The 288,358-nt window shown below is 45.4% G+C and overlaps 8 protein-coding genes and 1 non-coding gene across 15 annotated transcripts; 4 read left to right on the top strand and 5 right to left on the bottom strand.

Annotated features, from left to right (window-relative positions):
• Positions 1-2,799: 2,799 nt before the first annotated feature.
• LOC146180849 (uncharacterized) lies at positions 2,800-4,734 on the bottom strand. Its single transcript, XM_084575665.1, has 4 exons — positions 4,264-4,734; positions 3,821-3,943; positions 3,174-3,608; positions 2,800-3,042 (listed from the first exon to the last, which is right to left on the bottom strand). Exons 1-4 carry the CDS (start codon positions 4,732-4,734, stop codon positions 2,800-2,802), a joined length of 1,272 nt encoding a protein of 423 aa, XP_084431791.1.
• A 76,506-nt stretch (positions 4,735-81,240) lies between these two features.
• LOC146180848 (U1 spliceosomal RNA) lies at positions 81,241-81,404 on the top strand. The gene has a single exon (XR_014700453.1). It is a non-coding gene; the product is annotated as a U1 spliceosomal RNA (small nuclear RNA).
• A 17,953-nt stretch (positions 81,405-99,357) lies between these two features.
• On the bottom strand, positions 99,358-124,228 carry LOC146180847 (uncharacterized). 6 transcript variants are annotated; one of them, XM_084576179.1, is made up of 7 exons: positions 123,313-124,228; positions 123,147-123,248; positions 118,281-118,487; positions 113,034-113,165; positions 110,321-110,391; positions 109,966-110,035; positions 99,358-100,293 (listed from the first exon to the last, which is right to left on the bottom strand). In XM_084576179.1, exons 1-4 carry the CDS (start codon positions 123,518-123,520, stop codon positions 113,065-113,067), a joined length of 618 nt encoding a protein of 205 aa, XP_084432305.1. In that variant the 5' UTR covers positions 123,521-124,228; the 3' UTR covers positions 99,358-100,293; positions 109,966-110,035; positions 110,321-110,391; positions 113,034-113,064. The 6 variants fall into 6 exon arrangements, with proteins under 6 accessions (XP_084432305.1, XP_084432307.1, XP_084432304.1 ...); XM_084576181.1 differs by lacking the exon at positions 113,034-113,165 and adding an exon at positions 111,594-111,677 and having other exon boundaries at positions 123,313-124,224; XM_084576178.1 differs by having other exon boundaries at positions 113,002-113,165; positions 123,313-124,220.
• A 201-nt stretch (positions 124,229-124,429) lies between these two features.
• Positions 124,430-144,559, top strand: LOC146180846 (uncharacterized). Its single transcript, XM_084576184.1, has 4 exons — positions 124,430-124,657; positions 127,050-127,302; positions 138,868-138,944; positions 144,272-144,559. Exons 1-4 carry the CDS (start codon positions 124,531-124,533, stop codon positions 144,373-144,375), a joined length of 561 nt encoding a protein of 186 aa, XP_084432310.1. The 5' UTR covers positions 124,430-124,530; the 3' UTR covers positions 144,376-144,559.
• An 8,633-nt stretch (positions 144,560-153,192) lies between these two features.
• LOC146180845 (intracellular hyaluronan-binding protein 4.S-like) lies at positions 153,193-205,515 on the bottom strand. Its single transcript, XM_084576177.1, has 8 exons — positions 205,120-205,515; positions 199,982-200,147; positions 189,960-190,154; positions 189,097-189,168; positions 185,282-185,381; positions 179,635-179,645; positions 178,802-179,033; positions 153,193-155,624 (listed from the first exon to the last, which is right to left on the bottom strand). The coding sequence occupies exons 1-8, from the start codon at positions 205,382-205,384 to the stop codon at positions 155,325-155,327; spliced, it is 1,341 nt and encodes a 446-aa protein (XP_084432303.1). The 5' UTR covers positions 205,385-205,515; the 3' UTR covers positions 153,193-155,324.
• Positions 205,516-205,730: 215 nt separating this feature from the next.
• On the top strand, positions 205,731-220,181 carry LOC146180844 (zinc finger protein 367-like). The gene is made up of 4 exons (XM_084576176.1): positions 205,731-206,193; positions 209,626-209,745; positions 214,438-214,600; positions 217,963-220,181. Exons 1-4 carry the CDS (start codon positions 205,851-205,853, stop codon positions 218,273-218,275), a joined length of 939 nt encoding a protein of 312 aa, XP_084432302.1. The 5' UTR covers positions 205,731-205,850; the 3' UTR covers positions 218,276-220,181.
• Positions 220,182-236,861: 16,680 nt separating this feature from the next.
• On the bottom strand, positions 236,862-238,189 carry LOC146180843 (uncharacterized). Its single transcript, XM_084576174.1, has one exon. The coding sequence runs from the start codon at positions 237,984-237,986 to the stop codon at positions 236,865-236,867; it is 1,122 nt and encodes a 373-aa protein (XP_084432300.1). The 5' UTR covers positions 237,987-238,189; the 3' UTR covers positions 236,862-236,864.
• Positions 238,190-238,316: 127 nt separating this feature from the next.
• LOC146180842 (cyanocobalamin reductase / alkylcobalamin dealkylase-like) lies at positions 238,317-257,339 on the bottom strand. Its single transcript, XM_084576175.1, has 4 exons — positions 257,087-257,339; positions 256,579-256,773; positions 247,523-247,678; positions 238,317-240,979 (listed from the first exon to the last, which is right to left on the bottom strand). Exons 1-4 carry the CDS (start codon positions 257,159-257,161, stop codon positions 240,662-240,664), a joined length of 744 nt encoding a protein of 247 aa, XP_084432301.1. The 5' UTR covers positions 257,162-257,339; the 3' UTR covers positions 238,317-240,661.
• Positions 257,340-260,460: 3,121 nt separating this feature from the next.
• LOC146180841 (mitochondrial substrate carrier family protein S-like) lies at positions 260,461-279,670 on the top strand. Of its 2 annotated transcripts, none has more exons than XM_084576172.1 (8): positions 260,461-260,731; positions 261,207-261,360; positions 263,288-263,356; positions 268,214-268,276; positions 268,373-268,445; positions 268,541-268,588; positions 274,315-274,520; positions 278,132-279,670. In XM_084576172.1, exons 1-8 carry the CDS (start codon positions 260,674-260,676, stop codon positions 278,304-278,306), a joined length of 846 nt encoding a protein of 281 aa, XP_084432298.1. In that variant the 5' UTR covers positions 260,461-260,673; the 3' UTR covers positions 278,307-279,670. The 2 variants fall into 2 exon arrangements, with proteins under 2 accessions (XP_084432298.1, XP_084432299.1); XM_084576173.1 differs by lacking the exon at positions 260,461-260,731 and adding an exon at positions 260,789-260,917.
• Positions 279,671-288,358: the final 8,688 nt, after the last annotated feature.

The raw sequence follows: 288,358 nt of genomic DNA, 5'->3' as shown, positions 1-288,358 counted from the left end.
CTCGAACCTGGGTTCAGCTAGCCGAGCCTCTTAACCATACTGAGCCACTGTGACGGTGCGTACGCTCGCTATAACCAGGGGCCTCCATAATAGTCACGTGTTCCAAATTTTGTCCAGGAAAATGCAAGCTACCAAAATGGCTTTTCGCAGTGACGTGCAAATAGTGTGACCTTGAAAACGCATATTTAGCAGAGGCATTCTTGGCACCTGAATGGTAAGTACAACTGGTTGTAGAGTTAAAACGAAGGTATAGTTCGTATAGAGGGAAGCACTTTTGCTTGTATTACGAATGGGGTGGAATGAACTGCCTACTGTCCAGAGCCGCTTCCAGAAATCTGGCTGGCGATGTTACAGTATTGAGAAATACGTCCAACATAAACATCGTTGTTGGTAAAAGAGACAGCGGCTTCAGACTGCACAAGAGACAAGAAGTGGAGAGTCTTAAGTATGAAGTCAGCCTGACTTCTGAAGTCTGAAGTCGCGGTCTCTTCTCCCCAGAACATTATCGTAACAACTGCCCCAAAACCTCCGTTGTTGAACATAAACATCGTACGGTGATGTCAAAATGACGTTTCATTACGTAAAGGATGTCCGACATTACCGCAAATGTCCAAATTTGTCCCAATTCGGGCGCCAGATTTGGAATGCACTGAGGCGACCGCATGTAAAACATGGCAAATTTCACGTGGAGTGCAGGTAGCTGTTAGCTCACCGCAGTTTTATGCACGCTTACTCTCGGAGGTGATGTAAGCGGATACACTTCGCTTCAATTGCTGGAGGTATTGAAACGACGTACAGTGTCTTTGTCTCCCTTCCTTCGTGTTTCGTCCCGTTACTTGCGCTCTTTTATTTCATTATGCAGTACCAACTAGCCCGGCATCTTGCACTTCTGTACTAAGGCTACATTTCTGCTGCTCAACCCTTTTGAGGATTAATAGGTTGATTTACGGGGTTTAACGTCTCAAACAATTCAGGCTATAAGAGACACTTTGTACTGTGAAAAACTGCGCCGAAATAAACACACCACAAGACAGAAGACGGGACAAAGGCGCTACTAGCCCAAGAAACGGTATTAATAAGAGACACCGTAGTGAATGGTTTTTGGAAATTTCGGGCACCTGTGATTCTTCAACGTGCACTGACATATCGAACAGCACACGGGCGCCTTTCTTTTGACCTTTGTCGAAAAGTGGCCGCCGCGTCCGAGATTCGATCCCGAATCCTTGGACGCCGAAGTGGAACGCCCTGACCACCGTACCACCGCGATGGGGTGATCGAAGGCTTTCGGTAAATGCAGAAAGAGCATATCAGTCAGACATTTATTATAAAGAACTTGTGCAAGATCAATATATTTCTTCAACATTTTTCTGGAGATCAGATTACTGAAACTTCATCCTGAATACTGCTCTGCATGAGTTCGATACGTGCAATTGTTGATGAAGTGAATTCAAGCGATGTGGGTCAATCAGGGTTCGAACCGGTGTTCTGCTCAATATTATCCTCTAATGGTAACAATGCCGTCGGCGACAGACAGGCGTAGGGCAGAAATTGACTCCTTATTGTGCATGCTTGCACCTTCAAAATACCTAAGTAACTAGGTGGCGGCGATGGCAGCAAAAGGTGCTGGTTGGTCGTCGAACTCACTAGTGCTCATATTAAAAGTCGGCGAAGAAACACCTAGATCAACCCACCAAATTTGAAGTACCACCTGGAACAGTGTGGAAGCAGTAATGTAAAAAAAAAATGCTCGCGTCAGTGTCTACATCATTCTCTGCATAATAAGCAGTCAGACGAGTGCATACATGTGGCTATTGGCAGCAACAAATAAGAAATACTTCGCTACATTACTCCGCCCTTAAAAACTACGCCTCAATGTTCCCAAATAGAGAAGGCTAAACATAAGCATTCGAATTTTAAACATTACTGTGTCTTAAGCGTGCGGCATTGTGCAGGATGTAGAGGTGATCAGGAAGGTGCGATGCAGTGGAACTGCTCTAGATTGGAGAAGCGAATAGAACAGATTATTAAGGAGGAGTCCACCAAAGAATTAGTGGTGCGAGGGAAGGTAGCAGAATTCAGAATAGCGGTACGGAACAGATAGTTTTAGCCGAGGAATACGACGTTCAAGCAGAAGCAATGACCAATTATTTCAGAGATATATTACTGAGTGCTCGGCAGAAGTAGGAGGTAGAACAGTCAGAGCGGAAACTACTTAATTATCTAAGCGGACGTAAGGTAAAAGAAACGCTAAAGTATGAAAGCATCCAAGCAAACATAGTGTGAAAGAATGGTATACGAGACATCCTGACCTGCTGAATATACTCTATAGGGCCAAAATGAAGGTGCATCAACAAATACCTTGGGAAGCATGAGAAAAAGAAGCCTTCGTCTCAGTGGCAACTGTTTCCGCAGTAATGTCAGGAATCGGCACTGGTTCGGGCCAACGAGTGAAGAGGTCAACCATCGTCAGAATGTACCTGCAGCCATTAGAGGGAAGCAGCTCGGTCCAACCAAGTCAAGATGAACGTGGTCAAAGCGACAACCAGGTGGCAGGAAAGACTAGGGTGGAGTCTTTGTATGCCGCGTAATTTTGGCGAATTGGCAAGAAGGCACGAGCGGATCCACTGGTGAACGTCGGTGTTGATGTTCGGCCAGACGTACCACTGGGTAACGAGGCGCTGTGTGGCCTTTTTCTGGGATGACAGATGTCGTGAAGTGAATGGAAAATGACACGACGAAAGGCCACCGTCATGTATTGACGCGATAGAGCTGATGACATGTCGCACCAGAGCAGTCCGGTCACAAGCAGATGAGGCACGAGCGGTAGACGGAGGGCACGCGGTAGTCTTGCAGGGCTTGAAGCTCAGGTTCTTCTAGCTGCGCCCGGACCAGACATTCCCAGTCCACAGCAGATGTAGGTGCGCCGATGGAGGTAATGCGTGAAAGTGCGTCAGCTGATTCATTGTCGATGCCTTTGATGTGCCGGATATCTGTTATGAACTCCGATATGTAGGCCACTTGACGAAGTTCACGGACGACGTGCTTGAAAGAGTTCGTACGGAGCACATGCACTAGAGGCTTATGAGCCTGAGAACGTAAAATGGTTGGTCCTCCAAGAAGTGACGGTAATGTTGGATGGTGGACCAGATGGCGAGCAGCTCACAGCCAAGTACGCTGTATCGAGTCTTGGCAGGTTGGAGCTTCCGAGAGAAGAAACCCAGTGGCTGCCACTCGGAGGCGGTTTTCTGCGGGAGAACAGCACCCATGGTCATGCTGGAAGCATCCTCCACGATACAAGTGGGCGCGGAAGTCCTAGGTTGGATGAGAAGGATCGAATCGGTGAGGGCTTGTTTTTCAGCCGTGAAATCAGCCTGAGCCTCGGGAGAGGAGGAAGTTGCAGAGGAGGAGAATTTGATAGTGTGACGAAGGTCGGTCGGGGGTTGAAGAAGCTTGGCGCAGTGCGGGATAAAGCATCGTAAAACATTCACTAGGCCCAAAAACTCGCGGAGCTTGCGCAGGGTAGTGGGTGCTGGGAAGTCTTTAACTTGGACGTGGGAAGGCAATGGACAAATTTCCTGCGCCGAGATGTGGTGGCCCAGGAACTCAAGCTGAGAAGAGCCAAAAACACATTTCAGGGTGTTCACAACCAAGCAGAACTCTTGGAGGCGTTGTAGGATTCCCCAGAGGTGACACTCAAATCAGCCTGAGCCTCGGGAGAGGAGGAAGTTGCAGAGGAGGAGAATTTGATAGTGTGACGAAGGTCGGTCGGGGGTTGAAGAAGCTTGGCGCAGTGCGGGATAAAGCATCGTAAAACATTCACTAGGCCCAAAAACTCGCGGAGCTTGCGCAGGGTAGTGGGTGCTGGGAAGTCTTTAACAACTTGGACGTGGGAAGGCAATGGACAAATTTCCTGCGCCGAGATGTGGTGGCCCAGGAACTCAAGCTGAGAAGAGCCAAAAACACATTTCAGGGTGTTCACAACCAAGCAGAACTCTTGGAGGCGTTGTAGGATTCCCCGGAGGTGACACTCGTTACCTTTTGGAGTACGACTCGCGAAGAGGATTCCGTCGATGTAGACAAATACAGCCGGGAGTCTGTGCGTCATTTCATCAATGAATCTCTGGGAAGTTAGAGCTGCGTTGCGATAGCTCAAATGGCATGCACACGTACTCAAAAAGGCCGAATGGTGTAGTGAAGGCCGTCTTGGAAATATCGGCTGGTTCAACAGGGATTTCATGGTACTCTTTTAAAGGTCCACTTTACTGATAATCCTGCATCCATCCAGATGTCCGGTGAAGTCTTGGATGTGTGGATGGGATAGCTGTTGTGGACCGTGTAAGCGTTGAGAGCCGTGTAGTCGCCGCACGGACGCCAGTCACCCGGTTCTTTCTTGGGCACTAGATGGAGCGGTGAGGCCCAAGTGCTGAATGAATGACGAATAATACCCAGCTGGACCATGTGGTCAAATTCCCGTTTAGCAATCGCCAGATGCTCACCGAAGAGGCGGCGCGGACGAGCTGCGATGGGTGGACCACACGTGACAATGTGGTGAGTTATACCACGCTTGGGTAGCTGGTGGAGATTACAAGGCCTCGTCACCTCGGGAAAGTCTGCAAGGACTTGGGCATACGGGCATGACGAGATCAGCATGCGGATGCCAGTGGAAGCGACAGCCGATACAAAGGCAGTGATAGAAAGACGTGTCTTGCCGTTGATGAGACGATGGCGATGCATGCTGACGTCCAGATCAAAATGTGTCAGGAAGTCGGATCCGCGGATGGATTGATGGACATCGGCGACGATGAAGACCGATCAAAACGTGCGCCGCAGACCAAGGTCCAGAGTGAGGGACCGGAGATCATACATGGCGATGGAGGTTTAAATGGCCACAAGGGAACTAAGTTCAGGTGACTTGGAAGTATGGCCAGCCTTGATGGATGGTAGAACGCTGACTTCGACATCAGTGTCGACGAGGAAGCGCAGGCCGGAAGTGCAGTCCATGACTAAGTAAAGACGGCCAGGGTGAAGGGCAAGGTCATATGTCGCCGTCAGTAATATCGCAGCGCGTTTCCCAACCAGTTGCATGGTGAAGTGCATGGTGAAATTGCCGTCATACCACCAAATACGCTCACTACGATGACTGGAAGAGCGCGAACCTCTCAGTGAAGACGAACGGCGGCTAGGACTTGAGGAGAGCCCGTGCTGGGCATGAGAGGTCGTCCGAAGGGCATCGAGAGAAGCGGCCAGCTGATCGATCGTGAAATGGCGGTAGACTCTGGTGGGGAGCAGAGGACGGTGACGGAAGGAGAAGTCGCGTCATGGACTCGATCAGCTAGTTGGGCGAGGCGGTCAAGGGTCAAGTCTCCCGCAGCAGTCAAGGCGAGGCGGGTGTACTGCAACAAGCGCTGCAGGAAGAGTTCTCTCAACAGTGCACCGTTCGAGGCAGCGTTGCTTTCGCCTAGGAGCTGCCGTATCCTAGTGAGTAGCTGGGAAGAGCGGCGGTCTCCCAGCTCTTCGCAGGTGAGTAGCTGCTGGAGGCGCGCAGTCTCAGACGCCGTGTGGCGGTCCAGAATGCACTGCTTAAGTCGTTGGTACAAGGTATCACCCAAGGGTCTAAGGATGACATCCGCCAACTCTTGAGCCACCTCAGTAGGCCGGCTGGAAAGTAGGTGACGAAACCGTAATGCCTCTTGGTAGGTTGCAGATGAAAGATGTCTTCCACCTGGGCTAACCATATCTGCTGAATCTTGGGCCAGAATGTCGGCAGGCGGAGCTATATAGCTGCGACGTCATGTGGTCGCAAGGTAGCGTCAGGCGGAAGGTCGCCTAAGGGTGGTAGGTTGCTGGGGTCGGTCATGTCATAGGCCGGAGTCACCACTGTAGAGATCTTACGGAGTCGCAGCGGAGCACCACATCAAAACGACCAACGTGGCAGGCTATTGAAAACAAATAGCTCGTGCCATGTGTGTGCACCGAGCACGCACCGTTCAACTTTTTCTTCTTTCGCCGACTGGAAACGCCGAACTTTGCGCCTCCGCTTTACAGAGTCGCTGTGCGCTACAAAACAATAGAGATGATTATGCCGATTCAGTCAGCCATGTCAACATGTACAAGTGCGAGCCTCGATTAGAAAAGGCGAGGATTCTAGGCGGAATTAAGAACAAGGAAGCCAGGCTAATGTTGAAAGCCTTTAATATAACGAAAAATGGAGCCATGTGCGTCAGTGACACGTCAGTCAACCTGTACGTGGCAGAGTACGATTTTCTGTTTTTTATTCACGCTGGAGGTTATAAATGTAGGTTCCTCTCTTAGGCACTAAACACTTGGCAATTGGCTCCTATCCGTTTCTCCTTGTCTCTCTTTTGTATGTGTTATTTTTGTGCCGGGGGGGGGGGGGGGGGGGTTCAATTTACCAAGATGCTAAACCAACTAGCCCGGCAGCTTGCTTCACTTGGTTATGCCACGCTGACGCAATTGAGCACCTCCACCAATTTTACGTTGGAACAAATGAACAGACAGGAGTAGCCCTGAAATCAGCTATTTATTGGCCTGGCTTGCGTCCACAGCAGAACTGAGTAACTCGGCGGCTACGATGGCAGGAAGAGCGCTCGCTGATCGTCGAACTTGCAAATGCCCGTTGCGCACTCCTGTCAGTGATAAACTTAAAGCGGGCAAAGAAACAACTAGATAAGCCCTTCAAAGGTGAAGAACGACCTGAAACAATGTTTAAGCAGGCGCGATTGGCTGCAATCATTCTAGATACATTTCGGTACACCCTGCGCAACAGAGCACATGAAGCCGCGCTTAGCGGCACTAAGGACGCGAAGCAAAGAACAAAATATTCGCTTCATTGTCTACGTGATTCTGTACGTTACAAGCAAAGTGGTAAAGCTGCAAGACTGCGGCTGTTGGCAACAGCAAATAGACAATACTTTGCGGCAGTATTACCGGACAGCTCAAGCAGTAACAATGTGGGATAGGCTTTGAAGCAGTACGAAAACATCACTGGCAAAATGATCTGCGCCAGGGATCAGGAGTTTCAGGGGGGCGTGTCACCGCAAGAAATAATGGGTCGCTGGGACGGATCCCTGTTGATGTAAATAATTAACCTGGAGCAGAAAGACCGTTTCATTACCACAGTGATGGCGGTGATGTTCGTGCATTGTCAATGAAGCAGAGTTGGAGAGTGGCGCAACTCTGGCTCGTACACGGAGTAACAGAGCTTTCGCTGCAAAAGTGGCGCTCGCAAAGTATCGAGTAGACTGCTAGAATAGAAATCTGTGAAGGAGCCTTCAATGGGTCCTCCGTTGGAAGTATTCAATGGGTAAGGAGTGAGAATAACTTCTGCAGTAGATAAAATCTTCTTTAGTTAAGAACAATGATCCGCCCCCTCGATGACGGAAAACCATCGAACTCAGCCAAAAGTTTAATGAAGGGAATGTTTCGGCCCCGCTACAATGCCCCGTGGCGCGGCCGAAACGTCTTTGGACAAATGATTGATGTGTGCTGGTAGCTTTCTCGTCAGGAATATACCCTATCGTACGAATTCCTGTCCATGGCTGCCTTTCAACCCTATCAAGAGGAAGCCGCATACATGTCAATCGACCAATCGAAGCTCGCAACACATAAAGTGTAGCGAAAAAAATTATTTGGAAAAGTGATAATGAAAACGAAGCCTGAAAAAAAGACCGATGCGACTATTAAAGCTCAACGCAGTTCATGGCATTCAAGTATTTTGAAGCGGAAGCTTCACTGCGCAGGCCAGCTCGAGCCTTCAGCGTCAGTGATGGTGGGTGCCTGAAAGAGCGCCAACTCGGGCACCTCCTTTTAATGTGGGAGGGTGAAATTAGAATCAGCCTGCCATGACTTTTGAATTCAATGTACCCCTATGCTACGGGCAGGAGCTGCCAACTTGGGTCGAGTCGGGAGGGTGATATCGTAATAAGGCTCCCAGAACTCTTTGCATTCACCTTACCCCTACGACACGCAGGCACGTCCATACGACTTGGTTAAAGCGTTACTTTATATGTAGACTGATAGCTTACGCTCTCGCGTCATACACTTAAAGGCTGAGCTTAAATGTCCCTACACTGATAGGGCGTGATAGGGGAATAATGTAGTATGCAAAAGGAGTTTCCGCTTCCATACAGGTTTAACCAAAGCCAAACCACAGCTATTTTATTTGGATAGATAGATGGATTTATTGAAAGGAAAAGGCAGAGAGGTTGGCCCGAATAATTCAAATCTGGCCTGCTACTCTGCACTGGGGAGGGGAAGGAGAGAAGAAAGAAGGTCATGATGGGTGACGATGTGGGAGAAGGCATATGAAATATATATATACGGACACAGCAGCTTGCTTTCCAAACGTGAATCAAGTCCGCTGGCGCTCAAATAACCGCAAAGAGCGCGCACTGCCTGGACGCCCTTCCCCTTGTCCTGCCAAGCGCCCAGCAGCAGTTCCTCCGACAGAGGCCTCTTGTCTAAACGCTCCAAGGAAGCAGCTAGCACATTTCTTTCGTTCGCATACTCTGGGCACACCAATAAGACATGATCCACAGTCTCTGGGATTCCACAAGTTAAACATTCCTGTGAGTCCATCTGTCCAATTAAATGTAAGTACTTGCGCGTGAAAGCCACGTTTAAACGAAGTCGATGTATCAAGCATGTCTGATGACGCGGAATATCACGCGGAACATTAAATTTAAATGTTCGATCAAGCCTTCTTAGACGGATGTGTCGGGCGTCTGGTTGAGCCCAGTAAGCTGCTGTAGCAGTATTCATATAACTCTTTAGAAGACACGTCGTATCCGCTCTTGAAAAAGGCACAGCTGTTTGGAAGCCATTGATGAGTGCGCTTTTCGCTTCAACATCGGCCTGCTCATTCCCATGGAGGCCACAGTGGGCAGGAATCCATTGAAACATTATCATGTGACCTTGCAGCTGGGCAGATGTGATGAGCTCCATAATGTTTAGTGCCAGGGACTGATAGGCAGTGTGGCGTAAGAAGTTTTCCAAAATTTGTAATGCAGTCTTCGAGTCCGTGAATATACACCATTTTTGAGGTGGTTCCCCACATATATAGCGAATAGATTCCCGAATGGCTACAAGTTCGGCAGCGGTTGATGTAGAGGTATGTCCCAAAAGGAAATGCAGAATCGTTTTATGACCACAGCTGCAGCGGATGCCTGTGCTGACACAGATCCATCGGTGTATACGTGAATATAACTGGGATATTCTGACCAGATGTGTGCCAGAGTAAGTTGTTTGAGTCCACTAATTGGTACCATTGATTTCTTTAGTATTCCGGGAACACGAAGGTTAGAATTTATGCGCGGGTCCACACTAGCTGTCTATTTGCCTTGGGTTTATTGACACATATGCAGCTCAACTCATTATGCACAAAACAGTTGTTTAGTTTAGTACACCAATTATTCCACAGCTTGTTTAAAACATTTGCTTTCTTTGGAATGCTTAATAAACATGACCGATCAGCAAGTTCTCTTTCACCTCAAATCCTTGCTTGTTGAAAGCAATGTGTTGACTGTAAAATCGAGCAAAATAGCGAAAATTGTAGGCATTGCATTTGTCCAACCTTTTTAAAAATAGTTTGAATGTCATAATTCATCAACAGCAACAATGAGTAGTTCTGTAGTTGTATGGGCAGCCAATCATCTCGCTCTGGATGTTATTCTCTCAGGTGCAGTATAATACTTGTGGCAGTCGTGGACGATCAGTGTGGCATCCTATATGTAAACGCGGGAGCCCGTGGCAGTTGCCGCGATGCAGACATTCATGGCCGATACAAGCAGCGCGAAGCGATTTAAGGTGCATTCTTAGCGTCACCAGCGTCTCTGACTAAAAGCACTACTTTGCCTCCTGTCATAACCTATGACCAAGCCTTTCTGCTCACAACAGCTTTACTGAAGCCGTTCTCAAGTGCATCGCCTAAACATACTGAGGGTTATTTGAATTAGATTTTCAAAAGCAGGTCGCTTCGTGGAAAATGCCTTTGGAAGGCTACAGGCTCACACTCGGTACATGATGAAAAGAATGAAGGGCTGATGTATCCTACACAACGTCAGTGAGACGCTCAGAGGCAACTTCGAACTTGCAACACGCACAAAAAGACCTTACCATGTCTGCACAGCTGTTTTTTTTTTCTTACGCATGGCTTTTGGGCATACTAGGAAAATATTTTTATGTACAGCAGCTTACTCCAGCAGCTGGATGTGTTTTTCACGGCACTCTCGTTCCGCTTAAAAGCCCTATAACTTATGCTAAGGCATAGCTGCTGCTGCTTCTCAACAAGCTGTGCAAGCACTTTAGTGTTCCATTGGTGGACATTTCTCTTTTTCTGGGGCCATATTAGGGTCTGGCTTCACGAATTTTCTGGCATCGATTGCACCACAAATTCGAAGTAATGAGCCAGAAACGTCAATGCCTGATGACATATCTATGGTAACATGCCGCTTGTCGTTGTCCGTGGTGGTGGCTACTTGGGGCTGATACTAAAACTATTGTGGCCGCTCTTCATTTGATGGATGGTCTGAAATAACAGTATATTAATATACAAATAATGCTTAAACTTTCATCAAAGACTTCATCTACGTATGCGAACTCCATCGTAATTACATATTGTTAAATGGTGAGAATGCAGTCCTCCACAACATACATGCAATAGCACTGATCGTATACAATGTCCTAGTCAATGTTGCACAGTGCAAGAAGCTTGAACATATATTTACTCTACACCGCCACGGATTTCTTCCTTGTTAAAATTCCTCTGCTAACATCTCTAATTCCACACAGAAGACAATTGAGAAGTATCGCAGGTATGTGGCAACAACATTCACACATATCCAAGACATGCAAACTCACCTTTTCCATGGTAAAACAATCACTTTACACCATTTCTCCAAAATTCGGAAGTATCACAGATCTGTGACAATTTTTGCCGTTACACATAACCGACACGGACAAACTCGTCTTCTACATAGTTAAGCAGTAGCTTTGCAGCATTTCTAGCTGATTTTTCATCGGCAGAGAGTTCAAATATTTACGAATGTCCCAGTAGTAAGGCCATGTAATTCAGTCCTGTCCGGTACATTTTGTTGATGTCTGTGAAAAAATAAGAAAAAAATAATGAAAGTCAACTGATGATGTCTGCATTTTGTTCGTTGCTCGCTGTTATCTGCTTTTTTTTTTTTTTTTTGTAGGCACGTCCATCCATCAGCACGCCTTTCTAGAGCTATACATGAGCTGCAGAGAAAAGTGGCATTTTGCCTGAGCTGCACCACTATTGGTAAAGCGGATTTTCCCATGGCAAATGCTATGGATGTGTTCATTCGATCAGCCCCAGCGATCGCCTACACAAGTATTTGTTCTACGCATTCAATTTGTGGGACAGGGCGATGTTCAAGCAATTTAAGCAAGCACGCTGACTGTTAGAACCAGCATCACTCTGTAGTGGCATCGGGCCGCAAAGGTAATCACATAAAGAATTCGTGCATACGTCGCAAGCATAAAATTTGTCCGCTGCATGATATATCTCGCGGCTCGAATCTTAAAAGCACACTAAATGACGCATTGGTGGTCAATATACTGATCACCAGCTAATTGATCTTCGCCATTGCAGAATTTAGCCTATCGGTGAAACAATATCCAATGCCAGGCCTGCCTTGTACATGATTTTCAGTTTTTGCTTTCTTAGACCCGTGCAATAGAGCAGACCACGCCGCGGGGAAGAGCTTCCCACGGCGAAAGTTGGTGGCCTACGGCGGCGTTTACGACACAGGGAAGCGTGCAAGCAATTGAGATGTACTATCAGTTGTAGGAGATCTACGAACACAGCGCTAAATTCATATGCCATGTCTGTCTGCGCTACTACTACATCTCAATGGATCATCAACTAGTCTACAAAGGAATATTCTAAGTGCACGCAATAGTGACAAGTCTTTCTTTTTCACCCCGAATCACACTCAAATTGGTTTGTATACAAAGTACGCTCACCTTTGTTCATTATGCAGCTACCCTAGCGCCAACAACGAGGACCAAGTTGGGAGAAAGATTAAAAAAAGAAAGAAAGGCGTTTTTCATCCACCTTGGTCCTCATTTTTGGCGCTATTCACATCACGCATCAGATTCATCTCGCCCAACTTTCGACCTTACTAACACCTTTGTTCCTTTGAAGAATTTTCGACCTTTTCTTTCCTTAACTCGTAATGCCATGAAAGCTTATGCGCAAAAAAAATGCCGACGATTATGTTACTTCCTAATGCAAAATTTGAGCGCAGCTCATCAGCTGTTTCACCTTTTCGATAGATTGAGGCAACGATTTCGAACAAGACACGTATGTACAATTACAGACATTTTTTTTTCACACGTATTCCTTCAAGAAACACTTCACTAACAGTTATTGGCTGTCATGAAAGAAGTTTTGTGGTTGAAGAAATGAAGAGAACAATTATGTTATCGGGAGGTTGCGGGAGGCAGCGCGCGGGCCCAACGTTGCGCGACGAACAGATAGCAGCGACTGACTGATGCCGCTGACGCCGCTAGCGAGTGAAGAGAACGTGACTCTGCGTTTCGGCTTGAGATACACACCATGATGCGTTGATAGTGAGCCGGCATTTTGGCAACCGGAGATCATTCTTGCCGCCACGCCGGAAGGGGGGGGGGAGGGGGGGGGGGAGCGCCCAGCAATCGGATAATACACGCTGTCGCCGCCATGGAAAATGCGGGAGGGGGTTGGGGGAAGAAGCGCGCGCTTAAAACCCCTCAATAAACTAAAAGTAGCGCCAACATGTGAAGTTTGCCGCCCGCCTCCTCTCCTGCGCTCTCCTTCGTCGTTCGACCCTCTCATTGGCCGAGCGCCGTCACGTGCGCGCGCGCGCTTTTTTTTTTTTTGCTGGGCGTGCAGCTTCCTCCTTTCCAGCGGGGCGGGCGGCGCGCGCGCGGCACATATCGCCGTGTGTTTTGCTGCCACGCGGACTGCTACTAAATCGTTCCCGCTGGCTATTTAATTTTTTTTTTTTTCAAGCATGTTGCGCTCTTTGGCCGGCGGCTGATAGAAGCACGGTGGTGAAGGCGAGTTCAACCAACGCAGACATCGCGTACAAATGGTGTCACGCACTGACAGTTGAAAACGGAACCGTTTCAGCGCAAAATATAAAAAAAACTGCTACCACGCTTCTCAAGTTTCATGGTAGCTTACAATTCAGTCCAACCTGCAAAGAAACCACACAGACTGCAGCTTCCGCAGCCTAGTTAATTTTTTTCCAAGCATGTTGCGCACTTTTATCAACGGCTGACGGACTCAAGGAGGTGAAGGCGAGTTAAATCGACGCCAAAATCGTGTACGTATGGTGACACACCATGGCAGCTGAACACGGCACCGTCTCAACGCCAAATATAAAAAAAAATAACTGCTACCTCCCTCCCCAAGTTTACCGGTAGCTCACAACTGAATCAAAGCTGCAAAGACTCCACACAGACTGCAGCTTCCGCCGCCTATAGTTAATTTGATCTGCAGCTGAAGTTGAAAATACATGGAAGACAGATGCTGCCACACTTCTCAAGTTTACCGGCAGCTCGCAATCCAATCAACGCTGCGAAGAAACCATACACAGACTGTTCCAAAATTGTTCCTGTCCGCCGCCTAGTCACAAATTTTATAAAGCATGCCGCTGAGTGGCCAAATGTGACGAACTACGGACACACGGAGATGACGGCGAGTTGAACCAACGCCGAAATCGCTTATATGTGGTGTATGACACTCACAGCTGAAACTATTCTGGCGGGAAATCCCTGTCAACATTCGGTAATTATGTTTCAGCAGTGAGTAATATTTTAACCTGAACACATTGCGACAAAATGCAAGGCTCTGGTGAAACCCGGCGCACGGCCGCCTCGATCGGCGCGCGCGCGGCGCTGATCGAGACGGCTGTGAAGGGCGCCTGCTCCGGAGAGCGCGCGCTAGTCGCGCACCCCGTAGGTGGAGCCACGGTCGAAATGCGAGAGGAGCAGCGGCGCCGCCGGAGGAGGAGAGAGGAGATGGCGCTTCTTTTAGTTTATTGAGGGGCTTTACGCGCGCTGCACCAGCTGCGGAGCTGGTTACAGGGACGACGTCGACGCCGACACCGACGCCGACGGCGGCGACGACGCGAAACGCAGGAACGGGCGCCAAAGAGCTGCGCTCTAAAAGGACGACACGAAGATAGTAGACACAACAGAGCTAGCGCTAACTTACAACTAGCTTATTCAGAAGTTGACAGCTCTAATAATAGGACAGCTAAACGCATGCGCGGCGGATACACCCACAGCATGCCTGTGCAAAAGCTCCATACCATCATACCCTACACGATAGATTTTAACAAGGCTGATTGTTTTTTTTTTTTTTTTATAAGGCGAGAGACGTATGCTGAGCCAATTGTGTGCGCTCTTTATCTAAAAAGGTGCCATTATTTCGTGCGTAGCGGTGTAGCTGCCCCGGCCAAGAATATTGACGTCATTCAGTCATGCATGGGCGCATTTGCATTTTCGGCAGTGTTCGGTCAAACTCGTGCTAATTTCCCGATTTTCTAACGTGTGTTCATGCTCCCCTGCACAATAATTAACGCAGCATCGTGTTTGGCCAATGTAGGCCTTTCCACGTGGCAGTAGAATTTCATAAGCAACGCCTTTCGCGCATTTAACATAGGGCTTGTCATGCTTCTTGGCGCAGCCGCTCGGCCTAATTCTCTCTTCTCCCGTAAAACAGCAGAGAATTGGCCTCACTTCACAACTGCTTTTCATGAAAACACCATAAACAATCTATACCTGTTGGCTACTATCTTCAAGTTGTGTACCACAGGTGTTGCTGAAGTATTCAATTCAGTTATTACTACCAGCCTGGCGCAGCTTATCCACGATCAGGTTGCAGACTTTTGCGTTTCGTTTCGCCAGTCTCAAATCTTGCAAGCGACATCTTCCCACAGCTTAATAAGGGCAAAAGGCTCCCCGGGAGTCCAATGCTACCTTTCGGTTTACTTCGGGTCCGCAGCCGCTACAACGGTAACGACTGTAGCCACTGCGCGAGTCATCATCATCAACCGGATTACACCCACTGCAGAGCAAAGAGGTCCCCCATACCCCTCCAATTAAACCTGTCTTTTGCTAGCTGCAACCACTTGACCCCTGCAATCTTCCTAAGCTCATAGGCACAACTGATTATAGGAGTACAGTAGATATAGCATGAGGAACACCGACTGCCGACAATAAGCACACCAAATATGGACGGCGGCGTTGAAGAGATTCGCATCCGGTCACTGCCTAGCGAACAGCGCATCAATGCGAATAATTTCACACAAAAATTAATATTTTTTGCAGAACTTAAAAAAATAGAGTTTCAACTGCGCGCACATCTTTTTTTCGTTTGTTCACTTTTGCTGTGTACATGTGTTAAGAGTATATATTCGGTTCGAGATTGAATCCGAATGAGTTTCCTGAACTCATTCTATGGCTATTGTAATTGGAACCTAATGACATTAAATGTTTCCATCTAGCAGCAGATGAATAGCATTAGATGCTTACTCCATTCGATCCAAATGACATTACGTTTCCTATTGTGACAGGTGTATGGTAGAGGGAAACCGGGAGCCCGTGGCCAGCGCGCTTCGCGAATCGATGCCGCTAACATCCGGACAGAATCGGCAGAAAAAGAACACGCACTGGAAGCACGGCCGGATTCTCTTCCCGCGCCAACCATTGCGGCCGCCTCCTCGCACTGTCCCTCAACGGAAGCGGTTCTCTAGGAGCAGTGGCCATGCACTCCCGGTTTCACTCTACATGTGAAACAACCTGTACATTTTCCATTGATATTCCATAGCGAAACGACGAATTCGTACAAGATCGGAGACACCACAAAGCTCTGACTGCTGCTACTTTATTGCTCTGTGAAGCGTACGCATTTACAGAGCAGTAAATCGCCCATGCGGGTAACGAAAGGAAATGCAAAAAGTCACTTTATGTCTGCCAGCAGCATCGAATACACGAAGACGTATCCTTCATACATACAGGAAAAAAATCGTCGGTACACTTACCTTATTACCAAAATAACATAATAATAAGTTATACCTTATTCTAATAATAATAATAAGTAATACCTTTGTCATTTTTATTATTACAATAAAGGCGCGAAAATTAGCATCCCAATCGGTGTTAAATATATTTTGAGGTCTCTAAAACAAAAAAAGGTTCTCCGTCAAACTCGGTGCTGATTAGTTGGACTGCACAACTGCATGAGATTCTTTTTTCTCCTGAGGCTGTCTCGCGCCTTTTTGCCTTAGCCCTTTCCGGAGCCTCTTTGACATTATACCGTATAATACCGACAGCTGTTTTAAGATTTACTTTTATTTTCGCTTCCATGGTGAACAACGATGCACAAAAGTGAAGGTTCCACTCCGCGAAGTTGCAAACAACCTTCGAACAGAAGTGACTGAGCGATGAAGAGAAAGCGGGTGAACGATTGAAGGCAGAAAAGTAGCCTCACTCGTATCTCTCTTTAGCTTATAAAAGATCAAAAGACTCTAATAGCGGCTTTTTTTAGGCTCTGTGCTCATCGATAATGGCCCGGAATCTTTCGTGTTCGACCACCCACATCGTGCGGCTGTTTTGTTTTTGTTTTTAATAGAGCCAAACTAACTTCAATGAATCGATAGAAGGGGTCAGCGGCCGGAAAATAAGGAGGAAGCGGAAATGAGGGAAAAAATAAACAGAACTCGTGCACTCTGAAATAAAGATGAAGCAACTGAAGTAAAAAGAAAGCTTATTTCCTTTTCTACCATGGTAATTAACAAAGATTCAAAAAACAAAGAGCAGCAGCGTCTTTTAGCCAGAACTCCTGAAGCAATTGTGCTTTGATAACGGAAAGTCGAGGAAAGCAAAATAACTTACAGCAAAGTTTTAAAGATTTAAGGGAACGAAGAAGCAGCTCAAGAAGGGCTGAAGTAGAAATGTAGAGGAAAGACGGCCATCACGGATCCCTAATACGCTTCTGGAAAGTTTGATTTCGGCCCTGATGTGCCTTGGTGCTGCCCTAGGGGACGTTTGCTGTGGAAGGTCGAAAAAATATTTCTTGAAATTTTTCGCTTACTATACATTTGCTGTTCTGGGAAATAAAAGCACCGTGCATAGGGCCCCGCGGCAGGGGCTGGGTGGTTAGAGCGCTCGATTACTGAAAACACCCCCCCCCCCCCCTCGGTGTTGTCCTCCTCCTTTGTCCCTCGTCTCTGCTCTGTTATTCTCTGTACTGTTCCCAAGGGTCGAATTCCAGCTGCGGCAGCCGCCTTTCGATGCAGACGCAAAGCAAGGTGGCGGTGTAGTGTGCGATGTCAGTGGACGTTAAAGACTCCCAGGTAGGTGGTCGAAGTTCCCGGAGCTCATCCACTAAGGCGTCTCTGATAGCCTGTGTCGCTTTGTGGCGTTAAATCCTAGAAACCAATCATCCATTGTTAACAGATAACCCGCAGAGATGCTTTCAGAACGAGTGGTCTGGAATTGTGCTGTTGTTGTCAAACGAAAAAAGAACAATGCAATCTAAACGTCAACAACAATGGTACTTTAACGTGTTTCGGTGCGCAGAAATAATGCATCAAATATGTGCAGCTGAACGACGCTGACACGATGCACTTCTTTGAGAACAGAAACATCCTCGGAAAGGAAACACGCGCGAATTCACATGACATAAACCTGCAGAATTTAAGGTCGCCCCTTGGTCAAATACTGTAAATATATTTCCTGATTTGATTTATCTTGTGGTGTACCTGTTTAAATTGAAAGCAAAAAGTATTGCACTTTTAGTTATGACTGATGGAATTTTTCTGGTTAATCAACTTGGAATGGTTACGTCTAGCCGAGGTTAGTATGAATTCACAGTATTCTTCGGGGACGTCAAATCTCAGGTAAGAAAAGTGCCTAAATATTTTCCGTGAAATTTATTTGAATGTGGCCGAATTAAAAATTTTCTTTCGCCTGCTGTCACAGCTCGTATTTACAGGTTCACCCCTAAGAACAGGATGGGAGATCCCCACCCTTTATTTTATGTCTCCGCGTTCTTCATGAAGCGATAAATAAAAATTCGTAATGTATACGCATGTTATATTGGTATTAATCTACTGACTGGAGCTATATTGGTACTAACCAACTGACAGCTGAGCGGTCAGAGTAAAATATCTTTTCATTTCAAAGCGGGTGATATTTTCAAGTTCAAACATTTAAATTTCCGGTCGGTCGGTCGGTCGGTCGGTCGGTCGGTCGGTCGGTCGGTCATTTGGTTGGTTGTTTGGTTGTTTGGTTGGTTGATTGGTTATATTAACATACAGCAGACTCGACGAACCTGTTTCAGGAGTGGAGTACAGTACAAAACACAGAAAGTAGATATGCAAAATTATGAACAGGCCTCTAAGAATTCCTCTAATGGTAATGAGCGAATGCTGCCTGGTAAAGAATTCCGAGCTTCAATGGTATGAGGAAAAAACTATACTTAAAAACATTAGGGGATGCGAAGAAAGGGGAAATGTTCAGATCGTTGTGGTTCCTTGTAGGTGAAGTATTGGGAAATTTGATATCATTATAGCTGAGAAAAGCGAGGAGAACTGATTAAAGTGTGCATGAATTTGAAACATTCAAGGTGACGACGTTCAGCAAGTGTACGCAGGCCTAGCTGTGGAAAAAAAAGCAGACGTCGAAAAATTCATGCCGAATCTCCTACAAACAAAACGTATAACCTCCTTCTGTAAAAATTCTAGTTTATGTCACAATGTTTATACGAACTCCAAGCAACGAGGATGGGGCAAATAAGTGTTTTATATGTCAGGAGCTTAGTTTCTTGGGAAGCAGCACGCAAGGTGTGATATAAGTATCCTAGTTTATTAAGGGCCTTGTTACAAATGACACCAGCGTGTTTTGACCAAGACATGTCGTGTGTTAGCAGAAGTCATATTCATACACTCTGTGCAACTTTACCGTAATATAAGAATACGTGAAGGAAGCGCACAGACGTCGCCAAAAGGACACACAGACAGTCTTAGAAAAGTTATTTATTGGCAGTGCATTGAACGAGTTGCATAAATCAGCGAATGAATTGTTAAGGCTAACATGATGAACACGGGATTTAATGGTTCGATATCAAACGCAGGCGCTTTAAAAGACTGGCCAATAATATATGAGAAATAGAAGAGGACCCATGAAGGAGCCTTGGGGAACCCCTGATGGGACAGTAACTGAAGACGATTTGGTGCAGTTGAATTGGTACCTTAGATATGTAAGGAAGAAAGCCTGATATCCACTCTACCATGGACGGGTTTTCCAGTATAGACAGCTTGCGCCCTAGTTAAGGGTGCGAAATTCTGTCGGAGGCCTTCGCAAAGTCTATAATAATAACATCACCCTGCTCACCTATATCGAGAGAACTGCTGATGCATGTGCGTATTCTGTCAGTTGCGTCACGGCACTGAAGCTACGGTGAAAGCAATGCTGGAAAACTGCTAAATATGTTATTCGGCTCAACAAATTTCCTAATAATGTAACAGGGAAGCATATATCTACAAAATATGATTTCAGATATATACAGTTAGAGACAGCCAAGGAGACAGGCAATGAGGGCCCCGCTCGACGCACATCTTTTTCTTCACCGTCCATAGACGAGAGCGCCATTTCGTCCTCGTCGTTCTCCACCCGTGACTATATTTTCACAGATAAGCTTCTCCCGTAGTTTACATGAATGCGCTGCTAAAGAAAACGGAACTGTAGTTATATAGTAATGGTACATAACCAGATTTCGATACGGCCAGAATCTTAGCAAGTTTCCAGAAGGAAGAGATGGTACCGGTTATTACCTGTTTCCTAAAAGTAACTGTAAGGTACCAGTTAGACCAAGGAGAATAAGCGAGTGAGAGAGAGAGAGATTATAATAAAATAGAAAGGCAGGGAGGTTAATTAGAGAATGAGTGAGTAGTCTTTAATAATCAATGGAGTGGCACGAAGGCCTATTCAAGGGAGATGGCTAGTAGGGTCAGGGAGGTCACTTTTGGTGTCAATGCCTGCCTCACGTACAAACCCTATAGAGTTCTCTACAGTAGCCGAAGTAATCAGGACCGTAACGAGATTGGCGGTAGGGAAAAACAGTCAGACGTTCCACCAGTGACGAAGGACGAGGTCAAGAAAGCATTAGAAACTATGAAAAGGGAGAAATCAGCTGGATAGGATCAGATAGGATTGATAAGAAATCTAAGGACCTTAAAAATTACAGACCAATAAGCTTACTGTCTGTTACGTATAAGGTGTTTACTAATACCGGTTTCCATTGGGCGAACAGGAGCAAGAGCAACGAGCAGCCAGAGCAGCGTTCGAAAGCACTGGGGACGCGCGTTCTCGTCTCCCCAATGGAACATTCACGCTGCTCGGAGAGCAGCGTACCGAGGCGAAGCGCGTGACGTCAGGCGTCATGTGATCAAACTTTTCCCGCGCTTGCGTTGCCCGTATCTGCCGGCCGAACGCCACCGCTACCACCGCTACCATACCACCGCTGCCGTCTTCCGCCATTTTTCTCGACCGTCCTGCCCGGACTATAACCAGAAGAACGGCCGGATCCCGAGGGAGAGAGCGCGCGCGCTCTCCCTCGAGACCGACCGTGCCAGAAGTGACATCAAAAAGGTCACGTGACTTCCTCCGTTCTCCCTGTACTCAGCCGCTGGCGACGGAGCACCGAGGACTGCTCTCGGCTGCTCCCGCGACCCCAAAAGCGCGCCTCCTCTGCCAATGGAACACAACGCTACTGCTCCTGTTCGACCACTGGTAGGCGCTGAAACTCGCGAGAGCACTTTTAGTGCAGCTAAAAGTGCTCCTGTTCGCCCAATGGAAACCGGTATAAGGTAATCGCTAATAGAATCAGGACAGTAATCTGCAGTAATTGCAATCAAGCAAAGGATCAAGCAGGTTTTCGGAAACGGTACTCTACTATCGATTATATCCATAGGGCATCTAAACTATCGCAAATGACTAACGCTCGCCAACGATGTAAAGACAATGCGGCCGGCTTCCAACCGATAGATCGCAGTGTAATTTTGCTATATGCTTCCTTTTGTTTGTTTTTGAAACACCTGAACGTTTTCCTTCTTTAGGGGTTAGTTCGTAACGGTGGCTGCAACACCATTATGTAAGTCGTCATCACTGCGTTGAAAAACCAAGCAATTTCAATGCATCGCGATGCCATTAAAGGCACCACAATGTCCGACGTCGGCGTCGGCATCGTTGCCGGTGTTGGCGTTGTGAGCGAAAAACCACGAGCATGGCGCTGGCAGCTGATATGGGCGCGCTCTCATTGGACCCGGACGTTACATTTGGCAGGAGCTGCGAACTCAGGCATCTATTTTCATGTAGAAGAATTATATCATAATCAGCTTGTCATGAACCTTGCATTCTGAGTGAGAAACGTTACCGCTGGACGCAGCCAAATTCGCAAGGCTTCATTAAAGCCGGGTCTTAAATGTCGGCCTGTAGCCTATGCATCGCGTCATAACCCATAAAGGCGGAGCTTAAGGGTATGACGCGTTGAATAAAAAACACCTGATGCGGCCAACGTAGTCGAATTAATATTCCTCAGATGCCAAAACCTCCTTCTAATGCAAATATTTTGTTAGCTAGACTCCCCGACCCTTAGTAATGTGGACCAAAAATAATAGAACACTTTCAGTCGCTCTTTGAAAAACATTGATGAATAGTATTCAGCATATATTTTGTCAACAAGATCTATCCATTGAAACAATTGGGCAATTTAATGGGCGCAAAAAAACTGATTGTGGTTTAGCACTGGTTAACCCTAGTTTAATTGCAAATCAACGGCGGAAGCTTCTTTTCCCTGCTACATAATTCCCCTACCATGCCCTATCAGTGTAAGGTGCTACGTTATTGAGAACACTTAAGCTCATCCTTTACGGGTATGACGCGAGAGCGTAAGCTACCAGCCCACATATAAAGTCACGCTTCAGCCAAGCCGTGAGGACGTGCCTGCGTGTCGTAGGGGTAAAGTGAAAGCAAACGGTTCTGGCAGGCTGATTCTGATATCACCCTCCCATATGAAAGGAGCGACCCGAGTTGGCAGATCCTGCCCATGGCATAGGGGTAACGGGAATGAAAATGTCATGGCAGGCAGATTTTTTTTATGAGCAGACCGTAGCTACGCCTCTTTACGGAGTAGCTGCGGCCACCCGAGGTCTCGCTTTGGCGGTCGTAGTGTTGAAAAGTACCTGCGCTTGCTCATTAAATGGCTCCCTATCTATGTGCTTACAAGGCAATGCTTGCATTCTTTGTGTCCTGGCTATGGCCTTCTGGCCCGATATGTTCACCTTCGTAATCCGTGACTGCGAATGCCTACCATGGCAGTGCATTTTAAGAGGTGGTCTCATTTCTATGCGTTTTCATGCCCTAACTGCGTGCATCCTGCCCGGTACAACTCACCATCATGCATCGACAGCGTCGTCATTTTTTTTTTTTTCAAGCCCTACAGAGGCGAACCCAGGGACTCGCATTTCAGTGGACACGGAGAGAGTACAGCATCTCCTTTGTTAAGCAGGTGTGGCCAAGCCTTTATTTGCATTCTTCGCATGCCAAGAACATCAATAGTATTTCATTCGTACTGTTCGCTCGTCAAACAAAGTCGCGCGGCGTTTTCTGTGAATGTTTCTTATCATTATTTTCTATTTGCCTGCGAGTGATGTGAACAGCAACCAAGAATCCCTAACCACACAATCGCAATCGCTTCTAGTTTTTGCTTATTATTTTTTGATTAAGCGGATCAGATCAAATTTACTTTTAGTCCGCCAACAACGTCCACACCCTTTTGATGTAAACATTTGAATTAAACAGTAATAGCACCTAGTATAAAAGCCACGTATAAAAGCACCTGGCCAATAGCACAGAACGACCATTATGTTAAACGACGACTTGTAATCACCACGACTCGAAATTAGTAAACGTGCTTAGCTAAGAGTGGTAATGAGTAAAATGACTAAGCATGATTAAGCATGTCTACAGAACGACCAGTACATCAAAACGACGACTTGTAATGACCGCAACTTACTGGAAACGAGTTAATGGGCTTAGCTACGAGTGGTAATGAGTAAAATGACTAAGCATGATTAAGTATGTCTACAGAACGACCAGTATATATCAAACGACGACTTGTAATGACCGCAACTTACTGGAAAAGAGTTAATGGGCTTAGCTACGAGTGGTAACGACTAGGCATGGCTCAGCTTGACTACGAGACGACCATTATGTCAAACGGCGACTTGAAATGGCCGCAACTGAGGACAACATCATCATCATCATCCTGACTATACCCACTGCAGGGCGAAGGCCTTTCCCATATTTCTCCACTTAGCCCGGTTCTATGCTAGCTGCATCCACTTTACCCCTGCGAACTTCTTAACCTCATCCGCCCACCTAACTTTCTGCTGCCCCCTGCTACGCTTTCCTTCCCTTGGAATCCAGTTTGTTAGCCTAAGCGACCATCGGCTATCCTCTCTTCGCACTACATGTCCTGCTCATGCCCATTTCTTCTTCTTAATTTCCACTAGAATGTCGATAACCTGAGTTATTTCTCTGACCCACTCTGCACGCTTCCTATCTCTTAACGTTACCCCTACCATTTTTCGTTCCATAGCCCTCTGGGTTGTCCTCAACTTAAGTAGAACTCTCTTGGTTAGCCTCCACGTTTCAGCCCCATAAGTGAGTACAGGTAAGATGCAACTGTTATATACTTTCATCTTTAGCGATACCGGTAAGCTGCTAGTCATAATCTGTGAGTGCTTGCCAAATCAAATGGGCTCCATCCCAATCTTATTCTTCTTGTTATTTCCTTTTCATGGTCCGGATCTGCGGTTACTACCTGTCCTAAGTAGACATATTCGCCTGCTACTTCCAGTACTTCGCTACCTAATGTAAACTGGGGCCAGATCCCGCGACGGTTCCGATCGGGAACTGGTTCCTTTCGCCGCTCCTAATTGGTTGCTGCGTCACGTCCGGCGTGACCCCCAAAGCTTCCGGAGGCGGCTCCACGTTTTTCGCCTACGTCACGGAGCGGCACGGGGCGGGGCCACCGCTCCGAAAGGAACCGTTTTGCCGGCCGGCGCAGGAACCGCGACGAGTTGGTCTGCTTCGAGATGGAACCGCTCTGCGCTCGCTGTGGCGCCTCATGGCCGTAGTCGAGCGACGGCGCGCGCCGCGCAGCTGCTTGAGTACGGCCGTGGTATCCTTTTTTTTTTTTGCGTGTGTTTTTTTTGGGGGGCAGCGCTTTGCGGGTTTAGTAAACTGACGCAGTAAAAAAAAGAAGAACGAGACAACGCCTTCTACATGTTTCAGGAGGTTTTGCGGCAACACTGGCTAAGGCTGCGTGCCGATCGCGAAGCGAAGTGGGGACGAAGGGGTATGCCGGGCTGCCGTCAGAAGCAAAGGTGCTCTACGCGCTTCGATCGCTACTTTGCGATCGGGAGCTCTCGGCCAACAGCAGTGCGACCATTTGAATCCGGCAGTCGTAGAGACAAATAATTAGCGTCCGTAAGTGCGGGCTGAGTTTTCCCTCCTTCTACATCAGCGGAAGGGGAGCAGACGGTGGCTGACTGGGTCGAGTGCAGTCGGATTCCATGTGTCATCGGCTGCGTCCTACATTGACAGCTATTCACGGAAAGGTCGCGCATACTCACGACGCTTGAGCGGCCGATAAGGCTACGGACGCTGCCCCGCTACATAGGCAGGCGCGGACGCGCCGGCGCGGTGCCGGTATCAAGCAGCTCGTTCATACTCGCAACGGCGGCAGCAACTCCTCCGTCAAAGAGCTAGCGTGATTCGGACTGCATACTACGGGCGTTGTAGACATCGGTATTAGGATATTTGCCACTCTGTGCGAAAGGCAGAACTTACAAAAACTTCACAGCGAGCGAGAAAGCAGACGACGCCGCCGCGCGCGCAACACCATCTAGCGGCGAAGAAAGGTACTCATGAGCCAAGATAATTGCTTTGCAGTTGTTAACAGGATGCTTCTAAGAATATTTCAGTCTATTATTCACTAATTTGCATTACTATGTAATTATTAGATTTATTTCGTGCTTAACACCACTTTGGTACAAGTATTTGGTACCAGAAAAAGCCACATGCTCGTGATGGACACGCCTACGATCTGGGGCCATCGCTGATTGGCCGCTGTCTTTCCCGTCTTCGCCGTGAGGTGGCACCCGCTGTCTTGCTGACGTCAAATTGACGTCATCTTGAAAGAGAACGGTTCCCGAAAGGAACCTCCGCTGGATACGGCCCCTGCTGTTTCTTTCCGAGGCTGTTGAACATTACCTTAGTCTTCTGCATATTGATTTTCAAGGTCGACCTTTCTACTTTTCCTGTCTAGGTCACCAATCATTATTTGCAGTTCATGCCCCGAGTTGCTTAGCAAGGCAATGTCATCAGCAAAACGCAGATTACTGAGGTATTCTCCATCTACCCTTATCCCTAACTGCTCCCATTCCAAGTCAACTGAGGACAACGATGAGTGGCAAATGGTAGGAGAGGAAGGGTAGGCTTTCGCCGCTCTCCTCTTACGAGGCATCTAAGAGACCCTCTATACTTTCTGTTGGGGGTGCAAGTTGTAACAAGGCGCGATGCTCGAATGTCAAGCTCGACCTTTGGCCTGCTGGCGGAGAGAGCATCCTCCCTGGCCCACGCGGCAGAGCTGGAATCCCATTGCGCTTAGGGAGCCTACTTGTACCACCGCGGAGCCGGACGTCACGACGCAACATGTAGGCTCCGTAGATGCGCTTTGTCCAAATCCTCCGCCATCCTCGCGCGCAGCTCTGTCGCGCAGTCGGCGTATGCGCGATGCAACAACAATGGAACTGCAGAAGAATGCTGAATTGGGCGAGTTGGTGCGTTTGCATTTTAGGAAGCGTAGCGCAAAGAAGACAAGTGTATCCCTTATTTTGTCCTTGGCTTCTTTGCGCTAGGCTTCCTAAAATGCAACAACGATCGTATTGCTACCAACTTGTATAAAACGTTTTACCAATTGGACAGCTTCACCAAGCACATCACCAGATAGCGAAACGACACAACTTAAAGCAAGTTCGCTCGCATGTCCACCGATGCACACTTAGCTCGATATAACTCGTCTCAGTGTGACGTTACCACCTCGAAGAACCCGTGTGCATCCTTCTCGTGGGGAAAAATGGTTCCAAATAGTGCCATCGGAGTTTAAGCGGGAGGGATTCAATGATGGCCTGCACAGGCAGCAATACCAGCATACATTTTTGTGTGCCGCGCCCACACCGCTCGGCTCCCAGAGCCCGTCCAACACCTGTCAAGAATGGATCCTACCACTGTTTCTCCTAAAGTCCCCTTTGGCTGACGAGACTACCCACTCAACTGACACAACTCAAATGGTCACCACTTGCACCCAGGGGAGGCGGGTAGTCCATCCTTTCTATAAGAATGCCTGCTAGGAGCTATGGTGACCAACTGGCTGGTGGGTACGGCAGAGCGGATAGTAATGTTACTTCTCATAGTACCAACGATCGCGCGCGAAGTGCATACGCTACGTTGTTCGTCTTCCCGTACATCATGGTAAAGGCAAAATACTACCAGAGGATGCCCATCACACCAGCTTTGCAGAGCGATGGTGTCATTTTGTGCCCTGCTCTCGCAAAAAATTACCAGATCACAGTGGCCAATGTCAGCTCCTGAGCTCTCGCGGTAATAACAGTTATGGAGGCTTGACTTTGTTGCCATTGTGCTGTCATCACTAGCAGTATTGGGAAACAATGAAAGTTTGCCCTGCTCACTCCCATGGCTACTTGATTTGTCGCATCTCTGGCCCCACGTTGGGCGCCAATAATATCAGGGTTGTTCTTGTAATAACTCTCCAAAGAGTTAGATGCTCTAGTCGCCTGTGAGCACCAGCGTTCCATCCTTAATATTCAGAGTTGTGACCCACAACCAGCAGTGCGATAAGTGACCAACACGGCGGCTTCGTTTAACAAAGGACAGACACGAGTTGTGTATTTGAAGCAGGCTTTATTCTGCCCGAGCAATTGCACGGCAGAAACAACGCTCGAAAAGAACCACCGTAGTGAACGAATCGCTCGCGTAGGAGGACGAAAGAAACCCACTGAAAAGGGAAACGCGAGGGAAAAGAGGAGAGGGATGTTCTGCTCACCTGGCGTGGCTTCACGCTCACGGCCGGCAGTGGTAGGTGCGTACGATAGCCAGGCGATGGCGGCGGTGTCCTCGGCAGAAAGTCTGAACCGCGCGCATGCGCGTTCACCGGGAGCTTTGGTTCAACCGCCCGAAAACATGAGAAAATCGCGAGACGCGCTCCTCCAACACCCTCTCAATTTTGGCTCCTCCCGCTCTGTGGAGAGGAGGTCTTCCGACGTCACGTGGTGCGCCGCGGCCCGCTTTCGCCATCAAGCTTCTGAACAGTGACAGCGTGGACGCCGTCCATCGCAGTGAGCGTGCGGAGATTGCTGTATTTCGCATTTGGGTTTTGTTACTCAGTATTTTTTGTTTCTTGTAAGAAGTACTTAGTGGAAGAATTCCGGACTACAGCGCCTTCGTCTGCAGCAGCTGCATGAGTCCGGAAAGATGTTTAAGGCGTCTTTCTAGGCTAGCTCGTTTAGAGAAAATGTGTTCGCGTGATCTGTGTCGCTCGCAAATGGCGCACGTGTGAGGAGGGAGATTAAGAATGAAAGCGATTGGTGGTGATAGGTAATGAATAAAAGTTATAGACATCGATATAGTTAATGACTTATACTAATGACTAATAATGATGAATAATAATGTCTTGTAATGACCGCAACTGATTGGAAATTACTAAAAATGCTTAGCGATGAGTGGTAATGAGTAGGCACGACACATAATGACTACTAATGACTGCAAAACGACCAGTATGTCAAACAATGACTTGCAATGACCACAGCTGATTGGAAACGATTAAAACGCTTAGCTATGAGTGGTAATGAGTAGGCACGACACATAATGACTGCTAATGACTACAAAACGAACAGTATGTAAAACAATGACTTGCAATGACCACAGCTGATTGGAAACGATTAAAACGCTTAGCTATGAGTGGTAATGGCTACACTGATTGGGTATGACTTGTCATGACTACGAAACGACAAATACGTCAAACGACGACTTGAAAAGATAAATCTGATTGGAAATGAAATGACTAATATAGGCATGGCTCATCATGACTGCTAATGACTATGAAACGGTCAATAGAACAAACAATGAATTGTTATGGCCGCATTGACTGGAAACGAGTAAAACTTATTGACGAGTGATAATGATTACAGTGACTAGACATGACTCCTCATCCTCATGACTACAAAACGACCAATACTTCGAACGACGATTTTAATGACCGCAACTTACTGGAAACTAGTAACAATGCTTAGCGATGAGTGATAATGATTAACGATAATGATTTTGATTGCGTCAACAAACATGCTTAACAAGCCCGAGTGAGCTTCCATCAAAGTGTGCCCGCGCATGTACGGCGACCTACAGTTGGCATCTGCATCGCCATAAAGAATCACTCAATGTGATCATTTACGGTGGTAATTGATGGAGGCAAGAAAGTGCGAGTGATCACAATACCACGAAAATCACAACAGAAGCAAGGTGTCGGATTAATCGACAGAGCTCTTTGGCCCTACTGGAATGCTCCGCATGCAAATCGCCGCTCAGCCTTCCATACAAGCTTACCGTTCACAGTTCGAAAAATCCACTGTTTGTAAAGTAGCTGCGGTGCTCTTCAAGGCAATGCACAGGCAAATGTCCGTGCTGCTTTCAAAATATCCTCTACGTTTGACTTGAATATAGCCGTGCCTTGGGCATTTGGAAGCTCGTGGCCGCGCCGCTCATGGTTGCCAGCACGCGATGGGACCTGGCGGTACTCTGAAAATTATCGAGTGACTCTACTAGGGGGCAGTGTGGAGTGGCCGGTGTGCTGTCCTCTTAACGTCCTCCTTAATAGTGCGCGCGTAACCTCGTGTCATAATTACGCGCGGCCGTTACAATGAGGCAGGGGATTCATGTTTATCTTCGCAAGGCTTTGCTCAGAAATGCCAGCCGTTAAAAAAAAGTTGTCCACGCGTCTAAAGACGACACAAAAAGCTATTCTTGCAACCATGTTGTTATGGCTAAATTGCGACAAAGCATTTCTGCCGATTTGAGCTCTTAGATGAAGCTATAGCAATCAAAGTGCGTTCGCACACCCCATGTCGGGAGTCTATTTCTGCGCGCCAACACGGACGATTGCTTAGGTGACGCGCCGAACTCTGGCTCTCACGGAAAGTTACTTTTGTCCATTTGCTCTCTTGCTAACGCAAAACCGCAAAGGTGACCAGAACAAACTAGAACATTGCGGAAACAGACGCAAGTGGCTGGAACCATTCAAAATACATCTCGGCACATATTACGCAACAACGAAAATGATAAAGACGTGTCTCGCGATACAAAGCGAAAGAAAAGAAGAGCACAGCACAAGATCCCTTCATCTTTAATCACGGTTATAAGGCCGCTTACCGGCGGCTATTGAAAAAAAATAATAAAGCTTTTAGTTATTCGTGGCAATCGTTTTAGCTTTATTGTGACATCGCGCGCCGTTCTGTGGCGTCTTGCAGTGCAACCTCATTAGCATATATTCAATGTTTGGCTAACCAATCGCATGAAAACACCATGGTATGGAATCGTTATATTGTTTGAACCCTGGTTTTGAAATCAAATAGGTAGTTGCAGCTCCTTATTTTCAGCTGGCGACGAATTAAAATGGAGGCGCTTAGATACCGGCGTATGTAGCAGCCATGCACGAAAAAGCATAGGACAAACGCTTATAGCTCGCACAAGAGACAGATTGCCTCTGCTGCCGCTCCAACGGGGTAGAGCGGGAGTGCGTGTCTGGCTTCACGCGGAGCAGTTGACAGCGGTAGCAAATAGGGCCTGTCGCGTGGCGCTAATGCCCCCCGTGCCGCTTAACGCAAATGAGGGGCACGCCAACGCTGGGCGCCACTCAGGCAATCAGCATTGCAAACGCAGGCAGCTCTCGTCCCGTCCGACCGTCATCGCGTGGCGCTATTTGGTGACCCCCCCCCCCCCCACCCCTTTCCCCGTCTACAACTTTTTTCAGCCGCGGCTGAATTAACTGGGCGCCTTACCCTCGCCTCGTACGCAAAGTGATTTCAAACACTGCGCCCACAACGCTCATGCTAGGCGGCAGCAAAACGTTCCTCTAATGTGGACTCCAACGACGTCACTATGCTTCCCCAATTTCCCGGCTGCCGCGAGTAATGTAAGTTCCTGTCGTGATGACAGTTGATCAGGTGAAAACGCTCGGCGCGCTGAATAATTTATACATCAAAAAGAGTGATCACAGGCACCAGTAGTCACAGGGATATGGCGGTAGCATACGCTTCAGGGTTTCGCATGACTTCGCCATATTTTCGGACACCCGCAACGTTTTTGGCACATATTCATGTATAGAATTCACATGTAACCACTGCGCCGGTACTCTGTAGAGTATTTAGCGACGGTACCACCTGAGCGACTGTACAAGGAACTTATTTCACAATTGTTCCCAGCTCCATTGTACAGAACCTTATTCTGTGAAGGCCCAGGGAAAGATGTGCTCAAACGAGTTAAAAGCATGACTGTTGCACCGGGCGTAAAAACATTCTTTTTTAAATTGCATACAGGAACACTCCCAGTCAAAACATGGATGGAAGAAAAGGGCCTTTTTGTACCTTGGGGCTCAAACTGTCTACTATATAGGAAACCTGAAGCAGTTAGGCACGTGTTCCTGGATTGTTGGGATGCGGTGTTTTACTGGGATGTGTTACAAAGGACACTTAAAAAAGACCTGCCACTGACGCCACGTGGAATTCGGTACTTGACAACTGTTAATGATGATTTTCAGTATGACCTCATCATGCTATTGGGCCTTCACAGTATTTGGAGGAGTAGGATGGCTTATAGACACTGTGATGTCGATGCACGATCTGTATGTGATTATTTTGTTGAACAAGTGTATCAACTAAAAGAAATTTTGAAGCAGCAAGACGCTGCGGAGGAGGTCTTGAGTCTGATGGGCGAACTTGTGGTAATGAAAGTCCATTAGACACGGTTGTCAGCCAAGGGGCATGGCAACCACGATCTTTTACTGATGTATTTGTACCAATTCATGCAATAAAGAAAAAAAAAGCCGGGGTGGCGCAGTGGTTACGGCGCTTGACTACTGTTCCCCAGGATGCGGGATCGAATCCCGGCCGCTTTTCCATGCAGGCGAAAAGCAAGGCGTCCGTGTGCTGTGCGATGTCAGTGCACGTCAAATAACCCCAGGTGATCGACATTTCCGGAGTCCTCCACTACGGCGTCTCTCATAGCCTCAGTCGCTTTGGGACGTTAAACTCCACAAACCAAACCAAACCAATAATAGGTGGCCAAATTTCCTATTCGGGGACACCCAAAGCTCGAATAAATTATCATGCAGGGATTATACTGCGGAGTGCATCTTTACAGGTTTCAAGTTACATTAACACCCTGTTATCAGTTCAGTTCAGTTCAGTCGTTCAGTCGTGTCCGACTCTTCGTGACCCTATGGACCATTTCACGCCGCGCTTTCCGGTCTCTCACTATCTTCCTAACATCACATAACTTCATCTGCAGTGCCTCGAGGATGCCATCTAACCATCGCGTTCGTTGCCTACCCCTTCTCCGGCGACCGTCAACCTTTCCCAACATCAAATCTTTCTCCAGCGACTCCTCTCTTCTCATCAGATGACCAAAGTAGCTGAGTTTTAACTTTAGAATTTGACCCTCCAATGAGCAGTCAGGGTTTATGGTCGACAATATCGACTGATTTGATCTTCTGGCAGTCCAAGGAACTCTCAAGAGTCTTCGCCAGCACCACAATTCAAGCGCGTCAATTCTTCGGCGGTCAGCCTTTTTCACAGTCCAACTCTCGCATCCATACATCACAACTGGAAAGACCATAGCACGAGTTATACGGATCTTGGTTGGCAGACTAATGTCTCTGCTCTTTACTAGGCGGTCAAGGCTAACCATTGCTCTCTTTCCCAGAAGCAGGCGTCTCCTAATTTCATGGCTGCAGTCTCCTTCCGAGGTAATCTTGGAGCCCAAGAAGAGAAAATCTGTCACAGCTTCCACTTCTTGTCCATTGATGCTCCAGGACTTGATAGGGCAAGACGCCATGATCTTTGTCTTTTTGATGTTCAGTTTAAGCCCAAACTTTTCACTCTCTTCTTGTACGCGCATCAGAAGTCTCTTGAGTTCCACTTCACTTTCTGCCATTAAAGTGGTATCATCCGCATATCTAAGGTTGTTGATACGTTTTCCAGCAATCTTCACTCCATATGAAGACTCGTCCAGACCAGCCTTCCTCATGATGCACTCTGCATATAGGTTAAATAGGCAGGGCGACAGTATGCAGCCTTGCCTCACTCCTTTCTCAATCGAAAACCAATCGGTAAGACCATGCCCAGTTCTGACTGTGGCCTCTTGTCCTTCATACAGGTTCCTGAGGAGACAGATGAGGTGAATTGGAACTCCCATCTCTTGGAGAGCTTGCCACAATCTGCTGTGATCTACGCAGTCAAACGCTTTCGCGTAATCAATAAAGCAGAAGCAGATGGGTTTCTGGAACTCTCTTGCTTTTTCCATGATCCAGCTGAGGTTGGCAATTTGGTCTCTAGTTCCTCTGCCCTTGCGAAACCTAGCTTGCACGTCCGGAAGCTCCCGATCCACATACTGCTGCAGCCTACCTTGGAGGATTTTCAACATCACCTTGCTAGCATGCGAAATAAGCGCGATCGTGCGGTAGTTGGAACAATCTTTGGCACTGCCTTTCTTTGGAATGGGGATGTAAACTGACCTCCTCCAATCCTGTGGCCACTGCAGGGTTGTCCAAATCTTCTGACATAATGTATGCAGAATGCTAACAGCGTCATGGTTGAGGTTTTGAAGCAACTCAGCTGGAATGCCATCACTTCCGCTGGCTTTCTTCTTAGCAAGACTGGCTAAGGCCCATTCAACTTCACTCTTCAGGATGCCCGGCTCGAGATCAGTAATCACAACCGTCTTATGTTGGGTTTGCACATTCGGGTCCTTCTTGTACAGTTCTACTGTGTATTCCTGCCACCTCTTCTTTATCTCTGAGGCTTCAGTGAGGTCCTTGCCTCGTTTGTCCTTTATCACGCCCAGCTTAGCACAGAAGCTTCCTTTGATATCTTTGATTGTCTTGTACAGAGCTCTTGTGTTCCTTAATTGGCTGTTGTCCTCAACTGCTTGGCACTGTATGTTCAGGAAGGCATTCTTATCTCTCCTTGCTATTTTCTGAAAATCCGCATTGAGAACCTTGTATCTTTCTCTTTCCCCCATACCTTTTGCCATCCTCCTTTCCTCAGCTATTTGCAAAGCCTCTTCAGATAACCAGTTTGCTTTCTTGCATTTCTTTTGCTTTGGAACTACCTTAGTAGCAACTTCTTGTATTATATCACGAACATCACTCCACATCTCTTCGGGCTCTCTGTCTTCTAGATCTAATTCTTGAAATCGATTGCTCGCTTCCACAGCATATTCTAATGGAATTTGATCCAGATCATACCTGAAAGGCCTTCTAGTTTTCTGAGTTTTCCTCAATCGAAGCTTAATTTTGGCAACAAGAAGCTGATGATCGGTGCCACAATTGGCCCCAGGCCTTGTTTTTACTGCTTGTATAGCGCTTCTCCATCTCTGCGGCAAAGAATATAATCGATCTGATTCCTGTACAGACCGTCCGGTGAAGTTCATGTGTACAGGCACCTCTTGTGCTGTTGAAAATGAGTATTCGCTATGGTCAGGTTGTTTTCTTGACAAAACTCTACTAGCCTCTGCCCAGCTTCATTTGACTCGCCAAGACCGAACTTGCCTACAATTCCGGATATTTCTTCACTCCCGACCTTAGCATGCCAGTCTCCTACGAGAAAAACGACGTCTGATGATGGGGTGCGGTCTAAAAGGCATTGTAGGTCCGCATAAAATCTCTCAACGTCAGCTTCTTCAGCAGTAGTGGTCGGTGCATAGACTTGGATAACTGTTATGTTGAGAGGGTGACCTTGGATCCGAAGTGAAATCATTCGGTCGTTTTTGGGGTTGTACCCTAGCACTGCTTTATCCATTCTTCTGTTTACTATGAAAGCGACCCCATTCCTTCTAAATTCCTTCTAATTTAACTTCTAAAGGTAAATTATACGAGCTGGCTAATGCAAAACCTCAACTCATGCTGCATATATAGTAGGATGCAAAAATATCTCCGTAAAACACTAGTTATACGGTTCCAGGAAAGGCAAGATCTTACGCATTCTAGAGGTGACTGCGAAAACATAATGAACTAGGTGAATATAAGTGCAGCCGAAGATCATCTAGCTAGATATCCATGCTTTAAAACAGGTCTAATTGCACCAACGAAGTTACGAAGCGGAAACGCATGACCGAGACCCAGGCGACCTAAAAGAAAAAAAAAATGACAGAACATATTCACAACGTTCGCACACAGTGCGAAGCCATAGGTCTACTTCTTTACCGATATTTGTGTATGATCGCAACATATCTACCATTTTTGCATGTGATATTTCATTACGTCATTTTCTAGTTACTAGATACTACACTAGGTTGGCGAATCATCTTGATCAGTTTAGTTTGATGAAGTTATCAATTACAGTGAACAGGTCCTATTTCGACAGACTTAGGGGGAGGAACAGGTTTTCACGACGCATGGGATCCCATTTAAAGCACCACATTAAGGTTGCGAATATTCTTTGTATTGCCTGCCTCGTTGCGATCTGTTCGTTCTTAGGAAATAGGCTTCCCGGTCGCCTTCTCCCTCCCGTGTGATGAAGGCGCGGCTTTATTAAGGTGAAAGCCTGTAATGACTTATACCCGCGGCCATGACCCTGTCCGCCCGGCCACAAGAAGTGTCTCACTTCTTCGCGAGATTGCGCGGGATACCGTGGGATTTTGACGTCATCGCCTGGTGACGTCATCGGCCAGTCTACCGTGAGGAAGATAGTTAAAAGTAAATAAATAAGTCCTGTCTCCACCAGGAATCGAATCCCCATCCCTTCAATCCCCAGCCGAGCGCTTTCTCTGTGCCACGCCCGAGATTTTTTTTTTTCGGCATGGTATTTGATACATGCCCTTAAATGCAGGGAAAAGCTATATACATTATTTAGAAAGTAATCATCTTGTAAGCGAAAAGTCCAATTGAAACATACAACACAACATTACACTATTGCAATACGTCTTAGCACAACTTCACTAAAACGGTGGCAAGGAAAACCAATGGCAGCCAGTCCGATTGATAGTCGCTATCTTCGTGTGTCTAAGCTGCTGCACCATCTGGCCGAAATGATACTGGGAGAAACGAGAAGTTCAGTATACCGATTCAACATGCACATTTTCCACGGGCTGTGCAGTCCAGGGAGTAAAATAATGTCATAGGGTTCATGGTCATGTTTGGGGGGCCATTAAGTAACGCCCACTGAGGGAATTCAAAATAAAGTCTTTCTTCAGTGTTCTTTGTAGAACGTCCCAAAATGATATCGCATCTTTGCAGGCAACGAAACAGTGTTTGATGGTTTCAGGTGTATCACATAGCAGACAATTAACCAAAGAAACGAAAATATTTTTGTGAAGCCATACTTTAACAGGTAGAACTTCGGCATGAAGTTTAAAGAAAAACGGTTTAGTAGAATCTTGGAAAATTGCCAGCGTACACACGACAGGGACAAGGAAGACAACACCACAAGCGCTGGCAGAAAATATATACTCGAAGGCAAACAAAAATCTGGACGCGCCGGCGTGATTCATATCTGGACGCGCCTGCATGGTTGTATGGGTTTTTGTGCTTTTTTTTTGAATATATATTTTCTGCCAGCGCTTGTGGTGTTGTCTTCCTTGTCCCTCCCTAATTTTCCAAGATGCTTTACTAACTAGCTCGGATGTCATTTTTACTGCAGTTCGTTTTTAGTAGAAGGTGAGATCGGCATTTTGCGTACTCTTTTTAACCCATTATGCCCCATAAGAATTGAGTGAACGATATTGTGGAGGCGGGAACAATATAAATATTAATTCTTTGTATAAATTTTTCCGTGAAACTGAGAATAAGTACTCATAACAAAAGCGAACTGCCAGAAAACGCACTGAATCGTAAACTTCTTTCATAAAACCAAATAAGGGCCGATCGGTAAAATTGGAAGAGACCACTAAGTTGGGAAGAAGGTTCACAAAGTTAGTTTGCAGGGATGCTCTGATATTTGTATGGGAGCTATTACGGATAAAGAAGAAACGAGCAACTGTCTGAAATAGAGATGTGTCAAACTATAGTCCGCTAGCAGAAACAGGCCTGAATAGGTTATCGCGCCGCATTGGTTCAAAAGTAGAGGAGCATATGAACGTCGCAAACGTTTAAGCTTTTGATGTAATTCCTCGCGCAATGAAGTACCAGCAAAATATAATGCATTTTTGTAGCCAGAAACGTGTTACAGGCCTGTACTCGACCAAAAATTGATAGGCGGTGCGGAATAAAAGTCTGAGCATAGCTTTGGAGTGCCGGTATCCGCCCTTTCTAGTAGCGCCCACTGTATTTGAAAGCATGAAGGGGAACTCCAAGGTATTTAGGGGGAACACGAGACCGTTCAATTCCAGCATAATGAGTAGGCATTGCTCCCCATGAACCGAACTACAGACCCGAACAGACTTATTCATTTGAGCGCCAGATACAATGCCAAACTGCTCAATTTATAATTATAATTTTGTCAATGCTGGGTTTGTGAGCCCAGAAAAACGCCGACGCAAGCACTTTGACTTCATTACTACAGGCAAAATAACCACAACAAAGGGGCTCTAGGTAGAGGGCAGAGAGCGGTGACATAGGACAGCCTTGCTTCACGGATAATCGAGTTGGCACAGGCTTTGATAGCTGATCATTAACAATCAAGCGAGTGGAAGAGTTGTCGTAACGAAGTTGCACCCCTTTAAGTACAGTTGATCCAACATTTGCACGCTCGAGGAGAGAAAACAGAAACGAATGCCGGACACGATCAAATGCTTCGCAAGGTCAATCTGGAGTAGAGAAAGCTGCTTATAAGAGCCAGAGCAAGATTCGAGAATCGTACGTGCAATATGTGTGCTATTTTGTACTGAGCGGCCCCTCAAGCCACACATCTGATGAGGACCAATGAGAACCGCCATCGCATGTTGTATACGATTTGATAGAACTATCGCAAAAATCTTGTAGTCCATATTTGCCAACGTGATTGGTCTGTAGCCATCCGCTGAGAGCAATTTTTCTTTATCCGTACTCTTTGTTATTAAGACTGTGCGATTCCTAGTAAAGGACTGAGGAAGCACCGCTATATCTAAACTTAAAGCGAAAATATGCAGCAGGACATGTCGCAAAGTTAAAACTGGCATGATACGTCATCAGGGCCAGGTGTCTTGGAGAGAGTACGTAATTGGTCAGTTGCCTGATTTATTTCTTCCTACGTGACAGGGCCATTGATAACAGCACAGTCATCATCTGGTAAAGTCGTTATAATAGCTGCGAAGCTCTCTGGTAGGTCCGAATTAGAAGTAGCAGAAGCGTCACTGAACAGTGCCGTGTAATAGCTCACAAACACAGAGATGATATCACACGTTTTCGTTACAAGGGTACCATTGGACATCATTCCCGGTATCAACTTGGTAGTAGCGTGACGGTGCTCGTCAAGTAGAGCTTGTCGCTTAGTGCAAAAAATGATTTGTTCGAGATAAAACTCGGGCACCCCTGTATCTTTCAGCGTCCTTTTTTTTTTTTTTTGTAGGTCCCACTTATACCAGCAATTTCGTCTAAATATACTTCAGGTGCCTCACATTCTAATTCATAGCGGTTATACAAACTCTCATGCAATGTCCTTTCTTGAAATTTCCTGTTATAAGACCTAACAGACCCAATTTCAATAGCTATATCGCTCGCATCTCCTGTTTTAACAGCTCCCAAGCAGCAAAGATAGGTATTGCGCCTTTCAAAAACACTTGCAGTTGTGATCGTATCCGAAAGGCCAACTCCTGGTCATTTACAAGCAAACAAATTAGTTTCCAAAGCTCCCACTGCGGCCTAAATTTTGAACAGTAAGTTCTCCCGAGCCGAGCAACCACCATACAATTATCTGAAAAAGAAACCGGTATAGTTTCACACAACACATCATGGGAAGCCAGCGAGGAAGAAACATAAATCCTCTCTAGGCGCACGTGGGATCTTCCTTGGATATGCGTGAACAGTGTAGTTACATTGCATGGGGCCCCTGTATCAATGAGTCCTAGTCATCTATAACACGCGATAGCGCTTCAGCACTTCTCTCTCAGCGCACTAGACATGACACGATCATTCAGGTGACATACACAGTTAAAGTCTCCCATTAGCACAATTTTCCGATCCCAATCTAGAAGGGTAGCCATGCCTTCAAACATATCGACACGCTCAGCTGCACTATTGGACGCATAAATATTGATAAGTCTCCATGGCTTCCTGTGGAGCAAAAAATCATGGGTTTTAGCCGCCCCTCAGAGTCGGTATATTATAGATGGCGCAGAATAAGAGAGAGCCCTTCGCAAAAACAAGAAACAATTGCTCTCTGAAAAACCAACAGCATGCGTCACAATAACATTCTAATCGGACAAAAGAGGCCCTAGTGCTCTCACTGTATCTAACTGTATCCTGCTCGCTCTTAACCTTTGTTTCCTGGACGGCAACAAAATCAAGCCACCTGCTGCTGAAAAGTCGGCGAAGTTGCACCTGCTTCTGACGAAACCTAAGGCCTCCCAAATTCAGCGTTGCAAGCATCAGCTCATCAGGGGTCGCCATGGTGACCACACAAGTGCTAACTAGACTTGCATTTGTCTCTCCGGAGACGGCGCCGACGCCTCCGCACCTCCGCCACGACTACGAGAACGCGAACGTTGGCACTTCACCTTTCGACGTGCGTCGGCGGCGGCGATGCTTCACGCTTACCGGATCACGCTTACCGGAGCAACCTTTGGAGGTGAGGTTGCTTCACGGCGGAAACATGAAGATCCTCCATCGCTGACGACGAATCACGACGAAGCAGCCATTAAGTCGCCGATCCAAAAGACGACAACGTCGACGAGATCACGACCAGACTTCAAGTTGACATCGCGGCCTGGCGACGCGACAACGGTGTGCCCCGGCCGCGACCTCAGCACGAGACGAAGCAGAGATCGAACACCGAATCCAACGTGCAATACTAGGACGCGAGCAAGCGACCTTGAGGTTGCTGTCGACGGACGCACGGTTACCGCTCGAGTGGACACCGGAGCCGACTACTCTGTCATCAGTGGAGCTTTCGCCGCTCAGCTCAAGAAGGTGACGACCACTTAGTACCGCCCACTAATCCGCACCGCTAGTGGTAACCTTAGTGCGCCGTCGGGGCGATGCACCGCAAAGGTTACAGTAAATGAACGTACCTACCCTACCAGCTTCGTCGTCCTACAGCACTGTTCCCGCGAAATGATTCTGGGCATGGATTTTCTAAATGAACATCGAGCGATCATCGACCTCCGATTCAAACTCATCAAGCTCTCGACCGACCAAGCCATACCTGCTACGAGAACTTGGACACATCACGTCGCTCTCAACCTCCTCGGCAGAGAATTGACCGTACCGCCCCGATCAAGCGTCATCGTCCCTGTGGTTACACAAGACGTCGAAATCACGGAAGGGGTTTTCGAAGGAAACACTCAGTTGTTACTGGATAGAGGACTTGGCATCGCAAGAAGCATCGTCCGTTTTCGTCATGGACAAGCTCATGTGCTCGTCACTAACTTCACCGACGAATACCGTCACCTGAACAAGGGCGTGACGATTGCTTTCCTTGATGAGCTAGCGGACACCCGATAAATTTTCGCCCTCCCCAGCCAACTTGAAGACGATGCACCCAACCGAGCCAAATAGCCCAATTTCGACATTACCCCAGCGCTCGCGCGATACAGACAAGACCGGATTCCCACTCTTCTTGAAATCTACAGCGAGTTCTTTTCTTCAGCTTCGAAGGTGCGGAATACTCCGTTGGCAAAGCGTCGCATCATCACGGACGAAAACGCTCGACCGCTCCGTCAAAGCCCCTACCATGTATCGCCGCGAGAACGCCAGGGCATACGCAATCAAGTTGAGGAAACGCTGCGTGATGACGTGATATCCAGCCATCAAACAGCCCCTGGGCGGCACCAGTAGTTTTTGTAAAGAAGAAATACGGCATACTTCGCTTCTGCGTTGATTACCGCCGCTTGAATGGCATAACTAAGAAGGATGTCTACCCTCTTCCCCGAATCGGCGACACACTGGACCGGCTCTCTAACGCTAAGTATTTCTCGTCGATGGACCTGAAGAGCGGGTACTGGAAAATTGGCGAGAAGACGGCGTTCATAACAACGGACGGCCTCTTCGAATTCAAGGCAATGCCATTTGGCTTGTGCTCTGCAACAGCCACGTTTCAACGGGTACTGGACACTGCCCTGGCGGGCTTAAAGTGGCACATTTGTTTGGTATATTTGGACGACGTCGTTGTGTTCTCGTCAAATTTTGAAGACCATCTGAGAAGGCTTCGAACAGTATTTGACGCAATGAAGTCCTCAGGTTTAACGTTAAAACTAGAGAAGTGTCACTTCGCCTACTAAGAGGTGTTTCTTGGTCATATCGTAAGCAAGGAGGGAGTTCGCCCCGACCCACAGGAAACAGCTGCGATCGCACAGTTTCTACAGCCCGGTGACAAGAAAACTGTGCGCCGATTCATCGCACTGTGCACATATTACCGACGATTCGTCAAGAATGTTTGGCGCCTCGCCAAACCTTTGAAGCAGCTTACAAAGGCAGACGTGCCATTTCAATGGGAATCACCGCAAACGGAAGCCTTCGAGGAACTTAAGCGCCGTCTACAATCCCCTCCTGTGGTAGGCCTCTTCGATGAGAACGCCGAGACTGAGATACATACCGACGGCAGCAGTCTGGGCTGTTACGTTTCTCCACCAAGAAGTGGGACAGCTGACGCAGCCACCGCATAGCAACAGGCAGAATCGCGAGCGGATCGGCCATTTCGACGCCGTTCATCGGCCGCGCAACGCTTCCTCCCGCCGACAAGTCTCAGCGTGTTCCTGCCACGCGCCAAATGTGTGTGCGTGCGTGTGTGTGCACAAGCTGGCCAAGCCTGGAGATCGAGGGAAAGTGCGTCGCCCTCTCCTGTCTGCAGGAGGTGGAGGAGATGAGGTCGGAACACCTGCGATTGAGTCATTCGTCGTGAACCAACATGTTTGGCTCTCCCTTTCCTGCGAGGGTTTACCCTTTCCCTGTGAACTGGAAAAACTATAAAATGCAGCGGCCGACTCCGCTGAGACAGAGACTACTTTGACGCGCCGTTGTTACGACGCTAGACACCAGCTGTGTGAGTGTGTCTGTAATCTCTCCGGGTCAGCTTCACTGCCCGTTTCTTCATGATGTTGCAGTAAAGGTTGTTTCGTTAAAAGACGCCTCGTCTTTGCTGGCACCTTTGATGCCGTCCGCCGTCCACGGAGCCGCCAGGCCAACGCTACCGAGGGGCCGCGCGCCTCAGCGGTACGCTACTCAGGCGCTCGCGATCCCCAAACCTAACAACTGGTAGGCATCGGTGGGATGACGACGACCAAGCCGTAACCGTGGTTGGAGGGACGAGCTAGGCGATACCGTCGTCCAACAACTGGTGAACAGCGGAGAGACGAGGACGACCAAGCAGTGACCGTGGTCGGTGAAACGAGCCAGGCCTGACTGAGGTGCAACATCTGGTGGGAAGAGCGGAGATGTCCGAGGCGTGACCCGTGAATCAAAGCAGCTCAGCGGAAAGGCGGGAGCAGTACAACGAGCCCTGTGTGATGACTGGTTGCCTGCAGCGGAACGACTGCGTTGGATTCTTGGCTGCGAGGTTTGGTGAGTGCGGGACTTTCTTCTACTGAGTTTTGCCAGGCTTTTGTTAAGTAGAGAACAGAGCTGGTAATTGTGTTGTCGTTGTTGCTGGGTTAAGTGCAGCAAGGCAATAGTGGGCAGTAGAGAAGGCAGCACTCGGAACAGCCATGAATTTGGATTTGAAGTCGTTGCGCAAACCGAAATTGCTGGAGCTTGCGGAGGAGTTGGGTCTGAATTTGTCAGGCAAACTCAAAAAACCAGAAGTGTTAAAGGCTATTCTTGCGTTGGAAGCTGAAGATGGCGAGCTTTTGGAATGCCTTGAGATCATTGACGAACGTCAAGAGGAACGTGAACGTAGAGAACGTCACGAGAAAGAGATGCGTGAACGCAGGGAACGTCACGAGAAAGAGATGCGTGAACGTAAGAAACTGATGCAGCTGGAGATTTCAGCACATAGAAGGAGCGTGGAAAGGATTAAAGCTTGCAGTGCCATTCAGTGTAACGGTTCAGTACCGCGAGATGGTCCGCCACCGTTCCTCATTGCTGAGGATGTGGCCGAGTACTTGGCAGACTTTGAGAATGTCTGCAGAAGTAAACGCTTCGAGCGAGATAGTTGGGCGCAGAAGTTGGTAGCTCTTCTTTCCGCTGAAGCGTCGGAAGAAATCAAGCGATTGGTTGGCGACCGCTTGAAAAATTACGATGCACTAAAAGAGTCATTGCTGATACGATATCAGATAACGCCTCAGGATCTTCGGAAAAGATATGAGAGCGAGAAACATTGTAACACGGCTTACTTTGATTTGGCCTATCAGTTGAAAGCCGCTGTAAGCGAATGGCTAGACAGTGCGGAAGTTCCGGAGCAAATCGAACTTGCACCGGAGTGTGAGAAACAGCTTGGGGAAGCGGCCGAGCAATGTGACCGCAGTAGCGAGCCGACGGAGCCTGGAACAGAAGAGTATCCTGTTACCTTGGTCGAGCCACTAGCTGAGACGGTTAGCACAGGCTTAATAGGCGAGAAGTCCGAAGTGACGCCGTTAAGCGAGGTGAACTGCATGCCGACCCAAGTAGCTGCAGGAGATACAGTTCCATCAAATGAGAGTGGGGAACTGGCAATAACTGAACCGCCTCTCGAGTCGAAAGCAGAAGCTTGTGTAGAGCGCGACGGAGCTGGAAACGAGCTAGGAGAGGAGAAACTTTCAGTCTCCGAAATCGACTGTGTTGTAGAGCAGGGCGCGCAGAAAAGCGAATTGCCAATCAGGGAAGCTGCGCAACCCGCGAGTTGTGATCAGCCAGGGCAGACCGACGAGGAGTGCGCGTACGCTGTAGAGAGCGAGACTTGCGAAGGCGACAGCGAGCGACCAGAGCAGAGTCAGAGTCGTTCGTGCTCCGATAGCGGCGAGACTTGCGAAGGCGACAGCGAGCGACCAGAGCAGAGTCAGAGTCGTTCGTGCTCCGATAGCACGCTGGGTTGTATTCGCGAAAGCAACCCCAGCGCGAACACGGACGTAGCACCTATGGCCCTCACGCAATCCGAAGCGCCCCAGCTGTCGAATGAGCTTGATCGTGCGCCGGTTAGCGCTGAGCAATGCGGCTCATCGGAGGACCCGTGTAACGTGAGTGGCGAGTCAGAGGAAATGCCTAGCTTGAGGGCTGGCATAAGCGGTTGTTCGGATTTGACTGAAAGTGAGTCATGCGATGCAGCCGCGGCGCCGCCAGAGGAAATGCCTAGCTTGAGGGCTGGCGTGAGCAGTTGTCGTTCGGACTTGACGGAAAGTGAGTCATGCGCTGCTGGCCGCGATGCAGACGCGCCGCACTTTGACCACTCAGACGACACCGGTGTCCTACTAGCTCCGGTTACCGCTAGCTTGCCAGAGCTCGCGCCGAAAGAAAGTGGGACTAGAGTATTCAGGTGCTGCCACCGAAAAACGCGGAAAGGCAGGCGCGATAAAGAATGCTGCCATCGTAAGGAGAGGACACTCAAACGGTTGCAAAAAGAAAGCAGAAGGCTAGTATTCCAGCGCTGCCGACGAAAAACGCGAAAGGGCAGGCGCGAGAAAGAATGCTGCCATCGTAAGGAGAGCAAACTGAAACGGTTGCAAAAAGAAAGCAGAAAGCCTATGTTCCAGTGCTGCCGTAGGAAAAAACGGAAAGGCAGGCGCGAGAAAGAATGGAGCAAGTTGAGGCTATCGCGAAAGAGAAAGCGACTATCCCAAAGGCACAAATGCGCCCGTGAAAAGCAAATGCATGACTGGTGCGCAACCCGTAAGGAGAGGGATAGGTTATTTAGAAAAGCGAGTGACTCGTGCTCGTCTGTTTCTTGGTACAGAAACAGGAAGGTACGGTTGTTCCGGGAAACGGACAGCCGAAGCTTTAGTGAAAAGGGTGATCTCAACAGTAATGACGAGGGCTTAAGTCGGAGCCCCTAACGTGAGAAGCCTCAATTTTCACTTGTTGGTGTTTTTCTTCCTGACTCAGGATTTTGAACAGATTGCATTGTATTATTTTTGTTTGGGAATGCTGTTTTGAAAATGCGTTTTTCAAATTTGTGGACGCGTTCCAAGTGCTGCTGAGCTGCCCTTTTAGTGTAGATGGGGGCATGAGAGGGAAATAGTCTGGCATAACTTAGTGAAGTTTGTGCCGTGCTTGCTGGCTGACCAGTTGAGTTTTTAGCGTGGTTGTGACGTTGTGGGTTGTCAGCAAACTCTCCTGAAGACAATTTGCAGAGTGCCTTGGAAACCGGACTTGCCAAGGACTTCTTCAGGCTGTTTGAGCTCAAGAGAAGCTCAGTCGGACGACCCCGCTAGCAGCAACATCCCGATCCCTCCGGACAGCGGATGCAGTCCCCTGCCCTTCGGGATCTCCCTCCCCCGGCGGGGCAGTCTGTTACGTTTCTCCACCAAGAAGTGGGACAGCTGACGCAGCCACCGCATAGCAACAGGCAGAATCGCGAGCGGATCGGCCATTTCGACGCCGTTCATCGGCCGCGCAACGCTTCCTCCCGCCGACAAGTCTCAGCGTGTTCCTGCCACGCGCCAAATGTGTGTGCGTGCGTGTGTGTGCACAAGCTGGCCAAGCCTGGAGATCGAGGGAAAGTGCGTCGCCCTCTCCTGTCTGCAGGAGGTGGAGGAGATGAGGTCGGAACACCTGCGATTGAGTCATTCGTCGTGAACCAACATGTTTGGCTCTCCCTTTCCTGCGAGGGTTTACCCTTTCCCTGTGAACTGGAAAAACTATAAAATGCAGCGGCCGACTCCGCTGAGACAGAGACTACTTTGACGCGCCGTTGTTACGACGCTAGACACCAGCTGTGTGAGTGTGTCTGTAATCTCTCCGGGTCAGCTTCACTGCCCGTTTCTTCATGATGTTGCAGTAAAGGTTGTTTCGTTAAAAGACGCCTCGTCTTTGCTGGCACCTTTGATGCCGTCCGCCGTCCACGGAGCCGCCAGGCCAACGCTACCGAGGGGCCGCGCGCCGCAGCGGTACGCTACTCAGGCGCTCGCGATCCCCAAACCTAACAGGGCCTAGGCGCCGTTCTCATTCAGAAGAATGCCGGACAGGAGAAAGTAATCGCGCTAGCAGGTCTCTCTCGAAAGCCGAAGCCAATTACTCGACCATCGAGAAGGAGTGCCTTGCGATCATCTGGACCACTTCAAAGTTCCATTCAAGGTGGTTAGCGATCCCCACGCGCTCTGCTGGCTGGCAAATTTGAAAGACCCCTCCGGCCGCCTTGCTCGATGGAGCTTACGTCTTCAAGATTCGACATCACAGTCGCCTACAAGTCGCAAGCACTCCGATGCAGACTGCTTGTCACGAGCCGCCGTTTATGCGCCGGTGAAAGAAGACGACGAAGACTCCTTTTTGGGACCGGTAAGCGCCAACAGCCTCATACATATAGTGTGGGTACCAGGACACAGCAATGTGACAGCCAATGAGGTTGCAGACAGACTAGCCAAAGATTCTCTGAACGGCCCTGTATTGCCCATCCTCCCGGCAACAGCGTACATAACAGCAGCACGATTTCGGCGGCGTGCCTTATTAAGCACGCAGTCTGGATCTATTTTATCCTCGGATGACTACCTGCACCTCAAGTATTCCTGGATAGGAAATCATGTCAATCAAGGCAGACTGAGGTCTCTCTAACCAGGCTACGCTGTCGTATTCCGCCCCTAAATTTCTATATGCACAGGTCTGGTTTGGCGCTTTCTCCTGTCTGCGCATTCTGCGGGGAACCGGAAACAATAGACCATTTCTTGATATTTTGCCGCCGTTTTACCATGATGAGAAAACGGTACTTAGAGAAGCCGTTACAACAGCTGGGTCTTAATTTGAGCAGCCAAATTTTATTATCGTTCGGTGCCACCATGCTTGGGCACAGCCACAGGTATGTTTTTAACGCCATTCAAAACTTCTTAATAGAAACAAAACGTCTACCTGGCTAATATGCTTTGAAGTTTTAATCTGTACATATAAATCTTACTATTCTCCTACTGCGTGCGTTAGTATTTACTCTTATATATTTTGGTTTATCATATTTACATTTCCTTTTCTATTCCCTAGCTTTTATTTTCTATTTTTTTATTTTTCCGATGTAGTTATACACCTCAAAATCTAATATCTCTGCACCCCAATTCTTGGCCGATCCCCCTGTGTGGGTATGTGCCATCACATTAGAGGACAACAACAACAACAGTTTCGCAGCACAGCGATCAGACCCCGAGCTGAAAGCGCTAGCCGATTATTTAGAAGAACAGACCGCTTCCCTTCCTGGTGTGTTCAGGTGACATTTATCTTCGTTCGCGTTAAGAAACGGCCTCCTAGTGGAGAACTTCGCACCTAACAGGACCGCGCAGCTTCTTGTTGTGCCTAAAAGCCTCCGGCAGGCAATTCTGGAGGCGTTACACGATAAGCCCACAGCAGGCCATCTCGGGTTTGCGCGCAAATTGCGTCGAATGCAGGAGAGGTACTACTGGCCACGACTGCCTGCCGAAGTTGCCCACTACGTGAAGACATGTCGTGAGTGCCAACGACGCAAGACGCCGCCGATGAGACCAACAGGACTACTAAACCCGATTCCGCCCCCAGACCTGCCCTTTGAACAAATTGGGATTGATTGATTGATTTATAGGAAGGGAAAGGCGTGGGAACTGTCTCACTTGTTTTCTGTGGACACCTCAACCGCGCCGTAAGGGAAGAGAGGACGGTGGGAGTGAAAGTGGAAAGAGATAAAGAGGAGCCGTAGTGGAGGGCTACGGAATAGTTTCGACCACCTGGGCGGTGGTGGTGTTGGTAAAAACTAATTTCCAACAGATACAGGGTAGGCGTCAACCTACCCGCCTACACGACGGCCTGGAGCCCTTGAACCCGGGCGGCGTGTTCGGCCAGTCGGATTACACCTAGCTGAGTCTCAAGGTGAGCTCAACTGTAGTCTCCCAAAATTCTTCCGTTTTTGTCTGTTCATTTATATTTTTTTATTTCTGGACACGTCCATATCATATGTACCAGATCTGCCTTATCCTGACATAGTTTGCGCCTATTGAGAATTGCCCCGGGTACCACTGACTTAAAGTAGCTGGGTTCGGAAAAGTGCTCGTTTGTAAGCGCCTCTAAATGCTTTCTTGGATCTTATTTAGTGTTCAATCTGCCGGTGGGTATTCTAACCTGTTTAGTCGATAGTGCTCTGTAATCTCTTTGTAGCTGACTAGCCTGTCCCTGCTAAAAGTGTACTGAGGATCAGAGCCTACCCGGAAGGCGAGACCGCGGGCAATATATGAGCTCCCACATTTCGCTGAAGCTCGGAGTGGGCTGGTGCCCATATTAGCCGGATTATTCTATCATCCTGACATGTTCCCAGTATCCTTTTTGCCTGTGGAGAGACCCTTCCTTTGAGAAAGTTGCATATTGCGGTTTTGTAAACACTTATAATTGTAGTAGCCCTGGGGATCTTTAACGTGCGCTGACATCGCACAGCACACGGACGACACTTCGTTTCGCCTCCATCGCCGAGATCGGGTTCGAACCCGGGTACTCCGGCACAGTAGTCGGGCGTCTTACAACTGCATCACCCCGGCGGGGTGGGATGGATCTCCTCGGCCACTACGGCTCCTCTTTCTCTCTTTCTACTTTCACTCCCGCCTTCCTCCCTTCCGTTACGGCGCGGTTGAGCTGTCCACATAAAACCAAGTGAGACAGTTACCGCGCCTTTCCTTTCTATAAATCAATCAATCATCGTGGCCACTGACTACCTTACCCGTTACGCCTAAGCCAGAGCACTACCCAATGGTACCGCGGCACAAGTCACCAAATTTTTTGCCGAACAAATTCTCTTGAGACACGGTGCCCCAGAAGTGCTCATCACGGACAAGGGAACGGCGTTTACTGCAGAGTTCACGCATGCCATCCTGGAATAGTCATCGACGAACAACTGCATACCATCCCCAGACCATTGACCTTACGGAACGCCTGAACAAAACGATCGCGGACATGATCGCCATGTACGTCGACGCTGAACACAAGACCTGGGACGCCATCTTGTCGTACGTGATCTGCGCGTATAACACGGCAGTCCAGGAGACGACCAGAGCGGCCCCGTTCAAGCTTGTGTACGGCAGAGAGCCTACGACGACGCTCGACGCAATGCTGCCGCACGTAACCAACGAGGGCAACTTCGACGTCGCCGCCTACCTGCAGCGTGCTGAGGAAACCCAACTCGCATGGCTGCTTATTAAAGACCAACAGCGCACTGACACCCGACGATAAAACTTACGGCGACGCCACGCAGAGTACAAACCACGAGGCCAAGTGTGGGTTTGGACGCCAATTCGCCGCCGTGGACTAAGTGAAAAGCTATTGCGTCGATACTTTGGGCCATACAAAATCCTTCGCCGCGTCGGACAACTCGACTATGATGTCATTCCCGACGGTACGACAGCATCACAACGGCGACGCGCACGCCCAGAAATTGTACGTGTTGTACGACTGAAGCCATTTTACGCGCGTTAAAGTAATGCCGCGAAACCTACAAAACTGTATTTGTTATTTTTTGGCAGCCGCCGGCATGCGGCCTTATCACTCTGATTCTGGATCGCGTATCAGTTCTGTATTTGTTTGTTAACGCTCGATGTCGCAAGAAGCACCTTTATCAGTTTCGTTGTCGCACAAGATGCGCCGATATCTATCTCGAAGATTCCGATCACTCGCGTGTGTTTCTACAATGTTCCAGGTTGCGCTAGTTGCAGTTTGCGACGTTATCAATATTGTTCTGAGCAGCCTTTAAACTGAACGTTGACGAGTGCGACGGGCGTTCTTAGTTCGACGATCGACGAGCACGTTTGTTGCTATCGCCGCCGCCAAGTTTCTTATTCTTTTGCGGGCGCAAGTCAGCCCAATAAAGAGTTTGAGTGCAATCACTGACTCTTCATTTGTGTCATCGACCTTGTCACCACCACTTGACAATAGCGTCTTCGTCCTTCGTGAAACGCACATAATTCTCCTTGTCTACCGTGAGGAGGATAGTAGCGATGACAATAACGCTGCAATTAGTGATAACGAAAATCAGGACGTTAACAATAATAAGGTGCAAGTAGTTGATAATGATAATGACAGCAGACATGATGCAACGTGTGAACCAGCAACGCTTAGGCTTCTGCATTTCTGCAGCGTAGATTCCACAGTGCTCTCGGAATTTTTTTTCCGACGTCGCTGGGTTTTGAGCAGCGCCCTTGCTTGCCTTTGCGAACCCGCAAACTGCGATGTGCTGCCTTGTTTAAGTAAGAACATATTAGCTCGATGCCAGCTAACCCTGAACTTGAGCAGCCAGTTCCCACAACACTTTTGCAGCGGAGGACATCTGGGCTAGTTGGTATGGTGGCATGATGAGAGAAAGAGAGAGAAAACTTTTAATGAGCATAATAATCAGTAAGAATTCGCAGGAGCTGGGTGGTCGGTGCCCCTAGTCCAGGGCTCCGCTGGCAGCAGCTGACTTGCGGACTAGCTGGATAATCCAGGCTTGCTGGTCCAGGTTGTCGCTGGTCAGGGCCGCCTGCCACTGCTCGCGTGTGGGGCATGGCACTAGTAACGTTGGGTCAGGATAAACAGCGCTAAAGACCAGGACGAAGAGCAAGAACTAAACATGGAGAGCACCCGTACTGTTTGCTTCTTGCTCGTCGTCCTCGTCTTTAGCGCTGTTTATTCATTACGTCTTTTTTATATATTTTCACCCCAAATGAAAACAGCTACAACAAAGAAGAAAATGCACGGAGTCGTTGAATATGAATATCTCCCTGCTCATACTCGAGATACTGGAGAGCGGCGTATTCAGAGCCTAAACAATACGGCGCCTGCATAAGCCTGACGTCAGATTGTGCGGCTTAATGCAGTCAGCAGCAAACAGCAACGTTTCGGTGACTAGGATGAGTGATCGCAAAGCGAGTTCTTTCCAGATTTCTCTCGGTATAATATACGTGATGGTGGGATGTCACAAGCTACCCAGCCAACGGCTGCCAAGTGCTAACTGTGGAGGCACAGGGACCACATTACGCTTTCACGTGACATCAGAGTCAACATTGGACAACACATTTTAAGGCCCTGTCAGCCCCTGGGAGATTTTCATTCGTCGCTGCAATGACCAACAAGAAATCTAGAAGTGAGGATAAGAAGTAAAGCGTTTAATTGCTTCCAGGGAGAACACAAGGTACGAACTATCAGGAAGAACAGTAGGATCCACAGGTTACATAAATGCGTACTATATAAGCCAGGAACGCGACAAGGATTCGGAACATTGCAGTGAACACAACCAGTTAGCCAGATAAGCACTCAAAGCGTGCAATTCATTACATAAGGTAAGATGGAGTCCAAAGTCTGACTCCTCCCGCACCACTAATCTATCGCGGGTAGAGAAAGATGTGCCAAAGAGCGAGATAAATGAATAGCTCCTTTGAACAAATGGTTTTGATTAGAAATTATTAAATGAATGGGAGAATGTACTCAGCGACCAACAGCCGAGGAAGCGGGCACGGGGAGACCCCACGTATCTCCCCAGGGACGTAGCGGAAGGGAAAGGGAAAGTAGGAATGACGATATGGTTATGGGACTTAGGCGGAGAATGTGGGCAGCGTAGGATTTTGACTAACAGGCAATTTGAGCCGAGCTCCCTTTGAGACCTCCGCAGAGGGCGAGCACTCGCTCTTAGCCGAATGTGCGGCCCTCTGCCTCAAGATCATTCCACCACCACAAGGCGTATGCCGGGTTTCGGGCGTCTGAGACAGGTTCCCTTTACGAAACCACTTTTCAGGTTCCTCGTCCCCATGCCCGGTCCCCCCCCCCCCCCTCCCCTGACTCTACTTGAGGTACACTCCAAGGTACTAGGCAGGTGGCCAGATTTTGGTCTCTGGCGCACACTGATGGATACTCTTCCCCGATGTTCGCCAGACATTGCACGTACGATGGTAAAACATACAGGGTGTCACAAAATCGGCGCACATTTTTACTAAGCCAGCGCGGCGCGAGGCCCGCGCGTCGCCGCATGGAGACTTCCACGATGTTCAAGAAAAGCCTCCTTCCCTGCGCGAGAGAGCGCGTAGCTTTGTACGCGTCGCCGTCGCCCTCTTTCTCACCACACGGCGATGAAGGTGACTCCCCAGTCTGGAATACGCCAGAACCCTCCAGAAATTTCTACGGGTCCTAGCCAATGACGACGCGGCTCGACGAGAGGAAAAGGCAGCGCTCTAACCAGCGAAGCTAACAGTCAGTCAGTCAGCGATTGCGCCGTGTTCGCTAGTGCTTCGGCTGGACTCCCGGGGATCACCCACTGCTGGCAAGCCCAAGGAACTGCGAGGGAGCGGCGCTCGTCTTGCGCATGGCGGCCACATCGTGACTCTCGAGGTGTCGGACTGCAACAGTGCCCGGTGAACAATTTGGTGTTTGTTTATGTGACTATCTCGTGTTTGTTTTGTGTTGTAAAGCCTCTGTGTTATTGAATCCCTCTGTAGTTGCATGCTTAGCGTTTGTATTCTGTGAACCTCTCGTCTGTGCATTTCAAGTGTATTCCTTTGTATCGTCTCTTGCTGTGCATAAATTGTGTTTTGTTTGTTACTTCTGACTCCGAACCTTACTCTGGCTTGAACCGGCGACAGCTGGGCACCAAACGGCCAACCCCTTCTGTCACTACAAGGTAGTTGAATTCCGGCTGAGTTTGCCACGCAAGTCGAGGGCATCCCCTTGGCGACCGGAACAGCTACCCCCACTCACTCTACGGGTTTCTGGGAGTGCATGCGCACCGTTAAGGGCGCATCGTTAATAATCTCTCTAATTATTAACGGGTGACACAGGGTGCGCAGTCCTGAAGTACCATCCGTAGCTGCACGCTTAAGCGCTAACCGCATGAGGCGACAATTCGCGGCGACATGCCGCGCGACGCCGTCGCGCGACGGGCTGAGGGCCGCCAAAGCATTGCCGCGATCGTCGCTGTCGCTCGGTTTCTAGGTTTTTAGAAAATTTCGCGTGTCGCCCGGAAGCAGCTCGCGAGGCAGCCAATCGCAGAGGGCTTTGGGGTGCTCAATTTCCGTTCTGGCTTTTTTTGTTTTTTTATTGCGTGCGAAGTTTGTTTTCCAGTCCGGTTTGGGTGAAGAGCCACGCGCTCACTTCGTCTGATCCGTGTATATATGAGTGCATCGAGATAATTCAGTAAAAGCTTGGAAGGGTACTAAAAGAAAAAAAAAGGTTAGCGTGGCTAGATATTGTTAATTTCCGAAAGGAGCAGGAGAAAGTCGCTGCTTGGCATTGCTGGCATCGCAGTGTTTACGCACCGCTGCGCTGTGACCATTTAAAATACGATGCGTTACAAGAAATTTCATTAGTGCTTTATCGTACTTCATGGTGTTTAGTGTTAGAAATGGGATATAGCGTGATTGAACTCCCCTTGGCCGAATGACGAGGCGGCGGTAACAGAGCAAGGCTGAAAACGCGCCTCTCTGTCGCTGAGCCCCGTCGCTCCGTGCGGTATGCCCCAGCGACAACGACCGGTGGCGGCGTCGCGCGACGGATCGCTAGGGGTTGTCGCCTCATGCGGTTACCGCTTATGCCCTCTCTTGTGCTGTAGGACCTTGCATCCTACAGAGGATGCTTCGCACGTTAGCACTTGAAAATTGTTCGCAGGGCTACTAATCGTTTCCGAGGTCTGTTTCCCACCGTACCTGTACCCCCACTTGTACCAGTCGCTTTCAGGGCATTGCGAAGTTCATTAACACTGTTCTGCGCCCCTACTCCCTCCCCGCACTCTTTCGGAGTGTGTACTCAGCCTTTAGGCCTTTCGTACTAGGCGTTTCACCTTTGTTCAGCCAGTCTATTCCCAAGTGTCGGTTTTACTAGCTTTACTAGGGAATCGAAAAGCTGTTTTGACATGGTGCGTCATCTCTTGGGCAGCGAGGCAAGCGCCATCCCGGCCGATGACGCGTTTGCCTCGCTGCCCAACAGATGACGCACCATATCAAAGCAGCTTTTCGACTCCTCTGCAAAAATTGTGCATGCCGCAGAGAGCAGTTTTTCCTCAATTTCAGAAAATCTAGGCAAGTACCGATGTTGAATCACTTATCAGATAACGTAGGCCACATTTTGCTACTTTGTGAACGTTCTTTCAGCTCGAATGGGATAGAAGATTTTGCATGGGAATTTTTTAACGAAGTGGCTAAAGGTACGTCCGACGTATCCATTCGATTCTCGTAAAGATACGGCGGACGTCGATATACAGGCTCATGGCTATATGCACGTCGAACGCGGCCACATTCCGGGGCCCGATCCTCGATATTCGCCTTCCCCTGGCGGCGCCATATTGTCTTTCTGATTGGATCAGAAAAGAGTCACGTGCTTCAAACTTGTGGCGCGAAACCATCAGTTGAGGCAAGCACTTTTAGCGGTTACGTCAAAATGACGTAGCCGTGAAAATTGATTTCAACCGGAGCTATCCTTGTTGCCTGGATGACAAATACGAATGATTTTGGAGTGGAAGCAAAGTTACTGATGGTGGTTTGGAGAAAACTTACGCTCGATTAACCAATGTGATGAAAATAATGGCATACTGGGAAGGAGCGGATGCTCAAATTTGATTGGCTGGAGCTATGTCACGTGAAACACGTGATACGCAAGCATATTTAGATTACGTCAAATTGACGCGTCATGACGTAACTGACGTGCCGCCATTACCGAAAATGCTGACGTTTGGCCGCCATAATTTCGCCGAGTGGCGAGGTGCCCGAATTATGCTAATGAGGCTATGGCGACAGGCAAGCTGATTTATGCAGCCGTTAGCCTACCGTAGTTTCTTAGCTTGTTATTAAAAGTAAAAGGATAACTTTATATACACCTTGTATGGCTTTTTAAACGGAATAGGAAGGCAAATTATGAGCGCGTATGAAATAAAGGACGTTTAAGACAATCTCTAATGGGGGCAGAAGCGTGCGGCCGTGTGACGGCGCTAACTGCTTTCTTATTTCAAACCCTTTCTTCCCATGGTAAGAAATTATTGGTCTGCGCGGTTATAATAACCCAGCAATGGCGGCGGCCATGGAGGGAGGTACGCTTACGAGTGGTCTTTGTGCCGTTCGTCGTCTGCAAGTAGTGATCGAGGATTTGCTGCAGCACAGCAATGCTGTCAAATTGTCTTGAAAGATAGCTCGTCAGTACAGTCAGATCTGAGGAGTGTAGTGTGGCGACTTTGCAAGCTCCGAGGCGAGAATTGCCCTGCGCTCGGAGTGTTGAACTGTTGAGCTACTGGTGTTTCGGGTGGAATCGGCAGTGGTGAACGCCTCTGATGTAGGATGGCACGAAATGTATTCGTTCGGCCGAGCAACGAGCTCCTGGAATGTGTCGGGCTTCTCGATGGGTGTCGACCAGCAAGGCAACGCAGTCAATCTGCTGGAAATGCTGCAGCACGTCGAGCATCACAGAGGTAAGCGCAATAGGAAAACCTGCAAAGGTGACTGTTCATACAGCGTCATTCGCATTCAAGTTGTACACAGGCGGGAAATGACTGAAGATTAAAGGAATACTTACAGGACGCATGCGGCGAATCCGATATTTTTAATCAGCACTTTGCGTTGCTTTTAGCTGCCTATTTCTACGACGCATTATAATTTTCTTCAACTTCTCTACACTGCGCGAACTAAAAAAAAAAAACAAAAAAAAAAAACAAAAAAAAAACCTGAGTGTGCTCGTAGTTGTCAAGATTTCTTGGCTAATGGTTTCGACGACCGAGAAAGGAAAGACATGTGAAATCGCCTGATATAAGTCGTTCCTTTAGTTGCAAAATAGAAAAAGTTAGCCTTCGCACTAAGTGAACGGAAATGGTTCACTCAGGTATTGCACTGACCATTTCTTGCATTCATAGATTACACTTTACCGCAGCTTAGCTTGCAGCATTGATGATTTTGAATGTTCCTGTGCCATGCGTGTTTGATATTTTATTTGCATATAATTTAGGCACTAAACATTTGCAGGTGATCGTGTGGACCTTGTGCAGCCGTTGCAGCACTTCCGATCCGAGTCATCATGTGGGCGAGAAGTCCTGGGGCCATATTCAACATCGTTAACCTCTTTGCTAGGCTTGTATAATCTGGGAGGCCACGCCTTGTCCCTGGACGGCCACATCAGATGTGAAGTGCTATGCAGATGGACAGCTCTTTTTGAAGATCGTTACAGCTTGTAGGGTGTGCAGATCACATGACATTGACGCCACCTGCAAATGGTAATCGCAGCAGGAACATCAACAAGTACAAAGAAGAGGACATGCAACATTTATATTAACTCGGACAGGAACAACTTGATCACCTGCATTTGAGATTTTCACTCGCTGTCATGATTTTGACATATGCCACAAGTGATCAATGTGCACATTCTTACTGCTTCATGTTCGATAGCATACTGCTGAAAAGCCGTCCAAGTCTTAATTTTTGCTGTGGTTTTGGGAGATAACCATCTCTTTGGTGTACATTTTGTTGATAGGATGTGCAAGAACCAAGTTCAGCTTTGGGTTGGCGCAGTGGTTACCGCCTCGACTACTGTTCCCAAAAACGCGGGATCGAATCCCGGCCTCGGCGGCTGCTTTTTGATGGAGGCGAGAAGCAAAGCGCCCGTGTGCTGTGCGATGTTAATGCACGTTAAAGAACCCCAGGTGGTCGAAATTTCCGGAGCCCTCCACTACGGCGTCTCTCATAGCCTGAGTCGCTTTGGGACGTTAAACCCCACAAACCAAACCAAACCTTTCTTTGGTGCTATAATTTTTTGTCTACCATCTGTAGACATACTGAGTGTATTCTACAAGTGCTGTGGCCCTCGCTGAGAGCTGTCATTCTTTGTTGTATACTTTGCTTTTTTTGTGTTCTGCTTAAACTCAGTGTGCATTTTATTAAGTGCTTCATGTCAATGAAACGCAGGAAGGTACAAAAACGTTCTCCTTCTACCTCCAGAAGTGCCATTCTGAGTAGGACGTGCGTGCACATATAGTTCACAATTCACTTTGGTGTTTGTGGCAAGCAAGCAGTCTGCGACATACTACTTCAGTGAGAATATTTGACATACGTGTACCCTGGTGGATGTGTCTGCAGTCGTTTTCCATAGCAGAGTCCATTTCGTTACACCTATCTTGTGTGCTACTAGGGTGAAACGTGAGGTGCCCACTGTGTTTTTCCACAAACTGCAGAGTGAAGCGAGCTGTGCTTCTTTGTATTTGGTTGCCTTTATGCTTGTTTTCTATTGCTTCCTTCATATGCTGAATGTAGATGAACAGCAATCAACTAGTTTTCCCAAGGATAATTTGTGCATCTATTTGGTGGTCATTGTCTTTCATTGTTGTATGCACGAAAAATGAGGGCCCCGCCAACTTGTCAACCCATTTTGGCAATTTTAGATTCCACTTTTGCAAAATTTGCCATTTTCACTTTGCACTGCAATTACAGATGCTTTTTAGTCATGTTAATCAAGATCCCAGATAACCTGTTTAACCTCTGCATCATTTGTGTGGCTCGGCTATCAATGAACATTTTTGTATTCATTTTTTTTACAAAGGCAACTATTGACTTCTCTGTTGTGTAACTAGGTGATATTGATGTGCATGTGCACCCACTGGCAAAAGTTCTTGAAGGTGGCTTCGCAGGGGAAAGAATGCATTCATTTGTGTACGAGATAAATTGCTTGACATTTCATGTTACACTATATAACCCATGGTCACAATAATGATGCACAAGCGCAGGAATGAAATAAAAACTTTTTGATAAGATTGTCCTTCATAAATTTTTTACTGCAGCTCTACAAAATGCTTTGCTCCTTTTGTACATTGCTACATATCTTGTTCCATAAAATATCTCCCTCCATGATAGCGTTGTGTGTAGACCTTCCATACCCCTATTATGAGGCTGCTATCTGGGCCAGTTGCTTCTTGACACATTCTTGCTGCTGCCACATGCCCTCCGGCACTCACATATGTTAAAAGAGGGTTGGTAAAGCTCACATATTCATGCTCTAAGCCACTGGAGCATGGCTTCATCACTCGAGATGTTTATCGAATGATTGCAGCTGTGTATAACTGCTTCATTATTTTTTTTTCTGTTAGTTGCTTTTGTAGCCTTATCTTCATTGTTCTTTGTGAGCTTTAAATTGAGAATTTTAAGGAAGGGGCATACATTTTATGCCAATCACTTTCATCTCATTTGTGTGGAAGCACTTTCAAGGACACTTTTGTTTCATCATCACTTTTCAACATTTTGTACCATTGTGCTAGTACTGAGTTGTATAACTTTTTGCTCTCATAAGTGACAGCTGCACTAGTTTCACTTACACCTATCCTATTGTCACATTTGTTTTCTGCGTTATCTAGTATCCCTATGCTTTCCTATTATATCAGCTTCAGCAATCCTCTCTGCATTTAACCCTCAGAATGGTTTCCATATTTTGCACGTCTGCTATGTGTACAGCCTAAATTGAACACCACAATATATTCTTAAGATTGCATTCAAAAGATAACTTCCTGAAGGTACAATCCTATTGAACACAGTAGACGTCATACTATCCATAAGTGAGCCATTCTTTTTCATGATGTATTGAAGAATTTGTGAACAAAGCGATTTCATTTTATCTTGACCACATTCGTCTGTTGTTTCTGTGGTACAGCCTCTGCCACAGCTTCATCTATAACTTGGCTGTTGGCACCGTGGTCAAATGTCTTGCGAGCCAGCAGAGCCTAATGTAGCGTAGATGTTCAGCTATTGGCTTCTTGCTTTTTTTTTTGATGCAGCAACGTTAAAGCCTCTTTTCTGCACAAAATGTGACTTGTGAGGGGAAAATCTTGGGCACATTTCAGACAGGTGATATGGCCGAGTACTCAATGTGATGTCTCTGGCTTCACCTTTGAGATGAATGTGTGAGGTGATAAACCTTGCAGGATCTTTGGGTAATAAGACAGGCAACCCTTAGGCCATGGAAACGCATCCGTACAGCTTGGTTACAGTGGGCTTTATAGGTATCTAGACAAGTGGTCTTCCACATAATTGGATAACTTACAGGTATACGCTACTGATATGTATCATAGAATAAATACTAGGTGTTAGCAGTAGCAAAGTCGATTCACACGAATGAGAGTCTGCAGACAGGAGCCATAAAAGCAGTTGTGTCATAGCGGTAAATGCCGGGCTTGCGTGTCCCCACAATTGTTTTTAGAGCATGAAGTTTTCAAGTGCTGTGCTGGTTTGCCTGATAGCCGTCACATTGAGTGACTTGCTGAAATAATGCTTAAGGCTTGTCTTCCTGAGACAAACATTTCTGCTTTTTGGTAGAATGCATAAAGGGAGCATTCTAGGTGTGGCAGGTATTTATGCACAGGTAAAATCATTCTTACACACACTATAACTACCTTTGCCCTGTCCATATCAGAATCAGGGAATACTTTCTCTGTCGCAGCTGCCGACTACCATTTAAATGACAAGTTCCATAATCTTTGATACTGGTAATACTGCGGAACGCATAGCATCCCTTGACTGTAGTTGCAGCCTAGTGGTTTGAGCATTTGGGGATCAATCCTCAGTGGTGTTGGGTACTCTTTGGTAATACAGTGGGCGCTTGCTTTGCTGGTGCTGGGGTTATCTTGGGCCAAACACTTGGAGAATGGGTTTTTGACCCTATCTTGTGTTCCCTTGCTTTGTATAACTAATTTCTCTTCTTTGGTCTCCAAGGTCGTGCCACCTTTCAGATATGGCGATGAGCTGTACAAGTACAATATTGTAATTACTTGAATGTGTGACAGCCTTTCATTTTTTAGGCTGTGTATTGTAGAGTGTGGAGTGCTGTAAATAAATTTTGTATTGTTTTGTATATTGCAATTTTCAGTTTTCTTATAAGCAAGGCTTCATGTCAGGTGCATGTAAAAAAAATGCCAAAAAGTACCGAAAGCAAATGATACACCAATTGTTAGTCAACGACGAGCTGTTTAAAGCTACAGGGAATGTGTTGCGTGAGTAGCAGGTCTCTTAAAGTGTGCATGTTTTGCCAAAATAAAGGACAGAAGCTATACTGCAACCTGTTGGAAAAACCATGCATACAAGACACATTAGCTGCAAATCATACGCTCATTTAAAAAGCCATCACGTTTAATTTTCCAATGATATGCAATGAGAATATCGAAAAAGTAAATTCCATGCTTTATTCCCATATTTATGCCCGTATTCAGGTGAGGTTCATTTGAGCATGTTTTTGAGTCAGAGTGTAGAGAGTGGATGTTAGACAGTTGCACGTTGGACATTATGCATTGCTGGAAGAGCACACGGGGGATGGCAAAGCCAATACAAATAATACAGTATTATCTCCTGGCATTAATGACCCTTTGCCAAAAAATCCAGAACACCACCCGATTGCATTGCTGTCTCTCCTAAAAATAATGTACTGCAGGCCACATCAGCCTTGCAATTCATGCCCCTTTTTGTCTAATATTGTCCCTGTGCATACTTCTGTTTTCCTTTTTTGTTGCTGTTACTTTTTACTTACGGTGTCCTTAAAGTCACGCTTGTTTTCCCCTTTGGCTCCCTTGCTTCACTCAGAGACAGGTCGGGCTTTGTGTAGCATGTGTATTGGTTAATGTGTGCATGAATGCTACATTCAATGACAATTGCTTCAAGAAAATGGTTTCCATACTGCATCTAGCTCATTGTAATTAGGCATCATATATATCATATTCACTCTTCATGTCTGTTCCTTCACTTCCTGAGCGTCAAATAGTATATGTGAAGGCATTTCTCTAGCCGACCTCATTACCCTTCTCTCCTCTGAGGAATCTTGCTGCACTGAAAGAAAGTGCCGGATGATATTGGAAGTGCAAAACTGGTTAACAGTAGCAAAGGAACTAGGCTGTACCTGACAAATTTTGTTTCTCTTGTGACATTGTGGTGTGATGTGCACCTGCATCAGACGAGCAGTGTTGCTACTTTTTATAAAATGTTTTTATGCAACATGCTCAGAAACCAAGCAGAATAATACCGACAGTTTTTTTTTTTTTTTTTTTTTAATTTTAACGAGGTAAATACATCTGCCACAACACAGTGACACTCTGAAATGTGCATACAGCGTGCTATGTCTAATTCAGGGCACATTAAATGCCATTAGCGTTAAAGCTAACCTGCTGCTGCCAGTGGGCATCTGGATACACTTTTTATTGCATTTTAATTGCTGCCAGAAAATCTTATCTGCTTATTTTTGCGGCTGCGTGAAAACGTCCCCACCGCGATGGCTCAGTAATGATTATAGACGCTCGGCTCTCTGACCCTCAATATGTGCGGAGCCCAGCTACGATGATCGCATTTCGATGGAATTAACACGCTAAAGGTGGTCCGATGTCAGCGCATGCTAAGATCGCCAGATATATGGCCTAATCGAGCTGTCCACTATGCGTGTTTTCACTACGCCGCTCCACCGGGCCGATATCCGCACGCTACGCCACAGAAGCCGACACGTATACCCGGCCGTAGCAGACTTGCTAACATCATGGAAACGGTTGGCTGCCGCAGGCAGTTTCCAACGGCAGTGATACCCTGAGAAGGCCAGCGTTGTTGTCGGACAGGTGTGTCTCTTCTCTAGTGGCAACTGCAGCCCGAAAATCTGTTGGGCGCTTCCAATTCTCAGTAGATCGCGAACAAATTCTTTAATCCTGATACTCGCCGATTTCTCTGCGCGACTAAGTCCATAAATGAAACTTACGCACAGCTAACCACATGCACTACGCATCTCAAGTAAGGCATCGCTCACACTTGACGACCGGCTGTTTGTGGGGTTTGCGTCGAGTACCGCCGTTCGCTCAGCCTAGCTGCTGCTGGACGTCCGACAGCGTGTGTACTATGATTCACTGCGGTCGCAACGACCGTAACTAAGAGTACAGTACAGCCGCAATGTATACGTAAGTATCTCACTATCTCCTCAGCCTTACCCTGCAGCGTAAACACGGTTCGCACCGACCCTTCAGCTTCTCGGCATCGCAGCGTTGGCATTTTTGTAATCGGCGCCAAGTAGCAGACGACGGCGTTAATTTTTTGTAACTTTTTTCCCGGTTTTCTAAATTTCGTCATCAATTTCTGTGTACACGCGTTTTAGCACCGCCCCAATTTTCACGTCACGGGTACGTCACAACATGGCCGAAAAGGCGAATGTCGAGGATCGGGCCCCCGCTCACCAGACCATCTTTATTGGAATGCTCCGTCGCTTCTGCGCATGCGCCAGCTGAAAGAAGTGAGGAGGAATAACTTGCCGGACGTGACGTAAAACTTGTTTTATGTTTTGTTTGTAAAATGTCTGCCGCTTCTCGTCGCCGTTTCTAGCGATAGGCCGACAGATGGTCGCCATGTGTCGCCGGCTCCGAGTCCGTGATCGCTCGCAAGCCGGACTTGACTGTGGCGATGGTGGCGGTCGGGTTTCTTGGCATCGTAGTTTGAATATCGTAGCCGAGTGGCCGTGTGTGGCCGTGTTCCCAGGTGTTCCTTTCCACTTGTTATAATACTCCTTGAGCTTCGGCCTCGCGTACTGCTGTTCGTCAAGCGGCATGCTGTGATAGCACCGTCTCCGACCTGTGGACTCTGCGACGCTAGTTCTGCAATGCGTGTCAGCCCGCCCTTGTCGATGATACATGCCTGCAGTATGTTGCAAGTAACTGGTGTATTCAGCATTCCATATACTTACTTGCATTTCCCGAAATTTATACGAGTCACTGCCTTTGGATCATCCGAAAGTACGTATAACAATCGGACTGAGGTGTACAGCGCAAGTTACGCGACACATGGGATGCGAAAAAACATGGAATCTCGCTGTCATTTTTATCGTTGTCCTCGACTTCGACACCACTGTTTAGTTGCAGTGGTAAACTTTAGTCACCTGGAAATACCAGTATAAAAAGGCCGGTTGGAGACAAAATTGCCTCTCTATCCTGGATTTCAAGAGGTCGGTTAGTGTATCCGCAGGGCAATTGTTTTGCCATTTTCGTTGCCTTTATCGGATGTACAAACACGGAATTCGGTGTCCAATTGATGCAGGCAGCTTGGCACAGCTAATCTATTATGAAGCTCCGGTGCGGTAGCCAGCCCGGGACTAACCGGGAAATAGAACCTCAACCGGGAAGGCCAGCTATTCATCACATCTCAAGCGACTTGCTGCCGGCCTACTGGACTAGTCATGCAACCGTGGAATCCAGGTATATTTTCAAGTAAACTTCTGTACTTAGGAGTGCCAGGAGGTAGACCGCCCGCGTAAAGAAAAAATGCTCTCGACATCTCCCGACGCAGTCCTGCCTCTAGTTTTGCTCCTAAAGTTAAAGGCTCGAAGCGCAAGCTATGAAAGTCCTGGTATTTTTGCACAGTATTTATCTTCCAGCTGCTCTAGCTCTAGACAGTTCTTGTATCTAATTCCTGTATTTTTTTATTTTTTTTGTCTCAGAAAACATCCCACGACGTCCTATTCGATCGATGTTATTTCTACCTGCCATGTTGTGCTTATCATTGTAGACAAGCATGTAGACTAGTGTTAAAACAATAAATAAACAGTGCTGCGTTCGTGATTCCATCTTTGTCCAGACATTGCCCTTGTGACTAGTTGCAGCATGCACCAAAAACAAAGTTTGCCAAGTAATTATTTCCTCTGCCTTAGGGAAAAAAGGCCAGCTGTGAAAGCTGCAAAGATATGGACTGATATCCCTTCATATTTTTTCACACAACCATGCTAATGATGTGTTGCATCTTCAAAGATCTAAGCAGTCTGCTTGCCAGCGCAAGACGGAACATTTATTGCGGACTGCATATTAGTTGTGTAGTGTCAAAATGCACACATGCATCTCGATTTCAGGTCATACAATACCCTCGGGTGGTCACAAAATACTCCATATGTCATGATAGCCAACTGCAGCTATGCGATAAAAAAGGTATATGGACATAAATCATTTCAAGAGTAACAAAACTGCGTAAATTTGCACTGTTAAAAATATTAAACACTACACAGCGAAAGTAGTTTTGCTAGAACCATTGCTGTGACTGACATGGCAAACAGTGCTTGTTGCCTTTAGTGATGTGTTGAGCACAAGGCCTGCATAGAGATTTTAATCCTGTCCGTTAGGCGGAGTTATGTCCTGTTTTTGTTGTGTTGTCATGCATGCAGGCCAAGGTAATGCCATATGGTCCTTGGTTCCAACGCTGCAATTCTGAAAAAGTGACTGCCAACACAGGTCCGATGTACACCATCCTACTGCTGACCGTGTATATTCCTAAGTGATGTCCAAGTCTTGGGCAGACACTAATCGACGCAGCTCACAAAGCAACATTCCTGCCAAGGTGGTTGCTTACCATAAAAACCACATGCCATAGCTGCCATTCATGGCAGCCCAGAAGTAATGAAGTGCTGATGAAACATATTTCAGATGTTCAGTGAGTTTACACAAGAGGGAGTTGTTAATATGGTTAATTAGTCACCAGTGAAATTTACACTGTATTTATTTTGTTAAACAAAGCTCCTTTTGTGGAGTAAAACAAGCTAAAATTAGCCACAGGCACAAAGTAGGCAAATGGCAATACATATTGAAATACTTATTGTGAATTGTGTTTTATTGTCGGATTCCTTTGAAGGGACACTAAGGAGGATGGAAAGCAGTTTTCCTGTATCGCTAAGATACAGTGTTCTAATCCTAAAGAGACCACACGAGTCGCTTTGGGATGCTAAACCCCACAAACCATTAAAGAGACCACTTCAAATGAAAGCAGAGGTTTTAAAAGGATGGAAAGACCAAGAAACAGAACAAAGATGCTGCCATTACCGGCCAATTTTGCAAGTAAAATGCATGCTTCCACACAGAAGTTTTGGTGCAGATTACTGCAAGATATATTGTGTCGTGAGCCACTCTAATGTGGCAGTGACACGTCCTTTTCAGCAAGGTCATCATGAATCGATTCTGGGAAGGCTTCCAATTTAAATTTTCTCACCAATAAATACTATATGCCACAATTGCTGCCGGACAACACAGCCATAATGAGAGAAATAATCAAATATTTACTGAGACCAATGACTCAATGGAGTTGTCCTCAGTGTCACTTTAACAGGGTGAACTGAAGCATTCAAGCAAAGTATGCACTGATGCATGTGAGAAAATATTCTGAGGTAACACAATCTTTGCTCCAACAGAAGACTCGCAACTTCACCACAAAGAGGGAAAACAGCTGCCCAGGTACACTGGTACAGCACATACAGGAATCGCAATAATTAGCAGACATGCATTGCAATTCACAGAATGTCACGAAATGTGGTCGCTAGGTTAAATGTAATAGCATTAAATGTGCAAGCATATTTTGCAGATTGCCGAGATTTATTTGTTGCTTCAATTATTTATTTCGTATATACGGCAACACCTTTGGTCAACAAAAAAAAGGGCGTGTAGGTGCCAGGAAAGAGGTCAGATTAGATGTGCTAGGTTTTTCTCCTGGAGGAGCAAGGAGAGAATCATTCTCCTGTAACCAGTTGACGGTGGATTCATCCAAATGTGAAGGTCCGATGTTCGACGACCCAAAAGTTACCTAAACGGGCATCTCTGCCAGCCGTCGACCAGAGCATATGCAACAGAGGTGGTCATGTGTAGCCTAAGCACGGACATCTGCACGAAAGAAGGAAAAAAAAAAAAAGGAGCTCACATTTTGGGTATCACATCAAAAATATGTGTAAGCCCACTCAGCAACCAAAAATGACATACACTGTGCATGCATACAACGCATGAATATGTCAGCGCAACTTAACAGTGTTGGCCGTTTATGTCATATCGTAATTATGGTGCAGTGAGGCTTGCTGATGAATTAAACAGGCTCTGCTCATCACAAACCTCTCAGCAGCACCTTCCCACAATCAGTGTCCTGACCTTTCAATAAGATAGCTTTCTCCTCCTCGCATTGCTAGAATGCATCAGAACGTTCTTGCTCACAGCATATAAATACGATCAATATGATAAAGCTCACCATGAATGTCATTACGGTTTCTTCCCCTCCCCCCTTATCATCTGCCTGTACTGTATGCACAGCTCTCTTGACCTATCCACATCCAAATGAGAACAACTTAAGGGAATAGTGAGGGCAAAATGAACTTGGTCTATACCAATAAATTACTGTGTTCTAATAATGAAACACAGGCTTTTTCTATGGTAAAAGTTTTATAGATTACAAAAGTATGGAAACTAAAATACAGCTAAGCCACCAATGGCCACTTTTGTAAGTAAACTGCGGTGACGTTACTTAATGTTTACTCAGGCAGATCTCCAATGCACGACTACACAGCCGTTCACTACTGATTGATGATAAGTGTGTTTTGCAGCATGAGCTGCATCTCGTAAGGATTAAGGGGACTCTCCTGGAGAAATTTGTGATGGCTACATGACATTTTCTGAATTATGACCATGTGGTCTGTGCATGTACAACAGTATGGTGCATGCGCAGAAATAAAAATTGCCTGCAAGCAAATTTCTGGTCTGAAGCCCTGAGGCACTAAAGCCACTCTCTTGTCGTCGGAGTGTGGCGCCACGCACCATGTGATGGGTGCATAATAAAAAGCATATAAATGGCACACGCCTACGAATGTGATTTGAACCCATGGCAAGCTACACTGGTCAGATTCTCTGGGCGCTGCATTAAACAACTAAGCTATAGCTTCACCTTGACATTGCACGCATTATACAGCCACTTTCTCATGCTGCGCATCACTGTCTTCATCAACTTCCACTTGTGCACAGTTTAGTCACAAAGCAAGATCATGCAGACAGAAAACATTTCAACATGTGGTTACTGAAAAAAAAAAAATCGTCTAATGCTCATTTCATGTGCCTTAGGGAAACCCTCCAAGGTTAAGCAGACTTGCAATAAAAAGTGATTACTCACTGCCATCCAACCGATGGCAGCCCTATTGCTACAAGAAAAGATATGCAGCTTTTTCAACCAAAGAGGTTTTGATAAAGCTGCATAGCTTTCCTTTGCAGCCTTATCGCTGTGCTTTGGTGGATGCTTATGAGTAATCACTCCCTTATTCCACTAGTCTTGTAGGTCAGAGGGGAAGGAGGTAGTTTGGTAACGCCGGGGACTTCCATCGGCCGAGTCCGTAACTCTGTCTTCTTGGGCAGCCATGCTGTGCTACAGGCCACAACAATTTTTCAGACTGTTCTACGCCATTTCTGTGAGAGCAAAGCTTACTGCCTTCTTGTCGTTGTTTTATTCGTGCTGCGAATGGGTTTTACTCTACAAGTAGTTTTTTTGGTCATGGCACCACAGGTGCAAATCAAATGTTGCATTTTGATTGTTTTCGGAGTAATAAATGCACCTCTTGCTGCCAAAAAAATATCAACCAACCTGGAAGAACGCACATAACAATTTTTTTTAGATGAGTAGGATGAAGCTGTCTGCAGCGTCCCTTTAGGGAAGCAGCAGTGCAAAACTTAAATGAAGGATGTAAAAGCTGAGAAGCTATGCTATATCTAATCGATAACTTAGACAAAAAAATTGAGTTGCTGCACATTAGTCCCATAGGCATCTGTACTTCGGTGAACCTCCGAAGTTTACTACTTCCTTTCTTTCTTTTCTTTTTTTTACATACTGCCCATCGAAATTTCTCAGCTGTGTACAGCCCAGCCAAGGAACTGAGTGAAGGCATTCCTTTCATTACAATTTCTCAAGAAATGCAACTGTGGGTGTGTTTTCTCTAATTCTGTCTGCTTTCTTACTAAACATATGAAATTTCTAATAGTACTTAGCCATACAGCAAGGGGAAGTTTGCTGCTGGAGAAGAGTAAAAATACTGGCATATTTCTGTAGATCTTTCCCTGTGATGACAATAGTAACAGAATATCTGTTTTGCAGGAATTTATATTTTCTCTAAGCTGGGGACGGTGGCGGCATTGGTATGGGCAAAATATTTTTCTTAGCTGTGGTAGATATGACCAGCCTTATTTAACTAATAGCTATTTTTAAATTAGTAACTGAGTGCTTTAAACTATAGCTGTAATGAAACATTATTCGTCTTATTTAAATCACCTTCAGGGGCTCCCCCACGCACTAACATTAGAGGAGAGGAGAGGTGTCAAAACCTGGGAATTCACGAAGTGCTTGCAAGAGTATGGACGGAGGTCTGGTTCCACCTGGAGCGGGCATGTCGTCTCTTTAGCGAGCAGTTCTCGGAGCTGTGGTGTCGGCCGCCTGTCTTTTTTTTTTTTTTTTTTTTAATATCTAGGTTTGGGGGTGTGACATGGATGGTATAAGTAGGATAGAACTTAAAGAAAACAGCAGTTGCTAACAATGACCAATGAATGTTTCCCGGCATGTGTTTTACTCCACTGAACGGTAAACAATCAGTTTTTGATGTGTAAGTACACCAAACAAGCAAGAAGCATTGATGGTATTCTTCAGCTGGTAATTTTGTCTGATGGTTAGCTTCTTATTTAGGTAACCAGAAAGACCTTAAACAGACTATTTTCTGTGACGAAGAAATTGTGCATGGCAGTTACTGCAGACTTAAATTGTATCCGAGACTATAGAGGGGAAGCAGTTGTTATATTTATTTTTGTTGATGTGTCGCATAGGACAAGCAATATTTATGACTCCGACATTGATGAGAAATTGCAAATGAACACTTTACACAAGGGCAGAGGTCATACTTATGGAAAAAAAAAAAGAAACTAAAGAACAAGGACTACATAAAATGTGTTGAGAAACTATATGGCATTTCAGGTTACTAGCAAACCTAAGAATGCTGCAAAACATGTGCACCTTTGCACCATGATATAACAGATCAACATAAAGCTATACACGTGCAGCCTTTTATGCAATGCACACAGAAATTGCCAGTGCTCCTGCTGCTATTGGAATAAACGGTAGAATTTCACCCCTGGTGGGCACTTCACGCAGGTGCATTGAGCATCCAATGATGCAATATTGTATGCGTGACATTGCGAAATCCTTACAACTGCAAACATACTGCCTTATGCCGCCGTGAAACAGCAAGGCATAGGCTTCCACTGGGGATCACATAGCGTCGCTTCCATCTTGTGGCATGATTGTTATACTTGCACCGTGGCTCTGTCGCTTTGAAGTTAGGATTGTTATTGTATTTGCCATACTCTCTTTCATGAGGAAGTCATAGTTTCTTCCACCATAAGCCAGCTAAAGACAATGTGTCCCTTTGCATACATGCTCGTCTCCCAGCGCTATTAATAAAATTCTCAGTAGTGTGCAAAAAAAAAATAACAAAATATCTTAGAAAAACAAGGGGGCTGTACATACCCCTTAGGTTGTGTGTTGGGCATCACTGCATCACTGACCTTCATTTTAATGGTGGGCTCGTTACTGCCCGCTATCTAGGCAGCGGGCAGTTACATCATCTTTTACTGTCAAGTTTCAAGGATATTCAGAGCAACATTCCTATTTCGAAAATTTACATTTTAAAATGTCCTGCCGTGTTTCTTGCCCATAAAGCTAGGTATACTTTTTTTATCTGGACGCGGAGTGTTCGACTGCCACAAAGAAAATATAGTTGAAAAAAGTCAGCAGACTGTCCTTCAGATGTGAAGCATTTGCTACATTGTACAGAAAATGCTTTGGACTTCTGCACACTATGCCATTTCATACACAACATGCAATGCTGCCAAAGGCAGTATGCCTGAGTACCGACTGCATTCGTGCCTCAGAAACAGTTTGTCCTACATCCAAGTCCAAAGTGCAGACATGGATTGTCCAACTGAGCTATGGAGACATCTATCTTAACACTGAGCGTATTCATCAGTGCCACCCTTGACTACAGTAACGGATGCAGAATTACCAGCATTACCGTATCTGTCATGTGGAATGTGATGAAACAGCGAAGCAGTGTGAGAACCTCCTTATAGTGCCAATGGCATCAAGACTACCAGAACAGAAGCTGTCATTAAGTTACTGGCCAGACAACAGAAAGGAAATCAGCAGCTCTTTATGTAGCCAACAGCCACTGTGACTAAACAATGTTGAGGAGAATGTTTTCTCTTCTTAGTTCGTAGTTCTGGTAAGTGGGGAATGAGGTGTGCATTTTTTTTTTTTTTTTTTTTTTTTTTACCAGACAGACTATTTGAGAGAAAATAAAACAATCCTACTCACTGAAAATGAGGTTCAGTCATTTATTCGTCTTAATAAGCTTTGGCGGGTTGCGATGGTTCGGTACATACATCGCCACTAACTGCTCAGATGCTTTAAACTGAAGGAGGAGTCAAGAAAATGTGCAATAAGGAACTGTGACATCAAAGTTACACAGGCCTACGCGAATGGTATATAACAACACGAGCCCTTTCAAAGCAGTTATTTTCATAGCTGCAGATAAATCAGGTCATAAATGTACGGCGCTGCAGTGTTCTAAAAGGTGAGAGAATTGTTATTTTGAATCTATGGAGCAATGACCTGTAGTAGATGATTTTGGTGCACGAAATGCTGTTTTAAATACAATAAAGGTTATACACATATATTTCATGCAGAACTTTACAACGAACAAAAAATTTTAGAAATCTTGCAAACAAGGTCCAGCCATATGTATACATTGAGCATTATCGGCAGGTGGCCAGCTTCCACGATACACACGTCTTAGGATCCGGGATTTAGAACTGACACGAACAGTCGTTCCTTCAGGAAGAACGTTAGTCACTACTTGACTAACGTTCTTCCTGAAGGAACACCAACCGGAACGACGCCCCTTTTTATACTGGTATTTCGAGGTGATTAAAGTTTACCACTGCTACTAAATAGTGGTGTCGAAGTCGAGGTCAACGATAAAAATGACAGCGAGATCCCATTCGACTACGCACTCGATCGGAGACGAGTTTGTCGCATCCCATGTGTGGCGCTACTTGCGCTGTACACCTTACTTCCGGATGATCCAAAGGCAGTGACTTGTGCAAATTTCGGGAAATGCAAGTAAGTACTTGCGATATACTGCAGGCATGTTCCATCGACAAGAGCGGGCTGACACGCATTGCAGAACTAGCGTCGCAGAGTCCACAGGTCGGAGATGGTGCTATCTGTAACTAAGAGAACGCATGGGAATATCACAGCTTGCTGCTTGACGAACAGCAGTACGCGAGGCCGAAGCTCAAGGAGTATTATAACAAGTGGAAAGGAACACGTACGGCCACACGGCTACGATATTCAAACTACAATGCCAAGAAACCCGTCCGCCACCATCGCCACAGCCATGTCCGGCTTGCGAGCGATCACGGAGCCGGCAACACTGGCGACCAGGGCCGTATTACGCACCGCTCTCAAAATCGCTCTCAAGTTTGAGAGCGTGACGTCAAAATGACGAGGCTCAGACATGTGAAGTGTGACGACATCACGGCTTTAGCCAATTACAAGCAGGCTAGGGTGCTTAATAGCAAAGCCCCACCCCGGAAACTTTTATTTGCACGATAAAGGGGCCGTGTGCAAACATTTTTCGTGAAAACGTAGCGAATAAAAGTATAAATGTTCTATTTACCTAAGAAATATTGTTCGAAGCTATAATACGGCAATTAAAAATAGAAGCATTTTCGGTATTACAATTAAATGTGCGCCTAGGTAACGATTTTCGCCGCGAGGGTCAGCTGACGACAGCGAGGCGTGAACATGGCGGCCTGCAAAGAAACAGCTGATTTTCCCGTCTAGTTGCTGCTTTGTACGCGTAGTTTAAAATCGAGGTCCTCTGCGGATGTTGTTAGTTGCCGGAAAAATCTGACTGAAAGCAGTAAAGGCTACGAACCTGCAGTGAACAGCTTGGTGAAAGTGTTTGTCACGAAAATAGCTTGCTGAAGAGTGTTTTTCATCAGTGCTTACCAGCGATGACAAGAGCGACGAGCGGTAGCCATGTGATCTAGTATTGTTTCTTTGGAAAATACAAGAGGAAAATGAAGGCTACACTATTACTTCTGCCGATAGATGGAAGCTGACAGTGTCAGTAAAGTAGGTGTCAGCCGCTATGCAAGAGCTCGCGACTGCAGTGCGGGAAACGAGATCCGACGCACGACCCTTCACCACTGACTTGTCGCGCAAGCCACAGTGACTCGCTGCTGTGCTTCGCAACCAGTTGACTTCAGGCACATTGGGCTCGGTTCTTCATATTGCGATTGATGCTACTGCTGCTCCATTCCGTTCATGTTCAGTAGCTGATGCTCTGTGTGAGGTACAGAAACCGACGTTTACGCTCCGTTTTGGTTTGTTCAAGAGAAAGAAAGCACGTTTTTTTTTTTTTGTTTTTTTAATTGTAACCGAGGCGAGAACGAGTTTGTTCTACCAGACCTCAGTTTAGAGGCGATAAAGGTAGGCCTGAGCAGGGATGTCTAGTATGTTGCATTTCGCGCAGCGGTAAGAGTGATGGTGTTGGTCGCACATTGTTGCAAGGCCTCTCTGACGGTGTCATAGTTTCTGTTCGTGCTAGACGGTGTCCACTCTGTCGGCAGGAAAAGCAAGCGTATCATGCATGTGATGCCGCGAGCGAGCTCGAAATCGGCTCAATTTCTGCGATCGCACTATGACAACTAGCTTTCAAGTGCCTTTATATCCATCAAAGAGTCTTTAGTGTTTCAAAATATGTTCATTTTACTCACATTACGCATTCTCTTTCAATATTGTGTGAATTATGTACAGGCCTTTTCTATTAAAATATCAGTTTGAACATGAACAGAAGATGAATTTTTTTCGTTATTTGTTGAAAAGACTTAGAAAATAAATGCCAATGACAAAAGTAGCTGTGCAAAATGTGCATATCACACATTTATGACGTAGTCATTTATTGGATGCTTATAGTTTAGCTTCCTCTACTGTCTTCAAGCTGTTTAGCATTCTTCTTGACAGTGTTGCACGTTTTATTAGTGTAAAATAACCTTTATTCACACATAGCCCCTGCAATGCATTTGTTATGATTGCAGTTATTTTATTGTCACTAAGATTTTTGTCATTCAGCAGTCATTCTGGGCACTGAAGCCAAGTAAAATGCACTATTCTCCTAGCAGCTGCTACAGCAGAGCAGCAGCTACAGCTTTGTTATATCTGATATATAAGCATTTTGTATACTGCACCATGCATACAGTACCTATTTGTATAGGTAGCTTCAATATGCAATGGAATGGCTTCTTTGGGCCTAGTAATTTATTCTCGAATGTACATGTCAATGTTGTATGGTCAATGTATATCAAGGTACATGTGCTTCTCTATATGCTGCCTCTTTTGCAGTAAAAGCACTCAAGTGAAATGCTGCTGCCACGAAATAAGTGTTTCTACTGAATATAAGTGGCAGTAAAAAAAAAAAAAAAAAAAAAAAAAAAGATCTTTGTTGGTAGTATTTTCTGATTACAATCAGCATCATGAACATTTACTGCCTTGCTGTAATACTGCACTTTTCAGTTTAAGCATGTTTACACCACAGTGACCACAGCCAACTGTACCAGGCTGCAAGACGGTAACAGAGAAGAGACAGCGAGCTGGGACTGGGATGGCTTGGTGCTGGTGTAATCAGCCATGACTTCAGTGGGTAGTTGCCGTCTCATGGGTAACCAAAATATGACATCCACTTAGGCCCATTTTTTGCTAATCTCAACAGCTTTTGAGCATGCTTTAGCACTCAATTGAAGATCCATACTAAGTAGCCCACAGCCAGAATCGTAAACATTCGCAGGAATGCTTACAACGTGTGCCAATGCTGTTTAGGCAAGCATCATTGTAAGGACAGCCTTGTAACTTGGTAGTGATGATTACCTGCATAACAGAAGCACCCCGATTTCTTAGGCAGCAAATAAATTTAAACACAATAAATATTTGTCTCTTATTGCTTTTGCCATGAACAAAATTTCACTGCAACATGCACTCTTTGGCATATAGCCCGTCTCAGAATATTCAGGAAATTATCTCTTGCCAAAGCCGAAATCTAAGTCAGTCTCTCCCTGCAAAACTTGTTTTCAAAAAAAAAAAAAAAAAAAAAAAAGGTCTTTTCCTCAGAAAAGACTCCCGGTCTTTGCAGAAATGAAAAGAAGCAGGCGTTTTTACGGCGCATTCACTTTCAAGCCGCGAATGTGTCGCAGGCAGGGAGCGTGACAAATGGCCCGAAACCAGTCATTGAGGAGCAAGGCGCGCTGGACAATCAATAGTCCCTTCATCCTGTGCTTTACATATAAAGGGCAGGTATACAGAACCCTTTCGGCAGCTCTCGCTAGGTCATTTTGAAGACAACTGTTAAAAAGCAATGCACGAGTGGGAACGAGACCTTTTGGTTGGAAAAAAAGCCTTGCAGAGAAGCCGACTTACAACAAGTGGTATTGCACACATCAATGCATATAATCAAGATCGTTCGATGACCAACACGGGTTTTTAGAGCTTAATCAGGAAAAAGGCGCAGGTGTTCAGCAGACCTTCGATCACCTTTCGGTGCACAGGAGTACCGCTATCAAATATTATGGTGTCGCAGCGCTGGCAGACAATTGGGACAAGACTAGGGACACACACAACTGCACTGAACTTACAACTTTATTTTGGACGCTTTTGATTCGCGCATATATAATTGACAGAAGGATGAAATGAAAAGAAGCAGGCGTTTTTACGGCGCATTCACAAACGCTAGACGAACGCGCCGTGGAGGAGGCGTTGGTCCGGCGGGGCAGCCAGCGTCACGAAATGCGCGTGTTCGCTTCGCAGATCTGGGATAAAGCAGGCACAATACAAGTTCACTATGATCTTCAGAACTCTTCGGCAAACACACGCAGTCAATAACAAAATCTACTCACTATTGTGATGTTCACAACGTGCGTAGAACCCCTTGCCTAGCGATTTGTTTCCGTATCCTCGACGGCAATCATCGTTCCGCCCGATGGCTTCCGCTACCGACGCACTGCGTGATGCAAACAATCTTACATTCCCTACGTACGTTGGAAGCACGGTATAATCGTGGTTGGAAGCCTCCGGTAGCAAAAAAATGCGGTGCGCTTGCCGCCGCGGTGACGACGCACTCGCCCGCAAGCCGCCGTTCATCGATGTTCGTCGGCAATCGTCGCGCAGTCACTACACTTTCTGCTTGTTCCCGAGTTGAACAGAGCCGGAGCAACTTGTCCGGCAAGTCAAAAGCGTCCTCGTGCTTCATTCTTCGCTGTGGATCGCCGATACAATGCCTCAAAGCGGCGCATCGCAATTTACGCGGCCGCCATTTTCACTCTCAAACGTTTAAGACTGCTTCTGTCGCTCTCAAAAAAACGCTCTCAATTGGCGGCCATATTTAGGTGCTCAACGTCATCGTTTCTTTTGTGTTCATGACGTCTCATGACGTCCACTGGTGACGCAGAACTGACCGGTCAGAACTGACCGGTCAGAACTGACCAATAGGACATAGGCCTTTGAGAGCGATTTTGAGAGCGATCCGTTTGAGAGCGGTGCGTAATACGGCCCCAGAGCTATCGGCCTATCGCTTGAAACGGCGACGAGAAGCGGCAGACATTTTACAAACAAAACAAAACAAGGCTACGTCACATCCGGCAAGTATTTCTCCTCACTTCTTTCAACTGGCGCATGCGCAGAAGCGACGGAGCATTCCAATAAAGAAGGTCTGGTCATTCCGCTCTACGCGTGAATGAATCATATCCTCTATGGTATCAGCTAGCCGCGACTCTCGATGAGGTGCTACGAAGAGTGCATCCGTTCTAACATAAATCGCGGTCTTCACTTAGGGTTGTGTACGGCAAGCATCGTTGTCACGCACATGCTGCAGACGATGTATACGTACTGCACCAGCTCCACCAGCTGGCATCGAGATACGCACATTCACGAGCAGCTTTCGCTTCGCACTAAACTATCACCTCGATCTGCTCGTAATGCGAGCGAGCTATTCCTAGCATTTACGCTGTCTTAGGTCCTGCATCGACCTCCGAAGATCTAGCGCCGGCACAACACACACACACACACCTCGCCGTGCAGAACATTCGGCAGTCCAAAGTATGTATGTGAAATTGCATTATGCTCGTTCCTCACATGCAGACCGAGGAAACAGGATGTTTCTAGCTAAATTCTTTTAGATTCTACCTCAGAGCCGTGGCAGAAGACATGCCGAATCTACTAGAGGTCTGCGCTACTACTGCGGCGAGCTCGTCGAGGCGAAGACCTACTGCACCGCACCGCAAGAGTGCACAACCGGAAAGCCGGAAGCACGAATGATCCGAATTCCCTGTGAACGGCAATGTTCTTTGGTATTTAGGGGAAGGCTAGGCTGAAGTGCTTAGCCTGCATCTTTTTCTTGTCGTTGAATTTTGCGTACATGTAGTTTAAACCCCCGCATGCTCGAGGTTAGCATGACCCGACTGAACGGCCGCGCAGCTTTGAAACGATCGGGATCGATATGCATGCATCGCCGGACTTAGGTACGCGGTAGAAAATGTGCGCAGCACATTTCGTTGCAGAAGCTGACTCTTGGAATTTTTCAGAGTGTGCCATGCAAGTGATCGTTGCTACAACCACGCATCCATGTTCCAACTGCTGGCCTACCCCGAGGCGCATAAATGTTCAACCGTGGACGTATCAATGATCGAAGAGAGGACAGATTTTCACACTATTGGACGCGAAATCGATAGCTACCAGTGCTCAGTGTTAGAGAAATTCTGCCTTGATCATGCGCAATTCAGTGTTTCAGGTGTGGTCAGTAGCTATAAGTTTGAACAGTTCGCAGCTGTCAAATCAGCGGCGCCAGTGATGGACCGGCGGAGCGATTTTCTACGCTACACCGCTGTCTTGCTAGAAAGCCTACCTAGGCGGCGTTTGCATTCAGCTGCTTTTTGTGGGCCCCGTAATTGAGGCAACGCCTTCAGAAGCGCGTTAAATGTTCAAAAATGTATTCTCTTCAACAGTTTCACTCCAGGCTGTCAAAGCAGGCGGACGTTGATAAAACAGTTGAGTACTCCAGTCTTTAGAAATCTGTAGAATCGCCTTCAGTTTGTAAAATTATTGGAATAGGTCACTTTCCGATCGCTGGGACATAGACCCTCATGACAGCGCTGTCACGTGAATAAGGACCACACCAGACCGAAAGCTTGTCTCATATAACACGGCTAACCAAGGTATACCTTGCAGCATTGTGTTGATTTTTATGGTGCATAAGTGACTAATGCTGCCATGCACCAAGAACAAGGTTTAATGTATTATTTTGTGTGTAATGACTAAAATGTTCTTTAGGATGTAGCTTGTTTAGGAGCATTTTAGGAAACCAAAAATGCAGGAAATTTGCACGTCCCTCCTAGGATCATGCTGGGATGGAAAGGGATCTGTTGCAAAATTGTACAAAATGTTTCCTCTTATTTTCTCGACTCTGGCGCACGTGTAAGATATGGTTTATTGTTAGTTCATCTCCACACTACTTGCATATTGGTTTGTCCTCTTTCATAAGTAGGAAGCTGTGTGTGAGGTGTGGGTATGTTTTTTGTGAAGATGACCTAAAATGGCCTCCATGTTGTGTTTTTGATTACTGCATGATTTCCATTCCTTAATTACAGGTTTGACAAGTATAGTTTGTAGTTTATTTCAATGTTTCAAAAATCCTGCCATTTCACTCTCACTTTTCTTTGTACAAGCTTCTTGGTATCTTCATGCAGCATATTCACCCTCTGTAATTTAGCATTGCGTCAAGGTAACCTGGTTATTTCTTTTCATCACCTTTCAAGACAACTGTCCCGATTTCATAAAGTTTAGGGTTTCTGACAACAGGAACTCCTTGGAAGTCATAGAAATAAATGAGATCCACAATCATGAGCTATCTAGGGTATGCATATACATGTCCATCGCTCAGTGGAATGGTGTCAGGTACGCTGTTAGAACAGGTCTTGTGGTAACAACAACCATTGTCTGAGGTGGTCCTTTAATGGGCATTGAAATGCTATGCAACTGCAGGTACTGATAGAACTCTTGATCATGTTATGTGATGATGCGATCCTTGCATGCATATATTGGTATACATTTCAGAATCTGCAGTGCACCACTTGACCATTTGCCACCAGTTTGTGTGAAAATGTATTTTTCTTGCATGTTAACCAGTATTGAATAGATGACCCCTGTGCACAAGCCAAAAGTGTCACGAGCTAAATGTCACGAGGCCACACGACATGGCAGGAGCTGTTAAGTCAAGCTTACAAAGTTATATTTGAAATATGTTCTGGGACGTTTCAGCTCCAATTAAGAAAGGTTGAGGCTTACAGAGGTCTATGCCAGGTTTTCTATCACCTAACAGGGCAGCCTACGACCGTATGCTAATCTGAGATAACAGAGACATGAATTAAGGAATTAGTAATTATGTTTGTAGCAAAGGGCATGTAAATTAACGGGAATCCACAGTGGGATCTGCAGACAAGAACCATTAACCCTGGCACACCATACCCTTACAGGTGGAGATTAGGAGTCTCCCTAATTTTTTTCTGCTTAAAGCTTGTCATTTCCTTTGTTCTTCCAGATGAGCAAGATGTGAAAATGATAGCATCAAAAATTCCAGAGACCATCGTTAACAAGGATGCTCTTAAAGCTTGTCATTTCCTTTGTTCTTCCAGATGAGCAAGATGTGAAAATGATAGCATCAAAAATTCCAGAGACCATCGTTAACAAGGATGCTGATCCCAACAGCGTAAAAAGGAATTTCAGAAAAGATGGGTGGCTAGTAATGCTGGCAACAGTTGAAGCTAAGTGGAAAGGCATGAAATTGAAATACAACATATGCAGAGATATGTTGCGAGACGACCAGTCTGTGGTGTGCGACATCTGTCTCCGTTAGTTTCATCAAGTGATTGGCCAAAGCAGATGGGGCTTGTGGTTTTGTGATAAGTGCAGTGTAGTAGCATAGATGCAACCTTGCCCATTAATAATTGGAGTGGAGTAAGTGCATTGTTTTGTTTTTGTAAGATGTTCATGGTTTCCATGCAAACATTATGAGAAATTTTTTCCTAGAGAATGCTTGCTGAAATGTGAATATAATGTGCAATAAAACTAGTGTTTTCTTGCTATTTACTTTTCCTTGTATACATTAGTTCTGTGAAGAAAACCACAGGCTGGAAGGAAATGTAATGGCATGCATTTTGATACTTGGCCCCGTTGTGCTGGCTCAGTGCTTGGCTGCTGAACCGAAAGATGCAGATTTGGTTCCAGCCACAGCAGGGGCATTTCAATAGAGGCGAAACAATAGGCCGTCATGCACCGTGTGGTGTCAGTGCATGTAAAAGAACCCCAGGTGGTCGAAATCATACCGGAGCCCTCAACTATTGTGTTCCTCATAGCCGTAGTTATTTTGGGATGCTAAACCAGATATATATCGCATCATACTCTCAGTAAGATGCTATTCATGGTCAGTTAATCATACACTAAATGATCAATTTTTTTCTGCATGGTACAGCAGCTGTTGTACAATTTTACTTTAGCCTTCATGAAGAATATCACACTGGCTCCACATGGCCTTCTGTTGACCCTTGATATGCGTCACAATCACACACCCGAGTATGTATTTGTCTAAGGGCCCCTATGCATGCAAGGAGGGGACCGTTACTTTCCATTTGTCAGAGCTGAAATGCACGATCTACATCATTTCTGTAATTCAACTGCCTGCTATTTGAACTGTCCAGCATTGATACAAGTTTCAAAGAACTGCAATTAGCAAATTAATCCAAGCAGGACCATGCCAAGAACTGCTTTGGTTTCATCTTTAACAACTGTTTGAGAACTAAAATTAGCCAAATGTTGCAAAGCATAGATGAAAGGTTACAAAATCTAAAAAACAATGCAGCCTACCTGTGGCATGTAGGGTTTCACATCCTAAAGTGACATATGTAGCTATGAAAAATACCGTAGTGGAGAGCTCCAGACTAATTTGACTGCCCGGGCTTTGTACTTTGCGTTAGCATCTTGCAGGAAACAGAAGCATTTGCATTTCACCTGCACCAAAGTGCAACTGTTATCACTGGCATTAAACATCACGACCTTGGGGCAAGTAGCCGAACGTGCCACTAAGATGTCGCAGCGTCTACGTACATGCTATACACGTCAACCTTTCTAGCATTAAAGCTGTCACATGCATGGCAGATATTCATGTTCAGCTTTGGACTGACAAGTTTAAAAGTGTACTATTTGTGTTTGTCTAGCATGAAAAACAAAGGAAACTAAGGAAAAACGAAAAAAGCACTAGTCATTACACATAAAGCATATTCGTTCCTTTATTAATGATAAAGTGGCCTTCAACAATAGTACAAAGCCCGAACATTTAGGAAGGTGCTGTGCCAAGCAGCTATTTTACAGAAACCTGAACCATTTCACCTGTAGTAATGCGCATCCCGGCGGTGTGGGCTGGGCACTTATTTTTCGGTCCACTCCAACATGCGAAAACTGCATCATGTGCATTCCCGTTTTCCGAGTTTTGAGCTCTGTAGTGCAGGCTAAAAATTGTCGATGACTTATTTTCGTCTGATTGTTGCACAGCGCGTGTAAATAAATTACCACTGCACCTAATAAACACTGACATGCACGTGCACCATCGCCGATCATAAACGGACCCACTGATGTCCGTCCGGACATCGGCGCACTCATCACAGTACTCTTCGTAGTCTCACACAGCACTCTAGTAGGACGTAATCCGTACATCCCAGCTTCTCACGGTAAGCACAAACTACACCTCCAACAAACACGAATGACGCGATGCTTGGGCTAGAGATCTAGCCAATCTAGCCACCATACCACAGTCGACCCCCGTCCCTCGTCCATCTTCCTCTCGCCGCTGAAAAAGAGCGGAGCGCAGCACAGCAATCATTTAGAGCTCGGCATGGCTTCACCTTGATCCGAGTCAGCAGGTCTCATAACAGCTTGATCTTTTATTTTGTCATGTTATTGATGTCACATGTGTCTTTTTCTGTACGTCCTCGGTCAGGAAATAAAGAAAAAAAAAAGCGTCGGTGGTTCAGTGGTAGAATACTCGCCTGCCACGCGGGTGGCCCGGGTTTGATTCCCGGCCGACGCATGTTTTTTTTTTTTTTTCTTTCATTGCCTTATAATAGCGTTTTTATTGTTTTTATTAGACCCATCATAGCTTTGCCAATCATGTCGTCCTCAACCATGGCCGGTCTCCAGCAGCAGCGGCTGTGCTCGAGTCCAAGCCTCGACTAATTTCTGGGCGACGTCTGTGTCGGCAGCTCAGGTTATTCCGGCCATCAGATACTTGTTACAGACGTGTTTGCACCGCGTGTGCCTTCTCTGCTGCTTCTGCTAGGTTACTGTCTCTGCCTGACTTCGATAAATGCAAAATATGTTTCGCAAACGAACCAGCTGTATGCGTGGCTGTACGTACGTTTGCGATGTGGTGCGGCTCGTCCGGAAGCAGACTACGCCGGCATGAGCAGCGGTGGCGCCTCCAGTGGCGTGAAGAGGAAGCATCTCGGGACTGATTAGTACTCTCACTGACCAATTTTTAGACCTTGCCAATTAATTCTAGGGACTTGAAAATATTTTGAATAACAATCTGATTTATGGTGAGTACTTATAGAACATGTTTGCAAATTGTTATTGTAGATTTGCGGCTAGTCATTTTTGTTCTGAGGTGCAGCATCCCACAACTGGCGTCTCTAAGCTGGCCGCATGCGATGGCTAAGGGCGGCGAAACGATCTCTCAGCATACTTACCTGGTGCCGGGGTTACCGTGATCAGCGAGGCGGTGCCCCCAGGGAGAGGCGCGGGCATTGCACTGCGCTCGTGCTGACCCCTGCCACTACCCCAAACTGGGGCAGATGGGGCATGCAATTTTTGGTAGTGGGGGACTGCGTTCGCGCTATCCCCCTCATTATGAAATGAAAAGTCAGAACGATCAATCTCTTTCTCTATGGTTAGAATAAATACGTTGATCTGACCGTATCACAATGTGCCTGTAAGCTCGTGTGAAAAGTGATTTTCACTGCCGATTCGCGGTCGTACGAAATAAAGCCCCTCCAAGGAAAGTAGCGCCAACCATTCATCTCCTCCTCCGTTCCACTCTCCCACTCGGCGAGGCCGCGCGCTGCCTCGACGGTGGCGCCGACTATGACGGACCTGCCGTAGCAGACGACGGCTGGCGCGCTACGAAGGAAAAACGCGGAAAGCAATGATCGAGCCGCGCGGAATTTTTGAAGCGAGATTTTATTCGTCTAACCTGAACTGGCAATACTGGGCATAGATTCCGAAAAAAAAACTATTCCCCCATTAGCACAAGTGACGCTTTCTTTAAAGTGCTAAGCCAACTGTCAGAGGGAAAATTGGACATGTGGACAGCAGTGCACTGCATTTAAAATAATACTTTATTTATTTGTATAACTAAAATGTGTCACATAACATCATACAACACAAAAGGAATGCATGAAGGAATACAAGGCTAGAAACAACTTTAAGGCAAAGCAATAAGAGGGCTCTACAACCAAACAGTTCTCAAATAGCTTTAATAAATATTCTTATCAGTCTCACACACAAAGAAAGTTCACAGTACAGGTACACGTCATCCACGGAACTGTCAGGCTTCCACAAGCAATGAAACCCGAACCAAAAGGAAGTATTGTTAAGTGTATTGCAACAAATACATTAATGTTATATCTTGGCAATGTTATGCAAACGTGGTAAACACAAGCAAGTGCACGTGGTATTGGAGATCACTTTTTTCCATTATACATGTTCGAACCCGATCATGGCGGCTGCGTTTCGATGGAGGCGAAATGCAAATGTGTTCATGTGCTGTTCAGTTCAGTTTAATTTCCTTAAAAACCTCCTGCGGGGTGTATCACTGTATGATGCCAGAGCATCATACAGTGATGCTCTTTTTTTTTTTTCCTATAAAGAAATTTACATTTTTACATTTACAAAAACAAAGTACCATTTGCATGACAATGCACATCACGGCCGCATGTAGGCCAGCCTTGTTAAGAAAATCTACATCCGAGATAAGTAAAATGAGGTCTTCCATGTGCAAGTTATTTTACGTTTGTAGTAGCTACCTGTTTTCCGATGCTGCGACTACCACATTTGGGATTTGCACTTTGAGCCGCTCGCTCGTTTTCTTTACGGAGGAGAATATGAACCCTAGTTTTCAAAAACACTCGAAGCAGCTTTCTGTCTACTGTGTGGCACGCAGGAAAACAGTTGACTGTTGTGACACTGTTGCAAACAGATTCTTCAAGCTGAGACAAAAGTAGTTTGTTGTGACAAAAGTAGTTGTGACAAAAGTAGCCTGTGATGCATAAAAAAAATAACATACGGTGGGCTGGTGGCTTCCTTAATTTTGTTGGCTTCCTATGTACAAACAGGCTCGGTACTGCATCTGGCTTCAGCTTTTTAATGCCGCTGTTTTTCAGGATTAGAGGTTCAAATTGGTCTGCAGTGAAATGGTCCTAAGAAAGCAGAAAACAATACGATTGAATACTGCACCGAGAAAAGACTTTATAACTGCTGTGCGTGCGCTTCCATAGGCAATCCGCTAGCACACCATAATAAAACGCTACATTTACTGTGGCAATTAGGCTATCACAGTGAGGGAAGGACTTCACCCCAAATTCAAGGCAACATATTGCGCAATACGGCTCCCGTTTGCTTAATTGGTCCCATTCTAAAGTAATACTCTTTCTAAGAAAAACAACAAAATGAAAGGAATCATGTAGAAGCTTTAGATTAAAGCAACGCTATCAATTTCCAGCTGCCTATGGTACTTTACAGCCTTTGTCTGCTAACACACACAAAATTTGCAAGTAGCTGCTTGTCATCCCTTCAATTCAAGGTCGCGTCTGGCAGTAGCCAAGATGGAAGCAGAATGCAAGATACCAGTGTACTGTGGGATTGAAATGCCCGTGAAGCACCCCATTTGCCCTAAATTAAGTTACCCGCTGCTATACATTACGACCTTCCTCATAGCCAAGTTACTTCGGTAGGTTAAAAAATTAATACCGCAAACTAAATGAATACGTGCGAGCGTACGCGGAAGGAAGCTAGCCGGTTGTATTCAAGGCCCTGCAAAAGTGTCGAGATGTGCTAATTTCTAGCGGAGTTGAAATCATGGCCTGGATAAATTCGTTTTTATGCACAGCTCGTGTTAAAAAAAAGGCCAGCTTACACACGCTTAAACCGCGCACAACTGACACAAATGCACTTTCCTAAAAAGACAGAAGTCGGCAAGGTTAAAAAAAGGCAATGAACCGTAGCACTTACTTCACAAAGCCGTGCGTTTTTTGCAACTTCTTTGAAGTCAGCCCGCCCGATCCTGTTCATCCAAACTCTTCTTCTTTTCGCGTTGCGCGGGCCAGATGGCAAACAAAAAAGCCTTTTGCCTTCGCCTTGTCGGTTCCGGCAACCGAAGGCACAGCAACACGGCATCACGATGAAGCTTGCGCGTGCGGATAAAGCCCCACGTGCAGCTAAAGCGCCCACGTGCAGCTAAAGCCCCTCTATCGTGCAGCTGCTTCGCCGTGCTGGTCCGAAAATGGCAGCCGGCGCGCGCCGGGAAGAAAAAATACACAAAAGCGCAACACGCGATTCCACGTGACACGCATCGGCGAATGGGTGAGCGGAGGAGGCTGGGGAGACAGAGGTGGCGAGGAGGAAATTTTGAGGGGGAGCGCGGAGGCGGCAAGATCTAATAATGGCGGTACTTTGGAAGGATAGAGGGGTTTTAGTACGAAACGATGTCACGGAAAGGCGGACACGTATGAGGGAGTCGCTCGCTAACCGATTTTTGCGACACGACTCGTCGCAGAACTCCTCAGCCAACCCGCGCCGCTTGCGCTTTTGCCTTCTTCCTCGGGCGGGAAAATTCAAGAGTGCATGCGCGCGTCTGCACGACGGCTCGCGAGAGAGACCCCACCTACAGAGGAATTACAAATTTGTTTGCCACGCCATACTCGTTTTTGGTTCTGGTTGTGTCTATAATGGTTCTGAGCTCAAATTGCGAGCCAAATGCTATATATGATTTCAGTTTTCCAAGGACCTGTTCTTCGTTTGGATCGGCTTACGTTTGCGAGAAAAACTACCAGTTTAACTGTTTGTAACGAGGTACAGTTTGTGTAGCTCCGAAATGAAAGGGAGTGAAATTCCAAATCTACTACTTGATAACTGTTACTTCAGTACCCGAGACAAAAAAAAAATCCCGGTCTCTTATATTCCACATTTAATGTCGTGACCACTCGCAGCAGTTTGGAGTTGGAATGCCTTAATTCTTATCTCAGCCTCAGTACAAACACCGTTCGTACTACGGAATAACAAATGGGTACGAATATATATCAACGCACTATCCAAGCGCCGTATAACTGCGCACTTCTATAATATTATTCATGGCAGTCAGCGAAATCGAAGAAATCTATACGAACACATATATTAACCTCGGTCATCAATAAAGGAATAGGTCGCCGGAACTTGCAAGATTACTTTTGATTCAGCCATTCAAACATACAAATACCACATCAACTGAAACATCGTAAAGTTTTGCAAGAGGTCGTGCGACTGAAAGTAGTAGTCGCGCGACTGAAAATTCGAGCAGTGCCAGATCGGCCCGCGGCAGTCGCTTTTCGACCGATGCGACCATTTGCGACTGTCGCTTTTTGACCAAAACGGTCGCGCGACCGCTGCTAAGTGTGAACGGGCCTTGAAGTGTGGGCTGGGCACTCATTTTTCTGTCTACTCCAACATGCAAAAACTGTATCATGTGCATTCCCAACAACTTTGTGCAAGGCCAGGTTAAAGTATTGCTATTTAATTTTTTTTTCGAACCTTCAAAACGCACTAATGTAAAACAACAGGCGTGTACTTTGTAGAAACACCACATTTTCAGAGTTTTGAGCTCTAGTGCAGTCTGATAACAAATTGTTGGTGACTTATTGTCGTCGACTGTTGCACAGCGCGTGTGAATCTCATTACGCCACGTTTTTGGACTTACGACTGCACCTAATAAATACTAGCATGCACTCGGAACATCGGCGATCATAAATGGGCACGCTGATGTCCGTCCGGACATTGGCGCACGCATCACCTCATCACGGCACTCTCGTAGTCTCACACAGCACTTTCGTTACGACGTAGCACGGACATCATAACATCTAACGGAAAACACAAACCGGCGCCTAAACCTCCATTCGCGCAAGAAACAGGGATGATGCTTAGGCTAGAGACACATATCGGCGGTACCCAGATTTTTTAGCGCCGCTTTAATTGCATTGAGAAGGTGCTCGATCGAGCACTCCGGGACCTCGCTGATTGGTGAAATGGTTTGCGACTAGTAGTCGCGTGACTGAAAATTCGAGCAGTGCTCGATCGGCCCGCGGCAGTCGCTTTTCGACCGATGCGACCATTTGCGACTGTCGCTTTTCGACCAAAACGGTCGCGCGACCGCTGCTAAGTGTGAACGGGGAACTTGCAGCACAGCAAAGCACATATAAACTTCAATACGAGCAGAAAGCAACGCGTTAAGGCCCGTTCACACTTGCGACTAGCAAGTGTGAATAGACCTTTACGTGACGCATCTCATCGCAGATTGAAGTGAGGAAACTGAGGAATCAAAACTACATAACCAACGTCGTAGACGATCATCCACATGATAACGAGGACCAAATGAGCGGGCGTGCGGGCCGCGGGCTGGCCGTCAACACCGCGATTACATGCGCTTGCGCTCTGGTCGCGCTTGCCACCCTGTCGCTGTCCAACTCACGTAAATCCATCACCCATTCTAGGCACTATTCTTGCCACTGTACTGTTCTTTGCAATTTCACATTTCATGTATGCTTGGATCCACCGTGCTTGGACTACTTGGACCTCGCATACCTCGTATCAACTTCGATTGGCTACATTTGGCTATCGCTACCAAGTAACCATAGAGTTAATACAAAGGCTTTATATTAAGGCTTTGTATTAACTCTATGGTTACTTGGTAGCGATAGCCAAATGTAGCCAAATCGAAGTTGATACGAGGTATGCAAGTAACCACTCTATGCAAGTAACCACTAAAATCTACACATCCGGCTTTTCCGACGTATGTCCCAAATCCAAAAGGCCCATCCCCATCCATCTACCTAGCGTATCCCGGAAAAAAATGCATAGGATCTATCGGACGTTAAACTTGAACCCTACCGACTGGGACCGTCCGCCGCACCTTTAAAAAATATTTCCCAGATCCGTCCGACGTATCCCGAAGAAAAACGCACAGGGTCCGTCGGACGTACCTTTATGACCATTGATCGGGTCCGTCCAACGTACCTTTAGCCACAGCCATTTTTTAAATCCCGGCCCCCAAATACTCAAGACCCTATATAATCCGTTTGGCACGGGACGCTTTGCGAAAGACGTCCCCCTGTGGGGCTCCCTCTACCTTGGAGGCCCCTAGAATCTTCTTGAGGGAGCGAAGGGCCAGGTACATCGACGGCAATAAAGTTATCTTGAACTTGAATGCGCCTCTGTCTTGCGCGGAGCAGCCCGGGACTTGCAAAGGGGGCTTAGCAGGAGAAGCTTGATGTTCGCTCACCATTTCGCCGTGCCTGTCCGAAGAGCGAGGAAGTAGCATTCGGGGGGGGGGGGGGGGAGCTGGCAGCCGACATGGCCGAGCACTAACTGGACATAGGGCTTCCGGACATTGCGTTTGGCAGGAGCTCAGCTTGCCAAAACCCTTGCATTCAAGTTATCCCTAGGCCACGCAGGCACGTTCACGTCTCGGCTAAAGCCGGGCTTTATATCCCAGACAACACACCAACTCCCAGGGATGTTCCGTTTAAATCCCTACCTCCCACATCCTAACAGGGTAATCTGCCAGACGTCCCCGCTAGCTCCCTTCTGGGCTATGTTCGAACCTCCAAAGAAGGATCTCCGTGGGACGTCCCATGCATTTACTTGTCCTTTTATAAGACCATGCTAAACACATTTCACGGCAGTTGTAAGGGATCATGCACCCTGTCGCACGAAAGCTAGTGAACAAGAAGCACACAAATTTGCCTGAAATGTCAAAAACAAAAGGCATCATCACTATAACTAGAAATTAGCGCCGTCCCTGCTACGACACTCAACAGTTGCTAACTATATTTCAGTTGCGCTTTTCCAAGAGGCTATGTTGGGGGGTTGCAACTGATTGTTCATTGTGGTTTTTCAGAGCATATGAACAGCGAATGTAAGCTCATAACAGCATTAGCTGATGCATGGGAATTGGTTACTTTGAAAAATATATAAAAGGTGGTCACGAAATATGCTGCATTACATGCAGCCCACCATGATACGAGAGGTAAGGTTCAATCGGAATTGTGTTCTCAAAAAGGGCATATGCCAATTGCAAGTTAAACGTGGCGCCTAACTAGCACGAGGCGCCCAACTTCTCCGAAGAACATCAATCAGCTCCAATTAATAGCTTTATTTTTATTGTCGACAAAGCAATGAAAGGCTCAGTTAACGGAATCTGACATGTGACCTTGTATAACTACTGCTAACAAAATATATAACTAGTATCGAAGAGGTAATTTTATATAGCTTTGCATAAGACCATTTATCATGTGTGCTGCCGGATGGATGGAATGGATGGATGGATGGAATATAGGAGCGTCCCCTTTGAAACGGGGTGGTAGCAGTAGCTATCATGCTCATTTTTCTCCATATATCCTAATTATTGATTTAGAATGGTTAACTAAACCATCATTCTATTTATTAAATTTTGTTCCTACATTACTAACATTATGTCACTTCTCTGCTTTTAAGCCACCAATCTTCCAGCCGTTTTTGCTAGTTTCCACCGCCGGTTTATTCACCCGGCTACTGTTATCTCTAAACCCCAGAGCTTCAGGAACAGTGATTGCGCCTGCATCAACTTCCGGATGGATACCATTGCATTCGAGTATAATATGGTCAATTGTTTCACTGGAGTTTCCACATACAGCACATGCATCATCTCCATTGTTAAATTTATTTTTGAAGCTGCGTGTTCTAAGGCACCCTGATCTAGCTTCAAAAAGTAGGGCACTGCCTCTTGAGTTATCAAAGAAATTTTCCTTCCTGATCTGCATTTTCCACTTTCGGTATAATTCCACACTCGGTTTCTTTTCCATCGAATTTATCCAATTTTTACCTTCTGTGTTTTTCACCTGTTGCTTAATGCTCTTTATTTCTCCGTCCTTGTTACTAGCATACTTACTAGTTAGTTTCCTAGTTCTTTTCCTCCATTGTGAGTCAACGCTTTTTAGGTACAGGTATTTAAATACTTTAGCTGCCCATCTGTTACTGTCCAATTTCCTCAGGCGTTCCTCATATAATATTTTGCTCTGAGCTTCCCGTACTTCGAAAGATGTCCAGCCCATATCTCCCTGTACCGCCTCATTTGTAGTTTTGCCGTGGGCACCTAGTGCTAATCGTCCAACGGATCTCTGATTTATTTCTAATGTCGAACAGTGAGCAGGTCGCGCCCTTTGAGGCGGCGGAGAGCGTAACTCAAGGAGGAACGTTCCCATTGTTCCCGCGGCGATTGAGAAGGCCGTAAGAAAGAGCGCGCGCTCTCCCTCGAGACCGGCCGTGGTGTAGGGTGCCTCGATGCCAGCGCCGCCGTTCGGCGCTGGCATTGAGGCACCCTATTGAAGTGCGATGAAGCGAAAGCCTCTATCACGCGGTGCTCTGAAGCCCTCCACTACGGCACCTCTTTCTCTTGGTTTTCACTCCCACCTTCGCAATGACGCGATAGCGTAAGCTATTAGCCAACACCCCAGACACACGCATACGTCCCAGGGACATCCCAGGGATTGCAATTACGGGAGTTTCGGATGTCCTAGGGAAGTCCGTAAACGTCCCATAAAAATCCCCAAAACATAATCTTTACCATGTGCTGACATCGCACAGCATACGAACGCTTTTCGTTTCGCCTCCATGTAAACGCAGCTGCTGGCAGTATGAATCGAGCCCGGTTACTCTCGAACAATAATCGGGCATCTTAACCACTGCACCACGGCGGCAGAGCTGCGTGTCCTTTTAAGTTAGGTATTGGGGAAAGGAAGGCGCAGTATACTTTGGATGGATACCACGGAATCGCGCACTCTCATAGATGAAGGTACCCCAAATGAAACAAGAAGTGACTTCCTCAGGACGTCCCAAACAATACCGAGGTGGGACATGTTTGGAGTACTTTAGGAGCTTATTGGGACATTGTTTAGATTGTCCTCTAGTTATTCTAGGCCCTGTCTTGTCGAGGCCTCGTAAGAAGCACGCAATTATATGAATCTCAGCTCATGTTGGTGTTATCAGCAGACTCAAGTTGCCATCTTTAATTTGTATTGTGGCAATTAGGGCAGGGATGATTTGGGAAGAATTGGAGGCAGAGTTGAATTTCAATGGAAAAACCACTATGCTGGAAGTGAGCATTCTCAAAATTTCTTGTTATAATTATTTTGTGTTGAGCTAACGATTCAAAAGGTATATAATATTTACCTAAAAACATTTTACTTACTTGATAAACGCCCATGTGCAAAGCAATATGCGCGGGCGTTGAACACTGTATGTTGCAACGGAGGCGCATGTGCTTCGTTTGGGCTCCGCGTTTCGAGCACCTGCTACAAGGGACAACACCCGGATACGTCGACTCCGACACACGGACAAGAACCATGAGTGTACAAGGCACCTTTCAAGACCTTATTTACTCAAATCGGAGCTCGGGAGACCGAGCTCCGACTGTCTAAATCCAGCGTCGCTCCGGCGCCCTTGCTTACCCGAACGCCAGGCCTAGTGCGGCGCGAACGCCACGGCGGCAGTCATGGAATACGCTGTAGTTGGGACGAACGCTTCCCCAGCCGAATTCGAAACACCAGATTTGAAGACAATTGTTTCTTACCGTACCAAGAACCCCAAAGCTGAGTCATTAACACCTCAGAAGAAAAATGAGCAGTCCGAGAAACCGAAGGCGAAACCTCTCCCTCCGCTACATCCCAAGAAACCGCTACCCCGACTCCCGGAGAAGGACTATAAAATCACCTACAGACCAACGGGTGGCGTAGACATCACGCGCTACACTGAGAAATCTATCAGACAAGCGATCGCAACAGCGAGCGGCGTCACCGCGTCTGCGGCCGAAAACGACCAATCTAGAACCAACTCTGCAAAAAATGTGATCACCATATCGACGCCGGTGCAGGCAAACGCACTACGATACGTCGCAGTCAAGCAAATCAAAATAGAAGGCAAAGACAATCTTATGACGTCGTACATCGCCCCTCCGGACAGGGCCCTGCAGTGCATTATTTATAGGGCTTACGATGGCGAAACGCACCAAGAAATGATGACCGAATTCCGAAAACGAAACCCTGACATCTTTCAAGCACGCACCATGGGAAGAACATCAAAGTCCCTCCTGCTTCACTTCGACGCGGACGAACTCCCAGATAGCATCGTCTACTTCGGAGTCCTGTACCCAGTTTGCCCCTTCATTCCAAAAGTAGAGGCGTGCACAAACTGCAGAAGAGTCGGCCACAGAAGAGACGTATGTCCGGAGCCACCGCAACAACGGTGCCCGTACTGCGGCAACCAACACCTGAAAGAAGTCTGCGACCCGGTCTGCATTATCTGCGGAGGAGGGCACCGCACAGGCGATAACAGCTGCAAGAAGCGATTTCAACGACACCAAACGAAAATGTCGGAGCACCAATCAAGACCCAAATCACGGACATGTGACGACCCAACATCTACCGAAAGGAAGGACCACTCGAGCTCCTTCCCGTCCTTGGACAGCGGACGCAGCAGCAGCCGTAGCGGACGGAGCAGCAGCGGCGGACGAAACGGAAGCAGCAGCAATGGAGGAGGCGCCAGCACTTGCAGGCGGACCCAGAGCCCCGGGCCGAAACAGGTGAGCTGGGCAGGAGTGGCCTCTCATGGGAAGGGGATGGAGCTGCAGACATTACAGTCTAAACTAGATCAGGCACTCCACCATATTCAAATTCTCACGGATCGAATCAAACACTTGGAGGAGGAAAATAGTAAACTAAAAGCACCCGCCATATCTAAGGACCCACCTCCGAAACCACTCCCATTGCCGGAAGTCACAGAAATGGAAACTACTGTGACCGCCTCAGTCGAAACCCCAGTAAGCGTAGTTAGCAAGGAAGAAACACCTCGCAAAAAACGAGCAGTAGCAGCTGACGTAAGAAATACCTCAGTGGAGGATAGAGTCCCAAAACTCGAACAAAAAGTGGAGGAGCACAGCCAGAAACTCGATAGTCTAACCCAAAGAGTTGATAATTTAACACAAAGACTCGAACAACACATACAGGATATAAATCACAAGTTCGGAGTAATTGACACCGTTTTACAGGAAATCTTACACCGGCTTTCCCCTTCAGCTCAAGGGGCGCCAATCGATCTATCCCAGCAAAATGGCCAATCCTAAAACCGTAACAATTGGGCAGTGGAACTGCAGGTCTATGCGCAACAAAAAAAAAAAACAAATCTGCAGTTACACGTTCAATCGCAATCCGAAAAACCTGACGCTATAGCGATTCAAAAAACCAGGATGTCTCGACTAAAACTGCCAGGGTACCGGGCGGTTCTGCCATGTCACATCAAAGAACAGCCTTTAGCCACTACGTTGGTACATAGAAATCTTACCGTGGTTAACCACGAGATTGAAAACGTAGAGCTAGATTGTATATTAATTGAAATTCTGCCTAGCAGAAGAAACTCCTCTTGTCTGTTCCTACTAAACGCATACAGCCACCCCAGGGCACCGGCTGGACCAGCGAAAGCCGCTATACTCAAAACCCTCCAAATCGCAGGCCAAAACCCAACCTTAATTGTGGGCGACTTCAACGCTCAACACGTGCAATGGGGACACGCAACCATATCCAGGAAAGGAACGGCCCTAATGGATTTTATCCAGCAAAGAGGGCTCACCCAATACATGGACCCCATGCAACCTACCAGGATAGGCAACAGCGTTACCAGGGACACGTGCCCGGACCTAACAATAGGCAAAAATCTCCCAGACTTAAGCTGGAGCAACACCAGACAAAATCTGGGAAGTGACCATTATATCATAATGTCTAAAATCACCATTGCCAATCTCAAACCCCAACCCAGAAAAAACAAAATCACCGACTAGGACAAACTTAGGACTATCCGCGACCAAAATAACGAACCAATCATAGACTTAGAACACTGGACAAAGACCCTCCTATCGGATGTGGGAAATGCCACTAAGGAACTAGTACATGACTTAGGCGTAAATAAGGTTGACAGCCGACTTACGCACATGTGGGAGGCAAGGCAGAGCCTAGAAAAAAGATGGCTTAATCAAAAATATAACAAAAAGCTTAGAAACAGGATCGTCACACTCACGAAAGAAATACCACACCACACCGCAGAACTAGCGAGACAGCAGTGGAACCATATCTGTGAAAATGTGAATGGCAATCTAGGCACGAGACGTGGAATCTTCTGCGGCATCTCCTTGATCCGGAATCCAACAAAGCTACCACTCAAAAGGAAATCACCAAAATTTTAAACATAGACCCAGGCACGGATCAAGATATTATAGACACGCTACAGCAGAAATACTTCTGCGCAACCCGTGAGACGAAGTCCCTGCCCGATTATAAAGGAGAGCCTAACTCCATCCTGGATGCTGACATAACAATGGCGGAAATAAGAGCAGCCCTCCTTAAGGTACGTACAACATCCGCCCCAGGAGAGGACGGCATTAACAATAAGACACTCAGAAATCTAAACGACGCTTCTATCACAGCCCTCGCGGACTTTGCGAACGAGTGTTGGAGGGAAGGAAACCTCCCAGCGTCTTGGAAACATGCCATCGTTAAATTCATCCCAAAACCTGGCAAAAAGCTCGCGCTCGAAAACCTCAGACCTATTTCGCTTACTTCTTGCATAGGAAAACTGATACAGCACGTCATGCTAGACAGACTCCAGTCCCACATGCAAAAAGAGAATTTGTATCCAAACACTATGGTCGGCTTTAGACCACATTTATCAACACAGGATACGATGCTAAGACTAGCAAACGAAGTCCTATCTCGTGAGCAAGAAAGGAGTACCAGGGCAATCCTAGCCCTAGGTTTAACCAAAGCATTTGATAACGTTAAACACAAAGCAATCCTAGAATCTCTTTCACTGCTGAATGTAGGCGCAAGAACGTTTAACTACATCAAGGACTTTCTCTCCGATAGGACGGCTAAAATTCAAATTGGCACTATCAAATCCGACACCTTCACTTTAGGAGATAGAGGAACTCCGCAAGGATCGGTCCTCTCCCCCTTTTTATTCAATATAACCCTAATCAAAATGGCACACGAACTCGCAAGAATCCCAGACCTAGAACACTCTTTGTACGCGGACGATATCACCCTTTGGACCACCAAGGGGAGTATTGGCACGATACAAGATACGCTACAACAAGCGGTAGACGTAGTCGTAGAGGAGGCGCAAGCCGCGGGACTCGCGTGTTCCCCCCAGAAATCTAAATTACTCATTCTACACCCAAAGCGTCAAAGAAAGAATAAAGCGCCTGCGATCAAAATCTACGCGGAAGGTGCAGCCATCCAAGAAGTGGAAACACTAAGAATCTTGGGAATGCTCATACAGTCAAACCAAAAAAACGACACACTAATTAAGAAACTGAAAAACACCGTCAACCAAATTTCCCTCCTCCTCAGACGAATCGCGAATAGGCGTGGAGGAGTTAAAGAAGCTGAGACCAGGAAACTAGTAGAAGCCTTCGTTCTTAGCAGTTATCTACTCTACACCATACGTCACCCTCACAGTTAGAGAAAGGGACGACCTGGATTCACTAATTAGGCAGTCCTATAAAATTGCGCTTAACCTCCCTCGTCATACCCCAAATGAAACACTACTAAAGTTAGGAATTCATAACACCTTAGCGGAAATGATGGAAGCACACCTCACCGCACAATACGAACGACTATCAAGCACTGAAACGGGACGTTTCATCCTAAAAAAAGCAGGAATATAATATGAAGGGACCCGTGCCCACACATTGCCGATTCCAAGACACGTGCGCGAGCAATTAATAGTCCGTCCTCTGCCTAAAAACATGCATCCAGAATACGATACGGACAGAAGAAAGGCTAGGGCACAAAAATTACACGAAAGATTTTCAGTACAGAAAGACACGGCGCACGTGGACGTGGCAGAACATGCGGACAGAGATGCCTTTTCCCTGGCAGTTGTCGATCATCGAGGTTCTCCCCTCGCATCGGCGACAATCAATAAAACAAAATTTCCGGAGGAGGCCGAAGAGGCTGCCATAGCTTTAGCCATTACCTCCACCACTGCCAAATACATCCTTAGCAACTCTAAAACCGCAATTCGAAATTTTGCAAAAGGAAGGGCCCACTCCGCAGCCATCAAAATCTTACAAAAAATCTCCCATACCCGACTTATCACATCGATCTGGGTCCCTGCCCATTCGGACCATCCTGGGAACGAGGCAGCGCACCAATTTGCCCGAGGATTCGTAGTTAACCGGGAGGTGCGCTGCCCTGAGCTCAGGTCGGCCAGGGAGCGGATGACAACCTACAAAGAAATTACCACCCACTTCAAGAAAGAAAGACAAATCTTCCCAGAACCACATAGATCTCTAAGTAAAACACAACAAGTCACCTGGCGGCAGCTTCAAACAGACACTTTCTTTAATCCGTACATGTACTCCATATGCATGGTTCCCAGAGCAGTTCAGCCCTGTCTGTTCTCTCTGTATATCTCTGTGGACATCAGAAGGCATGCAGACACACCACACATCCTATACTCATGTAATCAAGACAAGCCATCACAGAGTCTGCAGCTCTCTACCCAATCTCAGTGGGAGGCCACGCTGCTCAGCTCCGACCCGAAGGTTCAACTCCGAGTCACGGAGCGGGCCGAAGAGGTCGCCGAACGACATCGTCGGTCGGCCACCTGGCGTCCGGCCTAGAAGAGGAGCCCACCGCGGGGACGGGAACGTCAACCCACCCCGCGCCTACGACCTCTTCTTTAAATAAAGTTTACCTCCTCCTCCTTCTCCATTCCATCCATCCATCCATCGCTCCGCGTTTGCTTCAGCGGCGGCGGGCGGGTTTTGCCTGGTTTCGCGCTGTCGCTCGCGGATTCCGTGGTGAGTGCAGCCCCGAAATGAAAGAACACCGAAAGTAGATGCTGCAGCGGCATGTCGTCAACGTACTACACACGTGAACGGATATAAAAAACACTGTCGCTCAGCAAACGTTCGACAAGCGTATGACATACGTTGCGGCATGGTAGCCACTTTAGTCCATTTTAATACGATTTCTTCCCGAGCCTGTACAAGAATAGGGAAAAAAAAAAAAAAAAAAAAAAAAAAAAAAAAAAAAAAAAACGAATGAGCAGTGATCATATCGAAGCTTCTTTAAGGCTAACATGGCAGCAACTCGTCTGCAACAGCAAAACCATCTTTCTGCGCTAGATGCGTAACCATCCATGTAGCATCAAATATGAAAATAATTTCATAAAAATGTAAATTTCAAAATGCTTGCATGATATAAAGTTTTAGTACAACAGTCAATGTAAACGTTGTAGGGCTGAGTTTTAAATGTTATTATAATTTATTAATTAGCAAATGTGTTGTATTATAAACATTACTTTAATTTTGCAAATAAACGTTGTTTTAATGAAATTTTTACATGATATTAAGCTTGTTATGAGACCAATAAAAAATGTTTTGATATGACACCACTTGTGCTGGGAGTGGTAAAAAGAGGCCAGTAAATGACGCAGGCGATACTCGATGTAGTGGCTTACAAATGGGTTCGCCTGCTATATCGAAAGTATGCAAGAAACAGCTTAAGTGTTAAAGAAGGACACTCTCACTAAAGACACATTTCAAGCCCTATAGCGACCCCATCCGAGGCTCTCTCCGGGAAAGTAATGTGCAGAATGCTAGATGCGAGGGCCGCAACAGCTAGCGGCACTTGACTACATTGTCAAGACGGACGTTTCATCTGAGAGCAAAATCAAGGCACCATGCGTCCATGAAAAAAAAAAAAAAAAAAAGAAAAAAAAAATCATTTTTGCTGTGCCGCAATCAGTAATCGGGGAACTGAAGGAAGTGATGGCATCTCCTGCCATCCCACTTCGCACTGTCACATATTCAGATTTACCTTTACGTCGCTTGTGCTGTCATTCTTGAAATCAGCGAAAGCAGCAGCCCCATGTACTTCGAGGACAAGATTCTAGTGGACTGCATTATCGAAAACCAGACTTTGTTGCCCTCTTGGACGTATCTTTTTTTGAAAAAGCCGTCGTGCACCTACTACACACAAAATTTCCTCGAAGTCCTTCAAGTCTTAATCCAGCCAGCACTTGAGAACTCACCTTTGCCGAGTTACCCGGAAGGCATTGACAATAGCCATGCTATAAGGTCCGCTTCTTTGGTGAAAAATTTCTCAGAATCATTCTTGTCAATTATGCCAAGAAAGTGACAGACAAGAACGAAAGGCCAGCTCCTTATGTGCACAAACCGTCCAGAAAGATTTTGAGACTAATTTTCTAGCCGCATGTGGCGTTTTGATGAATAAGTGCAATGTGTTAACTTTAAAGGATATTTTTTTATTGCTTGCCGCTCTTTTCAATTATGCACATCTGCTTATGCCCATTTCCTTGATTAGATGTTTTTTTATCACTGTATTAAACTGACTACGACTGTCTACGTGTGCGTCAGTCGCGAGACTAGGTATACATCTGCTGACTTTCAACCTACTGATTTGTTTCAAACGAAGCTAGAACAGCCCACTTCACTAGACAACTGAAATTTTAACTGTATGCGTAAATTTTTGTTCCTTACTCTGAATCTGAGACGTGCTATGAATTTTCGTCAGTGCCTCTTTTGCTCTAAACGAAAACGGCAGCGGTTGACAGAATATCCACCGAATAGTTTACCATGCACTAGCGTCAGGTTGCGCTATACCTGCTTACAGCTTTCAAAGGCACACTGCATAAAATGACATATTAGTTTTGTGGGGGCAAAAAGTGTTGATGTAAGTGTACCCGAAACTTCATTCGACCGTACGCGACAGCACTGAGAAAGGCGCGCGCACGCGGATTATTGACTATTTTAGTGCTCATACACATAAATAAAAGACGCTGATTACGGCTTATTTGTATAAGCCATAAGGGGTGAAATGTCAGGACCTGCCGGTTGCAACCGATGCGGGCGGAGCGAAGAGCGAGCGCGCGTTTCCCTTGCGCATGAACGGCGGTAGTAGAGGCGCAGCAGTGGGGCAGTGGCGATCCCACCGAGGCGCGGCGGGCGGTGGAAACAGACCCCGCTGGAGAGGCCGTAAGAGAAGAGAAGCGCGCTCTCCCTCGAGACCGGCCGTGCCTACACTTCAGTAGTCAAAAGTGGCTCCTGTAGAGTAAATAAAGCTGAAACCATGTGCAAAAGCCATATGTCTTTACTTTCAAGCCTAAACTAAGCGTAGCCATGCAGACAGTTCACGCGCAACTCAGGTTTAAGCACAAGCTAAACCACAGCTAATCTTTTTCGACCACCTGGGAATCTTGTGCGCTGACATCGCACTGCACACGGACGCCTAACTCTTCGTTTCGCCTTTATCGAAACGCAGCCATCCGCGGTTGGGATTGAACCCGGTTAATCTGGCACAGCTAGTAGTCGGGCTCTTGGCCACTGAACCACCGCGGCGGGGCAAGGTATCGAGGCAAGAATGCGAATTTGGACTAGCAGCTCGGTAACCCCTCTATACATATCCCGGCCACTCATATCAGGGTGTATATGAATGGAAAAAAAAATTCTAGGGAATGATTCACGCGGTAGTATATATGCCACATTCAAGATCGCTTGCTCGTTCTGCCTTCATGCAGTGTACTGCTTAGGTTTTCATCTTTTTCAACTGCAACTGAATGACAAGTCTTGGCTGTCACAGTCCAATGACATCGAGAGCAACTTATCGACACCAAATGGTACTTTCCACATGGTGCCGTACGTACGTGACGATTGACATTCGCCCGCCTCGATTGAACGTATGGCAGCGGGTGCTTGCGGCTTAGCTACACGGCCATATCACGTGATGTCACGCAACGCAGTGCTCCCCCCCCCCCCCCCCCCCCCCGCATAGCTTCATTGCTCAGCCACTACCACACCACAACTGGCCACAACATGCTTGTGCTGCAACTTGCGATACCTCCTTCAGACTCCCATATTTACTTGGATGAAAAAAACCTTCTTAGTGCGAAACCACTTGAGATTTATAGCCTATATCGTTTGTATGTCCCTTTTGTGTAGGTGTCCACCAAGGAGTGAGGTAGATACTATGCTCTTCCAGAGTGACTCAGGCTATAAGAAATATCATTGTAGAAAGCTCCAGAAAAATTTGGCCAACAGAAGGGGTCATTTAACATGCACTCACAACGCACAATAACGGGCACCTTGCAAACTTGCGTAAATTGCAAATCTGTGTATAGGAAAGGCACAGTACTTTTCACACTTCTTGCAGGACACCTGGTGCATGAGACGAGTGTCATATATGACCATGTATGAATTGCAAAGTGTTGCATGTCATAACTAGAAATTGATGATGTATTAAGCCATATGACTAAGTACGACTTGCAAAGTTGAAATTGATAACGTCACGAACGTCATGAGATCAAGATGACTTACAAAACTTGCGTACTACGTCATAACTAAAAGTGACGTCATGGAAGACATGCAAAAGCAGTGCAGCATTTTGTAACTAGACAAAAACATCAGTAAAGAGGCAAAACCAGTAAAACTACGACTTCGCACTATAGAAAAATGAACATTATTTTTTCACTGGCTTCCCTATTTATTCAGCATTTGTTAGAACTCAAACTTATACATAGTTTCACAGATGACAAACAGATGTCACAGTTCTTGCTGTGGTGCTTCACGGCAGTCAGTTTTTAATTTCCTCGATTTTGGCACGAAGAATACTCTTATGAGACTGAAGCACCATGTCAGTGATGCTGAAATTCAAATTATCAGTGAGCTTGAATAATGTCAATACACTGTAGCAATTTTGCTAGGGACGAAACAAACGGCGATCTCCAGTCAGCTGAAAAAAAAACGGCTTCAAAAATATCTATGGCCACACTGGTCTTTATTGAACGACAAACTAACTCATGCACATGTTATGGCCAGAAATGTCCTACATTGTCCAATAATTTCACTGAACCATGGTATTGCATTCCTAGCATAAAATGCACATTTGAAACAGAGAAAAGGCTCTAGAAACACGGAGCAGCTCCTCTCACACTAAAAGGGTTAAGGGAGGAGCTTGAGTGTCGCCAATTTTGTCCATTAGAAAAATGAGTGTGGGTCTACATACAGCAGGATGACATCTGCGTAGAACTTGAGTATGTCACTTGTCAGGTGAAGCCACGGGTTGTGGACCCCAGAAGGCTTGGCTTTCGGTAGTGAGAGAGAAAACTTTATTTCGCCAGAGGATGCTACTTTGGTAGAGAGTGGGATCTTGAGACCTCGACTCTGGTGGCTGCGGCAACAGCCCACCTGGAAGAGCCGTTTACTTGAGCATTGGGTCAGCTAGCCACCCCTACCACGAGCCAAGTGTAGGGTTCGGGGAACATCCAGTGTGGCATGCCAGGGGCCGACTTTCCATGTCTCCAACGCTCTCATTGCCACCGTGTGCGGATGAAATTTGGACCACAATACTCTTCACAACCCGGTGAAACCAGCATCGACTGGAAAGAATGTATGTTTTTGTTAGTTTTGTAAAAACATGTTCTAAATGTCAACTAAAGATGATTTCCTGATGTATACAGTAAACAGTCATCAAGTGGGGTGTGACATAACGTTAGTTCACAGGCATCGGCTATATTTGTGAGAACATCAACTGGAGTGGTAAAGTCAGAGAGGAAGGTGCATTAGCTGAAAGGAGGTTATGATGAAGTGCAGCAGCACAGTTGCACTTGACGTTGCGGGAGGTGAATGTTAAAAGACAGCATTTTTAAGTTGCATGCTTTCCTTTTTGTAAGGATCCTTAAAAGGGCCATGACACTAATTTTGGAACATAAACTGTTCATTGCATCTTATTCATGATATGCCAAGCAACTGAACCTCAAAGTTTCAGCTGCATCGTAACTGCAGATATTATTAAAACTAGTAATTTCATTCCTTCGTGAACAGCTTGCTGATTTGGCAATTGGCGCAGCCGGTAACGACACAGGCATGACGCCGCAGTTACGCGAAGCCACGGTAATGTCGGCCAAACAACAGAGTCCCCCGGCCCGGCTCTTTCAGGGGTGTGCATTTGGAAGAGGCTCTGCTAACCCTGCTGTGCTCCCTCGAGGGCTTAAAGTTTCAAACAACGAATGGCCTGCAAAGGCCGGGCTAACAGTAAAAAGCAGAAAAAAAATGAAACACAAAGAAAAAAAAAAGGGCCACAGAATGGGCTTCTGCCACGTGAGGCGGACTTATTGTTCGATGGCGAAACGGATCACTGCCACATCGGCGCAGCTATTTGGGCCGTGACCCCTTTTCCCAAGCATTTCACCCCAGAAGAGCCGAGCACCAGGCCGGGGGAAAGCTTGTATTCTTTAAAAACTGGTGGGTAACCGGCGGCACCAGGGATCGAACCCGGTACCTTGTGGTAGAGCATCCGCCTCTCATTCGGGAGGTACCAGGTTCAATCCCTGGTGCCGCCGGTTACCCACCGGTTTTTCAATGGCTACAAGCTTTCCCCCCGGCCTGGTGCTCGGCTCTTCTGGGGTGAAATGCTTGGGAAAAGGGCGTGCCTTGTGGTAGAGCATCCGCCTCTCATTCAGGAGGTACCGGGTACCCATTATGTGGCCCTTTTTTTTTTTTTTTAAGACTGCTGCAGCTGAGGCTCAAAGGGAGCACTTTAGGTGAGGCTCAAAGGAAGTACCTTTGCAAGACAAACTGAACCACCTTTGCAGGCTGCGAGGTTCGAAACTGGGCAAGTTACCGCAAACTGGGCTTTTCATCGACCTCTGTTAGCACTTTTAACCTAGAAAATAGCGGCATCTGTGGGCAAGATTCAGGTGTATGTCAGCGCCTGAATACAAAAGACGCACGAGCTAATACCCGCTCAAACAGTATACATTTTTACACTGAAACACGTCTAAAAAGCAACACATAAAATGCAAAATGCATATAGTGCTGTCCGACAGCGCTTTTGTACAACTTTCAGATATCGCCTGGGCACCCAATACCCCGGCCGTCCCATCCTATCTTAGCAGCATCATTAACGCTGCTCATTGTCAGGCCTAAGTCTGGCCCTAGCTGCATCATGAAAGTAGACGATAAGCTCATGAAGCTTACAGCACCAGATACCGCAAACTTACAGCAACGGCGCCCGTGAGCGCGAAGGACACGAAGGACGATGGCGCTCTGGCTGTCACTTTTCCCTAATCGTCGCTAGGCCTAAATTATTCGATTGAAGCCACAGCAGACAGCACTTTGTAATAGATCGGCGAGGTGTTTTAGTAAATAGGCCACTCGATTATAAAACTTCTTTACTCTCAACCCCACCGCTTCATAGTAAAGGAAATGATTATTTTCGGCGATGCCTTAGCAACGGAGCTAGCGTACAAGAACACGGGCACCGCACACCGGCTGTGAGCAAAACCTACCAACATATGGGTCAGCATTTCACCAAAAGCATTTATTTTTTAAATTCCTTTTTCAGGGGCCTATTATTATAATGAGAGAAAGAAATTCAGTAAACTTTTCTGACACTGGTGCAAGGAAACCACCATATCACTGGTGCAGATGACTTCCGGGGAAGGTAGGCCGGCGCGGCAGTGTTTACAGTGGTGGGGCAGTGCTGGCATCGGACGACGGCGTCAGTCACACCGAAGGTGAATATCCGGGCAAGGACTAAATCGTGGTTCACTACAGTCTGTGTTCTGTTTTCAGAAACATGCCGAGTACATTTATTGGGAGTCACGTTACCGAGCGCGAACCCAGTAGAGTGTATCGGCAGCTCATTGGCGCCGGCACAGTAGCAGACGATGCGGTGGCCGGTGTCATTCTGTGACGTCACCAAGCATTTCAACATGGCCATTGCCGTCAGTGGGAGGAGCTTTGCGGTGTCAACTTCAGCCATTTATTTCGAAATAAGGAATGCGACTAGAGCACTCAAATTTCGGAAATAGAATATTAAGGTCCAGAATTGTGTGACAGACTACAACACTAATATATTGGATGACTGTGGCATGACCCCTTTAAGACTGTGATGAACCATGGATCACCACATGATTTAGATACCACTGCTTTAAATAATTGTCATAACTAAATATATTCTGTCATGGGCTTTGTGAGCACAAAGAAAAATGTCTCGAGAGAGAACTGGCTGAAAAGAAAAAGTGTTTATTGCTGATCAGGGCATGCAATCCGTTAGACCTCACATGCTCTTTAAGTCTGATGGTGCTAGTGTGGCACAATGGAATGTTGGTACCACAGCGGCCCTGTCTTCCCTGCCACAATGCATACTGGCCAGCTGTAATCATATGGTGAGGTGCCGGCATGGATGGTGCATGCGCTTGAGTAGCTGAACCGGCGTGGCAGGTGGCTGGTGTGCTTGATGATTTTTTTTTTCAGCATCAGTGTATGTATGCTTAAAATGGTATCCCTGAGTCACAGGAGGCCAAATTGTTGCACGTTTGGGTGTAGCAATAAAAGAGAATCCAGCATGATTCTGACAGTGATCTTGAGAGAAAATTAGGCAGCCAATGAAGGGTTGTGTGGGTGCATATCACATTCAGAAAATTCCTTCAAAACATTCAAATAAAAATTTAATAAAAAAATTGACCAAATATTTTTTTTTATTACTGAAAAATGAAACACAGAGTAAGGAGCAAACTGGTGCAGTTATTTAAAAATGGCATCAATCAAAATCCATTTCGGTATTTATAAATTGCACATCCAATAGTATGTTTATACGCTGTTTTCCTACAGCTTTTTCCTTTGCATAAATAATTTAAATTTATTCAGTTCCTGACATGTTGGTGAATACAAACAGCAAAATATTTCTTTACGAGCATGTAGAGTATTTTTGAAGTTATTCATATCGTGCCCAACCTTCAGAAGAATGGTTACGAGGTGCTTACATCATTCTTCGCAATTGGACAACTTAGCCAAATAAGCTGCAAATTTTTTCTTTCCGGAATGCTATCCACAAGGCCATGTTCCTAGTCATTCTCACGGAGCCGTTGTGCGGCTGGAGTTCATTATCTGACATTTCGGCTGGCCATAGTCATGCTACTAGCCAGTGGTTTCTTGTCTCATTGTGGAGAGCTCCCTGCTGCCTTGCATCTTTCAGGACATCTAATGTTGGTCAGAGACATAATTGGTGGAGCCGTGTAGGGTTATCACAGCTACCATGTGGAAGCAAAAAGGTCTATGAGTTTTCAACTCTTTCACAAAATAAGCATTCCTATTCCAGGAACAAGATGAGCATTAAAGTTCCACTACAGATAGCGTATGAGAAATGAAATGAGCACTGTTACAATGCGACAGTCTAGAGACTGAAAAAGACTGATGTGGATGCATAAAGAGCACAAATCAGGCTAGGCTAGAAACAATGCCGTTGTGCGGCTTTAAGAATAAATTTTTATTTTATCAGCAATACTTCGATGCATGTACACTTGAGCATTAGACTGTCAGCCTGGTATAATCACATGAGTTTTGCACCAAGTATAACAGCACGATTAAGTCTCCCGGTGTCCAGAAGAAAATAAAAGTCCCATGTAATTGAATTTCCAAAGCTGACTGTAGTATTTTTATTATAGCTGAAAAATAAGCAGGTTACATTTGAGCCTCTGTCTTGGGTAGTGGAAAGTGTTAGACTCGTATGTCGTCTACTTGTATTGAACTCTGCCTGAAGCAATAAAGGAACAGCTTTCACATCTTAAGAAAAGCATATTAAAGGACTGGATCCACAATTTTTGTTACACTAGTATTTTTCCCAGGTGACTGCTTAGAAGTAGCAAAGCTATTTTCCATTCATCTTTACCAACAGTTATAATGTACTTGAAGACATGCTTACAACACCAGCTTCTGCTCAGGAGGCTGCCTCATTAAGGTGGCGGTTCTACGGTCGCCATCTTGGAAGTAGTTCACATTCTGCCACCAGGCTACGCCACTAATCCATGACTGAGGAATTGAGTACCCAGCCACTCAGCCTCTCGACTTGAGCTGCCTGAACGCTTTTCTTGTGTTGCTGCTTGGACTTTCAAAGATTTTTACTGCTCCACAGCAGTGTTCAGGCAGAGAAGGGGAGGATTTTTGTCCCTGTCCTGCGCAGCATGGGATGCCCCATTGAACTCCCCTCTTCACCCCACCGCACCACTACTTCGAACAATACGCGCCCTGACAATTGGACAAGAGGCTTCCCTCTCTTGCCTATACTTCGTCTCACAAGATGTTTGCAGCACAGCGAAAAGCAGAGGCACCCCAGCCGGTCCAACCAGTATCACGCGTACAATAGGCAAATGTGCTTCTAAGCGCCTCTCGCCCCCCCCCCCCCCCCCCCCCCCAATTGGTGGGGGTGAGAGTAGGAGCACAATTCTCTATTATAGTGCGCACAGGCGAGAGGCACTTAGGAGCACAATTGAAAGGGCTCCTCTGCCTTTCGCAGTGCTGCAGATATCTTGTGAGACGAAGTATAGTTTCCGCTGTAGAGCCACGAACATTGCTCCTACCCGCCGAGCGTGAGGGGGTTGGACTGGACTGCAGTAGGCTAGCTTGACTGAACACAAATAAAACAGGGTGTCAACATGATTGCACAGTGCAATCTTAGTACGAGTGAAAAGGAAAAGCGAATGGCATTATTTCTGCACACTTCGTCAATGAACCTTAGTTGAAGTCGGCGCCTGTCTTGTGTTCTTTTGATCCTCGTCTTTTGGGCTGTGCAATCGAGTGATCATTAGCGAGCTTTAGAATACGGCGACCCTATCCGTAAGTGGGATAGAGGAATAGCGGAGCGTGCGCACTATAATAGAGAATTGTGCTCCTACTGTCACCAGCGCTATTGCCCTGTCCCCCTAAGCGGTAGGGGTACCATATTCTAAACCTCCCTATTGTTGATGCCATAGATATAGTAAGGATCGGAACACTCCTTGACTGTAGTGGAAGCTGTCAGCTCTTGCGGTCACCAGAAATTTGCTTTATCAAACGTGATTACAAATATGATAATATAGCTATAACTAGCTGAACTTCAGTCAACAGTCGCCCTTGTTTATTTTTTATTCGTGCTTGTCCAATCTTGGAAACTAGAGCTGGTAAGTTACAATGTGCAAATAAGTGAATGATTGCCAATTTTTTCCTTTTGAGATGAATCGATATTCCGAAATAGATGTGAAATCCACCAAGAGGCTTTGTATCGCGCAGGAGGCCGGCATGTATTCATGTTCTCTTCGGCACTGAGGAGGCGCATTCGCACTAAACTATGTGGGAAATGGGGGAAGGGGTTGTAAAGGAAGGTTACCAGAAGAAAGGACCTAACGGGGACAGTTTTTTAGGCGCTTACGGCGGCCACTTCCCCACTCCCAGTTGGATGCTCCACAGTCTTCATTTTATTTATTCGCTCGCGCGTGCGTGCTTGCGTCTGCGTGTGTGTGTGTGTGTGTGTGCGTGTGTGTGTGTGCGCAATTAAAGGAACACAGTATTTTCAGGCAATTAGAATAAAATTTTAACAATCAATCCCCTAGAAATATTTTTCTCCTGCAGAATTTCACTCGACACTGAAATCTGATGTGAAAAGTAGCATGCTATGGAAGACGCTGACCTGTCCTGCTGCAGCTTCCCGTGATGATGTATGCGCTTTCTGAACCAATATATTGGGTGGACTACTGTAGCTTGTAGCCTACTTTATTGTACTCATTTTACAGGGCACACACACGTATGCAACAAGTATACTTTAGTGTTGAGCCCGCCTTTTGGCTTCATGTGTTGGTAGTAAATAATTTCGTGATGTGGCACTTGTACATTCACACATTTGCAACATAATAATCAGAGCCCAATTTTTACTCCATGCAAGAGCGCCCATGCTTACCAAATGTTTTCCTGCAAATGCCAAACGATTAGACGCATCGATCAGATCGCGTTCGGTCAGATTTGGCATGTGCTATAATTTGTGAATTTGTCCATACCAATGCAGTACAGCGGTTTTGCTTCATGTGGTCAAATGGAAGCACGTTCTTTGTATGCTTCGAAATTCTCACACGCTTCTATGCCACTTTTGCTAACATGATCGGATACCTTTCAGAGCACAGAAAGTCGAGTTGCTTCAAACAGGGTTCAAATATAAAGTCAACAAATTGGGCGTTGAGACGGCGGGTGCGTGGACGCCTGGGTGACACGGTATCTACCTTACTCGAGATAAGGGCCCCATTCTTTTGGAAACGCTCTGCCTGCCGACGGGCTTTTAGAGCGTTAGCTCTGTTGCTCACTTGCGCGAGTGGCGCGTTTTTCTAAGAATCGTAAACAGAGCCATCACCATAGCAACATCGCCGTCTTCACTGTGCCCGGGCAAACTAGACCGAACGCTCCAAGCCCCCGGCCACAGCGGGAAAGCGCGGTAGCAGGCGATGCTAGGCAGGTATAGCATTATAGCAAAATGAACGCCAAACCAGCTTCCCTGCCGAATGCATCCACGGTTTACCCTAGACGCCGTAATGCTTCGAACAATCCGCGGTATATCCCCCTCCAAGAAGCGGAATTAGCTGGGAAGAGGACGGGACATCATCTACGTATAAAATAAATAAAAGCGCAAATAAAAGCATCAAACGGGAAACCAATTCAGTGTTTTCTCTCATATATATATATATGGGGCCATTGATCAAGTCAAAGTATTTGAAGAAGATATAAACGAATGCTTTTTGTCTGGTTTCTCGAACAAGGAAGCTGTAGGGCTGTCGAAACGATAGTACGTTTTCATGAAACTTTGACTTGGTCAGTGAGCCTGTATATTTTTTTATGCCACCACCTGATCAGACTGCATTTCGTCGAACTCTTGATTACAGTGGTTTCTCTCATTTGAGCTAAGCTCGACATTCGGTTCAGCAGCGTTGAGCCTCATCATTTTTTTTTTTTAATTTTTAGTGAGGGGCATGACGGAAATGCAGTGGCAAAACCCGATTCAACATCACATTTTTGTATTGGAGAAGCTTCACATGGCTGTTTCCTACTTGCCCATTCACCGAAAACATCCCCGGCAGCTACTGCGGCACTTTTACTATCATCACCGGAACGCAACATTCGGGAAAAAAAAAAAAAAAACATGACTGAAACGCTGGTGATTATCTTCGGCTGCCCACTATATCATTTTTTTCTCCTTTTCTTTGGAGCCTGCACTGCTTGCGCTATATAAAACTTCAGTGGGAAGGTTGAAGAGGCATGCTTGTGCATGTTCAGGTTTTCAAGTTGTACTTGGCAGACTGTCGAAACATTTTATCTGTACCAGTAAAGTGGCAGAGGGTACAAGTATTCGTGCAATTTCTCCCAGGGAGACGCTCTTTGAAATTATATTAATTTATGCAGTGTTATAGTTCCGTGCCCTACTATTCATTTTATCGTAGAAAGGGGAAGATATTTTTCCTTCTTGCCACTGGAAAAAAAAAAGTCTAAAGTCCACATCCTCACAATATATGCTAAACACCGCGAACATCTCAAGATAGCTTTGTGGCGGAGCTAAGACGAGGAATAACCAGCTCCGACAGCGTTCAAGTTCGAACAGTTTTTTTTTTTTTTTCGCTGCTTGCACTGAGACGCTTAGTGCCAAATTCTTCTTTGTCCAGCACCGTGCCGTTGTTTGTGATAAAAGCGCGGCGCGAGGGGCGCTACAAGACTACAAAACAAAACCAGAAAAAAAAATTCAATATCTCCGCCACGATTATATCTTGCTGAGTAAGTAGAGTAAGTAAGTAGCGCGAGAGCCTTAGCTGGCAACGTTTCGGCACACAAACAGTATGGCACACTTAATTCGAGGCGATAAATAAATCTCAAAGCAAGCAAGTGTACATTTGTCAAGGGACCATTTTCAAGTAGCGCTACTGCGCATGCGCGAAGCACCTGAGTGCGCGAAGCACCTGCACCTCAGTTCGACCCGACCACTCGACCCGACTCGCCAGTGTTTACCTCTCTCGCCCGATGGAAAGGAAAGGGCAGAGGGAAAACGTTGTTGAAGCACAATACCCTCTCGTAAATACCCCTCGATTCAGGGTGTTTGTGGCGCCATCCTCGTAATTTTTCTGAACTGCGACATTTTAGTGCACATGAAATTTCATAGGTGGCGCTACCTACTACGTTTATCACACGTGGCTCTGTTATTTTACTATTATTTGCTTTTTGTACACTTTGTATTTGATAATTGTTACCGGTTGAATAAGGGAACGAAAGCCCGAACCTTTAAGTTATATTCGCCAGAAACAAACAAGCCATGGAGCATTTCAATCATGCTTAAAATATTTCATGAAGAGCTCGCGCGCTTCAAGTGAACCACGAAAAAATTAGCTGAAATCATCCTGACAGTGCACATTCCTCGAGAGTCGTAGAACAAAACCGATGCTTATCCTCTGACAGCGAGGTGAAAAGTTTTTCCACGCGAAATTTCAGCACAGATAAAAGCTTATGACTTGAACAGTTTAGCATATACTTTTAGCCATTTTGCAAAAAACGCAAAGTTTGATCACGAATAACTTTTACACTAAATGAAGCAGACAGATGATATTTTCAGGAAAAAGCGAAATATGTACGACCTCCAACTGCGCAAAACATCTCCGCAGCAGAATGCGTATCTTGAAAGTTATTGTATGTATAATTACCTGTTTTATACACTTTTCACAGGCGCGTGGCTAATAAACTATACGATACACAGTAATAAAAATGCTTAACTTTGTTCATTAACATCTAATCTCAAAACATCTCAAACGGTGTTTTCCTAAGTGCAAAATATTTTGCACAATTTTGCTTTTCCCGAGACAAGTAGAGCTGAAAAGCCGTTTCTTACCTTTGTGTTTTCCTTTACAGCTTAAACATCGGTGCAGCTATTTATAAATCAAATGCACCGTTAGAAAGGAGAGAAAATAAACTTTACAAATATATTAAAGTCATATTTATAAACTAAACTAGTGAGGCGCAGTAGGCGTATGAATATCGCCAAAAATGTCGTCTCTTCACCGCTGGAGTGGGACCGCCACCTTAAGATCCCCATTGTAATGAGATCAAAACCTATAAAATTTGATTTTCTTTTTCTAGAAAGTCAGTTAGCCCACTTTACAGCCAAGGGAATATGCCCTCACTGAAAGACACTATTTAAACAGCCTAGGCCTATTGCAGGGGGCCTACGATGCATCTTTAGAAGGGCGAAGCAAAAGCTGCAGGGAACTTACCACAACTGGATGGTCTGACTAGCATCAGAGTTCTTGGCTTGAAAGACGTGACTGCGGTTGAGCTTGCTGCCTGCAGAGCAAACATAGGTTCATGCTCTAATAGAAAGTTTACCTGCTTGTTTCCACCTCCTCGAGACGGTATGTGAACAATGGATTCAATGCTGATGCCCTGACTGGCCAAGGGTTGGCATAAGATTTTTTTTTTTACCCTCAGGCTCCAGTATATGCTCAGCAAACGAAATGCATGGGTGAAATTCCACTACCCACGAGGCATCGAATTCTTTGGTGCTGGTGGTAGAAACAAGGCCAGTGCCTGAACAATGACCAATAAGGGAGAGGGCAAGGCACAACCTACCAGGTCAACTCTGCGGACCACTCCTCAGCTTGTTCATGAGGATCAGTTCACGCCACGTGTCTACGAACCACCTGCAGAGGTAAACGAACGTTTGAGTACTAGTGCTCGCATGGAAAATCAACACACACATACACACATAAAAAGAGAGACGGCAAATCTTTCACACTGCTTTATGGTACATGGGGTTCATGAGAGACATGGCGGAAGATTTCAGACTGATTTAGAAGACCCGAGGCTCTTTAACACGCCCCAACACTGCACAGCAAGTTTCCGCATTTTGCCTGCACCGAGATGCAGGTGCTGCAGTCAGGAGTCTACCACGTGTTCTTGGCCCCGGCAACCGAATGTCAAAACTACTAAGCTGTTGCAGAAGCTCTCATAGAAATGGTAAACATCATTTCAGAAAAATATACTTTTTGCTCCTGATGATGAACTGACGGTACACTAAGAAAATGTAGCAATTCACTGCTCCTGAGAACTGTTCCAATGTTCTAAACAAACAACTGCACTCGACTCCAATTGTAAAGTGCAAGTGTTACACTGACATTCTTATGAACAGGTACAGTGCATCAGACAAAAGGGTGTGGAATCGCGCATTGCTGTAACCTGGCCTCAATAAAGCATGACTTGCGTTTCCTTATCAGGACCGTAAATAACACAGGGCCATCCGGAACAGATTCAAGTTGCCCTGCGTCGGTAGGTTAATGCAGTTTCTCAAATGGGGGTCCACAAAGTGATTTCCAGTGGTCCACGAAACCCACACCCACAGAAAAAAAGAAAGGTTGCGTGACTGCTCTGGCCTGGCTAGACACATTTTTGTAGGGTTAAAGGGCCACTAAAATGCTAGTGGTAATTGTATAATGCAAACAAAAAATCCAGTAAAATGCGTTGCGGGGCTAGTTGGTTCATGCTCGTAAACTTATGTAAAGCGCAACAGACACACCACAAGCCCTGTCCTGTCTCTCTTGTCTGACTGTGGTGTCTCTGTTGCGCTTTACATAAGTTTACGAGCAAAACATCCACAGAGGTGGTCTTCGTGAGTATTTGAGTCAAATCTGAAAGCTTTGCATGGAGCCTACAATTTACAAATAATTTTCAAAAAGTACTCTTGGCAACCATTCGCGACTGATTTCGGCAACACATCCTCGCATAGTGTGAGCAAACCTCTCATGTTACATCGCATGGGCTTGCTAGGCGAGCACGCTCATTGGTCGCACCCATGTTAAGCGGGCAGGGGAGGGGATGCGATGGGACGCCATCGCGACTTGTTTACCTCTTTTTTTTTTCTTCCATCGGCATGTGCCGAGTTGAAGGGGAAGATGAGGAGCATCATTTTTGATCGGCCATACCTGCAGTGCTAATAAAAGTGGGTTAAAAATGTTTGTGTTGCAGTGACGATTAATGGGATACCTATTGCCTGGGTTCATTTTCTAGTTTCATAAATAGCTTTCTTATAGTCCCCTTAAAAGCATGGAGGTTCAAAACCGACTTCAGCTTCTGAAATACGAAAGGAGTGCAGAAAGAGAGAGCTCACACGAGAGAGAGGGAGAGCACCAAGCCGGCATCAGTAAAACTCGAGCTCTGGCTGCACTGCTGGGCGAAGCTACAGTGCAAAGAGTGTTGGGTGCCTGATGAGCGAGAGGCGCGTAGTTGGGAGTAGTCTAATCACTTTTAGAGGAATGCATGCACGCACGCATACCGACGCCGATGCATCACCTCATCCTCATGTCATCTGCAGTCCATGGCTTGATCAAGTGCATGTTTTTTAGAGGCCAGTTTGGCTTTGACTCAACCCCACTTCCATGACCTGCACCCAAGACTATGGCAGCAGTCCACACAAGATCACCCCCCCCCCCCCCCCCCGACCTTCTCCACCCATCCAATTTCCTGGCCATGGATGTGTCAGGACCCCTTATGGACCACTTCCAATGCTCCACAAGGGGTCCCCGACACATGTTTCAAGCTTTTCTTGGATGTCCATAGTTACTCTTTTGCGAATGAAAGGCTGACATGTTACGTCACAGTGAAACAAGAAATGTTCTTTGAAAATTTTTGTTTAGGTGCATTCCAATGACTGCTAAGCCTCCACCCCCCGATTGGCCCAGTCAGCGACAGAAAATAGGTTTTGATCTGTGAAGGCTTCCTTTTGTATGAAAGGTAGCATGTTTCTAACTGCTAAGATGCTATTTTTCACACAAAATGAAGCCTTCACAGATCAAAACCTATTTTCTGTCACTGACTGGGCCAATGGGGGGGTGGAGGCTTAGCAGTCATTGGAATGCACCTAAACAAAAATTTTCAAAGCACATTTCTTGTTTCACTGTGACGTAAGATGTCAGCCCTTCATTCGCAAAAGAGTAGCTATGGGCATCCAAGAAAAGATTGAAACTTGACATATAAGCGTAAAGGCAGAACACCACAAAATATGGTAGTTGCCCGCCACTGGCGGTACAAGGCGGAAGAAAAACCCATAGAAACAGATGTAATCCAAATTATGTACCTTGTTTCAGAGTACCTATGACTTTAGCTGTTCATTCCCAGCTCATGAGTACTTTGAAGAAGAGTGCATGGTAGGTGATTTTGGTAAAATATATTGCGGGGCGAGTTGTTTCACAGTCTGCGCAAGACAAACCACAGCAACGACTGCATGCAAATGAAGCGACAAAACATAAGCGACTTGCCACTCATTATTGATTCCAGAAATACGCTTCACCTCATGGCCATATAGTCAGCCATTTCTGGAATCAATGAACAGCTCCAAGCCGCACTCCTTCTTCTGTAAGCCTTCTTTGCTGCACTTCACTTTCACGAGTAATCTTTCTCTTGAAAGTAGAAAGGGTGCTGCCTGCAGAGTTCCAAGGATTTCAAGGCGGGTGCATTCAGATACAGTAGAAACTTGCTATAGTAAACTCAGATACAGTATAAACTCTGATAAAGTAAAGTGAAACTGGGGTCCCAGCACATCTTCCATAAACAACTGTACATTTTCCCCCTTAATAGTGAAGACATTTTTGGTAAAAATCGGTTGTATTAAAGTGCGCCTGGCCGCGGCAACGACTCATGAAATGACAGCGCCGCCAGAGCACTAGAATCGCGAGGCAAAGATTTTTGTATTTGAAAACAAAGACAACACAGTGTTCGTTTAAGCGGTTTTCATCAGGTTTAGTAGCATTCAGGACAAGCCTACTTTACGGAGACCTTGGAACCATGAGGGAAAGCATGCAGCACGTAAGAAACAAAAAGTAAAGCTGTCTACAAACATAGAAAGGAGGCGGCGCGGTCCGTCCGGAAAGTAAAGGAGAAAAAAATTGCAGCAAGAAATAGGGAAGGAAAGACACGATCATTTGCAGCACTGTGCAGCACGAAGCATGAAGCAGCGGGGGCTAAAAGGTGAGGTTAGGCGTGTGCAGTCTTACAGCACTTGACTGCCACACACATTTATCAAAAAGACAGAACTAGCAAAAAGTGACACCACGTTCATGCAAGGCTTTGGTTTTCACATGAACTCAACCTTGGTTGCATTCGTAGCCACGTTGTCCTCATGTTTAAAAGGTACTTCCACAAGATGTAAAAAATGTTTACAATAAGAAAAAAGAAAGAGTGATATGGAAGGTATTTGTGTTCAGTAAGTGCCTATTGAACTACCATACACTATCTTCAGGACCATGTCGTCACCAACAACTGATGTAGTAAGGACCCTGATATAGTAAAGATTTTTACTGGTCCCAGTGACTTTACTATAAAGGGGTTCTACTTGTTTCTATAAGTACCTCGACTTCATTAGAGACCCGAGTAGTGACGAGACGGCGGCCGAGATTTTGAAGAACCTTAAAGAAAGAAGTGAATTAATGGCTTGACTTCACTTCTGAATTGCCAGTAGATGGATGCATACAATTTTTGCACCTTGAGTTGAGGATGGCAAAGCAACATGTTTGATGGGTGTATACAACAAAGGGTGGAAAGCCCCTCCTTTCTTTCAGGCTGCAGAGCTCAAAGCTGGTAAAGAACGGTATGGCACTGCCATGCCTTTTAACAGTTCTTGACTTCATGAAGCAGGCTTTCTGAGGATGAATCTCGCACAGTTGGCAGAAAGACTCATGCTAAAGCTGCAATGAGTTATTTATTTATTAATTTTATTTATTGATACTGCAATCCCGGTGTTGCAATTTTAGCAGGGTGGGGATACAAACTAAGCAGTTTAACAAAACAGGCAAAAATAAACAAAAATAACAGCACAAGATGAAGCTCTTCTGCATCATCAGGGAATACAACAATTAAACATATACAACATAATTACCTTTAGTTATTACTTTTAGCTCAGGCATACCAGGATGAGGTAGGAAAGAAGGTCGTACCGACTCTGAACAGGTTGAGGCACAACGCAGAGTGCGTATGATGTACTCGGTTGGGAATGTGTGCGCTGCCGAGAAAAAGAAGCTACACCGCCCACTTGCAAAGAGTGTCGCACTGTGACACACAGACAAGTTTATTAACTGCAAGAAAGGTATCGTCTATAGGGTCTTTTGTCTTAAGGAAAGGCCTATTACTACATTGTAATTGACATTTCTGTTTTACACAGTTTCGCACGCTTTCTCCCCTTACGTATTTACATTTTTCTTTTTTCCCATAATTTTCACGTGTTAGTGCTCAGGCCATCTCCTTCTTCACCTGTTTCCTGTTTTGCACAATTGCTCAAAATGAATGTTAACCAAATTGCGCAATACAGTGTGCTGTTAAATTATATTCGAACGACAGCTGGCTTTGTGGGTTGTGCTAGACATGACTCCGCAGTCCAAATTAACTAGTTTGAGCTCACCCATGTAGAATTAACGAGCATCCAATGTCATAAACTTGCATGGGCGTTGGCTTGGACCATGCTTCTAGTTCGAATCTATCTGAAATTCCAAATTAATTGGGATCGAATTAATAAGGTTTTTACGAGGTAAAATGGCAAATTTATATGAGAATCATGAAGACTGACAGATTGGTCGAAGTGATATGAAGAAATAAAAATTAAAACAAGTATTATGTCATCTGCTACACCCATGGTACAATATGAAGAAGCACTGAATAAGGGTAAAGCTTGTCGAAACATTGGCTCGACCTGCGAACTGAAGCATACCCCCTTAACCCTTATTCAGTGCTCCTTCATACCGTGTAAACCATCTTCTTCCTCTCGTTCTACCTGCACCGTGGTACAAGGATGACATTCCTACTATCCATACACCATCCATCTGGCTGGATTGGGGTAACAACTATGGTTACAGCACACAAGACGGCATGCAACCAAAAGCTTTCGAAGCAGATTCCTGATTATTTGACAGTGTTTTAATCTGTTACTTTTTGCAAACAAACGGGACTAACCACAATTTTTAGAACCAAGTCGGCTCAGTAATCAACAGCACTGTCACCTCATCTTGCAGCAAAGTCAGCTGCGTTCCAGCATTGTTCTTGTGCATGTGTCACCTCTCTTATCAAAGTGTTCTGTATGCTGCTCTTATAGTACTATGCATCTCTACCTCAAAGACTTTCAAGGAGCTCCTGCATCACATGCTGGTCTGTTTGAAGTGAGACTGTGAAGAAAGCTTGCAAATTCAAGGTGGGAGTAAGTGGGAGTCTAAGGCCTCAATAACCCTTGACGCTGCTTGAGTGTGGACAATGAGCAGACACTGATCAACCAGGTTGGGTGCGCAAAGAATGCTCTCTCAGTCTCTTTCAGCTGGCAATAGTATATGAGGGGCTGCTTGGACAATATGGCAAGCCCAGGCGATGCGGAAAAGGTTTGCTAGAGCCCAATTCAGGATGACAGAGGGCGGCATGAGCGCAGTGGTGATGAGAAAGGCAGGGGAAAGTGAGTTTAGAGCATTTGGAGAGAGACTGCTTCGGACAGAGAGAGGCAGCAGTGAGGCGGCAAAAAGGTGCAATGTAACACGCAGTAGTACTTGACAGTCTCCCTGTACACAGGCAGTCAAGGGTTGATAGAGATCAGCCTGGAATCCGGAAAGGCGTGAAACAAACAATGGGTGAGCAATATGGCAAGATGGAAGAGATCCTCCTGGCGTGGTACACAAACACACAACAGTAATCAGCACAGTAAGAAAGGGAAATGCCTGTTGATTGCCATCAAGCGCAACATGTCTTGGAGTCCAAGCGAGCATGGGGAAGACATCGACAAAGAGTAGTGGTGGCATGGTCAACAACTAGGTTGCTGCACTCACGACAGGTGGAAACTAACTCAGTAAAAACAATACCGGGTGGGGAGGAGCTGGGGATTGTGAGAGCCGAAGCAACGACCACCTCCTCTGCCGACTGAGCACCGTAGGCACAGAGCGAGGCTGCAGCGATAAGGTGACCCGTGTGGTCGGCCACGACTGCTGTGAAGGCATTTGGCAGCGTCCACAAAGAAGGCGGACGAGGACGAGCCACAGTGATGGAAGAGATAGTCTGCTCGGGCAGAGCGGGTAAGTGCAGAGCGGGGTGTGCATGGCATGGGATGGGGCCACTTAACAGAGTGTCTGGTCTGACCACAAGAGGCATTTTGGTAGTTGAGAGTGAACAGAGGGTGCACGAATACTGCGGCAGGCCATAAGAGCCTGATCAGAGGGGGACAAAAGTCAGTTATTGTAGTTATGTATGGGTATGGGCTTCTACCAACTCATGCACAGTGTTATGAAGACAGAATGGAAGACTGGTGGGTGGTGGGAAGTGAGAGGCCTAAGGCAGTTTTGTAGATTCAGCAAATGAGGCTTTAAGCCTGCCATGTCTATTAAGTCTGTCAAGTGAGGACAAATTCCACTAAAACTTCAGAATTGTATTCAGCCAGCTACTACTAGACCAATAAGGCACACTACACAACACACACCAGCTCCAATTTTTGTGTTTAAACTACCAACAACTGCCTGAGTGAAATGATTTTCTCAAAGCGCAGAAATGTATTTTTATTCTATCAAAGGCTCCTTGAGGTGTGCTGTGTTCTTGAATTTTGCCCCTTTTTGCAATATAGTCGCTTTATACTATTCAATCTTTTTATTGTAATGCCCCTCCTGATAGGGCCAATGCAAGCATGGTTAAACAAATAAAAAGATATACATAGATAAAAAGACAAGAACAGAAAAATTTTGGGAGACTCTAATGCTTCAATGCTAAGCTCGAACCCTGAGGCTTAACTATGCTTAATTCAACTGGCGTAAAATGCTGCCCAGGCTCAAAATGACTCCATGCCGCCATCTGAGCGTTGGAGTATACAAAGTTTCACCCCCACCCCAAATTAATATGATCAAAGAGCTCTGTTTAATGTGTACTGAAAAGGTACCACATTCTAATAAATAACAAATAAACTACTTTCACAGAAAATGGCTCTGTCACCAGGCAGTTTCTCAACTGCTCTGTAGTGCATTGAAAAGGCTTTTCTTATTCTTACAGACCCCAGAAGCCAAGCTATACGGGAATTCACTTCAAAACCGTGACCATGGAGTTTCTTTCTGTGTACACATAAGTTTCAGTTGAGCAACAAGTTATTTTTTTAGATACAGTTTTCACCACAATAAATGCACCTTTTGCTGCTAGAGAAGCATCAACACGCCTGGACAGAGCCACACAGTTGACATAATAAGACAGAAACCCGGATTAGAGTTGTCACCACCATCCCTGTACGCCACCTGCTGTGCATGATTGCTGCGACTTTTCCATCTGTCCCAGACATTTTTCACTTCAGCAAAGCTATTGTGTTCTTTCTAATGATGATTATCATGCATACCTATGCCGCAAGGACACGTTTCGCTAAGGACCAGCAAAAACGCTATAGTTCAACTAGAGTCCATAACAAGCCCTTCAAATTTCCAGGGGCTCAACGAAACCAACAGAAGGGCGTAGAGCCCGAAAGCTGCTAGTGTGTGTACTGGTGGTTTTTCCTAAAGAAAATGCATGTGAAAGTGTGGCAAAAGGGGACGAGCTGAAAAACCTGTTTTGCCTGGCCATTGACTTGTGCTCTCTCCTTCCGTCTGTACCCCAGTGCTGGTCCACTTCACCCAGAGCGCCGTCTGCACCGCCTTTGCTGTGACAGACGGTCGACACTGTGTCTGCACGCTGCGGTGGGTCTCTCTCCTGACTCCAGAACCAGGTGTGCTCGAAGATTGAGTGCATCCAAAGACGTGCTGCAGCACAGGAGCTGCAGGAGAAAAACAAATTGTATGGCATGATTTAAAAAAAAAAAAGAAAACAGTCAGCAACATCCATGAGTGAGAGGTGCCAGTTCGTGAGTCAAGAACTGGCAGCATAATGTTCAACTGTGCTGCACAAGCAAGAGGCATCAAAATTCTTGTCCTCGCAGTTTCATCTGGCAACTAGCTTTTCCTACAAGAAAATTTTCAATGACAGACCATTTCCTTGTCATGTGTATGGCAACTACAAAGAATGAGCAAGCACGGCAATGTGTCTGAGTGATCAATGCTACAGACATACGCATCGAGCATTGCGGACAAAGCATCCAAAGCAACATTCCAAGCATTCTCGCAGCGATCACACTCTGAATACTGTTTATGAATGAATTTTTTTTTCACAGAGCATAAGATTGCACCATAACAGTCAATGCATAAACATCATGAGCCAACCCAGCAGTCACTTTTTTTGCCACTAGTTCCCTCTTTGCAGCTAGAGAGTAGAGGAAAGAGTGGAAAGGGAGAGGCACTGCGAGCACCTGGTGGTCAAGCACCTCATTTTATTTTGCTATGGCAAGCCAATGATGGCACTCCACTTGCACTAGAAAATGTAACGTACTAAGGTGAAAGTCCACATATGTAACTCGCAGTGAGTTACATATGTGGCATGGCAGGAAAGTGGCTATTTTTAAATATGTACCGTACATTACCAGCTTGCTTCTGAGGATTTTTACATAGCACACACACCAAGAGGCACCCCGCCGGGGTGGCACAGTGGTTACGGCGCTCGACTACTGTGCCCAAGGAAGCGGAAACGAATCCCGGCCTCGGCGGCTGCGTTTCGATGGAGGCGAAACAGAGTTAGTTTGGTTTGTGGGGTTTAACGTCCCAAAGCGACTCAGGCTATGAGAGATGCCGTAGTGGAGGACTCTGGAAATTTCGACCACCTGGGGTTCTTTAACGTGCACTGACATCGCACAGCACATGGGCGCCTTGCTTTTCGCCTCCATCGAAAAGGCCGGGATTCGATCCCGCGTCCTTGGGAACAGTAGTCGAGCGCCATAACCACTGCGCCACCCCGGCGGGGCCGAAACGGAGTGGCGTCCGTGTGCTGTGCGGTCAGTGCATGTTAAAGAAACCCAGGTGGTCGAAATTTCCAGAGTCCTCCACTACGGCGTCTCTCGTAGCCTGAGTCGCTTTGAGACATTAAACCCCACAAGCCAAACCAAACCACACCAAGAGGCATTTCGCATTTCTGCGGCAAAATTCATGCATCTGATAACCACTTTCTAAATCCCCTTTCAGGGATCCTTTAAGCACTGAGTAATTTAGATGTTCATCATCATCATTTATTTACCCTTAAAGGCCCTTCATAAGGAGGAGGGAAGGAGCAGTTGTTATATTATACAATAGTCAGTAATATTAAGCAGAAATAGAGTTTAGGTTATAACAATAATCTAGAAAAGCAAAGCCAAAACAATACATCGACATTAAGAAAGGCACAGCAGCGCAAGAACAACTTGAACAGAGATTAAAAAAACAAAAAAAAACACACACACTCAGAAATGCGGCAAAATAGCTCAGCACTTGAACTGTCCTGCTAATTACGGCCTAGATTTATTTGGCCCGTTTTCAGTTACTATAAAATGAGGTAGGTCATTCCACAAAAGCTTTATTAAATGAGCTTGTGGAGCAGTGCATATGCTGCAAATTTACAGTTGAAAAGTCGCCATGAGGTGCAAAGCGGCAAGTGCAATACAGTGTTTTTTAGTTGTGGGAAGGTGCAATACTATTTGTGGAATAAACAAAGCTGTGAAATTATACGCCGAAGAGCTAGGGGTTGAAAATTGAGGGATAACAGTCACACCGTGTCATCCTTTACATACTGCGATGCGATGCAATGGCTCAAATAAAACAGGAAGCATATCACAAGGTTGACCATGTGCAAAAGCTGCTTCCAGTCTTCCATGGTACACATATGCCCTTCCTGCATGACCGAGCAATTGGGTTTGCTGTATCAACACAGAAATCGACAACACTATAGACAATAATTTTATGTTTTTGTTTCATTTGAACAATTAATATCTCACCCGTCGTTGCCATGCTGTTACTTCAGCCCAGACTGAAGCTGATGGAGCATTTCCTTCTACTGAACAGGTTTAAAAACGAATTTTTTTTCAAGAACAACTAAATACATTAATTTGTAACGACACAAGGTACCCGCATCAAAATAACCACACACATGCTTGACATGCTTGTTATCAACAAAGAAGTTTGATGGTACAGTGTTTCCATAGCAGAAACTAGGACAACTAGTGTATAGTTCTTTCTGGCTGGAGAAGTTTCCTAGCAGCTCACGGTTGTTTCTGGTTGGCTTGATGGTTTTGCTTCTCTCGTCAATGGCGATTCAAAAGACTCAGAAAGGTCCTATATGACATGTGCACAGTGCAATTTTTCACAATTCCCACCAATCACTTGTGGCTTGTTTTGACTTTACTTGTGAACAGACATCAAAGCAGCCTGTTTGGAGCAGAATGAAGCAGTACTTCCACCTCCACGGGTAGTCGGGTTCGCCATCGCTGCCAACCACAGCGCCGCCTTCTTGCGCTTGTTGATGCTGGCAGTTGGACGTATGCAGTGACGATGCGTATGCAGCGATGATGCGGGTAACGAATGCGCATGCGCAGGCCCGTACGTAATGCGGCCGGTCCTGTGGGCGCACGCACGCGGGAGAGATTCTCTGCAGCATGTGCCACATAGGTCTGCTCTGCGCATGCCTGGCCGTTGCCTAGCAATGGAGACGCAGAGCGCGGGAACAGGCGTGTGGCTGTCTGAGCCGCAGCGAGTTGTTTCTCGCCACTTTCCCTGTGGCACGGAGCACCATGGAGATTGCCGTGCCGATGGCCCCTGAAGAAGGAGTCTTAAGGAGGCAGCTGCAGGACTTGAAGAAGTGTGGAAACACCTGGACCGGCTATGCAGATTCCAGAGAAGTATATGAAGAGCTGTTAAGTGACCTCGCCGCGATCAATGTGTGCTTCCAGACAGAGCACCCCGTCAAGCCAAAATGTATGTTCGTTCATTGCCGGCGTGCAACCCGCACGTGGTTTATTAAAGCAAAAGCCTTTATTGCCTCGTCATTGTCGTCAGCAAAAGTGTCACGCTTTTGCGGCGGCTCTGATTGGTCGAGACGAGATGACTTCATGGATGTCTGGACTAATCGCAGAGCATCCCCACAGTATGCGCAAATGCGTGCCTTATATGGCCATATGCCAATCAATGATCAATTACTAATGAATGACTAATTAAGTCATCAATAAATAACTCTACTAATTGCCAATTAGTGACTTATTAATTAAAACTAATTACTAATTAATACATAATTACTAATTGGTGACAGTTGCATGATTATTTAGTTACTATTTAATGCCGCGCACCCGGTAAAATCAACCACACAACAGTAAACGTAGAACTGCGAAGATACAAGGAGCGCGATACCTCGTCGCTGCCAAGCAGAATTCAACATGTCCTCGAATATGAGATCTGTGCGCAGTGATGTGTTAGCAAGAAATAAAAGGTAGAGATGTACTCTTAATCCTTATACTCAATAGTCAGTAGCCTGCCCTCATTCTATTGCACACTCGTTACACAAAAATAAAGCACAAAACAGTCGAAGTGCCAGCAGATTTCGTAAGGAAACAGACCAATTTACCTTAGGTCTGCCAGTGTTGATAAAGTGATCTGCGCGGCTGCTGGTGCTGTCTTAATTTTTGTATTTTGTTCGAGTTGTCTTGCGTGCTCACGCAGCACACCTCTGGGGTGAATTGGAGCCGTACCCGCGCTATACATATGCGACTGTGGACGCTACTTTAAGGAGAGGCAGCCGCTCTCGTCTTTCTTCATTCTAGAAGATTACATCTCCACAGCCAGACTCAAGTGCTCATGCGGCGCCGCCCCGCACGCATCGCCGCAGCCATCGAGTGCGGCAATCATGCCGGCAATGCTCTCCTGTACTTCGCGTTGCGCCAGGAGGAAAGATGAGAACGAGAGAGAGCAAGAACAGCGCGTCTCCGTTGCTCGGCATTAAATCCACACACGCATCAAATCTAAGACCGACAAACTGGTTAACCCCCATATTACAGCGCGTTGCACAATTACAGACGCGCTGTAGAATGCTTCTCCCAGCTAAACCGCGGAATCCTCGCAGCTCAAATTCCGCACAGAAATGGCATTTTGTCGTTAGTATTTTTTAATTCAAATTTGTTTGGGGTACTTGCTGATTTCACCAGAAGACGAATATGTTCCCATCGTATGCAGCAGCGACGATGTCAATGCCATCGCTGGGGCAATAGTACGATGGGAACATATTCGACTTCTTCGAATCAGGCAAGTAACCCAAACAAATTTGAGATTAAAAAATACTAACGACAAAATGCCATTTCTTTGCGAAGTCTGAGCTGCGACGATTCCGCGGTTCAGCTGGGAGAAGCATTAGCGCGACTGAAATATTGTCACCCGCAGGATGGTTCCCCTGCCAGCTAGCACACGTGCGTGACCGCGTTACGCCTTCCTCCCGTCTCACCAACCATCCTCCGTTCGTGGTAAACACGTCCTCCGGACACAGCAATGTGAAACCACAGAATGGGCGCAGACTGCTGTGAAACCGTTCTTACCTGATACCCGCGCTCGCTTTCGTACGGCTTCGGCGGCGTTACGTCGTGGGACAAACACGCTTGGAATAAAATCTTCGTCGTTATGATCATGTGACGGTTGCCCTAAAACCGAAAAACATGAATGATTACGCGCCATGCATATACAAGCAATATGTATGGCTCTTACCTGAAATGAAATGAGCGCCGCATATCCGGGCGTGCTTGTGCGGCTCCCAGACGCTTCCCTTTGGCATAGTACGCCGCACCGCCTGAATCCAGGCCTCGCGCCTCACGGCATTGCGACTGGCCGCCGGGAATCGAAAAAAGCGAACTCTCTCCAGAGACCCGGGAATATAATACTTGCCGCAACCAGACGCTGCACACTGAACTGGCATGGCGCTGCCAACACACGGACAAACAAAATGGCGCTGGTGTGTTGTTTTCAACCAGAAGAGGGAGGGAAAGAAAACAGATGGGCAGTACCCAGATCACGGCCGGACTCGAGGGAGAGCGCGCGCTCTTTGAAGGTGAGCGAAGCGAGCTCTCCGTCGAGACCGTAATTACTTTATTTAAATAAAGTTTATTCTCTCTCTCTTCTCAGCCTGCGCCTCTACAAAGTTTGAGGAAAGGAATGCTTGCTGCGGACGGCGCGGCGCGTAGTTGGCCAGCCAATCTTTGCGGCCGATCACTTTCAACCATTTCAATCGCACCACTATTTCGCTAGGATTTTGATGAAATGAGACGCCGACTTCGCTGTTTTCAGAGGTTTGCATCGTGGCACACAGCAGTAACATTCAGAGCGTCGGATATAAATTCAGTGCGCCTCTACTGATCATGCGATTCACACTGGCCAAAAAGACTTCGTAATGACGAAGGCGGCTCGAAATCAACCAAGCGAGCATGGATCCAAACCAAACATTCCAAGATGCATGCACATTTATCACACCTCTGTTATAGCACGTTAATTGGTTCCGAGAATGCTTCCTCTAAATAAACAATTAATAGTTACATAAAAGAGACGATGCCGTCATCTGACTGTCACATGGCTCAGCTTGGCTTGACTCGCGTCGAAACGTATTAATGTGGTGTGATGTGAATGGAAACCTAAACCTGCTGTCGCGGAACAAAAAGCAACTTTTAAGCAAGCAATTCCTTTTTTTCCTGTAGCGCTCTTACCACCTTTGCCCTTGTGCGAAGCCTCACGGCTTTTACAAACCATCCCAATCTACCTTGCTTGCATACACGGTGCTTGCATACACGGTGCTTGCATACATGCTTGCAGTTGGCTACCTTTGCCTTGCCTTGACTTTGACCAGACACACGCGCTGGCTTTCAAATTCGAGCAGCACCTTTTCGACTTTTTCAAGCATTTCAAGTTGCAGATAAGCTTCGGTGGCTTCGTCCGATGTCTTCGAACGTTGTCGACGAACATTCAGAAATGGATAACCTGTTGGCAGTGTTCCGGAAACAGTGTGCCCTGGCCGAAGAAGCCGTGGAAAAGTACGCAACACGCTCGGTGAAGGTGTGCGAAGGTGAGGCAGGCGCGTTAAATGATTTCGTTGCTGCTTCAAGCACATCTCTTGCATTTCTTTCTCACGATGTAAGGAGCTGTGCGCATAAAAAACCGGTGTGATGAGCCGTCATTTCTTCGGTTGGTGTATAACAGTAGAATGGTTCCAGTGACGGTTATCATCTAGTTGCAGGAGACAACGCCAAAACATTTGTGTGGCGTCGTTCTACATTGAAATAAGTGATGAAAATGTAGCTGTTAGTTTTAGCTGAGAGCAGGCCGATAGCACCGCTCTTTCATAAAAAACGTAATTCTTATGAGGGACGGACTAAAGTGCGTGAAAGAATTTTTTCTTTGGCCCGGCAAATTTTTAGCCATTGCTCGCCTCCTAGGCGTTTCTTTGAGGTTACATTGCGCAAACACGGGCCACCATCGCTAACTTTTTTGGAGTGGCAGACGCAGTGATGTAGTGCTTCTCTTATAGCTCGCTGTTGTTTGTGCACGGCATGTGAATGTCAGCTGGGGAAGAGCTGTTTGGTAGTAAGAAAACAGCACTGCAAAATAGGACAGGATAAAAAATGGTTAAGTGGTGACAATGTCATGAGTGTTGCAGCAGTGACGGAAAGGCTTTCAAAGGTAACTTACGTTGTCCGGTTGATGACTGGGGTAGGTACATACATGGACGTAAAAGGCTGTAAAGCCCAAAACAAATAACACAGCTGTTCAGACATGAATGGGACAACAGTGTGTTATCTGACTTCTCATGGCTGAACACCATTTTTTTTTCTAGTTGCGTACCGATTGGCTGCCATCGGTAAGGTTAATTATAATTGCTATTGTGAGCTAAAAGAGATGTTTCGCATACAAGCTAACTAGCATGAACAAACAAGGATGAAACATACTAGACAGTGTAATGTGGGGCTTGGGAAACTTCAAGAGGGTGTGCTATCTGGCTAAAAGACAGGCAGCACTCAAGTCTTTTCATTCATCTTGCTTTCATTTGCCTTGTTTCATGTCCCTTTTCTATTGCTTGTGATAGTGCATCATCGGGTGGCACCCACATACCCACATGCAACTGTGGCACGAATTTTAACTATGAAGGGGGAGGGTCACCTTTTTCGCTGACGATAGTACAGGTGAGCATGGCCTCGCCAACCATGGAGGCGGAGACAACAGGAATGAACAGAACAATCATTGCACCTTCAAAAGATTACATTATACAAGTGTAAAGGAGTGCAAAAGTATTTGTTCTGAAGCTGCATTTCTTGAGTCAGTTGGCAGATGCATAGGGAAGGTTCTATAGCGCAGGTGAGGTTTTGCCTAATGAGGGCATATGAATAGTTATGGTCAAATGTGTCCTTTACAGATTGCTGTACCTGCCTTTTGGAATGAATTTCTCCAGCATAGGGCAATAAGATTCAGTAAAACGTGGTAGCAAGCTGGGATGGTGCAAAAAATGCGTAGTCACTTTGAGCGTAGTTTCTGTATGCTGCAACAGTTAATAGCAGAAAGAACGTTTAGCTGGGGACACTTGCTGCAACAGCACTTGCTCGAGCGGCTCAAGAGTGTATGTGTGCTTTTGTTTGGTTCATTGGTACTCAGTAGATGCGGTGCCTCAGATTCTTGGCCGAACCTAGCAGAATAATGAGAAGAAGAAAGTGTTCACTGAGTCAGCTGTTCATTGATGCTAATGTATGATGCGCCACTTGTGGCCTGAAATAGTAAGGATAGTTGTAGATAGATTAGCTGTTCCCAGCCTCAGAGTGTATCGTGCTACTTGAGGCACTATTTAGGAATAATGCATAGAATCATTTTCAGTGGCCAGTTTTTATTAATGACATTTCATAATTCAAATTCAAAAGTTATTTTAGCATGGTTTGCAGAGGTGTTATCCAGGCCCAGTGCTGAAGCAGCTCCAGCTTACTGCACATGACATGTTGTCAAGCATATGGCAGTTATGCATTTGCCATACAGAAGAAGCTGAACGTGATGGAATTTTATGTTGTAAGGTTGAAACAAGCAGCCGGGATAAATGGAAACAGTTGTTGGTGCTGTTTGGTTTAGTTTTTGAGGGGAGAAGTGGTGACCTATGTCCCAGCCCATCTGTATGTATAGCAGAACAAAGATGTGCGCTGAAAACAGGAAAGAAACATGTATGTACATTCTCAAGAAGGTGAAAACTTATCATCCTGTCATTGTAAATATGTTTTATGGAACACCAAACAAGCAGGTCAGCACTAAGGTTATTTGGCTGCTCAACTGCTCAATCCAACTCCTTCAGTGCCAGTGCAGCCAGATTAGCCGTGACTCATGCCAGTCATGTCCTATGGGTGCTGAAGGTTTCAGTAATGTTTTTCTTGCCAGTCTTTTCCTTAGTGTTGTAAATATCGCTCATTGCACTGTTTTCAATGCAGCTCTCAAGCAGCACCTCAAGAGTGAGTCTGAGCAGTGTGACCAAATCAAGCAGAGGCTGGCGGAAGTTGAGGTTGAGTGCAAGCTCAAGAAGGATGCATGTGCCAGGCGCAAGGAACACCTGGAGGCTACCCAGCAGGAGATTCAGAGCTGTGTGCAGGAACTGGAAAACCTGAAGGTCAAAGACAACTCGGCTGTCGCCGCACTGAAGGAGTTCGACAAGGAGGCCTACGACAGCAGCGTGAAGACATTGAGGTTAGCATCAGATTGAAATTTCTTGCAAAATGCAGAACATGTCATGAGATTATGGTGGAAACGATAAGATCTTGCCTCGTATAGTACAGGTTGAGCACTACAATATCCACAAAGTGAGGATTTATAATTTTAATTTGACCCTGAAAATCGCAGTGACCTCTTGTGGCAAAATGCTGTCTGTAGTACCCCACATGACCACATTTTGGAAAAATTTCCTGATATCACTAATTTTTTTTAAGTGCACAGTGTTCTTTATTCGCGTCAGATTGAAATGGTTGCAAAGCATGGATGCAAAACATGTCCGCAGGCCTTGTGTCATTCAGTAAAGAGTTAGAAGTAAAATAATGATTGTATGAGGTAGAGAATGGCAAAATGTCATTGCACACCAAATTTGGTGGATGTGGAATAAGTAGTTAAATAATTAGAGGCAAAAAGGTCAATTATATGTTGAAATAGCCTTGGACGTGCACATACCGTAGTGTATGGACGGGCAAATCGGTAGTGATGTTGGAATTGTGCAGAAGTCATCGAAATTGTGGCAAGAAAACCACAAAAAAAAAGACAGATAAAGAGTTGGAATAGATTAAAAAGTGATCAGTTAGCTATAAATTAATGAATAAACGATAATTAGGACAAAGTTTCCCGAAAATCATGTAAAAAAAAAAAAAAAAAGACTATGCCCATGAGGCGGTCACCATGGCAACCACGGTGACCGCCGCTGCTGACGTCATTGTCCATCCTAGTAATAGTGTGACATCATGGGAGAGGGTGGCAGCGTGATGACGTCGTGACGAGAGAGCGGTGGCCCAGTGAGGAAAAAAAAAACCCTAAAAAGCTTTCGCGTGTCGCTACCACTTTACGTGCTTCCGGCTTGTGTCGGAATGTCACGTGGTTATGACAACGCTGCACGATAGGAGTGACACTGTACCACCAATCCCACACTTGGATGAGCACTGCAACAGACACGCGACAGGAGCAAGGGCGTACCTTCCAATCTCACATTTCCATGAGAAAGTCTGACAGATACTGCGCCTTCCTTTCCTGTGAATCAATTATAATTATATATAGCACTCTAACAAATACGCGCCAAGGAAAGGAAATTTCTAGCAAAATTAGCAATGTACTATGTGCAGCAACAAAACTCAGGCTTTCGCATTTGTCAAGTGCAGATCCTGCAGTGCTCTCGGGATTTTATATTTTGAGGAGTGCTATTTTGCGTTCTCTCTAGTGTGCCCTTCAGTAATAACCACCCTTCCGTTTGCATCGCCTACGATGACTGTTTAGCATTTTTCACTAAATATTGGGGACGGCATAAAGTTAGGTGGGCGGATGAGATTAAGAAATTCGAAGGGATCCAGTGGATGCAGCTAGCATAGGACAGGGTTAATTAGAAGAAAATGGGAGAGGCCTTCGCTCTGTAGTGGGCATAGTCCGGCGGATGAGAAAGGATGACCACATCCCACTAAAACTTTAGTTGATGAGGCGTGCGTTTCTTGCTGTAACAGCCTTGAGTGTGGAAACTAAAATGGACGCTGCTCATTACCCTCACTGTCGCAGTTTGTGGTGCTCACCTTGGCAGCCTCCGAAGATGCTGTGCACTAATGTACATCTTGTCCTGCTCTTTCTTTTAATGAGTTCCCTAATGATGCCGACGCTCTCAGCAAAGTTGACTTGCAGAGCACCAATTTTTAGACACAGTTAGTGGCTATGTCGTGCGTGCAGAGCTAAGTGATGAAAGTGCGACTCCTTTCTGTAAATTTCAGAAAAGCTTGCTTCTGGACATTGAGAAACAAAAAGCCCAGTGCAAAATTAAACTATTTCGAAACGTAACAAAAATTATTTCTGTGTCAAGTATATTTCATTCTCGTCCTTTTGGCATCTGTTTTGGATAATACGATTTTCAGATTGTATGTTTTAATTTTAAAAGCCCATGAGAATCGTATCAATGAGGTTCCATTTTAGCTGGATGCAGTTAGGAAGCTTGCAGCTGATGGTTACAGCTGGCGTTGGACAGGGTTGATGAGAGAGATGTGGGAGAGGCCTCTGTTCTACTGTGGATATGGCTGGGCTTATGATAGGGATCGTAATTCTTGTTCCTTCATGTACATGCATTAAACTAGAGGGCTCTCTGGACTATGCAGCCTCATTTAGTCTTGCGTGACTAATTATCAGTACATGCGCATGGACTCTTCATGTAAGAAATGCCTTGGGGCCAATGGAATTTGCTTGGTCACTTATCCATTCACTCATTCAAGCACGTGTCCAGGGAACACTGCGAAGGAAAGCAGCGGTGAGTAAAATGCTCAACTAATGCTTCTTCTTCATGCCACAAGAAAGAAAGAAGAATGGTGCGACCAGTGCAAGCAGCACCAGCTCTCTTCTCAGCAAAGCTGTAAGGCCAGGAACTGAAATGTGTCTTGTTTCAAAAGTGCCAGCGTAGAGGGTTGGGCTTCCTGTCGACACGAGCTCTGGTTCCAGTGGGGGAACCTGATAACTGAAGAAATGAAGCTGTGCACTTTCTCTTTCACTAGAAGAAAGGCCATGCACCAATTTCATGCAAGATGCCATGGACATTGCCTGACATGCGGGTATGTGGATGTCTGGTTACTTTCTGATACACTGTGGCAACTTTGCAAGTGCTGTAAGGTGCAGTAAAGAAAATAGACATGATGGAGCAAAATCAACATAGCTCTGCAGAAGAGGCACATGATTTACATGAGGCATGCATTGGAGACAGCCTTTGGCTCTCTTGAAGGCAGACCAAGCAGTGCGTGTCTTTGTGGTCTTAGACCCTGTGGCACTCTCTTTTGTACAGAAAGAGCAACCTGACCCGTCTGCTGGACAAACTGCCTTTGCACAATGAAAAAAGGCAGTGTTGCCCAAAGGTGCAGCGGTGGCGTAGTGGTAAAGCATCCATTTCACGTGCAAGAGGACAGTGGTTCGAATCTCGGTGTCGCACAATTCTCCACCGGATTTAAAAAAATATATATACCGCGTGTCGATGGAATCGCATAAAACAGGTTTGGGTTGCGACCAGATGCCGGTGAACACCTCCGGCAACGCACTCCCTCACCAGAACAGGATTTGGCCACCCTGGTGCAGTAATTTGCCACAACTTCCATCCCATGATTAGTCCTAAAAAATCCTGGCCTTCAGTCACCAGCATCTGTGGAGCAACTGACCATGGTGGCGGTCAGACTTGGGATGCAGCGACTTGTGACGCAGCGGGGGATGCTAAGAATTTCTGGCTTCGAAGACAGGCTGCCGTTGTAAAAATTGACCCTGGACATGTTTAATGCTGGAACCCTAGCTAGTGAGGATAGTTTAGCAGTGCTGTTAGAGGAACTAGAGGGTATGCAATAGAATATCATAAGGCTTAGTGAGCTGAGGAGGCCAAATGAGGCATATACAGCACTGAAGGGTGGGCATGTGCTGTGTTATAGAGGTTTACCGGAGAGACGAGAACTAGTAGTAGGTTTCCTTATCAATAAGGACATAGCTGGTAGTATAGATGCATTCTATGCATTAATGAGAGGGTAGCTGGCATCACAATATTAAGCTAAATAAGCAGTATAAGCTGAAGGTTATACAAGCATACGCACCTGAATGTAGTTATGATGACCAGGCAATGGGGAAAGTAAAAACCCATTATACTGTACTGATGGGCGACTTCAATGCCAAGGTAGGTAGAAAGCAAGCTGGAGACCATGCAGTGGCAACTATGGCATTAGATTAAGAAATAACAGGGGGGAGTTACTAGTTGAGTATGCTGAACTTAATAACTTACGAATCATGAATACCTTCTTCAGCAAACGGAAGAACCGAAAGTGGACATGGAGAAGCCCTAACGGGGAGATTAAAAATAATTGATTTCATACTGTGTTCTAAACCCGGAATTATGGAGGATGTAGAGGTAATCGGAAAGATGCGATGCAGTGACCACAAGATGGCAAGGTCTCAAATTAATCTGAATCTGGAGAGGGAGCGAAACAGATTAGTGAGAAAGAAGTCCATCAGTAAATTAATGGTAACGGGAAAAATAGAAGAATTCAGGCTCTCGCTGCAGAATAGATACTCAATGCTCACCGAGGAAGACAACCTTAGCCTAGAAGCAATGAACAATAATTTCAGAAATATCATTACTGAGTGCGCGGTAGATGTAGGCGGTAGAATTGTTGGAGAGGATAGCGGTAAACTGTCCAAGGAGATGAAAGATTTTATTAAGAAGTGCTAAAGTATGAAAGTCTCCAACCTGACAAACCGGATAAAACTGCCAGAGATATCAAAGCAAATAAATAGGCGCAAGATGGCCAACATCAGGAAGTATAACATGGGGAAAATTGAGCATGCTCTAAAGAACGGTCATAGCCTGAAAGCGGTAAAGAGGAATTTAGGCAAAAATCAGATGTATGCACTGAGGGACAAGGCGGGCAATGTCATCACTAACATGGACAAGATAATCAAGGTAGCCGAGGAGTTCTATACACACCTCTACAGTAGCCATAGTAGTCAGGACAAGAATGAAATTGGCTGTAATGAAGAGCGATCAGACGTTCTGCCAGTAACAAAGAACAATTTTAAGAAATGCTTAGAAGCTATGAAAAGGGGTAAGCAGCTGGGGAGGATCAGGTAACTACAGATTTATTGAAGGACGAAGGGGATATCATGCTAGAAAAACTGGCCACCCTGTATACGCAATGCCTGGTGTCATCGACGGTACCGGAACCATGGAAGAATGCAAACGTTATCCTCATTCATAAGACAGGAGACCATAAGGACCTTAAAAATTACAGACCAATCAGCTTACTGTCTGTTACGTATAAGGTATTTACTAAGGTAATCGCTAATGGAATCAGGACAACCTTAGAATGCAATCAAGCAAAGGATCAAGTAGGTTTTTGGAAACTGTACTCTACTATCGATCATATCCATACCATCAATCAGGTGATAGAAGAATGCTCAGAATATTACCAGCCCTTATACATAGCATCCATTCACTACGAAAAAGCATTTAATTCGGTCGAAACCTCAGCGATGATGCAGACATTTCGAAATCAGGGTGTAGACAAGCCGTACGTGAAAGTGCTGGAAGATAGCTATAGCGGCTGCAGAGCAACCATAGTTCTGCATAAAGAAAATGATGAAATTCCAATTAAGAAAGCTGTTAGGCAAGGAGACAATCTCCCCACTGCTATTTACAGCTTCAAAGGCATGGAATGGGAACAGTTAGGCATCAGGATCGAGGGAGAATATCTCAGTAATCTACGATTCGCTGATGACATTGCCTTCTTAAGTAACTCAGGAGACCAACTACAACTAATGATAAATGATCTAGACAGGAGAAGCAGAAAGGTAGGCCTAAATATTAATATGCAGAAGACTGAGGTAATGCTGAACAGCCTGAGAAAGGAACAGCAGTTTAAAATAGGTAGTGAAGCATTGGAAGTGGTAAACGAATGTCTACTTAGGGCAGGTAGTGACCGCAGATCCAGCCCACGAAAGGGAAATAACTAGGAGTATAAGATTGGGATGGAGCGCATTTAGAAGGTACTCAAACTCATGTTTGAGTACCTGTTTGAGTACAAGTAGCTTACCAGTATCACTCAAGAGGAAAGTGTAGAACAGTTGCATCCTACTGATACTAACCTATGGGACTGAAACATGGAGGTTAACGAAAAAGAGTTCTACTTAAGTTAAGGACTACGCAGAGGGCCATGGAACGGAAAATGTAGGTGTAACGCTGAGAGAGAGGAAGCGTTCAGAGTGGGTCAGGGAAATAACTCAAGTTACTGATATTCTAGTCGAAATTAAGAAAAAGAAATGGGCATGAGCTGGACATGTAGTTCGAAGAGAGGATAACTGATGGTCTCCAAGAGTAACCAGTTGGATTCCGAGGGAAGGTAAGCACAGCAGGGGTTGGCAGAAAATTAGGTGGGTGGATGAGATAAGAAATTCGCAGGGGTCAAGTGGAGGCAGATAGCTCAAGAGCAGGTTAATGGGAGAGGCCTTCGCTCTGCAGTGGGCATAGTCCAGCTGATGACGATGATGATGTCCACTACAATGGTGAAACACTCACGTAGCTCCTTGAACTGGCGATCGGCATTCACAGTTTGCATTTGGTCCAGTTAGCCTAGTTGTACGCGTTTTCTTTTTTTCTTGTGGCCCATGATGCTTGTTTATTGCAAGCAGCTGCAGGCCCCGGGATTCCTGGTAACTAAAAAGCTTCATATTTTTTTATCGTTAATTACATTAAATCACCTATAGAATCATCACCATAAGGTGTATGTGGATTATGTCCAGAGGGTAAAGGCATCCCTAAAAAGAGGAAAGTTGAGCCAGTTTCAGAGCACTGATCTGATGCAGCTGCTGATGCTCCCGATAGATGTAGAACTTCCGTCAGCGTCCCCAGCTGCTCTAAAATGCTTCAAGACATTCTGGGTTATCTCATAACTAAGGGAATCTTCATATACAGCCATGATTTTCTTGGTCAGCATACAGCATACTTTGTACCTTTGCTATATAGGAACAGGAAGTGTTGAAGGCTGTGTTATAGAGACTGCACTCTGTATGCATTTCTCACTCTTCAGCGCTGCTCGATTCAGCCGTAGTTCTCTGCATCATCAGCACTGGTTAATGGTGTTCTGCACCAAAGCGCTTGATCCACGGCATCCCCTGCACCACCATTGGCGATTTGATTTAGGTACAGTCATGGTGCTGCTGTGGTGCACAGAACCTCGGAGAAGGAAGTGCAGAAAAGTTGTGTGTTAGCATATGAATCGCTTGTGAACATCGATGGTCAACTTAAGGTGGGAGGCCACACTTCAGGAAAACATTTTGATATCAAACACAAAGAAGAAATTATAGTAGTCTATATTAACCGTAAAATTTCTAGCAAGCGTCCCCCCTCCCCTCTCACGTGCTTAAATTACCAGAAAAAGGACTTTCCTGGAATGTGACCAAAATTTAAGATGATAACAAAGTTTTTTGCAAAAAAAAAATTGAACACAATGCATATGGATTTAAAATTGTATTTATCTCTGATCAGGCCGTTCGGACTGAGAAGTGTGCATTGAGACATCGGTGAGCTGCTACACACTGTGTTCTCGCTGCGACGCTGCCGCCAACATTTTTGGGTGCCGTTTTTGTTGGTGATGTTTCTTAAAGTTGAGATTGAATTGGATTCTGGACTCGATGCGGCTAGCTGTGCTGCTTGGGTAGCCTAGGTTAAAGCCCCTTCATAACGTTTGCTGCCGACCAGCAAACAGAGGTGTGCTTTAGCCTGGGTGAGGTGCATGCCAGAGCAGGCAGGTATGGCACAGATGAGAAAAGTGTGCTTCCCCGGAATGGCGCAGAAATGTGAAATTAGCACTGAAGTTAGGGGGAAGTGGGGGGCGCTTGCATGTGCTGCTCGAAATTTTACGAAAAGACGGCTTTTTTGTATTCTAATCAGGGAGTTCAATTATACAATTTTTTTGTCTTTATTATTTAAAAATGTACTAAATGTGCAGCCTGCGCCAGCAATCATAACTCTTATCTACCTCGCCATGACGAGAATTGATTTTGCAGTTGTATGCAGAGAAATGTCAGCTATGCAATGAACCAGAATAACAATACCATCAATTGTCGTTTTTTTAATGACATCATTACTAAAAACAGTGGTTTTCAATAAAGAATGTTGTTAATACCATTGCAACAATAATAAAAGTTATCGTAAATTTTATTTTCCGTGGTTTATTGCACAGGCCAACACATGAAGAATATGTTTGCAAAGGTTTATCACAGTATCTATTCAGGGAAAGAAGTTACGAATGTTCGTGTCAGCCGAAATGGCAGAAAACTTACATTTTTTTAGAAAAAGAACAAAGATTTCATATGGTTACATATGTCACAAAGCGTTGTTCAGGGGGTTAAAATCGCTACATTTATAGTTCAGGTCCTCCTTACCTAGTCTCCTCTTTACTTTTTTTTTGCCCGTGCATCTGCTCGCTTTTTTTTCCTTGCGTTTCTTGTGCCATCGATGTAGTAATGGGGAGATTTTTATCCGCTGTTGATAACCTGTCAAAAAAGCTTGCTAGCTAGTTTTCACCTTTCCTATATAGTTAAAGCACATAAGCAACTAGGTAGAACCTTGGAAGTACATGAGGCTCCGAACAGGTAGTCTGCAGGTTCTTCAATTCGCGCGAGAACGCTCAAGTGTACACCACCTACAAAGTGTAAAGGTCACTTGTCCCTCTTTTGAACATTTTTGTTGTTAAATGAAAACAGAACTAGTGCATGAAAACAAGTATGATTATGAACTTAATATTAAGAAGCAAGAAAAAAGCAAGACCGCTAGAACCATTAAGTATTTTTTGGTAAGGGGAAACTGAACCTGTTAGTTTTGGTTTACTAATATATACGAGGGGTTGCAAATCTGGCTATCTTTGGAATGATTTTTGGTCAAAAGCATAATTTTACGCCTAGCATTTAGTATAAATTGATGGAATAAATAAAACCAAAATCAAGCCACACGTTCTTCAGTTTGCACGGAAAGACTCCAGCAACCTGCATGGTTAAAATATTAAAGGCCCACTGTCCACCCTCCGGTCGAAAATATTTTCTTCCCCGGTGACTGTGAAACTTCGCCCCCAGAACGCATGGCCGCAAAATGTTATTGAAAAGAGTAACTAATAGCGCAGTTACAGCCACCGCAATCACCCGATTTGTCGTGCTTCTCTCCTTCCGTTCCCTCTCAAAGGTTTTTCACTCTCCTGCCCAAGGTCGTCTAGCCTCCGCAAGACAAATTCCCCTTCCTCTTCTGCGTTTGGCGGGAGGTGGAGCGTGGCACTCCGCCTGTGCGAAAAAAAACAAGAAAAAAAAAACGGGCCTCTGGATTCAGTTGGGCCGTGGCGAGGGAAAAGCGCACAGCGAGCAATAGACACCCATCCTTCACCCTCAGACAGCGAGACGGACCAATGGACGTCGTTTTCAGGAAATACGTCATTGCTGCGGCTAGACGGGCCAGCGCAGGGAACAGGGAAGCTGGCTTCCCGAAGGAGAGCATGAGAGAGCTTTGATTTGTATTTTCGTTGCTTTGCGGCGCGCGTGTCACTGTAGCATTTTGCTCAGACTATCTCCGGTACGGTACCTAATCGAAACACTGGGCTCCTTCGCCTAAAGCTAAAAGGTCCTTCCCTGGACAGTGGCCCTTTAAGCGTCACTCTTGTGAGCCTTTTTGTTGTTAAATGGAAACACAATCACACATGCTTGGAAACAATGTGATTGAAAATTGAACTCCAAGAAGCAAGAAAAAGCAAAGCCGTGGAAAAGGGAAATATATTTTGGCATGTGGAAATCGAAACACTTAACTTTGATTTTATAACATTGACATGGAGTTAAAAACTTAGCTGTATCTTTGTAACGGGTTTAGTTAGAAGCATAATTTTTGCTAATCATTCAAAAATGAAATTGATTTTTTTTCAAAAAAAAGTTTTCAAAGCGGCCTTCTACCTTAAGGAGTCTGCCCCATGGTCAATGGATCCTCCATTATTCTTCGTGAAAATGGCAGGTTTCTCAAACGTCTCTCCTGACAATCTGAAAGCCTCCTGAATTCAAAGCTGAGATCTACAATGCTTTCGGTTGCAATCTGTCCAAACCCGCTGCGTTGCTGCAAAAGAAAGCACGGCTTCAGCTTCCTCATCCTCACTGTCGAAGGACTACATAAAAATGACGGGCGACATTGTCATCCATGGTCTCATGAGGCATGAAGAAGGACGCTCTGTGATAACTGACAGCACAAAGCGAATGAAATTGTTCAGATGACAAGGCCTGCATGTGCATGCGTGCTTGATTAAAAGGTGCTGCACTTGTGATGTGTGGCGTTGCTGACTCGCTGTACCTTACAGCAGCATAGAGCAGCCCCTTCCTGGTTTAATTATGCAGGCAATATTATACTGTTAGTAGATAGCCAAGATTTGCAAACTCTGGTTAATTCTTGTGGAGACGAAGGGGATGCTCTAGGCTTCAATATTAGCGCAATTAAGTCGCATTTGACAATTGTAAAAAATTAAACCAATCAAGCGCTTACAATACAAGGCCATGAAATATCCAGAGTGACAGAATGTAATTATCTCAGGATATGAGTAAGCAAAGGACTGACATACATGGAAAAGCAGGAACAGTGTGTTTGGGCAATAGGGCAGAGTTGCCGAGATAATAAAAACAGGGCTTTGGGGGAGTACAATAGGAATGAGATACAGAGGGGTATATTTGGAAAGGGATAATGGTGCTGGGCTTACTTTACTTTCAGGAATGCAGTTTCGTGCCTAAAGGCGGAAGTGCAGTTGTGATTAGAAATAAATCGGAGAGCTGTTAGATAATTACCACTAGGTGGCCATGGCAAAACCCCAAACGAGGCGGTACAGGGTGACATGGGCTAGGCATCATTCAAAACACAAAAAAGTTTCGGAAATTCTATGAAAAAGAAGCAGAGTGTAGAAATATACCAAAACTGGAAAAGACATATCAGGAAGGAATCAGTCTTTGATAACTCATAGATAGGCAGTGCCCTAATTTTGGTGCAAAAAAAAAAAAGCTTGCCAAAGTATCCTTTGGTGTTACAGTGTAACATTTCTGAAGGTGTGCCGGTCATAGAAAACATACCATAATGCTGCTGCCTGTGCACTGCTGCATAGGCTACATACCACCGAGGTGCACGCACCTTGCAAGCACAGTTCTTTCTTTCCTTTCCGCCATCACTAGTCCCTTTGTTCTACAAGCATCTCAGATTTCTGGTCAGGAATTTCTTCTTGAAAACGAGTTTCATTCGAAATGCCAGTAATATGGATGTTTGCAAAGCTCCCACTGCTGTGGCGATGACCGCGGCATGTCGGGGCTTCAATTTTTTCATGTTGACGACGCAGTCCAGAGAAATGGAGACTTCACTGATGAGGTGATCAACTCAGCTGTTAGCTGTGTTGACAGTGAAGATGAACAGGAACCCGTGGAAAGAAGACTTACAAGGATAGAGTCTCCCTCCGTGGCTTCGTCTTTGCTAAAGTTCTCCTACTTGCATATGTGCACTAGCTGGGCACCCTGTGTAGAAATGTGAATAAAATTTGCCGTGACCCAGTCAGAGTTAGCAGGTATGGATTTTCTCCTGCAAAAAAATCAGTGTAAGCTTCTCTCTTCTCATTAAATGCTCCAAAGTTGGTCATTAATTTTTTTTTCTGACAGGACCCGGTTAGTCACAATTATTGGTTACAGCAATGATATTTCTTTGGCGCTTCAGTATGGTTGTAAGTGGGTACGACTGTACCACCTTTCTGAGCACTCTAAGGCATTACCTTTTGTTCACAGTCGTCAGTTTTCTTGAAAAGATTAGATCATGAAGGATGCAATTTGTACTATAGGATGATGCACTGTATGCACTTGTGCTCTACACTTGACATCGTTCATCTCACCTGTTCAGACAGTTGCCCACACGTTGCACTCTGTACCTGCCTTTCCCAGTGTATGGCCGTGTGTAGACCTTCTTACCATGCCCTTTCTTTCCCCACTTTCCCTATTTCACATCTACCACCACAGGAACCAGAACAGGCTGGCATCAGAAATCATGAACCTGGAGCTGGAGCAGTGCCCAGAGACGGGGAACCTCAAAGCAGGTATGCTTGCTTTGCCGCATTGACGTCGATGGTCGAGAGTGGTTGTTTTGCTGCACATGAATGAAATTTTTTTAACAATAAATGCACCTTTTGCTACAACACAGACACTAGCTAAGCCTCTACCTACTCAAGGTTTATTCTAAAAGATCCTTTCAAATCATGTTTTTCCAACAAGCCCAGTCCCAAGCACTTCTTAGCAAAAATTCCATAGAGGTGTTCCCTCAGTGTCTATTGAGGAAACGCAATCAACAGTTTAACCGAGCTGTTGTAGCTTGCCCCTTGTTTAGATTTAGGAAAGCAGAAATGTGCTCACGATTTTTTTTCTCTCTCTCTCTCTAAACTTATTATTCCTCCGTAGCTTTGATTTTCATTCGAAATGCTTGTAGCACGACAAAGAAACGCAAAGGACAAGCAGAACGGGACAAGCGCTGCTCTCACCTTAACTTATTCACTAAAGAAACACACATATTTATGAAATTCTTCCCATGCGCAGAAGCCCGAACGCAGACACTCGTGCAAATGACATTTGAAAAGCCAAACACTTTCATCAGATAAGTCTGTCCAAAAAGCTATATTCACGTGAGAAACTCGCGCATTCCGACCCTTTCTTACTGGAATGTGAAAAACTTCAATTAATTTCCGTGCTAACGCGTCGTTGCTTCTTCCTAAAACCGTTGTCATTTTTAGGCATGGCGAACAATTCCCCGGCTTATTGCAAGATTTGCCGTAAACAACTAGATCTGTGCCGCTCCCGAGAGTGCTCACGAAGCCACTTATTCAGGCAACGCCCAGATTGCCCAGTGCATTGCCACATGACAGTGGTATCTGATACACAATGCCTACATTGCACCTTACATATCTGTGCTATCTGTGCTTATGTTTGGTTACACAACCCTTCTTTCTTTTTATTTCATTTACCTTTGGGCAAAGGCTTTTCAACTGGCATGGTGCCGAAAAAACAACAGGAACCTTGTATTTATTCGCCACTTTCTTCATGTTGTGGGCCACACGATGCGAGTACAGAACAACACGTGGCCTTTTGTTGATTTCCTTCTCTTTTTGTTCCTTTCTTGATGCCTGATTTGCAGAACTGTAGTGCTTGATTTTTGCAGCAAAGTTTCTGCAACCATAGATGGAACCTGGCTAATGGCAGCCTTGAGATCTGGGACTCAAAACTCCACTGAACAGCATGATAGGTTAGAGTTTTTAGACCTTCACATTTCATTTTTAGAGCAGCATGTTTGCTAAGGCTGTAAGCCTCGTGCAGAAAAAGAAATAATGCCGTATGATTCCACCCAGCCCAAGACGGTTAAAAGGGCTGTTGCAACCATGTGCTTGAGAGAAGCCATCAATAATTCATGCTATCATGCTGTTTGGTGGAGTTTTGAGTCCCAGATCTCAAGGCTGCTATCAGCCGGGTTCTCTCTTTTGCTTCTATCTATGGTTGCAGTAACTTTGCTGCAGAAATCAAGCACGACAGTTCTGCGAATCAGGCATCTAGAAAAGGACAAAAAGAAAAGGAAATCAACAAAAGGCAACAGATTGTTCCATACATCGTGTGGCCCACAACATGAAGAAAGTGGCAAATAAATACAAGGTTCCTGTTGTTTTTTCCGCACCATGCCAGTTGAAAAGCCTTTGCCCAAAGTTAAATGAAATAAAAAGAAAGAAGGGTTGCATAACCAAACATAAGCACAGATATGTAGAGTGTAATGTAGGCATTGTGTACCAGATACCACTGTCATGTGTCAAGGTCTACATTGGGCAATCCGGGTGTTGCCTGAATAAGTGGCTTCACGAGCATGAAAAATGCCTCGAGAATGGGAGCGGTACGAATCTAGTTATTCACTGCAAATCTTGCAATAAGCCGGGGAATTGTTCGTCATACCTAAAAATGACAACGGTTTTAGGAAGAAGCAATGACGCGTTAGCACGGGAATTGATTGAAGCTTTTCAGATTCGTAAGAAATGGGTGGAAGTGCGTTAGCAGCCCTTCGGTTATCTAGTGAATGTAGTTTTTTGGATAGACTTAGCTGATGGAAGTATTTGCAGGAGTGTCTGCATTTGGGTTTCTGTGCATGGGAAGAACTTCACAAATTTCTTCAGTGAATAAAATCAGTTGAGAGTAGCACTTCTCCCGTTCTGCTTATCCTTTGTTTCTTTGTCGTGCTACAAGCATTTCGAATGAAATTATGAATCAACGCGCCCAACAAAAAGTTTTATTGAATTTGATTTACAGTTCCTACTTTTCTCTGCCCGCTGTGTGAGCACAGTTAGCTGAATGATGAGTGTGTAACAGTTTAAAGTATTTTATGGGGGCCCACATCTTATAGGCATTCAGACCCTGTGCCATTCCTTCCTTTCGTGTCCTACAAATCCCCTTGAGGTTCGTTCTTCCTCCACAGCGGCTGGGAGAGCCGGCTTCCACGAGAGAAACATGCGAAGGCCATCAGTCTCCTCTCTCTTTACTCTCGCAATCAACTCTAGACCCCCGACACGCTTGTTCACATCTTTCCCTGGTCAGATACCTGCATGGCCATTTGTTTATTATGACTGTCTCCTTCGTGCTTTCGGACAGTGGAATTGTCCCCATGAGGTGATTTCGCTCTCCGCCGGCATAAAGAGATCTTGCTCATGGCAGTGTTAGAAATGGGATGTATTCCTTGTAGGCTGTCAACAGAAGTGCCAAGATCAGGAGGGCTGAGAGTGACAGAGGCGCTTGCCTCCCTTAGAGGGAAACAAAGGAGTAACTAAAGTTGAGCCCTATCAGTAGGTTAAGGCAGTCCAACAACAGAGATGCCACTATAGCCAGAAATGCAGATATACACTAGTACAAACCAAGAAAAGAAATGAAAGAAAAGTGGCCAGTTTTGCAGGTGGGCTGCATGCATCGACACCAAATTTTTGGTACAGGTCTAGGAGGGTACGCTATGCCGCCATTCACTTCAAAACAGCAATAACTAGTCGTTTTCAGTGTCGCAAGTTTGAATTGAAAGACTGGGAAAATTTTCAGTTCAGGCTTCTCAGCCGTAACAGCATTCCTTGCTGCTGGGCATGCTTCGGTATGCCTCTCAGAAAGAGCGATAAATTTATCCAGAGTCTGAAAATTCCGTGCTGCTGTCCCCAGTGCACAGTGACCGCATTTCTTCCGGCCACTGCGGGTAAAGAAGGGGCCTCTGGTGATGGGAGGGACACAAAAAGGAGAGGAGGTGACGGATTTGGATCAAGTGCGGTCTTCACAATCTCCTGTGCCCCTTGCTGACTGTATGATGAGCTGCGCAATCTTTGTGGCCCTTCATGTTTCCACATGAGCTGGTATCGTAGACGCCATAGTTTCTGTACTATAATTGTTTAATAATAATGATAATAATAATTGGTTCACAGGAAAGGAAAGGCACAATATCTGTCACACTTGTTCTGTGGACACTTGCACCGTGCCATAGTAGAGGGACGGAGGAAGGTGGAAATGAAAGTGGAAAGAGAGAAAGGGGTGCTGGTAGCGGAGGCAGAGTAATTTCGACCACCTTGGGATCGTTAACGTGCACTGACATCGCACAGCACACGGACGCTTCTTGAAACGCAGCCGCTGGCAGTTGGGATTGAACCCGGGAGCTCTGGCACAGTAGTCGGGTGTCTTACCACTCTACCACCGCAATATACAAGTGTTTAGAAAGCTAAAATTTTGTGTGGGCGGACCATTCACTGGTGTGAACAGTAAAGATTTTATTTTTTAAGATTATTTATCAGAACCAGAGAAGCCTAACAGTGCCTGCCAAAGAGAGAGAGAGACAAACATTTATTCGGAATAGGCGTCAAAATATTCAGCCCTAGGTGGGCAGCCTCCTCAGTCCAGGAAGCCGTGGACCCGAGCAATCTCCCGAGTCCGGTTGACCAGACTACGCTGATCTGAGTCTCCTACTGCTCTTCGGTTAAGTCCATGGTGGTTATAGTACCATTTGGTCCCTTGCATCCGCACACCTAGTAAAAAAAAGGTCCAGTGTGCCTGGCACATTTCACTCTCTGATTTATTAGCCATATCAGCTTTGATATGCAAGCGAAGGCTACTTGCTGCTGCTTGTTGGTGCTTGGATGGATTTTTGAGCACACGTGCAGAGCCTTGTTGAATGCCAGTAGTATATCAATAACTATGTGAACACATAAATGCAGAAGTAATGCCCAGGATGGTGTAGTCCTTCTTGAACAATGGTTGCTATGGCTGCAGAAATATGAGTGTTCACTGTAGCATTCAGCATCAGAGTAGTCCAGCATGCATAGGCACTGAAGACGGCCCGGCCTTTGGAGAAAGAATTTGAAATCACTAAAGAAAAAAAATGGACATGGGCTGCTTGTTTGCAGCTTTCAAGAGAAATGCCTGTGCAGAATAAAAGGACCAAAATTTTAACTGCTTGTTGTTAGAAGTCATGTTTGCCAGTTATATACCCTGTGCTGAAATTTGACCCTGTGAAGTTATGCATCAGGGTCTGTATTCCGAGTTTGTGTCATTTTCAGAAGTGTCGTCACCTCACTGACCTGGAGTCATATGACTGGTGGAAACACCGGAATCAGATATCAGTTACACTTTTGGTTCCGGTGTTTCTACCATTCAGGTGACTCCAGGTCATGGAGATAATGTCACTTCTGAAAATGATGCAAACATGGACCCAGGCATGGACTCACTCTATCAGTCCTCCAGGTTATTACACATTATACATATAAGAAACCCTTTAACGCTCAGTGTCACGACGCATGCAGCGCAACCACTACTGGAGCTTGCATACCAAGTTGATAGCCTTTTTGGCAGCCCATGCTTTCTGCAGGAATGTTTGATGTCACTGCGAGTGAGCTGTGGAAAGGAAAAGGGGGCATATATATTCAACGAGCGAAAGAGTAAAACTTCGCAGAGAAGATGGAACGAAAGACGCACAAGCACAGAAGGCACGGCGTCTGTCATCCCGTCTTCTATGCACTGTTTCTCTTTTGCTTCAAATATACCAACTGGCCCGTCAAAGCATCTCACTTCAGTATAATCAACAGCTCCTAGTCTTTTTTTTAAATGACCTTCAAGAGAGGGCAATAAAAGGAATTTGTCTACTATCCCAGAGCCTCCAAATTCATTTTTGCATACACCTTCCATCAGCTGCACCAAGTGGACGCCCATTGCTTTGAATTGATGGCACGACAGACTTCTCGAATTTTAGCACCACTTACACCTGACTGTTGCATGCTGGTGCAGTGTCATGGTGTGGAGGCCTAATGGCTTCGGGGTTTTTTTTTGGTGCCTCCATAACTCGGGCAGTGAAGGGCTCAATGCGCACCTTTTTTGCCAGCTGTCCGCCACAGCGATGGGAAGTCCGAGCCCTTCTGCGTGCCGACCAGTGGCAGGGACCCGTGTGACATTGCGGACGAGCTGTGGAATATGCTGCCACTCTGACAGTGCCCTCAGAGAGAAGCTTTTCAGTGACTTTTGGTGCGTTTTCTGAGACTTTCCGGTTTCAACCTGGTGTACGCGTGTACTATGTGAATGCATTGTATATAAAGAGCACTGTTCGACTGTTTCTCAACCCTGCGAGATAAGCGATTTTGCATTGAGTCTTTCATATTGCAGCGTATGCACAGCCAAAACGTGTGCTCGAAACAATGCTTGCTGTTGCATTCTGTCATTCCGAACAGTCCGCGTCAATAATGGATTGGCATCTTTCTGCCGCAAACCACAGTAGAACCTCAATGCAAATCTCACAGGGTTGTGAAAAATATTTGTACGCATTCATGCACGCCTGTTTACAGCTGATGAAATTTATTCGCAGTTGGCATGGCATTACTTCCTGTGCGTCCCACATGATGGACTAGCTGATATCGCACAGCTTATGCATTCATATTGTTGGGAATTTGAACGATGCAATTTCATCACCGCTGCAGAGATGGCTACAATGTGTTGAACTTATTGTACAACCATTCTTCGTTTTTTTTTTTTCTGGGGATGAACGGCTTGGCTTACGAGTGCTGGCTCAAAACCTAATGTCCAGTATGTTGGACAGGATGCCTATAGTCCCTCCCAGCCAACAAACCGAAGCGACTTCTTGCGGTTTTTATCAGTACACCACATAACGACACCTCAAGGAAATGATAGATTTCCTTTAGCGCACAGTTGCTTCAAGAGTGCCGATGATGTTTTATTATATTTCACACTCTCTCTTGTGTTGCCTTCAATAAAAATTTCAAGGGAGCACTCAAGTCACCTCACATGCAGCAAATCAAAACATTTTGGCCGCCCTGCTGCGATCCTGGAATACACCCGATTCCTCGAGCGAGCTCTAGAGAAAGGAGAGGGAGGGGAGAAGACTCTTTCATCTCTATTACTATGACTATCACTATATACCAGAACTTCACAGATATCTTGCTTAGTTTAAGCGGATGCTGATCATAAGGCTTTCGCCTGGAAAGCGACACTCCTTTCAAACCGCCCATGTAGGCTGATGCTGGAAGCCACAATCGGCAAGTGCCATGCCAAGTGGACATCAGCAAATATGATTTACTGAAATATAATATACGTCGCCCTCCAGAGAGAATAAGTAATTTAACATTTTGAGTGCAGACTAGTATTTAGTTACGTTTCCACACTCATAGCTGTTGCATCACAGGGACGCACATTTTACAATTAGTGTTCAATAAGTCACTTCAGTTGGTTTTACGAGATTTCCAGCGACAAAGCTATAAAACCTCACTTCTTGCATATGTAGTGCTCGACCTGTACTAAACGAGGCAAGTTCTTTTCATTTTTGCCATAATCTCATCAAATGCAGTACTCCTGGTTATTACACAGTAAGAAATCCATGAACACTCAGTGTCATGATGCACAGAGATACTGGAACTTACCACCATCCATCACCGTCAGCTGGGCTATATCCTCTGCAGGGCAAAGGCCTCTCCAATTTTCCTCCAATTAACCTGGTTCTGTGCTAGCTACTTCCACTTGACACCTGCGAACTTCTTAACCTCATCCACCCACCTGATGCTTTCCTTCCCTTGGAATCCAACTGGTTGCTCTTGGAGACCATCAGTTATTCTGTCTTCGCACTGCATGTCATGCCCATTTTTTCTTGAATTCGACTAGAATGTCAGTAACTTAATTTATCATATCCGCTCTGCACGCTTCCGATCTCATAACGTTACACCTATCATTTTCCATTCCATAGCCCTCTATGTTGTCCACAACTTAAGTAGAACCCTTTTATTTACCTCCATGTTTCAGCCCCATATGTGAGTACCAGTAAAATGCAACTGTTATACACTTTCCTCTTGAGTGATACCGGTAAGCTATGTCATAATGTTTGAGTACCTTTCAAATGCCCTCCATCCCAATCTTATTCTTTTAGTTATTTCCCTTTCGTGGTCTGGATCTGCGGTCACTACCTGCTCTAAGTAGACATATTCACCTAGCACTTCCAGTGCTTCGCTACCTATTTTAAACTGCTGTTCCGTTCTAAGGCTGTTCAAAATTACCTTAGTCTTCTGTAAATTAATCATCTGCTTCTCCTGTCTAGATCATTTATCATTGTTGCAATTGACCACCCAAGTTACTTAACAAGGCAATGTCATCAGTGAATTGCAGATTACAGAGATATTGTTCACCGACCCTGATGCCTAACTGCTCCCATTCTATGCCTCTGAATGAATACACCCTCTAAACAAGTTGTAAATAGCACTGAGGAGATTGTCTCCTTGCCTAACACCTATCTTAGTTGGAATTTTATCACTTTCTTTATGCAGAACTATGGTTACTGTACAGCCACCTTGATATCTTCCAGTACTTTCACATAAGGCTCATCTACATTGCATGACCACCGAGGTTTAGACTTTGTCACACAATGCTTTCTCGTAGTCATTGAATATTATGTATAGGTGCTGGTTGCATTCCGAGCACTTTTCCATCACCTGGTTGATAGATACTGATTGGTTTAATTTTTCACGTCCTTAGCATCCCCTTTCTTGTGATTTAAAGTAATATTAGCATCCTTCCATGGTTTCGGAACCTTCAATGTCATCAGGCATTCCGTATACAGGGTGGTCAATTTTTCTAGCACGATATCCCGTCCTTCAACAGTGCAGTCGCGAGGCTAAACGAGGTATCAAAACATGCAAAGGAGCAATACTATAAAATGACGTTCCCTACATTTCTTACGGATAATCCGTAAAGATAAAACACCAACGTCCCATCTGTCCACGAAAAAAAAAAAAAACAGATCAAAGCCAACGGGTACAATTTCTTCAAGTCAGTTTTCACAAAAGAAAATGGCACTCTTCCGAATTGCTGCTGCACAACTACGTCATGTATCGGTCCTCTCAATATAACAGATTATGGTGTTCTTAACTTGCTACGAAACTTGCACAAAGAAAACAAGTGGTCCAGATGGCATCCCCAACCAATTCCTTAAAAGATATGCAGAATGGTGCAGCAAATACCTAGGCATCATTTTTCGTAAGCCTTAGCAACATCGTAGTTACCCGACTGGAAAAACACGAAGGTTCTACCCATTCATAAATGTGGAGATATACAAACTCACCGTTAACTACACACCCATTTCACTTACTAGTACACTGTGTAAAATCATAGAGCACATTATGTCAAAACACGTGAAGCAATTTTGGAGATGCAAAACTTATTATCAACATGGGTTTCTTCGTGGCTTATCGACTATCACTCAACAGAAGTCGTGCATGACCTCACTCTCAGTATTGACGACTGCACTCAAAAGGATATTATACTACAGACTTCTGTAAAGCATTTGACAGTGTCAGCCACAACAAACCAACATCAAAACTACAAAGCATAATTGGAGATAGCAAAGTGTTACGTTGGATCACAGATTTTTTGACCAACCGTTAACAATTTTCAACTTTCGAACAAGTTCAATCAAGATCAGGTGTACGCAGGATTCTGTCTAGGGCCATTATTGTTTTTAGTCTTAATCAGCGATATTACCAATAACACTGATGCACCATAAAACTTTTTGCTGATAATTGTATCCTGTACAAAATGATAGAAAATCCTGTAGATCACCTTAAGCTAAGCAGCGATCTTAACAAAATTGTTGAATGGTGTACCACATAGCAGGTGACATTAAATATTAAGGCATCCGTTTGCATGAAAGTCATAAAAAAAAAAAACAGCCATATGGCTATAACTACAGTATAAATGGATCAACGATGTCAAAGGTCTCGGAACATAAACGCCTGGGGTTAACTTTAATGTCTGATCTAAGAGGGGACGCGCATATCTCCAATGTGACCGTCGACACCTTGCGAAAACTGTTCTTCCCAAAGAGAGGTTTACATTTAGCTCCTCGAAATACTAAGCTTTATGACTACACTACCCTCTTAAGACATATTTTAGAATATGCAAGCACTGTTTGATTCCCATAATCGCTAAAGTCACTCGCCTTGAGAGAGTGCAAAGGCTTTAAGGTTCATTCATAGAAAAAATACAAACCATCAGACTCCCCTACCATTCTCACCGCATTATCTGGCCTTCCATCACTATCATCTAGGGCAAAAGAATCTCGCCTGAAATTCCTACGCCAGTTATGACACTACTACTATATTGTAAACATGTACAAATATGCATCCCCCTCACTGTCGCAAACTATGCGCATACACTGAGTACTCATGGCGAACTTTTACAATGAAGCATTCCTTTTTTTCCATTAGCGATGAACGAATGGAATCTACTCAATCTATTGATTACCATTGCGGATTCACTATCTTCTTTCATCACAAGATTACAACCTAACAAATATGAGTAAAGTGCTCATAGTGCTACATTCTATCAGATGACCATGCAACCTGTGCCCCATTCTATGTTACTTTTACGGATGACTGCTTTGCCTACTGAGACCAGTTACCTTTTTTTTTTTTGAAAATATTGTAGTCTTTTACTTCTAATACTGGCATGCTCGTTTGTATGAACGACTGCTGTTGTACATTTCTCACTGTTCTGAATTTTTATGTTGATTGTAATCTGCATACTAGTAGTTACGAAACATTTATTGTCAGACTTCTCTTAGTGTTGATCTGCTTGAAATTGTCATCTTGTGAACTTTCTACTGTATTGATTGCCCACCTGCTGCAGTCTCGTATTGAGACTAGCAGTATTGTGAATAAATTTTCATTGCTTCAAAGCTAAGGTCAGCTTCCTCGGTTAGCACTGAACATCTATTCTGCAGCAAGAGCCTTAATTCTTTTTTCATTACCACTAATTCTTTAATAGACTTATTCCTCACTAATCTGTTCCATCCCCTCTTCAAATCCAGATTAATTCGAGACCTTACCATTCTGTGGTCACTGCATCGAACCTTTCAGCTTAAGTCTACATCCTGCACAATTGCAGGGTTAGAACACTGTACGAACTGAACTTCATTCTTAGTCTCCCCGTTAGGGCTTTTCCATGTCCACTTCCTCCATTTACGATCCATAATTTACTGCGTTCAGCAATCTCTATTACTTCCTGCCTGCTATTCATTAACCCAATGCTATAGCTGCCCACTGCCTGGTCTCCAGTTTGCTTTGTTCTACATTGGCATAGAAGTTGCCCATCTGTACAGTATACTATGATTTTACTTTCCCCATTTCTGATTCTACATTTCGTAGAAGCTTTAGACTTTTTTTTTTTCGGGTTTAACACCCCAAGTGACTCAGGCATGAGAGACGCTGTAGTGGAGGACTGGAAATTTCGACCACCTGTGGTTCTTCGTGCACTGATATCGCACAGCACACTGGTGCCTTGCTTTTCGTCTCCATCGAAAAGCAGCTGCCGAGGTCGGGATTCGATCCCGCATTTTTGGGAACAGTCGTCGAGCGCAGTCACCACTGCGCCACCCCGGCAGGAAAAGAAGCTTTAGACTGCCTGGTCATCATGACTACACTTAGGCACGTATGCTTGTACAACCTTCATTTTATACTACTTATTAAGCTTAATTACAATGCCTGCCACCCTCTCATTAATGCCACAGAATTCATCTGTCACCAACTATATCCTTACAGCACCCCTCCTGTTGCGTTTCTTCTCTGTTCTCCGTCTGTTTTCGCACTGGTAATTTCTAATGATATCCTTACTGACAAGGAAACCTACTCCTAGTCCTCGTCTCTGGTAAACCTCGATAACACAGTATATGCCTGCCCCTCACTACAATATCTGCCTTATTTGGCCTCTTAACCTCACCAAGCCCTACAATATCCCATTTCATAGCCTCTATTCCTCTAACAGCACTGCCAAACTAGCTAATGATCTAGCATTAAACATTGCCAAGGTCAGTTTACTATGGCGGCCTATCTGGAGCCAAAAATTCTTGGCAAGCTCCGCTGAACCTCAGTTCTGACCGCCATCATGGTCACTTGCTCCGCAGCCACTAGTGACCGAGGACCGGGGGTTTAAGAGAGTACTCATAGGAGGTGCATAACACATTTGATATCAATGTGTGTTTGGCAGCTTGTGCTTTGTGGCAGTGACACTTAATATTTGAAGTATCCTCTCCGTTTAATGGGTCCTGCACTTTCACCAGCAACATAGTACGCCATATCTCCCCATTCCAGGGGCCGATGTGTGTATACAATGCTATGAGTAGTAAGCGCTCCTCCAGTGAGATAAAAACTCATAATCCTTAGGTGCGCGTGCTATCTGCTTGGAGACATGCTTGCACGTGTCCTTTCATATTCGGGAACTTGTCAAATGTCAGCAAATTTCAGCAGTCCGAGTACCTTCCAGATGCTATAGCGGGAGACCGCTTTTTTTCACAGGGCTCACACAGTTTCAGCCTTATACCCCTGTCACAGGAACACTGCTAACTCCTTTCAGCAAAGTTGAGCTCTTGAGGGAGATATGGCCACATCATGCAACAGTCCTTTAGAAAAATGTTCCCAATGCAAGGAGTTCAATCCTCTCCCTCAAGCAAGCAGGCATCTTGAATGCAGATTTAAAAAAAAAGTGATCATTTCATTTTAAAGTTTACAATGAGTTCGTCACAAGCAAAGTGCAAGTTGAAATATGCTGGAAGGACCTCTGCATTATACCGATAAATTATGCACAGAATATTTGGAATTCCATGACAAAATATAAATCCCTAGAAAATATTGCGCTAGCGGGTAAGTAATGCAGAGGTTGAAACCTGGCGGTTTCATAACGCAAGACACGACTCTGCATAGCGAACTATTCCTCCCGACATGCATAACAGCGCCAACCTTTAGAAGAGGCAAGATGTCTAGATCACTACGCAGTAGCCATAATGTGGTCTGAACCTGGCTTTCTGGGTCAGTTGGACACTTGCAATGTTTGTGTTAAAATCTGGCGTATGAAGTTTTCTGTGCCACTGGTGATGTCATCACCCAAAACCTTGCCCTTAGATGCGTCAGAATGAGGAAACGAGCTTTCCATGGGCACAAGTGCACAACACTATTTGTGCATCACCCTACCAGACATCCAACACAGAAGTGGGGGTTGAATCCCACTGTATGGTGGAAGATGGCAACAAAAACAGTTTTGCTACTTACCCACTGGATGGCCGCAGCTGTCCAGAAGTGCTATGAAAGCGGGAAAATTGAACTGTACATCAACAGCAGGCTATTGATGGGAACAAGAGTGGGCAGGGAAGTTTTAAGCCTAGCTCTGCAGAGAACTTTGCCACCTGCTGCTGTCATTCCTAGAACACTAGTGTAATGAATTGCACCCATCCTTCCGAAAGACCAATTTTCCACATGCTTGCTATGTTTCAAGTTATCTACCAGCACAGTGAAATTGCTATACCTCCCGACTTATTTCCCCACCTTCCTCAACTCCTTTGAACTACCAGGGGAAGTACCAGTCACTCCTTGCACTTGGCCACCCTTCATATTCATGTGTAGTGCGTTTTCCAACCTTTAACAAACTACATTGCTCTCTGCATTTCTAGGTGGTGTTGACAACACTTGCCGCATGCACAAAAATGGACACAAAGATGATGCCAAGTAAATTACTTAGCAAATTAAAGAATAGTGCATTGGATCTATTTTGCACTAAATAGATATTCACACGGTTTAATTTTGTAAACTTGAAGCCAATGAGCTGCTTGGGAAGGCTGAAAGAACCCCGACAGGTTTTATTTTTTAGATGCCAAGTGCATTGTAGAGTCTTCCCAAGCAGCTTACTGACTTCAAGTTTACAAAATGAATCATTGTGCAAGATAGATCCAACGCACTATGCTTTAATTTGCCAAGTAATTCACTTGGCATCATCTTTTTGTCCATTCCTGTGCTGACACCACTCTAGCTATGTACCAAACGAGGCACAACTACTAGTTATCTGATTTCGCACCCATAGCGTGGCAAATACTGATCATCTGCTGTGGAGTGGAGCCAACAAGTTGCTTAGGCATGCAAATTTTTTTTCATCAATTTCAGTGAAGCTGTCCTGACTCCACATAGCAACATTTTGGCTCAACGATCTCTATTTGAAACACAGTTGCGCCAGAAGTGCTCCAACTATGCAACCGGAATTCATTAGTCTCAAATCATTCAGACTGTCTCCAAGTTTGCCACTCATTGCAACTCATCTGAGCTCATATTGACTTACGAGACACATTGGTTCACTGAGCACTAACTCCTAGCACTACCACAAAGCTGTGGTTTCATATGCAGTAGCCAAGTTTGTATAAGGCTCAACAATGAATGCAACAAGCGAAAGCAGTTTTTGCTGCAGGTAAAAGTGGTTATATTTCAAGAAATCGACACAGGAAGAAAGCAGACTGGCCTCTGCAGATAGCTACTCTGATTATTTTGAAAGACTGAGCAAGATTGTCAAACTTCACTGAACACTGAAGATGAGGCCATATCGATCTCTGGTATTTTAACACAAGGACAACGTCGACAGATTTTTCTGCTTCTCAGGGAAATGCCATGCTTGTCAGCAGCAATAAACAAAAACCTGGAAAAATTGTGGCAGAATGCGCCAGAGTATATATAAGATCTTGGAAGCATTGCATGCCCTAAAGTCTTTTGCCGCAATAAATATTTTGGCCCCTGTGCTGTCCAAAAAAAGAGCAAAAGCACCCACTGCCACCACAAAAACGCAGATCATGAATCTGAGCCCAGAGTCTGATTGTGACGAATATGAACATGAACAGGTTAGCTTGTAATTTTGCCGATCCATGCATCACAGTTGTGGGAAACAGTGGGCCTCGCAAGGCTCATTCCCACACCTTCCAAAAAAGCACAAGAGCAGCACTTGTAACTGTCTATGACGTTTATTTAACGACATTTCTCCCCCACAGTTTGCAACCCTGTTGGGGGGTGAGAGCAAAAAAAAAAAATCCCCTCAAGCACCCTCACAAAAATACAAGGCTACATGGCAACCGGAAAGACATCACACACAAGCCATGCCTTTGTTTTCTTCTTTCATGTTACCACGGCTCCTTTCTTATACCGTGAAAAAACACACATAAGTGCGATCATTTTTGTTTACATTACTTCCTCACCAGCTCCCTCCCAACATGGCCCGAGGTAGGAAGGGGCCTCCTCACTCTCTAACACATGTGGCATGTACAAGGCGCTCTAAGGCAAAACAAAGTTGCAAAGATTTAAGAGGCAGAAACGACCCAGACACCTCACCTCACACGCATTAAAGCGACAGGCACACAAGAAGAGAGAAAAAAGAAAAAAAAAAAAAAAGAAAAAAAGCTCGCAGTATGAAAAGCAGAATGCATCAAACAACCAACGCACACTGACCAGTTAACAGCAATGCAGACCATCTGCGACTCGGTGATTTTCTCTTGCAGCGAAAACTGCAAGCCAGAAAGAATGTCACAATTCATCTGCCACTCACAACACACACAACACGCACGCACACACACACACACCAGTCAGAAGAAAAAGTCCATGTGTATTTGTCTTGCCACAGCCGGCAGCACAACACAGGCATTGTTTCAAACCGAATTCACAGGGTGGTGAACAGGACGCTGCCATGCCATTCACTACACCTGCTTTTGAGGAACAAGTCTTGGTTGTTTCTTGAGATGGGTGCTTGCATCTAAACCACCGCAATCAAACAGGAAAGAAATTTGCCACGGGGGCAGCCTGGGAAAAAAAAAAAATACTTGGCAGGCTATGTCACACTTCAGTGGGAAGGCATTGGAAACAGCGGACTGCTCGATCCCTCCGCTCATAATTTGATCACAAAGAATTCCCCTAGGGTGCGCCAGCCTCTCGAAGCACAAACGAGCCCACCCCACCGTGGTAATGGTCTCGACGCAGTAGGCACCGGCGCCTACTACTGCAGATTCCAGAGCTCAGAAGGCTGCTGTAAGGCTGCGGCAGCAGGCTAGCACTGGGTCGCACAAGCGATAGCCAAGTGCTAGCAAGGAATTTCATGCACCATCACATAGAAAGCATGAAATGAAGCACTCATCGGCATTATCTTCATGCCCAACGCAAAAATCTTTCACAGCAAAATTAACTTAAGAGCAAAACCTTGCACGCCACAAATCTACAAAATAAAAAAAACGTACAATCTTTCGTGAATGGACGCCAACATGGGTCAGGCGGCGAACAAGACGGGGACAACTTGCAGCTCGTGCCTGCCACCGCCACCCCTGCTAACAGCCCCAAAATAAAGCCTAACAAAGTGACACACGCCTCTGTAGTACAGCTGTACTACAAACCAACACACACTCCAAGTGCACACACACACACACACAACCACTCTACACAATCGTAACAGAAAAAAAAAAAAAAAAAAAGTGCCGCTGATGGCAGCATGCAGTAAGGTGCTCCACTCCGCCTTGGATCAAGAAAGGTTAAAAAAAAAAAAAAAAAAAACTGTAGTCGCGAGAAATGGGTTAGAGGAGACGCTTCTGGTGCAAGCAACTAACCCCACGAGTGCAGATAAAAATTTTGTGCGAATACTGCAATCGGAGGAGCCGCCAACCGTATGCGTGAACAGGTGAGATGAAAGAGAGGGGCCAGGAAGCAAAGGATGTACAGGAGGGGGAATCGCACAAGAAGGGCCTAAGAAGAGCACGGGGAGGAGGCGGATGGTGATGCAAAGAAAGGAAGGGGAGGCACACCTGTGACAACAACTCTGCCTTTCACTCACACACATGTCCAATGTCCTCCGAGGGGGGAGGCTGTGTCCCTTCCTCTCCAGTTGGCAGAGACGGTGGTGTTGGTGATGGGGGAGTCAAGTAGGCCAGGAGGGGAGGAAGAATCTGTCTTGCAGCACACAACACACTTGAAAACAAGGTGAGGAAGAAACCCGGGAGGTCGGTAGTAGCCACACGGAAGAAACGAAAAACCACAGGACTCTCAGCCGGTGCGCTGGCAACAGTGATGAGCGCCCCGCAACCGTTGTCCTGGTGAGTTTTAGGCAGCCACGAGCGAGGGGAAGTCATTCCAGTCGTCCACCTTGGGGGCCGACTGCTTGGGCGGCTCGGCACCACCACTGCGGGCTCCGTAGCCACCACCACGGGGAGGCCGGTCTCCAGCCTGGCCACCTTCGCGCGGTGGGCCCCGCGGACCACCGAAACCACCACCTCGGCCAGGCCCGCCACGACCCATGCCTCGGCCACCGCGTCCACCACGGCCCCGTCGCTGGTCAGCAAAGTTGATCTCAATATCTACCAGTTGGCGTTGGCGACCACGACGCATGTACTCGTCCTCTTCCTGCAACAGAGTGGAAAGGCACTTGTGGCAGGTGTTGCAAGACATTACTGTACATGAGTTATCACACGATTTTCAAGAACAGAGCTGCCATAACCAATGTGAGCGCAGCTGTTTAAACCAAAAGCAGTCTGCAAGGGACCAGGAAAAATGTTTAAGGGGCGACATGGCTCTTCAAGCTATTTTTCTTAATTTTCGACCAAATTTGATAAAACTAGGTAATATGATTCAGTTCCTTGCGCTGATTTAAAATATGTAACTATTTTTCTAATTGGCCAATTAGTTCAAAAGATAGATGAAATTAAATGTTCACAATTTGCAGAAACAACGGAAAAGTAACCACACTAAAAAAATTCATATTGACAATTTGCTAGGTACTAGAAAGCATAATGTATACATGTTAGGAGCATTTTTTTGATAAAACAAATATTAGCGATGTTATAGCATTTCAAAGTCCACCATTCAAATGTGGGTGCCCTACTGTCTGACCTAGAGCAAAATTTACAAATGTTTAAAACGTAAATTACAAAATCTGCTCCTAACATTGTGTGCTTTGCACTTTTAGCTACATGGCACAACAATTATGGTTCTACCCTCATTGAAGGCAGAGATATCACTTCTGCAAATAAGCAAAAAATCAAGAATTGAGAAAACGAGAATGGCTCTTTAAATCAAGAATGTAGAGAAAATATTGCAATGTTTTGCAATGTAAGTGACTAGAAGGCACCAGGGATGTAGTCAGACTGACTATGGCAACCCAAATGGCGTTTTTTGAAAGCGTGCTGCATGTCCGCAGTGGTCTTGCACTTGTTTGCAGATGCCACTGCTCGGCGGTGGTCTTTCTCTGCCATGCGCTTCATGCTTGGTGTCCCAGGGTTGAGGTGCAGCTCTTTCAATATTGCTGCAGAGGAGTTTTGGCAACCAGCATTAAATCTCAACAGCCGCAGCCACAGCAGCTTGCACCGTGAACAGTGAAGCAAGCTGTTCTTTTTGTGCCAGTGACCATATCAGGGAGTGGAGACATTCATTGGTGTTTTGAGTGCTGCCCCGTTGGCACCTCTCAAGAACTTTCATCAGACAGGCGCTCATAAATGGGCAACAAGGCCTCACATACGTGCTGAGGCAGACTTTAGTGCTTAGGAGCTGTCTCACCCTTAGCTCTTGCTGCATTTTGCCGGCACCATGAGCTCAGTCCTCGTGGGCAATAGTCGTGGTCCGACACCAAGTCCTTTGATGTTATGTGGTGATAAGTCGCTATCACTGGCCTCTTCATTCCTTGCACATCAGCCTTGCGAGTCTTCAGGGCCCAGCCATAGTAGCTTGTCAACTTTGCCACTAGGTCCGCGGTCAGTTTGCCTTTACCACCAAGGCTCTCCAAATCAGGACCTTTATTGTTTGTGATGAGGTTTCGCAAGCTCGTGCCCATCCGTTTCTGTACATGGTTGATACAGTCTTCTTTCTCAACTGAAATGTACCCATACACTCGAGCATCCTGCAGCGCAAGAATAGCGCGGCTGTCACCATCTGAGAGTAGGGTGGTGTATCTCAAGTTGTGCCGTTGCAGTGATCTCTGGAAGAGGGTGAGAGCACCCTCAACTTCCATTTCACCAGCCTTCTTGGTGGTGTTTTTCTGGCATGCATGGGTCTCCTTCCAGCCTTCTATGCCGGGTCATCTTCGCTTGGGGCACGCTCACAACCAGCGCAAAAATTACTCAGGACCACATAATCGAGAACCAGACCTGTAAACAGCTCGATGACCGTGCTGACGCCGATATGGGACGAGTGGCCGCACGTCATCCAGGAACTGTCGTATGACACAGCAATGTTTCCAGGATTCGCAACCTGCAACTCATCATATAGATCCCGGACCGATTGCGCGCACAGAGACGTTTGCTTCTCGGCAGCAAGAGCTGCCACGGGCGCCAGCTTCTTCACATACCTTTGCCAAGTTTTGTTGTGGAGGCCACGGTGCGAAATGTTCATGGTCGCAAAAACGTCATTGAGTGCCGTTTGTCGATTCCCGGTGGCTTGCATCCCGTGCGCAGCAAGGACGTTCACAACGAACGGGTTGCACTTCTCTTTTCCGTTCACACGGGGCGAGCTGCACGCCGACACAACATCACCGCAGCATGCGCACTCGGTAATAAACTTTATGGCGAGGCCATATTCACGTTCACCTTTCCTTACCGTGACGCTACCGCCGCACACCTTGCACTTCACAAACGACATCAACGCGTTTATTGAGTCTAAACTGACGACAACGAAGCCCGTCTCGATGTCCGATGGCGCGGCCGCAACATCGTCAGCGCGAGTGAAAAAAATCCATTTTTCGCTTGGTGGCCGGTGTTGGAGAAAGAACTTGTAGCTTTTCTTGTGCTTCCATTTCTCTCTGCAACAACTCCATACGCTGCAATATTTCGGTGTCGCGCCGAATGCGGCTGATGTCCGGAATGCATTCACTCGGCGATCCGGTTAGGCGTAAGTCCACTGCGGTACTGTCCGCGGCTTCGGCATCACTTGCTGTTGGCGACGGACTATTCTCGACGCCGGCCGAAGGAATTGAGCGCTTCTTGAAGTTGTAGGCCGATCGTTTTTTCTTTTTGCCAAACTTGTGATTCGTGGCAAACTTCAGCGTTGCTTCCGACATCGTGCCGCACCCGTCACAACCCTACGACTGAACAAGGAGAGACACGTCGCCTGCGGAAGAGCAGACGAGAACTTTGTGCGACCAATCACAGCGCGCTTTTCAATCATATGTGCTAGCTCGACGAATAGCACCACGTGTTTGGACTTTTTTATGCTCGGATTTCAACGTCACCAGTAAGCCGGCGGAGGCACTTGTGGCGGGAAATGGGAAAAGAAAAGCCGCTCTTTCCAATGAGACCAAGATGGCTGCAATCGAAAACGTATTTCAGCTGACAGTGAAGCTATACAATTCTGTGGCCCAAATACTGCCCTACGAGATATAAAACCTGGCGAATTAAAGAAATAATAGCTAGATTCTGAAAGGATCAGTTTCAAAAAATCGATTTTTTTCGTCTCAAAGAGCCGTGTCCCCCCTTAACTAAAGTTTGAATGGGCTTTATAGACACCTTTATACGATGGTAGTGCGCATAAGAGATTTAATCATGCATTGCCAGAAACGAAGAATAAGTGCTTCAAAAACACGAAAGGCCTCCGCCACACTTTCTGCAGTGCAACAAAGTAGAAGTGCCTCTTCATTTGAGGATGCTTCTTAGCAGCACCCACATTTTGAAGCACTATGGTGAAGTGCACCGCTCCGTGCAATAAGTTCAAGGGCATATTTGGGTGATTACTTACTGGCTAGACTTGTCGTACTGAGACATGATCGTCCGAATTAACAAGTTCCCAGTGACAAACTCTCAGTTCAAATTCGAATCATCAACCTGACTATGCCCACTGCAGGGCAAATGTCTCTCCCATATTAAACCAGTCCTCTGCCAGCTGCATCCACTTAACCCCCGCGAACTTCTTAAGGGGAGATGTGCGTTGAAAAAGCGAGTTTTCCGAGTAATTTTTCAGTTTTGAGTTTTTGCCTGTAAAATTATCTTTGAACATTTAGCTACAACTTTCTAAAAGATCAAGGCAAAATTCGATCGTGAAGTTAGTAAAAAGTCCATTTTATTCAACCACGGTGGCTCGAGAAAGTGCTATTTTCCGCGCAAATAGTCAATCTTCGTGCGCCTATACCTCGAGAACGCCGCGTCGCCCGCCATTGCCGTTTGCTGGGAGAGGTTGAGAAAGCCTTTCTCTTGTAGATAGCATCTCTCGCAGTTTCGTATCTCGGCTGCAAATAATAAAAAAAACGTTTTCCGCGCACGCTTCGACCGTCCCTACTGGACCTTTTAAATCACGTGGTGCTCTAGAGAGGCCGCCATTGGCCTGGACTGATACGACGCTGTGGCGAAGCCTACCTCCTGCTTTCGTTTTGTGCAGCGTCTGGATCGCGCTACATCGTGCTCTGCTAGTTCTTTTCAGCGGCCTTTTAGCATTTGTTGAGTTCGCGATGAACGACACGCAAAAGCGCAACTTCCGAGCTCGAATGTCTCGGTCGAAGAACCCGTACCGAGGACGCCGTCGCGGACCTCACCGGAAAACTGCAGCGGGAGACGCAAGCTAGTCCTAACCAGGCCAACGTGCACTCGGACGAGATCGATGCCGCGGTGAACTTTGTGAGCGCCTCGGAGGTGAAGATTGGACTCTTCAAGGAAGATAGGGCAGCATGCGATCATCGATATTCTATGAGTGTTGCGATATGCGAGATTAGCACGCTTACGGTGCTGGTAAGCGGTGCTGCTTGCCCTACGTGCCGCACCTGTACCCCTGCGGTACGCGAACCGGTGGAAAAGCGAAATGGGCTTTCGGCTTTTCTTGAGCTGCACTGTGAAAGTAGTGAGTGCCTAGCATCAGTGCTTTCTGCTGTGCACACCTCGAGCCGCGTTGTGCCCGGTGGACTTGCCAGTGGAAATCGGGACTATCTGAGTGGATGCTCTCGCGACAGCTTCGCCGTCAACGTGAAGGTGGTGGTGGCTGCGCGCGCGATTGGCATCGGACATGAACAGCTGTCGCGATTTTGTGCAATTCTTGACCTGCCGAACCCATTACACCACACGAACTTTGCTGCGATCGGCAAGAAAGTTCATGGTGCGGCCATGAAAGCAGTGGCAAGAAGTTTCATGTGCTTTTGTTGTGTTTATGAAAAAATACAGATGTTTGAAACTTTCAAATGCAATTTTCTCCATTCGTAGTTTTCAGCATTTTTTACATTTTGTGCAACAAATTTTGAGTACTTTCAGTAGTCAGATTTAGATGAAATTTTGCGCACAGCCTCTTCAAAGTGTGTAGAATGTTGTTATCTACCTGGTTATGAAAAATCTCTTGAACTTTTTTTGAAAAAAATTCAGAATGTTGACACATGGTGCCCAAAATATACACATTGGTGTTCCTGAATTTTTTTTGCAATTATAGGATAAAACGAATAAATTTAAGTAGCTTTCGACATACTATATTACTAAAGCAACATAATGAGCTATTGCAAGCTGGTCTAAACATGCATTTCATTATCAAAAAAGTGTGCACAAAAGGCCCTATATTGTGCTTTTGCAGACACTTCTACACAAAAACTAATAAAGATATGTGGAAAGTAAAAACATATTTGGAATCAGCATTAAAAACTCTATAAATGGCCTATGTTTCATAACCATAGGTTCAATATTAAAGAAAAAGTGTTTTCGAGGAGCATCTCCCCTTAAGGGGGGACACTGGTCTTTCGGACCAAAAAAATCGCTAAAAAATCACTTTTTAGAAAATGTGATTTGCGAAATCAGTAGCTCTTTTACCTATCTGCTAAGTTTTTCATCTCTAGGGTCGGTATTTTAGTCACAATGCCAATTTATATAATCGATGTCACCCAAATTTGGGCCAAAAACGACCCCCGAAACAACCATTTTCCGCGAGGCGTAGCTCCCATTTTGTGCGCAGCACCGTAGCCATCTTGGTCTCATTTGAAAGAGCCGCCTTTAGTCTTCAAATTGCCGCCTCTGCTGTTTACATTTGCCCATTGGTCGCATAAAAAATAGCAAAAAAGTAAACGTGGCATTTGCAATTACATTGGCTTTCGGGATGCACGTGACGATAAGGCATCACCACATTGGTGGAGCTGGCTGACAGCGTCTGCTCGGAGCGCCCGAGCCGCGGGGAGAAGGCGGAGACGTGACGCCAGCTGCGCTTGGTTCCAAACCGCGAGGTGCGTTCGCGGCAAGAATTTGTGAAAAAATAGTTGAATAATCATCTCAAGTGATTCCCTGCCCCGGCTGTGCGCGCTCAGGCCGACGAAAGTCGTGCGCCGTACGATCGTGTGTACGAGCCTGAAGTAGGCCTAGCATGTTCCCCAGCACGGTATACTACTACTGCCAAAGATCGCACCCGCCGAGACAGTGATATCGCAGGCCACAGATGAGCAAGAAGATAAGCTCAAAACAGAAAAAGCTTGAACTCATGCCAACTCCAGCAACAAAGCGGTAGAAGAATTGTTTTCGTGACGATGGCGGCAGCGCGGCGGACAGTCCGCTTGGAAAGGCGGAGTTCACGATCATCAGATCTAAACAGTTTGCCAAGACTGACGAAGATACGGTGGCGATGTTGGCATTTAAAAAAGTGAACAGGGATAAGAAATCGCCGTCAAACTTGTTCTCCAATGCGCAAACTGTGGGACACGTCTTTGTAGAGCTCGCCGCGCGTTTGCGCCGATCGGACCTCGTTCATAGTCCATAGTGAATGCACTTGCTTCCAGTGCAATGCAGAGCACTGGGAAGCAGCAAACAGCTCCAAATTAAATTTCTTTTCCGCAATAAACGTTCCTCACTGCGGCCTTGATGCGAGGACGTAGCAAAACGACTGCCTGCACGTGACTCGCGCAGTCGAAAAAGTGACAACTGAATGTGCTGTAACTGCAAATCAAAATGAAAGAGGCGACACTTGGACGTTGGAAAGCAAAGAGACTACATTCCTGGAGGTTTCTACCCATTTTAAATTGCAAATGTGTGCATTGCACCAGTGAATGTCTTCAATAATCCTGTTTCTTTTTTGCTCTTTTCTCAAAACATGCATTGTCGGCCACTTGCAGTTTTGTGGCCTTAATATCTCGGCACCTATTGCAGATAGAGTAATAATTTCATTTTCAGCATGAAGCCAAATATGTGGAGCACACAATGTTGCAAGTACTTTTTTTATTTATTGTTCGAAATTTTTAAAATGGCTTTTTTTATGACCATTAAATGCTATACAGTACAACCTCGTTAATTCGAAGTCATCGGGACCGCGAGAAATCTTCGAATTAAGCGGGTTTTCGAATTAACCGAACACACCAAGAAATAAGACTAAGGCAAAAAAATTCGTTGCAGGAACGTGTTACCTTTAGTCGGCATATTTTGAATTACTACTGAAAGTAATCAGAGATGCTGGTTTGCCGCGTCCGGTAGTTTGCGGCTCCTAAGGTCATGCTCTCGAGTTGGTCAAATAGACGAAACATCTCTGAACTTTCACCGCGGCACTCAACAAAACTGCGGATAACGTTCAGCGATCCGATAACTTCACCAAGAGCAGGTGCTCGGGGAGGCTCGTCGGCGTCGGCGTCGCTATCGTCGCTGTCATCGCGCATGGTCGTACCAGCAGTGATCTCACTCTCCAAGTCAGAGTAGCCAGTCTGCTCTTCGCTCTCAATGTTGATATACTCGGCAAAGCCGACTGCGTTGGACTCATCCTCGGTCTTCGAACAAGCGGCCAACTGTCTTCGAACAAGCGCTCTTGCCTGCTTCCTGGATCAAGCAGAACTTCTGCTGCAACGTTAAAGTCTTGTACTTTGGCATTTCTGCACTGCTACGGTCACAAAGCTAGCACTCCTGCACAGTCCCGCCCAAAAAAAACGGCAAAGTAGCCGACCCCCAACCACAGCGCACAACACAAAGAAATGGCGCAGGCGAGACCGGCGCGGCGGTGGTGGTGGCGTACTTGCAGCGTCGGAGGCACGGGGGAAGAGTGGGCGAAGCACACCAAGGGATGGAGTGGGGGCGAGGTCACGTGATAAAAACCGGTATGCCCGCCGTGTTGCAGTGAAGCACGTCTTCTCATCTGCAGGCGCGTTTCGGCGGTGCACGAGGTGCACTGTGGACCGATTTTTGTGCAGAGAGTGCTCCGGGGGGGCTTCGCCTATAAATCATCACCATTACTATGTGGCTTTGCCTCGCGGCTCCGTAGGGCCGTCGTTTCGCCGGGTTCGCGGCGAAACATGGATCAGGCATTGCCGCATAGCAGTCCAAATTTCCGAATTAATCGGGCTGGCGCAGGCCGCCTGTTCGAATTATCCGGCCAAATTTACATTGGAAAATACGGGACCGCAGAAAACCTTCAAATTATCCGGGATTTCGAATTACCGAGGTTTTACTGTATTTTGACCTTTGAACTTTGTTATGCAATAAAACAAGAAATAATTGCTTAATAAAAAAACTGCTTGCAACATTGTATTCCTCATTCTTTCTAGTGTCCAGCAATGTGTTCATCTGAAGTTTTTCTTTAGTGGTCATTTTGTAATTGTTCTTGTAAGAATTAGACTAATTGGTGCAATTATCTCATGAATTAATTGGATCACAAAAGAAATAATTGCAGTTTTGGAATCTGCACAAAGAACTACACAAACCCGCCAAGTTGTATAAATTTTAATTGGTAAATAACGAAAATAGTTTTAAGACCAGTGTCCAGCCTTAACTTCATCCGCCCACCTAATTCTCCGCCGCCCCCTGCTACGCTTTCCTTCCCTTGGAATCCAGTTTGTTAACCTCAGCGACCATCGGTTATCCTCTCTTCGCACTACATGTCCTGCCCATGCCTATTTCTTCTTCTTAATTTCTACTAGAATGTCGGTAACTTGAGTTATTTCTCTGACCCACTCTGCACGCTTTCTATCTCTTAATGTTACCCCTACCATTTTTCGTTCCATAGCCCTCTGGGTTGTCCTCAACTTTAGTAGAACCCTCTTTGTTAGCTTCCACGTTTCAGTCCCATAGGTAAGTACAGGTAAGATGCAACTGTTGTATACTTTCCTCTTGAGCGATACCGGTAAGCTGCTAGTCAATCTGAGAGTACATGCCAAATGCGTTCCATACCAATCCTATTCTCCTTGTTATTTCCTTTTCATGGTCCGGATCTGCTGTTACTACCTGTGCTAAGTAGGCACATTTGCCTACTTAAGTATAACATTGTTAGTCCGGATCTCATTAACCCATTAACTCTCATTAAGACTGTATAGTATAGTAATAAGAAAATCGATTATTTCGCGATTTTTCGGTTTTCAAAGGTCGCGTGCCCTTTAAGGGGAGATGCTACTCGAAAACATTTTTTTCTTAATATTGATGCTAGGTGAATGAAAATTGCACCACTTATAGAGATTGATCTCCTCTTTCTAAATATGCTTTTAGTTTTAAAATAGCTTAATGTTTTCATATTCTAAATGCCATGCATAAGTGAAAAACAATGCATGTTTGTGCAGCTGCTGTACACAGCAGCAAGCATGGTAGGGCAGAGCCAACTAGTTCTTCTTGTCCCCAACACTCCACTGAGTGCAAATAAGCAACATAGCAACATTCCCTTGGCATGCAATGTTTTGAGACAATTTTATATCTGGTGCCTTGTTTTTAGTGGCTAGCACCAGATAATTTTTTAAATTTGCATGCCCAAAAATACTGCTGATTGCATTTAAACCTAGATACTTGCATTCTACACATCCTAAAGATTATGCATGCCAAATTTGGTGTTGATTGAACTAAAATAACGACATAAAATATTGTGCACAAAACTCATATTCGGCCCAAAATACGAATTCGAGAAAAATGCGATTTAAAGATACAAAAGCTGTTTATTGCTGTTGTAGCAGCACTATCTGCATGAAAATTGCACACAATGCAGGCCAGGGTATTATGATACAGTGCACAGTTTTAGAATTCACCAGCATCATATGTTGCTCCCACAGTGACATTGTGAGCAGCATTCTCAAGGCGTGCTTTCTTGGCTATTTAGTGATGCTGAGACCTTGCTTCTGTCAGCCACTGCTTTGTAACCACAAGGTGCACATTTTTTGTTATGGCATTAAACTCCTTATGGTGCACTTGTTTCGGCAAACCAAGAACCACACAAAATTGGGAAAGTTGATTGTATCCAGCACCAATAACGAGCGCCGCAACCCCTGCATTGACGTTCACGGCAAAAATCTCCCTCGGGCTGGCTAAAGGGCGTCGTCCATCGGAGCTGCACACAGCGCACGACTACGACACAACGGACGTGGCACACGCTACACTGCTGCAACGCAGCTCTAGAAACGACGAGAGTCCTTTTCACTTCTTGGCCAACTCGCGAACGGAAAGTTAGCAGCGTCCGCGCTCCCGACATGCTGCTCGCTCGCCAGTGCGTTCGCGGCACCGATCTCGCCGATAAAGGCACTCGCCGTACTAGGTCTCCTCAACGCTCGAAGATCCTTATCTTCTTATCCAATGCACTGACGAAATCGTCTAAGCTGTCACTGAAACTTCAGTGCCCAGCCGGCTTCAAGCTGTCAAAAGTGTCGCCTCCGCCGAGGTTAGGCCTAGCTTCCGCGGACGTCTCCACTGCACGCCGTTTCACTTTGCCGGTGACTTCCCTTGAACGCGTGGTTTGATCGGTACTTTCGACACCGAAAGTCACGTTTCTTCTCGGATTCTATCGCAGCGACGAGCGCGAAGATGCATGACATTTTGAAAACACGCCGAAAGAAAACTAGCGGGCAAGCGTGACAGCGAGCAACGCGTCGCATGAAGAGCAGACGAGCTATGGCCGCTTCCCACACTGACAGCCAATGGCGTGGTCGAAATCGCACCACGTGATTTAAATGGCCAGTGAAAATGCTAGGTTTGGGCGGCGAAACTTTTTTTTTTTTATTACTTGCTGGGGGTTTGTGAAGCGGCAAAGCCAGCTTTAGGGAGAAAAAGCGTAGGCCTGCCGCCTTGCAAAATTTCAGTGGCGTGCGACGCCGCGATTTGATGCGTCACGCGCTTGAACATGGGTCGTATCTGCCCCTTCTTTAGCCACCTTGCGTGCTTTAACAGACTTTTTAAATGATTTCGCGACTGTTTTCGGCTCTGATTTTTTTATATATTAAAGAGGAAGGATCAGTGTTGCTGAAACAGTCAAAATCACAAAAGTGACTTTTTTTACTGAAAATCGCCGTTTTTCGACCCGCGTCTCCCCCTTAAAGGGACACTAAAGAGAGAAAGGAAGTGGGTTTGCATCGATAGAATGCCAGTTCCTGATTACAAAAAGACCACTCTTACTGAAAACAGAGCTGTTATAAGGTAGTAAAGAAGAATAACAGAAATACAGGTATCGCCACCACAGCCAAACGGCCGAGGCTCGCAACTACAAATCACGTGACGCGCTTAGGGATCCCGGAGGCTGACAAATGCGAATTATGTTGCATGTTTGAATGCGGTAGTACGTTTTTTCTCAAACATGATAACACGCTTTTATCATACGTAAAAGACGGCGAAAAGACAACGTAAACGTTGCAAGGCAAATACAAAAATATACTTGGAGGCGCCACAGGCGCCCACTTCAGTTTTGGTTATGTTTCGGCTCAGGCATTTCGTGCGCACTCGGATAGTTTGTTTGAACCTGCAGCGCCTGAATTACGAGCTTGGAACAGCAGATGCGCCTTGATGGTTCCCATTTAAGCATTCGGAGGCACGAGCGAGCGAAATCCGCTACCGCCGACACGCTCCTTCGTTCACACTTCTGCGCCAACATATTGCCGTCGTTGCCGCTTCGACTGCGACCTGACCGCTTGACTGCAGCTACGTACGCCACGAAAAGCATACATATGCTAAGTACCAAAGGAAAAACGCATTATCATTCAATTGTTCACTAAATCATGGCACTGCGTCAACAAGACTTTCAACGTGCTATTTGCAGGCGTCGTAAACAAAAGGGGCATACTTGCCGCTCATACCAAGGAGAGCGTCGATATATTGCGCTCGTCGAAAAAAAGGGCCTCGGGTAAAAAGTAAAAACTAAAAATAATGAAGCACCAGAAATACATTACAAACGGTTAAAAAAAAAAATTGATTTGTAAAAGAAAAAAAGAAAAAAAAAAAAAACGCCAGCAGCGGTATGACTCGAACTCGTTACTGCTTGCTCCGTAACGTTCGGCGCTAACCGCTCGGCTACGCCGCGCCACAGAAACCTTGGAAATATTTCTAGTTTTTATGTCATGGCCCCATTTACAATAAAGTGTTTCTGCTGCCGGTCTAAAAATTACAACTTCTTGATCATCGGCGCATGCTGCCTGCTCTCACGTCTTGCAACTAATGTTCTGGATGCCTATGCGCACTATATTGTGCACTGGATCCATTTTAACATGTGGAATTTCACAGCGCTGGCAAATGTAGTGGCGCCGGCACTTCGGTCATGTTCTGCTACCGTGGATGTAATTTTTGCTGAACACGGAGCTGTAGCACAAACCTTGAAGGAAAAAAGTGCGACGAAGCTTCAAAACTGACAAGCGCAGCAGCGAGGACACTATTTTGCTGGTAACTAAATCTTATTTGTATGTAAACATGTCAGGAAGCGTTGCGATGACCGAGGGCTCGGTTTGTTTATACACAGTGCAAGAAGGAGCGCAAAAGCTTGAGAAAAATGTAAAGTATTGTGCATTACAAGCGCTCTATGTTTTTTTTCTTCCTTTATGGGCCCATCGCTCGGTAAATTACTCTCTTTATTGTTTTATTTATTTCGGCTGAGGCCGTCATTGCGAGTACGCTGTTGCCATGTTGGCCCTTGAGGGATGCGACGCCGCGGGCCGCGCCGGCTCGCTAGCTATCACGGAGTCTCCGCTTACGTCATAGTGTGCGTCACTCAACTCCGACTACGTAGTCGGAGGCCACAGTTTGAATTCGACCGGCGGGAACAAGAAAAAACCTCAACTTCTTATCACAATATCTCAGCAATTATTCGATATTTTGCTGCCGGATATGCGGCGACAGTGTCACCAAATGTAGTTTATTAGATTTTCATACCATCTTTGGCTGTCTTTAGTGTCCCTTTAAGAGGCAGACAACGATCACAGACTTTTGCTGAATATTTTTTTCATTGATGTCGATTTTTTTTTGTGAGCGGCCCACATATTACAACAAACGAATTCCGCGTGACGCTCAGGTTCGTTATAAGCGGGCTCAACTGTATTATCGGAAGTTCTCGATGAGGACGGAAATTGTTCTAGCAATGAAAGTCATGAGCAGCTGTTGCCGCGATGTGCAAGAGGCCGCCGAGGCTTTCTGTACTGGGAGAATTTTGCGTTTGATCACGCGATAATGAGCATGCGCACCACAACTTGATGGGACCGAAAAAAAATTATCGTGCAAATTCGGATGAAGAACCAGACAAAAATAAAGCGGTTTTTCACGAAATAAAGGTATATGTATGACCAGTACATTTTTTTTTGTTTTGTTTTCATGGTAAATTCGATAATCCAGAATTCAGTTAACTCTGAAATTTTTGCTGGTCCCTTATGATCCGGATTAACGAGGTCTTACTGTACTTCCAGTACTTCGGTAACTGCTCCTTCCCAAGGCTGTTGACCTTACCTTAGTCTTCTGCATATTTATTTCCAAGCCTACCTTTCTACTTTTCCAGTCCAGGTCACCGATCATTCTTTGCAGTTCATCGCCTGAGTTACTTTGCAAGGCAATGTCGTCAGCAAATCGCAGATTACTGAGGTATTCTCCATCTACTCTTCTCCCTAACTGCTCCCATTCCAAGTCTCTGAATACAGTGAAACTTCACTTGAACGAACTTCCAGGGACCTTAGGAAAATGTTTGTTAAAGTGAAAGTTCGCTGAACCGAAATTTTGCAGCACTTTTGAACTTAGGACTGCAGTGGTCTTGGCCTCAGTCACTGTGTGCAAGCTCCCGTGAACCTCGCGCAGCGATCTGCTGGGCAGCAGAGGCATTCATTTCCTCCAACCAGATCATTCCTTCCGCAGATCACAATTAACCAGCATGTATACGTACGCCTTTCTTGGAGCTAAGAAGCTTTGTAGGGCTGAAGTTGTGGCTATGGGTGGCTATGACTGTGGATCCAATTAAGCATGCAAAGCTAACTGTGATTCCGCTGGATACAAGCTTGTTTAGATAGCCAGTTGAGCTTAGAGCTAAATGATGGCCAGCTTTCGTCATGCGCTAATAAAATATGTTTCTCAAAATATTCAGTAAACCGTGCACATTGTTCTGGTTGAAATACTCAGTATGACGTGGGAAACACAGGATGACGTTATAGAAAATGTTCGTAGAACTGAAATGAACAACAATTGAATTTCGTTAAAATGAAGGGTGTTTGCATAGCGTTTAAGGGGGGACGCGACCTTTGAAAACTGAAAAATCGCGAAACAGTCGATTTTTGGAAGAATATATATTCCGGTAGTATGTCTTATAAACTACCATTTCCCTAATTATCAATGCCCAACTCGCCGTAGAAATACTCTAAATTAATTATTTAACAAGCGGCGGCAGCCGTGGAGCAGCGAGCATTCGCCGAAAATTCCCAAACTTTGCGAGCACGCCATTCCTCTCCCGCCGAACTAAGCGCCGCCATCTTGGTCTTGTTTTGTTTGTGAATTCTTGTGCTTTCTTCTGCCACCATCGGCGGCGGCGGCGCGGTCGAGGCGTGGCTTGCTACCGATTGAGAGCCTCGTGGTGGCTTTCAAGTTTCCCGCGCTCGAATTCAAGGCTGCGATTGGGCAAAGCGCGCACTCCGCGAGAACACGGGGGATCGGGCGACTACTATTGGCTGCTGCGGCCGCTGACGCGTCGGTCTCCGCCTCCCCGCGTCGTCTGCTACGGCTCTTTGCTTGCTGTCGTTGTTGGCTGTCTTTGTACTTCGTACGTTCTGTTCGCCTTTCGCCATTTTTGCGATTGCCGGATTTACGATCTCTCGTCGTGCCCTCTGAACAGTTTCGTGCAACGTGTTAAACGTTGCGTGGTCGCTCACGATGCCTCGAGGTGCGACACGCATTCAGTGCAGACTTTGTTTTTTGTTTTTTTTTTTTCGTTTCGGCGCTTATGCCACGGAAGATAACCCAGGAAGTCGCTTGTCGCGTTTGGCCGCTCCTCGTTCCTCCGGCGAGATGTCGCGATAGATAAACCGGGAAACCGCTTGCTGCGTCTGCGCCGCCCATCATGCTAGGGCGAAATGCCGCGGGAAAATCGGGAATGCCAATTGTCGCGGCTTGCAGAGCACAGGATCGACGGATCTCAGCATGTGGAAAGTGGTCCGCGGCACCAAGGCGTTCGCTGTAGCCGATCGGCTAGTCGCACAGATGTTCGCTGTAGCTAAGATCGACGGAGCGCCATAGCCCTAATGTATATTTTGACGGTCGCACTGGACTTGTTCGTGATAATTGCGAGTGTTCGTCTTAAGCGGGGCCGTTATAAGTGGGCTCGACTGTACCTGAATAAATTTTTGAGGGCAAGGCAAGCCCATGTATTCAAAATATTATGTCTGGAATTTGTCATAATTAATTTGGTTAATCAACATAGGTCAAATTGATAACAAAAAATTTATTTCTATGCTATTTTTCAGCAAGAAAATTTAGAAAAAGGGCTTTGTCTTGCCCTGAGGAACCTATCTAGGAATCAGCATGACAAATTGCACAATGCCAGTGCCTTTCACAATTTCTCCAGGCTTGATATAAAGGACCTATTCGAACCAGTTTGATATGCTTCTGTAACCTGAGAACTAGCGTGCACAATTCTATGAAACTTGGTGGTTTTTTATTTGTTAATGTCATGAGCCTGTCTTGAAAATTTCATCATGATAACTTGAGAAACAAAAAAGTGATTGTTCTCCCAACCTTTGAGAGCCGTTTTCTCAGAATCAATTTTTTGCATGGTGTGGCTGCTAGGGAAAGTCATAGCTCAAGAAGCGCTTATTGGATTTTCATGAGGTTTTTTTTGTTATATACCTAAGTAAAATTCTGAGGGCAAGACAATTCGTTTTTTTTTTTCAAAATATTTCATGTGTAATTAGGGGCAGTCAATTAAAATATCGTTAAGTCAGGTGTAAATTTGAACACTAAATTTGAGGCTGTACTCAAATTTTTCAGAGAGAAAATTTGGAAAAAGGGAATTGTCTTGCCCTGGGGAAACTATCCAGGAATGACCATAGCAAATTTCACACTGCTAGCACATTTTGCAAATTCTCCAGGCCCGCCCCTAGGGACCTATGTAAACTATCTTGATATACTCAATCTAACTTGAGAACCGACGAGCCCAGCTCCATGAAACTTGGTAGTTCTTCAAATGTGTGTACTATGAGCATACCCTGAAAATTTCATTCAAATACCTCAAGAAATAAAAAAGTTGGTGTTCAAGGGTAGCCTCCCCCCTTAATGGAGCTTCGGCGGGGGAAATTAATAAAGTTCGTACAACTGAATACTTCGTTTAAGTGACGTTCGTTCAAGTGGTATTTTACTGTACTTCCCTGTGAATAGTACTGGGGAGATCATGCCTCCTTGCCTAACGCCTTTCTTTATAGTAATTTTGTCACTTTCTTAATGCGGAACTATATGCAGCGGGGTCAAATTAACGAGACTTTACATTGCAGTTGCAGGAATGCAATAAGGGTAAAAATAGCAACCTGCCTCATAACAAAACCTAGCAATGGCAATGAAGGTACCACATTAAAAATAGGAAGTGGCAGCATCAACATCAGAAATACACGACCACCATGCTTGACAGCTCACAAGGCTGTGTAGCAAGCGAGGAGACCACCAGTGCCATTAGGAGGAGGCCAACTGGGGCACTATGTGCTTGCAAGCTCATGTATGGCCAGCAATAGAACTACTCTGCACACCCAGGAAACCAAGGGTGTGCTGAGCACATGTCGGCCATGGTGATGGCGTTGACAGTTTTTCATAGCTCAGTCATGTCGCGAACATGACTGTGCGACTGTATGATCATGACTACAGTTAAACCTCTAAGTAACGAACCTCCATGTAGCAAATAGCTCGATATTAATCCTTTCACTGTTACGAACGTACCGGTACGTTTTCCCCCTTCGCCCCCACAGTGTCACAGATGTACCGGTACGTTCTCTATAGTGCATTCAAAACTTTATGCTTTATTAACTCTACTTTTCGCTGGGAGCAATATGAGCTATTAGTGTTCTAGTCAACGACCGAATTTTCGGACATGCCCGATATTGCGGACGTCTCTGTATGGTGGCTAGAAGGGAGAGGTGGCGCGACCGCGCATTCCGCCGCTTGGAGAAAACGCGCCTTCGGTTCATGCCGCCGCCACTGGTCGCCGCTGTGGCGCTGCTGTCAGCTCTTCGATGCATTCTCTCCGGCGCACGCCAGCGCGTTCGTTCTTGTTTGCCTGTAGATATGCTGCTTGAGCTGTGGTGTTATTTTACGATAAGCTTTGCCCTAGCTCAGTTTATCCTGTTTTGTTTGGTGTCTATATAGTTTTTCTCGCCGAGGTGCTAGTGCGAGTGTGTAGTATATGTGCGTACTTTTCTGTTTCTCTTGCGTTTAGAAACCCCCACCTAAACAAAATCTGTAAAAGCATCGTTGTCAGGCAAAAGGCGATTCAATTGCTAAAAAACATTAATGAAAACATCGTTGTCAGGCAAAAGGCCAGTCAATTGTAAAAAAAAAATGTAAAAATTTGCTGCTTGAGCTGTGCTGCTATTTTACAATAAGCTTTGCCCTAGCTCAGTTTATCCTGTTTTGTTTGGTGCCTATATAGTTTTTCTTGCTGAGGTGCTAGTGCGAGTGTGTAGTACATGTGCGTACTTTTCTGTTTCTCTTGCGTTTAGAAACCCCCAGCTAAAAAAAAAATCTGTAAAAGCATCGTTGTCAGGCAAAAGGCGATTCAATTGCTAAAAAACATTAATGAAAACATCGTTGTCAGGCAAAAGGCCAGTCAATTGTAAAAAAAAAAAATGTAAAAATTTGCTGCTTGAGCTGTGCTGCTATTTTACAATAAGCTTTGCCCTAGCTCAGTTTATCCTGTTTTGTTTGGTGCCTATATAGTTTTTCTTGCTGAGGTGCTAGTGCGAGTGTGTAGTACATGTGCGTACTTTTCTGTTTCTCTTGCGTTTAGAAACCCCCAGCTAAAAAAAAATCTGTGAAAGCATCGTTGTCAGGCAAAAAGCCATTCAATTGCTAAAAAAAAATAATCAAAGCATCGTTGTGAGGCAAAAAGCCAGTCAATTGTAAAAAAAAAAAATTAATGAAAGCATCGTTGTCAGGCAAAAGGCCTGTCAGTTGTAAAAACATTAATGAAAGCATCGTTGTGAGGCAAAAGGCCAATCAATTGCTAAAAAAGAAATTCAAATATCGTTGTCAGGCAAAAGGCCAGTCAATTGTAAAAAAAAAATAATGAAAGCATCGTTGTCAGGCAAAAGGCCTGACAATTGTAAAACAAACTATTGAAATCATCGTTGTCAAGCAAAAGGCCAGTCAATTGCTAAAAAAAAGACTAATGAAAGCATCGTTGTGAGGCAAAAGGTCAGTCAATTGCTAAAAAAATTAAATGATTGTTGTCAGGCAAAAGGCCAATCAATTGCTAAAAAAATTAATGAAAGCATTGTTGTCAAGCAAAATGCCAGTCAATTGCTTAAAAAATTTAAAGTATCGTTGTCAGGCAAAAGAATTGTAAAAAAAAAATTAACGAAAGCATCGTTGTCAGGCAAACGGCCAGTGAGTTGCTAAAACAATTAATGACAGCATCGTTGTCAGGCAAAACGCCAGTTAATTGTAAAAAAAAAATTAGTGAAAGCATCGTTGTCAGGAAAACTGCCAGTCAATTGTAAAAAAAAAAAAAAACATCATTGTCAGGCTAAAGGCCAGTCAATTGCTAAAAAAATTAATGAAAGCATCGTTGTCAGGCAAAAGGCCAGTCAATCGCTAAAAAAAAAATTAGTGAAAGCATCGTCCATAACCCCATAACTATAGCCTCTCGATGTGGGAGACCTGAGTGAGGCAAATGAAGTTCTCAAAGACTGTGGCATCGAACACGCATATCTCATCACTCAGGCCAGTGATTCAAGGCTCATAGTTTATATCGCTGGTTATGCGGCGAAGAAATGCATCGCTGGCACCAAATGTGAAGAGCTGCAGACAACTCCTCAGTCTCAAGGACGGACCTGCTCCAGACGCAGCGTGTCTTACCAGTGCAGTTGACAGAGGCGGTCTTTGTTTCTATCAACCAATCTAAACGCCCTAGTGGTATCCCTTAAAAACACCTTTACTCGCTGTTTTAGTGCGCGTGAAATCGGAAGAGACAGCCTTATATGGACTTGGTATCCTTTCTCCAAATGACCAAACTGCAGCTGGTTGGTTGTCACGAACATAGTGCATCTGTGACAAACAAAGTGATCAAAATCTATCTTCTTAGCAGACTACACTTCTACCTGAAGACGCAAAATTATTGCGAAAAGAAAGGCAAGACAGAATGAAACTGTTAAAACTGAGGCGGTTAATTTGCTATTTGGTTGTGAGCAGTTATGTTTGAAAATTGTTTATTCTACCTTTATTACATGTATATTTGAGGCCTTCAACAGCAACCTCAACATTGCGATATTTCAATTTTCTTTTCAGCATTCTTGCCCTTATGTGCAATACACAAAACTTTGCCTATCCATGAGAGTTTTTGTCAATAAAACTGCAATTTGTTCCTTCTGTACTTAAATACCATTTCACATCGCGTCTTGTACGTTCTGGCTATCATCTGGCTAAAAATTGCACTTTCCCACTTTAGACGCACCGCAAATTCGCAGAGAACAAAAGAATACAAATTAGCCTGGTGCCTGCGTACTGTGCGACGCAACCGCACGTTAAATAATCACATATGCCATCTGCATTCTGACTAATCTTCGACTGCAATGCCCCTCAGCCCGAGTCGCTTTAGCTTTTTAAAGCTCACAAAACCAAACGAAAATAATTAGCTTTATAAATGCGACCACATGTGCGCATCGGGAAAAGGAACGTGATGCACCTTCAGACGAAAACTTCATCGTTTAAGAAGCATTTAGTAGCGCAACAAGCAAAACAACCGGCACAGCCGCATCGCCCGCTTTCACGGTGCCAAATAGCATATTTGCAGTCGACGTCACTCCCGACTTGCCTATTTTACTTACCTGGTTAAAATATTTCAAGTGGTAACAATAATTTTAACATTTCGTTGGTATGACTGCGCTGCAACCGCAGCAGTTTACCCCAGCGCGAGCCGAGCACGCATCGAAGTGCTGAGAGCAGCGCCACCTGCGCGAGGCATGAAACGTAGGAGCGGCGCTCTCCGCCCGCTCGCGTCACCTAACCTTTCTAGCCACCATAGTCTCTGCGGCACCACCACGAGCCCCATAGAATTAGCGTATAAGGGCATCTGAAATTTCAAACGCTCGAACCCCCGCCATCCAATTTTTCGGACTTTTTGACGCGGCGGAAGGTCTAAAACCGCAAATGCGTCATACAAAGCCGCCATTTTGGCTATCTCCCAGTCTGCGTACCATGTCACAGCTTTGAACAACTAGCCGTACCTAGCCATCACACAGATTTGGTCTGGCCACTCTGGCTATGTTCACCAGCACCTGTTCCGAAGTTTCCGGAAGCGCCGTCGACGCCGCAACCATTTCACCTTTTCGGTGTGCAGACTCATCACAGACCACATGGTGTTTCGCTAAGCTGGTGCATGGTTTTGCTACGTGCTATGTATTGTGTCAAGTGTGCTCTGTGACGCTAGACCTAAGTGCTTCGACACTTGGCAACAAGAGGATTTTGCTTGCCCGCGATGGCCCCCACTCCGTCCTCGCAGATGGCATCGAAGTGCGGAAAACAGTACCGTCGGTTAACAATAGAAAGCCGCCATTATTAAGGGGGGACATGGGTCTTAAAATTGGTATTGTTATTTATTACCCAAATTTTATGAAACCTCACAGAATTGTTTAGTTTTTTCTACTGATTTCAAATATGCAAACATTTCTCTTCTAGGGCAATTAGTTCCAAAGGTATTAGAGAATTATTGTATGGTCTGCTTAAATAGGAAAAAAAAAAAAGTGCAACGTTGGAAGCAGTTTCAAAATTGAGCTAATAATAGAGATTTAGCAGCCCACTGAACTTCGCACTCACAGGCATGGCAACTGTGTAAGGATTTCAAGTTAAGACATAAAAGTTTTACAAGTGAAAATAAAAAATGTGCTTCCAACATTGCATCCTTATAGTTACTATCTACCTGTATATTAAAAATTAATTTCTAATGAGCATCTTTTCCTCTATTGTTTGAGCAGACAATAGCAATAATTCTCTGTTATCTTTAGAACTAATTGCCCCAGAAAAGAAATTTTTGCATATTTGAAATCAGCAGAAAAAACTGAACATTTCTGTGAGGTTTCATCACATTTGGGCAGTAAATAATAAAGTTAGTTGTAAGACCCATGTCCCCCCTTAAATAAGTAATGAGCGGACGATCGCAGGCTAACGTGGGTAAGGAGTTCGGCATTTCTAAGCAGTCTCTGATTTTCTCAAAAACAAGGGCAAGAAGCGGCCGAAAAACCATCTGGTGCCAAAAAAAAAAAAAGAATGCAAGCCAAGGTGTTCATCCAAAGCTTGAGGAAGCCCTCATCGTTTGGCTTAATTCAATGACTGCAAAGCAGTTGTCGGTACCGGGCGGAGAAAAAGCGGAAACTCTCGTGCTTAAAATCGGCATTGACGATTTTAAGTTTAGTGATGGGTGGCTGAGAAACTTTAAACATCGGAATCATCTCAAGTTCAAGAAGTTGTGTGGTGAGAGTGGCGCCGTCGAGAATGCAGTTATTGAGCAGTACCGCAACGGAAAACTGCAGTCTTTGTTGCAGCAGTTCTCTGCTGACAATGTTTTGAACTGCGACGAAACTGGCTTATTTTACAAGATGTTGCCGGAAAGAACGCTTGCTTTTGCTGGTGACCCATGCCACGGTGGCACCACAGTAAAGAGCGGCTGACCATTCTTGTCGGCAGCAACATGTCTTGCAGTGAGAAGCATCCCTTGCTTGTAATCGTGAAGTCGAAGAATCAGAGGTGCATTGCTGCCAGTGTTGTACGAAGCCAACAAAAAGCCATGGGTCATTCAGCAGCTGTTTGAGAATTACGTCCGCAGGTTGGACAGGAAGTTTGAACTCCAGAACAGAATTATGTGCTGTTCGTTGACAACTGCACCGCTCATGGTCACATCAAGAATTTGAAGGCTGTACAGCTGGAGTTCATGCCGCCCAACACGACAGCAATTCTCCAACTGATGAACCAAGGCGTCATCCGCAATCTGAAACTTTTGTACCGTTCACGGGTACTAAACCGCATGGTGCTGTGTGCGGAAAGCGGCAAAGGCTACAACGTTGACCTTCGGTCTGCTGTCGGAATGCTTGCGGATGCATGGAAGACGGTGAAGGAAGACATGATTCGCAACTGTTTTTGCCACGCGGGCGTCGCACTCACCACAGAAGCAGCAGACTTGCCTGAATGTGACATACTGACATGTGGCCGCCCATGGACGACGCAATCAACGACCTTCGCTCTGCTGGGATTTCTATACAGACGGAAATAACTTTTGAACTGTTTGTCGATGCTGATGACGAGCTCGACTTCTGTGCAGAACTGACCAATGAGGAGCTAGTCCGTCAGGTTGTGGAGGATTCGAAAGACTACGATGTTGAGAATGAGGAGCCAACGTCTGCGCCACCTATGAGCGCAGAGTTGACGCGAGCATTGCTCACGCTTTTATCGGTGTACAGCGCTAACATGACTTGCTCAGATCAAGGCGAATATGATCGCATGCAAGCGGACCGTCGTCCAAACAAGGATCGACAAGTTTTTTAAGACACTGCAGCAATAGCGCCGGCTGCCGTGACGACACATGCATAATAAACAGGCTACACAGAGTTTTTGAACAGCTGTTTTTCATGCTTTGGTGTTTCAGAAGCCTAATACCTTGTCCTCGACAGTTTTGATCCAAGAAATATTTGTAAAATGGCACATCTGTTTCATGCATTCCATTTTTTTGGACTGCCTGAATTTTCGAACGTTTTTGCATTCCCTAGAGGGAACGAAAAATCGGTCATTGACTGTAATGTGCTCTCAGTTACCACTCAAGTGTGCACAAACATGCATTATGATATGCAAAAAATAAACCAAATAAGCTATAAAAAATCTAGAAGCAGATTTGAAAAGAGGAGCCCAAATTCTTTAAACGATAAAAGTTTCACTGATGTGTGTCAAAAGTTTTTTTCCGAGTAGCCTCTCCCCTTAAAGGTGAACAGTTAAGAGGCAGACGACTGTGAAAGCCTCAAACCTAACACCCCTAACAGGCGCAAGCAAGCCAACAACTTGCACCTTGCCATCCCCTGCCCAAGCTAGATGTGGCCTATTGGTTTACTACCACTGGAGGACAGTGTATCTTTCCCTGATTGCTAGGAAGAATGTGAGATGTCCTTTGCAAAGTGTGCGAGGCAGTCCCACAGCTTACCTCTCTGCCCCCAGAGCGGTGGTGGCTTAACAAGGAGGGGCACTAACCTAGACCCAGGCACCAAAGTGCTTGCTGATGCTCACCTCACTCTCTTCCTCCTCCTCTTCCTCGCCATCCTCGTCAGTGACCTTCTTCTTGAGGACGTACATCTTTTTCCACTCGGCCTTCTCCTCACCACCTTCGCCAGGCTTGCGGATGTTGAAGCTGGCACGCGACCGCTTCTGCTCCTGCTCCCGTTTGTACTCGTCCAAGGTCATCTCCCGCGCATCGTCAGCAGCATTCTCTCCAGCGGCACCCTCCTCACCCGCTGCGCCGCTGCTGTCCTTGCTGCAAGAATGTCCAAGCAGAGCAAATTCACAAACCTGCATCCCCATACAACTACTGCTCCTTGCTACAATCACACGAAGACAGTAAAGCTCCATGGTGTGAGCTGCGGATCCAACACATGGAGCATCAAGGATACCAAAAACCTGACAAATAGCTAATCAAACAGCCCTGCAGTTTTCTGGCCAAAACTGTGGTGGCAGGTAAAAAATGAAGCACAAGGCCAGTGTTAACAGTGAAGCATCAGTTCAAACCAAATACAAAAACAGCTTTTATGGTAACCCCCCTAACGGACACACAGTAAAAGCTCGTTAATTCGGACTTCTAGGGACCGTAAGATATGTCCGAATTATCGAGAGAGAAAAAAAAAAAAAAAACATGCATGATTTTATCTCAATGTATTTTTATTATTTAATTACGGATGCTTGTCAGCTTTTCCGCAGAAACCCACGCAGATACTATTTTCCTCAGTCCTTCCAGGTGCTCAGCAGCGCGCATGCCATCTGCAGTGCCTTAACAAAACTCCTCTAACACAACGAGGGCCTCTGCTGCTTCTTTCACAGTGCGAGGGGGACGAGGCTGCTCCTGTAGCCCCTCTTCCTCCTCCGAATCTTCGTCGTGCAGTACGTCCCGGACAATTTCTTCCTCAGAGAGCCGGCTGTAGCCAACGCCGTCATCAATGCTGATATAATCGGCGAGTGTCACCGCATCCGGCAGCACACCCCCGAAATCCGGGCAGTCATCTGCATTGTCGTCTGGCGACACTTCTGCCACTGTGTCATTGCAGGGCTCAGGCAAAACGAAGCCACTGTGTCGAAAACAGTTAGCGATGACGTGCGCAGGCGTGTTCTTCCAAACGTAGGCAAGAATGTTGACCGCGCTCAGAAGATCCACGTCTTACTGCTTACAGACTTCATTGCACAGTAGCATACGTTCCAGCACGCGCCTGCGGTATTTAGTCTTCACATACTGAATTATACCTTGGTCCATCGGTTGGAGGGCCGATGTAGTGTTGGGCGGCAAAAAAGCAACTTCAATGTTGTTCAGTCCGGTGGCACTGCTATGTGCACTACAGTTGTCAAGGACAATTAACACCTTGCGGTTCTTCGCGGAAAACTGTCGGTCTAACTTTTGTATCCAGCCGCGAAAAATTTCCGATGTCATCCAGGCCTTTTTATTAGCCCGGTACTCCACCGGAAGAGCAGGCACATTCTTAAAGCACCGTGGCTTTTGTGCCTTTCCAATGACGACAAGCTGCAAGCGCTCTGTCCCTGTCATGTTTGCGGCTAAAAGAATGGTGACTCATTCTGTACTCCTTTTTCCTCAGATGCAGGAATCTCCTTTCATTGTCACAGTCTTGTCAGGCAATGCCTTAAAGAAAAGTGCTGTTTCATCAGCATTAAAAATGTCATTTGGATCATATGCTGCGATATGTTCCAGCAGCTGAGCGTTCTTCCAGTTGTTGGCAACATCTTCGTTGACGGCACCTCTTTTGCCGCACACAGTCTTGAAAACGAGACCATGTCTGTTTCTAAAAGTGCGCACACCACCCTTCTGACGCTTTGAATCCATCGATATGCATCATCAGTGCAAACCTCTCGACCTGAGTCATGATGAGGGGTCCACTCAATGGGAGGTTCGCATCAAGCGAGTTGACCACCCACCGAAGCAAGGCTTCTTCCAACTCCGGATGAGCTGCCGTTCGCAGACGCTTTCTTGACGCTTGGAACTTCTCGCTTTCGAACGCCTGAAGAATCTGTTCATTTTTTACATATGTGCTTAAAGTACTTCTTTTAACGTCATATTTTTTCATTGCTTCTTGTCGGGAGAGCCCGTTCTTAAGGGCCCGCAAAATTTCCACTTTGGTAGCCAAGTCCTTGGCCTCGTAGCTCTTCAGCTGTTTCACCGGTGTTGCCATCGGGGGCGAGTGCGGCGATACCAGCGCACAACAGAAAAGCAATGGGCCGCACTAAAGCTAGCAGTCTTCAATACAACAGCGTAGCGCACCGACAGCAGCAAAACGACAATATGGCACCGCCAGTAACGTCGACTCGTGAAGCCACAAGTCGAGCCAAGTTGATTAATTGATGTCCATGGCGATGCTGCTTTTGGGTATCGCTATTGCACCGCGTTCGTCTTACAGTTGAATCCCGCTATAACGAAATTCACGGTGCACGAAAAAAAATTCGTTCTCGCGGAACTTCGTTATCGCAAAAATTTAACGTGAAACGCAGAAAGAATTGCCCAAGCAGCAGCAAAGGCGTTTAATGCCAAAAATCTGTAAGCTTGGTTTGCTTACGCTTCACAGCGAGCAACGCCGTCACGCGATTTTCGCACTCGGTCAGCAAACCCATTGCAACATCGTCGTCTCGGACAGCAACGAAATTCCTGATGACATCAAAAGCGTCCATCACCTGTACGGCGGTTGCCGCAGCCGGCGCTTCCTGTACGTCGTCGTCTTCTTCATCGGAAGAGTCCTTATCATTCCGGGCAGCTTTTATGATCTGCTCATCACTCACATCTTCGTGAACAACAACACAAGCGTCAGCGCCGATGTATTCGTCGAGCTCGAGATTAGGCGGCACGGTTCCTATTTCTCCCAGCGTTTTCCAGGCGGCCGCGATCCCCGGAGCCGGTGACGCCTCTTCGTCGTCGTCTGTAACGCCTGGTGTTAGGCCAGCAGAGTGTACGGGTCGACCTTCGGCAAATCCGGCGTGCCTGAAACAGTTCACAATTACTGAGCGCCCCAGTGTGCTCCAGGCAGCAGACATAATCTGCAGTGCCACGTACAAGTCCACCTTCGTGTCTCGGCCGGTTTCAGTGTTAAAAAGCAGCCGCTGAATTAACCTCCCGCGGTAAGCGCGCTTCAGGCTAAGAATCACGCCCTGATCGAGAGGCTGTAAGACAGACGTGCAATTGGGAGGGAAAAACCTCAGCTCCGTGTTAGTGAGCTTGACTTCGTCGGAGTGATGCGCTGAACAATTGTCCAAAAGCAAGCAAACTTTACGGCCCTGCCGCTTCATGTCGCGGTCGAATGCCATCATCCACTCGGTGAAAATAGCGCGGGTCATCCATGACTTGTTGTTCGCCTTGTACTGCACAGGTAGGCTACGAGTTCCCTTAAAACAGCGCGGCTTGGCACTTTTGCCTATGACTAACGGCGGACGCTTGTCCGAGCCATCCATGTTTGTGCAAAGCAGCACTGTGATGCGTTTTTTGCTGTGTTTGCCGCCGTGACAGCGCTGCCCCTTGAAGTCGAGCGTCCTAGCCGGCAACATCTCGTAGAATAGCCCGGTCTCGTCGGCGTTGTAAATGTCTGCAGGCGCGAAGTTGCTTAAAATTCCGGCCATGTTACTCGCCTTCCAAGCAGCTGCTCCGTCCACGTCTGCTGACATTGACTCGCCGCACAACACTTTTCCAACGATGTTATGGCGGGCCTTGAAACGGTTTAGCCAGCCAATGCTGGCTTTAAAATCATCAATGCCAAGTAGGCATGCATAGTTCAAGGCTTTCTGCTGGACGATGCTTCCGGAAAGGGGGACGTTGCTGGCTCGTGCTTCCACAAACCACGCATGCACTGCTTTGTCCAACTCTTCATGGAGGGGCCGCGTCACCTTTTTGTGCTTCAAGGATGTGCCTGAAGCAAGTGCCATTCTCACGCTGTCCTTATTGCCTAGAATCGTTGACAGCGAACTTGCAGGAATTCCGAAGTCTTCAGCAATTGCCGCTTTCTTCCTTCCGCTTTCTGCTTGGGCGATTATTTGAGCTTTTTGCTCGAGGGAAAGAGTTTTGCGTTTTTTCACTTGCGTTGCCATCGTGTCCTGCGGATGAAAACTCGTCGTTGTCGAAGAGAAAGGCAGCGAGTGAACAACGCGACCACGACACAAAGCCAAAATGGCGGAACTGCAATCACGTGATTTCATGCTTAATGTGGCTTTGGATTTGACTTGGACTTCTCGCCAATAAAACTAGTTTCGGTTTCGATTTTGAACGCGAAAATTTCGTTGAAGCGGAAACGCTCTGCAAAAATGGTTCGTTGTGCAGAGGAATTTAGGCCATTAATTCTTATAGGATACTCGCGGGGAATAAAAAATTATTCGTTGTCGCGGAAATTTCGTTGTGCCGCGCGGGATTCAACTGTATTCTCGTTTTCGAGCCTTGGTAGCTGCCCGAAGTTGTCCGAATTATCCGTTGTGCGGTCAAATCCGTCCAAATTAACGAGTTTCGTCCCATAGACTCCTATACATAATTCTGGGGACCAGGCGCAAAGGTCGAATTATCCGATTTTCCAAATCAACGGGAGTCGAATTACCGAGCTTTTACTGCATTTGTTTACGAAATTTTAACCTATTTGGTCTGTTAGTGCCCGTAACCAGCATCTAGCGACTTAACTACAATTTCTTCTATGGGCCCTATTCAATGCAAACTAGAGTACCATGAAACATACGACGAGCCTGGCTCAGCCAAGTCTGAAAGGGGAAATTCACGGCACAGTGGCAATGCATCGTGCTGAGCACGTCGCTCGTTTTCACAGCAAAGCAATACTGTCAACTAAGCAGTCACCCATCCACTTGTGATGGCTGCAGAGCTTTTCAAATTCATAGCTGCCACCAACCTACAGAAAACTCAAAAATTGGGATTTTTTTTTTTTTTTTTCATTTCTGTGAACAGGAGAACGAGGGGCAGGAAGGCCTCATTCAATATTGCAGCGGGAGTGGGGGATCAGCAGTGTCTGATTGGACCTAATCTAAACATCTTCAACATGCATCCCCCAATAAACAAACAATAAAATCCCGCTCCTAGATATGCACGCTGAAACATCTGGACGCCACCGCAAAATCTGCCATTTTCTCTCGGCACCCCGCTAGTTTTATTAATAAGGTACCATTACTAGCCCCATTGCACGCAATTCCGCCCATGTAAAGGGGTTGTGGTTCCAAAATAAGAGCTTCACATCGTCGTGGTGCACAACACAGGTTTAACATGCAGCCAAATGCAACAGGGGAGAGTACGATGGTGCTATGTCTTGGGCAAAGCCACGGCAACAAACCTTCCTTCAACGCAAAGCACACGAGAGGCAGCTTCTTTCCTCTTGCCACACTTCACCTCGATTCCCCACTTCCTCAGCTACTTCCAGCCCCAAAGGAGGCAAGCAAACTGGCAGTCCCACAAATTATGTAGCTTCCAAACCAAGAGCATGATTCGTGATCACTCCTGGCCTTGGCAGCAAAGAGCCAGGACTACCAGTTCACTGCAGCTGGTCTAAAAGATGCACCCAACTAACGGTGTGTAGCAAGCGAGGAGACCACCAGTGCCAATGCAGGTAGCACTGGGGCACTATGTGCCTGCAGTTATGTCTGGCCCACTCTTGGGAATGAACCCCACAAGGCCACCAGAAACCTGTGGAGCCCAGGAACCAGTATGTTCGCACCATCGAAAATGGTCAAACACAGATTGAGAGAAACTCATTTTCAGAACGTCTGTCCTTTCCAGCACCTGCACTCAAATTATTAACGCCGATGCGACAAAATGTCCTCTGAAATGAGAAATTTTGTTCAAAATTTCCATGCGTGTTGGAGCCGGCCGATCACTGCCATCTTGGCTTGGCACGATTGTAAGAATGTTTAAAACTGTTTTCTTGGTGCGTAATTTGCGCTATCTCAAAGTGGCTTCACTCAAGCGGACTGGCTGCGAGCGGCGGTTTTCCGAAGGCCGTTTATGGTCTCTGATTAGCTTCCACGTGGCGTGCTCCGTTCCACGCCTCCCACTGGCTGGTGTGATAGGCACAGAATTTTTTCCCTTGCTTCGTTCGTTGCCGCTTCATGCGCGTTCCCGTTTCGGCTTGTGTTTCTCGATGCACCGCTTTGTGCAGTTTTTCCTTGTGATCGAGATGCCGGAAAATAGTAGATTGTAACCGTGCACGCAACGAACCTTTGAAAGCTGCAAGAAACTGACGTGAAACAAAAACCGGAAGACGACGGCTACAAGCGTGCCGTCGGGACCAGAGTTACAGCCGGTGCCAGACTTGTTTCCCTGACAATTCCCGGTTGCTGGACACGCTAAATATTCAAAAAGGTCCACTTAAATCATTTTCCTGCATTAGAATGTTATCAGTTCAAGACCTCCGCAGTCTGAAATCATTATTTCTTTGTGACCATTTCTTGGGACCCAGATAACGACTGCTCTCTTGCAACCGCCCCCTTAGTCGTCCCCAGGACAGACTGACACAGAGAGAGGGCTTGCCTTGTGTCCGCAGCAGTCTCCCCGAGCGTTGTTTCATCACCACTTTTGTCCGCTGTCTCTGTTGCATTCTCTTCACCAAAGGGACTCAGCTGGACTCTGCAAGGACAAGGAAAACAATGAGTTACAACCACCGTGTGCAGAGACTACATGACTCGCACACCACGTCACACAACGGCAGTTCTGGGACGCATCCCCTCTAGGCACTGGTTGACAAATTTTAGACTTCTGCAACAAGCAATGAAGATTATCAATGAAAAAATATAATGACAACATTTCCTTACGATCAATGACGCAGTTTTTGTTGGGCATGAACTGGAGCCTACCATGACCCAGACAACAATACTTTCTTCCAAAGTGTAAATTGGCTCTGCTCTTTTTCTCTGCATCATAGGTCTTGTAAGCAAATCACCTTACAAAACAGCAATTAAGAGCACTACTTCAGTAAGCTTTAGAATAGAGGGACCCTATTAGTTAGGTCGGACAGAAAAATAGTCCTCCCCTTGCACAGGTGCATTATCACCCTGTTATTCTATTCCCCTAACTGATAGGGGGATAGGGGAATTGACAGGTTCTAAAACGCGGTCAAAGCTAGTGCAACAAAACCAGTAAACCAGCAGTGATGGGGCAAATGCAGCCCGCACTATACTACTAGACGTCTGATTCAAGTGCTTGGCTGACCCTTTTGTGGCCCAGCAAAGATGTGGCATGGCAACCACCACCAGTTACCTCTTAATAGCCTGCTGCCACTGCTTGGGACAAACCAAATTGATGCACAGTGTTGCCGTTTGTTCCCGATGCAACCTGTACCTGCATTTCCCTTGGGAGGTCACCAAAGCATGCAGTTGCCTCCCTACACTAGCAGGCCTGTCAATGTACTCCCATAGAAAAGCACAGGCTGGGGGCGATGCCACGGACCAACCAGACCTCACCATGTGCTTTGGGAGGGGTTCCAAGCCCACAACTCACAGTGCACCCCACAAACAAAGCAAGTCACCTTGTTTGAGTTAAGGGGAGATGCTACTCGAAAACATTTTTTTCTTAATATTGATGCTAGGTGAATGAAAATTGCACCACTTATAGAGATTGATCTTCTCTTTCTAAATATGCTTTTAGTTTTAAAATAGCTTAATGTTTTCATATTCTAAATGCCATGCATAAGTGAAAAACAATGCATGTTTGTGCAGCTGCTGTACACAGCAGCAAGCATAGTAGGGCAGAGCCAACTAGTTCTTCTTGTCCCCAACACTCCACTGAGTGCAAATAAGCAACATAGCAACATTCCCTTGGCATGCAATGTTTTGAGACAATTTTATATCTGGTGCCTTGTTTTTAGTGGCTAGCACCAGATAATTTTTTAAATTTGCATGCCCAAAAATACTGCTGATTGCATTTAAACCTAGATACTTGCATTCTACACATCCTAAAGATTATGCATGCCAAATTTGGTGTTGATTGAACTAAAATAACGACAAAATATTGTGCACAAAACTCATATTCGGCCCAAAATACGAATTCGAGAAAAATGCGATTTAAAGATACAAAAGCTGTTTATTGCTGTTGTAGCAGCACTATCTGCATGAAAATTGCACGCAATGCAGGCCAGGGTATTATGATACAGTGCACAGTTTTAGAATTCACCAGCATCATATGTTGCTCCCACAGTGACATTGTGAGCAGCATTCTCAAGGCGTGCTTTCTTGGCTATTTAGTGATGCTGAGACCTTGCTTCTGTCAGCCACTACTTTGTAACCACAAGGTGCACATTTTTTGTTATGGCATTAAACTCCTTATGGTGCACTTGTTTCGGCAAACCAAGAACCACACAAAATCGGGAAAATTGATTGTATCCAGCACCAATAACGAGCGCCGCAACCCCTGCATTGACGTTCACGGCAAAAATCTCCCTCGGGCTGGCTGAAGGGCGTCGTCCACCGGAGCTGCACACCGCGCACGACTACGACACAACGGACGTGGCACACGCTACACTGCTGCAACGCAGCTCTAGAAACGACGAGAGTCCTTTTCACTTCTTGGCCAACTCGCGAACGGAAAGTTAGCAGCGTCCGCGCTCCCGACATGCTGCTCGCTCGCCAGTGCGTTCGCGGCACCGATCTCGCCGATAAAGGCACTCGCCGTACTAGGTCTCCTCAACGCTCGAAGATCCTTATCTTCTTATCCAATGCACTGACGAAATCGTCTAAGCTGTCACTGAAACTTCAGTGCCCAGCCGGCTTCGAGCTGTCAAAAGTGTCGCCTCCGCCGAGGTTAGGCCTAGCTTCCGCGGACGTCTCCACTGCACGCCGTTTCACTTTGCCGGTGACTTCCCTTGAACGCGTGGTTTGATCGGTACTTTCGACACCGAAAGTCACGTTTCTTCTCGGATTCTATCGCAGCGACGAGCACGAAGATGCATGAAATTTTGAAAACACGCCGAAAGAAAACTAGCGGGCAAGCGTGACAGCGAGCTACGCGTCGCATGAAGAGCAGACGAGCTATGGCCGCTTCCCACACTGACAGCCAATGGCGTGGTCAAAATCGCACCACGTGATTTAAATGGCCAGTGAAAATGCTAGGTTTGGGCGGCGAAACTTTTTTTTTTTAATTACTTGCTGGGGGTTTGTGAAGCAGCAAAGCCAGCTTTAGGGAGAAAAAGCGTAGGCCTGCCGCCTTGCAAAATTTCAGTGGCGTGCGACGCCGCGATTTGACGCGTCACGCGCTTGAACATGGGTCGTATCTGCCCCTTCTTTAGCCACCTTGCGTGCTTTAACAGACTTTTTAAATGATTTCACGACTGTTTTCGGCTCTGATTTTTTTATATATTAAAGAGGAAGGATCAGTGTTGCTGAAACAGTCAAAATCACAAAAGTGACTTTTTTACTGAAAATCGCCGTTTTTCGACCCGCGTCTCCCCTTAATCTTTGTGGCAAGCTAGTGGAAACTTTTGCCAAGGCAGCTGGCAACTCAGTGAGTGCCAGATGCCTAATTATGACCTCATATCACCCAATTATGTTTCAGAATTATTAAATGTCACAGCACAAATGCAGCACCACCCCCGCATTCTTGACAGCTCGGTTCGACGACAGTCAGCAAGTGCTTGGCGACCTTGGATACTTTTGCACAAAGAAGTGCTCCCAGATTCGCAAAAATAAGATATATCAAAACATAAAATAGCATTGGTCCACATGGGTAGGTTTTTGAATACAATTACATTTCGACTAGAATGAAATATATAAATATAAAATTGGCTTCCAAGGGAAGAAAAGCGTAGCAGGGGACAGCAGAAGGTCCAATAATGGCTGCGTTTGGGAGAGTTGGTCAGAAATGTTGAACCTGAAAAGTGCATAAAAACAGGAGCAACAGCAAAAGACGGTCGTTTGTTTTTATGCGCTTTTCAGGTTCAGCAGGAAGTCAGGTGGGAGGATACGGTTCAGAAGTTTGCAGGGGTCAAATGGATGCAGCTAACACAGAACCTGGTTATTTTGAGCAATGTGGGAGAGGCCTCCACCCTGCAGTGGATATAGTCCAGCTGATGATATCGGAACAGTTATCGACAGACTGTAAATATCTAATCAGATTCCAGTCATTTTTTGATATACTGCACTGTAACTAGTCACACTTTTTTCAACATGCGAAAAAATATATAACTACACCAATTTTCACTTAAGACAATCGAAAACGAAGGGACGGGTCACAGATATAAAAATAAAGCTGCACTCGTTTCATAATAAACCATGTAGCCCTAACTGCCACCCTTCATCAGTACAAAAACAGTAGCAGCCCCCACAAGGGTATAATTTGGTGCAGCACTCACTCCAAGTCGTCGTTGACCGTGCCCCAGTTGTAGGCCCCTTCGCCACCCTTCTTGTCCACAGGCTTGATTCCGCTGAAACATAACAGATACTGCCAATGAGCACTCATGTTGACTTACCAGCCGTCACTGGCTGCAATTCTCAAGCAAAGCAGGCGGCAGCTGCTTAGGCACCTCCTGGCACAAACCTAGTTCAAAGAACAAACCAGTCTCTGCACATATATTCTGATGCCAGCCCAAGCTGGCGGAGGGTGCTTCGCACTCGCCAAAATTCTACGGGATGTGTGTGGCTTGGGGGACGACGGATGCGCCACGGACTTGCCAACAGTGACGTGTGTGACAACTGTGGCGCAGTTGAAACTCTCAAACATCTACTGCACTGCGCGTGACCCTGTGTGAATCTATTGAACAGGCGGGCTTGACGACCTGTCTATTTCACCTCGCCAGATAGTGCGCGCTGTGACCAAACGCTCTGCATGTGCTATTCCGGACTATAAACGGCCAATCGCTCCTTGTCGGCAGTCAGTGTTTTGTACAGTATGCACGTGCGGGCGTCGTAAACAGTAACTTTGACGCAGAGCTATTGCAGGCGGGCCTCAAGCAAACTACTGCATATTGTGCCATAGTGTAATTTTTTTATTTTTACCTACCCTTTCCTTTCTACCTATCGCACTTCTTTCATTTCTTCTACCACTTCCTTGCTATCCCTTTATTTCCGCAGTCCCAGTTCAGGTGCTTCAGAAATTGGATACCGGGGTTAGCAAACATCTTTTCCTTTCTTTTGTATATGTAATAAATAACCACAACAGCATTTACACTAAACCCAAGTCAAGGGAAAGCGCCCCTCATAAAGCGTCCATATTTACCTCCGATCGCTGCCACTCTGCCGTTCGAACTCCCGCTTGCCGCGTCCGTCATAGCCTCCCCGACCAGCAAACCCTGGCCGGCCTCCGTCAGGTCCACCAGCAAAACTGCCACGGCCCCTGCCGCGGAAGCCACCCCTGCCGCCAAGACCACCTCCGCGGCCGCCTCTCCTCACCTCACCATCTCCACGGTCCCTGCTGGAGAGGAGAAAAAAATTGCAGAGCATTGAGACTGTGCCAAGTGCAGAAAACACAGCTTACAAACCACCAGGGTTGGGAGCAGACGACAGACCTTCACACTGTAACAATGGGTATCCACCCAGATGCACGAGTACAAGAAAAATGCTGCAGATCGTGTAAAACATCTTTCATACTTAGCAAACAACTCCATCCAGTGTCGGTGTTTAGTATAAACAGACCACTGCTCCTTGTTGGAACAGAGTGGAAACGACACGAACACATCGGCTGCAAAGGACATGTAATAGGGACCTTGGGATTAATTTAATATACCCAGGTTCCTTAATGCGCGCTGCTGACACTGTTCACCCAAGTAACTGACACACATTTCAGACATCAAGACAGCGTGCTGAAATTTTAAAATTGCTGCACACTGAAAGGGGTCATGTCAAGGTCATCCAAAATATATTAGTTTTGCAGACTGGCAGATAATAATGGAGCGTATTAGTTTTATTCCCAACGTTCAAGCTCCCTAGAAGCAATATTTCAAACTAGGTTCCTGAAGTTTCGACCGCAAAGTTCTGATTAGCTGCAGGTACACACTGCTGTGTTCAGACCAGCATGACTACCAACGAAGTGCGCTCGAGTTCTTGACTATACATTCCTCTTCAGCATGACTGCTGCTATCGTCCAATGACACGATGCTTCCAGCCCCATGTCTGCCACACGTATGCAAGCCGACTGCGCCAGCAATATGGCAGATTCCTTTCGCCAGAGTCAGAAAAGCATGCTAAAATTAATTTTTCTCTTAATAATAATAGGCCCTAAGAAAAGTAATTTCAAAAATGAATACATGAGAAATGCTGACCTTCCTCACCCAAAGTCAATTGTCTAGTTCATTCAAGGTTTTTGGCAGGTACACACTGCTTTTTCATGCCGACAGCAGTAAAAGCCTTGTGATGCATAGGTTTTACAACAACTCACACAAACACATAAACGCTGTTCACGCCCGCCGTCACTCGCGTGCAATGCGATTACAGACTACACATTCACGACCAAGGTATCGCATGCACTGCCGCGGGCGGACGTCTCATCATTGCTGTTTGCACGATCGAGATGTGCGGCTCGAAGAATACGTCGAGAAAACTATGGTCGGACACGAGCAGTTTCGGCAGCATAGTTCAAAAGGCGAAGCAAATCCTTTTCCTCTTTTCGGCCCAAAGAGACTGCATCGCCCACAGGCAAGGCATGCCGTGCAATGCCCTGTCTCATGCCCCTTGTTTTGGTTGACTAATATTTTTATATTTCGCTCAGATGCACTAACGAAGTCGCCGATGTTTCGAATGAAGCTTAAAAGATCCAAATCAGCCGCACCACCGTTGCCGCAGTTAGGCCTAGCAGCAGACGAGCCTATCACAGGAGCTCTTCGCTTAAGATTTGGGAGTCTTTCTTTATGCTCATGTCTCCCCAGTAACTTCCGTGAACGAAAATAGTTTTTACCGCTGACATCAAAAGGACGAGAAATGAGAAAAACCCGGACAGAAGCGTTTGCCCACGTCGCGGAGACCGCTAAACAAAGGAAGAGCATATGCGTCCGAACGTGCATTGGAATGCTTGTAGCCAATGACGGGGCTCCGATCATACCACGTGATTTGTTTTTTGTATATACACCTTTTTCATAAGTGGTCCCTAGGCACCGCCACATACTCGCTGGACTACACAGACCCGCAGAAAAACCAGTTCCGCTGCGGCTTCCACCGTGCTAGCGACAAGCGCAAAATGCAGCCCAGCGAGCAATATGGCGGCACCTAGCAACCACTCATTGAAAAGGTGTATATAAATGAAGAGGCTTGCGGAAATACAAAAACGCAAGAAAACAAAATACTTATTCGAAAAAAAAAAAAAAACTGCACCGCCACCCCTTAAGCATGAATTAAAACGTACATTTCAATATTCAAAAATGTACGCTAATGTTGCGCTTTTCATCGTTTTAACAATATTCCATTCGTCACCAGATGACACTACTCGGAGAACAATACCATTGAGGGAACAGAAAGTATGTGCATTCTGCCACCACATGGTTGTACAGTAAAATCTCGTTACAAGAGACACTCAAGGGAACCGAAAAAGATGTCTCCTGTAACCAAAAATTATAAAAGCACCGTGTTGGTTAGTTTACTGCACATCAGCATATAAATGCATTGATACTCATTAACAGGAAATTGTTCAGGAAAGCTTAAAGTAAGTTATTCATACTAGTAGTATGTATTTTTGTGAGTGCAGAGTGTATTCCTTCCCAAATTCTAGAGGTAAAGCACTTCACTTTGCAAGCCTTCCTGTTGTTCTAATACCTTTAAGGGGAGACACTGGTCTTAAAATGAAAATTTTTATTTTTAGAGATATAATAACGAAATTGGGTGTGTATATGTATTTCTTCCTCCTGTTTTCAAAAATGTAATTAGTTTTACTCTATCTCAATTAGTTCTATTGTTATTGGGAAATAACCAAAGCCTAATTAGGTAATTTCTTACGGGTCGTTAGGACAGTTTCCCTCAATATTTTTTCGTTGCGATTAAAATGTAGTTGTAGCCAAAGACCTGCCATGTGGAGCTATGCTATTTATATTATCATTGATGTACATCACAGTATAAAAATATTCAATTATGTAGATGCCCCACAATTCGAAAATATAATTAGCTGACATTATTGTTCAATAAATTTGATATGTTCAACTTAGCAATATAAAAATAGCATAGCTCCACAGTTCAAACCTTTCTGAATTCAACGGTATAAGATTTATTAAAATTGCACCACAAAAACCCAATGAAAAGTTCCGTAAGGCTAGTCATGTCACCAAAAAACATGAAGCTGAGAAAAACTCATTTGAAGTTTTGACACTGAGTGCAGAAAATATTGGGAAGAATCTTCGACAACGGATGTTACTCAGATGTTCCCTATCAGTTTCCCTACAAAACAAAACAAAAAGTGTCTTATTCCATCCAAGGAAACATTTAAAAAAAAAATGTCGAATGTGTAAGTGTGATGAAATTATAGTTGACTTTTTTTTTCTTTTTTTTTTTGAGGTGAAAGTGAGGACCGGGGCCAAGGAGACGAGAGCTCCACCAGGCAAACAGTTGGGGAAGAGAACTGCTTCGCTTATTCTTGGGGAAGAGAACTGCTTCTGTTCGAAATCGCAGTTTTCGCAGACAAGCAGAAGCTTTACAGCAAGGCCGTACTCCTTATCTGTTGCCTTGCTCAAACGCAGACTTCCTGCCTCGCAGGTTCCGCACTTCGCTTGCGCGAAAAAATTGTTCAAAACCTTCAAGTCCACAATCACGAACTGGGTACCGGCATCAGCTGTCTGGTAATCCGCACTGACGCGCCAAGAAGGTCAAACTTGCGCTGGGTTGCCGACTTTTCCGACAGAACGGACTTTGCTTGCGCCGATCGCTCAACACGCTGCGCCTGCTCGGTCGACGAATAGTACACAGCATCAACACGAAGTGTACCACGATCCGAGATACGATTCGTGCTGCAACTTGGTCCCGCGGTGTCGTCATCGGGCAGCGTGCTTGATGTACCCGGCGGATCCAACGAGTCCGGCACTGCAGGCCCCGGCGACGCATTGGTGGCCGCTGCCTGCTGTTTTTTGTTCCACGGACGTTTCTTCCGGCTTCCAAAAGCTCGTTGCGTGCTCGGTTTCATTCGACTGTCTCCCGGCATCTCGATCGCAAAGAGAAACTCCCGGCACAAGGCGGAAACACGGCGTGTAGAGAAACATGAGCGCAAAAACAGACGCGCACGAAGCGACAGCCACAGCGGCGAACGCAAGAGAAAGAAAAAAAAAATGACGTAGACGGTCACACCAGCCAATGGGAGGCGCAGAACGGCGCGCGCGGGAAGCGCGCCGCGTGCGAGCCAATCAGCGACCCGAAAGCGGCCTTCGGGAAACCGGCCCGAACCGCCGCTCGGCTTGAGCGACGCCATTTTGAGATAGCTCAAATTGCGCACAAAGAAACCAGCTTCAAAACAAGCCCAAGATGGCGGCGATCGGCCGGCTGCAACGCCGGCGGCGCGCGCGGGAAGTTCGAACAAAGTCTCTCTTTTCGGGGCCATTTCGTCGCTGCCGTGGTGTTTTGAAAGCCGATTTTATCGCATTTCCCGACCGAATTCAGCGTTAATAATTTTATAGTAGATGCTCGAAATGACAAACCTTCCGAAAATGAGTTTTTCCCAAAATCGACTTTTTGACCATTTTCGACCGTTTTAAGACCCGCGTCTCCCCTTAAATCACTCTTACATGCTTGTCACCCTCAGATGCTGACACTTTTCCTCTGAAATGTCCTCGTAGTCACCCTCTATGGCACATGTGCCATTTACTTACGCGAGAATTGCACAGTCTGAAAGCTCTTTGGGAGCACACAAGATCCACATCTGCAAATACGAATTCCTCAAAACATTATGGTACCTCAGCAGTCTCTTGGATGCTCGCCCATGCTTCATCTTCAAGGCAGCTTCCTACAGTATCCATACATGGACCCTCTTACATCATGTCACCACATTTAAAGCCTGCTTGTCTGAAATGGTTTTTTACAGCTTCACTTCTCAGGCCATTCCAGACATCTGAAATCACCTGAACAGCAAACTTCGCATCAATTAGTATAGTACAGTCTTGCTGCCTGTCGAGGCGTTCTACCAACCTTGTTTTGTACAACTTGACCGAGCGCACAATGCTTTTGTCTATTGGTTGAAGGTAACGTGTGGAGTTTGGAGGGAAAAAATAACTTTGGTGGCTTTAAGCACGAGAACTTTGGTGCTGCAAGAAGCATTGTTCACAAAGAGACATCAGGATTCTGAGCTTTCATCTTGTAATCAAATTTTAACAGCAAGGAAAAAATGCTGGATGTCATTCATGCATTTTGATTAGTTTCGTAGGTGACAGTAATGTGATGCCAGTGGCTGAAACAATGGGGTCGTTTTGATCTTCCAATGATAGCGAAGCACTCCTCAGTTCCTGACATATACAATAAAAAGGATGCTGATATGGAACAGAATTTAGCTGAGGGAACCTGAAGTGAATCATGTACAAGTTGGTACACTTCATCTGCATTGCATGAGCACACCTGGGTTGTGTCTCTTCTAAATAGTGACGAATTTACTCCAGGGACCTGAAAAAGTTGTCCTTAGTAACCAGCGTCTCTTGTAACCGTGTCTTGTATGCAATGTTAACATGGCAGACATAAGAAAACCAACCAAACCATTTTCAAATGTCTCTTATAACAGAGTGTGTCTTGCAACAGTGTCTCTTATAACGAGATTTAACTGTAGCTGGATGCATATGACAAAGCACCAGCCAAAAGCATACACCATATTTGCACGCTTCTAATGTGCACCTTTTTTTTTTTGCAGAAAATAATAGTTCAAACATACATGTGCGTTACAAGTGGACTCAAAACCGAAACCAAGATCGCAAAACCCAAAACGAGTTGTGTTTAATGGCGCATAAGCAGCTCAGGCTATCATGCGCACAAATCACAAGCTTTTAGTGGTGTATACTAGTGGTGTACAAAGCTGGATGGAAAGGAATGAGTTTATTGTAAAATCAGGTAAAATACTTATTTCTTTGCATTAAATCTTGTGCATGAAAATAAAATATGGTTTATGGCGAGTTCTCAGCATTCTTCACACCGGGGTTTACTTTCTTTCCTCAACAAAAAGTTGTGTCATGTGTGCGTGGCCAATACGGAGACTGCATAATATCACTTCCATGAAGCGTTCCTGATGATGACATGATTTCCATTCCCCCAAAATTGGCTTCACCAACTGCAGTTTACTACTTACCTCCCTACTCCACGATGACTGCCATTCTTCCATTAGTTTCTTCCTTTAGTTTGTTGTGCACTAGTATTATGCAGTCTCTGTACGGCATATTTATGTTCTTTGTTTTTCATGGGCTTGGGCAGCACACAAGTCTACTCTCTCACTGCCTCAAATGCCAACATGATGTCCTTGAGCAGAGGCTGATGATAGGTTGTGTATGATGCCCCCAAGTTGTGGTGCAACTAAGTTTTTATGGTGAAGGGCTGTGAGGACACTGAAGGAGTCTGTGTGAACAATACTGTGTAATGCTCCCGTTCAGTATTTTTCTCACAGCCAGAGCAAGTGCGTAACAATCAGCAGTGAAAACACTTGCACGCTGATGTAGTCTGATCGTTCTTTCCCATTTTGCTTGTACTACTGCACTACCAATGTGTTTTGCTGTCTTAGAGCCATCCATCTAAAATTGTATGCTATTGTCAAGAGCTAGAAATTCTTGCAGGATGTGGTCATGTGGTGTTTTCCGTTTACAATAATGAGTTAGTGTGAAATCACAAACAACAGGAAGGCTGTACCGCGGTGGCAGTGGATCTTGTCTCGATGCAATATCAGGAAAGGCATGTAATATTCCTAGTACTTGATATTTATCTTCAAAGTGACAAAGGTTTGATTGCCTAGGGCCTATTCTTGAACAATACTCTGGAGCCACACTTCGTGACAATAGGGTAGCATATATTAAGGGGAGATGCGCGTCGAAAAAGCGAGTTTTCCGAGTAATTTTTCAGTTTTGAGTTTTTGCCTGTAAAATTATCTTTGAACATTTAGCTACAACTTTCTAAAAGATCAAGGCAAAATTCAATCGTGAAGTTAGTAAAAAGTCCATTTTATTCAACCACGGTGGCTCGAGAAAGTGCTATTTTCCGCACAAATCGTCAATTTTCGTGCGGCTATACATCGAGAACGCCGCGTCGCCCGCCATTGCCGTTTGCTGCGAGAGGTTGAGCAAGCCTTTCTCTTGTAGATAGCATCTCTCGCAGTTTCGTATCTCGGCTGCAAATAATAAAAAAAACGTTTTCCGCGCACGCTTCGAGCGTCCCTACTGGACCTTTTAAATCACGTGGTGCTCTAGAGAGTCCGCCATTGGCCTGGACTGATACGACGCTGTGGCGAAGCCTACCTCCTGCTTTCGTTTTGTGCAGCGTCTGGATCGCGCTACATCGTGCTCTGCTAGTTCTTTTTAGCGGCCTTTTAGCATTTGTTGAGTTCGCGATGAACGACACGCAGAAGCGCAACTTCCGAGCTCGAAAGTCTCGGTCGAAGAACCCGTACCGAGGACGCCGTCGCGAACCGCACCGGAAAACAGCAGCGGGAGACGCAAGCTAGTCCTAACCAGGCCAACGTGCACTCGGACGAGATCGATGCCGCGGCGAACTTTGTGAGCGCCTCGGAGGTGAAGATTGGACTCTTCAAGGAAGATAGGGCAGCATGCGGTCATCGATATTCTACGAATGCTGCGATATACGAGATTAGCACGCTTACGGTGCTGGTAAGCGGTGCTGCTTGCCCTACGTGCCGCACCTGTACCCTTGCGGTACGCGAACCGGTGGAAAAGCGAAAGGGGCTTTCGGCTTTCTTTGAGCTGCACTGTGAAAGTAGTGAGTGCCCAGCATCAGTGCTCTCTGCTGTGCACACCTCGAGCCGTGTTGTGCCCGGTGGACTTGCAGATAGCGCCAGTGGAAATCGGGACTATCGGAGTGGAAGCTCTCACGACAGCTTCGCCGTCAACGTGAAGGTGGTGGTGGCTGCGCGCGCGATTGGCATCGGACACGAACAGCTGTCGCGATTTTGTGCAATTCTTGACCTGCCGAACCCATTACACCACAAGAACTTTGCTGCGATCGGCAAGAAAGTTCATGGTGCGGCCATGAAAGCAGTGGCAAGAAGTTTCAAATGCTTTTGTTGTGTTTATGAAAAAATACAGATGTTTGAAACTTTCAAATGCAATTTTCTCCATTCGTAGTTTTCACCATTTTTTAGGTTTTGTGCAACAAGTTTTGAGTACTTTCAGTAGTCAGATATGGATGAAATTTTGCACACAGCCTCTTCAAAGTGTGTAGAATGTTGTTATCTACCTGGTTATAAAAAGTCTCTTCAACTTTTTTTGAAAAAAATTCAGAATGTTGACACATGGTGCCCAAAATATACACATTGGTGTTCCTGAATTTTTTTTACAATTATAGGATAAAATGAATAAATTTGAAGTAGCTTTCGACATACTATATTACCAAAGCAACAGAATGAGCTATTGCAAGCTGGTCTAAACATGCATTTCATTATCAAAAAAGTGTGCACAAAAGGCCCTATGTTGTGCTTTTGCAGACACTTCTACACAAAAACTAATAAAGATATGTAGAAAGTAAAAACATATTTGGAATCAGCATTAAAAACTCTATAAATGGCCAATGTTTCATAACCTTAGGTTCAATATTAAAGAAAAAGTGTTTTCGAGGAGCATCTCCCCTTAAGTGGTGGTCATGTGGTGAAGTGGTCTTGCTTCTCAAAAAGAATTTGGCAGTTTGGTCGGTGCACCCTCGTTTTGGAGGGCGATGGGATGATGAAGAGGAACTAGCCACAAGCATGTTGTATTTTTCGGTCAAAGTGGCAGCAACCCACCATGGAGCCCAACAAGGAGACGTGACAGGAACTTGAAAGGTTGACCTGCCCTCCCGCTAACAATGGTCATGAGTGCATTTAAAAATGCAATTTCGAACCCCTTGGATGGTACTCAAGATGACCTTTTGTGGTAGGTGGTTTATGTGTGCTGATTTTGTTCATTAAATGTTTTAAGCAATTTTCAGACGCTTTTTCACTGCATTTTTTTGTGCACAATAAAATCGGGTGCAAAGTTATTTTCGCGGTTTCCAGGCGTTAATATTAATGCACGTTACAATCATGCAAATATGGTTCCCTCCACATTGCAAGCAAGTTGAATACAATGCAGTCATCCTACCCCACAGGTGGAGGTGCCTGCCAAACGTCAACAAGTTGAGTATGAATGCAACACTGTTCCCATTTGTTCCTGGAGTCGCCTGTACCTGCATTTCCCTTGGGAGGCCACCAAGGCAATGCAGCTGCCTCCCTACACTAGCAGGCCTGTCAATGTGCTCCCATAGAAAAGCACAGGCCAGGGGTCATGCCAAAGACCAACCAGACCTCACCATGTGCTTCGGGAGGCATTCCCATGCTCACAACACTGAACCGTAATGAACTCATGGTATCCAAAAAATGCGGTGTAAAACTGAGCAGTGGCGCACCCAAGGGTGAAAACAAGGCATCTTGTCAGAATCAACTTACATGGAATGCCAACGGTAGACCTGCCAAAGCAGCTCACCTATGGAGCAACAAATTAGGGGGACCTGATAATAGTGCCTTTTTATTCTGCACTTCTAATTTTTTTTTTAAAGAAGTTGGTTTATGGGGCAAAAGTGCAGTCCGCCTCAGTTCACAGTACACACCAACACTTTCTATTAACAACTGGACAGATGGCATCGGTTCAAAGCCATATAGCAAACTAGCCTGCAACGGACTGCTAAATGAGAAAACAAATGTGACACCAGCTGGAACGCTGCACAAAGAATGCTTGCATCATAGTTTTGACACAAAGTCAAGTGCATATTTTTGCCAGAAAGTTTGGAATGATGCCATCTTTCCCCCGAGAATTCTGGGGCACAGCGACAGCTTTTTGGCACTGAGAGACTAGCATGCTCGCGTGTAAAACGATTCCAAGTAGCTATGAGCTGGCCACTCGTGCACTTTTGTAGCAACAGAGTCGTCCTGAAACAATAATACAGCCCGGCTATGGCCACAAAGTCTCGTTATGTAAAATCTTAACTGGAAATAGCACATGCAACTGAAGAGGTTTCACAGAGCACTTTCTGAAAGGCATTACCTCCAAGCACCTCTAGTGGAACTTTGAATTCACTTCTTAGAGAAACTATTTCCACATGAAGCTATGTTTCTTGGATGCTCACCTGCCATATTCATATCTGTTCTCCGAGCCTCCCGTTGGAATGCGCTCGTCTCTGTTCCGCCTGTTCTTGCGCTCTTCGAAGTCTTGCTGGTTCTCCCGACCACTGGGTGGTGCAAACTTCACCGCCCGGTCAGGCCTTGCCGTCCGTGGTTGCTGCTGCTTGTTGTCTGCACCAAGGATTGAGAGGCAGTGAGAAAAGTGCCACAATCATTGCTTCTGCAAAGGGAGTAAAGAGTATGGCCTTCAGTTTCCCAAAGCCTTGGAATAAAAAGCACTCCAGCATTGAAGAGTCAGTGGGAAACCTTTCTCAGGGGTCCCCTAAAAATTGGGTTCAAAAAGTGACCACCAATTGTGCGCAATATACAACTGAAATGCTACTCAGCGTGTAGGCCGCTGAGTCGAGACAAGGAGAGAGCAAGCTGACAATTTAGACATTTTTGAGAAGTGCTACTGTCATGTCGCAACCAGCAATGTGCCCAAGTTTCCACACATTGCATGATCCCGTGTGTAGGCGAGGTCAGCAGTGGAGATGGCTGTGAAGAGTTCTCACCGGTTCGCCAGTGGCACAGCACAGAAGGTGGGGTGCTGCCCAGCCCATGTGTTTCCATTTCCACTCCCCCTTCTGCTGCCCAGCAATTGCAGGGAGAACACACATTAACACACAAAGCCATTTTAAAGGGCCAACCACCTTCCCAGAAGGCCACTGTGGTCAATATTTTTTAATGTACGCAGTGTACAGTGTCAATCGCATTTAGCACGAACACTGCCTCACACGGTCCTGCACGTTTGCTCCACTGCACATGAATCAACAAAACAAACTGGTGGTTTGTGTAGTCCACCTTTTTGTGTGACAGATAACAGCTTGGGCACAATGATGCTCTGCAAGTGTGTAGACATGCAGAGCCATGTTCGCGCTTGACCCTGTACACCACAGCTATCAACTGCATGTCACAGCCATTACAAAACACACCGCCCACATGCAATCACTCGCGCATTCTGCACTGCAGCCATGACCCCCGCACCACCTGAATCCCACTGGCCATGCCACGGCCAACCCACCTGCCAAGGGGCAGTGTGCTTGCGGCATGGCATGTTAATGGTCGTCTCATGTTGCCACATACCGCTTAGGAGGCGGGCATGGCACGTCCGACACCTCCTTAGACCGGCTGGTCTTCTATGTGCTCTCCATGTTTCAGGCAACGGGCCCAATGTCTGACCCGAGCCTTTCTGTTTGGAGAGGGCTGCCAAGCGCAGTGCACATTTCTACAGGAATGGCCGGAACACAAGGGCACTGAAGCTCGCGGTGCCACAGCCAGGGGTGGAAGCAGGCTCAAGCATTTTGGAGCAGCTTTGGAGCAACAAAACGAGTCTTAAAGCATGTGAATTATTTTTTTGGAGCATATTTCTAAGGTCAAACGCCTTTGATGATTGCCGCTTTTCTTTTTCTGAAATATAAAATCTCCAATCTGATTCCTTTTTATGCAAGTTCAATACCTTTGCACTCATTTCTGACGAGACAAATGGCCAAAGCATGTAAAGATATACAATGCAGGCCGACCCTAGAAAGAACTTCGAAGAGACCAGCATCAAATGCAACGCTTACTGGTGCACTTCATAACATAACATCCAGTCTACCACTTTGATGCACTCTAGCAGCGATACTAATTTGGAGTTCAGATTAATGGGCACGACATTTTCACTTCCTATGTTGTGCCTATTTATTTTATATTATTTATTTAGAATACACCTCAAAGCTACCAGATATGATCCTTTTTGATCCTATGCCTGGGCTGATAAATTACCGAGCATATGGACATTTTGTCTGCCAAAAAAGATGCCTTCAGACCACAATAACGAGACTTGACTAGCTTGCCGCCAGTGCCGCTCCCATGCTTTTTGCAGACCGTGGGATCGCAGATGACTGCAACATGACCTTGATCGTCTTGTCCCTTTGTAAATATGGCGGAGGTCTACAAGGGTGGAAGCAGACTTTTTGGAGCAGCTTTGGAATATAGATAGATGGCACTAATGAGCAGCCTTTCCACCCTACACCTTTTTTACTCACTGCTTCCTGCCAATAGTTCGTCATTCTTTGTTTGAGCAATGCTGGGGCTCATTTTTAATATTTCGGCGATAGACCCTGTATGCCTTTCCAACACTCTTGAAAAGCTTCCTAGCGATTGACAGCTTTGGCGTACCAACCCATAACGCTTCAAGCATGGTTTTGTCTGCCGTGGGCCTGGCAAGCTTGTCACTGGCAAAAAGGCTCAACAGTGAACTACCTGCTTGTTTTCACAGCAGAACCATTAGAATAACTCATGCTGTTTTGCAAGTTTCCCTCCTGACGGCTCACAGTAGTTTGTGCTACCTGTTTCGCTTACTGATCTCTCTTCCCTCCACCAGCGATTCAAAAGGCTGAGAAGAGGTGCTACGTCACACGCATAGTGCATTTTTTTTTATTTGCAATTATCTCCAATCGTCGGTGGCTCATACTAAATTTACTTGTGAACAAGTATTTATTATGCACCATGCTTCCTTCCCTTACAAAAATTTCATTTGTAGTGCAAGATGAGTTATATCTTTGCCCACTGGTGCAGTGACATTGTTCCAGTGTTCTGCTAAATGTGATGCCAGAACATCAAAACAGCCAGTTTGGAGCAGAATGGAGCAATTAGAGCAGCACTTCCACCCCTGCACAGCTGAAACAAACCTTGCAACCAACACTGCACTACCTGTGGAAACTAAAATTTCAAACTGGTACCGTGACAACTCGAATTCATGTCTAGTGAAACTGGTGAAGTTTTTACCAGCAGACACAGCAGGAAACACTTGCACCAGTATACTGGTCATTCGGTATCGCTATGACTTATGACCATCTTAATGCTTTCAGCAAAAATTGATTGCTTGGCCCTTGCAGCCTCTGCTGCAGCTTAATATAAAGCTATTGAAAGCAACTGTTGGGGCTGAAATTGAGGTTAATGTTCTGTTTTGGTGCTCTACATCGAGCTAGTCCAATTCTATGTTCGACTGTGGTACAGCAGGGGTTCTTATGCTTTGCCTAAGGAACCCCAACAGCCATCGACATGTGCCGATGAGCCCCATTTCTGGAATCATTATCAGGCACATCAAGGTTGGTGCTGCTTGTGTATGCATCTGCCCTTGCTATTTTTTGCGTTACAAACTACAGTCCCAAGGGAAAGCATATGGAACTAAGCATCTCTAGTGCGAAAGCACTAATCTGGCAGTTCAAAATCTAGCATGACCATCTAAAATTTGCCCAGCAGCAGCACCTTTGTCTTTCCTGGACAAGTACACTGGCTTTCGAGACTGTACCCTATCCAACAAATACTGGCTTACATTCAAGGAATACACACAATGACCACTCATTGAAACTGGAAAAATGGTATCCAGGTGGTGCTCCCACAGCAACCATTACTATTAGTCTATGAGAGGTTGGATCTGAGCTCCGACATTTTGGCCTCGTGCATACAATATGGCCATGCATACTGGCCAGGCACAGTAGTGTGTCACTTCTAAAAGTCGCTAAGAGCCTGGCTTTGGTGCAACACCAAATCACAAAACAGTGAAAATCACCAAAAGAAAGCTACAATATGCCTTATTCACAGCCTCTCAAATATAATTGATGGTAAACAACACACTGCATGGAAAAAAAATGTCAGCATATGCATCTTATAAATCGCTCCTTTAATGTAAAAATAAGTCACTTGACATAAATGTCCTGGGGCTGCTTTGGCGTTGCAACTCGTTGGCCAAAATGCGGGTGCACCTAGGATTATGAATATTCATATATAGCCTCCCTACTTCCAGCGCCGTTCGTGATCGAAACTGAACACATGAAATTCAAGTAACACCGCAGACGATGCCGAAAAATGATACGGCGACCGCCAAAACTCTTAAAACCAGAAATTGTTTCGCCCACAACGAGACGCTCTGAAAGTACTAACACGGCCAGCTATCAGCTTTGTATGCAGATCGGCTGCCAGCCTAAGTACAGCACCCGTACCCACGACTAACGTTTTTAAGCGAGAAAGATGTAAGGCAGGCCCGCTATTTTCGGTTCAAAGCCTAACGGGTTCGAAGGAACGCGGAGGTGAACAATGCCCGACTGTCCACCCGCGATCACGTGTGGTGGTCGCCACGACCGACAGCTTCTTTCAAGGACGGAGCTGAGCAGCCTTCAACGGCAGCGCGCACGCGGCAGAACTTCCCATGCGCGTACCAGGAGAAAGCGTCGCAGGACGCGTGCAGAATGACAAAAGCGAAACCCCGACGACCGCGGGAGGCCTAGGAGGGCAGGCCTAACCAGGGTGTCACGCGGCCACTACACAGAAAAAAAAAAAAAAGGCTGAGAAGCACGGGCACGGCGACAGACCGGCCACCAACTGCACGGGCGTAGCAAACTAAACGCATCGCATTGAGTCAACTGGCTGAAGGGCAGAATGCGCGGCCGACCGGCGTTTCAAAACGCAGTTCACGGCCGAACACGTGGTGAGACAAGCAGCTTCGCGCTGCCTCGCGAAAGCAGACTGGGTCTGTAATTCCTGCAAGCCGATCTGCTAGACCGAATAGTCACGCGCTTCGCGTTCAAAGCGGACGGAGCCATAAAAGCGGGCCAGCTGCGCACGATCTCCACATGCGTAAACCACATCAGCCGGCCGGCGGTTGCTAATGGCGGGCGGCCACAGCAGTCGCCGCGGGCTGACAAAAACAAAAACGGCGCGCCCACAAATTCAGTGACAGAACATCGTGCCGGAAGGACAAAACGGACGGAATCTGAGCGCGATTATCGGGCGGGCGCCGCGAGGAAAAACGCCAATAAAGCCGGCATGCGTGACCGCGCTAACCCAGTTATGACTCGATACACATTGCCATGTTTGGAGAGCGGAGCCCGGTTTCAACGGCTGCCGCGGCGTGGTTCACGCGCGATCGTGCACGCCGTAAGCGAACGGGAATCAACGTAGGACAATGTCGCGGAATGCACGAGAAACACTACGGCCTTGTCATGCGAACACTCGCAAAAGATGCACGCTTTTTTCTCCCGACTGCGTCGGCGCTTAGGCCTACGACGCAGCGGTGCGCGACTTACAACGCACTTTGACTAGGCGGCCTTCGACTCACCGTCTCTGGGCGCAATGCTACGCTCCTGGGTCTTGTTCGCCGGGGTTTCCTTGGTAGATTTCTTGCCGGTCGTGCTTACGGGTGCCTTAACGCCCTTCTGAGGGGCGCTGACTGGTCCTTTGCTCTTGTCCTTTGCCGTGGTTTTCTCTGCCTTCCGCCGTTCCTTTTCTTCTTCTTGCTGTCGAAGCAGCTCTGTCGGATCCCCCTCGTCATCATAGAAGAGTTCATACCTGTTCTTCACACCGATACCGTACGAACTCTCCATGGTCAGATGGCCTCTCCGATCGGAGGATGCCTTTGGATTAAAATCTGACCAATTTTACTACTCTTCCCGCGAAATCATGCAAAATGGCGAGGTAAACGAACCGCGATGCACGCCGGGAAGATAATTTTCTTGCCCTTTCTCTCTCTTTCTCCTTTTGTCGCCTCTTCCAAACTTGACTACAACTTTTTTCTTGAAGTTAAAAATATAGTAAAGCCAACTAGCAGCAATATTTTATAATTTATTGTTGTAATACAAATATATTATTACAAATTTGATTAAACAGCGCACTACATTGTTGTAAAATCCCGCACCGCCACTTACAACCTGCGCCTACCCAAGGCGCGCGCGGAGCGTAATTTGGCGCGAAATTCGCGGTCATTCGCGCGCGCAAATAGACTGCGATTGTGCGTGCCCCGTCGCCTTGAGAGTGGTCGCCCGACGGCGTGTTCCGCCGTCCCGCATCATCATGTCGTGCGCACCGTTCGCGGCAATGATGTCTTCGCCTTGCAGTCCACCGATCAGGGATCAGGCGTTTTTTCCGTGGAATTGGCATGAAGTCGCCGAAACCGTCGACCTCAAGAGCCCGCGCGCCGGCAGCGCGGCTGGCGCCGGAGGGAGGCCCGCGTCGCCGGACACGTCGACGACTCCGCACAGCACCGACGGGCAGCGGCGTGGACGCCCGAGGCTGGACGCGATCACGTCTTTGATCCGAGAAGGGTCGTCATCGCCCAGCAGCATAAAGTGCAAAGTCTGCAATCGTGTCTTCCCGCGCGAGAAGTCACTCCAGGCGCACATGCGGACACACACGGGTGAGCAACGTGCGGCACTTTCACCACATATGCGCTCACGCGCTTCCGTGATGAAGCAGTGCACATCTGCGTATCCGTTCTGCATTCTCAATAATTTGTTTTAACCCCTTGCTGTAAAAATGAAGGCTATTATAGAGCAATTGACATACTTGGTCACATGGGTCGCAGAGGGACGTGCCCCTTGCTTTGTAGCGGGCGGGCGGCAAATAAGTGCAAGAGAACTCACTAAAGGCGTTACCGCGGATAGTGGATGTATCACTCTTCTCATTTGTTAGCTTCGTGATAGACCTCTCGCGACTTTGTTCCATGGGGGCAATTGGCGGGACAATTAACCGACTCAGTATCTGAAACAAAACTCCTCGGTCGATTTTTGCATCGAACTGTGTCCTCATCTGAAGTAGACACGTCGAATCGCACCTCATTGCATGCTTTCGCGCGTTCTTATGGTTGAAATCGAATTTTCTGCCGCTCCCTGCGCCTTCAAATGATCCGTGCTCGCTTTGTGTATAGGGCCACGTTTTGTTGGCCCTTTAACAGGCGCCACACGCGGCCCACCACAGGCATATCGCACGACTGGGGAAAAAAAGCGCGCTTTAACCCCCCCCCCCCCCCCCCCCTCCTCGCGACAAAGGACAGGAATTTGGTCTCTTATTTTGTGCTTGTACTGTCGTCTTTTGTTTTTTTCGCGCACAATGCAAGAGTGATGCAAAAGCGTTTCATTCGCAAAGTGGCCGCTGTTTACGCGCGCTTTGTTTTCTTTTTCGCGGGAAAACTTCGCGCTCCTTTCTGAGATGTAGAGTTGCAACGCGGGCTGTATTTCGGCATTTAGAGGATATGTGCATTTTAAGTTCCGTATATCTGCTTGTTTTTGTTCATTTGGTTGCCCGCTTTTAATGCCATGATGCAAAACGTCCAGCGAGGGCTAGCTTTCTTGTTTCATATCACGGAGTTATAAGCTGTTGAGAAATTTATAATCCTTGCCAATACGTGTTTGCTCCTTTCTGGAATCTGTATGTATGTATGCATGCATTATTATTATTATTATCATCATCAATACGTACGTGTTTGCTCATTTCTTGAATCTATTTGTACTGCATTATAAAATTCGGGATACATTTAGCTGCTGCGATTCACCGATTCCATATGTGCAGATTTGATAAGGTGCTCGCGTTTTTGTCGGGCTTAAATCGTTACTTTTGTTCGTTTTTAGCTGTTGATATTACCAGAGTCCTTCAAAAGCATTGAAGGACTCTGATATTACTTTGTTTTCTCTTTTGTGGAGTCCCGCCGTAGTGGTGCAGTTAAAGAAAATAAATTAGGCAATAAAGGAAAAAAAAAAAATAGCCGTGGTGGTGCAGTGGTTAGAGCGGTCGACTACTTTGCCCAAGGATGCGGGATCGAATCCCGGCTGCGGCGTCCGTGTGCAGTGCGATGTCAGTGCACGGGAGCCCTCCACTAGGGCGTCTCGCATAGTCCGAGTCGCTCTGGGACGTTAAACCCCACAAATAAAATTAAATTCTTTTGTCGACTTCAAGTTCAAGTTTTTATCAAGGAAAGGAGGGGGCAGAACTAAAGGCTGTAAAAACAGCTTGATGGAGTCCTGGCCCCCTTACAAAGTTAGCAGAGTAGGAAACAGGAGAAAAAAAAATCAATTCACATGTTTATAGTTAAACACATTTATACAAATAAAAAGGGGTAAAACTATGCACTGTTACTTCTGTACAAACGAAGGAACATTATAAAATACAGCACAAAGATACAGGGAAACAAGTGGGAAAGCACTGCTGATACAGAAAACAATGGTGCACAAAGATGCAAAAAAACAAATTTATAACAACTCTCTTCGACAATAGAGGCTGTGTTTGCAAGTGAAATTATACAACTGCTATTTGATTTTATGTGATATTTATAAGTCAATATAAGTCTGTAATCAAATAACTGGAACATCGCAAGTAGATCATACTTCAAAAAAAGCTCTTTGGTGGGATGGAAATGGGTTACACTAGCGATATATCGAACGGTTCTTTTTTGTAATACATGTAGTTTTGATAAATTGGTTACTACTGTTGTACACCAAACTAGGCTACAGTACTGGAAAAGGGATAACACGAGAGCATTATATAATAACAGCTTGATTTTAGGAGGTAAAAGATATCTTATTCAAGCCATGACGGCAACAGCTCTTGACAATTTCGATTGAACATAGTCAATATGTTCATTCCAAGTCAGGTGGCTCGAAAATACCACTCCGAGTACTTTGACCGAATCTACAAGTTCAATTTGTTCGGTTCCTAGTCGTATGTTTATGCTACCTGATAAATGGGTTCCTTCCGGTGAGTGACATACAGCTTTTGTTTTGCTCATGTTAATTTTCAAGCAGTTTGCTTTGACTCAGCTGTCCAAGTCAATTACAGTGCTATTTGCTCGTTCTTCAATGTCGATTTCCGTGATCCCAGACAAGAAGACAGTGGTGTCATCTGCATAGGAGTTAAAAATTACGCCCTGTGTACAGTGTGCCATTTCATTAATATAAATTAGAAATAAAAGCGGCCTGAGTATGCTTCCCTGCGGAACGCCAGTGTAAATAGTTTGCAAAGAAGATGTAATGTTATTTATTTCTACATACTGCTTTCGATTTGTAAGGTACGACTTCAGTAGAGCGTGGGGTGTTCCGCGGACACCATATCTGTATAATTTTGAAAGAAGGATGTTATGATTTACCATGTCAAATGCTTTTGAAAAATCTATGCAGAATACCGGTAGCATCGATATTGGACGGTAGTTGGAGAACACGTTTCGGTCTCCAGATTTATGTACTGGAACCACTCGTGCAATTTGCATTGCCCTATAGACTTGCGTCTGCCAACTCTGTGATAGCCAGTAATATTGCGATGTGGCGGTTTAGCCTGACAGTGCGGGCCCCCTTTCATGTCCAGTCTGCTGTCTGTGCGAAAATTTCCAAACACTATAACGAGCAACCAACTCTTCTAAAATGGAACACTGCTGTACAACACCGCAGAATAACGAGTAAATGACACATTAGAGATGACAGAAGTCCTGGAATGGAAATTTGCCCTTTTTTTTGTTGTTGTTGCTTGTCTTTTAGTAGATTTTGGGGCAAGTCTTTGAGGAAGAGGGTTGTTACTTTCATAACGCATTGATTTTGTACCATGCTTGTGGGAAGCACATTGTTTGCTATTGCTATTTCTGGTTCACCACCAGAGGAGGATCAGTGGAAGCCCTACTTTTATGACATCACATGCTGTTTTGTTTCGTATGGAGGCAAGTGTTTTTGATATCTGTAAACTCTGCACGAAAGCTGTTGTGTTAATTCACCCTTCATGGGAAACTCCAGCATTATTAAGGTCACACATTCGTATTTGGCTTTTGCTTGCAAAGCTTTATTTATGGCTTGGCTTCCCTTGGGTGCAGGTGAGAAGCCATACCTCTGCGACTTCCCTGGCTGCAGCAGAGCATTTGCACAGAGTGGTCAGCTCAAGACCCACCAGCGTCTGCACACGGGCGAGAAGCCCTTTATCTGCTCTGAACCTGGTGAGTTTTAGCAGCTGATAAAGATCTCTTCCGTAAGATGCTCACTGTCAGCTTTCTCCATAATTAAATCCATGGCTCTTTGTTATGTTGATGCTTGCACGGGAGCAGATGATGCATTTTTCCCATTAGGTTCACGACGCCAAGACAAAGTCCTCTGTGGTTGCTGCTTCGAAGTGCACACTCTTGAAGATCTGCTTGAAAAAAAAAAATAACCATCTTGATGGTTATTGCAGGGAACTCAAGGTTCAAAAATGTATATGCAATAATTAATGACTTAAAAACGTTAGGGGGCACTTGAGCTTCACTTTCAGAGTAGACGCAAAGCACCTTTAACACCGCCTTTTCATTGCAGAAAATTGTTTTCATATTTTCTTGTTTAAGTCATTTCAATTTTAAAACTATTGTTACTGTAACATCAGTACACATCCCAAACACTTATTAATTAGTCATGCGCACCACAATCCATTACTAGGTGTCCCTATAACACTCTTGGTACCAAAAACCCTTCGTGGCCTATGCGTTGCATGCCCTTCTGGCCTGCGTTTGAACCCCAGCGGCGACAAATTTATTTCGTTAAATATATTTCGTAGCTTTATTTTGAATGTGAGGTGTTTGAAATTCCTGCACGAGATCATGTAGTTGTGAGGTCGTAATCCTTGCAACTAATCAGGATTTTCTGCGCTAATATTTACGACACGCTGGTGCCAACAACTACTACTACGATGCAGACAGCTTTCTGCCTGAACGAGCTGTATGCACTTCGAATAATATATACATACGTTTCCAGTATGTAATATACAAAATACAAGAAACACACCAACATAGAGTCGCCCGACATAAAAAAAAAATTGTGGGGTCTGCAATACACAACACATGCTCCGATTAAGATTACTCTTCCAAAAATAGTGATCAAGAGCATTCACAGATATTGCAAACAGTGGAACTATTTATGTCGCAGATCTACTGCATTCAGGAAAAAAAGATGTTTGATACATGCAGAAACAAACTCTCGCAGTCGTTCAAGCAGGCATTTTTGTCAAGTCTTGTTAATTTTCATTTGTTCATGAATTGAAATAATGTTCCTAACTCTTGATCACAGGCACTTAATGTCTTTGTTGAGTGTGTCCTGTGTTTAGAAGAAGTAAATCATACTATATACCTTGTCTATTTTAGCTAGAAGTACTTTTTCTAATACCAGACACATATACGCTGGTGAAGGTTATAGTACAACAATTTCACATATTTTAATGCCCTCTTGAGAAACTCGTTCTCTTATGTGCCACTTCACTCAGTGTGGTGATGTGAACTTAAGTCGTGAGAAATAGAAGCCCCATGGTACTTGAGAGTACTAACATTAACCAAGTTGCGACTTTCAGTATATTGCAGAATGCATGTTTTTCTTATTAATAATGTATAGAAACATGGTAGTGAAATCTAAGAGCATTAACTATGGAGATAGTTGGTTGTCAGGTATAATGACCCTTATTCAGTGCAACACACACACCAGAAAGAGGACACCACTGGCGCTTTCATGTCCTCTGATTGGTTTACACATCCCATTTTCCACACTAAACTTCAAATGCGTGGCAGTTTTAGTTAATCCAAAGTTGTTCTTATACAAGCCACACAAATTAAGTAATAGGGAGTTTTACTAAGCCATAACATTGGCCCCAGCACAAACCATTGTGGTACACGAAAATGTACATCATATTATATGTCCAAATACCTCTGAGAGTCTGAATATAGGAACGTGCGTACAAGCTTTTAATTTGTTTTATTTTCTGGTTGGCAAAATCTGCACTTATAGTGGAGGTAGCTTCCTTCGTTAGAGTGGGGTAGTCGGTTTATACAGACTAACTTCACTTCACCGTCACTGTCGCTTTGGCCTTTTCACAGTTCTGCATGGCCATCTGAACAGTAGGACTGCAAGCGTGGAAAAGGGTGACGAAAGATTGAAGTGCATTTCGGGAGCACTTTTAACTCGTGATTGGCAGTTTGCTGGTACCGGCTATCATAATAATTAACATATTAACATAATAACATATGAGCCATTATTTTCTCTCTTCTGTTCAACTGTGTGGCCAGACTGTGGGGGCTAACGCATAAACCCTTAATCCAAGTGTGTTATGTGTCACTCAAAAATGGGCAGCAAGGTAGCAGTGTAGGGTAGAGTACTAAGCTATTGCACCATGTCCTAATTGAAATGGGGCGGGTGCCCAAGGATGGTAAATATTTTGTGTTAGGTGGCAAGCTGTCCAGTAACAGATCTGATGAAAAGTCTAGTCAAACAAGGTTCAATATCTGAGTTGCCTAGTTACGTTTCTAATGCATCTTGAGGCTACGTAATTCATACTGTAGTTTCACTTAACTCAAACTAGTATTTGCCTGGCCGCAATGCTCTCTTCAAGCAAAGGGGCGGTGGCCGAGTTTGGGTATGCAAGATTAGCGGTACCGTGTCAGGTGAAAACTTGATGATCATATCTCAACACAGCTAGTGATTGTTTGAGTCATCATCATTAGCCGGACTATACCCACTGCAGGACGAAGGCCTCTCCCATTTTCGTCCAATTAACCCAGTCCTGTGCTAGTTGCATCCACTTGACCCCTGCGGATTTCTTTATCTCATCCACCCAGCTAACTTTCTGTCGCCCCCTACTACGCTTTCCTTCCCTTGGAATCCAATTGGTTACTCTCAGAGACCATCCGTTATCCTCACTTCGAACTAAATGTCCTGCCCATGCCCATTTCTTCCTTTTGATTTTGACTAGAATGTCAATAACTTGAATTATTTCTCTGACCCACTCTACACGCTTCCTATTTATTTAATTAATTTATTTATTTATATACCCTAAAGGCCCGGTGCTGGGCATTACATAGGGGGGGATGTTTCAAACAAAGCAACAGCCAATTACAAATAGAACGCGTAGACCTGGCAGCGTTCAGTAAACATTTGGGCTTAAAAGCAAACTCAAGAACTTGGCAAACAAAAAAGCAAAGCAAGCTTGGTTACAGTTCAGCATAGCACAAGGAATAACGAAACTTAAAAGCAGAAAGGCACAGGAAAAAGTATAAAAGCATCAACAGCACATACAGTAATCAAGCACTCTGTGACGCATTTTCTGAGCTTAAAAATGTTAGTAAGGCCGTTTGAAAAGATGATAGCTCGGTGTGACTGACGATGCTAGATGGCAATGCATTCCATTCATTTATTGCTAATACGAGCGGTGACTTCTGATATATTAATGTGCGAGCGAAAATCGGGCGGACTTTGTGCGCATGGTCAAGGCGAGCTGAGCAATGAGCAACCATTACACCTACCATTTTCTTTGTTTGATTGTTTGAGTATCCCTCCCCAAACCTAAATTGTGAAGCACGGTATGACCTGTGGAGCACCCGCAGTTTCGTTTTCTTTACTTCCCTACCAGCCCCTAGTGAGACTCTACTAGCCCAGGAGCATGGTATCACTTGACTTTATCTTTACACTGTATTTTGCCATTCTAGCCCCAATCTGCATTCTCTTTAAATCCATTTGTGTAGTTATTCCATTCCTTCAAAGTGCCAAAACTGCACCTTCATCGCGAGCTGTTTGCTGCTTTTGTGGTGAAGCCTGCTTACTGATGCTGCCATTTTGCAGAGGCTACTCCATTACCATGTCATGCCATGAAAGTGGCTGCTTTAAACCATACCATTTTGAAGCTGTTTACACTCCCGACAGTGTGCAAGAGCAAAGGATTAATGAAAATGCGGAAAATTGTTACCAAAAAGATTTCACTGAAAAGCAGATGAGCATTGTCAATTTTTGCATCAATTAAATCTTTGCTACATAAGACTATTTCTGGCAGTGGTTTTAGGGTCCTTCCCCTAATTTGACTAGTGGGCAATAGGAACATTTCTCTTAGTTTTTTTTTTTTTTTTTTTTTTTCCCACTTTTCTGTGACAATTGCTTCGAGTTGCCTCTTTTCTTTCTTTTTTTCCAGCTTTCCAGAGCCCTTGTCTGCTCTCTTAAAATGCTTTCCTTGTTGCTCGCTGAACAAGGCTCTTTATCTGGGCTCTGTATTTATCTCCAGCTTGTGCATTTTGTTTAGGTAGGTTTCTAGTGGTGTGAAAACAGCATTCGAATGTCACGTGTCACGTTTCTGTCAATCCAAGCTTCTGTTTTGGTTTACCAGCAAATCAGCTGTTTCCATAGCTCAAAATGTGCCTTTTCTTCTTTTTCTTACTTTAAGCTGTCTACTGTAGTCTTCATAAAAGGCCTTCTGTGGAACAAAAAACAAACATTCTAACTTGGTTATTCACTCTGCGTTGATTTTCTTGCCCACTTTGTGGCTGCATCTTGAGAACAGTGTTTGATCATAAGCACTTTCAGCTATTAAGTGCATCCTAACGTCTCGCGGGAAAAAAAATAAAAAAAATTCTACCACCCAGATGCAACTTGAGAAAGTACATGCAAGATCAAAACAACAAACATTAAAAATATGCTTTTTTTTTTTTTTTAACAGCAATTCTATCCCCGCGTCCCACCTTAAGTCAGCGTAGCAAAAGAGCTGATAACTCGGCATAGGGCCTCCCAGCTGTCTCTGCGTTGTACCACGTTGCTATGCGGAAGCACCCTTGGCACGCATTAACAGGTTTGCACGTGGTGGTGTGTCTCGCATGGCTGGAATGCATTTTTTTTTCTTCTCTTTTCTGCAGGGTGCAACCAGCGGTACACGCACTCGAACCGCCGGTGCAGCCGGCACCCATTAGTGGCGCTGCGTCGGGATGATGCCACCACTGCCGTGACAAAAGTTGGCGAGGACGGGAGCGAGGTCAACTCTGAAAACCAGAGTGAGGCTGTGGCACTGTGGCTGAAAAAGTGAGTGGTGCACAGTTGAGTGGTGTTTGCAGTTGTCATCTGTCATGAAGGGGTCGCGGAAACATACTAGTGGCTGGTTTCTGTTTCTGTCCCTTGTGGCTGGTTCTGTGTTAATGCACATGGAGTGCGCATGTTAGCTGGCCTGTTTGCATCTTGGGAATCAAGTGCAGTTCTATGAGGCAACTATAGAAAGGCAGTCAGAAACACAGAGCAATGGCCCATAACTGTCCAGTCACTGGTGGGCATTTTGTGTGGTACTTTGGGTCTGCTCATGCTCCACTTGCATCGTGCCAGGTCTGAATTGGTATGGTAACTCAAATGGCAGCCGCTTGGTCGTGAGTGGGCATCGTAAAGGCCTAATTTTATAACAAATTACGAACAGTTGGTTGGTTATAATTATCAACGGGGTGGTGGCAAAAGGAAGGCAGGTAAGGAGAATAAATTTGGAAATCTGCTTGGTAAGGCATCGTAAGCAAGACCGGGGCTTCTGATGATGATTTATGTACAATATTTATGATTGCCATTATTGCGCAGAATGATTTCACTACGTATGCAGCATCGTGGTGAAACCAGGTTCGACTGATCATGTGAGGTGCCATCTGTAGCCAATTAATTCAGGAAAAGAACTCGTGTAATATCTGTGTAAATATGGTAAGGTTTGGTTTTGGTCACCATCACAGCAGCAGCCTTGCCTGTTCCTATGCCTTACTTGGGGTGTACCTCCAAAGCACTACTGTCCGCATTCTGTACCCATGCTTAGAGGATGCAGTGTTGCTCAAGGTTTGCTATGTGCTGTAGTAAGTGTCAGGCACGATAGCTTCATCCTGTGCTCATTGGCAGCCTCAAGTCCTATTCTTCGGAGTCAGTGGGATCCAGGAAATGGGCCAAATAATCGAACAGTATGAAAAATTCATGAACTTGAAAACAAATAAAATTTCTACGAAAGATCGGCTTTACAATCATCAGCTTTGCCGCTGCCCATGTTTGTTTATATGCTTATAACAGGGAGTTATGGCATAGCACAATCTGCTACCGTGATCTGTTTCTGCATGTGCTAGCATGATTCGATTGTGCAGGCACAGCCGCCAGCGCTCACACTCTGATTGGTCCTAACGCAGCAGGCATGTGCGCCGCCAGGAAGCATATAAATCCGTCGAGGCAATCTGCACATGTTCAGTGGCACCCTATAGAAGCTGATTGCGGTAAGCAATAACCAATAGAGCTCTCCAGGAATGACTCTATTTAAGTCCGAAATGTCTCCTCTCGCGTCCGCGAAGAACCGGTTCTTGCAGCTATGCCCACTCAAGTCGAGTTTTCAGCTGAAAAATGGATCTCCACAGTAATCACACTTTGGGACTTTACGGAATCCGAAATATTGGTTGTGAAAACGTACATGTTCCAACTGGGTGAGTGACAGTTCCTGGATGAAGTCCAAAATATTGCGAAAGTCCAAATTATTCAGTCTGCTATTGTAATGGCATTCCGTGTGCAATCCATGTTTCATTGTACACATTGACTTTCATGCATCTTGACTAAAATTTTCGGCAAGAAAAACCCTTAGGAAATTTTGGCTATAAACATGTCTCTGGTAGAGCAAACGGGAAAGGGAAAGGAGACTTGCCTGGAAGTAACATGGCGGCTCTTATTTAAGGGGAGATGCTCCTCGAAGATACTTTTTTCTTAATATTCAACCTATGATTATGAAACTTATATCATTGATAAGGACTTTAATGCAGATTCCAAATATGGTCTTAGTTTTTATGTAGCATGCATAGTTTTTGTGTAATAGAGTCTTCAAAAGTAAAATATAGGGCTTTTTGTGCACACTTTTTTGAGGATTAAATTTATGTTTAGAGTAGCTTGCAATAGCTCATTTTGCATCTTAGGTTTAGTAGTATGAGCAAAACTACTTGAAATTTGATTACAATATCCTGTATTTGCAAAAATATTCACTAACATCAAAAGTGTACATTCTGGGTGCTGCTAGTCAACATTTTGAATTTTTGCCAAAAAATGTAGAAGAGATATTGACAATCCAGATAGATATGCCCATTCTGCATACTTTGAAGAAGCTGTGTGCAAAATTTTATCCAAATCTGAGAATTCTACGCACTTGAAAGTTTGTGCACAAAATGTAAAAAATGCTGAAAATTAGAATTGGAGAAAAACGCATCTGAAAGTTTGAAACATCTGCATTCTTGAAAAACATGACACAAGCACATGAAATTTATTCACAAAATACAAAAATAAAAAATACAAAAATACGAAACTGCAGGAGATGCTGTCAGAGAGAAGAAGGCTTACTCTTCCTCTCCAAGCAGACGGCAATGGCGGGCGCTCCCGCGTTCTCGAGAGGCAGACGCGCGAAAGTTGACGATGTGCGCGAAAAATTGCAGTTTCTCGAGTCACCTTGGCTCAATAAAATGGATTTTTTATTAACTTCGCGTTCGAATTTTGCCTTGATTTTTGGTGGGATTGTAGCTGAATGCCCAAAGATAATTTTGCAGTAAAAAAACGAAAATTGAAAAATGTCGCGAAAAACTCGCTTTTTCGACGTGCATCTCCCCTTAAAATGCCTTTCTGTGTATTGTTTTTCAAATATGTGTTATGCATCTGACCTTTCAAGGCTGTTTCAAGCGCTGTGAAACATTGTTGATTCGAAGTCACTGCGACCTCGATAAATATTTGAATTAACCAAATTTTCAGTGAACTGAAAGAAGCAAGAAAATCTGGCCCATGCAAAAAGTTATAGTATTGAGAGAACACGCTGTGCATAACCCTCACTTTGTTTTGTAGTTTCCTATGCAATGGCACCGCAGCCCAAGTGAAACTTAAAGCAGTATATTATCAGCACATTACAGTGCCCCCACTAGATGCTGCGACCAGGCTGGAGAGCAGTGAAGTAAACACACTGCTTCCTTCAGCCAGAGTGTGCCTTGAAAGAGTGCGAGAACACGTAACCTTTAAACTAGCATCCACGGCTGCTTTGCAATGAAGCACATTTCTCCAGGCATATGCTGAGAGTTCGAGGCGGGGGCACTACAGCATACAAGCATTGGTATCGCTTCAGAGGTTTGTGGCGAAATTGTGATCACGCATTCCCGTATAGCTCACCGAACCTTCAAATTAACCAGGTGGGTGCAGGCCGCTGCTTCCATTTACCTGGGCAATATTACATTGGAATTTACAGGACTGCACGAATTGTTCAAATCATCTGGGATTTCGAATTATCAACATTTTACTGTATCCGCCCAAGCTATTCATGTGTCCTACAGTAGTGTGTGATGCCTCACCTGCGAAGCCCTGAGGCATGCAAATAAAGTGCAGCCGTCTTATCGTTGCACACTCTTTCTTCCTTGCAGCCACCTGAAGCAGCAGCAGCAGAGCCCCAGTGGAGAGTCGGACATCCCCAAAGCTCGCCAGCTCAAGCGAGAACTCGATGCCCAAGCTCGGATTGACTGTGAGGAACTGCTGCAGAAAAAAAAAAAGCAGCCTGCGTCCACGCACCAGGACATAATTGGTGCGCTGGCACTGATTGAACTGCACCAGGGAGCCCCATCGTCTCCCCCAATGAAGAGGGTAAAGGCTATGCCCTCTTGTGCTGTCTACCCTACCGAGAGTGACGATCGGCCGCTCGACCTCCGCATGTCGCGGTACTGCACCTATGACAGCTAGTCAATCGTGGTTAAAGGGAGGAGAGAGAGAGCTTCTAAACTGCCCTTTAGCCTGCAACACGGAGTTTCAAGTGAGAACACCAGGGGGAAATGTAGTGCTGCTGTCTGCAGGAGCGGCCACTGTAATATATCATCATCATCATCAGCCTGACTATACACACTGCAGGGCGAAGGCCTCTCCCATATTTCTCCAATTAACCCGATGTACATGAATATTCTACTGTACATGAAATGATGGCAATGTTATAGTAATTAATATCTTTTAATATCAGTTTTTTCCCTATAATTTCCAGTCAACACAGTGATTTCAAATGCAGGGCATCTTATTGCTTTCAAGCTTTTACTGTCTATGCATCAATCTTCCAACTGCTTTTCACTAATGCCTGCTGTGGGTTCATGTTCATTTACATTACCTCTGGCGTTCCTATTGCGAAACTGTACGATCTGCAGTACATTTCACTTTTGTGATCTCATTGTATTTTGGGCCAAAGTGGCTGTCTCATTTTGCTGGCTGCTTCAACTCATTCGTGCAACATCTATTTCATTGAAAGGGTGCATCTTACAGTGGGAGAGGCCTCAGTAGTCAAGCACTCTCAGCACTGTGTAATATATAGATGGGAGGTGGAATTGCATTAATACGTCTTGCAGGAAAGTAGGGATGACCGAGACAGTTGAGTGACTTATGGTGGGAATCAGGCCGCTAGGGTAGATATCAGGTCTAAATGACATGATATAGCGATATGAAAGAGCACTGAACAAGGTTAGAGGAGTGGGAAAGCCTCAGTTCGCAAGTCAAGCCAATCCACTTGTCGAAGCATTGGCTCGACTTGCGAACTGAGGCTCCCTCCTCCTCCTCCTCTAACCTTGTTCAGAGCTCTTTCATACTGTGTAGCCATCTTCTTTCTCTCGTTCTATCCAGGATATAGTGATGATGCACAAAGAACTGTGTTCAGCATGTCCATGCAAGAAAGCAGCCGTTGGCTGCACCAAACTGTCATGGCAAATGGATAGAGCAGTCCTACAGGTTGGCCAAGGCCTGTACTGCTTGCATACGTTCTGTTATATATATTGTCCTCTTTTGTTGTTTTAGTCTCACGCTTGTGGAGGGATTCACTGCAGATCTCTTCGTTATTTTTTGCTCAATGCTTAAAGCTACTGCCGGCTCGAAGGGACGCTAGGCATAAAATCCCATTTTCACCCCCAGTAAAACCTAAAGTTCCACAGAACTTCGCAACCACCCGTTGGGTAGTAATGGTAGTAATGCGTAGCTGAAACTAATAATGTTGACGCCACTTCAGTGTTCTGGTGAAAAGCAGTGGCAGCTATACCTGCATTTCGTTCTGCGGCTTTTCCCAACTTACAAAATTAATGAAAGTCACTAGAGTGAGCTAAGTGATTGGTAGAGGCTAGTTTCCCTCTCGAACTGTTGCAGTGGCAGAGCAAACTGTTGCTGCCTGTCACAATGTATAGTTCCTCATGTTTCTGCTTGCAAATAGTGTTGTCATGGCAAGGCCATCCCCATTGGATTCACAACTCCAGTAAGGGTGGTAACGTGTTTTTTTTTTTCAGTAGTGTATCAAAATGACCTGCAAGGCTATTCTTGTGCTCAAATAAGCCTGAGTGGCAGTGCATTTTCCACACAGCCTCTCATAATTTTTTTTTTTTTTTTTTCATTGTACATAGCATCGTCATCATAGTTATATAGTATACAGACATATGATATAGCGATCTCAAGATCTTGAAGTGCGTTGTGCTGACTACTGATTATGTTCAGTGATGCCCTTTTTTGTACCGTGCTGTATGAAGCACAACCCGTCCAGTTTGTAAGTCACAGTGGGCAACAAATTTTATTGTTTCCAAGTTAATAAAAACAAAATGTCATTTTTGCCTCTGTGTTTGCGGTGCATGACAGAATCTCTTCACCAATGATCACAGACAACAGAATGTACGCCAAACACACTGCGTTGACACTTGCACTTACAGGAGCCTCTGCAGTTTTACACCTGACAAAAGTGGCGACTGTAAGAGTGTTTTGGAGGAGTTTACAAGCTGCACGGCGCAAAATGCTCCAGTAACACAACAAATATATTGCGGGGAGAGCAATGTGCAAGCGACGAGGTGCTTCACTGTACAATTGAACTCTGTGTACAGTTATAGATGCTTCACTCCTGTGATAGCTTTGACTTCAACACCAAGAAAAGCTGTAGCTGAATATGGATTTAAAGATCTCAATTTTCTTAAACCTTTGGGAACCACAAAGGTCTTCAAAAGGCACTCTCTTGAAGGCCTTTGGAAAAGATGCATGCGCTTGCTTCTGTCCTTTCCTCCCCCACACACATGCCAAAGCACATGGCCCCTGGAAATATGCCTACACCCATTTAACAAGGACAGCCCAATGAAAGACTAACCATAAGCAATTGCAGCGTTAGTCCGAAGTGGAAAAACAAACAAGAGGGGTGGAGACCTGTATGTATTCAGGGGAACCCACAAAAATGCTCCAAGAGGCCCAATTGGGGGAATCTTTCAAATTGTACATTGCTTGTCACAATTGAGCCTCAGTTTGATTTATGTCGAGTTGGTAGCTTCTCGATGAAAAACCATATCTGCATTAAAACGGGAGCCTCTGCACTATCAGTGTTACTGCAGAACCTGGACTGGTGCCTGGTAAAAAGGGCACCAGTTCAGGTTCAAGTCCTGTGCGGTTTGCCAGCATATGATGTCACTACAGTTTGCCACTGAGCTATCTGAAACAAAGGCAATGCGTAGGCGTCATGTGTGAACATCGGCTGCTGTGCCCACTGACAAGATGCTCATCACAACCAAGAAGATGCCATGGCTTCAGTATTACACTGGTTAGACTCGCAATTCTAAAATGCAAGCAGCAAAGTAACAGGTGTGCCACTGGTTGGATCAGTGCAGGAGTTCTGAGAAAACTCTCTCCTGGTGAGATAGTATACACCGAGACCTCAATAAAGCCACTGAGGCAGTTTTCAAAAGCGATACAAGCAATAGCAAGTTTTACCGCACATGCACAAAACAATACAAAATGTCACAAATATTTTGCAAACGTGTTGAAACACCAAGGTTTGTCAAATGAACACCAGAGGAACTGCGGGCAGGTTCTTAAAATTAAATTCAGGAAAAGAATTTCTTCATACTGATGACAAGGTTTATCAGTGTGAAAATGGCAGACACCGTGGTACACATTTGCTATTGCATGTTTTCAATAAATCGGGTATTTTTGCAGTGTGAGCGGTCTCAAATGACAAAATTACTAGTTGCAGCATGCTAGATGTGTACAGAGTGCCTGAAACAGTTAAAAACAGAGAATCCTTCATGATCAGTGTTATGCAGTCTGCATTTGGAAACTAGCAAAAACAAGGCAAAAAAAGCATTCAGCACAGCAGTTTTTCACAGGGCCTTGGAAGTCCTAGTGCTCTCATTGTTTGAGGAGTTGGCCTGTGTTTTAGAAAAAGTAAGACTGACACAATCATGTGTCTCCTAAAACCAACATTATGCAGCCACTGAGAGCTTCTACTTAAGCCATCGATTGCTCCCTCGAGCAATGTGGAATGCTGGACAATAGTTACAAAAAAGGAAATGAGGCTGTGATATGGAAGATAGAGAATGCCATGACACCGATACAAATGCAGTATATTTAATGAATTTACTTGCAAAAGTAGTGAAATTTGAGAAAAGCAAATCCAGTACCACAAAATTCACTGCACAGTCAAGCCACAAAAAGTTATCCCTTCTGTGATTCTCACAGAACTCCCAAAGGCTTAGGGGCATAACTGCCACTGAAGCACTGCCAACATAATCATGAGTCTCCAGATTATGGGAACTTGCTACACAATTATTAAATGTGCATCACAAGGATTGTGTGCAAATAAATAATTACAACCTCAGCAGTCCGAACTCGAAGGTGGCTGAAAAGTTAAATATGTAGTCTTCGAATTGAGGCAAGTCTTTGCCTTGATGGGAAGCTGAGGATTTCTCTTTTCAATGAGAACTGAATTGCCAAAGGAACAGCACTGAAACTTTTTCCTGCAGGTTGACAAACTCGCGATGTTGGCACCGAAAAGAATTCGAGGTTGTCACATGGAAGTCGGCAGCACAGTCAAACCAAGAAAACTGTGTCGGCACTTGTTTACTTGAGAACTCTCCCGTCATACGTATTTCTTGTTCAGCTTTCCACTAGCTTGGTAATGCTGCTTTTGCAGTCCAATCGGAATAGTTTTTTTTTTTTTATTTGAATATGGTCGTCGAATTTGTGCTCTGTGTTTACCTAGTGCATGCAGTGCTGATGAGACCAAAGCAATGATTCACAAAAAACAATCAAACTAGGCGAGCGTAAGTTAAAAGGACCTTACTGTTGACCATTTTCCACGCAGCTTATTAAACTCTCTTCCATAATTAACCCATATGCGCCTAGCATATATGATGCCAATTTTTGCTTTTGTGGAGCAAAACTTTGTGCCTACTAATGTGGGCCCAGAAGGCTCCAAGCTTCTCCTGTTCTAATGCTGCACTTTGTGCACTCAGCAAGCACCACCAGTCGCCTCGGGAAGCTGCAAACAGATTCGACTGCACTGGCTACAATGCAATTGCACAAGGAAAGCAAAACAAGAATAGAGGACCCAAGCACCACAGCACGGCATTGCAGACGCCAACAGCGCCCTTTCTGAGCAGATCTGTCTTGCTGATCAGGCAGGCTGCCTAGCTCTCTTGCTAACTCGTGAACGTCTGCTCTGCCTGCATGTGAAAGAAACGTGTCACCAAGCTGGGGCTGGGCCTCAAGTTGTGGTTCCTGTCCTAAAGTTGTGGGGCTGGGTTAGACTTTGGTCAGTATATATGAGGCCAACGTCCAGCTTTTAATTCACTACTAGAGTGAAGTACACTTGGAATGTTGCAGCAGTGAAACAAACAAAATGAAGCCATAGATATGAGCAAAATGAACAGGTTTCCTCCACTCCACAGGCTACGATGACGCATCGCGGGCCGTAAAGTGCGATTAAAAATCTTGAGGGAATGCAAAGTAGCTTATTACCCATGTATGCAACCATTTTCGTTTGGTTCTCGGAGCATCTGAGTTCGTCTATGCTCCGTCTGTGCACCAATGAAATCAGTGTTCAAAACAAGCCGATCGGGCGAGCACGTTTCATCATCACTTCTTTTTGTGTTCAAACGAAATTTCAATTTTTCCTGCGATATCAGCTTCTTTGCTGGGCTAGTTGGTAAAGCATGGTTTCGAAAAGCTTTTTACGAAATCAGCTTCATAGTTCACCTGTTCTTGATGTCCGTAGCAGGAGCCTACTTGCACATGTAAGCAGTTTACCTCGCGCATTACTGTACGAATGGACCCAAGCTTGGCTTCACTCCGATCCTTTCAGGCCGGGCAGAGCTAAGTAAGCAGTAATTTAGCGAACTCTAGACAAGCCTGGGCTTGGCCTTTTGACCTCAGATTGAGGCTTGTGCCGCGCGCTACTGCTTGCTACTATGCACGTGCTAGTCGCACCTTTGTTCATTTTTTATTTTCACAGTTCTTTGGTCACGCTGGCGATATGCTGTTGACCTGAAGGTGACACTTAAATCTCATCACGCTGTGATTTGGGCAAAATATGAAAATGCACTTTGCAATGTCAGTGCATGTGAAGCAACCCAGGTGGCCGAAATTGGAAGAGCCTTAGCACAGCCGAAGGCCTGGTACTGCCCATACAGTAAAGCATTGCCATTCCTGCTGCTTCCGTGCTTGCCTAACAGTTTCTGCCTTGTATTTAACATACAAACTGCTCTAAATAATGTCAGCTAATCCAGAGCCTTTCCATACTGGTTTGCTCATACTGTACAAGCAAGCAGCCTCCTACATTAAAAGGCCCATGAAAAGCTATTTACTACAACTAGAAAATGCATGTGAGTAATAGGTATCCCATCAGTCCTCCCCTCAACACAAAAATATTTAAGCTAGTGTCACTAATACCGAAAATGACACTCCTCCCCTCAACTCAACGCCGTGCTTCGTTCAGCCCAAATCACTTGGGAGCGTCCAATGAGTGGGTGCACCCAGCAAGCCCCGATGACGTCACAAGAGAAGTTTGCGGTGGGAATGTGTTGCCCTAATCGGTTGCAAGCGGTCGACAGCAGCACCTTTTAAACATTATTTTTAAACTACTGGCCCCATGCAAAGCTTCTAAATTTGGCTCAAATACTCGCAAAGACCACCTGAATAGATTTCTTCCACTCGAATATTAGAGCAAGCACCGTTTTAGGAATCCTTTAACCTCACAAATTACAGTCAAGCCCACATACATTAACTCGTAAAAAAATGCCGAGTTCGATATAACATGTCATTCAATATAAGAGTTGTAGTAATTATGACAACAAACAAAACAAAATGAGACAGAAGAAATACATTTCTATGGCAACCATGTAATGCTCCACAGAATACAGGGCAAAACAGTTTTGAATTCTTTTCTGCTTTTTTTCACTGCTTCGGAAAGAGTGCATTTCTCAATGTTATCGGGAGACTGTGCAAATCAAACCAGAGGCTATGCAAATCGAACCAGGAAATTCGGACAGCTCGTTCCAGAAATCATCGAGAACTGAGCGTCCTGTGACTGAACGTCGAGGAACCATTTGTAGATGTGCTTCAACATCTTCCGGCGGTGCGAGTGCTGGGTCTCTTCTCCACTTTAGCCTGAACACCAGCCTTGTTCTTCAAAATGGTGCTCAGATTGCTGCTTGTAACCTGGTATGCCACAGTGACTTCAGATTTTTCTTTCCGCCTCGTTCAACTCTCCTGATAATTTCCAATTTTATGAAAAAGTGGAGATTTTCCCATTTCACAGCTGCCGTTGCGAAGTGCCGTGCATGAAAACCACTTGAGAATGCTGGCACAATACAACAATGGACCAAAAATGCATACTATGGCTGGCTGGCTATGCACTTGCTGCCTGCATCATTAAAAATCTGCACAACCATTAGTCAAACAGAGAAATGTGTTAGCTGTGTTCGCTCTTCCATCCACTATTGATGCTCCCTGGAGTGGTCCCATCACAACTTCCATTCCTGAAGGTAACCTAACCTCTGGAGATGTGCTGAGGGAAATCCTGCTCCTTGAGTCGACCATTGGTTTCTGACCTACTGGTTGTGATGCCTATTTTTTGTACAATTAGCCCTATTTTTTCTATACATTCATGTTGTAGCTGTATAGTGCACAGAAACAGTTCAATATAGAGAATAATTCTACCCTAACTACAGTCCTGATGCACTGCAATGGGGCATCGCATTTGCGCCGTCTTGCCAGTGTCTACAGAGTGCAATGACTACAAACCGGAGACCTACACTGCTACCATGAGTGTACAACTCAAGAATGGTTTGTATGCAAGGGGGCATCTGCTATCTTAACTCCAAAAGATGCACACACAGCTGATCTGTACAGGGTAAGCAAGTGCACATACAGAGATCCTTCGGTGTGCTCTTCTGTTACTGCAGGTGAGGTACCAGAACGATACTTCTACCCAACGCAAAAACTGAGTTTCATGTTGTGCCGGACATTTGACCTTCAGTCAACCTCAAAGTCACATCTTCAAAGTCAAACCATAGTGACATCAATGTTAACCCACAACCTTGACTTTATGTGCAGAACTACTTGCAGGCAGTAGTAGGCAGATGACACAGCCAAAAATTATGAGTCGGCGGGCTTTGTGACGTAACGATACCACATGCTGTCACAAAGTTGAGAAGACTTGCAAACTGAGCTTGCTCATTTGAGGTGGACGGGCGAAGAGGAACCAGTATTTCAGGGCTCTTGGATGTCAATTCCAGCTCCTAGGCCATGCGGACAGGTTCGTATGGCTTGGTTACAGTGGGGCGTGATATTCATGTTGGCAGGTCACGACCAGTAGCTGGATAATACAACTGCAGGGGTTCTATATTAAAAACAAAAGAGTGCATGATCACTGTATAAAATTAGTTGAGGTTTAGCTTTAGTTAAACCTGGTAGGTTGCATAAGCAATACTGCATGGCTACGTTCAGGTTCAGCATGTAGTGTAGCCAAGTGTGGTGCGATATCTTTAGGCTGCGGCGCAGCTACCAACCGGGTTTACCTGACGGCTTGAAGAGGGGGCCCATCTGCGGTCGCTCGTTGCTATGGCAACGACGTACCATCCGTGGCGCGGCGTGGCTACCGGTCGGGTTTACACGATGGGCTGAAACCTGGCTTAGTATTGCTTACGCAAAAAAGAAGCTGCCAAACCTCTTCCTCACCAGTCAGGGATAAGGAGCCGAGCATCAGATTGTGATGCTCACAATGCCACTAAATGTTAGCGTTGGCAACTAATGGTGGAATTACCCAGCGGATACAGTTTGTCAAGAAAACGAATTGTGGAAGCAACAACAGCGAAAGCAAGCCAATAAAAGCAGCTTCCTTCTTGACTGTTGGAAAAATTGTGGGGCTTTAAGCATGGCTGGAACATAGTGATAGAGCAAAACCTGTGAGGGTTGCAGCAATAGCCGCAGACCACTGTCTTTTCAATCCGTGGTTTTCGCCTAATTTTTCCTTAAAGAGCAGCTGCATCACTTTTCGAGAATTTAGCAATATTCAAGGATTCAAATCTACATGGGCTGTAGATAATGCATGCAAAGTGTTTTTGTGCTAGCGTTCAAACTGATGGCGCAATCAACGATTAAACCTCGAGCTTCTTACTGCATTGAAGTTTTGAGGAGAAGCTTGGTGATGATGTCAGGACAGCAATATTTCTTATTTTCGTTGCCTTCGCCTACATCCTGATGCGCCTTTTCTGAAAGTGCTAATCAACACTTCTAGAACTTTGCTTTCGGCAGCCTGTTTTTTACTTCTTCAAACCAAGTGTGTCTATGCAGGAAGCGTACTGGTACCATCAATGACATCATGCGTCCCCCACCCATCACTGTGCAGTGCGGAGAAGCCTGATAGCTGTCGCGGTTTTAATCGCTAATTACTGCATTGTTTCGAATGCTAGCACCAAGATATTTTGCATGCTTAAACTACAAGCTATAATCATTCAACTGCTCGAAACTCATCGAAATCTAAAACTGGTGCAGCTTCCCTTTAAGTTAGGTTTTTGGGAAAGGAAGGCACCTTATACTTTTGGGTGGATATGTACACCTAATCAGGTCAAGGTCACATTTTCATATTTTTTTTTTGTAAATTGGTTTATAAGAAAGGGAAGGCACAATATCTGTCAGACTTCTCATGGACACCTGAACCACACTATGCGGGAAGGTGGGATAGAAAGTGGAAAGCGCAATTCCAAACTCTCAAGGGTAAGGACCCCCCAACTTCCTTTTCACTGGTTGCATGCGAGTTAAACGGTGATCGCAGAGCAGAAGTGTCTATGTACGCAATGTAAAAGTAACGCACATTCATTGTAGGCAGGAAATAATTACAGTAATAAATATGGAATGAAAAAGTGTGAGCATTGCAATACCCTGGGATTCGATGTCGCCTCCTGGCCCTTCATGGCTTGTTCTACAGCTCCTTATAATATAAAACATCACATAATGCAACCTAAAAGGGAACACACGCCACTGGGAAATGTAATTTATTTTATTGTCAGTTGTAAAGGAAGTGTACAGATAAAAGCACTACGAAGCGGATTCGAGCTGCGGATTTGGCGTTGAAAACGCAGCATTAATCAACTGAGCTATAGAAGCGACGAGAATATTGGGCTTTATTTGCGGTCTTTTTCGTTTTAACAATATTATGTTATTTATCGCGAGGTGACGCTGCTCACAGAACCCTACCATTGAGAGAATGGAATCATGCAAGTGGAAATAGGTCCCTTAGTGCAGGGCTACACAGTAATTTTGGCCACCTAGGAGCCTTTAACGTGCCCTGACATCGCACAACACAGGGCTCCCTCTCTATTTATGGTTAGGTTTTGGGGAAAGGAAGGTGCATTATACTTTTGAATGGACAACAGGGAATTGTTGACACATACATTCAATCAAGTCAAGGTCAAGTTTTCATACTTTTTTTTTATAATAATGATAATAATTGGTTCACAGGAAGGAAAAGGTGAAGTATCTGTCACACTTATTGCTGTGGGCACCTGAACCACACGCTAAGGGAAGGGAGGAAGGTGGGAGTGAAAGTGGAAAGAGGAGCCATAGTGGAGGGCTACAGAATAATTTCAACAAAATGGAGATCTAGCATGCACTGACATCTCACAGCACATGGATGCCTCTTTGTTTCACCTCCATCAAATAATAATTGGTTCATAGGAAAGGAAAGGCGAAGTATATCTGTCACACTTGTTTCTGTGGGCACCCAAATCACACCATAAGTAAAGGGAGGAAGGTGGGAGCGAAAGTGGAAAGAGAAATAGGAGCTGGTAGTGGAGGACTACGGAGCAATTTCGACAACCTGAGGATCTTCAATGTGCACTGACATAGCACAGCACACGGACACCTCTTCGTTTCGCCTCCATCGAAATGCCGCCAGCGGCGGTTGCTATCGAACCCAGGTACTCCAGCACAGTAGTTGGGCATCTTAACCACTGGCCACAATTAAAAATTAGGTCAAGGTCACACTTGAAGATCAAACTCGGAGCCAGGGTGACTTTGGCTTTACCAAGCATAATGAAGCTTTTCCTGAGAGTCCCCCTTCACCTTCCCTGCATCCTGGAAATGCTCGAGTAACAAAAGGCAAAAAAAAAAAAAAAAAGAACGCCCCCTGCTAAAATCAGAGAATAGCGAATTTCACTTGCAAAGCCTACTCAACCGGGCAGGAAAGAGAAACTCTCCAGAGACAGAAGGGAAGGAGAGGAGCATGGCACTGCAGATTGATTATCACGGCTTAACCCCATTATTAACGAGTCTTCTGAAAAAAAGTTTTGCAGCCACTCAGTCAGAAGGCGATGCCTCACAATAAACAAGTTAGAACATATTTCCGAAATTAGGGTGGTCAGTGGCCCTTCAAATGGTGCCCGACTTAGTGTGACCTTCACTGTATTTTCAAGCCGATATCGAAGACAATGCCCACAATATTTCTTTAAACTAATAGAAGAATGCTTCAAGAAGTTCATGGAATACTTGGTGATGTAAAGTGTGCCCTCTCCAGTTCTGGATGGCCATACACTAAGCAGCACAATATCCAGAAAACATGATGAAACAATGCTATACACTGCCCACATTCATTTCCAATTAGGCAAGCATACTGAGAAACTCTCAATAAGCTGTTTAAAAAGTCTTCCTGAGCATGCAATATAAATAAGTTTGCAAATGAGAGCTACAAGACATGTTACAAAGGAGACTTCTAAATTAACTTTCAGCCATTAGTGATCACTGATGCCCACCTGTACTTTGATAATTAAAATTTTGAATTTTCATGAAATCTGGAATCCATCATATGTGACCTCAAACTTACAAGCAAAATAGAGTAGAAACCTGCTATAGTAAACTCGGATATAGTAGTAAAAAATTCTATTAGAGTAAAATTAAATGTTGCTTTTTTTCCATTGACATTGTTTTCTGTCTCTAGTAAAGGCATTTGTGATAAAAACCAGCCATAGCAAATATCGTCTGGCCGCAGCGACGTGCTTCCCACGAAATCATCATGGCATGTTTGCAATCTAGGATCGCGAGGCAAGTATTTTTTTTATTTTTCGAAAAAAAACGAATAAAGCTGACTTTTTTTTTAATGGCACCACCACCATGCTTACTAGCTTCTAGGAGAAGCAAGCTTTCAAGGCATTGGAGCCATGAATCAAAACACGTGGCGCAGGGGAGAAAAAGTAAATGTGACCGCGAACGTGAAAAGAAAGCGGCGCAGTCCATTATGAAAAAAAAAAAAAAAAAACAAGGGAGAGAATAGAAGCCCTATGAGAAGCAGGGAAGGGAAGAAATTTCTGTATGTCCGCAGCACTGGGTAGCGCGAAGCACGAGACAGCAATGGCAACAGACAGAGGCATAGAAGATTGGCAGTGCATTTGAATGACCCGTGAGGTTTTGCCGTGCTTCACTGTGTTGAACGCATTTTTCAACCATTCCCTTGTAAATAACACAGACAGCGGAAGACAACACTGTATTTGTTGAAAGCTTTGATTTTTCGCATGAAACTAAACTCGCGTCATACTCTTGGCCATGCTGTATTCTTGCTAAGCAGTACTTCCACAAGGTGTAAACGAAATCCAAAATGTGATGCAGTAAAATCTTGTTAATTCAACCCTTTCAGTTCAAATAATTTGAACTAGCACCGCGGCCCTAGCCGACGCCCATGAAAGCCTGTGGCGTCGGACGCTCATTAATTCTAACAGTGGGCAGTTTCGCTCTAGTTAATTCAGACGGGATTTCACATAGAGATGCAACCAGTAACCACTGGAGCAGTTCTTGCCAAAGCTCAGTTACACGGAACAGTGGTGCCTGCATTCGAATCATGTACGCTATGGCAGGTTTCTACAATGAGTGGAAGTTCCCAATTATCCAAAAATAACTGTCACATAGTTTCGGTTTCACTTTCCTTAACTGCATGCCTTTCTGTGGCTGTGACCGGGCACATGCATCGGCCAGTTGCGCCGTTTTGGATGCTGCTTTGTATGCCACACTATTATTTTTTATTTTGGAATGGCGTCATAATGTTATAACGTTTAGATATATATTCCTTGCGAGCATCCACATGCTCGTCATATGCAGTTTCACTGCACTGCATAGACTGTGGGGTCATGCATCGTCAAAATGTGACAGGGCCAGTAGTTTTGTGAAGAGGCGCCACTGTGCTGTACTAAAGTGCATATATCGCCTCCCCGCCAGGGTGGCGCAGTGGTTACGGTGAGCAACTACTGTTCCCAAGGATGCGGGATCGAATCCCAGCCTCGGTGGCTACTTTTCCATTGAGGCAAAAAGCTAGGCGCCCGTGTGCTGTGCGATGTCAGTGCACGTTAAAGAACCTCGGGTGGTAGAAATTTCCGGAGTCTTCCACTACGGTGTCTCTCATAGCCTGAGTCGCTTTGGTACATTAGACCCCACAAACCAAGCCTTTATTTTTATTTATATCCTACCCTGTGCTTTCTTCCTGCCACTCACTTCTTTGATTTTCCCTATCCTTTTAATTCTGCTGCTCCAGTTCAGGTGGTTAAAATATTAGATAGCAGATACCAGAGCCTGCAAACATCTTTTCCTTCCGTTTTTGATAGCTATATAATAAATAACCACTGCATCACACAGTGGAAAAGGTAGTGGAGGCCTGCACTGTATCAGAGCACTTCTTCAACGTTCGAGAAATTTTGTGCACAAAGTAAAGCACTTGATGGAGCCGGAAAAAGAAGTTCTCACTTGGGTTTCATCTGAAATGCTGACGAAGATCACACAGGTGTTCAATAGATGAAATTACTGTGCTGCAAACAGTTTTCGGCCGTTTTAGGCCATTTGATAATTTGACTTTTCGGTTCATTTGAATCTTTTTTCAGGTCCCTTGAAGGCTGAATTATTGAGAGTTTACTGTAACATATTATCTTATAACTGTCAAAAAGAAAAAAAGACTTATAAAAGAGACAATAGGAGGAGGCTGGAAGGCTTTCTGGCTGTTTCTTTTAAAACCCAATGAAAGGTATTTGGTAGGTACCCACTTAATAACCAGACAGCATCACCAGGGTCATGTAATCATGGAAAACTGATATAGCAATAACCTGATAAAGCAAAGAGTTTAGCAGGTCCGCATGACTTTACTAGAGGGGGGGTTCTGCATACACTGAGCTACAGTGGCTAGTCTCTTGTGCAACTGTATTCTCACTTTAAAATACAGATTGAGACTTCGACTTCTTTGCGAGTCCACTGACTGTTGGTCACACAACTGCAGTAACTGCTCCTGAACTGCCTCATTAACGCAGTATGCAAAGAGCTTGTTCTTGTCCATTCAGCCTAGTCCAACGACATCCACTTGTGGCCTGCTGTCCCAGAATCAGCCATGGAAATTTTGGGAATTTTTTTTCCGCCAAACTGCCAATTCTGTTTAAAAGTGGCTCTTCCGACTTAGAGCATGCTTCACTTTCACTGTTATGTACTCTCTCATGCCAGCAGACAATTGGTCAGGTTTGCTGCTAAAATACAGCGCTTGACAGTAAGCACAAGAAGAGACTGGTGTCCTGTAATGGCGCATGACAGTTTATCCTTGCCATGGAAAAAAAAAAAAAAGCTGTTTGCAAGGTGACATTACCGCACTAATAAACCCTGAAAACTGCCAACCATTGTACAATCCTGAAATTCAATCTTTAACCAAAAATGTGAAAGCAGAGGACACAAACTAAAAACAAAAAAGAAAAAGAAAGAAAACGGCAGGACCCATGCATCAAAAGGAATGACAAAAGTCCGGGTAGCTATCACAACCTGCCCCAATTACCAGAGCAAAACAAGCCCTGTGGAACCTGTCATCGTGACTGTGGCAGAAAAGCCCCACAGCTTGCCTCAGTTTGTGGGAGGCATTTCAAACCACAGACTCCTGAACCAGGGACTCCGGAATGGGGGAGGGGGCAGTGGAGCTCCTCCCCCATTTCTCACTGGTTGAATTCACCATCAAATAAGCAGCGAAGAGTTATCAATGCAAAGAAGTGTGGCTGTACTAGCTGCCTTCTTGGGCAGACCTAAAGCCCTTCGTATTAGTACCTCAGTGCAATCATGACCCAAAAGAAATTATTGGCTAACCAGCTCCGGTTTGTGGGCATGATAAACAACTGAAAAGGACTATGTCCAAAATTCTTTACTGCAGTTGTTAAGCGGGGATCCGGGCACTGGTAGCGGGCACTGGTAGCGAGCAAGACCGGAGCAGGGGTGGCCTAACTTGCAGTCAGCTGGTCCGCAAAATCACTTTCTCTTCCTCCTTCTCGGTGATTTGCCCATTTAATCGGAACCTCTTCTTTACAATCTGGCCCTCGCAGAAAAGAGGAGCCATCCTGGCGACTCAAGGAGATGAAAGGAATGCGGGATCGTAGTAAGGCTTCAAACGGTCGACGTGAACAATCTCACGCCCACGACGGCGAAGGTCGGTGGATGCGGCTAGTGGCTCAGCTAAGCAATTCACGGGAGAAGTCTGTTGGAGCACTAGGTAGGGTCCGCGGTACTTGGAAATAAACTTGTTGGTCAGACCGGGTGGTGTCGATGGGACCCAGAGCCACACGTAAGAACCGGGAGAAAATTGGTGGACAGAGTGGCTGCTGTCGCTGTGCGCTTGTTTCTGGGCTTGCTCGTCCAAAGTGAGTGAGCGAGCCAGTTTGCGACATTCTTCAGCGTGCCTGGCAGCTGCTGAAAGCGATGTGTACTCTGAGATATCAGGACGGTAGGAAAGGATGGTGTCGAGTGGAGACGAAGGTTCACGCCCGTACAGCAGAAAAAATCGCGAGAATCCGGTAGTTGCTTGAACGGCGGTGTTGTAGGCGTAGGTTATAAATGAGAGAATCTCGTCCCAATCGGAGTGATCGGAGGCGATGTACTTGGACATCATGTCACCTAGTGTGCGATTGAAGCGCTCTGTCAGTCTGTTGGTTTGAGGGTGGTACGCACTGGCTGTCCGGTGGATGGTTTGACATTCGCGTAGGAGCGCTTCGACAACCTCGGACAGGAAAGATTTGCCTCAATCACTTAGAAGTTCACGGGGGGCACCGTGCCGTAGAATGAAATGATGAAGAAGAAAGGACGCGATAGTGGGCCCGGTGGCATCCTGAAGTGCTGCTGTCTCCGCATAGCGAGTAAGGTGATCGACGGCCACGATTATCTAACGATTTCCTGCAGGTGTGTACGGCAGAGGTCCATACAAATCGATGCCAACACGATCGAATGGTCGGTATGGGCACGGAAGGTGCTGTAGTAGAGCCGGCTGATGGAGAGGAGGCGGCTTGCGACGTTGGCAATCGATGCATGAACGCACATACTTACTGACAAAGGTATACATACCGCGCCAGTAAAAGCGCTGTCGCAACCGTTCATAAGTCTTAAATACACCCACATGGCCACACTGCAGATCGTTATGGTAAGATGCGCAGATATCACTTCGGAGGTGGCGATGTACGACGAGCAGCCACTTACAGCCGTCTAGCATATAGTTGCGTCGATAGAGAAGACGGTCACGAAGGGCAAAATGCTGCGCTTGACGATGAAGGGCGCGAGGAGCCGGTGAAAGTGACGAGTTCGTAAGAAGATTGATTAGTGATGTAAGCCACGGATCCTTGCGCTGTTCTGATGGCATGTCGTTGATGGACAAGGAAGACAAGGCGGAGCTGGAGGCAGGGGACAACGAAGCGTCAGGCGACACTGGCGAGCGAGATAAAGCGTCTGTGTCGGAGTGCTTACGCCCTGTACGATAGATGACTCGGATATCATACTCTTGTAGTCTAAGCGACCAGCGGGTGAGACGGCCGGTGGGGTCTTTTAGTGAAGACAACCAACATAAAGCGTGGTGGTCCGTAACAACATCAAATGGGCGCCCATACAAGTATGGCCGAAATTTCTGAAGCGCCCGAACAATTGCCAAGCATTCCTTTTCTGTCACCGAGTAGTTGGTCTCAGCCTTGGTCAGCGTTCGACTTGCGTACGCCACAACACCGGGTTTTCTTTGGGCAAGAACAGCGCCGAGGCCGGCGTCGCAGGCATCGGTGTGCACTTCGGTAGGAGCAGCCGGATCGAAATGGCGCAATACAGGGGGTGAGCTAAGCATCGTGCGCAATTTCGTAAAAGCAGTATCGCAAGCCGGCGACCAGGCAGAAAGATCTTTGTGGGCGCTGAGAAGTCACGTCAGAGGAGCAATGATGGTCGCAAAGTTCCGAACGAAACGCCTAAAATAGGAGCATAAGCCTATGAAGCTTCATAGTTGCTTGATAGATGTTGGCTTCGGGAACTCAGCGACAGCGCGGAGTTTCGATGGATCAGGAAGGATGCCATCCTTGGACACTGAATGCCCTAAAATAGTAAGTTGGCGAGCGGCGAAATGGCACTTTTTCAGATTGAGCTGCAGACCAGCGTCACTAAGACATTGCAAGACAGTTTCACAGTTTCAAGGCGAGTTAGGTGGGTCGCGAAGCGACGATGTCATCCAAGTAGCAGAGACATGTGTGCCACTTCAAACAGCGGAGAATATTGTCCATCATGCGTTCAAAGGTGGCGGGCGCATTACACAGGCCAAACGGCATGACGTTGAACTCACACAGCCCGTCGGGGGTGACAAAAGCTGTCGTGGGGCGATCGTCTTCAGCCATTGGAACTTGCCAGTAGCCAGATCGTAAATCGATTGAAGAGAAAAATTCTGCTCCATGCAAAGTATCCAGCGCGTCGTCTATGCGTGGTAGCGGATAGACGTCCTTTCGTGTGATCGCATTAAGGCGGCGGTAGTCCACACAGAATCGAATAGACCAGTCTTTCTTCTTGACTAAAAGGACCGGGGACGCCCAAGGGCTACTGGAGGGCTGAATAACACCTCTACTGAGCATCTCATCAACTTGCTCATCAATAATGCGGAGCTCTGAGGCTGATGCACGATGAGGACGTTGGCGTAACGGGGCATGCGTACCAGTATAGATGTGGTGGGCAACAGTTGATGTCCGATCCAAGGATGGCTGCTGGATGTGAAAGGAAGTTCGGAATCGGTTCAGCAAGTCGAAGAGCTTGGCGCGTTGATCTGGAGCGAGAGCACTGTCGATGGCTTTGTCAAAGGCAGCAAGAGGCGATGAAGGAGACGAGGAACGAGGTGGGCTAAGGGCACTTATGCAGTCGGAGATTGTGTTGGCACAGGCGGAGAGAAGCGGCGGGACGGTAACAAAATTTTCTGATCGAACAGGGTCGGCATGCTCAACGCACTCGCCACATTGCAACGTGAGTGGATAGAATGAATCGTTAGTAATGGCTAGTTCGGTGCGGCCGCTTCGTACACTAAGGTCGGCGCAGGGTAGGGGAAGACAGCGTCGCGAGACGAAAAGTGAAGATGGGGTGAAGAGCACTGTACAGTCATGAAGAGAGGCACAGTTTATAGGCACAATAGCGGCAGATAAAGGCGGGATATCAGTAGCATCCGCAACGCGGCATTTGGCTTCCCCAAGACAGTTAACGGCGGTCGGTGCGGTGCTCAGCGGAGAAAGCTCTACCTCGGCATGAGCGCAATTAATTACGGCGCGATTGCGACACAAGAAGTCCCACCCTAAAATAATGTCATGGGAGCAGTCACGGAGAACGATAAAACTGATGACATAGAGAACGTCCTGAATGGTGACTCGAGCCATGCAGGTACCGAGCGGTGCGATGTGCTGAGCAGTGGCGGTGTGCAAAAAAATCCCAGAATACGGCAAAACAACTTTTCGTAACAAGCGGCACAGTCTAACGTTAATAACCGACACAGTAGCACCAGTATCTACAAGCGCAAGAGTACAAACATTTTCAATGGTAAGTTCGATTAAATTATTAGGTGGCGAAGCAGGACTTTCACTTGTCGACGAAAGCACAGTTTTTGCCTGCGGAACTGCGTCTAGTGGTTTTCCGGCATTGGCGAGGTAGAGCGACGACGCATCGGTGACAGCGCGCGACGACGCAGAGAGGTTGAGTGGTGGTCATGCGAGAAGTGGTCAAAGTAAGACTAGGGCTGAGGTGGCGCACGGGGTGGGGACGGCGGCTGTGCGTAGGCAGCCGGGCTCTGATCGAAAGCGTACGGTGTCGGGCGACAGCAGCACAGGCGTGCAACATGGCCAGGTAGACCACATGCAAAGAAAATTGGCCGGTTGTCAGATGTGCGCCAAGGGCGTAGAATAGGTGGCGCACGACGCTGAGTGAAAAATGCGCGCTGAGGCGGACCATACGATGGCAAAGGCGTAGGAGGGGGTGGTCTTGCGGCAACCTCAGCATAAGACAGTGGAGTGGGTCCGGACGTCGGAACAGTGTCGGCATGAATGAGCGGAGCTGTCAGTGGTGCGGAATGAAGAGTAGGTTGTCGAGGGGGCGGAAGTGCGTCGGCAACTTGTTCCTGAATAACCTGGCATATGGTCGGAGCCAGGTGTGAGCTGGAATGCGGAACGTTTGAAATTAGCGATAATTGCCGTGCAACTTCTTCCCGTACGAAGTCTTTAATTTCTTGAATTAGTGTGGAGCCGACAGGGGCGTCACACATAGCCACGATCGTGGCTTCAGGTTGCCGAGGGACGATGCGTTGCCGACGAAAGTCGTCGTAGCTTTGACACATCGTGACAACCTCACTTACAGTACGGGGCTCTTTTGCCATCAGAATGTTGAACACGCCTTCGTGGATGCCCATCATGATGCGGCGAATCTTCTCAGCTTCAGTCATTGATGCGTTTACACGATGACACAAATCTAAAACGTCTTCGATGTAGCTGGTAAAGGTTTCTCCTGTCTGCTGCATCCGCTCACGCGAACGGTGTTCGGCGCGAAGCTTGCGGACCACAGGTCGACCGAAGACATCCACAAATCGGGATTTGAACGAGGCCCAAGTTGGAATGTCAGCCTCGTGATTTGTAAACCACAACTTTGCTACTTGGGTCAGGTAGAAGATCACGTTGTTTTTTAGGATGTCATCCCACTTATTGTGGGTGCTTATGCGTTCATACGAAGAAAGCCAGTCCTCGACGTCCTGATTGTCGGTACCGCTGAAGACCGGCGAGTCCCGCTGGCGAAGCACCCCGGAGCATGGAATAGAAGGGGCCGAGGTAGCGGGGCCGGTGGTGTTAGTGCTGGAGTCTGTCATTGAGGTAGGAATTCGGCGGCTGCAGAGCTCCAGGGCGAGGAAATGGAAAAGAAATCCCGCACCTCCACCAAGTGTTAAGCGGGGATCCAGGCACTGGTAGCGGGCACTGGTAGCGAGCAAGACCGGAGCAGGGGTGGCCTAACTTGCAGTCAGCTGGTTCGCAAAATCACTTTCTCTTCCTCCTTCTCGGTGATCTGCCCACTTAATCAGAACTTCTTCTTTACACAGTCAATAATTATACTCGCATGTACACTTTTACAAACTTGTCCATTTCATTTTATGTTCCTTTTTGAAAATGCACCTTTGCAAACTGCAGAACAGGAAAAAGTATTACCAAGAATAAAATTTATTAAACATTTCATATAAACAGGAACCAATAATAACAGAGATTTCAAAGTCCCACCTCCTGGCACAAAAAAATGTTCCGGAGTCCCTGGTCACAACACACAGTATCATCAAACTTGGTAATGGTAATGACAGATCAAAATACAAATGAAAGTTAGAAAAAGGAGGAGGACATTAAACGGCACCTCCAGCCTGGAAAAAAATGCATTCCATACGTACATAACACAAGAATAAATCTAAAAAAGTGCATTCTTCTAGCAGCATCTATTCTCACAACAAACGCAGGCTCCCTCCCCTGCACTGCTAAGCTGTAAAGAGCTCAGGCAGCATCAGCCACAGCGGCAAAAGGGAGCCATGCCATAAATGCAACGTCAAGCAACACACTTCCTGGAACACGCAACGCTTCCAGGGCGATATTACACAGCCCAACACAACACTCGGTGACCTGCTGGCTGGCCCACATTGACTTCTGCACACGTCTTGATGTTATCACAATGTGGCTTGCACACAACTCGACCTAAAGCCATATGCCTTATGCAAGGGAATGCACATCATTTCCTGCAGGATGCAAGGACTGTAAAAGCCATTGAAATGTGTCCTAAAAAAAGAAAAAGAAAAAAAAACGAAAAAAAAAAAACGAAAAAAAAAAAACTGACACACAAGAGAATAGAATGAGCGCAAGTCCTGTTATTCTTGTGTGCCATGTTTTTAGAGAAATTTCCCATTACTTTTGCAGACGATCACCAACTAGCCTGACAGCAGCATACATGTTACATCTTAAGACTTTGTCCAGCCCTCTATTAAAGTGAATTTACATACATAAATTAAATGTGCGCAATCAAATACAGTTACAATTCGACCTGGGAGCGATTTTTCAGTGATAATATTATAAAAACTGACAGCACTTGCTTCCAGCACGATGTCCCTAACACTGAGGGAACAGTAAAAATTGTGGTGCTGCTCCCACTTAGCTGAACACAGCAGTAAGGTAGTTTTATAAACATAAAAAAATAAAAAGTCACATAAGTTGATGGTTTACAATAATGAGAAAAAAAAATGATAAAAATGTAATTATAAATATATGAAGGCAGACCGATTGAATTATAGGCATTCCAGACAAAGGATCATGATGTGCTGTAAGTAGACTTGAACAGTCCAGAAAATTGAAGATGACTGTGCGAGCAAACATTTTCCATAACCAATCAGAGCGAACATGATAGTGATGTTCCAACGAAATAACCTCGGCAGTGCACGATTCCACGGTCCACTTAGTAGCCGAGTGTAGAAATTTTCACCCCAAGAAGCAATATTCTTCTCTTCTAGAGACCTACCACAACTCTTGTTGCTTTTGTGGGTCCTTTCACTCTTTTTATGGGGCATAAAATGTTAAAAATGCAGGAGAAAATGCTTTTTGCTGCTAATGGCAACATAGTTAGAGCACCTGTTAAGAGCAATGCTGTGCACTAAAGACTGTACTGTGCAAGTACGCAGGTAAGATGTGCTGTGCAGGCCTGGCCTACATCCTCGCGGAGTGTGGAATCTCGGTAGCTCAAAATGTGCGCACGTGAGAAAGTCACAAGCAACTTGCAACCCACCGACATGGCCCCCCCGCAGCACCAGTGCTGTTTGAGCAAGGTACAGGCGTACGCTGGGGCAACACTTTCCAAAGTCACACAGGCAATCACAGTATCATGCTATACGCAGCTGCAACACTCAACACTCAGTGACTAGAAGAATCCTGAGTATGTCAGCTTACACTGTTCTCATCAAGCAACTAGCCTCGCCTAACACAAGCCCAATCTTGACTTGTGCGAATTCCCCAGCTCATGCACCGTGACAAGATTGCAATCAAAAAGTCAACACATATACAAGCCCTGCACTGACAGTATCTCTTTTGAACACCTATGTACACTCGTAATGCTGCCAGGCAGACCAAAACCAATCAAAACATCCGACACAATAAGCATTTCAACCTCTTTCTACACTTTCCCTGCCATCACCGCCTCCATAAATGCCTTCGCTTTTCGAGCAGATGAAAATAAATAAATTACTCTGGCTGATCTCAATTTGTCTGCCTTCACTATGCAGCTGCAATTGTCGAAGCTATTATTGTGCATAAGCAACAACAACAGGAAGCATGGTGTGTGTAACTCCAGCCAAACCCTCACTTCAATTCAAGCAGTTTGAACTGCTTAACTCAATTTATAAATTATACTCGACCTTCTAGCATGCTAAACTTTCCAATGCAGGAGCTTTCTATTTCCTTTCTATCAATCCCAATTTAAATCTCAGTAGCGAGAATTTTGTCGGCTAAAGCAGCGTCACAGCTGTCATTCGCAGCCATTGCCGGAGCTCGCCTCTGCCCTCCATTTTTCAATAAGTTTCAACCTCTGTCCAGGGAGGGTGTTGAAGTACTCCTGCTGCATTGTGGAGTAGCGCTCTTCAACGTTGATCACATCACGATACCGTCCATCGCGCCAGTGGAAGTTGAAAAGGCGGACGAGGTCTATCCGCTGAGCTTCAGAACAGATGACGTCCTTTGGCTGCCTCCGCTGGAGTTCGGGCACGACGACGTCCCAGAAGATGAACACGGCGCGAAGGGCAAACCATCCACCGTAGCGTGGGTGAATGCAGACCCCGAGCAGCTTCTGAAACAGAAAAAGGAATCAGAGTCGCCAACAGTTTGTCAGGGTGGAGTAAACATCTTTCTCTTTATCTGCATCTTGAGAAAAAAAGCAGAAGAGGACAGAAGTGGCTGGTTTGGTTTTATGGGGTTTAAAGTCTCAAAGCGACTCGGACTATGAGGGAAGCCATAGAGGAGAGCTCCAGATTAATTTCGACCACCCGGGGTTCTTTAAGGTGCACTGACATCGCACAGCACATGTATATCTTGCATATCGCTTCCATTGAAAAGGGGCCGCCGTGGCCGGGACTGCAACTGTGTCCTTTGGTTCAGGAGTAGAGTGCCGTAACCACTGAGCCGCCACAGTGAGGCCCGGTGTTCAGCTGTAAGTCTTTGGCCATTAGTCAGAGCTCGCATCTGTCTTTTGTAATCTGGTCCATTTCTGGCATGTTGTTTTTCCAGAATCATGAGCCAACTAGCCTGGCTACTTTCCATAATGAAAATGGTACTCTCGAAAAGCTATTGGGGATCTACATCAGCTTTATAGTGCATGCCGTACATGTAAGTCTTATTTGTTAGTGTATCAAAAAGAAGGTGTTTTAAAAGTGAACACCTCACTGTGCGCATCGTAGCTGTCAACAATCCGGTTATTACCCCCCAGAAATCTTGTACTGAACTAACCAAGCTCGTTTTTGTTGCACGCAGAATAAAACCAAGTACTTGTGTAGAGACTGTAGTACTTGCATGTTTCTGCACTCAAAACAAAGTGTTAGAAGACAATGACAAACTCCAGAGTCTGCGAAAGAAAACAAAAATCATCCAGTGGGGACTACTGGCTCGTTTAATAACAAATTTTCATTTCAATCTTCCAAATCATTTTCTTATTAAGACTTCCTGCAAGAGCTCTTTTTCAGACAGCACCATCCCACCTTGCAAACATCTCAAGTGCTACTGCAAGTGCTACAAAGTGAACTGCCGAATTTTGTGCAGCCGTACGACACGAGCCACCTGAAACTAAAGGACAGCTCTTTGAAATCTGAGACTGCGATGAAGAAAAGTCTTGCGTGGCCGCTGAGTTTCTCAACTGCAGGTTCTTTCCCCATTTTCTAGCCACATATGAGTACCACCTTTTGAGAGCGGGAATTTTACGCTACTGCTCACTTCCTATTTGATTTTTTTTTTTACCCTAGATGGAAATATCCCAAACTGGGCCAGCAAACTTCAATGCTACAGCCAATCAATGACACTTTCTCATGATGCCTTCACCGACAGTAATGACAAATTCCATATGGAGGAGATTCAAGCTTTTCTGCCAAAGGCCACAGGAATTCATCTGATAAAGCTAATAAATCTGAGAGTGGGAGAAGAAATAGGAAGGATGTTCCTAAGTGAGGCAATCCATCCTAGTCTCCAGCCAAGGACAAAGCTGTCAGCACTTCTATACAATTAAATCATTACTCAAGAATTAACAATCACGGGAGTGCAGGGCAAATATATAAATATAAATATAAATATATATATATATATATATATATATATATATATATATATATATATATATATATATATATATATATATATATATATATATATATATACACACGTTTTTGAATGCATTTGTATGCAACAACGGTTCTCTTATGAAGGTCTAAAACCTGTGGAATGGTCACTGACCACAATGACAGCGAAGCGAAGAAAACTTTATGCATGACCATATGCTCATAAAAGCATATAGGCTAATATCAGGAATAAGGCATGAAACCAGGGACAAGCCTGGGGGAAATAGAGATGCAAGTATTCAAAAAAGTATATTCTAAAAAATTGCACTGAGTGCCTGCCGTCAATTACTGCACGGCTGCGGATTTCACTCTTCTGGACCGTGTACACCTGTCAAGCAGCTGAAAACACTACATGTTTAACCGTGGTCAGGTAAACGCAATCCCCTTTGACATGATTCGAGCTTTCGACATGGTTTCCAACGAGGTATTTCCGATGAAGATGGAAAAATACAGACTTTGCCGCATGTATTGCAGACGGCCTAAAAGCTATAGCTCCCGTAACATGGTCCGATTTTCTAATTGTGTGTCCGACAAATTTATATCTTTATCGAGAGTGCCTCAAGACCCCAACTTAGGACCGCTGTTGCTTTTAATGTTAATTAACAATCTGCCATCACATGCCATGAACTCTAGATGACTGCCATCGATCACAAGCCGGCATTAACAATAAAGATAAATGGCGTCGGATGAGTCGCTTAAGAATGGATATTAATAACTAGAAAATGCGATGTAGTTATGCTCGGTTATATACCTCTGGCCGGGCAAATTTCTCGTGTTGTCCATGTATGAGACCTTGGTTGATTCAAGGCTTAATTTTAGGTGCATCTTAACCAGTGTTATGTGCACATATGGTCTTATTTCTAGACTAACAAAATTTGGTTGATACGAGTGCCTGCACACTTTACTGTGGTCTCGTGAGGACCACGTCTTGAGTTCATGTCAGTAGCCTGGAATAGCATCTCCATCAACTATCACATGAGAATTGAAAATGCCCAGTGTGAGTTCACTCGTATCCTTTATGACAGGTATATTGGTTGTTATTTCTATAACTACCATTCTCTCTTGGCAGACCTCAATATGTCCACTCTTAATGACAAGCAACTCATGCATGACATGCAGTCACAGCAAAAAGTTGTGCGTGGTTTAACTGACTGTGAAACTTTAGCAGTGTTACTGAAATTTCGTGTGCCATATGCAAAAAAAGCAGCCAAATGTTTTGACACCTTTTATCCTGATTTGAGCGGCATTTGTCCGATGACTCGTTTTCAGGTCTCATATAACTTGACATTAGCACGGACATATTTTCCGAAATTGCTGTTTTCATGCCTCATTTTCAATTAATGTTTTATAGCACATGTTGCTAGTGTCATGTTTGTATTTGACATAGTGTGCACTCGTTTAGGCCCCTTGGTTGTTGAGACGCATTCTTTGCCAAGCCAAGGACGCAGACTATCTGGTTGTTGTTCATTACCTACCCTCTCCCCCGTCCATCTGCAAGCTGCACAAGAGACGCAACAGCACAGTGAAATGTAGAAGCAGAACACGACACGTGTCACTCTCAAATTAGGGCATCTCTCTCATTTTTTTAGTTTTTTTTTTCTTACAAATATTCCACTTGTGCATTACACTGGCATGCAAAACAGTGGCTTCTCCACTTGACCATTCAGCACCCAATAGTTCAATAGTTTAAACGATTATAAGTGTAGTTGTTTCACAGAGTGTGGATAAAAAATCAAAGTGTGCAGTAGCTGGGTGTTTCCACGAAAGATCGAACAAATTCAAAATTTTGTACCTTGCTGCCTGATGACTGGAAAGAAGAGATCTGCAATTGGTTTTGCTGTCCAAAAATTTTTCAAGCCACAGGGAATTAATAATGACAAAGAGGTGGAATGCTGCGCTTATCTTCTTTGCTGTTTTGGCCAACTTTGGTTATGAATTACACGAAATATGCTAATGTTAGGCAGCTGAATATTGTCTTACTAAATATTTGCATTTTTATTTGTATTCAGTTAATTTTCGCTTCCCTGGGGAGTGTAGATGTTTTTACAAACTTTCTCAAAATCGGCCCAGGAAACGAAATTTTACCTAACTTGCAGGACATTATCGCAAAAAAAGCTTAAGGCAGAGCAGCAATAATTCCACACTATGTTTTCAACATAGTTATCTATCAAACAGCTAAAGCTTTTATATATATATATATATATATATATATATATATATATATATATATTGCTACGAAGGCGACGAAGCTGGCAATGGCGCAGGGCGGAGCGCTCACGCCAGGCCCCCTGCCATTAAAGCATATTTCATAGTCATGTCATCACATCTTCTGTTTCTGTTGTGTCGCCGTGTTACATCAGTTATCATGCCACCACGTAACATTTGGTTGGAGGTGTGGTTCATCCCCATCCTCGCCTTGCCCCGTCGAAGCCAACTGTACGCCAGGTCCATTGGCCGAGAGCCCGTGGAGATCGCCGCGCAGCTTTACCCCAGCCCTTTGTGCTCAGACCTGACCAGCCGCTCTCCCCAGCCCCGTCCCCTGCCTTGACCACAACACATGACAACCAGGAAGAGCCCAAAGCCGACCCGACCGACCCTACGACGAAGCGACCTCACGACCACTCGAACGAAGACAGCACCCCTGGCCAAGCCGTTCGGCGTGTCCATGAGCCTTGGCCTTCGGCAAACGGTGAAGATTAGACCTGATGCTCCGGGGCAAGCATTCATCCCATCTTCGCATTCATTGTGATGTCCAGCGTTTCATGTCCTAATCCTGTGTCTTGTGTTCATCGTCATTTCTTGCAATGGATTTCTAGCAATCGATCAGGACGATCGCTCGGTGGACCCGGGTAATGCTACGAAGATAACGAAGCGGGCAGTGGCGCGGGGCGGAGCGCTCGCGCCAGGCTCGCTGGCCATAAAAACATATTTCATCGCCATGTCATCACGTCGTTCCTTTTCTGTTGTGTCGCCGTGTTCCATCGCTTGTCATGCCATCACGTAACAATATATAACATTTCAATAGAAAGATTTTTCAAACTTTGTCCATCTATTCTCTATCTAAACTTTCAAAATCATTAAACACATGTTGCATAATTTTGTTGCACTAGTAATTATGGCCACTTCAATAAGGCCCTTGTGCAAGGTCTAGGCCCCAAGCAGATCTGAAGATTCTATGGCATTTGTGAATCGTCCCCAATATTTACATTTTGGCATAATATTGTAACAGGGAGAAATATATTTACAAAAGAGGATTAAAGATATATACATTGAGAGACAGCCAAGGAGCCAGGCATTGAGGGCCTAGCATTCGATGCACTGCTCTTCACCTTCCACAAACGAGCGCGCCACTTCGTCCTAATCTTTCTCACCCGTAGCATTATTGCATCTAGTCATTTTTTTTTCTCAATGTTACAAATTAGCTGTGACAGACACAGCAGTGAATAATTCAGAATGAGTTTTGTACGCGTAGAGTTCCTGGTGCGCCGCAGCATCGGGCAGCACACCGGCGTTTTTTGCAATCGCCTTCACCATAAGGCGGATTACACAGAAAGGCAATGAGCAAATATCATATTCCAAATAATTTTTAGTGAAATGAAAAATTGTGAAGGGCATGGAGAACTACCTCATTAAAACAGTGTTTCTGAGCTGCATTCATTATTCGAATAATTCGATGGCACACATTATTTCAATTCCTGTACACAGTTTCTGCCATGCACTCCCTGCTATGTGTGTCAACATAAAGTGTGAAAGCAGATCGAACGCACTGCAAAAAATTAAGTTCAGGCCATCTGGATGCAGTCATCTGAGATAGGTGCGACCATCCAATTAACAATATATATATATATTTTTTTTTTCTTTGCTTTCCATACCTTGCTTTGCCACTGGAGCCCCACTTTCACGCTTTCCACCGATCGCATCTGGAGCAGCAGTTCCTAATGCAGCAGCGGCTGTTGCCTGCGCTGGGGAAGCGGGCGCTCAAAGCTCCCTTCCTTCACTCCCATGTTATCAGCGTCTGGTTGCGGTGCAAACAGAGGGCGGATAGAGTAGTGAAGCTCCAGTGCACATGCGTTGAACAGCTAACTGAGAGGTACTACTGTTACGAACTTTGTCGGTCCGACTTGTCGCCGCCTCTTAAAACGAACGTCTGGGGTCAGCATACCCCTGCACTCATGGCCGCCCCGGTGGCCATATCATCTCAAAATGAACTTCCTCAGTTCCCTCGATATTCTTCCTGTACTGTTGGGCATCATTTAAGAACCTGAAATCCAATCATGTTTGCATTTTCTACGCTCAGCGGGCAAGAGGTCGGATTTACAACAATTGCAAATTCTTTTATAGGATCTTATTGGACTGGCCGTAACTACTATAGTGCATCAATATTATGCAATATGTTTTTAGTAATATTGAAATCTGAGGTGAAGGAGTATACCTAGACAAAGTTTAAAAGATATCAAAAATGGGAATTTTTTTAGTTGTCCTCAGAAAGTTTCATTGTTATGGTGAAGGTGATTGCAAAAGACGTCTGTGTGCTGCCCTATGCCGCAGCGTATCAGAAACTCTAAGCGTACAAAACTGACTCCGAATCATCCACTGTAGTGTCTGTGGCGCTAATTTGCAATGCTGAGACAAAAAATGACTAGATGCAATAATCAAGAAGACAATCTCATACTGCACGGGCCAAGCTCACAATCTCAGGCCCCACAGCTGCTAGGCTCAGCACAGCTCAAGCCACAGTTCTAAGCCCTTAGCAAAGGATGTCCAGGCTCCTTAATTCACTTGGTCTCATAACCAATTATTTATCAAGATTTCACCCCAAGTATCAAGCCAGCAAGAAACAGCATGGGGATGACGCTGGAGAACGACTTGGTGCTCCTGAGGGAACATGCAGAGGTTCCCCCGCGAGTCACTCACACGCCATGTGGTTGACGGCCCCGTGATACCGTAAAGAATCCTGAAGGCTGCACTGGCAAACCTAGTATGCAAAGAAAAATGCTTCCAGAACGCACCTTTTTCGGTGACTGTTCATCAAACTGCAAGCCCTGGCTGCTGTAGTAGTGGACAGCACCAGCTACGTGGCCGGCCGTCTGCATGATCACCTTGGGTCGCCGGTTGGGGTGCAGCTCAAAGTCCTGGATCACCTCCAATGTCTCGCCATGAAAGGCCTGCAGTTGGGAACAAGAATGGAATCTTATCGGGACTTACTGAGTCATCAAAATAAGATGTTCACTTTAGATAAAATTGTAAGGTTTATGTGGCAGGCAAGACGAGTCGTCTAATTCACATGCTGCTATAAGGTGAGCGCTTTGCCTTTGGGGCTTCTAGATAACAAAGCATGAGGGAGACCTGTAACTACAGTGGCAAATACCGCAGGCTCCCACATTCACAAAGTTGCACCACTGCTACGCATCTATACAGTAGAACCCCATAGTAAACACAGATACAGTAAAGTGAAACTAAATTCCCAGTTATTCTGCCAGAGATGACAGTACATTTTTTTTCCCATTTACAGTAAAGTCATTTAGCGGTTATATTAAAGAACGCCTGGCAGGGGTGACATACTTCTCACGAAACGACATCACCGCATGGGTGGTAACTAGGATCACGAGGCAAATTTTTCTCTGGGAAAAAAAAAATAAATAAAGAAGAAAAGATCGTTTTTTCTTTTTCTTTTTTTACATGGCTTTATCACCATGCTCACCAGCTGTGAGGAGAAGGCAACTTTATGTCGGCCTTCAAGCCTTGAGGGAAAGCATGTGACGCATAGGGGAAAAACAAACAAACAAAAAAAAACTGGCTACGAACGTGCGAAGATGACAGCACGGTCCATTCAGAAAGTAAAAGAGGATAAATGTGAAGCCAGAAATAGGAAACTGAAGAAATGGCCGACCATTCACAGCACTGTGTAGCGTGAAGCACAAGACCGCAGTTGCAAGAAGTGGAACAGCTTTGCCATACCTGACTCTCGCATGCATTTCTCATCTACTGCCTCTTAAATGACAGAAACAGAGAAGATGATGTCTTTGGTTTTTACACGAAATCAAATGCAGTTTTGTTTGTAGCCACGTTGCATTCATGCTGAAGAGGTACTTCCACAAGATGTAAACCACAAAATTTTATTACTGAAAAAAAGAAAAAGAAAATGGCACAAAGACATGACAACAGAGGGATGGAAGTATTTTAGAGTGTGTTTTTCACAAAATAACAAGAAATGTTTAGTAAGTAGCCATTTAAATACCAGACAGCATCTTCAGGGCCACAGCACCCTGCAGCAACTAGTAATACAGTAAAGGCTCTGATATAGCAAACCTTTTTGCTGGTCCCAGTGACTTTACTATGAAACGGTTATACTGTACTAGGCTCACAACAAACACGCCCATATCCTTTCGTTCTCAAACATAGCAAAAAGCCAGCCACATATCATTATCAGCAGCAACCTGATTACTGCATGCGAAGGCCTCTCTCATATCTCTCTAACCAGGTTCTGTACAAACTTCTTAACTTCATCTGACCACTTAACTTTCTGCCATCCCTTGCTACGCTTGCTTTTCAATGGAATCCACTCCGTTAGTGTAAGCAACCATTGGTTACCCCCTCTTTGCACTGCATGTCCTAACCATGCACCATTTCTTCTTGATTTCCACCAGAATGTCATTAACTCAAGTTATTTCCCTGACCTACTCTGCATATATATATACATATGCTTCCTATCTCTTAACATTACACTTAATATTTTGCGTTCCATAGCTCTTCTGCATTGTCATCCACTTAAGCATAACCCTTTACGCTAGCCTCCACGTTTCAGCCCCATAGGCGAGTACCGGTAAAATGCAATTGTTATATTCTTTCCTCTTGAGCAATACCGGCAAGGTGCTAGTCCTGATCTGCATTCACTTCCCATTTTGTCCAATTGGGGAAGGTCTATAAACGTCTCAAGCTTTATGCATTTAAAAATAACTCTGCCATTCATTACCAATAGAAAATATTCCTATAGAGAAGTCTACCATGTTACTCCAAAGTATACCTTGTTTTACCAATAACAAGTGATAAAACTACTTCCATACAGCTCGGCTCCCACCCTGGTACTCTTGTTTAAACCTCAAACTTCTACACTGCTTTGTCACACAATGTGTGCAGCTTTTTCAACGTATGCACTGTGGTGAACCATCTTTATTAAACGACCATTAGGTTCCAGCAGGCAGACCAGATGGGCCACTATGGTGTACAAAAGGACATGAAGAGGACTTGATGACTATATATCTATGACGGAGACTGAACGGTCTTTGGAAACTTCACAAATTCACAAGAATGGGTGAGTCAAGCGTAAAAGAACTTCACGTGATTTTCTCCGTGTGTTAATATTTTTTATTTTTGTATCAGTGACATTCTAGCAGAAATTAAGGAGAAGTGGGCATGGGCAGGATATGTAATGCGAAGACAATATAATTGATGGTCCCTAGGGTGTCAAGAGTGGATTCCCAGGGAAGGCAAGAGTAGCAGGGGCAGCAGAAATTTAGTTGTAGGTAGGCAGATGAGACTAGGTAGTTTGCAGGGGTCAGGCGGATGCAGCCGGCATGGGGGCAAAGGCTAATTGCAGTGATACCGGAGAGGCTGCGCACTGGGTGTAACCTGGCTGCTGCAGCTGATGATGATGATGACTTGCGTGCTATCTTTGTAAACCATCCACTGCCGCTGCACTTGTCCACGGAATTGCCAGCGCCAGGTGTACAGAAGCACAGACAAGCTAGTGAGCCAGCTCACAGTTGTGAATGCCAACGTGACCACCTCTCCCCCCTCCGCTCCTCTACTTGGTTGGCCTCGAAGGCCAAAAGAGGAGAGGAGAGAGGATAGCTACGTGTTGACATACATGCAAAATCACATGTGAATCTTTGCCAAGTCTCTAGACTATATGTACGGGGAGCAAGTGAAAGGTGCACAGCTCTCTGATGTGTAGCACACCACACCATTTGCCAACCAAGCCTATAAGACAGTTTAACTTGTGCTCTTGACTGGCAGTATAGACAGGGACGGTTTGGGGAGAAATTTACAATGAAGACCAACCGGCCCAAGTATACACATCTAACTTTGTGTGTTCTTTACCTGTCCACCACATTAACACGTAGCAAGATTTCTATAACAGCACATGTGCTCAGCGGCCGCTTCGCTTGGGTATATAACCTTTGTTCCCTTCAATAAACATTCACGCGATGCCAATTTGCATGACGAATCTTTCCAGGAGGCGAACCTTTACATTATTACAAGCATCTTCACTCTAAAGAGCGTAGAATATTATCGGCAACTTCAGTCATAGTTTTTTTAAATAAGAACTTGGTATTTTATTCTTTGTAACTTTGCTTAGCGTGCTAGCTGCCAACTTTTGTTGTGCTCGATGAAGTCGTTTGAAACAGTATTCAAGGTCATTCACGGGTTAATGGATATTTGGAGGTGCATAAAAATGTTCTCCTTGAAATGCTGCCTTGGCTTTATAGGAGAGGAGCACGAGCGCCAATGCAAACATTTTCCACGAGCTTGCGATGAAATTTGTGCTCACTAGCACTGCTGAGGTATTTTAATATACATTAAAATGTTTTATTCAAATTGGATTATCCTGATTATTCTGCTTATTTTTTGTCCCTCATAGCAGGTTTCACTTTGGATTTTTAAACTCCACATACCTTATTTATATGCCATACTTATCCTCCATCAGATTGTGTGATATGTGGATATTTTGTGCATTCTGAACGGCCGTCAATTAAAAAAATTCAGATGATCTGGGAAATGATAATGGGTGACCTTGTTGAGATTCTAGCGATTTTTACCCACTTTCTACGAACGATGACCAAATGGTAACTTGTTGAAATTCGCAAAAGTTTTGTGTCTCATAACGAGCCCCTCATCTTCCCTTCAATTTTCTGCTTAATAGCTTGGGAGTGCCTCAGTCTGGCAGTCCTAAAGAAATAGGTAGCGTAAGAGGGTTCTCGCACAGCTTCTGCCCTCCCTGTCGGTCACGTTCCACATGACACTCGGCGGCAACACAAGACATTCCATGTCCGCACTATGGATCCGGGTGGAGCTGGTGAAGACTCAATGTTCGGTTAAAGGCTAATCATTTAGGGTGGAAGATAGTTAAATAAAAAATTATGAAGAAGAACAATGCTCTAATAGTGGGAACAGAGCCCACAAATATCTATTTTTTCTACCTCAAATGCCCCTCTCTGGGTATTACATCCAGAGCTCTTAATAACTAACCAAAATCACTGGCTTTCCACCCTCCTTCTTTCTTAGGTATTAATATTGCCTGTAACTGAGTGAACAGGCCGGAATGGTTTCACCACTGAAATTCAGTCTTGCTGAGTAAGACAAGGAAAATTGCCCCAGCCACTTTTTTGTTCACGTTCTTCAATGAGCTATTAAAACGAAAAACAATTAAAGCAACTTGCAGTAGTAAGGTGCTCAAAGCCCTGAATAAAAGGCAACCGTTTTACGACAAAATGCCACTTGTTCCTTTGTACTTTGCAAGCACCTGTTTTAATCAGCATGACGCAGCACACCAAAAGGCCAGGAAATAAGAAGGCCAATGTCCCAGTAAACAGTGCCAAATGTAATTTTTTTTTCTTAATATAATTTTTTCCTAATGTTATTTTCTCTCCTCGATTGACGTAGCAGCATTTCAATGAGGAGGAAAATATTAAACAAGAAACCAAATTCATAACAATGTTCAAATTATAATTTATAAAGACAATGGAAATAGTGCAGAAATCCAGCTCGACATATTCTAGATGCAGCAAGCTGTTGGGACAAAAAGCATACACTCTTTTCTTTAACCTTTGTTTTAAGTGTTTAGTCATATCATTTGCTGATTTCTGATACTGGCAGGGTTGAGAGCGATTAAACTCTCAACACATGAATGGTCGAGGATTTCAATATGTCCATTTTTGTTCCAATAAACAGTTGGTAGTGTGCGCATGTGGTGTCTTTTTCTTTCGTGTCATCTTTGCACCGTAGTGGTTTCCAAATTGACCCATACTTTTGCATAATTCAGTTATTAAAGGGAAAGAACACTGGAATTTAGGTCTCGATTTTTTTTCACCGCAGTGGAAAGATTGATGTCTAAAATGTTCGATTCCATAACGGTTTTGGTAGAAATGGCGTAGAAATTTTTAACCGGGAATTTTTGGATCAATGCGTGCGCCCGTTTTTATGTAGTCTGGAGCTGGAAACCATTAGCAGCGACCGCGACGTCTGGTGGTCGACAAAAAAGACGTGCCGAAAACAAATGTAACTTTCACTCGCCAGACAGTAACCAGACATTTTTTGCATAGAGTAACAGCCTTTTCAGTTTCACACTCAATGCTGTTACGACACAATAACTCGTCGTCGTCAAAAGTTTTAGTGGGCACTATCATTGCTTCATTCACAGAATTCAAAACACTGTGGCGTCACCTAGGGGTAGAACATGAAAGCATACCTCTCGCGGTGTGAAAGCAGGGGTGGTTTTTATTTAAGGACGCACTGGAGAGAGCGCAAAATATAAATTATGGCAAGCACCCCTAGAAAAACAAAGAACTGTGCAGTTCCGAAAATCAGCGATATTTTGCTGACATGTAGTCACGTGGGGGACTACACTGAAAGTACTAGGCTTTCTCCGCTAGATAGTGCCTCGGTTGTTTTTATGCTATTTTCAATGGCAAATTAAAATTGTAAAGCCTCTTTTCTTCGATATTGTACAGCTCGATCTGTACTATATGAGGCAAGATCTTTTCACCTCCACCATAATCTCATGACATATTTTGGCCAGCGTTCGGTCCCTTTAACGGAGATGACCCCTGGATGGCACTAACCTTTAACAAGGTTATTTGCTGGGCTAGTTGGTATATAGCATCATAACTTTTGAAAGCGACGAGGCAGAGCGTTTGTCCAGTACACTCCTCTCGTCCTTGTATGCCTCAGCGCTTCCAAAAGTTATGGCACGGTTACTTGATAAATTTAAGAAAAAGGAATTTGTGCAAAAATAACTATATATACAGTCACTGCCCATTTCATCCATAAAATTTTAATTTTGCCCAAATATATTTTTACTCTCCAAGGATAGCTCTTTATGGATTTAGAAGCATGGCTTAAAAACAGGTCATTAGAGCTCAGTGGGTGTGAAAAGCAAGAAAGACCACTTTGGTTACTGCAATTCACAACAAAGAAGCAAAATTACAAGGTTTCAGTGCTGCTGAACCAAATATTGAGCGAAAGCATTAGCTGCGGGTGACCGAGCGTTCTTCTCTTTTTTTTCTTCCTCAGCCCACATATAAAGCACCGCTTTAACCAAGCCGCATGAATGTGCCTTAGTGGCCTATAGGGGTAACGTGAATGCCAGGGTCCTAGCAGGCTGATTCTGACATAACCGTCCCATATGAAACAAGAGACCCAAGTTGGCAGCTCCTGCCAGCCCACACCCTAGTATCATGTGGGTAAGACGTGGCTACCGGCCGTTCTATGCTGAAGGTTCGAAACATAGAATACTATTGCTTTCGCAATAAAAAGTGCCTTATTTCGCAATGGGGAGGACTCTAAACCATTTCCTGCACTTTTTGCAGACAGATGCACCTATAAAGATGTAAAGGATGCTGCTCTCTGCTGTTTGACTTTCTATTTCTGGCAGTGTTTCTCCTCAGTCTTGCTATAAAAAGGTGATTAATCCTGCTGTGAATATGTCACTTCAATGAGAAAGCAGTTCCAACCTTGCATCACCTTCCTGAAAGACATCAGTGCAAAGGCTTTCTACAAATTTGCCCTGCCTTCTTCTGTTGAGATTTATAATGTATCTTAGTGGCACTTTGCACTAAGCCTAGTATATCGAAGTGCTCAGTAGGCACAGGGAAACTGGCAAAAGCCTCTTTGCAAATCAGACACAATGAAAAAGTTCGTAAAATGGAAGGTAACCAGCAGTTCTTAATTTTTATCAGGTCCTCTTTTGTACAGCCAAAAAGAAATCCTGTGTGATCTATAGCCTCATATGCTGCGGGTATGTGTTGCCCAAGAAAGCACAATGCCAAAAATGAGCTCACCATATACGCGTTCTATTTATTTATATGATACTGCAGGCGAAAGGCCCAGGCAGGAGGGGCATACAAGATGTAGAGAACAATGAAATACAAGCACAAGATACATAAACTGAAGCAATGGTACGTGATTAGGGCACACAAAAAAGCAAAAAAAAAAAAAAAAGATGCGGTGCTACAAAAACAAAATACATAAGGATAATATCAATCATTTGATTGCAGCACACTGTCAATGGAGTCAAGCGAGTGAAGGCAATACGCAGGTAAATCATTCCAGTCATGAACAGTCCGGGGAAAGAGCGAAAATTTGAATAAGTTTGTCCTAGCAAAATATGGTGTAAGAGAAAGGGGATGGGTATGGCGGGTTATGCGCGTTGCAAGAGGGGATAGATACGGGTAAGGATCAAGAGCAAGTTTGCGGTTTATTAATAAAAATAAAAATTTCAGACGCAAAAACTTGCGTCTGGACTGCAGAGTTCTGATACCATCACCATGCATAAGTTTTGAAACAGAGTCAGTGCGACTGTACTTTGAGAAGATAAAACGAACTGATCTTCGCTGAATTTTTTCAAGCGCATCTATGTTTAACTTTGTATGTGGGTCCCAGATGACGCATGCATACTCGAGCTTGGATCTTATTAAGGCTGTATAAGCTAGTTTTTTAATCTGTGAAGGGGCATCTTTAAGCTTATGTCGCAGTAAACAAAGCCTGCGAAACCCGGATGAGCAGATGTCGCTAATATGGGAATTCCACTTCCAGTTGTTCGTTAGCGTCACACCCAGATACTTAAATTTAGCGACCTCAGTTAACAGCATGCCCTCTATAGAATAAGAAAATATAAACGGTTTTTTATTGTTGGTAACGCGAAGTAGGACAGATTTTTCGGTGTTAATTTTCATTCCCCACTCATTACACCAGGTTACAATATTGGTAAGATTAGAGCTTAGGGCATGTTGGTCAGAGATACTCTGTACCTCGTTGAAAAGGATGCAATCGTCTGCAAATAAGCAGATTTTAGTAGGCTCGTTAATGACATTTACAATATCATTACAAAAAATCAGGAAAAGTAAGGGGCCAAGCACACTACCTCGGGGTACACCGGAAGTAATTATTAGTCAAGCATGCTGTAACTGCATGGATAGTGGTGCATGAGCTGTAATGCACACGCCCCAGCCACTTCCTGTAGTTTGCTGATGATGCTCCCTTAGCTTAGTTTGGGCAGACAAATTGATAAAAACAACATTGCCCAGCCCGCACTGCCTAAGCACAATGTGCTTAGGCAGTGGAAGAAAGGAAGGAGGAACAAAGTGGCATTTACCTTCATTTAATCACCCCCACTCCATTTAGCAGTGCTAGTGTAAAAATTGCTCATGATAAAAATATAACACAGCAAAGCCTCTATGCATTCAGTTGTACTTTAGTGGTGAATATATAAGCTTAAAAAGAGATTTCAAAGCCTTGGCTTCTCCAGTGATGGCTTTCCCATTGGTTGCTCCTTACAGCGTTAAGCTCAAAACAAATGTAACTTTCACAGCAATACCAATGCCAAGAGGGTGTCCACAGGAATAGTGGTTCCAATAAAAATCAATAGTTCTGTCCACTGGACAAAATTTCTGTTGAGGTGTTACCTACAGAAAAATTGGATAAATCTGGCCAAAGCTAATGAACTAATAACTAATACAATTCTAGTTGCAACATGTCGTAGAAAGTAACATTAACCAAAGGTAAGCTATGTACAGATAGAACAATATTAAAGGGAACATTTGAGTTGTGGGGAACATAAAAATAGCATCTTACATGTTTGACTGTCTAAATTTGGCCAAAGTTCCGAAAACTATGCGAAATGAGAGCAGTCCAGCCTCCGGCGGCATACGTGGCCTAGTCGGATTGCGAGTACAAAGTACAGAAACAGCTAGGTGAGTGCTCGTGCGCATTTCGCGCTGCACTGTCGAAAAAAAAAAAAATCGACATTAGAGCACTCTACAACCACGCCACAAGACCTCGCTCTCACCTGCTTGACGCGGGCGAAGCATTCCTTCATGCACTGATCATACGGATCCTTCACCGACGAGTTCCGGTTGTCCAGGATGAACGGCAAGAAGGCCTTTTCGAATGTCGACGGCGTGCTGATGGCCACGAAACATAGTGTGTCCGGGTGGTGCGGAAACTTGAACGCCTCTGGCACACGCTCGTTGTACCATGAAATCTGCAAGCGGCACACGCGTTTCCTCAATGAATGAATGAGTGCCACTAGACAAAAGCCTGCGCCTATCCAATGGTCACTGTTTGTTGACTAATCGCTTATCTCGTGCCGCCAGACAGACGGCTGCTATCTGACCTCGTCAAAACACAACGTGGCCTTGAACCATGTATACCCATTCAGAGCACATTTGTGACTTTCCTCTATGCGGTGTGACCGAGAAAACGACAGCTAGGAGCTGATGGCTGGTACTCAGCGGAATGTTGTGGTTTGGTGCCACAGTTAATTAGGAGAGGTTTCGCTATGGGCAAATTGTTACCTTGAAAGGATATGTCTCGATGCCCACAGGCGACAGAAGTTCCTCCAGCAAGGTGGCTATGTTGTCGATTTGCATCGCAGCAGGAGCTGTAAGGCGCCTCGCAGGCGCTTCGCGGCTTCTGCTTCCGGATGCCGGCTAGTAGTGCGAATGGTGCAAAGCGCTTCAATAAACCGCCACGCTACGCGCGCATAGTACAGCGCAAGAGCCAGCAGCCGGCCGCCGAGGCGCAAGGAGCCAGCGGCATAGAGGGGTTTGAAGCTTGGCACTTAATTCGTTAGATGGCGCTACAAGCTTGCCTAATCATCAATTTTACCACCAACCTCACTACTGTCCTTGCTATAATAAAAGCGTTAAAAAAAAACACTACATCTGACATAATTAAGAAAACGTAAGTTAAACTATCTAATAAGTATTTATTTGTGTTCTAAGTTTATGTAGGTTGTTACAAAATAGTTGAAAGAACTAGGTTGTCTTGCGGATTTATTCAGACATCTTGCAAAGTAGGCAATCGGGCAATCCTCCTCAAGGTCCTAGCCTCGATCGGAGGTAAGAGGCTCGCGCTCAGAATTTCATTCGGCCTTGTGCCAATGCAGGCTAGCGCAATTGCTACCTCGTCAGCGATGACTACATTTCTTGTTTTTATAGACGCCGTGATTAGAGGAACTCCGGCTTCGTCCACCACTGCTGCGATTGCAGCTCCCGATTTCCCGGTGGCTGCGTCAATGTACGCCACAGAGTTCGGGTCAGGCTTGCTCATTTCCTTTTCGATGGCTTTGGCTCTGTCTTCTCTTCTCTCTTTGTTGTGAATGGGGCTCATGCTTCTTGGCATATGTTGGTTCTGTAGTTTTGGCTGAAGTTGATCTTGGGGTCCATCCCTCTGTCGTGCTGGAGCCCGACCCATTCTAGAATTTGCCTTCCCGTCTCGGATTGACTGAGTCTCCATTTGCGCTATTCTTGTGGCTGCCATTAGAGAGATTTAGCACACCGTGATCCGCGATCCGCTACCGGGGACCGCCACCGCGCGTTCCATTGCGCATGCCCAGATCACTTTGATGCCGATAGATGGCGCCACATACTTGATGTCGGCACATTGACCTGGCGCATCGGAACCAATCAGCTTGAACGCCCCGCCCACGAGCGGTAGAATGTCACGGTGGCGGATCGCGGATCACGGTATGCTAAATCTCTCTATTATTTCCTCCCATGTGTTGTGTACCCCCGTTCCCAGCAGTCTGGTGCAGCTGGGAATGCTGAGTGCGCTTTAGATGCTCTTCCTATTTATTACGATGTCTATTTGTTCCTTTTCTCTGCTGATGAGACCCGTTACTTATTGTGCAGCGCAGTTCTGTATAGTTAGGCTATCATGGGACCCGCGCGCGTTCCTGCCGTCTGCTTGGATGATGAGTCTGAGCTAGATCCTAATGTGATTAACCTCGGGCACTTTCTGACCATCTGCGATTTCGAAGGTTGTCTTCTCCCTTTTGTTCGTGTAGATCGATTACAAAAGCTAAAGTGATTATAAGCGACAGCGAAACAGCCATTTGGAACTTGACAAAAAGAAGAGTGTCATACGCGGCTAAGAAAATTCTCGAATCCAGGGGGATCTCACGGAGGATCACAATAAAATGGACCCCAGGCCACGAATCGGTGTCTGGAAACGAAGCCGCTCACGCGCTCGCCCGAGATATTTACGACGAACGTCGAGCAGGTCGACAATCCAGAACCCGAGGAGAGGTTAAACACCTTTCACGAGATCTGTACTACAAACTAAACAAACTACAATATAACCAGCTAGCCCTTATACATAGCATTCATTGATTACGAAAAAGCATTTGACTCAGTTGAAACCTCGGCGGTGATGCAGGCATTGCGAAATCAGGGGGTAGACGAGCCGTACGTGAAAGTGCTAGAAGATATATATAGTGGCAGCACAGCAACCATAGTTCTGCATAAAGAAAGTAACAAAATTCCCATAAAGAAAGGTGTTAGGCAAGGAGACACAATCTCCCCAGTACTATTCACAGCATGTCTAGAGGAAGTATTTAGAGATTTGGAATGGGAGCAGTTAGGGATAAGGATAGATGGAGAATACCTCAGTAATCTGCGATTTGCTGATGACATTGCCTTGCTAAGCAACTCGGGGGATGAACTGCAAATAATGGTTGATGACCTAGACAGAAAAAGTAGAAAGGTGGGCTTGAAAATCAATATGCAGAAGACTAAGGTAATGTTCAACAGCCTCGGGAAGGAACAGCAGTTTACATTAGGTAGCGAAATACTGGAAGTAGTAGGCGAGTATGTCTACTTAGGACAGGTGGTAACCGCTGATCCGGACCATGAAAAGGAAATAACAAGAAGAGGAGCGCATTTGGCAAGCACTCGCAGATTATGACTAGCAGCTTACCGGTATCGCTCAAGAGGAAAGTATACAGCAGTTGCATCTTGCCTGTACTCACCTATGGGGCTGAAACGTGGAGGCTGACCAAGAGAGTTCTACTTAAGTTGAGGACAACCCAGAGGGCTATGGAACGAAAAATGGTAGGGGTAACATTAAGAGATAGAAAGTGTGCAGAGTGGGTCAGAGAAATAACTCAAGTTACCGACATTATATAGTGGAAATTAAGAAGAAGAAATGGACATGGGCAGGACATGTAGTGCGAAGAGAGGATAACCGATGGTCGTTGAGGGTATACCAAACTGGATTCCAAGGGAAGGAAAGCGTAGCAGGGGGCGGCAGAAAGTTAGGTGGGCGGATGAGATTAAGAAGTTCGCAGGGGTCAAGTGGATGCAGCTAGCTCAGAACCGGGTTAAGTGGAGAAATATGGGAGAGGCCTTCGCCCTGCAGTGGGTATAATCAGGCTGATGATGATGATGATGACAAACTAAACAGAAAAACATTCTCCATTCCACATAAAGAGCTAAACAACGAAGAGGCCACAAGTCTTCGCAGACTACAGGCCGTAAATTACCCCAACCCGGTATGTCTGCACCATTGAAAATTAGATGACAGACAACACGAAAACTGTAAACACTGCGGACAGAGAGGTACACTAGTTTGAACTTCCCGCTAGTCTAAAGTTAAGTGTACGGGTTAGTTCACGACACTGTGCCAACGACTGCTGTTGAAACTTAGCTGTAGTCACGGCCGGTCTCGGGGGAGAGCGCGCGCTCTTTCTTAAGAGAAGAGAAGCAAGAGAAGCGCTCTCTCCCTCGAGACCGGCCGTGCTGTAGTACGCGAGTACCACTGAGTTAAAAAAAAATCTGCAATGTGTTTACTCAGTTGTCATGACTACAGGATGCAGCGTAGCTACTGCCATGCTACTGCTACAGCGGAGTGATACACTTGATGGAGGGGGGCGGTATGGTTTACGGCTTGCTGGCCAGCCGGCCAGCTGATCAGAGCCAGCCGACCGGCCGGCGCAGCCGGTGGCTATAAACACAAACAAAAAAGTTACGCGTGGAGAGCGCTTGCGGCAACCGATACCTTGTATATCGTAACACGCGTAGCCAAGGTCCCGCGGGTTATGCCGCTTGCGTGCACTCTCAACACGCCATTTGATTAGGTTCAGCAGTACCTAATCTTTGCGATGACACACAACGAAGAGCGAACGCATTGGTTCAAGGAAGGGGCGATCGGCCTGGGCGGTGAGTTTTAACATGCACTCATCTTTTTCCGGCGTGTTTACGCCAAAGAGCTTATTTTAAACTGTCCGAACCGCAGCTGCTGTGCCTTGCTGGACGTTCGCTGTGATTTCTTGTTCCGCGGCGCGCCTAATTATCGCCGCTTTTGATACTGTCACAAACTTTTATTTCTGTTTCAGCTTTGATTTTGTAAGTATACATGCCAGCGCGCTGACTGTCTCGTTAATTTGATTCACGAAACTACATTTTGTTTGCTTAATTGTTTGCACGTACTACTATATCGGTCGAGCCTGGCTCAAGATAGGAGCTAAGACAAACCAGAATTGCGGCAAACGCAGACCAGCAGGAATGACGATACGTATATGCAGTACAATCAGTAAAATGCAGTCATAAACTTTAATGTAATTCATTTGTGGCGGTGTTTTTACCCTTTATCAGCTCGAGTGTGTGCTGCCGTACGTGCTCTGTTTTGTTGCAGTCGGCGTACTTTATGGAGTCACCAACGTGTGCGTGGGTCATCCGTTCGACACAATTAAGACAAAAATGCAAGCGCAAGCCGGCTTTGAAAGCTGTAGTATGTACCAGTCCTTTCGGAAAACTCTTCGGACGGGTGGAGTCGTCGGTCTGTACAGGTCAGTGTGCAGTGCTTCCAGTCCGTTCAATCCATTTGGAGCTGTCGGTCTAGTGCAATTTCGAATCTGAACCTTGCAAGAAAGAGTTTCTCGCAGAACTTGAAATGCTCGCATTGCTCAGTTGTGCCACATCCACGCCATGCTGTACAGAGTTGATCACACTTGTCTAGAGCGCTCGAGCGGTGTTCTGTGGCAGAATTAAAGTTAAATTCTGAGGTAGTTACAGGCTTTAAATGATACTACAAGGTTTGTCCGTAAAATAAGGTTCTCAATAATTTATCACAATGAAAAACATCTTTATTGGTATTGAATGCAACATTTTTGGAAACCTTATACACGTTCCCCTATTTTTCAACATAATCCCTGTTCAGATCAATGCATTTTTGCAGGCGGTGCGCAATCTTTTTTTATTCTTAAATCATAGAACTCTCCCGCCAAGCCACACTTGAAACCTCTTCTTTCAGTTCCCCTGCGGTTCTGAAATGCTTCACACCGAGTTGTTTCCCCAATTCAGGGAAGAGATGGTAGTCTCTTGGGGCTAGTGTCCGGGCTGTAGGGCGGGCGTGTGGCAGTATCCCATACGAATTTGTTGATGAAATCGTTCGTTTCACGGGCGATGTGCAGACAAGCGTTGTCCTAATGAAAACGCACTCCCTTCGTGAGGTGCCTCTCCTGTTGTTCTGAATCGTGTGGCGAAGGTCCTTCAACGTCTCACAGTGGCGGTCCGCATTGATTGCTGTGCTGGCAGAAATGAATTTGTCCAACAATAACCTCTTTCTTTTCCAAACGATGCCCACCATCACTTTGCCGGCAGACAGTGTTTTTTTGAACTTCCGTGGCTTCGGCAACTCTGGATATTTCTACTGATGAGATTGTTGTTTTGTTTCCGGTGTCATGTAGTGGACCCATATCTCGTCCCCTGTGACAATAGAGTACAAGAATTCCTCACTATCTGTTTCGTAGGCCTGAAAAAATTTGTGGGCCGCTTCAACACGTTTGCCCTTCGTGGTCTTCCGTTACCGTTCTCGAAACCTACCTTGCACAAACCTTTGAATACCCTGATGGTCTGTCAAAATTTTGTCAGTGCAGGTCTTGCGGACATCAGGAATCACCCCGCAGAGCTCTCGAAGTGTCGCCATTCGATATTTTATCATTGTTTCTTCCACTTTTGCAATCTTTTCCTCCGAAACTGATAGCCCTCTATAATGCTGTTTGTCATGGATGTCTGTACGTCCGTCTTTGAATTCTTGAATTTCTGGCACCATTTGCACACGTTTTGTACGCTCATGCACTTTTCTTCATAGATTTCGCACAGTTGGAAATGCATGTCCACTGGCGCAGTGTTTTTTGCACACAAAAACGAGTCACGGAGTGAAATTCGCACCTGGTGGGAGAAGCGAATGGGAGCTCCACGTCCAACGGCTGGAAAGCAAAGACTGAGTGTCGCAGACAGCTCGCCATGGCGGGGACTGGGAGAGGGAGAACAAAGCCACACGTCAATATTGCCAGGAAACCTGATTTTGCGGACAACCCTCATACTTTCGCTCTAGCGCAACCTTAATAACATGAGAATTGCACAAGCACAAGCACATGGACTCTGGCAAAGCAGCCGCATTAAGATTTCACTTAATGTGTGCTTTGTGGCACATCGCATTCAAGCACTCTAGACAAGTGTGATCGACTGTGTACTCGCTCTGAAGATTCTGCAACGAAGCTTGTGAGTTACCCGCTGATGTCGCATACTGGTCGCGCGTTAGCCAGTGCCAACCACGCCGTGTTTGCTTCGCGTCATTACTGTGGCTTACTATGCAAGTTGTCATGTTCTCCCGTGCATGCACTCATTCATACTAATACTATTTTAGGAACGGTCTCCTTTCAACTAAAGAAAAAAGTGTAAATTGCTCTTGTTTCGTTTCCGCTTTCACAGAGGTTGTGTACCGCCACTCCTGGGGTCAGGAATCTACCGGTCCGTTCAATTTGCCGTCTTTGAGGCTGTGTAAGTGGTCTTTAACTTTCGCTCGTACAGCAGAGCAACATTATTCTTTGCGGCTTATCCTTGAACGTTTTCGTTTTGTGCTTACCGTGATATTGCATCTTTCACCCAATGTTACACTAATAAGAAGTCGTCCGGTCTACAGTACTCCTTCTTTGTTGTGAGTGCCCTGAAGGATATTGACCAAGAGGACTTACAGCAGTTGCACTCCCTGCATGCATTTTCTTTATCGTTCTTGCTTAGTTTGGTCCCCAAGATACAAGAGAAGTCACCTAAGCCTGCAGATTTTTGCTCACTGTGAACAGAGTCTGAAGACCTCGGTACAGAACAGATATTTAGCTTTAACCAAGGAAGACGCCCTTAGTGTAGTGTAGAAGCAAGGAACGATAACTTCAGAGATATTACTGTGTGCACAAAGTAGGCAGCAGGATAGTTATAAAGGATACTGGTAAATTGTCTAAACAGACTAAAGGTTTGATTAAGAAATTAATGCCAAAGTATGAAAGCCTCCAACCCAACAGGCAGGACAGAACTGGCAGAGCTATCAAAGCTAATCAATAAGTGCAAAGTGTCTTACATAAAGAAGCATAACTCAGAAAAAATTGAGCATGCTCTAAACAACTGTGGCAGCCTTAAAGCGATGAAGAGGAAATTAGGTATATGGCAAAAATCAGATGTATGCGCTAAGGGACATCGCATACATCTGATTTTGTCATCGTAATTGTCATCGCTAATATGGACAAGGTAGTCAAAGTAGCTGAGGAATTTTATACTGACCTATACAGTAGCCAATGTAGTCAGGACAATAATGAGATTGGTGGTAAGGAAAAGCAGTCGGACGTTCCGCCAGTAACGAAGGATGAGTTTAAGAAAACTTTAGGAGCTATGAGAAGGGGGAAGGCAGCTGGGAAGGATCAGGTAACTACATAGATTTGTTGAAGGGGGGGGGATATCGTGCTAGAAAAACTGGCCACCCTGTATACGCAGTGCCTGGTGACATCGATGGTACCGGAATCATGGAAGAATGCAAACATATCTTAATTCATAAGAAAGGGACGCAAAGTACACAAAAAATTAAAGATCGATCAGCTTACTATCCATTACATAGAATCGGGGCAACCTTATACATTAATCAACCAAGGGACCAAGCCAGTTTTGGAAAGGAGACTCTACTATTGATCATATTCATACTGTCAGCCAGGCAGTAGGAAAATGCTCGGATAATAACCAGCCCCTATAGTACATAGCATTCATTGATTACGAAACAGCATTTGACTCAGTCGAAACCTCCACAGTTATGCAGGCATTGCAAAATCAGGGTGTAGGTGAGCCGTATATGAAAATACTGAAAGATATCTATAGTAGCACTACAGCAACAATTGTTCAGCATAAAGAAAGTAATAAAATTCCCATAATGAAAGGTGTTAGATAAGAAGACATGACCTCTCCGGTACTCTTCACAGCTTGGTTAGAGGAAGTATTCAGGGACTTGGAATGGGAGCAGTTAGGGATAAGGGCAGATGGAGAATACCTCAGTAATCTGCAGTAGCTGATAACATTGCCTGATGTGATGAGGTGATGAGCTGCAAAGAATGATTGATGACCTAGACAGGAAAAGCAGAATGGTAGGCTTTAAAATCATTATGCAGAAGACTAAGGTAATGTTCAACAGCCTCGGGAAGGAACAGCAGCTTCCAATGGGTAGCGAGACACTGGAAGTGGTATACTAAAATGTATACTTGGGAAAGGTAGTAACCGCAGATCCGGACCGGGACAAGGAATAACATTAGGATGGAGCACATTTGGCAAGTACTTGCTGATTATGACAAGCAGCTTACCGGTATCGCTCAAGAGGAAAGTATACAACAGTTGTATCTTACCTGTACTCATCGATTGGGCTGGAACATGGAGGCTATGGAGAGAGCTATGGAGCGGAAAATGATAGGTGTAGTGTAAAGAGATGGGAAGTATGCAGAGTGGGTCAGAGAAATGACATTCTAGTGGAAATCACCAATGAAAAAATGGGCATGGGCAGGACATGTAGTGCGAAGAGAGGATAACCGATGGTCATGAGAGATAACAAAGTTGATTCCAAGGGAAGGAAAGCATAGCAGAGGGAGGCAGAGAGTTAGAGGTTCGGAAGGTCGCAGTGCTCAAGTGGATGCAGCTAGCACAGGACTAGGTTAGTTGGAGTAATATGGGAAAGTTCTTCGCCCTGCAGTGGTAATAGTCCAAATGATGATGATGAATCGAGTGAAAGTATTGGGGTGCTTCCATCTTCAGTCTTTTCTTTTATTTTCGTTTTCAGCTGACATTTATGGTCAGCTGCTGTGGATGTCATTTACTAGTTAAAAAATGTATGCTTCAACTAAAAGAAAACATAAATAGTCTAGACAGCTGCTAAACATATTCTTGTTTAATGGATTGCATGCACTGCGTAGTACGCATGTAAAAGATAGGCAGCATAAAGTGCAAAACAAAAACTATGCACTTTCATTAAAAAATACAAAAGTGTTTATATCTTGTACTTTATGGACAAACTGTATTGCTTTAATTCCATAAATTGGCAGGCAGTGACTGCATCTTTGTGGGTTTTTTTTTAACTTGTACACCTGCTAACTCGGCATCCTATTTTCCTACAGGCATTTTACGATTTTTATTGCACTGGAGGTAAAAAACTAAGGCATTACTTAATTGTGTTAAGTATCTTCCAAAACCGGCATGTTGAGTGCTTCATTTCCTTTCTTTTCCCTTTTTTTTTTTCACGAGTTTCTTGTTTATGCATTTAGTGTGAAGAAATTGTCTCAGTTCAACCCAATTGGAAGGTACCTTCAAAGCCCAAAGCAACTCAGGCTATGAGAGACGCTGTAGTTGAGGGCTCCAGAAATTTCGACCACGGGGGGTCTTTAACATGCACTGACATGGCACAGCGCTCGGGCATTTTGCTTTTCGCCTTCTTCGAAAACATTTGTCGCAGCCGCTTTTTGATCCTGTATTCATGGGAACAGGAGTCGAATGCCATAACCACTGCACCACTGCGGTCGGGCCACTTTGCCCAGGGCGCATTGGCAGGACTGATAGCTTTGAAAATAGAAAGAACGAAGTCATTGCTCCAGCACACTTCACCTCTGCACAGTCCATACCACTTTGTTACGATTTGCGCAAAAAGTCAATGAGCATTACTGGTATTTCCGAATTTTGATGTCACGATCGGTTTATTTGAATATGTAATGCAGTTACTTTAAGAAAATGTCTTTACTAATCCGCATCATGTTTTAGAATGCTTAGAACAACCATTTTGCATGAAGTTTTCTTCAATGAAAAAATAGCACTTCCCATTTGAAATCACTTTCTTGACTTAGTACAGTTCTCTCCTCGCTTATACCACTCCATTGCAAATATTTAATTTAACTTTCAGGAGAAGTGTTGGTATAGTTCTGTGTTTTAAGTGTGAAGCTGATTCCATTCTGAAACCGAGTGACGTCACAGCCATGGACAGCTGCACAACCCCCTTGCCAAGCTTGCCGGTGTTGCCTAGCAACACTTACGAGGTTTGCGACTCCTCTTCATTAAAAAAAAGAAAATTAGTCTCCATTCTGGAATCGAACCTCCATCCCTTGGATCCCCAGCCAAGCGCTTTACCACTGTGCCACTCCCCGGGTTAATTCCGCTTGTCTACCGTGAGGATGATAGCGGGATTCCGCCAGTGACAAATACTGTGATTGGTGTGCAGTTTGAAAGTACCAAAGACTAAAATAGTTAAGTCACTCAATTGGGATGATGTCTAGAATGTGACGTCGCCAATCTGCCGTCAGCTATGAGGACCAAGCGGGAACGAGTGCGCTCCAATGCCGCCGGGCTCTGCTTCTTGCCTTCTGCGAGCGACAGATGCTGCGCCTTTCCTTTCCTGTTAAGGAATTATAGAATGCTGGTGAACTTAGACGAGCTCGACATGGAAGCCAAAGAGAGTTTAGCTACTGGGGAATGGCGCAGAAGACTGGAGAAATTAACTTCTTCTGATCCCGAGGTAGTCACTGCTTTTCGCTACGTATATCCAGGCATAGCAGAGCTAAGCCATCTTTAATTTTTTTCATTCGTGACCACGAGCTGCCTTTCAAAAAAGCTGTGGTTATTAGGCGTAAACTGCTGGGGTCTGATATTTTAAGGTGAAACATATGGTATCGATGCAGTAAAATTTTTCAAGTTAGCACCTTCGTGACTGCACCATATGTTGCGCAAATTGAACACAAATAGCGGTAATGGAGACAGCTCACCCAGCTGTGTGCTACCTGCTCCAGCAGTCCTGTTACACGCTGCACTCTCTCGCGGCTTGTATCGCAGAAATGACCCGCTCTTTGCTGGGGGACGGCACACCTCCCAGTATTTTAGTACGCTAACTTTTCATACATGAGCCTTGGCTCACAGCAGCCCAAAACATTGTAAGGTTTTGAGACAGAAGGTCTTGAAGAACGCTTATGTATAGTGCCTTCATCTTTTATAACTGCATTAATGAGTGACACTGACAAGGGCTTCTTATGGTAAAGGCTAAAACTTAATATCCAAAACCTTTCCTGCAGTGGCATTCTGGCTGGTTTCATTGATTATCTGACTAGATAATCAATTACATGGATTAATACAACATTGCTTTCAGCAGAGGGAATAAGTTCAGCAATGAATCAAGGCATGGCAAAGATTCTGGGAGCTTGAAAGGCCATTTAGCTTCATGTTCATTGCAGTTTTGTGAAACTGCTAATGGTTTCGGAGGAACATCATTACTTTTCAGTGTGTGATTATTCCTTCTGATGCTCTGTGTGTTAATTGCGGTTTTCATTCTTAATGCTGTTTTCACTGATGTTTCAGATATACGTACCTCGACAACACAGTATGCACGAGCCAGATTCCACTCACAGCAGGACTCCAAACGTAAGGTCTTGCGCCATGTGTGCAAACTTTGCGCAAAGGACAAAATTAAATGCTCTTTTCTTGGGAGATAACTGAAGTGGCATATTCCATCTACAGGAGGGTCGTTATCGGAGGTGTCATCGCGTCTACAGCCCGGGCCATTATTGAATGCCCACTAGAGTATGCCAAGGTTTGACTGATTTCAAAAAGAAAAAAAAAAAGATTCCTGTACATTTCCGGTGACGTTGGAAGACAGAGGGTGACTGATGTTTGTTATGATTGCAGATAAGCCGACAGATTGGCCAGACATGGACAGTCCGCAAGGTCTATACAGTAAGTGGCATCTCCAAGGTCTAAGTCAGAATCGATTTTGGGCCAACTGCAGAAGGATAGTGGTATACAAATAGTATCAGAAACTTCCCTTTAAGCAGAAAGTTCATATCAGGAGTGCTACTGATTTTGTCTGTGGCTAAAATAGTGCATTCATATTGTATTCACTTGCAGTATTGAAATTGCTGTATTTCATTTTCTAATTGAGTGCTCTTTGTAGCACTGCCCAATTTATATATAATGTGCACTTCATAGCTGATGTGCAGTTGCTTCATTGTAAACAAATTTATAAGAGATACTGCGCCTTTCCTTTGCTGTGAACCAATTATTATTATTATTGCAACTCATTGCACACTAAAAAAAAAAGTCAGCCAGCTGTACTTGCTAGCATGGGGAATTCAGGTTTTGTTCCACAAAGCATTGCTCTCGGACGTTTTACCGGTATTGGCAAAGGATCTGTTTTCTTTTTAGGAGGGCAAAATTGCAGACCGGTTGATAGGAAATTGTGCATAACAAAAGCTGCAAAAAGAAATGAGACAGAGGCAGGTGGCAACACAGGGTGGTACTAACAACTCGGCATTTATTGGATGAACAGCATGGCTTATATGGATCAGTTTAATGTATAACCTGGCAAACAATCCTAGAGTGAGAGTAAAAACACGAGAAAAACAATTCCATGGTGAAAGTGACATCATCCAGAAAGCACGAAAAGAAAAAGACCCCGGGCAAAGATGATACAGCATACGTAAAAAATGAAAAAAAAACAACAGAAAGTTATGTTTCCCAGTGTATGAGGTGTACCCCTCATATTTTGAGGCTTTTAATTAAAACGTTGGCATGTAAGATGCACCCTTGGATAAAACTCACCTCAGTTTACCTAGTTAGGGCAGTAGTGGTACTGGACGTTAGAGGCTTGTGTGACTGTTGCAAAATGTTCTGTACCTTTGAGACCTCTCATTACTCGGCATAATACGATAGAAGAAAAAAAAGGAGCGGTACTCACTATCAAAAAGACTCATGCAGGCACAGCAGCAAGGCTGTGTTTACTCAAACTTTGCAAAGGCTTCATCTCTGGATGCGCTGTCAAAAAAGTTTTCCAATTTCTGATTAGAGTACTGCGGAGACACCCTCTTCAAACTCATAATAGCTGCTTTGATAGTGAACGTGCTGAGGCATTTTCGTGCTCAGGCGTTAAAGGGCCACTGTTCAGGGAAGGCCCTTTTAAGCAAAGGAGCCCAGTGTTTCGATCAGGTACCGGAAATAGTCTGTGCAAAATGCTACAGTGACACGCGCACCGCAAAGCATCGAAAATACAATTCAAAGCTCTCTCATGCTCTTCTTTGGGAAGCCAGCTTCCCCGTTTCCTGCGCTAGCCCGACGGGCCACAGCAATGACGTACGTACCGCGAACGATGTCCATTGGTCCGTCTCGCTGACTGACGGGACAAGGATGGGTGTCTACCGCTCGCAGCGCGCTTTTACCTCTCCATGGCCAGACTGAATCCAGTGGCGCGCGCTCCCTCGACCGTTTTTTTTTTTTTTTTTCGCGCTCGCGGAGAGCCACGCCCCACCTTCCGCCAAACGCGGAGGAGGAAGGGGAATTTGTATTGCGGAGGCTAGATGACCTCGGGCAGGAAAGTGAAAAAACTTTGCGAGGGAACGGAAGGAGAAAGGCATGATAGAATCGGGTTATTGCGGTGGCTGTAACTGCGTTATTAGTTACTCTTTTCAAAAACATTTTGCGGCCTTGCGTTCTAGGGGCGAAGTCTCGCAGTCACCGAGGAAGAAAATATTTTCGACCGGAGGGTGGACAGTGGGCCTTTAAGCACACATAGTGCGGCATACACAGGAAGTGGGAAAGACACATTGAGCAGCTAGCACAAAACGCTTCAGATGACAACTGGATTAGTGAGTCAGCTTGTCCTGGCCTGTCTTGGCACCGTGGACGGGCGAGGAACGCGGATGTCACCATCTTTTGGCATTTCATATTAGTAATGCTTAGGGCCTGTGAGATGACCATAGGCTTCGTAATTGCAGAGTTCGCTGCTGCCGCCATTTCACGATAAAGCCCACTCAGGACCATTGTGCAAAACGCTAAAAAAATATAAATGTTTAAGGTGCTCTGTTGTATAGGATGCACTGGCAAAACTTTTGTAAAAAAAAAAGCACCTTATACACGGGAGAATACGGTAGTTTTTGTAAAACGGACACCGATGGTGTGTCGATGCATTCATCTGACTGTGATCTCATGATTGCACTCAAGAAACCTTGAGTAGGCCTTGAGTAGCCATTCCTTGAATAAGCCTCTGTCCTGTCTCTTCTTGTGGTTTTTGTTCTTCATAAGGGATCTGAGACCTACTGCACCGCTCTATGAATTACTTATTGCTTATAGCTAATTAAATTTTGTAGTTTTATAAAGCCTAATTAAAGTGCATATTTATGCAAAAATTTGATTTACACCTATTTCATTTTGTAAAGTCTTTGTTGCAAAAGCCCCTCTAGACTGTTCAGAAACACTACCCTTCACTTTGATGTCAAGAGTACCATATGAAAGATAGTGATTACATTAGACTTTGTTTCACTGTGAGTTATGTTAAATACCATTAATTGCAATCCCTAAAATGACCCCTCTCAATCACTTGTTTCAGGCTCGTCTAGTAAATTCAGTGAAAAAAATTGCGCTTAAAAATGGTTTGCCTTTTTGTATAAAACATCTGTGCATAAAATGTGCCGCCAGCAGCTTTCTGTCTCTCTCTCCCACTCTTTATTTTCCTCTCTTCCTGTGCTCGAATCAGTAGAGATCCCCCTTCGATGGAGCCAGACTTTAAGCACTGGTAAGATGCCTCTTCTCAAATATAACTTATTCTCAATCTCCTGCTGCCTGATTGAAAAAAAACACGTTCCCAAGCACAAATTTGTCATTTCTTGTGGCATATTGCTGAACTATATATGACAAAGAATTACACTATGCCAAAAAAATTGACAACTCATAACTTTTATATCTAGTAATTACTTTTGGAAAACTACCTCTGCCTTATCTTGAGTAAAGGCACGTTGCAGGCTTGGGAGAACAGAAGGCTCTTAGCAATGCCAGGTGCATCTCTTCTACTGAGCACCAACATGATACATGATTCTTTGCTCCAAATCATTGCCCGCTTCATGTAGATGGCGAATGCTTCATTTAGACAAGGTGAGCGAGGCTGAGTCAAGAATGACTTTTGGACCTGAAGGAGGCCTGCGAAATAGTCTGAACATTTTCCCTTTCGTTTATGGTAGCGTAGATTCAATTACGGTGATGCTATCAGAATGGGTCATAAGTCATAACACACAAATTTAAGTTTTTAATGCTTTGGTTCGGTCTTAATTTTTAAACATAGCACTTAACAGGCCCTGCTACAAAACGGGCTTGCGCATGCTTTTTGAGACGAAAAAAAAAAAAGTAAAAATAATCAGTTACCAAATCACATCTCGCCAAGTCAAGAAAAGCAAGTAAAATGCACTAGCATTCAACAAAACATGCCATTTTTCTTTTTTTTTTTCCTTTGACTGGTAGTTGTGAAACAAAAGTATAAAAGAATTCCCAGTTTTTAATTAGTAATACGCAAGAAGGCGCAAGCTTTGAAGAAATTGAATGTGTCCATGTTCTGCCTGGATAAGAAGAGCAAGCTTTTCTGGCTCTGGTAAACATGCACTCTGCAAATTTCAAGGTTTTGGCATTCAAGGTTATAAACGCAAAAATTGATTTTTTTTTCTTGCTTTAATCTACCATGTGTCCTTAATCAAATGCACTGCAAACCAGGTAATAAAATAATCACCAGTAGAGGCACTACGTAATGATTAGTATCAAAGTTTCTTGAGACTGTATGCATCCTGCTTCCTATAATCAGGCATAGCACAAATGACCATCCTTCGTTTGTCTGTATCCCTGCTTTGGTGGGCTTCTCACGCTTTCTTGGCTGGTGCACATATCTTTATCAGGTGAAATATGTATGTGTTGTTCTAAATTAGCATTGTACCTCTTGCTGCCACGAGTTGGGAGACGCTGTACAACCCCAGCTACGCAAGCAGCATAGGCGCTCATGGACTCTCCTTTGCAGATTTCTCACTCAGACTGGTGGAAAAATAATGTGTGTAGAAGCTCCTGTAATCGCTCTTTTCCGCAAGATGTAGCATCCTCATGAGGAATTCACAAATTCGTGTGCTACCCAGAAAACTGGTAGGAAACCAGTACACATGTGCAGTGCAGGAACAATCCAGTGCCATGTTGCACTAGGTGTGCCACAAAGTACCGGGTGTGTGTTTGACAGCTGTAGATTGTGCTTATGCAGTAGAAGCTTGTGGCTCGTTTTAAACCAGTGCAGTGTTGGAGAAGGTTGTCAGCTTTAGTGAGAACAAGTTGGCAGCCGACAGGCAACCACGAATGCAGACTTCGATTACATTTTCACATAGGCTGTTTCAATCGGCATCATCCATGTATATCGAGAGATAGAAATTAGAAGCCCCACGAAAACAGAGTTGAGGGCTACATTTTGTTTTCTTGTTTTGGAATTTCATTATTTAATGACTCCTGTTCCCATGTACTGATTCCTATACTTTTTGAATAAGTATCAGTGTGACACCAAAATTTTACTTCAGCCATAGCCAGCATCTCTCTAGAAAGTGCTGCAGGGCTCTTACGCAAACGAGTCACTGGAGTGTTTGAGATTTAGGCCTGCAGGATTCTGTTGAAAAATTGCAAAAGCAACTGCAAGAGGTGTAGATAAAAGCACGGAGGCCTTAGGAGTTTTGCTGATTGGTCTTTTTTTTTTTTACATACAGTGCTGCGCAAAAGTGGAGAGACCACATGATCCTCTGCGATTGTTGATTCTTTTATATGAGAATGCGTGTCTGACAAAAGTACTCAGGCAGGCATATCAAGGGAGTTACCATATGTAAATCGTGAAAACAGTCGCTGCGCCATCAGGAAACGCTGGCATGCAGTTTACTGCGGGTTCTCTCCACTGCACTGTACATGCATGCGAACCTCCAACAGCCTTGCTGCACTGTCTCTGTGGTTGGCGTGGTTGACTGCCGAACCCAAGGATTTTGGTTCAATTCTTGCTGCAGTGGCTACTTTTTCATGGTGGTGACAAGCAAGGTACCCATGTACTACGTCATGTCAGTTGCACATTAGCAAACCCCGCTGGTCGAAATTTCCATAGCCTGTACGGTGTCTCCCGCTTCGGGATTTTAAACCCTACATACTAACAAACAATCATCACTTTCAATAAACTTTTGGCTCTCGAAAGATGGTGGTGAAAGCACAAAGCTCAACAGATGCACATGGCTGAGTTTTGTGATCTCTTATAATGACTGTTGGGTAAACTGCTTAGTAAATCGTTCCCTGCCCGACAGGCCAACAAAGGTTACCAACCTTTTTATTTCTTTGGTGTAGTGCTGTAGACTTCCTTTATTCGGAGTCAACCTTTTTTGAAGCATATGGACGTTACTTTATTTGTCTTTGAGAAATGTGTTGGTGTTGACAACTTGCCTCTTGTCAAATGTGCTGAGTTTTTGCTGGCATCACTAACCTTCTTATAAATCCAACTAAACTACAAGCAGGTAATTTTCATTTCAAGCCATGCTGAAGGATGATTAAGCAGTACCACATTCTTTGAGGCAGGAAAGACTGCTTGAGAGCTCTCGCAGCATTCTGCACTCTTCAGTATGTCCGATGGGTGCCTGGTGCAGGGTTTTGGCGTGACGTGGATGCGGACGATAGGGCTCATGACGTCGTATTTCATCTTCCTTGACTCTGGCCGGCGCAACTTCAACGAGTACTTCCAGCGTCCTCTGCTGGGGCCCTTCCTCATCTCTGGCCTGGCAGCAACCGCCGCCTGGTGGATCGTCTGGCCACTCGAGTACATGAAATCTCAGGTTCAGGGACACTATGGCCAGTGAGTACGGGGCTCTAGTTTCCATCAGGGCCTTAGTGGTGAGATTTGAAGTACTTGGTTCACCGCCATGTGGCCTCGTAGCTTTTCCCGTTACAACCTTAGCAGTAACAGGTAAAGTTGCTTGGGGCTTTCATCTTTCCTTTATACTTTTTGGCCATTTTTCAGTAGCAGTTCAGCAACATAGCATTACCCACGCTACACGCTCATCTATGGCTACATTACTACTCCCACATGGGACAACTAAATATGATTCATTCTCCTCTGTATACACTGCTGTTAAATATGGAATACTTTACTGCAACAGATTGCAATCTTATATAACTACCAAGAGTTTGAAGATGCATTAAAGCATTATCTTGTCAATAACTTCACTGTATTTTGTTATTGTGTAACTACTACTCCCAATAACTTGATTGTATACCTTCTGTTTTCTCAGTTGTATAAGTTCTGCTCCTGTCTTACTGCTGTTAGCTTGCATTGACTGATGGAGCTATTTATAACAGGAACCCCTCTCACAACTCTCACTTGAGATCTGGAGTTCTGATAATGCCTCGGGTTATGTATTTATTTGTAGAAATAATGAGATTGAGTCTTGAGGCTCCATAGTGTTAAAAAAATATCATTATAAGCTGTGATAACATTACACTAATCAGCTGTTAATAATTTGGACTCAACAAGTGGAGGTTTTTCATGCACACCATGTTCACTAGACTAGACTGCAACAGTTAAAAAAAAAAGGCTATTTGGAATAAGGTTGTTCAAAATAGCTATTTTACTTTATTGGCAATAAATCATTGTAAAGCTGTGTGCACCTCTTTTTTACAAAATTTGGATAGGCCTTGCAATCTGCACCTTAGGTAGCTCTTTAGCAGTGCAACTTTGGATGCCAGGCTTCTTTTACATGTTTCTAGTCGTGTTTGAAAGCTTATTTTTGTGGCTTCTAATACTAATGCCACTAGGGCCGTACTCTGGCTCTGTGTGAGTCAAAATATGTCCAGCTTGTAAGGAACATTCTTGTAACACTAAGCCCCACTGTTTTATTTTATGGATACAATATAATAATAATAATTGTTGGTTCGCAGGAAGGGAAAGGCGCAGTATCTGTCACACTTGCTCTTTGGACACCTGAATCGCACCATAAGGGAAGGGAGGAAGGTGGGAGTGAAAGCGGAAAGAGAGAAAGGGGAGCCGTAGTGGAGGGCTACGGAGTCATTTCGACCACCTGGGGATCTTTAATGCGCTGCCATCGCACAGCACGCGGACGCCACTTCATTTCGCCTCCATCGAAATGCAGCCGCCGCGGTCTTATGGATATACTTTCTTCATGTTATTGTGGGGTGGCAAGCGATGTAATGTAGTGACATGACAGAAACAGAACTACATGTTCACATGAAAATGAGGTATGATTTAATGGCTAGTGGGCCTGGCTTGAGCGCTCCCCCCGTGCCCATGCCCGCTTTGTCGTCTTTGTATTCATAGCATGACCCTGGGCCATCAAGCAATTACCTTGATCAAATTCTTGGATACAAAGCATGACATTATGGTAAGCATCAGTAGGAGGAACAAGTGATGGAATGCTTGTCACCATGATTAGTGGGAGGATCTGGTGAGTGCTCTCCCTTGGAACTTCAGGACCAGACCTATGGATATGTTGGATGATTTAAGCTGGGCGGGATGCTATCTTGGCTCTGGCGGTTGTGGGGCCAACATTCTACTGTGGGGTTGGTTTGATCAGTTCTGGGCATCTCTTGATCTTTGTGTATTGCTGTCAGGGCTGGGGATATGGCAGGGGAGAGCAGCTGATCAGGTCTGGTCAAGTTGAGCTGGTGTAAAGCTGGGCGACAGTCCAGGTAGCCGCAGCCAATGACCACGGTGAGTGAAAAGCTTTGCTCTAGGTACAAAATGAAGAGAGGTGACATACGTCTGCACCAGGATGTCATGTGGTTGCAAGCGATGTACTACGGTGACATGATAGAAACGTGGCGACCTGATAACTAGAAGAAGAGCTAAGCTTTAATGGCCAGTGGGCCTATCTTGAGCATTCCACCCCGTGCCACTGCCCACTTTGTCATCTTCATATTTATAGCTAGGTTAATGCTTAGTGTCACTTTCTATTATTTCCTTTGAATGCGAGCTTATGTTCTTTCTTTGTCTTTTGCAGCTCCTTAGCTATACCATGTAAAAGAGCGGGTGAAAAGATTCTTAAGTGCCGGTTTTTAAGACCAGCGGTTACTTTATGGCAATTCCTCATACAGCACCCTCCAACATTATCTCGTGGGCTCCACAGTGTATCATGTGACCGTAACACACAGTATACCATAACGCGCTACTTTAGTTTTGGAATTGGCTGAGCTAACTTCAGGGATAGGCAGGGAGGCAGTGTGGTTGAAAACGTTGCTTGTAGGCTTTCCTTTTGTCTGCATCTTGCTGGTGGTGAAATGTTGGGCTTTCACTCGAATGTTCCAAGTTTCCTCAGCAGACTTCGGTTTTCTGGCCATCACTGTGACTACATCGCATTGTCCTCTTACGTTGCAATGGCTGTAGCATTTTGAAATAGATGTGCGATACAGGCATTACTTGACTGCATTGGAAGTAACAGAGTACAATGTCGCTTAAGCTGTGAATAAACTGCATTCTTTTGAGAGCTTCCACATTGCCTTAAAAGTTACATTGTATCCTAAATGTGTGCATTCATATTAAACTGTTTGCAGTTGCTTTTAGCTCAGCTATAATGCTAAGAGACAGAGAGCAAACAAACACAAATTATAACACACGAGTAGAAATCAAGAAGTGGACATGGGCAGGGCATGTAATGTGAATGGAGGAAATCCGATGGTCCCGAAGGGTGACAGACTGGATTCTGATGGAAGACCAAACATAGCAAGGGGTGGATGGGATTAGGACGTTTGTTGGGATACGATGCATGCAGCTAGCACATGACTGGGTTAATTGGAGAAGTATAGGAGAGGCCTTTGCCCTGCAGTGGGTTTTGTCAGGCTCGTGGTAATGGTGATGATGAAATAGAACTACTGCAGAAAAACATATATACTATGTTTGCTTCTACTATGTATGCGCCATATCTTGGATGCTTGCAAAGTGACTGAGGCAGAACAGTGAGCAGTCATTTTTTTTTGTGATTCTTGCTTGTGTACAATAATGTAGACATTGTTCTTACATGGCATTCTGCAAAGCTGTGATCATGTGCTCTTGTGTTCACTTTAGAAGTTCATTATCTTGTGGCTAGTGATTATTTGTGCATAATCAGGAATAAGGGATGTCATCCTTTGAAGGATACATTTATTGTGGAAATAGTAAACTATGAATAGTGCCAAGTATTCCGAAAGGAAGTAGGAGCTGTGATAAAAGTAACTTTTAAATCATAGTCTGAAAATAATAAAGTAACGCAATGCACATTGCCATGTTGTAATAATAAAGTGTCACAGGGATTACTGAGTCATCTATGAATAATAGAAGGTGATGCACTCATTAGTGGAGCAATTTAGTCGGTGGTGTGGTTTGCTATGCTTACTTCTGTCATACATATCTTTCGGCGGCAAACTTATGCATCAGTTTTGTAAAAACAGCAACCGTTTCTTTTTTTTTGCTGCTAGGAATGTGTCCTTGCTCCAACGAATGAGGACTGTCTACAACCAGAAGGGTGGCTTTACAGCCATGTACCGTGGTCTGGCTCCTGGCTCTATTCGCAGCTTTGTGGCCAACGGGACCAGCATGATCGTCATGAGCTATGCCCAACGAAAGGTCACCGAACTCGGCCTTCGAGATTGACCTTTGCTTCTTGACAATCTGTCACACTTGGCTTCACTTCTCATCGCCTCTTGTTCTCTGGATTTATACTTTTTTAAAAATGTCTTTAGTGCTTTTGCATGTCTGATTCAATTTGGGCTTCAAAAAGCCTTGAAATTTTGTGAGGTCATGTGTTGAGATGCAGTGATCTTCTCCTTTCCGCGTGTGCTTATTGCCTAATTGAATGGAGCAAATCAGTCTGACCATTTGCACCTACTTGGTACCCTGGCTGTTGCCAGAACTTAAGTACCTTATGGTTAGGGCTCGTTAGCTTGAAGCATGATGTGCAGTCAGAACAAGGCTGCAGCATTTTTTGGGCAGCTCTGATTTTTTGCTTGCAAACTCCTCCAACATGCAAGCCTTGGAACACTGCAGTAGTGTCTTACAGCTCCCAGAGGGCCATTTTATGTAGCAGACATACATATGTAGGAAGTTCCCATCTTTTTCACAGTTATGCTTGCATTCTACTTGGAAAGCTGACGGGCATTTTAATAACTGCATTTGCAACTACAGAAGTGTTCAACAGAACCTATATTGTCCAAACAGTAAGAACTTTTTGAAGCACTTCTGTTAGTGGCAGGCTTTTGCAGCTAATGTGAAGAATGCATTTTGTTCAACTTTTCCACAAATGTGCCAATAATGCGACTCGTTCTTAGTGTACCAGTTATTTGCTTGAACCGTCAAATGGATTATTTTTGCTGTTGTATCTAAGGGAAACTGGCTAGACTACTGCAGGCTGTAATGACCGTCCTAACTACTCTACTTTGCAGTTTTTACTTTTACTCAGAGTTTAAGAAAATGAAGTGCATCTATATTTTTACATTTTTATAACTTTGTTGTTCTTGCATTTTGTATGATTTGTGAATTCATTTTACACTGTGCAATATACACAGCAACTGTCCAGACATTGTGATGCTTTCCTGCATAGTACAACATTTTATGTTCTGTATGCTGTATTTAAGCACCATATTGATGATTATTTGCAAAGTTCTAAATGCAGTTAGAATATGGACTAGGTACTTCTTATAGCTTGTTTTCATTTTTCGTAGCTTTTAATCTGTGTGTTAAATGTGATGTTATTCGGTAGGCACTTAAGTTTAAGCTTAAGCAACTGCAATTAATTGAGCTACTTTTGAAAATATGGCCTGGGAAAGGAATTCTACAGCACCATTTCTTTCCTGGACCATTGCAATTGCAGCACCTAAGGGCAAAGAGTTGCAAGTTCTTTCTTGGTTGTCATCGCTTTTATGTCGGTGTTGCTGTTTCTAGAGAAACTTTGTAGATGTATTCTTGCATTGTTCAAGATTGAAAATTATTAAAAACCATCAAGGGACATTTTGCAACTACTTTGAAGCTATGCTTGTTATTTAATTACTGTAAATAACAGGCAGCATTCTTATGGCAGCTTGGGCGATAGCCAAGGGCCTTTTTTTAATAAACTGAAATGAAAGTGTTCTGTTACACATAAAAAAAAAAGACCTCTGCTGGAATTTCTGCTGAAAGCACAGAAAGGTACCTGGTGTTTTTGCCTTGATTTTTGCCTTACTATTGAAATGATCAAATGATGACTTACTATTCTGAAGGCTGGCTGAGACTTTCTGCTCATAGTAAACTTGTCATATCAGTTCAGAAATTAGAAATTTTCATCTTTGCATGCACACTTTTGACTAATGCTGTTGGCATTGAATTCAGAGTTCTGGCCACCAGATGACAAATATTTTATCATGACGAATATTTTAAATCCTGTAATGGCTAGTATGCAGCTCAGCCTTTCAGTATCTGTCGTTTTCCAATCAGCACTTCTGCTTAAAGTGCTGCAATTGCTTTCAAGCAGGAGTTTAAAAGAAGTTCAAGGTGTTTATTGTAACTTAAAGAGACAGAACACTGGAATTTAGGTCTCAAAATTTTTTCGGCGCAATGGAAACATTGACGTTTAAAATGTTCGATTCCGTAGTGGTTTTGGTAGAAACGCTGCAGAAAATTTTGCTGAGAATTTTTCGATTTGTGTATGCGCCCGTTTTTATCTAGTCCGATGCTGGAAACCATGAGCAGCGACCGCGATGATGACTGGTGGTCGACAAAAAAGACTTACTGAAAACAAATATAAATTTCACTCGCCAGGCAGTAATTAGACATTCTTTGCTTAGAGTAACGTCCTTTTCATTTTAATACTCAAAGCTGTTACGGCACAATAACGCACGCCTTGTGAACGAAAGTTTTTAGTGGGCACTATCATCCATCATCGCTTCATTCACGGATGGCTGGATGGAATATAAGAGCGTCCCCTTTGAAACGGGGTGGTAGTAGTAGCTATCATGCTCATTGTTTACGCCTGGTGCTTTGACCTAATGTGTCCGTTTTTATCCTTATGACGTTCAGTTTGCTCTAATGCAAGTGTACGGGAAGACCGAATCTTCCAAGCAAAGTTGTCCAACTAAGCTGTACACCCAGAGTGCAGCATCGGCAGTCATGGTTCGGGCGACTCTGCCGATCACCTGCGGTTGCACACAAAAATGTGAGAAGCAATGATAATTATCAGCAATTTTAGTGTGTGCAAGCTACACTAGGGCTGTAAAGCGGCAATAGCAGAGGGCTGAAAAATAATTATCTTTGTGTGCACCGAAATCTCGAAACACGGGTGTCTTAATTTTTCCCTTCCATACGAAAGACAGCCACTCTGGCCGGGATCGAGCATGCATTTTTTTTGCCTCAGAGGCACAAGGTCATTGGTCAGCCTTAAACACACTAGAAATCAGCAGTGACGTATATATGGCGTCGTCCGCGCTATGCCGTCGCTGAGCTGAACGTCGACGCAGAGCGCCAACAATTGAAGAACAGTATGAGTCTGACATTTCAAACTAAAGGAAAAGAGATTCATGCCCCAGTGCACTTCCTTGTCTTAAAAGTACGACACCGCTGTTAATTTCTTCCTTGTCACGGCGCCTCTGTGATTGCGTTTTCGGCACATAATAGGCACCTTCAAAGCCGCCCGGAAACGTGGATAACACAGAAAGGTCCACGGATCAATAGAGGCTTTACAAAAGCTAGCGCCATCTAGTGAAAAAGACAGAAACTGCGCGGCGGCCATGTTTTGTTCAGTCCGCCCGCGCCTCCCATCGAGTACGCTGTCAACGTGCGCCTTCGTGGAACCCGTGCTTCCACCACAAGGAGCATTGGAATGATCACGAGCAATTGTTTCATTTTTAACATCACAGCAGTCGCTGCTTGCACCAAGCTCTATTCGGAATGATGCCAGCATGTTGCTGCGTACCCTTCTGCAGCAAGCGCACCGTCGCAGATGCGCACGGAAACAAGGTATACGCGTGTATGCGACCGCTCGTTTGCAATTCTAATCGGCTTTACAAGTGTCACTTGCATCATATAAATCATTACTGCACGTCCCTCTGACTGGGAGCTAGCTCACACAGCGTGCTATCACCTAAAACAGCAATGTTGTTTTGCATGCTATGGAGCCTTGTGAACTTGAAGGATAAGCTTATGCTGCGATGGAGGACACGGGAGAAGGAGCAATGCATGCATCACCGTGTGCATGTATACCGAACGCTACAGTTCAAATACATTCTTTGAAACCTTTTGTACGTAGGTTGCATTTACCATTGTGTATTTGATTTAAAGGTCCACGGAAACGACCCACAAGAAGCCACTGATAAACGTGTTCAGTGTGTAGAACACTTCCTTTTGAGCATTAACGCAAAGTATAACTCCTTTGAACAAAGCCAGCGATTTGTTATTTTTAAAAACAGCGTTTTTTGAAATTCGCGGGCAGAGAGAATGTTGTTCGGCGGTGTCGCATGGAACTATTTCCTTAACCCGTGACGTCACGGGTGAGTTGACTGGCAAGGCTTGCTAGAAGCTGCCATTCGCTGCGGCCACTGCAGCCACGACGTCAAGGACACACTTCCGGTAGCTGCGAAAGTCGTTTGCTCACGTACGCTGCTCGAACTCTGTGCGGGCTGTTACACAGCTCGCCGCCCTTATCGGTTAGGTGGCCATTGCCCATTAAGTACAACAGCCGAAGCGACGCAGGGATCGGCAGAACGAAGATGCATTTACAAATATCTTATTTATGTAACGTGGTTTCAGGAGTACCGGAGTGTCGTCCGACGAGGCGTCAACAGCACGGTCAAGCACCGCAGGATGGCAGCACCTCCTCGACCGCCGTAAACACCGCCGCTGTGGCCCCTCCTTCCGCATACCGTTCGCGAACAACAGGGCGGATCGTTAGCACCGATGTCCGAAAAAAGCGTGCTAAAATTTGTTGGCGTCTGGAATACTGAGCCGAATATCAAGTATGAAGCCCTCGTGAGGATCGCTGACCAGCAGCAAATTGCTGGTAAGAGCGATAGCCGTGATACAAGCTAGTTTCTGCTCAAACCAGCTGCCGCTGGTGCATTTCGGCTGATCCGATCTGCTCGTACTAGCTCTGCGATTAATGCGTCGGCAGAGTTAATCCTATAATTATTTTACTATGGCAGGATAGGATTCACTATAAGGCAGTTTCATAAGTAGACGATTTACGACAGCGTTGATCATGTTCCAAAGCGTCGACCACCGCTGCTTCGAAGCGAAACAATTTAGGCTTAGGCCTAGCGACGACTAGGGATCGACAGTCACGCACGGCGCCGTCGTTCGCCGCGCTCGCGCGCCCCACCACCGCGGTAATTGTGTAACGTACCTCAGCCTGCTCGCGGCATACCGTGCTGCAAGCGTTGCAAACTCGTGTACTTTCATAGCTAACGCCACGCATTTTTTGACGTTCTGCTCAGCAACAAGCCGTTCAAACGATACTGCAGGCAAAACAAGGCTTCAGTACGCAGTCGCTGCGCTGTAGGCCGTAATCGAAGACGTCGGGCGGCACCATATTCTATACATCGATCTTTAAACGTGATACAGTGGGCAAATGAATAACTTTGTGAAGCAGACCCGCTCGTACGTTTCGCGCACTCGGGCGCCGACGAGTAGCTTCGTCAACAGACGCCGTCATAACCTCGGTTAACGACGCAAACCGAGGTCGTCAAGCTCGGTTTGCGATAACCGCGGTTAGTGGTGTAACCATGGTTTGGTCCGCCGTGTAACATAGGGTAACCACGGGTTCGCGGTTACACTAACCGTCGCTGCGCGAACTGGCGAACTCCTCAGGCGCGTGCGAGCGAGGACGGGTTGACGCGAGTACGCCAGCGAGAGAGCGCGCGACTACCGGAAGTTCGTCGAAGTGACGTATGTTTGGGCGGAGCTTTGAACTTGCTTGTATTCTTTATTTTTTTATGGCTCCCTTCGGCGTACGAGTTGAGAGGGAAAATTGGAAGGGTCATTTTTAATCGCCGATATCTCTGGTGTTGCAGAAGCTAGATCGAAAATTTTTGCGGGAGAATGATGGGTGGTTCAATAACTATCAGTGTTATGGCGTTGTTTACCCTTCTTGGTGACCCCTTTCAGGGGACCTTTAAGACAAGGGCATGATTACCGAAACTTCTTTTCATAGTCGTACGATATTGTAGTGCTTGGTGCAGAGAGCAATATACGGCTGTCTAGTGCGCCCGAGGTGCGTGTTTCGCGCTGCAAAAACGGCTGCCATGATGTCATCTTCTCCTGCAAAAGCAGAAGATGACATCCCACTAGTGTGTTGTAATATGCTCACGTCCAGCCCATTCCGAAAGATGTTATCACGTGATAATGCACGCGAAGTCCGATCCGCGTCCTGAGCGCGCAGCTCAGGTTTGCATTCTGTGCCTTCATACCTGCCAGTGCGGCCGATAAAATAACGAAGTTTACTTTTCACTTTTGTGCGTTTTCTAGAGTCGCCCGATGGTTCGCTAATTGACAGCCACCTGAAATTCAGTTGATTTTGTAAATATGCCGATTTCCTGCTTATTCCCTCTGTCAGATAGCAGACATTTGAAGCCTTAACCTCATATGAAAGTGCTGTGATGGGAAGCTTCGAGGAACTCTGAGGAAGAGGAACCCGGCTGAAACAAAAGAAATTTGAAAAGTCAACTCACATTACTGCGAAGTGTCAGTGCTTGGTGCAACTGGCTGTGTTCATAAAGTCAGATTTCTATTATATAATACTGTTATAAAACATTAGGGGGGCACTGAAGCTCCGCTGTTAAGGGTATGACGCGATAGCGTCTCTCCCTCTCTCACACACACATTTTCTTTCTTTCCTTTTTGAATTTCTAGCTTTTATTTATTTTATATTTCGATTGTGTGTTTATTTTATTTAATGTTTTATATTTTTATACACCAATACTCAGGGTCAGCAACGATCACCTTTCCATTCTGAGCAATTTTACACCTTTCAACACATTCTTCAATTATTTCAAATAATCAATAAAATATTCTAAATTTTCATTAGCATCACCAAGTACTGGTTTTTCCTTCTCAGCATTTTGTCACCTTTAAACCCTCAATTTCCAGAATTTTTTTCTTGTTTTGGTTGCTTTATTTCATAAATGGGTAAATTAATTACAAATATTTTATTATCTCATCATCGCCTATTGCACATCGATCAATCTTCACTCACTGGAAGCAGAAATTACCATGACACATTTTTCTTTTTTTTTTTTTTTACGCAGCCCCCGATTATTTCCGTGACCCATGGCAATAACTGCGTCGACGGCATAGTCAGGAAAGTGCTAAGCGCCACCGACTTATGTCAAATTACGGACGATTCTTCCATCTCAAAACAAATTGCATCCTCTCAAAACAAATTGCATCCTCGCTAATTTCACCAACAAGACCAGTAGGATGAGCGACAGTGATGCTCAAACCAAGCAAACTCGCGATCGTCTCTCATAGTCGTTAAAGTAAATAGCAAAGGCACACAGAAAAAAAATCTGCACGTTACAAAACTCTAGATACTGTACCTGGATACAGATGACGCTGCGCGGATCGACGAGGGGCCCATGCACGACTCGTAGAGCAGTTTGTAACCGCTACGCCTCAGCTGTCAAATTGCGCTTCTTGGCTTCGCTAACAGACACCGCCAGGGACAGAAGAGAGGTCCAAGCCCAGCACACTAGGTTACCAAATGAAATCACTTACAGAACGGCGGGTGCTGACGGACGAACACGAAGCGAACGGATGGAGCGAACAAAATATGGCCGCCAGCGAGGGTTGGATGGATGGATGGATGGATGGATGATAGTGGCTGTGTCCTTTGTATCGGACGGCAGCTTGCGCCGCCTAGCCAAAAAAATTAAAAGAAATATATTTATCTCTTCCCTATTTTTAGCTTCTAATTCGCCCGTATCTGCCCCCCTCCCTTTTTTTTCTTCTCTTTATTCTCTTGACTTTTTCCACCAATCATCTAACCTCTCTTTTGTTATCAAAACGCGTTCCTCATCCATTCGTCCATCTTCCCCAGCAAATCCCAGCGCTCTCTCCAGATCTGCCGCTTTTCCCGCGGGAAGGGCAGGACGAAGTTTTTGGCACCTTAGAACAACATGTTCCGTTGTTTCCGCCTCAGTTCCGCACGCCGCGCATAATATATCTACTTCCTGAAAGCTTTTCCTGTACGTTTTTGTTCTGAGGGCCCCTGTCCTTGCCTCAAACAGCAATGAGCTCCCTCGTGAGTTGTCGAATAAACTTTCTTTCTTTATATCCTGTTTTCGAGTTCTATATATACCCAATGCTGAATTTCCGTGCATTCTTTCCTCCCACATTTTCCTTTCTGCCTCCTTTACCTGCTTTTCAATGCTGCTGTTTTGCTGCGGTGCATCTCCAAACTCGAGGTACTTAAATCTGAGCTTTCGGGTTCTGTTAGTCCATTTCGTATTCAGGCTTTTCACGAAGAGGTGCTTGTACATTTTTCGTGCCCACCTTGATTCCTCCATTTCGGTTAGTCTCTGATCATATTTTAGTTTGCTAATTGCCTCTCTAACCTAAAATGATGCCCAGCCCATATCTCCCTGGACTCCTTCATTAGGTGTGTTGCTATGTGCTCCCAATGCCAATCTACCTACCTTTCTCTGTCTGGTTTCAAGGCCTGACTGTACTTCTGATTTCATGCACAGGACTGCATTTCCAAAAGTGAGTCCTGGTACCATAACACCCTTCCATACCCCTCTAACAACCTCATACCTGTTATAATTCCAGAGGGCCCTGTGTTTCATAATATCCGAACTCCTTTTCCCTTTGTCTATCGTAATTCTTTCATGCTTTTCTAGGTAATTTTTTCCTTCGTTGATCCATATGCCCAGGTATTTATAGCTCTCCACATGTTCAACCTTGGTGCCTTGTATTTCCAGCACATCCCCCCTTTCATCATTAAATACCATTATTCCTGATTTTTCGCTGCTAAATTGCAGTCCCAGCTTTTCGCCCTCTTCTCCACAGATCTTAAGCAGCTCCTGCAACCCACCCCTCTTATCTGCCAGCAATACAATGCCATCCGCGTACATCAATCCTGGTAGAACTTGTGTTACTTTCTGTCCTCCCTGCATGTAGCTTGCATCGAATCCCATATTACTTTCCTCCAGGCGCCTTTCCATTTGGCTCATGTATATCATGAAAAGCAGCGGTGACAGTGGGCACCCTTGCCTAAGCCCCCTTTTTATTTTTGCTGGTTTTGTTGTTTCCGTCTCCCATACTATCACTGCCTCATTATCTGCATACACTTCTTGTTAGAACTGAACCAGGTTTTTATTCAGGCCATATTCCTTCAACTGGTCCCACAGTTTTTTCTGATCTACACTGTCATATGCCCCATATGATCCTGTCATATGGGATCAGCGTGCCGCTCATGGTTGCCAGACTTACTCTTGTAAACCCTCTATTGTCGGTCTATATTTCTCTCTTAACCCTTAACATGACGGGATCGCCAAACCGAGAAAGCAGCTCATACGTTCCGCACGGGGGATTCCGTGAGCGCAATCTCATGGCGCCGCTCACTCGTTTCGGTTTCCCTCCGGTAGATGGCAGAACTTTTGCATAAGGTAAACTTTTGCACAACGTAAGCAGGGAACTCCTGTGGAATATATTAAAAGAAGGAGGTATCGGTTATGAGATAATAGAGTTCTTACAGGAAATATACTGGGATAACAAAGTAGAAATTACGTGGGAAGGGATAAGAAGTACGGAAGATGTCAAAGTATGCAAAGGATTAAGACAAGGCTGTCCTCTATCACCGGTGCTGTTCATGCTTTATATGATAAACCTGGAACGGAGGATACAAGAGAGTAACCTAGGTTTTAACCTGTCATATAGATTAGGTGGAAAGGCGGTAGAGCAGCGCCTCCCCGGTTTGATGTATGCAGACGATATTGTGCTGCTAGCTGAGAGTCTGGAAGAATTGCAAACTCTAGTTAAGTATTGCGGAGAGGAAGGGGACGCTCTAGGCTTCAGTTTCAGCGCAGTTAAGTCGGGTCTGATGATTTTCAACGGCTCAACTGATCAGGGTCTTAAAATACAAAGCCAGAAATACCTAGAGTAGCAGAATATAAATATCTGGGGGTATGGGTAAACGAAGGATTGGCATACATTGGAAAGCATGAGCAATCACTTAAGGCCAAAGGGCATTGTGGGGATACAATAGGCATGAGGTTTTGAGGGGTATTTGGAAAGGAATTATGGTGCCCGGACTTACTTTCGGAAATGCTGTTTTGTGCCTAAAATCAGAGGTACAGTCGAAATTATAAATAAATCAGAGATCCGTTGGACGATTAGCACTAGGTGCCCACGGCGAAACTACAAATGAGGCGGTACAGGGAGATATGGGCTGGGCATCTTTCGAAGTACGGGAAGCTCAGAGTAAAATATTATATGAGGAACGCCTGAGGAAATTGGACAGTAACAGATGGGCAGCTAAAGTATTTAAATACCTGTACTTAAAAAGCGTTGACTCACAATGGAGGAAAAGCACTAGGAAACTAACTAGTAAGTATGCCAGTCACAAAGACGGAGAAATAAAGAGCATTAAGCAACAGGTGAAAAACACAGAAGGTAAAAATTGGATAAATTCGATGGAAAAGAAACAGAGTGTGGAATTATACCGAAAGTGGAAAATGCAGAAC

This window comes from Amblyomma maculatum, chromosome 8 (assembly GCF_055883805.1).
Source record: "Amblyomma maculatum isolate TAMU_Amacu chromosome 8, ASM5588380v1, whole genome shotgun sequence".
Taxonomy (NCBI): domain Eukaryota; kingdom Metazoa; phylum Arthropoda; class Arachnida; order Ixodida; family Ixodidae; genus Amblyomma; species Amblyomma maculatum.
This window is presented reverse-complemented; position numbering and strand designations above follow the sequence as displayed.

Bases quoted from the DNA above. Each gene is read 5' to 3' on its own strand.
- LOC146180849 (XM_084575665.1), bottom strand. From the start codon at position 4,734: ATGCATCGCCATCGTCTCATCAACGGCAAGACACGTCTTTCTATCACT. The intron at 3,609-3,820 runs GTGAATGTTTTA...GGCTCTTCTCAG, and splicing joins TCCGCGAGTTTTTGGGCCTA to CTTGAGTTCCTGGGCCACCA. The intron at 3,043-3,173 runs GTACTTGGCTGT...AACTCTTTCAAG, and splicing joins CTGCCAAGACTCGATACAGC to CACGTCGTCCGTGAACTTCG.
- LOC146180847 (XM_084576179.1), bottom strand. From the start codon at position 123,520: ATGCCAGTTCAGTGTGCAGCGTCTGGTTGCGGCAAGTATTATATTCCC. The intron at 118,488-123,146 runs GTAAGAACGGTT...TTTCTCCTGCAG, and splicing joins AAAGCGAGCGCGGGTATCAG to CTCCTGTGCTGCAGCACGTC. The intron at 113,166-118,280 runs GTTTTTCAGCTC...GGAACTCTGCAG, and splicing joins TCAATGGCCAGGCAAAACAG to GCAGCACCCTTTCTACTTTC.
- LOC146180846 (XM_084576184.1), top strand. From the start codon at position 124,531: ATGTCTTCGAACGTTGTCGACGAACATTCAGAAATGGATAACCTGTTG. The intron at 124,658-127,049 runs GTGAGGCAGGCG...TTTTCAATGCAG, and splicing joins CTCGGTGAAGGTGTGCGAAG to CTCTCAAGCAGCACCTCAAG. The intron at 138,945-144,271 runs GTATGCTTGCTT...CTTTTTTGCCAG, and splicing joins GACGGGGAACCTCAAAGCAG to CTGTCCGCCACAGCGATGGG.
- LOC146180845 (XM_084576177.1), bottom strand. From the start codon at position 205,384: ATGGAGAGTTCGTACGGTATCGGTGTGAAGAACAGGTATGAACTCTTC. The intron at 190,155-199,981 runs GTGAGCATCCAA...TCTCCTCTCCAG, and splicing joins AACAGATATGAATATGGCAG to CAGGGACCGTGGAGATGGTG. The intron at 189,169-189,959 runs GTAAATATGGAC...GTTATGTTTCAG, and splicing joins CAGAGTGGCAGCGATCGGAG to CGGAATCAAGCCTGTGGACA.
- LOC146180844 (XM_084576176.1), top strand. From the start codon at position 205,851: ATGTCGTGCGCACCGTTCGCGGCAATGATGTCTTCGCCTTGCAGTCCA. The intron at 206,194-209,625 runs GTGAGCAACGTG...CCTTGGGTGCAG, and splicing joins GCACATGCGGACACACACGG to GTGAGAAGCCATACCTCTGC. The intron at 214,601-217,962 runs GTGAGTGGTGCA...TCTTCCTTGCAG, and splicing joins GTGGCACTGTGGCTGAAAAA to CCACCTGAAGCAGCAGCAGC.
- LOC146180843 (XM_084576174.1), bottom strand. From the start codon at position 237,986: ATGACAGACTCCAGCACTAACACCACCGGCCCCGCTACCTCGGCCCCT.
- LOC146180842 (XM_084576175.1), bottom strand. From the start codon at position 257,161: ATGCAAATCGACAACATAGCCACCTTGCTGGAGGAACTTCTGTCGCCT. The intron at 256,774-257,086 runs GTAACAATTTGC...TGCCGCTTGCAG, and splicing joins TCGAGACATATCCTTTCAAG to ATTTCATGGTACAACGAGCG. The intron at 240,980-247,522 runs GTGCGTTCTGGA...TTTCTGTTTCAG, and splicing joins ATGAACAGTCACCGAAAAAG to AAGCTGCTCGGGGTCTGCAT.
- LOC146180841 (XM_084576172.1), top strand. From the start codon at position 260,674: ATGACACACAACGAAGAGCGAACGCATTGGTTCAAGGAAGGGGCGATC. The intron at 268,446-268,540 runs GTTTGACTGATT...TTATGATTGCAG, and splicing joins GCCCACTAGAGTATGCCAAG to ATAAGCCGACAGATTGGCCA. The intron at 274,521-278,131 runs GTGAGTACGGGG...TTTTGCTGCTAG, and splicing joins GTTCAGGGACACTATGGCCA to GAATGTGTCCTTGCTCCAAC.